This window comes from Sceloporus occidentalis, unplaced genomic scaffold, assembly GCF_023333645.1.
Source record: "Sceloporus occidentalis isolate IW3139 unplaced genomic scaffold, rSceOcc1.0.p SCAF_5, whole genome shotgun sequence".
Taxonomy (NCBI): Eukaryota; Metazoa; Chordata; class Lepidosauria; order Squamata; family Phrynosomatidae; genus Sceloporus; species Sceloporus occidentalis.
In genome coordinates this window covers 100,702,600-100,990,957 of record NW_028316985.1, presented here as the reverse complement: position 1 = coordinate 100,990,957, position 288,358 = coordinate 100,702,600, and the positions used below count along the sequence as shown (strand labels likewise).

The 288,358-nt window shown below is 40.3% G+C and overlaps 2 protein-coding genes across 8 annotated transcripts in view; one reads left to right on the top strand and one right to left on the bottom strand.

The window, feature by feature from the left end:
• WNT7B (Wnt family member 7B) overlaps positions 1-104,128 on the top strand; it is a 148,048-nt gene extending 43,920 nt beyond the window's left edge. For 2 of the 3 annotated variants that reach the window (XM_089524898.1, XM_089524897.1), the window contains exons 2-4: positions 64,980-65,206; positions 96,145-96,416; positions 101,018-104,128. In XM_089524898.1, coding sequence (XP_089381024.1) covers positions 64,980-65,206; positions 96,145-96,416; positions 101,018-101,497 — 979 coding nt within the window. In that variant the 3' untranslated portion in view covers positions 101,498-104,128. The remainder of the gene's footprint in view (positions 1-64,979; positions 65,207-96,144; positions 96,417-101,017) is intronic. The other variant, XM_089524900.1, reaches the window with a different exon arrangement.
• Positions 104,129-177,798: 73,670 nt separating this feature from the next.
• On the bottom strand, positions 177,799-267,102 carry ATXN10 (ataxin 10). 5 transcript variants are annotated; one of them, XR_016281275.1, is made up of 13 exons: positions 266,963-267,102; positions 260,330-260,521; positions 257,680-257,762; positions 237,255-237,351; positions 235,082-235,246; positions 226,889-226,969; positions 224,020-224,167; positions 221,525-221,633; positions 218,719-218,888; positions 215,501-215,563; positions 207,329-207,392; positions 196,786-197,030; positions 177,799-179,441 (listed from the first exon to the last, which is right to left on the bottom strand). XR_016281275.1 is itself a non-coding variant. In XM_089524893.1 (12 exons), exons 1-12 carry the CDS (start codon positions 267,091-267,093, stop codon positions 196,840-196,842), a joined length of 1,494 nt encoding a protein of 497 aa, XP_089381019.1. In that variant the 5' UTR covers positions 267,094-267,102; the 3' UTR covers positions 194,184-196,839. The 5 variants fall into 5 exon arrangements, 4 of the variants coding, with proteins under 4 accessions (XP_089381019.1, XP_089381020.1, XP_089381021.1 ...); XM_089524893.1 differs by lacking the exon at positions 177,799-179,441 and having other exon boundaries at positions 194,184-197,030; XM_089524894.1 differs by lacking the exons at positions 177,799-179,441; positions 215,501-215,563 and having other exon boundaries at positions 194,184-197,030.
• Positions 267,103-288,358: the final 21,256 nt, after the last annotated feature.

Below are 288,358 nucleotides of genomic sequence, written 5' to 3'. Positions count from 1 at the left end.
TTGGATTAAATTTGTAGCTCCTTCCAAGGCAAAACAACAACAAAAACCCCACTCTTTCAGTACTCTGACTTACATTCTTTCAGTTGAATAGGCTCTAGTTTCGGAACATGAATACAGCCACGACAGCCAGTATGCTTTCCACAACAAAATAGCTACTGTGTTTCACTGCCGCCTGAATGCACTTATCAGTCCCCTGATACCTTTATTAAGTAACCTGGATAATTTCTAAAGATTATTATCTAAATTAAAGCCAATTATACATTTTTATCTTCATCTGCCTCTCCATTCTCTTGTGCAAAACCATGCAAAAGCAAGAAGGCATCCAAGCAAGATGTGGGGATGTCCATTAAGTTGAAATAGATTTTAGAAAAGGATATGAGCAGTGTTTCTCAAACTTTTTGAACGTTGCTGCTTTCCAGCACCTACCTTATTAACTGCCCTTTCTTCAGCAAACAAGCACAACGAATCTTCACGCAAAGCTGTATATACACAATCCACTCCTGTGAGTGTAAGGATCTTAAAGCACTCATTACAGAGCACAGCAGACCCCCTCCTTCACAACCAGCCAGGAAAGAATAAGAAAAAAGAGAAGATGCTGCAGCCAACAATAACCATGTAGTCTGCTTTTTCTCTGCAAATCTTTGATGGGACAGGGACTGAAATCTTGTTGATATCACATACATGTGTAATGCACAATATCCACATTCAGTTCACGGTTACAGAAGTGGGGCTGCATGTGCAGTGCAGATCTGGATAGGCTTTCTTGGCTGATGGATATTCAATTTGCCCTTGCTAAAAATGGCTGTAGCACTCTCGGTTATTATTATTATTATTATTATTATTATTATTATTATTATTAACCTTTATTTATAAAGGTTGTGCATATAGTTGCACGTTTGCTTGGATATTCAGTTGTGCAACGTTGCCATTCAACACAAAGGGTGTGTAGCAGAATCAGTGCATAACTCTACGTATGGAGTTGTATGCTACACAACTCCAGTGTAGTATGCTTTGACCATGATAGAATATCAGAACTTCACATTGTTTCTCCTCAGGGTCTTGTACTTCTCCAAGTAACATTGACCCATTGGTTTGAAAACTGTTGACTTTAACATATTTGTGGCAGATGAGACTCTCAGCCATGGGCATCAGGAATTGAAGCTTTAAATCTCTGAGTATGGAGAGGAAGAGTTTTAGCTTAAATCTTGTCACTTGCTGATGAGTATAACAACTATAGCTTATTGCATCAAGTCAGTAATTATTATTCTCTATAGTTCTTTGGAGCATATCTAATAAAAGTTGAAATCCTGTGTACCTTTACCTGAGATTAAACAGCAGTACTTGCTAAGCAATGAACATACATAGGAATGGGGCACAAGTGGTGTACTTGTCAGCCTCAGAGGAAGGCCCCTCTGAACAAAACTTGCCAAGAAAACCCCATGATAGATTTGCCTTACGGCTAGCGTAAATTGGAAACAACCTAAAGTTACACAACAACAATGGCATATACATGCATCAATGAGACAGCTCTCCTCCTCACATATTTGTTGGGAAATTGCAGGGCTGGGTGGGTGAAGGGAACAAAATGCTTCAATAAAATATAATATTGAAATCCTCCTGTAGGATCATGATGTACATTACAATTTTCCTATAGGGGGGTATTCTCCATGTAGAAAAATACATCTTTATCCTAACGTGTAAAGGTAAGGATTATGCCCATTGATCCTTGTACTAGAAAAGAAGAAGATGTGGAGGTTGTCATACTTCTACAACAACCACCATCCTGTGAGAGGAAAGGAAGATCAGGCAGAATCCCACTTCTCCCAGGATAAGATGGTGGAGGCAATACTACTCTCCTCACTGCCTGAGGAAGAGGATACAATGGTGGCACTTGTGCACCTCAACAACAAGAAGAAGTTACTGCAATACTTCTGCAAGAAGTTAGAGAAGGATGTGGACATGATCATATCACCACTTATGCTAGAGGGGAAGCAATCATGGCTGATTCCTACATGCCTGATCTTGAAAATCTCCATATACCATAGGAAGAATTGGGTAGGAAAGATGCCTGTGCTGAAGCCTACATGATCTTTGAAGTCACCTTTCCTATATGGCTTGGCTCTATAAACAACATTTATAATGTGAAGTCAAAGGCTTTCATGGCCGGCATCCATAGTTTTTTGTGGGTTTTAGGGGCTATGAGGCCATGTTCTACAAGAGTTTATTCCTGACGCTTTGCCAGCATCTGTGTCTGGCATCTTCAGAGAATCTCTTCAGAGAATCTCTGAAGATGCCAGCCACAGATGTTGGCAAAACGTCAAGAATAAACTCTTCTAGAACATGGCCACATAGCCCCAAAACCCCACAAAAATAAATAAATAAATAAATAAATAGATAGATAGATAGATTTATAGCAGAATGAATTTTCCCTGAAAGAAGCACTTCTGTCATGAGGATAATGTAATTTATTGATATTCTAAATGACAATGATTGATCATTTGGAAACTTGAGATTCCCAGAACCTGCTATTCAGGAAACATCAGGCTATGTAGTACAGCCAACCTCTGTTATGGTGAGGGCAAAGAGATGCTTCTTCACACGCAAAATACTCCTTACAGTTAGAAAACATCTAGTCAACATTTTACAGGAAGGCAACCCTGTAGACCCCCAACTATTTTTGAACACGCAACAGCCATAGCCTATATACCCAAAAGTGAGGGAGTGTGGAAGCTGCAAGCTAACATCTGGAGGGCCGGAAGATGTCCATTCTGGTTCTACCGAGTCCTTCTCTTGTCTGTATATAGGTGTAGGGCAACATGTTCTCCTGTCTGCAGAATAGAACAACTGTACAGCCCAGCAGCAGATAATCATTTAATGTGACTTCTGTTCATCTGTTTCAGTTTGAGAGAGTGAGTGTGACGAAGGGACACAGGATAATTGTGGGCACCAAACCCACATTGGTATCTAAAGAATCATCACCACCACATTTGTACAGAACATTATTATAGTTACTACCAGCAACTCTATCTGAGGTCTGGGAATCCACAGGGGACAAAATACAACTGAGACAAAGAATGTTCAATTGATGTGACAGCATGCAGGCGAAATCCATGCAGCTTGCAAATTGCTATGCCACAGAATGAAAGGGAGGTGTAGGGGGGAAGAGGACACATATCAACTTATTGCTGTTACATAACATAATTCTACATTTCTCCCCCAAATCTAACATGCAATTATTGTTTTTATATGTACTCTCTTTTGGTCTCATATGCATACATCAGTTGGAATACCCACTATACCCTCAAACTTTTGACTCAAGTCCAAGCATTAGAACTTAAAGCTAATTCTAGTAATAGCTTGGTGCCAAGCCTCAAATAGCAAAGAGCCCTGCAACTTTGGTATGCTTTGGATTCAGTTCTGAACACTGTGCCCTTAGCCCATCTTTACTCTTGGGGTGGAGGAGAAAAACTGTATAATACTGTGGATCAAAGTCAGTAGCATGTGTGGCTGGGGTGAGAATTTTGTTTAGTTCATTTTTTTTTTGATACACAGGTTCATTAGATGCTTAACTTTTTTTCATAAATTTCATGGAAAAGACCCAGAGACTGAAAACTGAATGTGGTAGAAAATAAAATACTACCCCTGTTCAGGCAAAATTAAAAATCTGAATTCAAATCCCTGTGTATTCAAACATGTTTGTGGTGTTGAACTGGGATTGCCACCCCTTTTTTTCCTGAAGGATTTCTCATCTTCGACAGCTCAATGATAGGCAGGTACAACATAGAATCATAAAGTTGGAAGAGACCACAAGGGCCATCCAGTCCAACCCCCTGCCATGCAGGAAATCACAATCAAAGCATCCCTGACAGATGGCCATCCAGCCTCTGCTTAAAGACCTCCAAAGAAGGAGACTCCACTACACTCCGAGGGAGTTTGTCCCACTGTCGAGCAGCCCTTACTGTCAAGAAGTTCCTCCTAATGTTGAGGTGGAATCTCTTTTGCTGTACCTTGTATCCATTGTTCTGTGTCCTGTTCTCTGGAGCAGCAGAAAACAAGCTTGCTCCCTCCTCAATATGACATCCCTTCAAATATTTAAACAGGGCTATTATATCACCTCTCAACCTTCTCTTCTCCAGGCTAAACATCCCCCGCTCCCTAAGTCGTTCCTCATAAGGCATAGCTTCCAGGCCTTTCACCATTTTAGTCGCCCTCCTTTGGACATGCTCCAGTTTTTCCAACATCCTTTTTAAATTGTGGTGCCCAAAACTGGACACAATATTCCAGGTGGAGCTTGACCAAAGCAGAATAATGTGGCACTGTTACTTCCTTGATCTAGACACTATACCTTTATTGATGCAGCCTAAAATTACATTGGCCTTTCCATTTTGGGAATTGCCCTACCTATTGAATTTGGCCTTTCCAGAGCTTTGATGGTTTTGGTTTAGTACCAGAGGGATGGGGTGTGTGTGTGTGTGTGTGTGAGATGATGTAGACATTGATGGGTCTGTTGCTCTGGGATCTTGGTGGAATGAAAAGGAAAATGCTACCTGATGGGGAGGCTTTAGCTAGAGATCCTGCATTAAATAGGGGGTTGGATTAGATGGTCTAGACCCCTTCCAACACTATCTGTTTATGACTGTCTCTGTTTAAGAGTGCACTTCCATTCCCTGGACTGATCTGAGACCAGGTGATTCCCCATGGTGTGAGTCACTTTCCTCTTCCTCCCCTACCTACCAGTAGGCAACAGCAGGAAGGGACCCTCCTGCATCTTCACAGTTTTGGGAGACACAGAACTGCCTGCGCAGAACTACACACAAATGTGAGATCTCAGACTTAAAGTTTAAAGTGCGTGCATATGTGCTTTCACCTACCAACTTATGGCGACCCCATGATTTTCATAGAAAACAAATACATTTCTTAAGCAAGAAATACTCAAGAGATGGTTTTATTGGTTCCTTCCTCCGAAATATAGCCTACAGCACCCAGTGTTTGTTGGTGGTCCCCCATCCAAGTACTAACCAGAGCTGACTCTGCTTAGCTTCCAAGATCAGATGGTATGTGGTGCCAAGGGACAGAGGTAAATTCTTGGTGGGCACAAAGCGCCACTGCCCTTTTATATTTCACGGAAATGTAATGAGAATATTCCTTCTTGTCCAGACAACAGGTTTATGCCAGAATGAATTCCCCCCTAATAGCACTTCTGTTGTGAGGATAATGTAATTTTTTCTATTCTTTTTTAAAAAATAAATTTTATTTTATTGTCATTATACATACATTACATACCACACATTAAAATACACAAGAATAATTATGAAACATCAAACCCATACATTACCATAATTCTTACCTACAAACAAACCACAAAGAGAAGATCCATGCATGTGTTCTCAAGCATTCATCCTTTTCATCTTCTTTTCATTACTTTTTATTTTCCCGCATATTCTTCCCATTCATTAACTATTTCTTTAAAATTCTTCCTAGTCTTGTTATGTCAATTATCTTCTATATTTCATTATTTTCCGGTTACTCCACAGTTTCAAAAATATTGTTGATCATACAATTCCTGAAATAAAAGAGATTCTTTTTTTTTTCCTGTGCTAAACTGCAATAATTTTTCACTTGGAAGCTACAATTTTTCAGTCATTAGTTAACTTAATGGTGTGTGGAATATTATGAGGGTATCAAGAGCCTCTATTGGAATAGGAAGACATCTAGTAATATATAATCTTATAAAAAGAAGTTAGTTTAACTATTGTACTTTAATTCTTTTCATTGTAAAACTTTCATGCTGCACTTTCAAAGGATCGGATTAGTGCCAATGTCTTGCCATTTTAAGCACATGAAAGTGTATTTCCCATCATCTGAAAAAGGAGAGAGCATAATTCACCCTCTCCACAAAGCAAGTCTCCTCTTCTCCAACTAACATGTGTGAAATGGACATTGTACTATTATCTGAAGTGAGATTTCTGAATCCACCCAGAAGAATCTAATCTGTATTAGGAGTTCCTTTGCATTAATAAAGTAGATAAGCAGATCCTTTACTCCCTCTCCCCCATTTTTCTCAGGGTTGATGCAGACATTAGTGGTGAGCAAAATATTCTCCAGCTTCGATCTTTTAACTTTAAAAGTAGTGATTTAAAGTGGAAGGGAGGGTTCAGAGCCCCTGTCTTCCAGCAGATACCCTTCTGCACAGCTGTTTGCTGCCATAGGCCTGTTACAGACTGCCCAAAATAAAGCTGCTTCGGGTCCCTTTGGAGGTGTGCCTGTTTAAATGATGGTCCTAAGAGTCCGGAGGTCGCGCCAAAGCCACACTCCATTCCTAAGCACTGGAGTGCAGCTTTGGTGCAGCTTCCGGATTCTTAGGGTGCATGCATCATTTAAACAGCATACCTCCAAAGAGACCCGAAGCAGCTTTATTTTGGCAGTCTGTAACAGGCCATTGTTTTCAAACTATTTCTCCTCTCTGCTGCCATTTTTATACTACCATTCATCCAGGGATGTCACTAGGAAGGTGTGAACCACACCAGGTGACACCCTAAGAGATGTGTAGCACCACTGTCCCCAAATATCTGCCTTTTAGCAGAAATAGGATGTGGCAATTGCATGCATCCCTTTACAGTGCTGGAGATGGTGTGAATGGGGTAAAGCTCAGTGGGAAGAGAAAAAAGATGCTCCCATTATTGGTTTTGTTTTTAATTTTCAATTTAATTTTTAAATTAATTTTTTAAAAAATTATCTTTAGTTATTAAAGGGTGTGTGTCAAAATGATCTCAAGATCTAAATCATAGTATTCAACTTGAACAATGGGAGAAAATATGAAACAAAAGATTAAAATACACCTTAAGTTATGACTTAAAAGAGAATTTCTATAAGATGCAAAAGAAGTGGTACTTAACACCTGCAAAGTTAGCTAAGATGCATAAAGGGGTAAGCGACAAATGCTGGAAATGCCAGGAAATTGTCTATCACATGTGGTGGAGTTGCAGAGACGTGAAAAAATACTGGACGACAATTTATAGGTTGGTTATGGAAATGTTGAAATGTAAACATAATCTTGATCCTCAGCTTTATTTGCTACGTATGTGTACAAATGATGTATTAGAAAAGGCATATGGAAAACTTTTATACTATATGAACACAGCAGCCCATAGTTTGTCTGCTAGTAGATGGGGAAAAAAAGAGAGCTTCTGGATGTTAAAGAATGGTTGGATAAATTAATAGACTACATAGAGATTGACAAATTTACTTGTTTGTTGAGATGAAACTCCTGGGAAGATGGTAAAAAAGAGTGGGAGCAGCTGATAAACTTCCTACAAAAAGAACGGGGAGAGATAAAATATTTTAGATTGCTGTAACTCTCTCAGTAACACAGTGAATTATATTAAGAAGTAAAATTAATGTATTGGTAAAGATTTAAATAATAAGATTACTATGAAGAGATATGAAGAATCTACTTTAGTAATGTTTTTCTTTAGATTGCAGAGGTAAGGGGAAAACTATGCAATAATGGACATTTGGACAAAATGAGATATAGAAAAGGAAGTCATAACAAAGTTCAGGAAATTACCTTATTGAATGTGTCGTAGGTATTAGTTTGGTGAATGTAATGTGGGTAATGTTTTAAATATGTCAGACGTATAGATAGTTGTATATGACTGGAATGTGTTGTGTTATGTTGTTTTTATATACTATCAATAAAAAATCTTTTAAAAATTATCTTTAAAACCATCACATCATACCAAATTTTCACTTTAACCACATGACATAATGTAAATGGAAATAATAGGCTGTGTGTCTGATACTTTAATTTAAAGATATACAGTACTTTTAAATTTGCTAGTTGTTTGTGCCACAACTATTGCCATTACATTCAGTGATATATGGGAATTTATGAGTAACATTAGGAGAAAATAATTTACTAAGGATTCTGAATGGTGGGGTTCAGGAGGAGGTCAATGGGGTGGGAGTAAGAAATAAAGCTTATTTTAAAAATACCTGATAACAGAAGTCACAGCTGAGACAAAATGTTGGCCTATTACTCTTAACTGTATGATTTTAAACATTTTTGTCTGATGAAGAAGCTGGTGAAGCTTTGAAAAATCGCATTATTTTGTACATTTTAATTGGCCTAATAAAAGTATCACTGTTGTGTGGATTTTGCTATATTTTGTTGCATGGCTACCCAAAATGGGGTGGGGGTGGCACCATGAGTTACTGCACCAGGTGACACCAACCCTAGTGATGCCACTGAACCACACTGAATATGGTGATGTCATATTTGAGCATAACCCATGAAATATGTGTTCTGAAGTCACTTAGAGAAAGCAAATGAAGCATATTATCATGAAAGCAGTGTTTCCTGCAGTGTTCACATGCATGATCCTTGTCAGTCAGGGACTTTTCAAACCATTGTCCAGCTGTTTTATCACCAATCCCCTTGAAGGTCAGCAAAAATAATTCTCATATAACCCTTGAAAGCCATCCCCAATAGAAACAAAAAATATTGCACTTTCCCATAGGATGCTACTTAAAACATCTGATCATGGGGGCCATCTCTGTAAAAGGTAGAACTACTATTATGTTGTTTGTACTTGGTAGGTATAATCTATTGGGTATAAAGCTATGTTGTTCCCACTTCCTTGCTCTGTGTTGCTAAAGGCCAGTGCATGTGTGGGAATTTTCAATGCAATGGTGGCATTCAGTGCTGAAAGCAGCTCTGTACCGCACATCTGGGGTGCGGAATCACTCACCCTGAAGAGGGTATGAGTTAGGACTTTCCGTTCTAGATTTCCTCTTAGAAATACAATTGCCACATTAATGTGTGCATTGACCCAGAATCTTAAAATGTTCTGTTATGCACAGCTTGTATTATTATATTATATTATATTATATTATATTATATTATATTATATTATACTATGGCCTGTTACAGACTGCCAAAATAAAGCTGCTTTGGGTCTCTTTGGAGGTATGCTATTTAAATGATGCATGGGTCGTAAGAGTCCAGAGGTCGCGCTAAAGCCACACTCTATTCCTAAGCACTGGAGTGCAGCTTTGGTGCAGCTTCCAGATTCTTAGGATGCATGCATCATTTAAATAGCATACCTCCAAAGAGACCCGAAGCAGCTTTATTTTTGCAGTCTGTAACAGGCCTATATTAATTATATTATATTATATTATATTATATTATATTATATTATATTATATTATATTATATTATTATAGAACAGCAGCTGAAATAGTTGTCAGGGACAATTTCAGATTTCTGTAAAAAACGCCTTTAGAAGGTATTTAAGATGCTGAGACCAAGCTGGCTAGAAAATGCCTGGCTGAGGGTTTTCCAAGCTGTTCAAGGCTGAATGCTGGAGGAGCCGATGGTAGAGCATTTATATTCCCCCCTGCTGGACCTGAGTGAAGCCTACCATTTCAAGGTCTGGCAAAACACCATCCTACCCCTCGACCCTGTTGGCTCCCCTCTGATTGCCTTTTCCAGAAGTCCATGAAAGACATGCGGGATTCTGAGAAGGCAGCCACGCTGAGGAGAAAACAGCACCCCACTGACTCTTGGAGTCCTACCATAGCCTGCAAATTGGCTTTTTGGTACATTAGAGGCCCTTGCTTTTCTGCACTATTTCCCCCACATTTGAACATCCTGAAGTGTTCTTGGGAAATTATTCTTTGGATTAAAAATGTTATGCAATTCCCTGCCCCATAAATTTTTCTGTAGAATAATTCCCCTAGAACATGCCAGGATATCTGAATGCCAGTAGTCTATTATTGTTCCTGATGGCCCTTCCCGACTGTTAGGAAACCCAGTTTCAACTAGGAAATAAAGAATTGAGAATATTCTTTCCCTGTGTAGCCCTTGTACACAATTTCATTGAGATTTCTTCACAGTCAATGACAGCTTTGTGTGTGTGTCTTTGGACACAGTGCATTTAGTGGATCCCATTAACCTAACAGGTGCAAAGTAAACTAACCAACAGTATTCTCACACTAACCTAACTATGTATACTTTGTGCAAGAGAAGAGTGGCACCCCTGGTTGTGCCCATGGCTTTCACAGTCCATTGAAAATTAAAATGTTGCCACCACCCTTTATAATTCTTAGATAATTCTGCCTATACTATGGATCAAGAAATATATAATTCTTTTATAATTTTGCCTATGCACATGAAAATAAAGAAGGCTATGTCATTTGAAACCAGAGCTTTGAAAAATTACTTTTGAAATGCCTCAGGCAGTGGTCACTCTGGCTGGATAATTCTGTTATAGTAAAAAAGTAACTTTTCCAAGTTCTTTTTGAGATAATAGATAAAGGTGATACAACCCAGCTGTCTAACTGCTTCTGTGTGCCGCCTCCAAAAATGTAAGCAGCTGTGAGAGGGAGTCCTGAGATATTAAAATTTCTTGAAGAAGTGCCACTAAGAGAAAACACCTCTGTCATAGGTACACATGGAAATGCTGTTGGATCTTACAGTTGCCCATGAACATGAACCACAGCTCAGCTGCAAGACCCAAACTTCCTCAGAAGTCACATAGGGCTGGGGGTGCCACAATGTGTGTGAAGATCTCTCCACATCAGCTATGCTCCTTTCACGTTTTGAAATGCTAGACATGTGTTTTATAACATTGAAAGCTTAGAAAGCCTTAGAGCCTAATTATGCAGCAATTTACAAATAATCTACAATTATGTGGCCACATAATCACATTACACACAGGGCCATGCTTATGAAGGGCAAAGCCACAAGTGAGTTCTGGAAAGCTGGTGCCAAGAAACTTTTTGTGTCTCTCCATGGCTATTCTACATATATAATCTCACTCTTAATAGAATAAGCAACTACTTCATGCATACTTGAAAGAATCCTACAGTAGTTTATCATTAGCCATTTGCTGTTGGCCTTTGCTTGCTAAGCCAGTTGCTTTAGTAGCCTGCACTGCATTGCCTGGTAACAATGTGGCATTCTATTCTCTGAACCTGACAACAAAACAATTGAATTAGCTGACATTAAAGCTGAGACATCACTGATCAGCAGAGCCAGTGTTTGGCACCCTGTCAGCACCCTGCAAACAAACCCTGGCCTCAGCAATGCCCCAACTACGATATATGCACTTGTGTCTCATCCAATTCTGTTCCTTCTACATGGTGTTCTGAAAAATTAACGCCATAGTTTGGTTGTGTTAAAAGCCCAACGATTCAATGCTCTGTTATCAAACTGTCAAAAACTATCGGAAAGAGCTGATTTTATAAAATGTCCCCTTCACAAATGCAAACATGGACATTTTTAGGTAGCCATCTTGTCATCTGAAAATAGTGTTGATTTGGGCAACGGCAGCTAAGATAAGAAGAATATTCACGAATTTTCACATACTTGACAAAAGATATCTAGCTGAAGAAAACAAGAACAGCTACAAGACTCTTTGTGCATGGGATTTCTTTGGGGAAAATGTGAACAAAAATCCATTTTTTTTTCTTTGTAGAAAATGTGTAAGGTTTTTGGTACATAAAACAGCGTATTTTTCTCAAATATACTAGACAGCACTAGACAAATATAAAAGACAGCAGGTTGTATAGAAAACTAGTTTTCTATGCAAAACCTACATTTTCTGTAGCAACTGGAGGAGGAAAATAAGAACAACCCCTCCCCCATAAAAATTATGTTCCCTTGAATGAAATTTTCTTCTAGTCCCCAAAATTCTAGCATTGCTATAACTTAAAACTAAAATTGATCATTTAGAAATACAGAATGGCATCCAGTTCAGTATTTACAATGTCGCAAATTATTGCTCCTCCAAATAGGAATCCACCCCCATGAAATTTCACTTCAGTCCCCAAATATCTAGCATTGTATAGAGTGAAACACTGAAAATTATTCACAGGTAGAACTCTCCCAAATTGCATCCTGGTCACACCAAGGGTCCTCCAAGTTCATGTCTGTACCTCAGATAGCAAACGATGGAGTGTTCAAAGTGGCAGAATATTATTCCTATCACTTTAAAGCAGAAGGCCAGAGGTTAAGACAGTATGGTCTGAGCATGAATGCTATGAGCCATCTCACTGGAGATCACTAAGGAATGGGGTAGGAGATTGCTGGCAGCTATAGGTGGAAGCTTTGACCTCCAACCCCATGTTCCCTAGATCTAAACAGGCAGGGATAGAAGGTTCCTATCCATGCCTACTGATGTGTGTTTGTGTATAATGTATGCCTCAACAGACCAAGGCCTCTGACACTGCATGTGTGAAAAGGATGGTGCAGCTTCTGCAATAGACCAATGTTAACAATTACCAGTATGCTGTTAACAACTATTCTTTGAGAGAATACAGTGAGCTTTCTGTATCCATGGATTCAAACCTCCACAGCTTGAAAATATGGAAAATACCATTTTACTATCTTATTGTATACAATAGGACTTGAGCGTCCATGGATTTTGGTATCCATGGGGAGTCCTGGAAGCAAACCCCTGCGGATATCAAGGGCTCACTGTATTACTGTTATAGATAAGCTATTACAAATACAGCCATGTTACTATGTTAACTTTGGCACACTCCATGTAGGGAGAAGAATGAAAGCATAGAATTCTGAGATCGTAGAATGCACTTGGGATTTGTTATACATTTTAAGCATTTTCACTCTGGTATTTAGAGCCAGAATGGTGCAGTGGTTTGAGCGTTGGACTACAACTCTGGAGACCAGGGTTCAGATCCCCTCTTGGAAACCCACTGGATGAATTGAGCAAGTCACATTCTCTCAGTCTCAAAGGAACGCAAAGGCAATCCTGCCCCTTCCAAACAAATCTTACCAAGAAAACTAGTGTGATAGATTGACCTTAGGGTTGCCATAAGTTGGAACGACTTGAAGGCACACAACAACAACAACAGGAATACAGCCCCTACCGAAAGTCTTACAACCTAAAAGACATAGCGCTCAAGAGAGGGGGAAAGAGGAAGAAAATGAGCAAATTAGTTTTTACAGATACAAAACTCCTGTGACAACCAAGTTGAAGGGTAACAGTCAAGGAAGAAGTGGGAGCTGCAGGACACTGTCTCTTGCTCTGCCTGCCCCTAAATTGAATGTCTTTTTGAATGCTTTCCCCTCAGACCACCTGCAAACAAAACAAAACAATATAAAATAAATAAATCTCTTAGTAAAATCGGGAAGAAATGTCCAGAATCCATTCCCTTCTGTGCAAGTTTTGGAGTAACTCAACTAGCTTGCATAAAAGAACAATAGAAGATGTGATTCTCCCCGCTACACTTGGTGTCTGAAGAGGAATGTTCCATCTTCTCATCTTTGCATCCTACCACCCATCGCTTGTGAGCCAGTTGCCAGAAAAGAAAGTGGAAATGTTTTTTGTCTTTCTCCTCTCCTCACAGCCATTTTTTTTTAAAGTTGGACAGCTTTGATAAATAGGCAAGCTTTGTGCTATACTCTATCACAGAGTCTGCTAAAAACTGCTGGGTTCTGGCCTTCATTCTACCAGTAAGGCTACCCTGAGCATTTTCTCTTGTCTAAATGGCTCTGGTCTCCAGTGGTGTCAGGAACCCTTTGATTTCAAGAGATTTGTGTAAGCAAACTTGCACTTAATTCTGCTGCTTTGAAGATCAAGAGTCCGTACTTGCAAACGAGGCAAGCTTACTTATTGTATGCTAACTGCCCTCAAGTTCTCTCTCTCTCTCTCTCTCTCACTGTCTCTCTCTGTAGGTACATGCATAAATGCATGCATATGCACACATGCACATACACAAACACACATGTGTGAAGTTTTTGATCCAAAATCTATTAACGACACTGGAAAGACTTCAGTTAGAGTTTTGGTCAGGCTGACTACTTTTTACAAGATCAGTTTCAGAAGGATTCTTAAAAATGCCTCATGAACTGACATTCTGGAATAGTCACAGTGGGGGAAAATGTCTTTGCCTGATATAAAATATATGCTGTCCTTTATGCTAATGGCCTGTGTGTAAGTTTCTAGACCACAACAAACATTGCTACTCAGAGATTTAATAACAGTTCTATGGCTCAAATATGGAATATTATGTGAGGCAAAATAGGGGAACCAATCTCACTTGGGGGTATATGGAAGGGAAAGAAAGAAAGATTTTCCAGGCAGTTTGAAAGCTGATTCTTGGATATATTAAGATGAAACTTCAAAAAAGAAAGAAGAGGGGGAAGGAGGGAGAGAACTGTACTTTAACAACATTTTATGAATATTTTTTATCCTTCATAATAACTATGTCAATATTAGTAAAAGGCTCCATTGCTTTTAAGTGAAAGGGTTTATGCATAGTTATACCATTATTATTATTATTATTATTATTATTATTATTATTATTATTATTATTATTTCCTGCCCTTTCCCCATTGCCTAAAGAGTTTAGTCCTTGTGCCTGCAAAGCTCTTACTGTCTGAAGACCCTTGCTTAAGTGGCAGTAACATTTTTACAAGAAAGGTGCTGAGAGTCCTTCCTCCTGCTGTGCAGCAACCATTTTAAAGTTCCCAGGTTTCACTCACCAAAGCTCACTATTCCTGCCCGCCCCAATAAGGGGTGCATCTGCACGGTAGAAATTATGCAGTTTGACACCACTTTAAGTGCTATGGCTCCAACCTACAGAATCCTGGGATCTGGAGTTTTGTGAGGTGCCAGCATTCTTTGGCAGAGAACGCTTGTAAAACTACAAATCCCATGTTTCCATAGGATGGCGCTATAGCACTTAAAGTGTCAAGCTCCATTATTTCTACAGTGTAGATGCACTCAAGGAGATAAGGAAATAAGGACAATATTGGAAAGGGAGGAAGAAGAGGAAGCACAGCGATGGGATTGGGGTGAAAAATAGAAGTGATGGAGGAGAAAAAAAGAAGGCAGAATGATGGGGTAGGACGTGAAGGAGAACAGAGTAACAAGATATCAGGGAGGAGAAAGTGGGATGATGTGAGGGTCAGAAGAGAGATGCGCAGAGAGAGGAATGGTTACCAGATAGTGACTGAGGTTATATGTGCATACAGGTCCTGTCCTCTGCCCTACTATATATATTTCATATGCAAAAGGATCTTGTAGCACCTTTCACACTAACTGAAAGAAAAAAGCTGGTAGCACGAGCTTTCGTAAACTTGAGCCGACTTCCTCCTCATGCATCTGAGGAAGTAGGCTCAAATCTACAAAAGCTCATGCTGCTTGTTTCTCTTTTTTTCAGTTAGTCTCAAAGTTGCTATGAGATTCATTTACATATTGATATTCCAGTCTATGTGCTTCCTTTACAAGATAAATGAGAACATTATTAACAGTGATGGTGAATGTATGTTGTAAAGAAAGTTTTGGACGAAAAGTAAATAGTTCTGATGTGAAGTTGAAGGCTTTCATGGCCGGCATCCATGGTTTTTTGTGGGTTTTTCAGGCTATGTGGCCATATTCTAGAAGAGTTTCTTCCTGACGTTTCACCAGCATCTGTGGCTGGCATCTTCATATCATGATCATATCATGTTTTTTAACAGTCAGGGAGCCTTCTTCATCCTCCAAATGATCATATCCATAATAATAGGAATGTGTGAGAATGGAGAGGGGGAAATGATAATGAGGATGAAGATGACAGATCAATGGGTAATAGAGACTAGAGGTTAATCTGATTTATTCTACTCAGCATGAAAACCTACGAAGGTCAATGGGAAGTACAACTCTAATACTAAGAAATTAATGAATAAGAATATAACCATAGTTATGGTTTCAAGATTTTCTCTGGCTGGGATAGAGAAGGGCCTACCAGACAGAGCTGGCGAGATAGGGAGAGAAGGACAAGGAAAATTATGAGGGTAGCTAGGAGAAATGGAGTAAAAGGAGAAAGAGGATGAAAAGGGGGCAAGGGAACAAGGAAGAAAACACATACAACTAGAAGATCATTGGGATGAGGAGAAAGAGAAACACAAAAAGGGAAGGATGAGGAAATGGTTAGTCTGAAGGCATATGCAAACTAATTAAAAAGACCACAAACTCCCAGATTTTGTTCCTTTTCTTTTGGATTTAATTTTGGAGATCCATACGTGTTTTGGTTTCTCCCAAAATACTTTCTATCAGTTCCCAGTAAGAGACCTTTAATACCAGATCCTCAGCTTATAGGTGTGGTATAAGGCAGGTTCAGTGCTGAACTGGCCATTTGTCGTCAGGACAGTTCACACCAGAATTAGGGATTGGGTTCTGCGTCATTTGGACTGATTGCCATGAGGATGCGGAGCAGGATGCGTTATTGGCCCATAAAGAGCAGAAGTAATTTTACAAAATGCTTAGGGGGATATGGGAGCAAGATATGCCCCTGTCCTTGTCTCCAAACTGTTGCCTAGTCCTGGTATACAGCAGTCACTCCAAAGCAGACTGGAGCAACTGGAAGGCAGCAGCACAAAGGGGAAAAGGCTTCGCTCTTTGAGAGAAGGCTCTTGAAGTCTGGAGACTCAGGGACAGGCCTTGGGAACCCTACCAGTAGGACTATTTTCATATAACACATGCACACACTTCTTTCCTTTGAAGAACAGAAGCCCCTGCCATATCACAAACTGTTTTGAAAATCCCCTTTCTTTCAGAAACAGTTTGTTATGTATCATAGAGAGAGAGAGAGAAGTCCAAAGCCCCCTTTAGCATGCAGTGTGCTGGCTTGCTAGATTCCTGTTGCCAGCTCCTACTGTCCAACTGCTTTTCTAAGTTCTGTTTTATCAACTTGGCATTTTCAATATGTTTTATTGCATGTAAACAAAGTTACTGAATTGAAATCGTTTGGAAACGGTATTTCCTGCAAAGAGCAATGTTTTAGTGTTTCATACCAAACCACTAAATGATGACTTCACACTGCAGTTTACTGAAGACCGCATCCTGCTTATAAATGGTTGGGTACATCCAATCAGATCCTCAACATCCAAAAATAAAAAGAGGCTTATTATGAGAAGCTTTGTTTTTAGTAGTGCAACAAAGTATCTTCATGAAGTTCTTTTTAAAAAATGTGAGTTGAGAGGTGAATGAAAAGTTCTTTAAAGCCCCGCAGAGTACACGGCCTCACATATATGTTTTGCAGTCTTGACGTGATGTTGCTGTGATGGTGCCACTTTTAGGACAGAAAAGCCAACAAGGGACAATGTCATGAAAAGGTGCCATCACCATGTTATGTAGCCAAACATATTTGATTGCAGTGTTACTGAAGGCACATTCCCTCTAAATGGATTTGAGAGGCAATATATCCCTCTTATGTAGAGGATAGGGCAACATTCTTTGCCATTTTATTTGTGCATCATTTTATTTAATGAATCTCACACCTCACCATCAGAAAAAGTAGCTTCTAGAGCTTGAAAATCTTTTTTTTTTACTGCGTATCCCAGAATTCTGGGAGGAGTTGTGCAAAAAGGTAACATTTCCAAGCCCTGGTTTTACAACAGGTTAAACAGACGTAGCAAAAAGAAAAGCATCACAATAGTGTTAAAAATATCACAGCTTACAAAGCTGAGTGCAAAATTGTAAAAGTTCTAAAAGGCTTAGGCAAATTAGGTGAACACTCTTTTGCGCCTTCACTTGAAAGACTTATGGCTCATCAACAGGAAAGACTCTCTGGTGAGAACATTCAAAAGGTCTGATGCCACAACCGGAAAGACCTTCCTCTTTGTTACCACCTGCCTCAACCTCAAAGACAGAGACACCTGGAGAAAGGTTTGAGGATATTACTGATGTGGGACATTTGCTCTAATCCAGCTGTAGTTATATGTGGCTGAGTCAGAACATGCATGGAGATGAATATATAAATTTATATTCCATTGAAAGTAGCACTGTATGGCTGGTCAACATTCACACTCAAATATGCATTTGTACATGTGCGGCAGCTATCCACACTATTTTGTAAAAGCAGGCAGGATCAACTACCTTACCACATCTTTTACTTTAGCATTAGTATTTAGCTAAAAGCACTGGAGCATATTATGATCCTTGCGTCTGCTTGAAAGACTGAGCCAGAAAACCCACTGGAATTATGTAACTATAGGTAGGAATTTGTTTAAATGTTTCCTAGTGACATAACAGCTATTTCTGTGTTTTTTAAAACCAGCTTTTAAAATGCTTTGCCTACATTTTGGATTGCCTGAATCAATTTTTAGTGGGCACATGAAAACACAGAAGAGAACAACTCTAATATCTGTAACTATGATCTAGTGTTGAAAGAGTGACAGACAGGTCCAGAGATGCCAGATTACTGGCTTTAAATTTACTCCCTTCAAGGAACCTTTTGCTTTCATTTTGCCTATATAATACATGCTTATATATTTTAGAGGATTTTGAGACCCTATGGTGCTTGGTGAAAGGTGCCATCCAAGAGTGATATGCTGAGGGAGAAATAGTAGCTGGTCCCCAAAATATTAGGCCACATGTAACTATTCCATAGGATACCATGCACAGAATGATTGTTGTTATAAACAGTTAGAAGGGACAATTACAGCTATGCACTGCAAAAGGAAAGATCACTACCCTTTGTTGATGACATTCTTATATGCTCTAATTAAATATACATGATAAATCAGCACAGCTGAGAAAATGCAAAATAAACCATTTCAAGTTAATTTTGAACATTTTGAATTTTGTCCTAGAGCAGTGGTTTTCATCCCTGGTTCCCCAGATGTTTTGGACATCATCTCCCTAAATTCCTGAGCATTGCCCACACTGGTTGAGGCTTCTGGGAGATGAAGTCTAAAACAACTGAAGGATGAAGATTGAGAACCACTGTCCTGGAGCATATATTCAGATGTTACTGTTCATCATCAGCATACATGACTGAGGGGCTGTACAGACAGCCTGTGAAGGGGTGGCTCTATGCCGCCCCTGGAAGCACTGAGTTGGGGATGTGGCAACCACATGCCATGCCCCCAACCTGGTGCAAAAATAAGCCCTGAAATGGGGCTCCTTTTTGCACTGTAGAAGGGGCATCATAAGCACTGTGGCCTGGAGTTATGATGCCCCTCAGGTGCAGCACTGTTTGGGCACTGTGCACAAGGGATGTCATGGCATGTGCCATGTAAGTGGCCGCATGCCAAAATGTGCCTGGGCAGTGCGGTAAGGGCTTTGAGCTTGTGAATGCTCACTGAATTCCTTTTGTTCTGCCCCTAGTAAATCAGCAAATCATAGAATCATAGACTACAAGGGCCATCCAGCTGTCTCTTCCAACTCTATGATTCTATTTACTAGGGTCAGAACAAAAAGAATTCACTGAGCGTTCACACACTCAAAGCCCTTACCATGCTGCCTGGGAGCCCAAGACACATCAGCTGGCACTTCAGTAGTTATGACACTGGAAGATGGATTTATAATCTAATAGAGATTCATGTGTACGGTTGTTAGTAACTGAATGTGACCCTGAGAGCATACCTTTTCAGCCTCTCAGCACACAAACTAAAGAGTCGTTAAAGGTGCTGCAGACTGGGTAAGAAATGATATCTGCAGTGCGCTCCCAGTTGTGGGGTTTATTGAGGGAAACAGTTGCACCCACCTCCATGCCCAAGGGGTCTCTCCAGCTAGCTGTTTCTAATACACCCTGTGACTGGGAGTGCTCCGCAGATGTCATTTTTCAGGGTCTGGGTCTATGGAGTCTTAGAAACCCTTTGGTGGGAGTGACGCTAGGGTGAAAAAGTAGGTTTTTGAGGGATGACATCATCAGATTTGACTATGATGACAGATCTCTACCATTGTAGTTGTGTCTGATGATACAAAGTCATGGCCATTATTAACAGTGCCAGGAGCAGGCGTATAACATAAAAAGACCACAAGTATCCCATGATCAATACAAATGCTGAGTTTCCTTCTAGTTGCAGAATTTAGCATGCCAAGAAATTCAACTCACTTAAAGCTGGGGTGGGGATTAGTCTACCTTTATATTTAAGATTCTTAGCAAAACAACCAGAAACACGGCTATATATTTTAAAGTTACACAAATATATTGGCTATAAGCATACTGGTGATATAGCATGTAGGCAACCTCAGGCTACATGTGTACCTCTTGGATATTGCAAACAAGATATCCCCTATCTCTTGTGTAACGTCCATTCTTCCCCAGCTGCTTTAGATAGCTGGAGGCCACATTAACAGTCGTTTACTGGATAGGGGACAGAAAGGGGATGCACCCAGGGAGAACCTAGCCTTAATTGCAGTTCTGCAGCTGGGAGAAGGCAGCTGAACCTTCTGGCTCTCCAGTGATTTGCTCTTCCTCCAGCTGCAAATAATAAATAACAATGCTAGCTTGTGATACAAATAACACACAATATTTTTAACTCGGGGGTATATATAGCTATATTATTAGCACTTGATGTTTTCAATGATTCTATGGGCCTGAACAGACAGGCCAAAATAAAGCTGTTTCAGATCACTTTGGAAGTATGCTGTTTAAATTACATGCACATCTTAAGAGGCCAGAAGCTGTGCCAAAGCTGCGCTCTAGTCCTTAGGACTGGTGCGCAGTTTGGCGTGGCTTTTGGCCTCTTAGGATGCATGCAGCATTTAAACAGCATACCTCCAAAGTGATCTGAAGCAGCTTTATTTTGGCCTGTCTGTTCGGGCCCAATGATTCTATTTTATTCTATTAAACGCTTTCGAGGCAGTCCAGAAAAGAGCAACATGGTTAAGAAAAAAGCAACATAATTATCTGTACATTAATGATTATATTTTTAACTTACTTTTAAAAAGTGTACAGTGGACCCTTGTTATACGCTGGGGTTTGGTTCCAAGATCCACCGTGTATAACAAAATCCGTGTATGCTCAAATCCCATTAAATATAATGACATAGCAAAATGGTGTCCCTTATAAAAAATGGAAGATCAAGGTAAATTTATACTTTTTGAACATTTTCAATTTCATTATCCCATTGATTAAATTAATATATTTGTAATTATATATAAATGATTGAACAGTATCTTGATTTGAGTATTCAGTGTTGCAAGACTCATTGTAAAACTAATGCTGATGTTACTACTTTTATGCCAGTCTGTTACAGTCTTGACAAAAGATACAGTTCCAAATCCTGTTGTTAATCCTGACAAGAGAACCACTGAATCAATTGCCTTTATGTACATGTGTTGTCAATCAAGAACAGACTCTTCCGTGGCTCAAGTGTAGTTATGACTAAGGAACAGAATTCGGGCCACTGTGTTTGTTTTTTGCTTTTTGGATTTTTTCATGTTGCCAGGAGAGTAACTTGTCTTACATTCCCAATTTAAGAAAGTATCTGTGGCGTGTTACAGATGCGCATAAAGTACGTGCTCGGCACGTACTAGGGTTAGGAAAGGGCATCCCTCCCGGACGCCCTAACCCTAGTACGTGCCGAGCACATACAAAATGGCAGCGCCCTATACACATGGGTGCCGCCATTGGTACGTCACAACCGTGCCGCCTCCAAACGGAGCAGCGCAGAAGTGATGTACTGGCGCCACGCGAGGGTGCCTGGGGCGCCCTTTCCGCGGCGCCGGAAGGAGCTCCGTTTCAGAGCTCCTTCCAGCTTTGCGTCGCTGGGCACAGCCTTTAGATGGTTGCGCCAGCGATGCAAAGCAGAAAGGGGCCAAGTGAACCCCTTTCTGTTTGTCCCCGCCGCCGTCGGGAGTCCTTGGGGCTTGACGCCCCAAGGACACCTCTTTCCAGGCCTGGAAAGCAGCGGATCAGGGCCTCAGAAGCTGCCGCTTTGGCAGCTGAGGCCCCGATACAGCGGGGAAAGGGGCAGGAACAGGCCACCCCAAAGGGGCGGTCTGTAAACTGCCTGTGTAACATAGACCATTGCTTTGTATGAATGTCTTTTTTCTTTGTGATTATTTTTCTATTTACTTATATAATTTAGACTGCTTACCGTATCTGAAAAAGGTAATTATCAACAGAAAACTAAGCAGAAGTAACCATGCTGACCATATTAAAAAAAACATAATTTATTTGTATTTATTAAAATATTTATAATGCACCATATATCCATAGATCTCAGGGCAAATATCAATAAAATCCATTAAAACAATTTAACACAGTTGCAATTTGAAACAATTTGTGAAATAATTAAATAATTTAAAATGAAACAAAAACAATTTCTATTTTAAACAATTCAACTCATAAATTTATTCAAATCATGCATGTGTACAAATTGGATAAAATGAAGTCTAGATGTTGTTAATACCCTATTAAAGGGATTATTGCAATAGGGATTTTGGAACATAAAAAGAAGAAACTAAAACTTATTAAAATACAAATCAATCTTATCAGTTAAATCTCAGCACTCTGGCCACCACATTCTTTACCAGACCAAGTACAAGGGTCACCCCATCCCATGGGTTGATGGTAATCTAAGAATAAGATTACCAGCGAAGGACTAAATTGGCTATCTCTGGCCTGTTACAGACTGCCAAAATAAAGCTGCTTTGGGTCTCTTTAGAGGTATGCTGTTTAAATGATGCATGCATCCTAAGAATCTGGAAGCTGCACCAAAGCTGCACTCCGGTGCTTAGGAATGGAGTGTGGCTTTGGCGTGACCTCCGGACTCTTAGGACCCATGCGTCATTTAAATAGCATACCTCCAAAGAGACCCGAAGCAGCTTTATTTTGGCAGTCTGTAACAGGCCTGTGTCATTGAAAGGGTCTAGCTAGATAACCAGCCAGATACAGCAATAGTTAAGAAATTATTTTCACCGTTCCCAAAGGTCCCCGGGTATAGGAATTGCAAGGGTGATGAATAATTTTTATGCATGATTGTAACTTTATTCCAACTGTTTATCTTGTTACTGATTTTGTATTATTATTATTATTATTATTATACCTCTTTTTTAACCTTTTACACAGAGTTTTATAGAGCGATTTATTACTTTTGTATCTATATAGTTTTATTATATTTTTATTCTTAGTCCCATATATTTTACTCTTATGTTCTCTTATATAACTCTCATTTAGAGTTTTACACAGAGTTTTATATAGAATTATATAGAATTTTATCTGTTTTGTATTCTGTATTGTGGTACTTTGAGATAGCCTACAGGCTAATCAATAAATATTGATTGATTGATTGATTGATTGATTGATTGATTGATTGATATAGTAATAGGCACTCCTTGTCATATAATTTACTTGGGCTTCTGATAATAATAAATCCAGGTGCAAGATTTGCTTCTCCTTTACTAGGTCTGCTTTCTTCCTTGCTTTTATTAGTTGTTCAGGAATGGAAGATAAACCAAACTACATCTTCTATCTAGTTTCTTTCATAGCTTTTACTATATATTTCTAGCATCCATAATATTGATCAATGAGGCTTGTAGGAATGCTTAAAAGTATCCAATAATGTTGTGACCAGATTTAAATACAGTCAGCTCTCTGTATTCACAGATTCAAGCATTCACAGTTTGAAAATATTAAAAAAAAATGTACATTCCAAAAGGCAAAGCTTGATTTTGCCATTTTATATAAGTGACACTATTTTACTATGCCTTTGTATTTAATTGGACTTGAGCATCTACTGATTTTGGTATCCATGGATGTTCATGGAACCAAACCCCAGAGGATACTAAGGGCCACTGTACACTCATTCTCCTCAAATTAAAACAATATCCTTAAAAGGCTATGTCTTGGTTTTTCAATTTGTAATTCTTCCCCTAATATAGTGTTCAGCCCACATTACTGTTTAGCAGACAATTTGTTTTAGAAATATGTGTTTTCCAGAGTATGGGTGTAATTCTTCAATGGTCCATTCATTGAATGCTGACTGAGAAGGAGGGCACTCTTCTCCCTATCTGGGGTGAGATGCCTCTCCTCTACTGTCCACAAGTCACCACTTCTTAGAAGTAAAATATCCCACAGATCCCAAGAATTAAGATGAAAGGCCATTAGGAAGTGCTTTATGGCATTAATGGGAGCAGGACTAGGGAGAATAATTCATAATAACCAATGAAATCTATAGTTGCAGGTCCATATCTTTGATAAAAGGTCATGATGAGATAAATTTTGAAATTTGCCTATATTCAAAGAAATACACTGGTGATGCTGCAGTTAATTTTTAGCCACTCAATAACAGGGACAGTTTCCACTGGATAATGCTCTGCAAAACTGGTGTTGGACCTCATAGCATGCCACATCTCTCATTGTGCTTAGCACATCCTACATCCATTCCATGTTGAACTAACTATTGAAATCAGCAATAAACAAGGACCACAAAGAAATGTCAAATTCCAGAGTTCAGATTTCAACAGGAGGACATTGGTCAAAATAAAGTTGCTTCAGGTCACTTTGGAGATATGCTGCTTAAATCTTAAGAGGCCGGAAGCCATGCCAAAGCTATACTCCAGTCCTAAGGACTGGAGCGCAGCTTTGGTGCAGTTTCTGGCCACTTAAGATGCATGTGTCATTTAAACAGCATATCTCCAAAGTGACCTGAAGCAGCTTTATTTTGGCCTGTCTGTTTAGGCCCATTCTTATTCTTTAAGAAAAAACAGAGTCCTGTACACTTCTTGGGAATTGGCCTGCAATGTTTAGATTGTATTGGGAGAGTAATGTGCCAAATGGATTAGATATCAGATCTTCCATGAACCTATTGTTTTTCAAGCTACAAACAATTATGCAAAACTAAGCTATTTTCTTAATCTGTCATTTATGCAATGCAAAGAGAACAAGTGGAATTCTCCTCCTCTCCCCACTCTGAGATGAGTGCAGTTGTGAAGCATGACAAATACAATCAGGCTGTTTCAAAGAACAGTACCTAAAGCAGAGGACAACATTAAGGTATTATTTCATAATGCCCTTTTAGTGAAAGCATTCTGAACATTTGCTTTTATTTGCTAATGTTACTTCCTGAACAAATAAACATGATGAACACCTACTGCATCTATTTAAAATGCTCAAATACCTCTGAACATTAAAACATTCTTTGAATAGTTTTCTTTAAGGTGCACCAGAAGTAGAAAGCTTATAAGGCAGTACATGTCCAAATTAGAAACTTTTGCTGAAGGTCAGAGAGAGTGAGATGTGATCATCAGACTGGGTGCAGCTCAGTAGCCAAATGTAGGCCTGCCTAGCGTTTGAGGCTCAGATATTTGGGGACGAAGCCTAGGAATTAAAGTGTATGTCTGTGGGGGTTGCCTTTGGATCAAACTCTAAGGCTTGGCAGCCATCTCTGGTCTCTGAAAGGACTCTGAAATGACATGACCCTAGGGCAGTGTCTCTTTATGACTGTGTATTTCTAGGTGGGAGGAGAACATCAAAGAAGCTGAACAGCGAAAAAGATTCCAAGACTCCTTTGAAAGGGAAAACAAAAATATCAGGCCAAACCTAAGTACAGACATGCAAAATGGATCAGAATTAGACTACAAATTGCTTTTGAAAATTATCAGACAGACTCCCCCACACCAACAAACCATTAAACTGAGCCATTAAATGGATATTTATCTATGGGGAGATGGCTCTCTACTGGAAAGCGTGCAAGCATTCTTTTTTTTTAAAAAAATCTAAGCCCCAAAAGAGGAAAAATATCAGACCACAAACATCACATTTGCCCCCCAGGGATTTTTAAATTGATCCACACAGCCAGAAAATTGGCATTTAACATACACCTTTAGGGTGCAGTGTGGGATTCTCTGTTAGAAATCTTTTGTAAAAGAGAAGGAAACCCTGTATTTTCTGCACCAGGATTTAAAAAAAATATATATCCCTGTTAGATGGGCTTTGCTCACTAATACATTATACTTATCTCTCCCTCTCTTGAAAACGTGCTATTTTGGACTACAACTCATAGAATACCTAAGTTTCTATTAGCTGTAGTAAGAAAAATGTTTTACAAGTTGTGTTCTCTCAGCTTCTCTTTTTTTCTCTCACACACCCATAGGCTTACTTTATTAAAATATTTGCCTATCCTCAAGCTGAAACTATGGAGTTTAGCGCATAGCTAAAAAATGCGACGTACCTCTGCCGATTTGAATTCGAATTCGGGATACATCCAGATTTTATTGCATGCATTTTGCTGCCGATGCCTCTGGCCGGCTAGAATCTGGGCTCAGTGGGCCGATTTGCAAAGCTGTGAGCTTCTTGGTTTTGAAAAGAGGCTGGCTGAGCACGGATTCTAGCTGGAGGTTACCCAGGATTCACCCAGCCTAGGGTTGCCATAGTGCCGGACCTCGAAACCGGGAAAAATGTAGGACAAAATTTTCAAATGTAGGACACACAAAAAGTGTGTCCTACATTTGAAAATTCTGTCCTACATTTTACTGCGATCGCAGCGGAGGCCAAGCGGCAAGGGAAAGCCTCCACTTAAGGAGGCTTTCCCTCCCCGCCTGGGCCCCGCCACGATCGGAGGCCAGGATCGGGGCCTCGCCTCGTTCCTGGGACCCTCAGGGACCAGGAAGGAGGCGAGGAGGCCGGCGGCGATCGCCCCGGCCTCGCCTCCTTCATGGCCCCCGCAGGGACCAGGAAGGAGGCGAGGAGGCCGGCGGCGATCGCCCCGATCCTCGCCTCCTTCTTGGCCCCCGCAGGGACCAGGAAGGAGGCGAGGAGGCCGGCGGCGATCGCCCCGGCCTCGCCTCCTTCATGGCCCCCGCAGGGACCAGGAAGGAGGCGAGGAGGCCGGCGGCGATCGCCCCGGCCTCGCCTCCTTCATGGCCCCCGCAGGGACCAGGAAGGAGGCGAGGAGGCCGGCGGCGATCGCCCCGATCCTCGCCTCCTTCTTGGCCCCCGCAGGGACCAGCAAGGAGGCGAGGAGGCCGGCGGCGATCGCCCCGGCCTCGCCTCCTTCATGGCCCCCGCGGAGGCCAGGAAGGAGGCGAGGAGGCCGGCGGCGATCGCCCCGATCCTCGCCTCCTTCTTGGCCCCCGCAGGGACCAGGAAGGAGGCGAGGAGGCCGGCGGCGATCGCCCCGATCCTCGCCTCCTTCTTGGCCCCCGCAGGGACCAGGAAGGAGGCGAGGAGGCCGGCGGCGATCGCCCCGGCCTCGCCTCCTTCATGGCCCCCGCGGAGGCCAGGAAGGAGGCGAGGAGGCCGGCGGCGATCGCCCCGATCCTCGCCTCCTTCTTGGCCCCCGCAGGGACCAGGAAGGAGGCGAGGAGGCAGGCGGCGATCGCCCCGGCCTCGCCTCCTTCATGGCCCCCGCGGAGGCCAGGAAGGAGGCGAGGAGGCCAGCGGCGATCGCCCCGGCCTCGCCTCCTTCATGGCCCCCGCAGGGACCAGGAAGGAGGCGAGGAGGCCGGCGGCGATCGCCCCGATCCTCGCCTCCTTCTTGGCCCCCGCAGGGACCAGGAAGGAGGCGAGGAGGCCGGCGGCGATCGCCCCGGCCTCGCCTCCTTCATGGCCCCCGCGGAGGCCAGGAAGGAGGTGAGGAGGCCGGCGGCGATCGCCCCGGCCTCGCCTCCTTCTTGGCCCCCGCAGGGACCAGGAAGGAGGCGAGGAGGCCGGCGGCGATCGCCCCGATCCTCGCCTCCTTCTTGGCCCCCGCAGGGACCAGGAAGGAGGCGAGGAGGCCGGCGGCGATCGCCCCGATCCTCGCCTCCTTCTTGGCCCCCGCAGGGACCAGCAAGGAGGCGAGGAGGCCGGCGGCGATCGCCCCGGCCTCGCCTCCTTCATGGCCCCCGCGGAGGCCAGGAAGGAGGCGAGGAGGCCGGCGGCGATCGCCCCGATCCTCGCCTCCTTCTTGGCCCCCGCAGGGACCAGGAAGGAGGCGAGGAGGCCGGCGGCGATCGCCCCCATCCTCGCCTCCTTCTTGGCCCCCGCAGGGACCAGGAAGGAGGCGAGGAGGCCGGCGGCGATCGCCCCGGCCTCGCCTCCTTCATGGCCCCCGCGGAGGCCAGGAAGGAGGCGAGGAGGCCGGCGGCGATCGCCCCGATCCTCGCCTCCTTCTTGGCCCCCGCAGGGACCAGGAAGGAGGCGAGGAGGCAGGCGGCGATCGCCCCGGCCTCGCCTCCTTCATGGCCCCCGCGGAGGCCAGGAAGGAGGCGAGGAGGCCGGCGGCGATCGCCCCGGCCTCGCCTCCTTCATGGCCCCCGCAGGGACCAGGAAGGAGGCGAGGAGGCCGGCGGCGATCGCCCCGATCCTCGCCTCCTTCTTGGCCCCCGCAGGGACCAGGAAGGAGGCGAGGAGGCCGGCGGCGATCGCCCCGGCCTCGCCTCCTTCATGGCCCCCGTGGAGGCCAGGAAGGAGGCGAGGAGGCCGGCGGCGATCGCCCCGGCCTCGCCTCCTTCTTGGCCCCCGCAGGGACCAGGAAGGAGGCGAGGAGGCCGGCGGCGATCGCCCCGATCCTCGCCTCCTTCTTGGCCCCCGCAGGGACCAGGAAGGAGGCGAGGAGGCCGGCGGCGATCGCCCCGATCCTCGCCTCCTTCTTGGCCCCCGCAGGGACCAGGAAGGAGGCGAGGAGGCCGGCGGCGATCGCCCCGGCCTCGCCTCCTTCATGGCCCCCGCAGGGACCAGGAAGGAGGCGAGGAGGCCGGCGGCGATCGCCCCGATCCTCGCCTCCTTCTTGGCCCCCGCAGGGACCAGCAAGGAGGCGAGGAGGCCGGCGGCGATCGCCCCGGCCTCGCCTCCTTCATGGCCCCCGCGGAGGCCAGGAAGGAGGCGAGGAGGCCGGCGGCGATCGCCCCGGCCTCGCCTCCTTCATGGCCCCCGCAGGGACCAGGAAGGAGGCGAGGAGGCCGGCGGCGATCGCCCCGATCCTCGCCTCCTTCTTGGCCCCCGCAGGGACCAGCAAGGAGGCGAGGAGGCCGGCGGCGATCGCCCCGGCCTCGCCTCCTTCATGGCCCCCGCGGAGGCCAGGAAGGAGGCGAGGAGGCCGGCGGCGATCGCCCCGGCCTCGCCTCCTTCATGGCCCCCGCAGGGACCAGGAAGGAGGCGAGGAGGCCGGCGGCGATCGCCCCGATCCTCGCCTCCTTCTTGGCCCCCGCGGAGGCCAGGAAGGAGGGAGGAGGCTGCAGGGAGGCGGGAAGGTTGGCGCGGCTGCGCCCAAGAGGCGCCGCCTCCCTGCAGCCTCCTCCGCCTCAGGCCTCGCTGCCCTCCTTTTCCGTCCCGACTCCCAGGCCTCAGAAAGGCCTTGGAGCCGCGGCGGCGGCGGAGGTGGCCGCGGTGGGCGGGGCCGTCCCGGTTTGGGCGCCAAACCGGACCGGGACCGGGATGGCACCGCCCAAACCGGGATTGTCCCGGCGGGGGGCGGGATATGGCAACCCTAACCCAGCCAGAGGCATCAGCAGCAAAATGTATGCAATAAAATCTGGATGTACAGTCGGCCCTTCTTATACATGGATTTTTTATACATGGATTCAAGCATCCATGGTTTGAAAATATTCAAAAAAAGTATAAATTTCAAATATCGAACCTTGATTTTCCATTTTTTATAAGGGACACCATGTTGCTATGTCATTATATTTAATGAGATTTGAGCATCCATGGATTTTTTTATACACGGGGGATCTTGGAACCAAACTCCAGCATATAACAAGGGTCTACTGTATCCCAAATTCAAACTGAAATCGGCAGTGGTAAGTCATGTTTTTTAGCTGTGCGCTAAACTCCTTAGTCTGACTTGTTCTGTTCTCAGCTGTTTCTCCCTTTTCAGCTGCTCATACAACTTCTGTCTGCAACATGAGAGCCACATATCCAGGCAGTCCTTGTAAGCATGCCAGAGATGTTTGATAGGTGGATGCAGAGAGGTTCTTATTGAAAAGAAAGGCCCGGTAGAACCTTCTCTCCAGTAACAACATAAGTGCCACCTTAGGGGATGGGTTTGTAAGAACCAAGTGAAAGCACAAAATCTTCAAAGGGAAGAGTATTTATTAAAGAAATCAATTCCTACTTAGGTAGAACAGCCTGATCCTTTCTGAATTATTCTAGAAGAATAAAGGTAGTAGGCAGACATGCTCCAATGTCCTCCTCCATAAAGGGGGAGTGGGTTAGTTCCTTTTTCTGATACAACAAAGCCAGTGATCTGAGCAGTCCTGGCTGAACCAGATGATGTAATCTGCCAATGATGGTTTGGGATAGGCAGCCGTCAGAGGAAGTAAGAAGGCAAGAAAAGTAAGGCCAAGTTCCTAATCCTCCTCTGTCTGCACCATCTTATCTCTAGTGCACAAGAGAATAGTGAGAACAGGTGCAGAACTTGCTGCGTCTTCCATCAAAAGAGTCTCTTCTATCTCATTTCTGCCTGTTTGGATTGGTTACTGGGGTACTTGGGCAGAGGGGGATATCCACTGGCTTTAAGGCAAAGAAGTGGGGATGGGAGATCTAGTGATCTATATTGCTTGTGATCTTCAGACATCCATGCTTGCAACACAGCCTCATCTTTTCTTAGTGCCCAGGTCTAGGGACAAGTTTTTCCATTCCTCAAATAATGTATATCTTGCAGTAAAAGATACTTGGCAACCTTAGTTCTCAGCTTCGCTCTGTTTCTAGACTAACCACGTTGTGGATTTGCCACCTGGCTTCTGTGGCAATCTTGCCAATACTTCTGTATAATAGTATAACTTTTTTAAAATAAGGAAACTGTTGGCTATTTTGCCAGAACACCATGCCTCAGCAGGCAGTACAAAATTTTATGTAGTGTGATCATAGAATTGTAGAGTTGGAAGAGACCACAAGGGCCATCCAGTCCAACCCCCTGCCATGCAGGAACTCTCAATCAAAGCATCCCCGACAGATGGCCATCCAGCCTCTGCTTAAAGACCTCCAAAGAAGGAGATTCCACTACACTCCGAGGGAGTGTGTTCCACTGTCGAACAGCCCTTACTGTCAGGAAGTTCTTCCTAATGTTGAGGTGGAATCTCTTTTCCTGGAGCTTGCGTCCATTGTTCTGGGTCCTGTTCTCTGGAGCAGCAGAAAACAAGCTTGCTCCCTCCTCAATATAACATCCCTTCAAATATTTAAACAGGGCTATCATATCACCTCTTAACCTTCTCTTCTCCAGGCTAAACATCCCCAGCTCCCTAAGCTTATGATGTAGCATAAGTTGAACAGTAGCATATAGTGTATGGAGAAGAGCCTTCCTCAGGCGCAGTGTATAGAGGCTGTAGTGAAAGAGACAGTACAGAAAACAATTCTTGTGTGTGTGAAGTTAAACTATTAATGTGATATACAAGAGTGTCTGTATATCTTACATGAAATATTGGCGGTCATGAAGCACAAGGGGCCTAAATACTACCATGAGCGGATTTTAAAAATCACTGAATATTTTATACTTTGGTTTTGTACATTGGCTCTGCATTTTTCAGTTTAGTCTAACTATTTAAAGATGTTATCCTACAACTTCTAGGCAGCGAATCCCACCCAGCAAGTCCCACCCCAGTCTTTGCCCTACCCTCCACCCTGAATCCAGCACATGCACAGCCAGTCTTCAGTTTCACAGCCAAATTTCCAAAATAAGCAAGATTTTTTGTTGACCCTCTGAATGGGTGGCCAGCTCATCACAAAGATTTGTCCATCAACTGAGTAAATTTGTGACAAGGGTGAATAGGCCTTGTTAAGGGACAGAACCCATGACCTCCTAATCCTATCGCATGTGCAAGAGCCTGTGTAGTTCAGTGGGCATTAGACTTGGGTGAACAATTTGGAGGAACATTTCAGTCACCATGAGGATCAAGCAGGGTTCAAGGCAACCAAGACCCAGTTTAAATCTGAGATGGTACATTAGCTTTCATGTGCCTGCATTTTAAAAAACTAGTTTACAATGTTCCCCTTAGTCCGTCTCTGTGTGCTACACATTCCACATGCCAAGGGAAGCTCTTTAAAACCTTGGTTTAAGAACTATGTTTAAAGGACAATTATCTGCAAATATGTGAAGTTTGTCTTTAATCCAGTCATTTCTAAACTCTGCCACAAGATCACTACTGGTTATTAAAACAAACACAGACAGACAAACAAACAAACCTAAAACCCTATGTTCTTGTGAGTCTAAAATACCCACCTATGAAGGAGCCTCGCCACTGTCTCTCTCAGTAAATGACATCTCATCAGACTCTACTGGGTTTAGACATTTTTTACCACATTACTTCATTGGCTGTGCTTGGGCCATTCAGCATCACAGAAGATGGCTTCTTTCTGCTTCTGTGCAAGAGGAAGTATTCTCTGGACTGATGTTTCAGTCAGGAGGAAACAGCTGTATCAGAACCAGAAGGGTATATATGTCCCCAATTTTAACTCAGAAAAAAAATTGTCCTTCGGCTATGAAAGTCTGGAAGGCCCTGCTGAATTATGCTGAAATATTTTGTGAAATATATAGTGTCTAGTAACTATCCTTTAAAAATACAGTGGTACCCCGGGATACGAATTGATCGCGTTACGAAATTTCCGGGGTACGAAAAAGTTAGATTGGAAAAAACTGTTCCGGGTAACGAAAGATTTTTCGGGTTATGAAATTCATTTCGGCGCGAAATTTAAATGCGAAGCGCGGCTAGCGGCTTTCCAGCGCTAACGGAAAGCCTTTTCGGGTTGCGAAATGTATCGGGTTACGAACGGCGCCGCGGAACGAATTAATTTCGTAACCCGAGGTAGCACTGTATATATAATAGCATGTTTATTTGTTGTTTAAAATGACTAAAAATCTAGTAAAAATCTGATTTTTTCCTTACTAAGGAAATACTTTAAACTTAGAAAGACCTTTTGTTTTCTTTAAGGCAGGTGTTTGGGCAACCCCTCCCCCCATTTTTGCAGACACTTGAATCCGAAAATGGCAATGGCAAACCCCCCTCTGAGAAGAAACGTGCCAAGAAAACCTTATGATAGGGTCGCCATAAGTCAAAAATGGCTTGGAGGCACACAGCAAGCCCCCTCAACAGCTAAAAAATAACAAACAGAATAAATGGTGTCTTTGATAAACCTCCAGGATTTGTAAAGCAATCATCACTAGTAAAACAATTTATTTTTCAACTTAAAGGGTATCTCTGGTTTTATCATGAGGGGGTAGCGCAGTCCACAGCAGGTGCTGGGACTTCAGAACCGCTGATGTTCTCAGCCTAGCATTAAAGTATTGTAGCCATCTCATTGACAAGAACAGGACACTGTAACTTCTTGCCTGCTTGCCTTCCATCGACCCACTGCATTTTTCTCTTACCATCTTCCATGCCTTACATAACTGTTAGAATATATCTGAAGCTCTCCCTCAATTGCCCATTTAAATCCTGTTTTTGAAACCTGGCCTGTTCATTTCTCTCTCTGATTGTACTGATTTCCTGTTCTCCCTGCTTCTGCAACTCTCCTTCATGAAAGTGAGATCTGAGTGTTCTTGTGCCTTTTAACACAGGTAACATGCAGGGATGGCTTGGGCCCAGGATACCTGGAGGACCGCCTCTCTCCATACTTTCCGCCCCGCACCCTCAGAACATCTGGGCAGCAACTACTGAGGGTTCCAGGGGCTAGACTAGCCTCCACAACGAGGAGGTCATATTCCATCGCCGCCCCGGCCCTCTGGAATACGCTGCCCATAGAGCTCCGCTCGGCCACCTCCCTGGCCCAGTTCAGGAGGGAGTTAAAAACCTTCCTATTCCGATTAGCATTCCCTGAATCAAGTTCCAGCTAGTCTTCCCCCCTTCGACAGCAATGGTAGCTGGCTGATGGGGTTTTAGCATTGATTTTAATAGTGTTGTGTAGTGTACTGTATTTTAATATGTATTGTATTATTAACTTGTTGTTCACCGCCCTGATCATTGGAAGGGCGGTATACAAATAAATTTTTTATTTATTTTTATTATTATAGCTGTGTTGGCCATTTAACAAATACAAACAAAAATCCATCAGTGATACCTCTATTGGTCAACCGAAATGCACCATACTGTTGTTGCAAGCTTTCAAAGCTCCATGGGCTTCTTCATCAGGCAAGATGTTACAAACCAAACAGGAGAAAAATACAGTTGGAGATGATAGTCAGATACCTGCATTTTGTTTCAGTCCTTAGTAATGATGCTATGCTGGGGAGGATGTCTTTTGCAGGCAGGCTTCTCCTCCTTCTGGCCATGCAGCAATAGGGAGATTTTCAAAGTCAAGGAAATGTAAAGTCCATTTGTATCTCAATAGGGACCCCTCTTTTGCAATCCAATATGTCTCCATTCCTGTGAGGTCGGAGGCCTCTTCGTAGGCTTCTCTGCCTACAAAGAAACCTGCAAAAGGGAGTTACTAGAAATCATCAGGCATCATAAGTGAAACCTGTGGCCTCACTGGAATGGAGACATAAAGGTATCACTGGGCCTGAACAGACAGGCCAAAATAAAGCTGCTTTGGATCACTTTGGAGGTATGCTGTTTAAATGACACGTGCGTCCTAAGAGGCCGGAAGCCACGCCAAGCCATGCTCCAGTCCTAAGAACTGGAGCACAACTTTGGCGCAGCTTCTGGCCTCTTAAGATGCGTGCATAACTCCAAAGTGAGCCACAGCAGCTTTATTTTGCCCTGTTCAGGCTCTCAGATGGATTTTAAACACAGGTAGTTAGATCCCAATGTACATGATGTGACGTGATGTAGTCTCAAGTTTTCTTGGGCTCTTCATTGGCTGGCACTTGCAAATGTTGTGGGGAACCATGAATGTTGTGACATCACCCCCTGTATCACCTTTGACATGATGTTCTCACAAAGACAAGAGCTATTTTCAGCCACATGACAATATTCTGGACTTTAATTTTAAATTTTATGTTCCCTCATGCAATGTCATGTGGGGATGGGTGAGTCCTTTAGAGCCATTTCTTTTGTGTTCAGTAGTATGATCTTACCTGGCGTTTTAGGGGGAAAGAGGTGTGGTACATGGCTCACAAACCAATGTAGAAGCATCCATCACACAGAAGGACTTTGCTGCAAAATTCTGCTGAGGATGACAGTAAAGAATCCGCAGGCTTTCTCATTTCCTGGGGCTACACCTAACAGGTTGTCCAAGGTTTCTGTTTTCCCAGCCAGGCTGCATTCTTTCATTCCACTTGTCAGCCCCCCATGCTCAGATAATCTGACATTTTGCTGTTTGAAGGGGATCCCATCCCCTTGCTATTAGGTTAACTCTTCAGATACCTACCTTTCTTTCTTTCTTTCTTTCTTTCTTTCTTTCTTTCTTTCTTTCTTTCTTTCTTTCTTTCCCCTCAGGATGCTGCACGCAGCAGGGTCCTTTCTTCACCCTCCTGTTTGGTATAGCCAGCCTCACATTTTTGGACATGAAGATTAGTTGCAGGCAAACCTATGTTTCAGACTTAAACTGGTTTAACACCTCTTCTCTCTTGATAATATCCCATGGAATTATTGTGCAATTTGTGAGACGTCTTAAGTCTCAGTTTTGGGGCATGGAGGGAAAATAAGGTCGGAGCATGATTTGATAAGAGTTCTCTGCAATCCTCACAACTGCAGTCCCTTCTCCCCCCAGGATTATTTTGAAGATGAATAAAGTGCATACAACATACATTTCCTTACGGCAGACCAGCTTTCAAGGCAGTGCAGCACTCAATCGTGCAAAATGAAGCATGTACAAAAAAGGAAAAATAAAGAGAGAATCTAGAAAGAAGAAAAATACAGCCTTCCCCCTTCAAAAGAAAGTGTCTTGATTGGCTATTTGTCAAAAGTGGGGGGCTAAAAACAAAAGCAGCCAAGCAAAACTGTTGGTAACCCTGTTTTTTTTTAGGCAAAAGAATTTGCACTCATAAAAGGATGCCCCCATGGCTGTTGCTGATCTATTTGATATTTATACAGCACTATCTGTTTGTATAGTGCTCTCCAGAGTTATATAATCCAAAAATTGAGAAGAGGTTCTGGACTACTAAATCAGAAAGCTGCTAACTTATTTGATCAATGAAAGCATGATCTAGATAGGACTGTGCAGAAGCAGAAGATAAGAAAGTTTCTGTAGGCCCTCCTACATGAAACCTTTTGGCTAAAAATAATCATTTAGTTACCTCAGGTGCCATTCCTGACTATGATTGTAACTAAATACTACTGGATTATCAAATGCAGACACAAGACGTTTGACAAATATTTGGTAGATATTCAAATATTCCGAAAACATCCAGTTTATATTACCTTTTGAAATTCTGAAGAAACTCATTGCAGTTTTTGACAAAAGCAATGCATTCAGTTGTGCCTGAAAGGATATTATGATGAGCCAGTGAGAAACTCTGAAGTGCTACTATATTTAACATGCTTTGTTTTTTGTTCTTGTCTACCTTTAAGTCATTTCTGACTCATGGCGACCCTATCATGGGGTTTTCTTGGCAAGATTTGTTCAGAGGAGGTTTGCTATTGCCTTCCCCTGAGGTTGAAAGCATGTAACTTGCCCAGGGTTACCAAGTGGGTTTCATTGCTGAGCAGGGAATTGAACCTTGGTCCGCAGAGTCGTAATGAAGCACTGCTTTATTTAATAAGTTTTATAGCACTTTTGAAATAAATGCTGTATTACAACCTAGTTTGAGCCTGCAGGTTATCTTCAAAGGCAGCAACCTGTGATAGTTGGGTCTCAAGGCTATGAAGCCATGCATAGTGATAAGAAAGGTTAGGTCATCTCATCATCTCTTTACCAGGTGGAAAAGATAAAAAAAGAGCAACTTTCACAGGAGTGGAGGCCTGGGTATTAACTGTGCAGGTGCAGCCTTGGGTCTACATTCCCTCCAAGACCACCCCATTACCACACACATCAAGGATTACACATCATTGACCCAAGCCAGACCCTGGTGTCAATCCTTGCCCACCCCTAGGCCACAGGTCCTGCCAGTCAGGATTACTGCATCATATAATTCTCCAGTCACTCTATTGCTCTTTCTGTTCATGAAAGTCCAGTGTGACATTTGTTTTGTTTTGTTTTGTTTTGTGTGTGTGTGTGTGTGTATTCCCATGCATCCCTTCCCTCTCCCTCTTCATGCTTCTTGTCAGTATATATAGTTGTATAGTATATAGAGTATATACAGTTGACTCTTGGTATCCACTGGGGTTTGGTTCCAGGACCCTCCATGGATATCAAAATCCATGGATACTTGAGTTCCATTAAATTCAATGACACATTATATTAAATGTGTATTAAATTAAATTATATTATACTCAATAACAAAATACAGGTTTGCTTTTTGGAATTTATATATTTTTAAAAATATTTTAAAGCCATGGATAGTTGAATCAGTGTATAAGAAATCCATGGGTAAGGAAAGTCGAAGGTACATCTAAATATTTTCAGGTGACTTGAAATGTAGATACTGCTGACAGTGGGAGCCCCTGTGTGATGTCATGTCATGTGGCATGCACACTTCCTTTTGCAGTCCCAAGCAACAATAATATAGGAATTATTGCATGATGTAACTATAGATGGGTGACAGGGGCTTCTGCCTTTGGTGCAAGATGAACAGAGGTAAGAGATCAATATCAGAGTTTATAGAATATACCGACAGAATTAATGCAGTTTCAGACCACTTTAACTGCCATGACTCAATGCTATGGAATTCTGGAATTTTTAGTTCTGTGAGACATTTAGCCTTCTCTGCTAGAGAGCTCTAGTGCCATAACAAATTACAAATCCCAGGATCCCATAGGATGGAATGCTGGGACAGATAAAGCAGTGTCAAACTGCTTTAATTCTGCAGTGTGGCAGCAATATTATTGAAATCTCTTCAATTATATGTTTCCTTTTCAGTATTTAAATACTAAACATCTTTTCAAGTTTGTACAGGAAAAAGCCATGTGCAAACTTATTCAGTGAAGGCAGTGGGACAGGCAGAATATCACTGTGGCAGTTTATCATTGTCTCTGTGCCTGCAACACATTCTGCTACTGAAAATTTCTAGAGGGTTTTGAAGGAGTAATGGAGGGGGAGAATCCCTTTCTTATTGCCTTTTAGCTTCTCGGTGAAAGAACATTTGCCAGATCCAAGTCTTTTCTGAATATTCAGTATGTCCCAAAGATCAGTAAAGACCCCTGAGAACTTAAATTCCTTCAAGTAAAAAAATCAAGGAGATAAACAGAAAGGGGACCTGGTTTGCAAGGCATGGTCTACACATGGAGCAGAATAAGATGGCAGAATCTTGAGGTGGTAGAATGATATGTATCACCCAACTCCAGGTGAAAAATATCAATTTCTCCAAATTCCACTATACAGGTATACTTCACTTAACAAAACAGATGTGTTCCTGGGTATTACTTCTTTAATAGAAATTTTGGTGCCTGCAGTAGAAATGACATGGAAAGAATAGGGTTAGGTTCCAGAGGCTTTGTTAACTGAGGTACACCTGTATTTGAATGAAAGTAGGTGGAGGGACTAGTTGCAAAAAGCATAATGGTTAAAAAATCTTTCTCCAAGATAAACTTGTTTTTATCTTGAAGAAATATTTCTACACAGGGCAACATTCAAAATGACACCGCCACCATCCCTCTCCATCTCCACCAGAAACAGTACACTCCACTCTATTACCTCAGGTTCCTATCATTTTATTGCATATGTATGGACATATTTTACTACATATACATAGTCAATGCAAGTCAATTTTAGGGTGATCTAATATCTATAATATCTATATTTTTTAGGTTGTCTGTGATTGCAATGCCAAGTTTCAGGTCAAAATTCCAAATCAGAGGTTGGGGGGAGGTTTGATAGAAACAAAAGGGAGGGCACTCTTAATTCATAGTAGACTCAAAATTTGCTTGAAAAATTAACTGAGGATTTCTGGCCATTGTCCAAATGACAGGGCCCACTTTCAAGCTAAAAATCTCAACGTTAAAGGTCAAAAATCCAAAGGAAGCAGCCCCCACACTTGCTTTTTATAGAAGCCAAAGGGATTTGTTAGAAATCATCAATGGCATCATAAGTGAACACAATGCAACATTTGAGAGAATGTTTTTGATTGTTGGCTAAGGCATTCTTCAGACTAGTCTTTAAGGCCGGCCTTGGTGCAGAGTCAGAGCGTCCAGGGCATCATGATGCCCCACACCGCTCTGCATGATATATGGCGTCATGGTGCTCCTCCGGCGCTGCATCCATATGATGCAGCGTCAAAGGCATGCCATCATGCCACAGCAGCGTGCCCCTTCCAGGGAGCAAAAAGGAGACACTTTTTGCGCCTTGGAAAGGCCGGATCGACATTGTGGCGTGTGGTTGCCACGGACTCGATCAGGTTACGAAAGCAGCAGTGTCGCGCCACCCCTTCAGGGCAGTCTGTCAAGCCCCTAAGCTGGAGTAGCCAGTTTCATGTCAAAATTGAAATGAAGGCTTTCTGAAGGCAAAGGGGATTGCTATACCTCATCAGCACTTTTTTCAAGGACTAGAAAAAGAAATAGGGCTCTCTCAGGAACTACTGCTAACAATCCTGACAATTAAAAAAGGCAAGAAAACAGAAGAGGACTTTCTGAGGTATTCTTGGAAAGATTCCTGAGGTTTAAAAACGAGAAGAGAAAACAGAACTCCAGCATGTTCCCAAAGCCTGGAAGTAATTAGTTAAATTATAACTTTTGATTTATAATTTCTTAGCAAGTAACTATCTACTTGTAATTAATTCCCATCCCAGTATTGAAAGTATGCTTACAATGCATCACAAAAACTTCACTTTTTGTGGTATGTCTATAAGTTTTTAATTGCTAGTTGACAATTATGTGGTTTAATGATAGAGGAATAATATCGCATAGTTCACCTGCTGGCACATCCTATTCCTTGTGTGATTGTCTTGTATTCTGTTGTGGGAAGGCAACAACAAGATGAGTAGGAGAAGAATGTCTTTTGAACCACAGCTCAGCAGCTTGTAGCATTCAGATAGTTTTTAAAATAAAAAGTAGTTAAAACCACCTATTTTCGTGAGAAACGAGGAAGACTTTTTTACCAAGTAAATCACACAAGTAACTACTTTTGGGGGTCTTGGAATGATAAACTGTTAACAATTATTTGTAAAAAATTATTTGTGGCAGATCAGAAAATAAATCAGACCCTGATGTGTGTCAATATCTTCTGAGCCTTTGCATAACTAGCACAATTCAGCTGTTGGTGTTAGGAAAATGATGCTGTCTAAGATAGTAAAGGATTTCTTGTGCAGAGTGGAAATGCTTTTCACCAAGCCTAGTTTATACAGCTGCAAGTAATTTTCACACTGTAGTAGAAAAAAAATACTGCCAGTAGCAGAGTCCTCTTCTGTCCTTTTCTTTGGCTCTATGTATTAACTTCTGTTTCCTTCCTGTACTCTGATTTTTGGTTCTTCTATTTCTTCCTGCTATATTGTGGCTTGGATTGTTTTCCACCCCTTTTCTGGGTCCCAGTTTTGCTTTCCTTCTGCAGGGTTTTTTGACAAGCACTATGGAAATAGGAGATTACTTATAAAACTGATTGCCTTTCCAATGGCCAAGTCAGCTTTTACTTAAACACAAATTAAGTACATTATGCAACATTAGTTGAGATATCTGTCAGATTTGGGATGAGAATGAATTCCAAAGCATGGTCCTTGAGATTACAATCTCAAAATATTCAAATATGCAAACAGGAAAGAAACAACAGGAAAAGATTGGTTTATGGGCTATTGATTGCATAGAAACTCCTAACTTCAGTAGTACACATCTCGATGTTTTCCAATGCATTTGTTGTTGTTAACAGCCCTTAAGTTGACCCCAACTCATGGCTACTCTTTGAATGAGATCCCTTATCCTCCACTGCTCTGTTTACGTCCTGCAAATTGAGCGTATCCATCTGGCATGTGATCTTCCCCTCTTTCTACTATCTTTTACCTTTCCTAGCATTATTGTCTTTTTTTTATGAGTCATGCCATGATGTGGCCAAAGTATGACAGCTTTGTGAGAATTCAGGCTTGATCTGTTTAAGGATGCATTTGTTTGTCTGTTTGTCTGTCCACAGTATCTTCAGCTATCTTTTTCTGCACCACATCTTAAATGCTTTTATTTTCTTCTTGTTCACTTTCTTCCCTGTCCAACCCTCAAGTGGCGATGTGTCCGGGAAAGCAGCCAAAGGCTGATAAGGCAGCTAGTTCCCAAACAAACAACCCTCTCTCCAGCACAGCAAAGTCAGTCCTAGAGAGATGCAGTAGCTTTACCAAAAGGGATTACCAAGAGAATTGTCAGACAGTCCGAGGTTCAGGGCAACAGATAGGCAGGTCGATGAAGCAGTCCAAGGTCAAGGTTTCCGGGTATTCAAGACAAGAAGCCAAGGAGCCAGAGACAGAGTCTTTCCTCTAAAAGAGTCAGATATCCACTGGCAAAGAACCACACATGCTCCAGGTGTTTATAAAGGCAAGGAGCTGGCCTTCAGCTGTGCCTGATTGCGAAGACGCTTCTGATAAAGCCTCCGAGATCTTCGAAGGCCCTCTCTTTCTGCTCGACGCTCATTGAAGGTAGGCACACTGCCCAGATCCTCCTCCATGTCCACAGCCTCGGCACCAGGCAAACTTGACTGCTGAACCTCTGGAGGGGCCACAGACTCTGCTCCAGCAGAACTAGGGCCAGCCTCTGGCTCCTCCATTACAGGTTCAAGCCCCTGGGGCTCTGGCTCCTCCGTTATAGGTTCAGATCCCAGAGGCTCTAGCTCATCCTCTGAGTCCTCCAAGCCATCTTCCAGGCTGGGCATGACACGATGGGAAATACAGTGCCCCATGTCTCCGGATGATCTCTCCTAGCAGCTTCATGTAAATGTTGAAAAGCTTGGGGGACAGAATGGCACCCTGAGGGACGCTAGATGACAGCTCTCTCTTGGAAGAGCAGCTGTCCCTCAGCATCACCATCTGGAATCTGCCCGAGAAATAGGAATGGAACCACTGGAGTGCAATGCCCCCAAATACGTAACTCCCTCAGATGTTCCAGAAGGATACCATGGTCAATGGTATTGAATGCTGCTGAGATGTCCAAGAGCACCAGCAGGGTCACACTTCCCCTGTCGATGCCCAGATGGAGATAATCGACTAAGGCGACCATGGCCATCTCAACTCCATATCCCACCCTGAAACCAGTTTGAAATGGGTCTAGATAATCGGCTTCATCCAAGACAGCTTGGAGCTGGATGGCGACTGCCCTCTTGATCACCTTGCCCAAAAATGGTAAAAGAGAGACCGGTCTTTAATAACCTGTGGTTCTCCACATGTTGTTGGATTCCAGTTCCCATCAGTTATTTTTGATAGTAGCTTCAAATAGCACCTAGAGGTCTACAGGTCCCCCATCTTTAATATAAAACTAGGAAACACAATCATTCGAAGAGCTCTTGGTAGACAAAATAGCAGGTAGGATAGGACAATGGTGTCACTCAGCAAGGCAGCTCTTATATGTATAGGGCAGTTTCCTATGTTCTTACATATGTGAATTCTTTAACAAAGTCACTGTTGGTCTTTATTGTTCTTTGAAAATGTGGAATATATTTAGAATATGGCACTCATTCTTTCAAATGCTTGCAAAATGATGGCTCGTGTGGTCTCATCCAACTTGATGATTTTATGACTATACCATTAATTTCTTTTTAAATTGGAGACAAACACTTGTTAACATTACAAATGTATTGCTACCCTGTCAATCCAAATACAAGCTGGATATTCCACAAAGCTGGGAAGAAATGAATAATACACCTGTCAATGAAGTCCTTTTAATATGATTTATCTTCCTGAGATTATACTTTTTTTTCAACTTAAAGTATGAATTACAAGTTGAAATAGACTTCGAAAACACCAAACATCAATGGCAAAAATGGAACTTTTGCCTCAACCTCTTTGACCTTAAAAAAGGTAATCCTGCAAATCATAGAAGGATCTCTGGTATGTAGAGATAGTTGAGATGCATATTTCCATAGAAACAAAGTACAATATGTGAATGTCCCATAATATTTGTTATAAGAATTCAGCATACACATATAGTGTAGAGATTCGTCTCCTGCATTGGTTATTTTCTTCCATAAAAAGACTTTGAAATAACCTATGAATCTTATTAGGAAACACCCTTCATTCTGCTTTGTTTATTTTTCAAGGGTTTCATGATCAACTCAAGGCCTGGTTACTCTAAACAACAGACACCATTGTGAAACTGTATTGTAAGTGGAGGAATCAAACTGTTGAATGTTTCTCCATAAACAAACAAATAAACAAAACAAAATGCTCCTACAAATAGGATATTGGTATTGTGGGAAAAGATTTCAGCTGGAGGGTGCTGATTTTCTGTAGTCTTGTAGAAAAGGAGTTACTTTTAAATTAGATACCCTGACACCGTGGTTCATTCTAGGTGAATACAAGGGTGAAGACAGGGTGGGGAATGAACTCTTGTGTGCTTAATGTGACAACTCTGTGATGCCCTTGCACGTAATGCAATCAGGTGGCATCATCTTACAGAGCTGCTGCTATATGTCTCTGCCAGCCTTGGGTGGAGAACAGGCTTGGGGCCAAAGCTTCTATTTTTGTCAGCCTCATCTTTCCTCATTTATATTTATTTTCCCTGAGCAGAGTGATGAAATGCATTAAGTGGCTGCAGTTGTACATATTTATTTTATACACTCTTTCTATTAATGTACTGTTTACTATTTCTAATAAGTATGGGGCTCGACAGACCGCCCCAAAAGGCTGTTTTTGCTCCTGAGGGACTCCACAGCAGCCAAACCATGTGGCGTCTCTCTGCACCAAAAAGAACCCAGAAAAAACGGGTTCTTTTAGGTGCACGCGGCCAATGCAACGAGTGCGTCATTGACGACTGTCACATGTTGATGATGCGAGAGTGGTGCTGCGACCTCCAGATGTGGCACCTTGCTTGCATCATCATAGTGGCCCCCGTGGGGACAGGAGGATGCCATGATGGCGGCGTCCATACAGAATAGGGTTTGGGAGCGTGCAGTTGCTGCGTGCTCCTGAACCCTAGAATCAGTGCCAGCATGCCACTTCCTACCCATCTGACTCGGGCCTATGTGTCAAGAAAACCTAGGTGCTGTGTGATGGCTGAAAATGTATCTCTTGAAAAGCCCAACGTGTTTTGGCCTTATCACCTTTTTCAGGGGTGGTTCTCATAAATTTCTGGAGTTGCAGTTTGCACTCTCTATAGAATTCCTTCTAATATTCAGAGGATCCACTTCTATAAAGAGTGCAGATTGCAACTCCAGAAATTTATGAGAATTGTCCCTGAAGAAATAAAAAGTTTTTGAGTATGTGCAACTTTATCTCTTTTCATTCTTCCGCTGTGAATATGTGCTTTCCAGTTTTTTTGTTCTGTTTAGAAAATCCTAGACAGCTTTCCGTGGGCTGGATCTGGTAGGTGATGTCCCCCATCCCACAATATTTTACATCTCTACTAAATGTTTATGAAGACATTGTTAAATACTGTTGTTTTGAAAAAAATGTTGACATTTGTACTTGTGGAAAGAATAATTTTCAAACATTCAGAAAGAAATAGCGGTTGAAGGTGGTATGATGTAACATAACAGGGGGGTTGTATTATTGCAAAGTATATTTACATGGCAAGTGGTCTATATGTGCAGTGGTTGACAAGTGTGAAATTGCTGGCAGTGTGTGTATTTGCTCAGGCATGGCTGAAAGAATGAGAGGAGGCAGCATGGTTTGGAATGGGTGTTGTGTGGGTGAAGAATGGTGGCAGAGAGATACTATGAGGGGCACCTGTGTGGAGAGGACAGCTAGGAAGAGACAGTCGAAAGAGATTATTTTATGAACTTCAAGGAAAGCATTATCCAAATGTGCCAATGTTAAGAAAATGTGAAAGCTAGTATTTAGTAAGACTGGTATATTCCAGAGTCCATGTTGTAGCAATACCTTTATCAACTCAACCAAAAAGCTTTAAAAATTGCTTTCATAATCTAAGTTCTTCATCAGGCAAAGATATTTTAAAAATCATGCAGGAGAAAGGGAAGGGAGTGATGGTTTTGGGGTCATGTAGACTACCACATGTCTTCATATGGTGTTTACAGTATGGATTCTGAAAAGTATTTTATGGTCAACACAGATATTCCTGCATTTTATTTAGCATATAGAACTGTAGTAGAATATTGCTGATGAAGTATAACAAAGGGCCAAGAAAGTCAAAAAACTCTTATGTTGTCAGGCTTTTAGAAACTAGTGGCGGTGGACTTTTAATGGTGTGCTGTGCCGTTCTGTGGTTTGTACATAATCTTTCATTGAAGTTTAGTGGTTTTAACTGTATAAATTGTTTAATTTTCTTTTAATAAACTTTTATATTTATACTTTCTATTGAGGTTTTTGAATAGGTTTAATCTGTATTGTTTTTAATGTGTAAGATGCCTAAAGTCATATTCTTAGGGAAAAGGGGGAATATAAATGATTTTTTAAAAATGTCACAACAACCTATTTTATTCACCTTGGATTATGAGATTTGGGACTATGTAATGATTCTAATGAAGGTAACAGGATCCAAACAAGAGAGAATAGGTAGGCATTTTCACAGGATTGTGATCTGAAACCTGGTGATGTTTCTGAAAGGAAGAGGATTAGACAAAAGGTGGTGGACTGGAGAAGAGCAACCGAGCATAACTAGAACAACACATAACCATGCTTGCTGGTTAACAGTAGTGTAGGGAAGAAATGTGTAGGAGAGAAATACGAAGCTGGAAGAAGTGCACTCAAACCATCTACCACCCACTGTTGATTCTTCCCAGAACTAGGCTTATTCCCAATCTTGGGACCAATTGGAGGGAATTAGGGAAAAGTGCTTAGAAAGATGGATTGTGTGGGAGAATGAATGAAGGGCTATGGAACACTCCTCTCTAGCCTGTTACCCACCACCACAATTACTACTGCATTACAACTCTCCAATCCACATACATTGGTGTTACACTGCAATGGCATTACACAGGGTTGGGGTAGATCTACCTCCAATGCCTGATTTCTGTTGTTACCCGCCTAGATTCTCCATCAGGATACAAATAATAATAATAATAATAATGATAATAATAATAATAATTACTATTTGCCTTTGAGCTTTTAAGGTAATATTTGGACATTAGTATTCCCAGGAGATTTGCTCTTTCACTGCAACTATTATATGGCTTTGGGGACTAATTATATCAAAATGGATTGTTTCAAGCAAGAACGGTTTGCTTGGTAGCTTTTAAATTGATATAAGGAATAATCTTTTGCTGCAGTGTAATATATAGCAGGAGAAGAAGATATTTTCCACTTTTCTTCCTGCACTGTACAGTTGATCTTTACAGGACTGTTAATGCTTTGTCTTGAATGTATGTCACATTATACAGCAGATTCCATGGACCAGGATAATAATCCAGTTTAACCACAGTCCCATTCTTGTGTGTCAAATTGTATATTCCCTGACTCCAAAATTGCTTTCAGAACCATGCTCCCTCAAAGCTATGGACAACATTCTGTAATGTTTAACATGTAATGTTGACTTTTAAAGATTTTTGTGGGTGAGCACGTTCAGAAACATACTACAATTTCAAACTGGTGGGATGCTTTTTGGGTGCACGTAGGGACAAAAGCTTATGTTTGCCTTCCACAAGAGAAAGTCTTGCAGTTAGATTCATGTGAATGGACCTGTTGATTTTAAACAAGCCATCATGGCAGATGGTGGTTTGATCTGCCTTGCAAATTCAAAAGCAACCTCAAAGTTACAAATGGAAATTGTTGACTAAAATTATCTCATTAGAATATGCTGCATGTGCTTTCTGCAAAATATGTGTGACATCCAGTCAGGGGCATAGAATCATAGAATCATAGAGTTGGACGAGACCATAAGGGCCATCCAGTCCAACCCCCTGCCATCCAGGAACTCTCAATCAAAGCATCCCTGACAGGTGGCCATCCATCCTCTGTTTAAAGACCCCCACAGAGGGAGACACCACCACTATCCGAGGAAATGTGTTCCATGTCAAACAGCTCTTACTGTCAGGAAGTTCCTAATGTTGAGGTGGAATTTCTTTTCCTGGAGCTTGCATCCATTGTTCTTGGTCCTATTCTCTGGAGCAACAGAAAACAAGCTTGCTCCCTCCTCAATATGACATCCCTGGCATTACTGGGGTACAGGTATGGATTGCACCCAGAGAGACTGGGTACAACTGGAAGGACTGGCATGGCTACTGGCAGAGTGAGAAAGGGTGTTGCCCCCCCCCCCTTTCCCATTTGCCCACCAGTCACACCAAACTCTAAACAGGCCCTCCACAGGCTACAGGTCCATCTTTTTCAATAGTACAAGTAGCTGCCCTGGATTCTGACGGGCTTGGAGGGGGCTGTCTTCAGGGTCCAGTGCGGTTGTTCAAAGAGCAACCATCCTAGAGACTGCAGTGTCACCACCCCTCAGCAGTGGTCGGGACAGGTGTTGGCTGGAGGGAGGGCAAAGCAGTCAACCTCCCCTGCACAAGGTGACATCATCCTCAGTGATGCCACTGGATCCAGTACTAGGAGGGTGCAAGAAACATAGGTAGCAAATATTCCCCAAATATTTTGGTTGTAGATCTGCACTGGAGATTGACAATTACTGGCTGTCCAATTCTCATCATCATGTAATCCTGCCTTGATCCGCAGGGAGAGGCAGGAAATATAAATAAAAGTGGTTTCAATACTTTCATACTACTAACATCAGAGGTAATCAATGAATGACAGATACCTCCATGTGACATATAAAAAGGATGACATATAAATATGAAACAAAGCTATGCAGAAAAAGAGCCAAACTTACCAAAGGTGTAACAATGCATCATAGGTGTACTGAGGGGGAGCTCCTCATTTCAGCCTAAATGAATCCTTCTAGTGTTTGGAAAATCAGTTCTGCTTTGTTGAAGCACACACACACACACACACACATTGTTATTTGTGGAATGGACTTTAATGTACAATGCTTTCTTAGATGTATAAGAAAATTAATCATTCATTCTATAGCTCATTACTTCACAAGTTTCTGTTGGAGAGAAATATGTTTAAGAGAGTCAGAGACACACACACACTTGTTTTCTACTAAGCACAGGATCCAATATTTTGTGACCATTTGGAGAGACATTTACATGGGTTCAGTGTTGGGTAGACCAAAGGGGATGTAGCCATGGAAGAATTTGTGCATGCAAGTTCTGGTTCACATTAAAGGATCTTAGTGTAGTAATGATAACACAAGTCTCTTACATGGAGGGCAGAGGTTTGTGGTTAAGGTTAGGGTCAAAGCAGGCCATTACCATAGTCCTGGAGCTGGCAGCCGGCAGGAACAGATTAAATCCGCTCCTCACTCCAGCTTTACTGTGGCTTTCAGCCACTTTGGGGGCATGCATCATTTGAATGCTATGCCCCTGAATTGGCCAGAAGCCGCTTCTTTTGGGCCATCTGTTTCAGGCCTCAATTCACTAACTATCTGTATCCAATCCCTCGGAGTGTAGTGGAGTCTCCTTCCTTAGAGGTTTTTAAACAGAGGCTGGATGGCCATCTGTCAGGGATGCTTTCATTGAGATTTCCTGCATGGCAGGGGTTTGGACTGGATGGCCCTTGCGGTCTCTTCCAACTCTATGATTCTATGATTCTCTTCTATGATCAGAGCACAACAAGGGGTTAAAATCATATTACTTAGGCAAGAAAGGGGGTAGAAAGTGAATTTTGGTTTCAGACAGATGAGGACAAATCTGATGCTTCAAACTGTCATTTCCACAAGTGCATACACACATGCTCCAGAGAGGTAAGGGAAACTGGTGAGGAAAATCCTCTTTGCCCCAGAAGCTGTTTCAGAGGAAGGCAAGCTGAGATTTCTCTTTGCAAACTCCCATAAAACCACACACACACACACACACACACCAGAGAGAAAGAAGATGTGGCTCGTCCATAAACCTGCCTGATTTCAGTGAGGGCTGAAATTCCCAGGTGCCCTCCTCTTCCCGGACATAGCCTCCATTTCTCCCTCCATTTCTCCTCCATATCCTCCATTTCTCCTGTACAGCAGGAATTCCAAAATGTTCTATCTCTGCCTTCTCCCACCAGCAGTTCTCTTAGACCTAGGCTTCCCTAAGCTTAGATCCTGCAGGAGGAAGAGACCAGCCGTGCGAGGGAAAGAGCTGTGTGTGTCTCTCTCTCTCTGTGTCCCTTTAAGAACAAGGCTGCGTCTCTCTCCTTGGCACAGCAAAGGAACAATGAGAAATCTGGGAACAGGGAGAATCCCACAGATGGTTTTCAGACTGCTGCAATTACTTGAAAAAAGCAAATTCATGAATGAACTGGAAATGAAAACATAGTATTTTTGCAAAAATGCTTATTCCCTGATTCACCCCACTTTCTGTTTATATTCTAACCAGTTTGTGTACAGCGTCATCTGAAAAGCAATTGCGAAATTGTCCTGAATGCCCGGGATGACCTTGCTTTGTGACCAGTTTAACCTTCCAATTTTCCCCACATGAAAAGGTCCATACAATTGGAAGAGACCACAAGGGCCATTCAGCCTGTGCTTAAAAACCTCCAAAGAATGAGACTCCACCACACTCCAAGGCAGCATATTCCACTCTTACTGTTAGGAGGTTTTCCCCAACATTTAGGTGGAATCTGTTTTGCTGTAGCTTGAATCCATTGCTCTGTGTCCTAGAAGATTATGGCATATTGTTCTCAGAACGTTCTGTGTTGTAACGTGATGGGAACGTTCCTGGAACGGATATTACTGCATTGAGCAAACTGGAACGTGATGATAATGTGATGGGAACGCATTTTACTGCACAGCGCTTCCATTTTCTTGAGACCGTTCCCAGAACGGTTTGCTATAGCGCATGCGTATTACATTTTGTGGGCTGTGTACTGATGACGTTGCCACTCAGTGGTTGGATGGCTTGGGAGAGGAAAGAGGAAAAAGGGAGGCTTGGGGCTTGGAGCTCGCCTCCCCTGAGTCCCTCGGCTTACTGAAATCCCTCACCTCCCTTCCCCATAGGAATCAATCCAAAAACTGAGTTCAAAAGGAGCAAAGAGCCCTATGGTTCTTCATCTGGGGAGGCAGAGCTTGCTTGGCTATGGGGATGTCCTGCCATCTCTCTCTCTCTCCCCTCTTTCCCCATAGGAATCAGTCCAAAAACTGAGTTCAAAAGGAGCAGAGAGCCCTATGGGTCTTCATCTGGGGAGGCAGAGCTTGCTTGGCTATGGGGATGTCCTGCCATCTCTCTCTCTCTCCCCTATGGTTCTTCATCTGGGGAGGCAGAGGTTGCTTGGCTATGGGGATATCCTGCCATCTCTCTCTCTCTCGCCCCCCTCTTTCCCCATAGGAATCAATCCAAAAACAGAGTTTAAAAGGATCAGAGAGCCCTATGGGTCTTCATCTGGGGAGACAGAGGTTGCTTGGCTATGGGGATGTCCTGCCATCTCTCTCTCTCCCCTCTTTCCACATAGGAATCAATCCAAAAACACAGTTTAAAATCTCTCCCAGATGCAGACCCAGAGGGTTCTCCTCTGCTCCTTTTAAACTCCGTTTTTGGATTGATTCCTATGGGGAAGGGAGGTGGGGGATTTCAGTAAGCCTAGGGACTTTGGCCGGGAGAGTGCTTCTCAGCCTCACTGAGAAGTCTTCCCTCTGAAGGGAGTCCGAGGATTCCCTTGGGAGGGAAGGAAGGCAAGCCTCTATAAAGCATTGAGGCTTCATATGTTGACATATGTTTGGAGAAAATAGGATAAAACCTATGTAACTTGATGGGCCAAGGGCAGAGTCCCCTCCTAAGCAGCCTGGGCTTTAAGGGAGCTCCACAGAGGTCCCTTCAAGTGGAGGGAAAGCAAGCTGCCAGGGATGGGACTGGGCCAAGAGCAGAGCCCCGACAGCCATTGCAGCTCTTTAAACTGGTTAGAAAAGAAGAGTCCTCTGCTGTCATCCCAATTCCCCTTTTTGGCAGCTTGTCACCCTTTTGCCTCCTGTGTGTGTGTGCATGTAATGTGTGCCTTCAGGTTGTGAGCTTCCCTCCCCACTTTAACTCTTGTCTGGCTCTTTGCTATGGAATTCTGGGAGTTGTTTGCTTGCTTTTGTGTGGTGCTCCAAACAGAGGAGCTTTTGCGGGTTCCCTCCTGGAGGGAAGGAGGAGAAGGTGCTGGGCATCCCTGCCATCCCTGCCTCCTGCATGACAGCACAGGAGCCCCGCTGGACATGATACCAGAGGCCCCCCGCAGAAGCAGCCAGATCCTCTCCCTCTTGCTCTCTGCCCTGGTCCCCTCTTTCCCTCTCTCTTTCTCTCTCTTTCTCTCTCTTTCCCTCCTTTCCTCTTCTCTCCCTTGTCCCACCTTTCCTCCCTTTTTCCTTCCTTCCCTCCCTCCTTCTTCCCCCCCCCACACCTTCCCTCACTGCAGTCGCTCGCCTGCCTGCCTCCCTGCCTGTCATTCTTTCAGCCAATCAGGAGACGGAGGAATGAGAGAACGGATTTGAGAACAGATAAGAATACCGCACAGACCTCTGTTGGAACGTTCTTATCATGTTACAGCTCGCTGGGAACACATCTAATCTGTACCCTCCCTGGAACACATGTGGAACACATTTGGAACCCGATGGGAACACATACGTGCGGTATTCTTAAATGTGTTCCGTTCCCATCGGGTTCTCAGAACGTTCTGAGAACGCAGTGCAGTATTCTCCCTAGTCTCTGGAGCAGCAGAAAACATGTCTCTCAATATGACATACCTTCAAATTTTTATACTTGGCTATCATTTCCCTTCTTAACCATCTGTTCTCCAAGCTAATAAGCACACCTAACTCCTGATACATCATGGTTTCCAGAACTTTAACAATTTTGGTTACCCAGAATCCATCTTGTCAACATCCTTTTTGAATCGGAGTGCTCAGAAATAGACACAGCATTCCAGGTGAGATCTGACCAAAGCAGAACAAAGTGGCATTATAATTTCCTCGATTCTAGACACTATACATATTCTTCTTGAAACAGCCTAGTATCATACTGACTTTTAAAATGCTGCATCACACTGTTGACTCATGTTTAGCTTGTGGTCTACTAAGACTTCCAGATCCCTTTTGTATGTACTACTGTCAAGCCATCCTGTATTTCATTTTTACTGTATGTAGATTGGGAAATATATGAAAATGGGAGAGAATGGTGTGTGTGTTTATGTTCATGTCTGGAGCATCACATCCATATTGACTTTTAGCAGTAGGTCCATAGACACAGGCAGCTGTGTGAATGACAACCACAACATGTAAAAGTTTGGTACAAATCAGATTTCACATTTGATTGCATTCACAGCATTTCCTCAGGACAGCTCAAGTGAAAATGAGCTGAAGCTGTAAAAAAATGATGCCTACAGCAAGCTGAGGTGGTTTTGTGAATGGGCCTTGAGTTTCCACTACATCACTTCAGAGTGTACATTTTGTTTACATCGCAGGCAAATGATCTCAAGAAATAAATGTTTCCTTTCAGTGTATCTCGGAAATTATGTTTGCTGAAGAAAGACACATGAGTTGGATATTCAGTGGAGAGTCAGAGCCACAATTGGGATCGCCCCACCACAGTGCATGATGGAACAGGTTTATTTGATTTCCAGTTTTATCATTGCATGTGCCAGCAATGATTTCTGGAAGCCTGAAGTGGAAAACAAAATTGAAAGCATAAAAACTTATGCAGATGAAGTGTAGAGCCGGAGGAACTTCTGCCAACTCTCGGCAAGTTATGTATGCTTGAAAATATTTACTTAGGAATTCTTAATTAAATAAACCATCCTGTAGTGAGATCCTTTTTCATATGTGTCACAGTGTCACCACAAAATATGTCAAAGCCTCTTTTTTACAATGATTCCTTTATAGGGATGGGTGTTTCTTTTTAAAATTTGCCATTGTAGAGTAGGTTTTCAATGCTATGTAAAGGGATTTGAGCAGAGCAGCTCCCTTTCTGTTAATGGGATTTGTTTGTGGCTAATATCCTTCAGCCTGTGCATAAGATGCATTCCTTCCCTCATAGTACCTGAAGCTTTCAGACAGAAGTACATCCTAGTAATTTGATAAGAATCCATTGTTTGCCCCAATCAAACAAGACATACCATAATTCTGATTCTAGGACCAGTTGAAGCTGACTCAGACTATGCCAGGGTATGGCCTTTTTCCTTTGGACATACTGCTCCAAATAACAGCAGCCTCTAATGCAGGAAGCAAGAGAACTTTTTAGTCCTGTTACCCTCTCACTGAGCGGTGGAAGGAGCTGAACCTAGGACCTTGGGTATGAAGAGCAGGTACTCAGCTGACTCTAGATTTAATTTTGGCACTTGGTTTGTCATAGATTTAGGTCAATTTTGAAGTTCCCACTGGGTGAAATCACAGCTTTGGAGCGTTACTTTCTGACCAACAGTTCCCAGAATCACACAGGTGATCAAGCTGCCTGAGCCATTCCAGAAGTAGCAGTTTGAAATTGTCCCTCTTATAAGTTTTGTGTGAAACATCCCAGGAATCAGAATTATTATTATATTTATTTATATCCTGCTTTCCCAAAAATTGGTACTAAAAAGCATCTTCTAATTTAAAAGCACAGTGCACTTGTCCCTCCACATTTGCAGCTTTGACTTTTGTGGATGATTCACAGATTTTATTAATATATTCTCTCTAGGAATATCTAGGTCCTCCAGTGCAACTGTGTGGTCAACTTCAACCAAACGTCGCATTGAAGAACCTAGAGATTCTTAGAGAGAACACTCTACTAGGCATTTGTAGCTCCTCCAGTGCAATTCTATGGTCAATGTCTGGCAGATGTTGACCACTGAGTTGCACTGGAGGACCTAGAGGTTCCTAGACAGCTGTTCTCTCAGGTAAAAACATAGTGTTTTTGGCCTGTTACAGACAGCCAAAATAAAGCTGCTTCGAGTCACAGTGGAGGTATGGTGTTTCAATGATGCATGAGTCCTAAGAGTCCAGAAGTTGCACCAAAGCCACACTCCAGCCCTAAGGATTGGAGCGTGGCTTTGGTGTAGCTTCTGGACTCTTAGGACGCATGCATCATTGAAACACCATACCTCCACTGTGACTCGAAGCAGCTTTATTTTGGCTGTCTGTAACAGGCCTTTGTTATTTGTGGTTTTTCAACATTCACGGGGGGGGGGGGGGGCTAACTCCAGTGAATGTGGAGGGACAAGCGTGCAATTAAAAATACAAAAGTGACCATTAAAATAGAATTAAACTATTACAATATTAAAACAGACCACTTGTTAAAAAATAGAATACAATTAAATAAGTTAAAAGTACTTAAGAACCACACACTTTAAAACAATTTCAACACCTCCAAGACGTTATTTAAAAAGTTTCGGGAAATAAAAGAAGGGAAATAAAGTGTGATAATGCTGGAACACGGTTTTAGGCATCATGTCCCAGACCACTAGTCCCGGAAAAATCAGAACATGTTATTAGTAAAGTTGCATGATTGATAACCTTGCCCATCTGCTCTTGATGCACTGGACTAATTGAGAAGACTTGGGAGAGATTTGTTACCAATTTCCCCCCAAAGTAAAATAATAATAATAAATGTCTTTCCCACCTCTCCTTGGGGGGGGGGGGGGTCACCATGTTAAAATACAAAACACAATTAAAAAAAGAAAACACTTAAAATTGACGGTTAAAATACAATATTATAAAAACATTAAAATACACTCATATAACACATTCTTTAAAATATACCATTTTAAAAAATCCATGATTTAAAATTAACTGGGTAAGTCTGTTAGAATAGATATGTCTTTAATGTTGTTTTAAATGTTGTAAGCATTTTCAGCTGTCGTATCTCCTCCGGCAGGTTATTCCACAGTCTTGGGGCAACTGATGAAAAGGTCCTTTGGGAAACTGTTACCAGTCCAGTCCCGGCCGTTGGGAGCAAACATTTCCCAGAGGACCTGAGTGTATAGCGAAAACTGTATGGGAGAAGGAGATCCTGTAGGAAGCATTGAAGTCATTTTTAGGGAAGCAAGAGAATGTATATTAATAAGACCTACAGATTTTCTTAGGCAGGACAGTCTAGTGCAGGTATCATTTTCCTCTGACCTGTTAAATTTTCCTGGGTCACATAGCCTATGATGAATGCCAGCCCAGCAGCTGTAAGGGCTGCTCTATCTGCACTTTGTGTGGCAACTGGAATCCACCAGTGTTCCCTGAAGAAAATGAGGCTAGTTAGAGCTCATTTAGCCCTATAATTTGATGTTAGCCACATGTAAACCAAAGCTCCCCATGGGCCTGTGGGAAACACAAAGTATGCATGGAAGAAGTGCATCTCCAGAAAATCAAAGTTTCTGAATCAAATTCTATTTTCAGACATAATTTATATACCTTTGATATTGTTGCTTTTTTGTTCTCCGTTAATATTTCATCTAACTCTGGTTTTCTTTTTGTAATTCCATTTTCTTTAAGGTCCTTTTTCACTCTCTCTTTTAACTGTAAATATGGAAACCATTGGCCCATCACTTTTTTACACAATTCCTCTCGTTCTTTCATTTTCAGATTCCCCACATTCCAATTCAAAATTTCTTTATACATTAGCAATCTTTCTTCTTTGAATTTCTCTTTAAAAACGCTTCATGTGGTGATACCCATTCTGGCATCTGTTGATAAAATTTCTGTTTGTACTTTTTCCAAATTCTAAGTAATGAATGTCTTATGATAACTGAAATTTTGTTTTGTTCTAATTTATTATACTACAAACATTATTATTATATTTGAATTAGTATATCTGTACTCAGGACAAGAGGCTATTGTTAGAACAGAACAAGGAGAAACAGAATGGTTCCCAATTGGCAAAGGGGTCAGACAAGGCTGCATCTTATCAGCCGACCTCTTATATGCAGAACATATTGTAAGAAAGGAAAAAAGGAAAAAAAGTGCAAAGTAGACCTACTGAAACATAAAGAAAACAAAAATAATAATAATGGAGAATCTTGACAATTTGAACCTAGACAATGAAGAAATAGAAGTAGTAAAAGAGTTGTCATACCTAGAATCAAACATTGATAGAAATGGGAACTGCAGCCAGGAAATAAGAAGACCAAGAATGGGTCTGTGAAAGAACTAGAAAAGATTCTAAAATGCAAAGATTTACAACTCAGCACAAAAGTTAGAATCATGCATGCCATTTTATTCCCTGTTACAATGTATGGAAGTGAGAGCTGGACAGTGAAGAAAGGGCTGGCACTTTGTGCTGAATTGTACACGCACTAGGGCTGAGCGTTCATACACTCGATCCCTTTGTTGCGCCGGCCGGGCACCATCATGGCATGCGCCCGTCCACACGGCGTGGGCCATGATGATACAAGCTGAGTGTTGTGCCCAAACAGCAGTGGATGGAAGGGGCATCATCATAAGTGTGCCTATGATGCCCTTTCCGGAGCACAAGAAGAAGCCAGCTAATGGCGTCTTCTTTTTGTGTCCTTTGGATGCCGGATTGCTGCCGTGGCATGTGGTTGCAACGGCAACAATCAAGGGCAAAAAGGGGCAGCTGCAGGCCGCCCGTCTGTAGAGGCCCAAAATGGATAGGAAGAAAATCAATGCATCTGAGATGTGGTGCTGGAGAAAAGTGCTGAGGATCCCATGGATTTGCAGAGTTTCATGTTCTTTATCCTGTCAGAAAAACCAAACCAAACTGCTCAGTACCTGGGACAGAGGAAATGTATAGTCTAAATTAGTACTTTTAGTATTTCTTTGTGGGAAAATGCCACACTTGCATTTGTGGGCATTTTGAATGGGAGTTGATGGCAAAAATAAAATTGAGAGCAGCAACTGACTAAAATTTCCAAAACCTCTGCAGCCATTATGTAGAATTCCCCAAAATAAAAAAATATTTGTCTATAGAAAATTATCTTTTTTCCAAATAAAATAAAATAAGAGGAAGAAAAGCCTGACTAAAATCCTTCTATGTGATATGTGGATTTCATATAACTAGTGAGGCATGTGTGCTGTTAATATACGGAAACATTTAAGCATACATCCTACCTGCATTGTAAATTGTTATAGTCAGAATTATACCATACAATTATTTTCATCTTCAGCTCCAATAAATAATTAATTAGTTCAAATTAACTACAATTAATATCTTGAGTTCAAACCAAGCATTATTTGGGCCATTTACCCCCAACAACAAAGAGCTCAGGTACATGGGAGCTCCCATGTCAGCATGAACTTTCTGTGGTGATGGGATTGTGTGCTCCCATGAGGGCACTATGTTATAACTATGGTGACCCAAATATGTCTGTTCACACTCATTACTACCTATTGCTACCAATGGCCATGTGAATTCAGTCTTATATAGTTTATGCTGATTTTATTTTATTTTTCCAGTGCAATATGGTGACAGCACATGACACCAGAAGTCTTGATGTAACATGGCACTCAGTATTTCCTATGACAAAAAGAAAAGCACTGAACCACAAAGAAAGAGTAAATAAGTGGAAATGCTAAATTACAGAATATTGATTTGTTTTCCAGCCATTACAAAACAAGTTGCTCTCAAATCCAGCTGCAGATCTAGCTCCCAATATGCCAAGACTTAAATGTGCAATTTATCCTATTAGAAATCTGTGACTAAGAAAATGAGCAAGCCCACACAGAATAGTTTAAGAGGAAGCCCAAACTTCTGTCAGGCACATTTATTTAATAGAAAGAATTATCCAAACCTCAGTCTCATGACTTAGCACTTTTGCTGGAAATAATTTATGGCAATCGCGTTAGAGGCAAAGAAAAATGGAGCTGGAGGATATAAAGAGAATCATAGAAAACTAGACTTTTAGAGTTTTACCACCTGCAGTGCAGGCTGGACCCACAACAGAGGTGGAAATGGTGTAGCCTGCTAGATGTTGTTGAACTCCAACCCTCATCATCCCTAATATGTGGTGTAGCCATCAACGTATTAAAGAGCAGCATTCCTGAAAAATGGCTGCTCAACCTTTACTCAAGTATGGCCTCTTAAGGCAATCTGTTTGTTTGCTCATATCATTACCACAACTACTACCACTAGAAGAGTGCTCCTAATACTCAATTAAAATATGTTTCTTGCCATTTTTCACCCTTTAGTTCTGCCACTGGAGCATCAGGAACAAGTCTGCACCCTCTTCTGCATGGCAGTCTTTATATTTGCAGACTGCTGCCATGTTTTCTTTAGCCTTCTCTTCTGCAAACATTTCCAGCACTATTCAGGCATGATTTAATTTCTAGGCTCCTTGCCATTCTGGTCACCCACCTCAGGACACACTCCAGTTTTAAGTGCTCATTTGGAGAAGTTTCATTTTAAGAAGGCTTTTTCTTAAAATGTGGCATCCACAATTGGACGAAGTTCTCCAGCTGTGGGCCTGGCCAACGTTTAACAGAGTGGAACAGTTGTTTCTGATGAAGCATTGAAAATTTCTCCTCTGTGCCCCTTGCCTAGTAACTTTTTTAAAAAGATCCAGAAAGACTTGCAGTTTTATATATTAGAGACTAAATCCAATGTTAGTTCTGCCTATCCTGTATATGTACCTTCAAGTCACCTGTCCACCTAAGAGGGTGGGCAGATTTAAATTGGTCCTATGCATTTCATACGGTTTTCTTACACAAGGAATCTTCAGCGGTGGTTTAGACAGTTCCTTCCTCTGAAATATAGCCTAAAGCACCTTGTATTCATTGGCTGTCTCCCATCCAAGTATTAACCAGGGCTGACCCTGTTTAGCTTCCAAGATCAGATTCGATCTGGTGCCTTTAGGGTGTTTAGGCAGTAGACCTATTAGGGTCAATGAGACTTAGCTGTGACTAACAAGCCCCATTTATTTCATGTAGGAGTTCTAGATTTTTCCCTATATATTCACATGTATATCTGACTTTTTCTATCTCTGAAAGGACCCAAAGCTAGCATACTGTAGGCAGCTTCAAAGATCCATTGCAAGAATATCTAAGAGGGTGGGAGATTTAAATTGGAGCAGACAGTGATTACTCTGATCCCAGACTATTAGGGCTCTGAATATTAAAACCGGAACCTTGAAATGTGCTTGGAAACTAACTGGGAGCCACTGACAATGTGGGTGAAAAATTACCTCCGCATCCTGAAGATAAGAAAAAAGAGTCTGCATTTGAAGCTTATCACTTGCATTTTCAGCAAGCCAGACACGGAATTACTGGGTAGCAAAGCTCCGGATACTTATTCCACACACCCAAGTTGTTTTTGAGTGACAGTTGCCTTCTCTACAGCAGCACCTTCAGGGCTCTGTTTTGCTGGAATCTCTGCATTCCACTGTGGTTTTGTACATGAGCCATCATGAAGTGAACTCTCTTGGCATTCATTATTAAGTGAGTTGATCAGCAAATATTATTTTTGCATTATGTTAGTTACTGAGAAAGGCATTGCAGTTATGCTTTGTATGGGGCTGTAATGCTTTGGAATTTGATCTGATTACATGTAAAAGAGGCACAACATTTATTCTGCTATCTGCTTTGACCACTGAAACTACAGGAGAATGAGAACAGGAAGTATTATAAGGTTCAGAAAACTAGCAGCTATGAGCCTGAGCTGCTAACCAGAAAAACTCCTGGGGCTCAAAGTGCTTTTGCACTGAATTCAGTAGATAGGTGGCCTTAGAGAAGGTACTTCTTACCAAAGAAATATATAGATAAAAATACCATTATTGTGATAATAATCCTTTCTTTTATAAAGCTTCACTAGCTGTCACTGAAGTACCGATTTGTCACCAATTGACAACTTGCCTAAGAAAAAAGCAAGGGGATCCATGATTTCAGGCAGGCCCTGATCCAGGCAAAAGTTTACATGTGATTCTCTCTCTTCACAAGAAGTCACATATGCAGCTTGCTTGGTGCTTCAGCTGAAGCTTCTGCCTGGATCACCTGGGGAAGTAAAAAAGTGCTCTGGAAGCATACTCTTCAATTTAATTGAACGTACCCTTCAATTAATTTTTGTTTATCTCACCTTTTCAGCTACTTTAAAAATGTCTCAGTTTCTTTCTCCTCCTTCTCCTCCTTTCCCCTTTTGTCCTCAGCTTACTTCAACTTCTGCAAGCTAATTTCAAAGTATAAAAGTTGTTTGAACTCAAAGGAACATATCACACTGGGGGAAAATGGGAACATTGTGGTACTATAATTTCTCTTTATTCATGGCATAATCACAGGATATTTGTGATGTCATGTGACGTGTGATAATCTTTGCCAAATCGTGCAGTATTGATGGGAGCATCTTGTGATGCTCCTGTTTTTTCCCCCCCCAGTGTGATAAACTCCAACCTCAGCTGCAGTGAGAGGAGAGGAAGGGACAGAATCTCCCTCTTCCTGGGAGGCTTAAGCAAAAGCAAACTGCTTCATTATGTGGTTTGTAGGATATAAATGAATACCATCAGAACAACAACAATATCACTATTAGAGTCAGAACCATGAATGCAACTGTTCAACAACAAATGCATAGTGACAAGAATAACTACTGTAGTAATAATCAATGCAAAGAAATACAAGATGATAAAAGAAGAACAACAAGAGACCTTTTCCAGAAGATCTGAGAAATCACAGGGAAATTTAAATCAAGAATGGAAATGGTCTGCAGCCAGCAGAGGAACACATGACATGATCAAATATAAATAAAAAGATGATGGAAACAACACACTGAAGAACTATATAAAAGAGATAGAAGAAGATTCATTTGGAGATGAACCTACAATTTTATAAAGTGAAGTGGAAGCTCACTCAGGGCACTTGGGAGAAATAATTCACCAGGAACAGTTGGCATATCAATAGAGGTATTTCAAACTACAGAGACAGAAACAAAAGTATATCCACAAATATAGAAAACGAAACAGTGGCCCACAGATGAGAAACATTCAATATACATTGTAATCCCCAAGAAAGGAATTGCAGTAACAAAGGAACATTGTATTAATTTCCCATGCAAGCAAGTAGAGGCTAAAAATTGTACAAAAATATACCATATATGGAGCAAGAAAAGACAGTACTAATTGGTAAGGTAGAAGGCTGTAGGAAAAGAGGAAGACCACATTATGGATGGAGAGGCTCAAGCAAGAAAACCATGGCCCTGAGTCTGCAAGACCTGAGCAGGGCTGTTTATGACAGAGTGACGTGGAGATATCTCATTCAAAAGCATGCCATAGGTCATAGTCGATTTGATGGTAGTTAATAACATTGTGAATTGGACATTTGCTAATAAAAAAATTAGTGGAGGCCCAGGTCTCTGCTGTGACCAGGAGTGCTTTCGCACATTTAAAATTTGTGTGCGAGTAGCGCCTGTTCCTTGAGAAGCCAGATCTGGTCATGGTGATACATGCCTTGGTTACATCCTGTTTGAAAAGTGTTCAGAAAATGCAACTGGTTCAAAGAGCTGCTGCCAGGGTGTTAACAGGGGCAAATTACAGAGACCATACAATGTCCTTGTTGAAACAGCTTCATTGGCTGCCAGTTTGTTTCCAGGCACAATTCAAGGTGCTGGTTATTACCCATAAAGCCCTAAATGGCTCAGGTCCACAGCATTTGGCAGACCGTTTCTCCTGGTATGAACCGGCCCAGATCCTCTGGAGAAGCCCTTCTCTCCATCCCAACACCATCACAAACACGGTTGGTGGGGACGTGAGAGAGGACCTTCTTGGTGGCTGCCCCTAGACTCTGGAACTCCCTACCCAGGAAGATCAGAACGGCTCCCTCCTTGATGGCATTCTGCCGGCAGGTGAAGACCTACCAGGCATTTAAGGAATTGCTGTAAGGACCAATTTAACAGTTCTTTTTAATGTACGTTGTTTTTTTTTTAAATGTTTCTAATTGTACTGTTTTTTAATGCTGTGAAACCACACTGAGTCCCAGTCCTGGGAAAAGAGTGGGATAAATAAATAAATAAATAAATAAATAAATAAATAGGACACAATTTTTCAAAGCTAAAATTATGAGTTTCTCCAGAATTGCAGTGCTAAAGAGTCAACAAATGTTTATCTTGTTGTTAGCTCTTTATCAGAGAACCCTACTTCTTTCAGATTTTTGGAAAACTACAGTGGTTTACAGACCGCCCTTTTGGGGCGGCCTGTTCCTGCCCCTTTCCTCGCCACATCAGGGCCGCAGCTCCCACAGAGGCAGCCTCTGAGGCCCCGATCCGCCACTTTCCAGGCCGCAGGGAAGCAGCAAAAGGCCGCTTCCCCGTGGCCTGGAAAGGGGTGTCCTTGGGGCTTCCTGCCTCAAGGACACCTGACAGGGGCGGGGACGAAGAGAAATGGGCCACTCAGCCCCTTTCTCTTTTGTGACGCTGGCGCAGCCGTGTAAAGGCTGCGCCCAGCGCCACAAACCTGGAAGGAGCTCCGTTTTGGAGCTCCTTCCGGCTCCGTGGAAAGGTGCCAGGATGTCACTTCCACGCAGCTCTGTTTGGGGGCGGTGTGGTCGTGACATCCCAATGGCAGCGCCCATGTAGAATCCGGAAAGGACGCCCTTTCCTAACCCTAGGACGTACTTTTTGCGCGTCTGGAATGCGCCTACCTCTTGCTTTCTGCCAGACTTTCAACAATCTGGGATTACAAATTTTCAATCACAAGATTCAGATCACTTAGTCAAAATAATTCAGGTTAGATGAATTCTCTTAATAGCATTTGAAATTAGCAGTCTCATTAAATAATTCTTCTCTACTCCTTTTCTTAAAATAATAAAGGAGTGGTATTACTGAATCCATAGAAATAATGGAAGACAGCTGAATTTGAAGGCAGAATGACTAAACTGTGGCTATTGTAGTTTGGACATATCATGAGACAACATGACTCACTGGAAAATATGGCAGTGTAAAGCTGAAGGCAGTGGGAAAAGAGAAAAACCTCATTACAGATGAAATGATTCAAGAGGAAAACAGATGCAGAAAATGTTTCTCTTTCTCTTGCTATAATTCTTTTTTTTTGTAACCAAGCAGGTGCCATTGCCTTTTTCACAGATCATTTAGAGGCAATTGTCAGCACAGAGATATTTTACTCCTACCTGTTGTTGCTGTTAATTGTAAAAACTGCAAATGTAGACTACTCTGTCAGAATCATAAGCGTGTGTGTGTTTGTGTGTGCATGTTTATTAACTTCACCATTGTTAATTTAACAGTTGCAAGTGACTATAGGATTTTTAGTTTAGTTTAGTTTAACATGAACATATTTAGAACATGATAATTTAATAAAGAGTAGACATGTTTACATTAATAGGTACTAAGGTCAACTTGGGAGGGGACTGCCTTCTTTGCACCTTGATGCATTCTACTCTAGACACTTCATAAAGTTTCTTAATCTGTTTTAGGAACAAGAACTTTGAAGTTCTGAACAACAATGATCTACATACAAAACTACGTAATTCATAGTATTCATTTTAAAACACATATACTTTATTTAAATTCTGCACATGATCCACCATCAAAACACATTATGTTCTGGAAGCTTTCATAGTAAAGATTGTTGGATATTGATTGTTGTCTTTTGATGTAGTTTATTTTTGTTTGTGACAGTTTACTTGTATTTTGAATCTTTAAATTTTGTCTGCAGGAGGAGAAGGGAGGGTAGGAAGGATATACAATTGCTCTATGAAAACTTTAATAAAATAAATAATAAAAATAGAAATAGAAATATGACGTTCTTGATCCAGGGACCTTTGCTGAGACCCACATGAGAATCAGCAAACCAAAGAAAGAAGGGTGAGGAAAAGAGATTATGAAATAATGAAGGCAGGGAAACCAGAGGAGGCTTTTTCATGGTGAAAAATGGGGTTTTCAAATTTTTATGCAGCTGTTTCCCTTTTTACGAAGCTCAGAGTAGGAGTGGGAGGAGAGTAAAATCATAGGTGGAGTTTTACATCTTCATTCTGGCTAAACTTTTAGTGCAGTAATGTAAAATAAATTTAAACATCAAGTTTAAAATCACCTTTTTCTTAAATCCCCCCTTTCAATGTAAATGTAATTGAATTAGATCTTTTAATTATTAGCAATTAATTCAATGTATTTATTTCCCTTTCCTTTTCATTCCCAGAGGCTAGATTTAGGCATGCAGCAGAGGTGTTTAAAACATTTAGTCCTGTCCTCCCAGGTACAAGAATCTCCAGTTTTGGACTAAAGAATGTAACTTGATCCTCTGCAGGATCAGTATAAGAGTGAGGTTAGTCAAGCATCATGACTACGTATTTTACATTACTGTACCAAAAGCTGCAAAATGTCACCCACGAGTCTACCCCCACCCACCTCTGCTTTGAGATTTCAACAGTCTGTGGATCTTCTTTTCCTAGGGACACTGTGAGGGTTGGATTCATAATCATATAAACTGAAATAATATGAAGACAGAATCCAGATTCCATTCAGGAGGGCACCAAAGCACCTATGAATTTTACAGAGCTCAGAAAGTTACTTATCCTGACAACAACTTCCAAAGTCTTCCAAAAAAAAAGATAGTGATTTGTATTACAACTCCCAGAATCTTCAACCAGCATGGTCATACTGCCAACTAGGACTTCTATTCCAAAAGGAGAAAAAGAAAGAGGAGAGAAGAGAAGAGAAGAGATTTTTCCAGGCTCTGATCTGAACTCCAGATTTGGAAGCATTTATCGTTGAGAAAGTACACTGTATTATGCAAAGATTTTAACAAAAACTATAGCTATGTCAGTTACAGTTATTTCTTTTACTAAATGTTTGAAACACTTTTGTAAAATCCTCTGACTCTCAAATGTATTGTCGCAAGCTCCCATTAATCATTCAGCACCTCGTGTTTATAATAATCAGTGTGAATGTTGGACGAATAAAGTCACTCTGTTCTTTTTATGTTGTGGTTTGAATTTAAAAGGGAATGAACTGATAAGAAAGCATTCTAGAGCAAGGTGAAGCCAATAACCACGAAACTCAAAAGTGCATCAAGATTTCCAAAAATCCAAATCAGATTTTTAATATGTTTCTTACATCTTCTCATTTCCTAGTTTGATTGCAGACAGAAGCTAGAAGTGCCAATATTTTGTAAGACAGATTGCACATGTGGTAACTCTGGCCCAAGTGAAACCAGGCATTACCGAAAGTCATGCAAGGTTTCCAGCCCAGTTGCCAGACCAAAGAGGTTGGGATAAGTGTGCATAATTATAGGAGCCATCTTCCAGCCCTTTTGCTTGTAGCCCATTGCCTTGTCCAGCATGCTATGCTATCAAGGAAATGAAATTAATGGCCTCCATCAGTTCTAATTCTTCTTTTCTGCTTTTCTTCAGAGCGCTGTCATCTGTGGTGGCTTTAGGAGCAAATATAATCTGCAACAAAATCCCAGGCTTGGCCCCCCGGCAACGAATAATCTGCCAAAGCCGTCCTGATGCCATTATAGTTATCGGAGAAGGGGCCCAGATGGGAATCAATGAATGCCAGTACCAGTTCCGATATGGCAGGTGGAACTGCTCAGCGCTGGGAGAGAAAACTGTCTTTGGTCAAGAGCTCCGAGTAGGTAAGCAATTTCTTTCATCTGCAAAATAGTGCATCTATAAAGCAAAATAATTGAGTTGTCCCTGCACTTTGGCTCTGTACTAATTTATTTTCTTATTACAAGGAAATGTGTACTTTGCCTGAATATAGGTTAATTTTCAGGAACAGCCTAATATTACAATTTTAGAAGCAAGTCTTACCACAGTAGATCCAAATCTATATTTTAATCTATAAATATAGCTAGATATGCATTTATAAAACTAGAGATTATTCATGGGCACTAAATCAAAGTATTAAAATATGAAGTACATCAAGTACATATTAGCAGACATATAATAAGCTGCAGCTGCATTCAGACCCTGCTAGCAAATGCCCCCATAGGCAAGTGGTTGCCCACTGTGTCATCGTAATTCTGGATTAGATAATCTGTGGTCTAATCCAGCAAGCCCCTTCATATATCATGACTAATCATATATAAGAATTGTAGGCTTTTTCTTTGAATCTTCTTGATGATGGCAAGCAGTAAAAATCAAAATAACACTGCTCAATGTATACATGTACTGCTGAAAGGTGAAAAGTTGCAGGGTTCCCTTAGCCCGCCCAGGATATTATATCTTTAGGAGCTCACTGGAGAGGCTTGTGGTTTTTTTGTGGCATAAGGTTTATTTACCATAGGTGCTATTTTGGATATAAGAGTCAACGTATTGGATGGTTCCTTTAAAGTGCAGACTAAACCCAGAGTGGACTCACTGCTCCAGTGACATGGAATCCACCAGCTGCCACTGGTCTCAGTTCTAGCTCAGACTGTCTGCTACACACGCAAAACCTATTCACGCCCTCCCTTTACCTCTAGCAATTTGATGAAAAGATGGATCATCTCCATCTTCTTGGGCCATTCCACTGACACTGACACACATCACTGAATCATGTATCCTTTTTCAAGTCTTAAGAAGTGCTGCCTCCTGGCTTCTTAGAGAAAGAAAACAGATACGAGTCAGAAAAACTGAATCATCTGGCAACCAGTGGCACTGGGCTGTAAGAGATCTCTTAAGGGTCATTCAGATGGGCCCCAAACATGGAACATTATCCTCTGACCTAATAATGAAGCATGTGGTGTTACATAAAAGTAAGAAATGAATGTGGCAACTAGAGCATCAGTAACCCTTCTTTAACTTAAATGGAAAATTTTCCCTTGAACCTGCCAACTTGCCCTGTGCTTCCTTAAGCGGAATTATCTCAGCATCATCCATCCTTTTTATATCAGGATTACAAGTGGACATCACTGTTTGTGGCACAAAAACTAAAGAAGATATTTAGATAGTGTTGTTTATTTTGGAGGGGAGAATAAACATTGACAAAGAAATCTTTAGAAATCTGTTTTGATTAGTTGTTTTAATCCAAACTAAAAGCATCATTGTCTTGTGTCATTTGTAGGTGGCATTTAAGGAAAATATCTGCTAATGTGAACATGGGGCATTTCTTATGCTGTTCTGCATCTTACTAGTGCACATGGATCTTTATTTCTGTCATACACTTCTTGTTTTTTCATTTAAAGAAATTATTGATGAAAACCATTTGACGGTAGCAGTAGCGGGGGGAAGGACTGACATTAACAGAGGATCTCTCAAGAAACTTGGTAGCAGCAGTCTACCTAACTCTTGTTACTACTACACAGAAAGAGGCAATGGTAACCTATTTATGGGTGCCATTTTACTTCAAAAACACTATGATTAGACAATTCAAAATGAAACAAGAAATAGTGCTGGAAGATGGGACTCCCAGGTTGGAAGGTACTCATCCAGCTACTGGGGAAGAAGAGATGACATGTATCAATAGCACTATGTCTGATGACATGACTGGACTAAAGCCAAAAGGACGTTCAGCTGCTCAGAGATGAAAGAAAAGTCTGAAGCTGCACATCATATGTAATAGGAACATAGAATGTGAGAGGCATAAATCAGGAAAAGCTAGAAATCATAGAATCATAAATCATAGAGTTGGAAGAGATCACAAAGGCCATCCATTCCAAACTCCTGCCATGCAGGAATACACAATCAAAGTACTCCCAACAGATGGCCATCCAGACAAGAAATGGAAGTGCATAGACATAGCCATACTTGGTGTGGGCAAGCTAAAGTAGACAGGAATGGGATATTTTCAATCAGATAATTACATAGTATTTTATTGTGGAAATGTCAATCAAAGAAGAAATGGGGTGACCTCAATAGCAAGGTGAGATTTAGCAAAAGCAGTCAGGGAGTACAATGTGAAATTTAACTACTTCTTCTTCTTCTTCTTCTTCTTCTTCATTTTCTTCTTCTTCCTCCTCCTCTTCTATTTATTTATATCCCATTCCCCCCCCCCCAAAAAAAAAATTGGGAACCAAAGCAGCTTACAAATTAAAACAGTACAATTAAAAACATACAAAGATGCACATTAAAATAGAATTAAACTAGTACAATATTAAAATATCACTCAATAAAAGAATAAAATGTGAACAGAAAGATAAAATAAAATTCCACCAGGAAAAACCTATCAATATAATCATAATCCATTTATGCTGTCATCACACCAGCAGACTAGGAAGAAATCAAAATATTCTATATGGGCATCCAGAAGGAAATTGATCGTACATCAGAACAGGACATGTTGGTGAACATAGGCGCATTACAGACGCGCCGAAGAGGCATGCTAGGGTTAGGAAGGGGGGTGTTAGGGTTGAGAAGGGGCATCACTTCCTGACTCCCCTCAACCCTAGTATGGACTAAGTCCGTACAAAATGGCGGCGCCCGTCTATACGGGGTCCGCCATTTTGACGTCTCGGATGCGTAGTGTCCAGATGTCGCACGGCGGAAGTGATGCCGTGAGTGTGCGACTAGCACCTCGCGGCGCCACTTCCGGGGCCCAGAAAGAAGCGCCATTTCGGCGCTTCTTTCTGGCTGTGCCCGGAAACCGCGCGGTTTGGCTGCTGCAGTTCCCGGACGCAGCAACCGGCGGCGGTGGCAGACCACCCACTTTGGGCGGTCTGTAACTCGCCACTGCTAACTGGATTGTAAAAGTAGGAAACACATCTTAACTAGACAATACTGGAGAATTTGGCCTAGAATCAAGAAATGAAACAGGAGAATGATTAATTGAATTTTATCAATTTGCTTCTTGTAAACACATTCTTCAGACAACTGAACATATTATTATATACATGGATATCATTGGACGACCAATATAGACATCAAGTAGACTACATAATTAGAAACAGAAGATGGAGAAGCTCCATTCTATGTGGAAAAACAAGACTAAGAGCAGAATGTAGCACATACCATGAAATGCAGAACTCTGGACCAAAACCAAAATTATCAGGGAACAATGCAAAAAGACCCTATCCATAGCCAAAAAGAAAGAAAATCATCATTGGGTGACTGATGAAACTTTAAATAGTTAAGGGGAGGTATGAAGCAAAAGTAAAAGGTGCCAGAAATACAATCAGAATTCTGAATGCAACTGCTTAGTTATTTGTGCACAAGAGCAAAGAGAACTATTATAATAACCAATGCAAAGAAACAGAAGACAACAAAAATGGTGAACAAGAGACTACAAGAACTAAGAGGTCAAAGAGAATTTAAAACCAAGAGTAGGGTTTCTATACGGCCAACAAGCAAGCACATTATATGGTCAGGACAAGAGAAAAATATGATACTAGGGCGGGGTACAGACGGGCAGGGGAAGACGTCTTGGAGGTGTATTCTGCTGAATACGGAGCCTCCAGACCGCCCGCCCCGGGGGCGTGGCTCAGGTGTATGGGGCTTCCACATGGGGGGCAGTGAAGACGCCTCACCTGGGGCCGTTTCTGACCCGCAGTTTCCATACCGCCGCCTCGGAGGACGCTGCAAAGAGAGAGGCAGCTTCTGCACGGGTGGCCAAAAACGGGGCTTTTTTTTTCTTTTGCCGGCTGGCGGATGCGCAGCTGCGGCGCTCAGCACCGGCGGCAGAAAGCCTATCTGCACATTCAAAGCGCCCAGGCCCCTTTAAACTTTTTCCCTCACCCTGCCCAAGAACAATGGTGGTCTCCTGCCAGCTGGTGATCAGCTGGTGTTGGCATCCTTGTCCGCTTGCACGTTGGTAGTGTCACCAGCATCATGGATGCCTCCTCTCCTTTGGTCCCCACGCTCTTGCTGAATCTGCAATGCACAGCCACAGCTGTCGCCGCTGCCACCGCTGTCCCCCTGCCATCCCCCATCACCTCCCTTGTACATATGTAAATATTTAAAGTTTTAGGGGTTTTTTATTGTTAGGTGAAAATGGCACAGGAATGTGTGTAGGGGTTCACTTTAAATTCCAAACTTTCCCCAATTCTAGCAGCGCATGCGTACATGTTGTTCTAGGGTTAGGGTTAGGGTTACGAGCATTAAAATAGAGTGCAGCTGTGCTGCAGCTTCCACATCTGCATGGCATCTGACGCTCTAATTAGAGCCTCGGTGCAAACTGCGCATGTTCCAGGACCCCGACTCATTATGCGACGCAGCAGACATGGAGCTTTTAAATGGGCAACTTAAATTAGCGGCGTAACAATTCTGGCGTACCGGTGCAGCAGCTTATAGACGGAGATGCGCAGCTGCGCAGTATATAGAAAAGAAGTGGGGAAAAGCAGCACCTTTTTAATGCCGCTTCTTCCCGCTTGGGGCGTGCGGGCGGCGTGTTCATGGTGGCATTCAGGTAAGGGCTGTCTGAAGGCTATACCTTCATGACATCATGAACACACCCCTTTTTGCCGGTCTGTATCCCGCCACAGAACAACTATATAAAAGACACTTGGGCCTGTTACGGACCTGTTACAGACTGCCAAAATAAAGCTGCTTCGGGTCTCTTTGGAGGTATGCCATTTAAATGATGCATGGGTCCTAAGAGTCCGGAGGTTGTGCCAAAGCCACACTCAATTCCTAAGCACTGGAGTGCAGCTTTGGTGCAGCTTCCGGATTCTTCGGATGCATGCATCATTTAAACAGCATACCTCCAAAGAGACCCGAAGCAGCTTTATTTGGGCAGTCTGTAACAGGCCATAGAACAACTATATAATACGAGGAAAAAAACAACTGGTTTCCAGTTGGCAAGAGTGTCAGACAAGGGTGCATATTTTACCCCTATAGTTTAAGATATGTGGGTGACACAATAGTGCCAGCAGAAAATAGCAAAGATTTGGAATGACTTCTAATAAAAGTCAAGGTAGAAAGTGCAAAAGTACAGTTAAAGCTGAACATTTAGAACACAAAATAATAACTACAAATACTTAAAGATTTTCTATGTCGTGCCTCAATGATAAATCAAAACCACAATCAAGAAATTAGAAAAAGTCTAAGACTTGGAAGAGTTGTAAGGGCAGCTGTGCAGGAATCAGCAACGATTCTCAGGTGTAAAGATATACAGGTTGAGTCTCCCTTATCTGAAATGCTTGGGACCAAAGGTGTTTTGTATTGGATCAGAATACCTATATTTATAGTGAACCATCAGAAAGCGAAGATGATATCTCAGCCACCCATAAAAAAAGTTTTGGTTTTTGCAGTATTTTTGATTTTGGAATTCCGGATAACAGAGACCCCGTCCTGTATTATATTATTAAATGCCAAAGCCAGAATCACCCATGCCATAGTATTTCTTATTTCTGTCTATTGATGTGAAAGTTGGATGGTGGAGAAAGCTGACAGGACGAATATAAACTTATTTGAAAGGTGGTGTTCTGTGGGTCCCATGGACTGCCAAAAAGAGAAACAAATGGTTCTGTGAGCAAAAAAAAATCTCACTAGAAATCAGAATGATTAAACTAAAGCTGTCATATTTTGGACATATCATAAGGCAGTGTGACACATTGGAACTGGTGTCACACGTGTGATATATTGGAAAAGTTAACAATCTTCAGTAAACTTCAGGAACCTTAAACTATTTCAAGGAGGAGAAGGCTCAGCAATGGCAGGCAGGTTGTTATTAATTTTTATTATTTGCAGGTATAGTTGAAAACTATAATGAAAACACCAAATATATTGCATTACAGCAATCGTCATCATCACCATCCAAATGAATGTGGTAACAATTTGAGTACCATGAAAGCAATGGCAAATTAATGATTATTCTCATTTAGTGTCCTTGCTGAACTTGAAGGCAGTAAGAAAAGAGGTTACACCACAGATGGTTTGTTTTAAACAAGAAAAGCCATGGCTCTAAGTTGCCACAACCTGAGCAGAGCTGTTGATGACCTCTTGGCAGTCTCTCATTCAGAGGTCTATCATAAATCAAACAGCATATAATAAAAAAAATGCAGTTATATACTGGTTGTGTCTAGATGGAGGCACAACTTGGAGCATGAATGTTATTCGGAGACCATTGATCTACACACCATGGCAACCTGTGGCTAGTATTACATGCAAACAAATTAGGGATATAAACTGTTTCTTGGCTTTTTCTTATGTTTAAGTATGAGATACCTCTCTCTTTTTCTCTTTGCCTGTAAAATGATGAGGTATTTCTGTTCTCTTTACCAGAGGCTCTCCCTTATGCAAGAAAGATTTTTGTATACACAGTGAGGTAGTACAGTTTTACAAAGCTACATAATAGCACAGTTGCACAAACTACTATCACTGTGATAGCTAATTGTGCAAAGCCATAATCTTTTTCGTCCAAGTCTAGCCTTATTCATCAATCAACCAGTCCTCCTGTGCTCTTTTGTTTTGCTTTGCTTGCTTCACTTCAAGGGACAAGGCCGTAGTTCTGTGCATAGTACATGTATTTTTAATCCCAATGAAATACTAAACTCTCCCATATTGAAATCAATAACACTTAAATGTGATTAATTTTAGTTGGCCTGTGTCTTTTGAAAACCAATGGATTTATTTATATTATTTTTTGGAAAGGCAAATCAGAAGCACACTTTGGAATTCTTCCTCCAGCAGAACGTCTGAGAAATTTCAAGGGCAGCTAACCTCCTTTACACATTTTTAGCAGACTAGCAACCTCTTTTACTTTTGTAACTTGACAGAGTTGCATTTGTAACTCTGTCAATAGATTGAAGGTTTTATATTACCAGAGAAACACTGAAGTCAACCATAGGGAAATGTTTGGTTTTAATGGTGATTGCAGTGTTTCTGTAATGCCTAAACTCATGGACAAGGACCTTGTTAGCTGGAAGAGTATGACCTTCAAGTTTGAATAATTAGGTTTCAGGGTAAATAACTATTGATATTATTATCACTGGTTAGTATTAGGCCTTATTCTATTCCTGAACTACATTTACCAAAATATTCAACAAGTTCATGACCTTGTTCTGTGGACCTGAGGAACTCCCAGAAATGACTAACTCAATTGATGTGGTATATAGTGGTTTTTTATGGTTTAAACCAAACTCAGACTAAACATGGCCATTTCAGCTGTGTTTTGCATTAAGATTGTAGGTTCCTCTGAAGCCAAAGCAGAAGGTTTAAACAGAAGGGTAAGAAACCACAAGAAAAGTAATTGGTGGAACGGAAGGGAGTTCATGAACACCTTAAGACTAGATCAATATAATGCAGAACCAGTACTGTTATTATTAAAATAGTGGGTGACTATACCTTGTATGTGGGAGATTTAGGTTCAACCCTTTATTCAAAAGAATCTCAAGGAACTGAATCAGGAAATACCCTGGCAACCTATAAATAAATAAATAAATAAATCTGAATTCTGTAAATCATGTAAATTATGCAGACTCATCAAATAAGTCTATCCCTTTAGTTTTCATACATTTACCCTCCATGATTTTTTTTAAATTTTGGTTAGCATTAAGTTTGGAGAGAGTGTAATGGGGAATAAGGATCAACCCCAATTACAGCAAGTGTTTCTTAGGCCCCATACAGACTGCCAAAATAAAGCTGCTTCGGGACACTTTGGAGGTATGCTGTTTAAATGTTGCATGTGTCCTAAGAGTCTGGAAGCTGCGCCAAAGCCACGGTCCAGTCCTTAGGACTAGATTGTGGCTTTCGTGTGCCTTCTGGATTCTTAGGACGCATGCAACATTTAAACAGCATATCTCCACAGTGTCCCGAAGCAGCTTTATTTTGGCAATCTGTATGGGGCCAAAATCACCCTTTTTGATTTTGAGGTTTTCACAAGCATTGGTCATACAGCTTCAGTTATAGCTCCATATCTACTATTCCTTCCCTAGAAAAGCATTGACATATTATCCCCACATAGCAGTAGTCAATAGACTTGCCTCAGCTTTATTACTTGTAACCAGTGTTGCCAATATCTGGGAAATTTCCCAGAACCCAGGGAATTTAATTAATTTCTTTCCATGGATTTTGACTGAATAATAATAATAAATATTGGGGAATTCCAGGGATTTTGATAAAATATTTCAGGGAATATCTTCGAGGCTTGTTGACAACACTGCTTGTGACCCATTTCTTCCAAGGTCTGGGCATTTGAGATGGTTACACATTGCCATACAGAGAAGAGACAGAGATGTGGGACTATATTCTTTGGTAGCCACTATGCATTTTGAATAACGTTTGCTTACCCCCTCAAGTCTATCTTCACAGCCATAAGGGCTAGAAACTTTTTTAAAATGTAATTTTCAGGACACCAAATTTTGTACTGACTTTCTGTTCTCCCACAAGATGCACCTTCCATGCATCTACACAGTTTTTCACATATCCTGATAGTACAAATCTGATTATTAGAGGAGGAGAAATTATGGCTGGGAGGGCAGGGAGCAGATCCTAAACTGATTCAGATGAAATGTGATTAATATAAGAAGTTATTTCTTTTAAAAGTATCACATATTTCTCATCTTGTCTGTTCTTTCATTTCATGTTTTAAAAACAAAACTGACATGTTATTGGCATTATTATTTAGCTGTGTTTTAGTGGATTCTTTCAATATCAGATTACAGAAGTCCTACATATTTGTATATTTATTATGAGGAGATGTGTCTTATTTAAAACTGCATTACAGTGGACCCTTGTTATACGCTGGGGTTTGGTTCCAAGATCCCCCGTGTATAACAAAATCCGTGAATGCTCAAGTCCCATTAAGTTTAATGACATAGCAAAATGGTGTCCCTAATAAAAAAAATGGAACATCAAGGTAAATTTATACTTTTTTGGAACATTTTCAAACCGTGTATGCTTAAATCCGTGTATAAAAAATCCGTGTATAAGAAGGGCCGACTGTATACTAAATCAGGCCACTGGTCATCCAATCTGGTATTTTCAACTGTATCAGGAATGGGCTTTCCAGGAATTCAGGCAAAATTCTTACATGGCCCTATCTGAAGGTTTCTGGTATTCTCTGGTGGTCTTAAGTACTAAGCAGGCCTGACTCTGCTTAGCTTCTAATCTCATAGGGGAAAGGATGGGTTTCGGGATGCAGTATCTTATGTGATTGTTTTTATTCCAACACAAAAATTAGGAATGGGGGGGGGGGGGAGAACAAGAAGATGGGGAAAATTGGATGAAGAAGTACAGTCGACTCTCCTTATCCACAGATACTTTATGCATGAATTCAAGCATCCACAGCTTCAAAATATTAAAAAAAAATATAAATTCCAAATAGCGAGTTTTGATTTTGCCGTTTTATATAAGGGACACCATTTTGCTATGCCATTGTTTTTAATAAGACTTGAGCATCTATGGATTTCGTTATCCACGGGGGTGGTCCTGGAACCAAACCCCAGCGAATAACAAGGGCCCACGGTACTAAGCTTTCCAGCATATGAAAAAAGTAGTAGTATTAGAGGTTGATTCATAGATATAGGATTGTCGCTTGATGGCTATCCTATCATGTCTGTGTAAACAAGCCATCACTGGTAGGAAACCTGGAAGATTTCCCCTGCAGGAAAATAGCTTAGGGAGGGAGTGGCAAGGCATTTCCTAAAGGAAAATATTGCAGGAGGAAGGACTAATTGCTCTACATTTTAAAAAGAATTTGACCATCCAGTGATTGCTGTTCAGCGACTTGGTTATTAAATAAGTCAACAACTGCATGGTACCTGATCATGAATCTCCTGCTCAGTGAGAGGAGGATACAAGCACAGGCTTAACAAATATAGCTGGAGAACACATGGGGAGGAAAGGTCAGTAATCCTGCTTTTAAGAAAAGTCATGATATGATGATGAGCACTGTCTTCCTCTCCACCAGATGCCATCCTTGACTTTGACAGTGCTCTCCCTTTGCCTCCAAGATCTGAGGCTCAGGAGAGTTGGCAGCCATGTATATCAAATCTGCCCATTGGCTGAAAGATACAGTATCTTTTTCTCTTCCACCACATGCCTTATATTTGTTCTGAAAACCTACCAGTACTATACTAGAAAGATGCATTCTTCCTCCTCACTTCCATAGTTCCTGGTCAGATCAGACTGTAGTCAGCAGTTGTTAGTCAAAATATAAAGAGCTCCTGAACCAATTGCAAATCTGTACCGTCTTCTCTAGTTTGCCCAAGACAACAAGAGAAGACAGTGTCAGGGATCCTGCTTTGCACTTTAAAGGTCTCTGGATCAGTCTGCTACATCTAACATTTTATCATATTTAGAGGTAGCTGTGTTGGTCATATAGCAAAGTACAATAACACTCAAAATATACAAAGCAGTGATACCCTTATTTGTCCAAACAAAATGCACAATATACATAATGCAAGCTTTTGAAGCTCCACTGGTTTCTTCAACAGACAAAGGTGTTAAAATCATAGAGGACAATAAAAATAAAAATGACGATGTTAGTCACAGGCCTGCATTTTGTGAATATGTTCTTGTTGTGTTCTTCTGTGTTGAGATGATGTGGAAGGATATCAATGCAGGCAAGTCCCTCCTTTTTCTGGCCATGTGGCACTGGAAACAAAGCATTTCAGAGTCCAGGAGATAATATTTGAATCCCATTAGCAATACAAAAACTTATTTCCTCTGAGATCCAAGATGTCTCCATTAAATGGTTTTATATTATTTTAAAATATTGACACTTTAATATGGTAGTTTATTTAATTTTTTAAAAATTTTCATTACTAATTTTAATCCATGTACTTTGTTCTAATTCATATATAAGGCAGCTTGGGTCTCATTAAGAAGAAAGGTGGGATAACAATAACAATCATTCTTTAATTTAAAAAAAGGTGAAAAGTACAGAAGACACGTTTCTGCTACCACCAAGTGCTATTTTCAGCTTCTGAAAGAAACACTGATTTGGTGTCTAAAGATACCAATTATCCAAATATGTGTGTAAGGAAGGATAGCTGTTGAATTATTTCAGCCCCATTGTGCCAGATACCCATTGGTAGCCAGCAAGTTTGGGCAATGCAGAGACACCACCTGAAAGAACGGCAAGTCCTGCTCTTCTTTAATTGTCATGGGAGCAGTAAATCAGCAGCAAGCAGAAAGCCATAGAAGCTGTGGAATTCCAGCTTTATCACCAGGCAGTTTGCAAGGGAGGGGTGGAATCCCACTGTGCTTACTGAATAGTTTAGAGAGCAAGAGAAGAAGTCAGGCTAAAGATTATGTTGGCTGTGATGAGATAAGATAAAGGAAGGAGGTAAATGCTACTGCAAAGAAAGCAAAAGGTGAGGCAAGCTTCAAACTGGTGCCTAATAGATAATGTCCAGGATTCCAGTTTTATATATATATTGACTAAGATACACAAAGGATTCATACCTCCAGGCTGACCCATAGTTTCAAGTAACAAGTAACATATTTGGGTAAGTACAGATGTAACATTTATAGAGCAGCAGGGGCAGTTTGGAAGCTGTCTCACTGCATTCCATTCAAATATGACTTTTCCTCTCCAGGACTGTGCTCTGGGGGGGGGGGGGGGGATGTTCTTCATGCTTGCAGCTGAAGGTGGCCCTAGCCAGCCCTCTTGGTTGCCTTTTGCCAGTGATGTCAGGAAACATTTCTACCCCAGTGCCTTAAGAAGTTTTGCACTTGTTTTATGTATAACTCTGTATGGTACAGCATAGACTTTGCATGCAGAAGTCACAATAGGGCTGACAGCAGCCTGAAACCCTGGAACTCCCTTCACACTCCCTGGAGAGCTGCTGTTGTGAGCCAGTATGGAAGGGTATGGACCAAAGATGCAACTAAATATGAAGCAGCTTATATGTTCACATGGCTTTAATTGTTGCAATATTAAAAGCCTACAGGGAGAAAATATTGATGTATACTTGCTGCAGAGAGTGGTGGTCCCTGAACTGGTTTCAGTCTCTGAATGATCAGCTGCCGGTCTCTCGAGAATTGCCAGAAAAATGGGCACAAATATGGTTCCAGTCCATAACATGCTGGAGGGAGATAATTGGCAGTCCCTCATATCAGATGGCTTGAGAAGCTATGCTTTACACTATGATTTCCAAATTTAATTTTCCTTATAAAACTTACCTTCTGGAGGAGAGGCTATACTAGACATTTCCTGACATAATTTGTTGTATTATCAACAGAATTTTGCCTTCAGACAGCATCCAGGACCATTAATTTATACATGGCTGATCATGATGCTCACTAGGTACAGTCCTCCCCCCCCAACCCACAATATACCTGATAGGCTCTTTGCACCATTACTAGGAGTAAGGCCATGCTGTTTGCCCCAGCCCACCCCACCATACTGTTGTGCATCTTCAGTTCATGCAGTTTCTCTAGGTCCAGGCCCTGATCTTTACTCAGTAGGCATGAACATCTGCTATTTTTGTGGATAATTTCTTTTACTTCCTTGGCTATTTTTGTGTTGTTTCTTTTTTTTAAATTATAAATTGAGATTCTTGGGTAAGCTTTACAATACCTATCCTTGTGAGTGAAGAGGGTGTAATAATTAAAACAAATAGCACAAAACCAAGCAATTAAACCTTTGGGCTAGTCTCTCAAGGCACCTGCAAAACAATATGCCTCTAGAGGCAGAAACAACATTCCACCTGTTTTACTACCTAATAAAATGAATGCTTAGTAGAGGGCCTAGATACTTTAAAGGCATTGGATCCAATCTAATCTTAGTTGATATTTGGATGGGAGACCGCCAATGAATACCAGGTGCTATAGGCTTTATTTCAGAGGAAGGAAGTAGAAAAAACATCTCTGAATATTCCTTTTCTAAGAAACCCCTATGATAAGTCAACAGGTAATTTGAAGGTGTGTGTGTACACAAGTGCACACACAAACACAACTACAGCAGGATGGTAGAGGAACTTGTCCAAATTTCAACCTCAACAGAAACACATAGTGGACATTAAAAGTCACATAATTATTGACAGTTGTTATAATGATGGTCCATCTCCTCCCATCGTTCCCAAACAGCAGTTGAAAGCCCAGCTTCTTCAGAGGCTTACAGCTCACCACCACCACCATCTCCTTCTCTTCAGCCTCTCATGTGTGATTTCAGCAGCAGTTCAGGCCTGCTTCTTCTTCTCACCCACACCGGCGTTACAGCAAAAGAAAGGCCAGTTGACTGGCTGCTCAGTTGTTGCTCCTTGGGTGACTGGGTGCAAAGGGCAGCAGTGCCCAAGTCACCCTGGCAGCCTCTTGCCCATGGTGGCTTGTGGCAAAAGCTAACACAGCATAAAGGCTTCTTGGTCACTGCTTGACTGGCTTCTCAGTTGCTGCTCCCAAAGTGAAAAGGGAGAAGCTTCTCCCTGGCAAAGAAAGACCCTCGGTCCTTTTTTGCTGGGGCTGATGTGTCTTCCCCACATAGCTTCAAGATGCATGCCAACATTTTGATTAAAGGCTCCCCTGCTGTTCCCTTTCCCCTCACCATCTCCCTGGAACTTTCCACTGTGTCCAGGGGGGCATACCACCCAGTTTGGGAATCACTGCTATAAAGGAAGTTGAACCACTGAACTTCCATTGCAGTTCAATCAGAGCTAGGTCTTCCTAGCTCTGAACTTCAATGCTGCACTGTTGCAGAATATGCCTCATTACTGAATATTGTTGAACATGCCCCAAACACTTAATGAAGGTTCACCTAACATTTCCCCCAGTGTTTTCAAACAGCATTTTATACCCAGGATGGTTTATAACGTGTTCTGCTACTGATGATGTTTCTAGCTGACCCAGTCCTCAGTATCTCTCATGTTCCTTGATTCGTGTTTGAACACTGCATTTGGTCGTCGCTATGTAGACTTGTCTGCAGCTGCATGGGTCTAGGAGTAAAATAATAATAATAATAATAATAATAATAATAATAATAATGACATAGCAAAATCATACACATGACAAGGAGAAGGGTAATGTTGGGGAATGCAAATTCAAATATTAATTAATGCATGCATGTGGTAAAGTCGAATATCTCAGAAATGGAAAAATCAAGACATGCCTTCAGTAGATGAATGGCTTTTAAGGTTATCTGATATGGAAGAAATGGACAAACCTACCACCTGGATAAACTATAAAGATGTGAAGAAGACTGAGGAGGAATGGACCTCAGTAACAAATTATTGCAAAAAAAAGATGGCAAGAAGGAGAAAGAGCAGGTGCACGCAATTAAAAATCAAAGTAATAAATATTCAGAGATAGTAAACAGGAAACTACAGTGCAAATGCAACAATATGTCTTTTCTGTACATATTGTCATTATAAAGTGGAGAATATTTGCTTAATGGCTATGGTGTAATACAAGACTATTTGGAATATAACAAAGGTAACAAGAGTATTTACTGTTAGTAGACTAAAGGAAGTGAAATTTTGAATTACGATATTGTGACAAATAATAGAACATAAGTTGTGTGTGTGTGTATGTTTTTTATAAAATAAAGTTGAGCATCTCATAATCATGATGCAAAGAAAGATGCATAGCCTAAATCTAATGTGATTCAACAAAATGCAAAAAAATAAAAAAGAGAGAGAAATAAAATAATTTTGTTATCATCTAAGACAGTAGTTCCCAACCTGTGGGTCGGGGCCCCTTTGGGGGTCGAATGACCCTTTCATGGGGGTCGCCTAAGACCATTGGAAAACACCTATTTAATTACAATTATGAAGTAGTAATGAAAATAATTTCATGCGTTTGGGTCACCACAACATGAGGAACTGTATTAAGGGGTTGCGGCATTAGGAAGGTTGGGAACCACTGATCTAAGACCTCAGGACACACATAGGTTTCTCATGTTTTATCTTCAGATTGATCAGTTAGGGAGGAAGAATGCATTACAAATGGATAGGCTCAGTCAAGGAATCCACAGCCCTGAGCTTGCAAGATGCTGTGCAGGGATGGTGATAATAGAGTTACTGGAGGTCTCTCATTGATAGGGTTGACCTAAGTTGAAGTCAGCGTGACAGCATTTAACAACATGATGCTATTGAATAGTTGACAGTATCTGATTGATAAACATTTGACAAATTATTTAACGTTTCTTCTTTGATACATGACAAAGCAAAACCAAGCAAAATTAAAAACTGCAGGCATGTGGTAATTTCACTATAACTCAGTGGGCCTTGTTTTAGAGCAGCCTTGCATGGAATTATTTTGTGAAGTATCTTTTCTTTTGGGAAGTGTGAATTAAAATTTCCCACTCAGGATACAAATGCTGTTTAAAATGGAAGGACTGGAAAACTGAAAAAGCCAAAAAAAACAAACAAACTGTTTTTAGTTAGATAAAATACTGGAAATATTGCCAAATGGGCCCTTTGAGGCCACAGTCTAAATTAATCAATGAATAAATTTCTCAGTCCAAATACATTGACAGGTTTCTGTTGCTAACTAGAAGAGGGAAAACAAAACTCTCCCCTTCAGTCTAATCAAACACATGTCAGGTAGTTGTCAGTTTCCTCAAATACTGTGTTCAGCCCTTTTTGAAGCTAATTAGGCCAAACTCTATGAACTCGGTAGATGAAGAATGTTTGCCTTAAGCATTTTACACTGTTCTGACATGAACTGAAGCTGCAAAAGAAAGCCCAATCAAAACAAGCAAAATATGCTTTCCTATGTCAAGGCCTGTTTATAATATTAATATTCAAGCTTAATCCCCCCCTTCCCCTCTTTATACTCCTTCATCACCCCTTGAATCATTAGGGTTTATGATGGGTTTATATAGTAATGTAAGTGAATGAAAAGTCCCAGCAGCAATCTTACAATCTCAGTTTGGATTCTGCAAGTGGAACCTGCAACAAATGTATTGTAGAGGTCTTTTCTTCAAGATGCTGGTTACCTGCATTTCCCTTCTCCCTGCTTTTTCTGCCCCCTAGCCTACCCTGGTTTTAAACAACACTATAGACTTATTAAGCCTTTTAATTAGGCTGTTCTTAGGTTGTCGATAATATTTTGTGCATAGATGGTACTGTTTTGAAATTGAACACATGAAAACATGACACTCATCAAATTGAGACTATTATTATATGGCATGGACATGTGCTTGCTAATAATTTTTTAATTCAGACCATCATGTGGTGGTTTGGTAAACATTTGGAACATCTGCCTTTCCCAAGAACAGGCGCAGCTGGTTCATCAGATGGAATTGGTCAAAGGTGCTCCTGGCCACCACAGCAACTTCGCTTTTTAGGAGCAGCGATAGGTCTAAGAGCACCCTCAAGATCCTGACCTTTCAGAAGGAGATCAGTTCCATCCAGAACAGGCTGCAATCCCAATCCCCGATTGGATTTCATACTGACCAGCAGCCCTTCCATCTTGTCTGGATTAAGCCTCAGGAGATTATCACATGGGGGATGGGACAGGATGTCATTGTCTTTGGCTTTCATATGATATCATGCTTATCCAGACATCGTACTGTCCAGAAAACACGAGTGACAGTGATTTCATAAAAGCCTTGCAAATGACACAGTGCTGATTCTGTCATTATCTCATCATTAAAGTGGCATTGTCCCAGCATTTTGCATTAATGTGAGTTCGTGTTAATGCAGTGCTACTTCAATGACAGGATAATGACAGGATTGGCGCATGCCATATGAAAGGCTTTTGCGCGATCCCCTTCACGGATGGGATAAGGACAGGAAAGTGATCCTGCCCCTATCCCATCTATGTGTGATAATCTCATCAGTCTATTTATCCACATCCAGTCCTTTACTGCATCCAGACATTGAAAATTTCCATACCAGTGCTTACCATAGGTAAGCGCTGGTAAAATGCTGGTAAAATGTTTAGGAAGTGCCTGTGTGTGAAAGCCTTACATGCTTCCTAAATGTCAGGCAATCATCCCCTTGCCTCCAGCATCCCTGAATTGTTCGGGGAGCAGTCATTTCCCATTAACTGAAACTTTGCATTAATGGGAAATGATTGCTCTCCGAACGATTCAGGCACACTGGAGGCAAGGGATGATTAGGAAGCACATCAGGCTTTCACACACACGTGCTTCCTAAACATGTTACCAGTGTTTTACCGGTATTTTCCCAGTACTTACCCCATGGTAAATGTTGGTATAAAAATCTTCAGTGATTCAGCACCACCACAGCCTCCTTGGCATCAGTTATAAGGGAGAGATGGGTATCATCAGCATACTAATGACAACTCCAAAGCTCCAGATGACCATTCCCAGCAGCTTCATGTGGATGTTGAAAAGCATTGGGGACAGTATTGATCCCTGTGGAACCCCACAGGCCAAAAGGTTTAATAACTGTCCCCCAGCAACATCCTCTGGGACTGTTCAGCCAGAAAGACCAGAATCACTGCAGAGCAATGACCCTGAGTCCCATATCAGCCAAACAACCCAGAAGAATACCAGAGTTGATGGAATCTAATGCTGCTGAAAGATTGAGAAGGACCAATAGAGATTCACTCTCCCTGTCCAGCTCCCGGTGTAGAGTGGGATTCAATTAAGTTTTTTTTCAACAAAGATGTTATAATTACTGTTTTAGAGATGTTAGAACACAGCCCCTTTTCCAAGAAGAATTGACAACCTCCACCATCCAACTGACAGATTTAATTAGCCAGGATGAACATGGATCCTCTCCAAGCAACTTGTCCACATCATCATATTGAACAACCTGAAATTGTTTTTGTGTGGTTTTTGGGTTATGTGGCCATGTTCGGGAAGAGTTTATTCTTAATGTATCACCAGAAAAGTTGCCAGCCATAGATGCTGGTGAAATGTCAGGAATAAACTCATCCAGAACATGGTCACATTGCCCAAAAACTATGGATGCCAGCTGTAAAAGCCTTTGACTTCACATCAAACTTCAAATTGATCCATCAAAACTGGGCAAGTAAGTGGCTCAGTTGCATTTTGCACATTATACTTTCAATATGGAGTCGAGAATGAGCAATTTTCTCCAAAAGTATTAATAAATTCACCTCAGCAGTCTCATGCTTAGAATGCAATCGCTCTTTAACTACCCTGAACAGTTGTGCTAGATGAGACTGAGCAGATGTAACAGAGGCAGCAAAGAATGTCTTAAATGTCCTTACTGCTGCAAAGTAGGTTCTAAAATGGACCTGAACCTATGCTTGATCACTATCCCTATAGCCATCTACCCAAATACTTCATTGCCCTAAGTTCCTCAGAAAACCAAGAAGCTCATGCTCTGCACACAAGTAAAGAGTGCTTGGGAGCAAATGAGTTAATTGTCTGGGCCATCTTCCTATTCCATAGGACATCAACAGAATCACCCAATACTGAAAAAATTCCCCACGGTATTCAGGAATCCTTTTGAATCCATTAATCTTTGGGCAGATCATTTTGACTGCCCTGCAGAGGTCAGGCGTCCCCGCAAATCTAAACCCTAGCAGGTAGTGATCTGTCCAATGCAACAGGGTCTTCAAGAAAACAAAACTAAAAAAGCACATTACACCCAGATCACCATCATCCTGATCAGTGAAAACCAGATCAAGAGTGTGGCCTGATGCATATGTAGAGTCAGATATTAATTGAGACAGGCCCATGGTTGCCATGGAAGCCATGAAATTGTTCCTACTGTTTAGTTGGAAACCCCTTTCTTGTAAACAGAATCCAGTAGTTCAGTTTCCATCCTCTGGGACAACAGAAAACAAAGCTCAGTTTTCCACATGACAACTGTTCAGATATTGGAAGAAAGCTGTCACATCACCTTTCAGTCTTTTCCCCTCCAGGCTCAACATAACAGTTGCCACAACCATACCTCATAGGACTTGCTTCCAGCCCTTTTTCCATTTTGGTGAGCCCTTCTAGACATATTCCACATTCGCAATATGATTCTTAAACAGTGATGACCAGAATATAACACAGTAGAGCAGCTGAGGTCTGACCCAAGCAGAATAGGACAGTAATATTACTTTCCTTGATCTGGACACTGTACAGTACTTCTCTTTATGCAGCCTAGAATTGTACTGGTTGTTTTGCTGGCTCATCATGCTATGGATTCATGTACAGTTTGTGGTCTTCTAAGACCCTCTAGGTCAGCGGTTCCCAACCTCTGGGCCGCGACCCTTTAGTGGGATTGAATGACCCTTTGACAGGGGTCACCTAAGACCATCGGAAAACACATATTTTAGTTAGTTATGAAGTAGTAACAAAATAATTTTATGGTTGTGGGTCTCCACAACATGAGGAACTGTATTAAAGGGTCACAGAATTAGGAAGGTTGAGAATCACTGCTCTAGGTCCTTTTTACATATACTACCACCAAGCAAGGAGTCACCCATCCTACATTTTATTTTCTGCCTAAATGTAATGCCTTCCATTTGCCCTTATTGTGTCCTTGATCTTCCTCTTTTTCTGAACATTTAAAATTATATTACTTTAAAATTATATTAAGGTCTCTTGCAAGTCTGAGCTCTTTGAGCTTCAGCTCTCTGACCTCACTTCAAAAAATTGGCTATTTGTTTGTATCTTTGGTGATCTGTCCCTTTTCTTCTTTCTTAGACAACCTTTTTAAAAGCTCAACATTTGAACATGGTTGCTTTAGACACCTCTCACTTTTCTTTCTTATTGGAACTATATGGTATTCTCACCCTAAGAAATTTCCACCCAAACTTAACTTCTCTCCCACCATGATCCATAAAACCAATGACATCATCTTTCTGAATGGCATCATCTGTACACCCAATTCTGCTCACGTCTAGATCTGATCTTTGACTTGGAAATCTAGATCTTCATGCTTTCCATTTGATTGTCACTGGAAACCAAGAATTGGCTATACTATTTTACTGTTTGTCAAAACTGAATACTAATTCTTTATGAAAAGCTGTCACTCACCAAATTGTGTGTCTGTGTGCATGTGTGTACTCATACACACTCACACAGCCCCCAGAACACTGGATTTGGATTAGAGCCATCAGCCCCAAAACTACATTCCCCCTTCCCCCCCCCCCTCACTCTTCTTACCCTAGTGTTTTCCTTGTGTAGAAAACGTGGGGAGAAGGGTATCATTTTTTGATACATTGGGTTCCTGGGCCTCTCTGAATACAAATGTCTAACTAATGTTAGATCTGGATTCAGTCTGCTTTGGAGGGACCCTGAATTAAATCTGGTATCTTCTGAATCTCTTCAGTGCTATTGATGAAGCACACCCTAGTGGATGTAAAACCTATGCAAATTAAACTGAAAAAGAAGCAATAAAAATAATTAGTAGATACATTAAAAATATTGAAGGATACTTTTAGGCCATATTTGCTTTATAAAAGTCTCAACCATTTCCTTGTGGTTACCATGTTGTTGAAATCCCTTCCCTACAATTAGAGATGATAGGTTTGGTCATCTACTCTGGTTCTTTACATTGAGTGGGAAATGCTAAACATAGAATTAAAATTCACAGTTACATGTGTTACATCCTTTCTTTTCTCCTCTCTTCCGCAGTATACATCCTAGTTAGTAAACCATATGTTTCTTAACCAAAAAACATTGCATGACATTTACAAAGTTGTTAAGAAAACCACGCATGCACACACAAACACACACAAGTACAAATCCAGTACAACTTAAAGCAACATAAACACAACGAAAATGCAAGAAATGTGTACAGCCGTATGTCTTTGTTGTTTGACCATGTGCAGGTGAGAATTCTCTCTTAATTCAAGCATTTGGAAAGTCTTTCAAAAAAAATTAATTAGAAATTTTTATTATACAAGAACCAACAAGAGCTGTATGTTGACCAGGGGTGGCAAGTGTGGTGGGGCCAGGGGCCACTTTTCAAAGGGGGGAAATCCATATATTCACCATATGCAGGTGGAGACAGGGGCCTTAGTTTCTTGAGATTTAAGAGAAAATGGCATTATGAATCCATGCACAGGAGAGCTCCACAACAGATTGTACCCCCTGAGATGAGTGTAATGGTCAAATTCTGTTTCTGCTCTGTCCTTCTCTGAATAAGCCATGCTTTTTGTCTAGTGCATTCGTGCGCCACGACATGCTGACACAAGAATATGGATGAATATATTCTCTCCCTCATCTCTTCTGTTTCCAATTTATTTTTACTTTGACAATTCAGGAAAGCTGTAATCATGTTGCTACCCCACCACCAGCAGCAGCCATTGTTTGTTTTCTCTTGTCCATCGATCAACTGCATTACTTTACTGCAGGCACTGTAATATTAACTACTGTTCAAACAGAAGCTCTTAGCAGGAGAGTTAGGTAGGATTTCTCTGACCTATTACTCAACAGGATTTTCTGCAACAACACGTTTTTGTTTGTTTTTCAGGGATTAGTGGCAAAATTCCACATAGTACTGACACAATGAAACATAGGTTTCATACCAAAGCCAAAAGCAAACTATCAGCCTCCACCTCCCCCATTTTTAAAGCAACCTTCATAGATTCAATTGCTAGAGATCAAAATTAACATTTCCAAAATCCAAGGTGCAGAATGGAAAAACTAATTACCCCTAGCAGATGAACTGGTCCCAGTGGCTATCCTGGCGGCCATCATAATTTTTTAGTAACCACATCGCGATTTCCTATTTGTTACTGATTTAGTATAACTCCTTCATAAAACTTCACTTTTGGTAATTATCATGAGCTTACAAATGGCAGGATATACTAATGGGGGTGCAGGATATATTTTTGAATGCCTGCATGAATGAATGTACTTTAAAAACCATTCTCCTGTACACCAGAGAGGCAGAAGATAGATCAGAATTTTGTGGTACATTTTTGGATGCTTTACAGATGATGTCCAGGAGTTTCTGAGTCCCAATAGTTTAAAAATCACAGTTAAAAATACAAGACTTTTAAAAAGGTGGGTTATTCAACCATCAGGGCTTCATGCTAGACCAGCATTAATATGTTAATACAGTTGTGGCATTTTGTTCTAGTCAGATCATGTGTGCAACCTGGCTTCATCTACTCATGACGGTTCCTTACTACTGCAGAGTCTTTTCTGTGGCTGAACTTGTAACTATTTTTTCTCAGGTTCTGTGACTGTCACCTGTAAAATATGTTTAACCTTTTAAAGAGAAATAGGCCAAACAGGAAAGGAGAAGGAATAGCATTATGTTAGGGATGTTTACATTAGTGAAGAGATCCAGGACTTTAATCCTAGATACCAGGTGGATAACATCTGGATGAAAATTAAAGAGAAGGGAAACAACAGAGATGTTATTGTGCAAGTCTACTATAGACCCCTAAGTCAGATGGAGGAATTGGATCATGCCTTTCTAGAACTGATGACCACACACTCAGAAAGAACTTCAACTATCCTGATATTTGCTGGAAGTCAAACTCAGCCAAAACTTTAAGGTCTAGCAAATTCTTCACTTGCCTCAGAGACAATTTCATTGTCCAAAAGGTGGAAGAGGCAACAAGAGGATCCGCTGTTTTAAATCTGATCCTAAGCAATAGGGATGACCTGGTTAATGGGGTGCAAGTGGTGGGATCCTTAGGTGGAAGTGACCATGTTCTCCTGGAATTTGTTATACAGTGGGAAAGAGATGCCATGCATAGTCAGACATGCACTCTATACTTTAAGAAAGCTGATTTCAATAAACTTAGGAAAATGCTGGGGCTGATTCCATGGCCAGGAATATTAAAGAGAAGGAAGTTCAGGACAGATGGGAGTTTCTCAAAAGGAAGCTACTGAAGGCACAATTTCAAACTGTTCCAATGAGGAGGAAAAATGGGAGGTAACTCAAGAACCGGGATGGATAACTAAAGAACCAAGCTAAGTTTTAAACAGAACATGTATAAGAAATGGAAAAAGGTGAAATCACCAAGGAGGAATTAAAACAAATAGCGAGGTAAAGTCAGAAAAGCTAAAGCGCAGAATGAACTTAGGCTTGCTAGAGAGAACAATAAAAAGGGCTTTTTTGATATGACCGCAGCAAAAGGAAGAAGGAAAGGGTAGGGGCACTGCATGGTGAAGACGGCAAAATGTTAATGGGACAGAGAAAAGACAGAACTACTGAACACCTTCTTTGCCTCAGTCTTCTCAAAAAAGGAAAACGGTGCTCAACCTGAGGATAATGGAGCAGAGGGGAATTTCAGCACAGAATAAGTAAAGAGATAGTACAGGAATACCTGGTTAATCTAAATGAATATAAGTCTCCAGGACCAGATGAACTAACTCCAAGAGTATTAAAAGAACTGACAAATGTAATATCGGAGCCATTGGCAATAATCTTTAAGAACTCCTGAAGAACAGGAGAAGTCCCAGCAGACTGGAGGAGGGCAAACGTTGTCCCCATCTTCAAAAAAGGGAAAAAAGAGGATCCCAACAATTATCATCCAGTTAGTCTGACATCAATACCAGGAAATATTCTAGAGCAGATCATTAAGCAGAGAGTCTGTGAACATTTAGAAGGCAATGCCATTATCACAAAAAGTCAACATAGGTTTCTGAGAAAACAAGTCATGCCAGACTAATCTGATCTCCGTTTTTGATAAAATTACCAGCTTGGTAGGTGAAGGGAATGCTGTGGTTATAGCATATCTTGATTTCAGTAAGGCCTTTGACAAGTTTCCCCATGGCATTCTTGCAAACAAGCATGTAAAAATGGGGGCTAGACAAGGCAACTGTTTCATGAATTTGTAATTGGCTGACTGGCCAAACCCAAAGGGTAGTCAGCAATGGCTCCTCTTCATACTGGAATGAAGTGTCCAATGGAGTGCCACAGGGCTCTATCCTGGGCCCAGTGCTATTCAACATCTTTATCAATGACTTGGATGAAAAAATAGGAAGCATGCTTATCAAATTTGTGGATGACACCAAATTAGGAGCAGTAGCTAATATCCTAGAAGACAGGATCAAAATTCAAAATGACCTCAATAGATTAGAAAGCTGGGCCAAAGCTAACAAAATGAATTTCAACATGGAAAAATGTAAGGTACTGCACTTGGGATGGAAAAACGAAATGCATAGATATAGGATGGGGAATACCTCGCTTAAGGAGACTATGTGTGAAAGAGATCTAGGAGTCCAAGTAGACCATAAGTTGAACATGCGTCAACAGTGCAATGTGACAGCTAAAAAGCCAAAGCGATTTTAGGCTGCATCAATAGAAATGTAGTGTCAAGATCAAGGGAAGTTATAGTACCACTGTGTTCTGCTTTGATCAGGCCTCACCTGGAATACTATGTTCAGTTCTGGGCACCACAATTCAAAAAAGATGTTGAGAAACGAGCGTGTCCAAAGGCATGGCGACTAAAATGGTGAAGGGTCTGGAAACCATGTCCTATGAGGAATGACTTAGGGAACTGGGTATGTTTAGCCTGGAGAAGAGACGATTAAGAGGTGATATGATAGCCCTGTTTAAATATTTGAAGAGATGTCATATTCAGGAGGGAGCAAGCTTGTTTTCTGCTGCTCCAGAGAACAGGACCTGGAACAATGGATGTAAGCTCCAGGAAAAGAGATTCCACCTCAACATTAGAGGAACTTCCTGACAGTAAGGGCTGTCCAGCAGTAGAACACACTTCCTTGGAGAGTGGTGAAGTCTCCTTCCTTAGAGGTATTTAAATAGAGGCTGGATGACCATCTATCGGGGATGCTTTGATTGAGAGTTCCTGCATGGCAGGGGGTTGGACTGGATGGCCCTTGTGGTCTCTTCCAACTCTATGATTCAATGTTGGTTGCCTTTAACCATGTTTCCATCATGTACAATCTCAAGTGCTTTGTGTTAGAATCCCTAATGTATACTTGTATATGAAAGCTCATGGGTGTGGGTTTAGGCTCGATGAGTGCAGTAAGTTAGTTCTGCCCATGAGTCACCATTTTTGTATGTTGACCCACCCTTTCAGCTATGTTTTTCCCCTTATCTCCAATTGGTGGATCTGTAGGTGCTAATACACAGTATCTTGACACAAGCCAGACATCTGTCCACCGTTGCTATATACATATTTCACTGAAATTAATGAAGCTTTCTTCTGGGTAGTCATTTGGATAAAAGCAGTCGTATGGCCAGGATGCTGTATGACAAGAAAAGAAACATACTAGAAGATCAAGAAGAAATAACAAAAAGTTGGATGCAATATACAGAAGGGATAAAAGAGATGAAAAAACGTATGACACATGGAATGAAGTACCATACAGCAACGAACCTTAAATTCTAAAAAGAGAGGTGGAAGCTGCAATAAGAGATATTGGTAAAAATAATCAGGAACAGATGATATTCTAGTTGAACTGCTACAATCCACACAAACCGAATCAGCTCTAGTGTTAACTAATACAGCGCGCCCGCGCCATACGCAGCCTTGAGCATACGCGCTCAAGCCGCGGGGCGGAAGGGGCAGCGTGTCCCATTCAATTGAATGGGCGTGCACGCCCGTTGCGCCCCGTGCACTGCCGTGCCGCCGCGCCACCATGCACGGCCCCCATTGTTTCCAATGGGGCTTGAGCATAGGCGGAATTCGCCTTACGCGGCGGGATCCGGAACGGATCCCCCGTGTAAGGTGAGGACGGACTGTATATGTCAATATATATGGAAGACATATTTATTGTGGCCAGCAGACTGGAAATGATCGATATACATCCTCCTTTAAAAAAAAAGGAGACACAAAAAACTATAGTACCTATAGAACCATAGCATTAAATTCCCATGCAAGGAAAATTATACTCAACATTCTGCAATATAGATTCCAACCATACATGGAGAGGGAAAACCCAGAGGAGCAAGCAGGGTTCAGGAAAGGAAGAGGCACTAGGGACCACACTGCAAACATACAATGGCTAATGGAGTGCACAAAGGAATTCCAGAAAAGAATCAGTATGTGCTTTGTAGCCTATAGCAAAGGCTTTGACTACATCAGTGGTTCTTAATCTTCCCAATGCCACAACCCTTTAATACAGTTCCTCGTGTTGAGATGACCCCCAGCCATAAAATTGTGGTGTCTCAGTTCCTAAGATCATCAGAAATATGTGTTTTCCAATGGTCTTAGGTGACCCCTGTAGAAGGGTTGTTCGACCCTCCCAAAGGGGTCATGACTGACAGGTTGAGAACCGTTGGACTCCATAGAACATGAAAAGCTGTGGATGGCGCTTAAAAACATGAGAGTGCCACTACAGTTAATGGTCCTAATGAGAAATCTGTACTTAGGACAAGATGCTTCTTTTAGAACAGAATATGGAGAAACAGAATAGCTAGAGCTGGAGGACTAAAAGATGGTAGTGCATACACTGGTAACCTCAAGGCTAGACTATTGCGGTGTGCTGTACATTGGACTACCTCTGTACCAAGTTCAGAAACTTCTGTTAGTTCAAAACACTGCAGACAGATTGATTACTGGGTCATTAAGAAGTGAACATATTACAGTGGTACCCCGGGATACGAATTGATCGCGTTACGAAATTTCCGGGGTACAAAAAAGTTAGATTGGAAAAAACTGTTCCGGGTAACGAAAGAATTTTCGGGTTATGAAATTCATTTCGGCGCGAAATTTAAATGCGAAGCGCGGCTAGCGGCTTTCCAGCGCTAACGGAAAGCCTTTTCAGGTTGCGAAATGTATCGGGTTACGAACGGCGCCACGGAACGAATTAATTTCGTAACCCGAGGTAGCACTGTACACCAATCTTAAAATCACTGCACTGGCTGCCAGTTAGTTTCTGGACAAAGTACAAAATGTTGGTTATTACCATTAAAACCTTACATGGTTTGGGTCCATGTTACCTACAGGATCGCCTCCTCCCATATAATCCACCCTGTCCTTTGGCAGACATTTACTCCCGTCAGCCAGGACTAGATTGGCCACTGTCAGCCAGAAGACTTTCTCTTCAGCCACCCCTACACTGTGGAACAAACTGCAGTCGGAATTTAAAACAGCATTCAAGACCAGTGTCTTCCGGCAAGCTTATCCAGATAATTTTAAATTGTGAATTAAGATGTTGGGAAGAGGCAGGTAAGAAATAATAATAATAATAATAATAATAATAATACCTGAATATTTTGGACTGAAACCTGTTTCACAAATAAGACTATTACAGATCATTGAATAAAGCATATATAAGATTGAAAAGGGGAGGTGGAACCTTAATAATGTGTAATGAAGGACCAGGCAATGATCTCTGCTATCAGTTATAGTTGGAATTACAAGTATTGCTGAACTGAACTGGAAAGATCCAAGTTTCATAAACAGCTTTGCATTCCTTGAAATATGCTTCCATTCTGATGATTCTTTTTAGGAACTCATCAAAAAGATGTAAAACCATTCCAAGGAAATGTCTGCACATTTTGGAAATGTATTCACATCAACACCAATCTATGGTAGTTTGGGTTTACTTGGAATTACTGATATCACAGCATAATCAAATATGATTGACTATGTGGTCTTGGGACACTTCACTATCACCTTGATTGGCTTGAACTGGCAATCTGCCATGAAAAAGCTCTTTCACGGGAAAACAAAATTATATGAAGAAAGCATTAATCCAGGACAATCAGTAGCTTGGAAAATGTATGAAAAAGGAAAGACAGAAGGGATTTTGTGAAAATGCTTATACCCTTTCAAACCACAGAAATATGAATGTTTTGCTGAAAACAGTAGTTATAAATGAATAGGCACATTTGAGAAATGTTGGCCGATATGGATGGCTGCAAGCTTGAGCTTGTATAACTGTCGGTATAATGAGCCAAAACTTTCATGATTAATTTGATCAATTTGTGGAACAATTCTTATCTCTGTCACTGAAATGTATTTGTACACTTTATTTTGGGTGGCTGTTTTGATTCTGTTATGTAAGTAGGAAATAAGATTAAAAAAGAAATTTTGATAATGGTCTTAATACTTTTTCCTGCATTTTAGGGTAATGAATTTTCAAATTAGCTTCTTTAATTAAATTGTCAGCCCCAGCCACAAAAGGTTACATGCTAAATTCAGATATAGGAAGTTAAATTTTCCCGTGTGGATGGTCTCTGAAATTTGTTTACATTTTTCACTAATACCAAAACACTTGTTTTAACCAATGTTTTGAAATAATGACCCTAAAATTGAGTGTCAAAATCAATCAGACCTGAGTAACTCATTTATAACCGGAGAAGGTGTGAGTCATCAGACACAAGCTAGTGAGTGTAGATTTTGTTAATATGGCATTTCTGTCCCTTTCTTTTCACAGAAAAATAGCACAGCTCTAAATACCTAACATGACATTTTTTGGGTGGTTTGACTTACCGGTATCATCTTATGCACATGATGTAACAGGAATTTGACACAGAAGTCATCAAGCAGAACTAGGGTGGCTTATTCTTCCCATGCTCATGACCTCCCACACCATCCATCCCCTTTGAGTTTCCTCCCTGTTTTTGCCTTCCTACTTTACACATTCTTATCAGAAATAATCTGACCTGGGGAAATGATTGTGGTGAACAATTTGTCGGAAAGGGGAATGTTGACCACTCCCAGTCCACCAAATGATTTCCCTCTTTCTCACCACCACATTACAATTAGCCACAGCTATTAGTCTAGGGCTCCATTCCTAATGAGCACAAAAAGCGATGTATATTGTTGCGATTCTGGCTTGAATTTTTTTCCCAAGTTCGAATGGAATCTGGTCCTTCATTCCTATTAGGAAAGGCTGCAAAATGACTCGATTTATTTTGACCCATGTTTTTGTTCCCATTGGATTTTACCCCACTGTATTTTAAACCGGAGTAATTTTCTCCCTATTTCCATTGCCCTTCCGGAACCACTTTTTTTTTAAGCAGCTGTCAATCAAGTGCTTAGGCGATTAGACGTCACAGTGACATCAGTTGCTTCAATGCATTTTGGCGCAGGCTATTTTTGTTCCCCATTCCCATTTGCGTCTTTCAAACCTGTTTTTCTGTTTTGTTTTGTTTTTAAGCAGTCAATCAGTCGCTTAGGCACTTTGCCTATTAGTGAAGGGATTATGCAGATTCTGATCTTGATTGATCTATCTTGGCTATGTGCTCTTAAGCATCCCCCATGCTGAGCCTCCCAGATCTCCAAATATGGCCATGGATAAATCGAGGGTAAAATTTAAGGGCCTGTAACAAAGAATCTGAAGGTTGAAACAAAGGGAAATGATGCCAAAGGATTTACAAAATTTCAGCAGGCATAACTGTTTGTACTCACACTAAAGTCTGGATGGATGAGAGAGTAAATTGGGGTTAGAGCTTTCAGGACAGATTATATTCTTGCTTTTCACCAAGGGATGGTTCCATTTTTAAATAGGAGTTAAAGTACAGTTCTTACCTTGACCTATGGATAAGTTAACTCAGGTTTTTGGGGTCAATTTTTTGACTAAAATTTTTAGATTTATACATGAGTATATACAGTAGTTATGTATTGTTTGTGTAAATAGATATTCCATGTGTCTGTTTCCTCTTTCAGGTCTAAGACTGTACATACAGTTTCCTCTCCCAAAATCTGCAATTTTGCCTGCTACCATTTTCACTAGTTACTGGTTTATTTCTAGCCGCAATTCAAAGTGCTTTTACCAATCTATCTAAAAGACCATATCCCCTTATACAAACCTGACAGAGCTTTAAGATCCTCAGGAGAGGGCATTGGTCCTACCACCGTTGCAGGCACATCTGGCGATAAAGCCTTCTTGGTGGTTGCTCCTACCCTGTGAAATTCCCTTCCATAGGAGGCTGGGCCGGTCCCCTCTCTGCTCTTCTTTTGCTAGCAGGCAAAGGTCTTTTTGTTCAAACAGGCTTTCAGTGAGCAACTGATTTCAGAAAGCTTTGTTTTTGTGCACTTTGTTATGTTTTTGAGTGTTTTTATATATATTTTAAAAATGGTTTTAATGTGATGATTTTAATTGTGCACATGTGTGTGTGTGTATTAGGTTTTTAGCCGATCTTGTTTTAGCTGTGTGAATTGCCTTGACTCCCATATTGACAGAAAGGCAACACATAAATAGAATTAATTAATTAAAAGCAATGTAGGAGGGCTCCCACCATGGCAACTCACACATGTGGTAGCTCACAATAGCTAAAATAATTTCAACCACTGGTGACTATAGGGGACAAAGGACCTGATGTTCTCAGCAAAGGGTGTCATGAAGTGATGAGGCATGGACAATCCAGTTTAGCACTGGACAGCTCCATAAATGTGGAGTGTTTAGCACTGCAGGGTACAAGCATGGGCTACAGTGTCAATGACCTGTATTGGGCAGTACAGTCTGTACTCCATAGTAGCAGACTGGCCATCTATGAATTTAACCATCCATGAACGGCAAGCCCCCAGGTTTTTTTAATAGTGATGTGTGTACGCCTTGCACTGCCATTAAGAAAAAGAAGTCCTGAGTATACGCAGATTTTATTATCCACGAGAGAGGGGCCTGGAATGGATTCCCCACAGATATGGAGGTCCGACTGTATTAGCTGTTCAGCAAGTTTGTGCCTTCATGGTCTATACTAGCAGACCCCATGGTGCACCAAAATATCCCCTGAAACTAGCATTGGGAATCCCACTTACTAGCTCGTGCTAAACACTGAAAGCTTTTTTCCCTTCTATAGAACACCTCACGGGGCACTTCTGGCCCGACTAGTAAAATACCAGTTTAACTTAACAGATCAGTAAAATATCAGTTTCTGGAAGACTGAATATGTTGGCTATTGAGTATTTAGATGCTACATGTATTCTCAGACTGTACTATTGTGTCATAATTTCAAAGAAGCTTGGTTTCCTGTGCTATCCTTCCACCTGATTTTTAATTTCCCCCTTGCAGGAAGCAGAGAAGCTGCTTTCACCTACGCCATCACTGCCGCTGGGGTTGCACATGCCGTCACCGCTGCCTGCAGCCAGGGAAACCTCAGCAACTGTGGCTGCGACAGAGAGAAACAAGGTTATTACAACCAAGAGGAAGGGTGGAAGTGGGGAGGCTGCTCCGCTGATATCAGATACGGCATTGAATTCTCCAGGAGGTTTGTTGATGCAAGAGAAATCAGAAAGAGTGCTCGGAGGCTGATGAACTTACACAACAATGAGGCTGGAAGAAAGGTATTTTAGAATAGGAGGGCATGGTCTAACATAGAGGGAGGGGCACTTTTGCACTTCCATTAACTGAAGTCTAGTTCTGACTGAGCTTGCAAACCTTCTTGGCCTGTACCATTTCAGAGCACACATGACTGAATACTTCTCCATATGAAAATGAAACCTTTTGGATCAAAAATTAGTATGTCAGAAAGAAGTGCTCTAGCCTACTTTTCCAACCCATATCTTAAAATCCTGTATTGAAAGAAACATATCAACGGGAGCAGGCAGCCTTTGGTCCAAGCAATATAAACATCTCACACTAAAATGGGAGGTTCTCCTTCCACTGGTCAAACCACAAGCCACAATGTGTCTGGAGGAGCATCCAGTCAAGTGAGGTAGTATAGTCCAGACCCAGGTTAACTTTCTCCATGAAAACTAAGCCTGGGAATGGGACTAGGAAGGAACCTACTGACGCTTCATCTGTCTGACGGCAAACAAAAAGGTCTAGGGCCACTAATGTACACAGTACTTTGTAGAGTAATGTAAAGGGGCGGGGGGGGGGGTACCCACACATTGGGCTTATGGTCTAAAGGCTCAACAGTTTAAAAGTGGTCTGTTATCTTCTGTACTGGCAGCCCTAAGTTGCTTGGATTTTGTCACATCTTGCATCTGATCTGAAAATGAACTTTTCTGCCAAGAAAAATACAAAGCAGAGTGAGCAAGACAAAGCTAATACACGTAGAACTAACACATGTATTTATTTTCTAGATAATATTCTCAGTGTGCCCTAAATCTACATCTACATGATACTGTATACCTGATTTGAAACTGACAACACATTTGTAAGAATTAGCTGTCTAAATTGCTGGAGAAATTTCCTTAAAATAGTGTTGGCAGTATGCATTTTTTAAAAAAGTAAAACGTTTCCTTAAAGAAGTGATTTTATGCCATTGTGTTTCGTATCCTTTTAATTATAAAGAACACCATGAAAGCCAGAGACAATCCATATAGAGAAATAATATATATCTGAGAGAGCAAGTTAAATAGTGAGAGGTTTGCCTTAGGGAATTGCTCTTGGTTTATAATGTATTAAAAATTAGATGTAAAAGATTGGCTCAGAACAAATGCCTAATTTTAATTTATGATTTGAGTTCTCATCTCAGGTTATCAAAGACTTTGGCCTAATCAGGAAGGCTGCAAATTTTAAATGGCCTGATCATTACATTAATAAATTATCTTTTAATCAATAACTGATGGTTATTTGTTGCCAGGACTATATTTTAAGAAATAAAAATGTTTAAAATGTAATTTCCTTCTGATGATCCAACAGTTGCTTATTAAACTGTATGTTACAATTCCCTCAAGTATCCCAAAAGACATGTGCTGTATCTTGGGGAAGGTATTATTGTAAGACACCAGAGACCTTGAGCAGAGGGACTCAGGAGCCCTACTCTGTGCTACTGTGTGAGCTGCCTGAGGAGAGTTTGTTTTCTCTGCTGCCATCACAAGTGCTCTGAGCAGCATAGTGTTTCCTTTTGCTACAACGGTTGCACAGCACCAGGTTCCACAATGGTGTTCCACAAGAGCTGATAAAGATCCGGACTCTGGCCAGCTCCTCCACCTAAGTTGAGCTCTAATCCTTAACAAAATAGGCAAACATGTTATTTAAGTGGAATCAATTGATTAAAAGCCAGAAGATGAATTAACAAAAATCATTAATTGGGTCACAGTTCTAAAAAATAGTATGAATGTGATATAAATCTTCACAAATTAGCATCTTGAGAAGAGTCAAGTTAGAATTTAGAAAAATCTTGTATTAAATTAAGATGAGAGACTATTACAATTGTGTAATGTTAGCCACAGCTTTTGCCGTTATGCTGAGAAGATGATATACAGCAGCCCTATTGTATACTTCCTTGTTGTAGCATTATTGCTGGTTTGGAGGGCTATGCTGAGAGCACACAGCAGCCTGGCAACATAGCCTACTGTTAAATGACAAATCCATGTTGGGGCTAAGGCTGGTTTTTGATACTGAGGGCTGTAGTAAAGGCCAAGCTACTTAATTCCCCCCCCCCCCCCATCTCCTCTCAGAGTAAACCAAGCACCAGGGTCTGCATACTACCCTGACATGCATTAAGACTACTTGCTCTTTTAAATGATCACAAATTAGCTAGCTAAAATAAATTATGCATATGAATTAAGATCCAAATCAGAATTGAGATCCAAATCACTGATGCTAATGTTGTGGAGAGGAGTTCAGCCCACTCAGTCATAGGCTAAGAAATTGCTTCTCAGACTAACTGAGGGAGGCTTTTTTTCCTCCCAGTATGCCAGGGACCAGTACCATACTTGTGCCCATTGGCTACAACTGTATCTTTCTTTCTTGGAAAGTGTCTGGAACCTGTGGCTAATGGCTCAGGGACCAGCACCAGTCCATGGATTTTAAGTAGTTCTGGGCTAAGATAATGCATACACTACAACATTTGTTATTGGGAAGTATCTTCTACTTTATACTAATTCTGCATGCTGCCTTACGATGCCTGTGTAGCAAAAAGAGAGCTACTACAAAGCATGGGAGAGAAGGAGAAATTTACATACTTCCAGGAGAGTCAGTGTTAAAGTAGGGGAATCACATCTAATCACACACGACACAGTTAAATGTATATTGAGTGGTGACAGTCGTCCCTGTTGAGAGGGGAGAATGAGTGGATTATCCTAAAACATGGCACTCCACATGCAGCAATCCTTTTGGGAGAATCTACATGTAGATTCCAAACTTGGGGCAAGGATCTATTGGATCTTTTTCTTTTTACTCCGTACAGCAAATTAATAACTAAGTAACTAATTATAGCAGTAAGAGGAAATGTATCTACAAATGGCCTTGAGTTATGGGCAACAGTACCAGGGTTTATTCATCTCTATAATACGCAATGACATCTATGGTCCTGAACAGACAGGCCAAAATAAAGCTGCTTTGGGTCACTTTGGAGGTATGCTGTTTAAATGACACATGCATCTTAAGGGGCCAGAAGCTGCACCAAAGCTGTGCTCCAGTCCTTAGAACTGGAGCATGGCTCTGGCATGGCTTGCAGCCTCTTAGGATGCATGCATCATTTAAACAGCATACCTCCAAAGTCACCCAAAGCAGCTTTATTTTGCCCTGTCTGTTTGGGCCCTATAATTTCTTTGTTTGAACATCTCTCGGGGCATTTGTGCTTCTTTTATTTAAATAAATCTCTTATATTCCTAAGTATTATACAGGTATTGTTATGTTATTTCACGGTGAGATTTAATTGGATACATTGGGATAGACAGCTTTCTCTTCTCTTCTCTCTTTTCTCTTCTCTTCTCTCTTCTCTCTTCTCTTGCATATGTTATTTCTATGAAGTGTCATGCTCCTCCCGCACACCTCTGGCCCAGGCTTTGCTTAAGGACTCCAGTTTAAGTGAATTTGATTTGTGATATGTGTTTTGGAAATAGATTTGGCTTATGGGCTGTACTGAATCCTTCCAGCAGGCCCTTGACACTAACTAATTTAGCTGCATATCTTCCCCCTTAGATGGCTGGCCTCTGAAGGGAGCACTGTGTCAACTAGAGAATCAACTTGTGTCATGGATCTTGCTTAATTTGAATGAATGTAGTCTATCATAATATTTGAGACGTGGCCAGTAGTGTCACTAGGGTTGGTGTCACCTGGTGCAGTAATTCATGGTATCACCCTCACCATTGACCTCCATCCATACCACACCATACAGGGTCCTTAGTCATGTTTTTTTCTACTAATGTTACTCATGAAACATAATTCCTACATATCACTGAATGTAATGGTAATAGTTGTGACATAGCAAAGTTAAAATTATATCTTTAAATTCCAATATCCTACACACAGCCTAAATGTATTTACATGTACATATAGTTTCATGTAGTTAAAGTGAAATTTTGATAAGATGTGATATTTTAAAAGAAAATTTTAAAAATGACATTTTAAAATAAAATTAACTAAAATTAATTTTTAAAATTTAAAATAGTTGATTTAAAAAAAAACTGTCACTTCTCCTTTCTCCTTCCACTGAGCCTCATCTACTCATACCATTTCTTCAACATTTTGAAGGCACACAGGCAAACGCAACAGACTGCTTCTGCCAAAGGGCAGATGTTTGGGGAGCAGTGGGTGTCACCTAGCAAGGGCCGCAACTTTTACTCCCCTAGTGATGTCCCTGAATGTGGGCAATAGAGATGTCACAGAATTATGCTTTAAGTGATATGCTAATTGAATTTGAACAACCGTGTGCAAATTTCAAGGTGTCAGAATTTTGAATGTAGAACATGAGGTGAACTGCACATGTGGTGAAGATGTTAATAAAATTTTGCTGCTGCCCTCTTTCAAATCAAAAGTATGATTCAGATGAAAGCCAAATGTCTGATTTACCAGGATAACAGAGTTAACTACAACAATCTGCGCGGACTTAACTGTGACTAGATTTATACCCCCAATGTTGACAAATGATATTGTCACACAAATCTTTTCACAAAATATTAGCAGTTCTCTGAAGGGTAGGTCGACATAATGAACATAATGAAAGGCTATTTCACCTTATTTTATTTCTCTCTGCTTATATGCACAGGTGCTTGAAGAGAGAATGAAACTGGAATGCAAATGCCATGGTGTTTCTGGTTCCTGTACAACCAAGACCTGTTGGACTACACTTCCTAAATTCAGAGAGATTGGATATATTCTAAAAGAAAAATACAATGCTGCCGTGCAGGTTGAAGTGGTTCGAGCCAGCAGGCTTCGGCAACCTACTTTTCTGAAGATTAAGCAGATCAGAAGTTACCAGAAACCAATGGAAACAGATTTAGTATATATAGATAAGTCACCCAACTACTGCGAAGAAGATGCTTCTACTGGGAGCGTGGGGACACAGGGACGGCTCTGCAACCGTACTTCACTCAGTGCCGATGGGTGTGACATGATGTGCTGTGGAAGGGGTTACAACACCCACCAGTACACCAAAGTTTGGCAGTGCAACTGCAAATTCCACTGGTGCTGCTTTGTGAAATGCAACACATGTAGTGAACGGACAGAGGTGTTCACCTGTAAATAACAGCAGAGGTTCCAACTTTAAATGGACACAACTGACACATGTTAGAGTGGAACAAAACAACTGCAGCATCATTTTGCACATTTAATTTTCTTGTGTTGGGGGTGGGGGACCAGTCTCTTCCCTGTTACTTAATATCACACACTTCTAAGGACAATGCGTAATTTACTGGCTAGCTGCTTTTACTACATTGGAGAAAAACGGGATGGATTAGGGCAACTTTGTTCAACACCAGCAATGTCAAATTTGGTTTTTCTTTTCCTTCCAACTGCAGTCTGAGAGTTGTAGAGTTTTTCTTCTTAGATTAAGTTATACATATCAGAGACACTGACTCCAGGAGATTATTTTCAGATTTATAATGCACACAAGCATCTGCAAATGAGACTCTTTTTTCTATTTAAAAAGGAGGGGAATTAAAGTGTTCACAGAGGTACTAAAATCCCAGCAGTGATGCTGAAAAACTTTATTTCTGATAAAGAAAAAGAGAAAAAAGCAGGTACAAAAGGCAGCTGGTGAGAGAAAGATATAAAATGGGGATGGGTGGGTGGGCCGACAGAATCTCAGTGATGGATTTGTTTGTATACAAATGTCAAAATTCAGACACAGCGGCCATTGACACTGGAATCTTTTGAATGGACATTTGAGAAAAAATATTTTATTTATGTTTTTAATAGCAACAAAACAAATTCTCTAAGCACTAACGGGTAGCTATGTCTTTGTTCTGTACTAAATGTAAATTTACTGGAACTTTGACTTCCTGATTTTTATTTTTTGTATTTGGTTCTGCTCTCTGTTTTCTGTGCTACTGATTTTATGCACTCCACTATTAAAATGAAATTGATTAGTGTACACTCCAGGTATACCCTGAAGTAAAGCAAGAACAGCTTGACTGTGGGAAACTGGGGTTAAAATGATAATATATTGTGTCTTTGCACAACTCTTGATAATCCAATTGGAGCAGCAGTAGTTTTGTTCCTATCCTGATTCTGCACAAGCTGTGAGAGCTAAGCTTGTATGTGTTTATTGACTGATTTTTCATTCCTTGAATAACATTTACATGTTACAGCCATGGCCAGGGTGCCATTTTTCCATAGGTTTGTAGGCCTTTAAGACTTCCACCATAGAACAGGCCATGGTCAGTTGTATGGCACTTGACACAACCTTGTCACACATGCAGACACACATGCAGCTTGGTGGTGATATTTTGTGCTAAGGAAACATTCAATAAACATGAAACTATTGTGAATGATTGGTCTATACTCTCCAACAGTCCCAGTTTGGCAAGGATAGTCCCCATAAATTCTTTGTGATCCCTTTTTTCATTATCTGAGTTTATGTCTTCTCTTGCCACTTGTCCTCAGCTTCTTTTTGTGCAAACTGAGTTCAGAGTGCAAAAGTAGTTTGCACTCACTTAATTCAGCAGAAGGGAAGAGGACTCGACTTCTCAGTAGACTCAGGCAAACACAAACTGCTGTAACCTTTCCTATATTTTGTTTTCTCATTAATGAAATTTGCCATCTAGACTGCACTGGTGTTGCTTGGCCACATGTGTCCAGGTTTTCATGTGTGAAATGTTAGAAGGTATGCAGTTTTGTATTAATGACTCACCCTGTTTGCCCTGGCATCATAGTTTCATGCCCTTAAGCATTACATAAAAGGAGGAGTCTATGGGAAAGAAAATGTCATGGCCTAACTGTAATGTTTAAAAGGTACTTCAGCTCCTTAACATTTAGTGCCTTATGGCCTGGATCAGATTCTTACCTAAGCTGGAGATCCAGTTTTCATGGTGAAGTAACAAGATTACACATTTCCATTCTCCATAAAGTAATTTGTGTGAAATGGGTGCTGCAAACAGATACTTATATGCTCAGAGGTCCAGGTCACACAAACTGTCATTTTTTAAGAGAGAGAGAGAGAGAGAGAGATCACTCAGTACGGGCCTTTGCAGAAATGGACCATTATGCACACCACACACATTATATTATGATGATGCTGTAAACCTCCCTGTTCCCATTCATTAAGAACCACCTTGGCTCTTCTATCAAGGTAAGGATATGAACCATAGATGAACATGTGAACTGTCTGCACTAAATGGAGGTTTGTTTGATATGACGCTATGCAAGGTTTACAAGTGGTGTTTGATGGGTGTGTTATGTTCAACCTGTGGTGACTTTTTAACCATCAGTTATTCATACATTGCACATTGTTTTGGTCTAATCGCTCAGACTCTCCCAACTAGAATGACCACTGGCTATGCTGGCTGAGGACTTCAGAGATTTTGTGGCCCAGGAAGTAATGTTTCCAGCTCTGCAATGTCCTTAGTGCAGATCAGAGCATCAGTCAGGCTACTGGGGATGCAGCATTGTACCCTCTGTATTGATGAAAACTCTTTATTGCCCCCACCAATATGGCTGGTGGTTATGATAGTTGAGGATGAAGGGATTTGTAGTCCAACACAGCTGGGAGGGTACTTTAGGAAATGTTGATACAGTGATTTTTATTTTATTTTATTTTATTATTATTTTTGCCAAATTCCTCCAGCAATGAAATGGCAAAGACTGTGGAACAGACATGTATAAGCTGATTACTGAATGTCCCTGAGCACTTATACTAAATAAAATGACTAAGTAACTGCTGGAACATTTATCACAGGAATGCCAGTCCCAATGGTAAATATAAAATTTTCATCCATTTTCATATGCAAGTTGCTACATGATGCTGCAGTGATCATGTCAGACTATCCAGCACTTAAATACCAGCCCAAACACTTTCTTTTTCAGCAAAGATCATTCAGACATTCAGCTATTACACAAGCTGGTGACACTCGTGCCCAGCTAAATTTGCTACAGGTCAATTTGAGGAGGTCTCAACAGGTTACCTTTGCAGTAGCAGGATTATCTGAGTTGTTGCCATTTTTAAATTGTTTTATAATTTCAATCGTCAGGTCCTTTATCCCTTCATTGCAAGATATTAACATATCTTGCCCTGCCAAGAAGATAATGAAAATAGCAATTTTCACAGCCCATGTAGCAACCAGTGATTCCTTCAGACTGATACATGGTTGAAGAACTTTCTGGAATTATTATATGTTGTTAGCTGCCTTCAAGTCAACTTCAGCTGATGGCGACCCTGTGAATGAGATGTCTCCAAGCCCCCATCCACAACCTCTCTGCACAAGACCTGTAGGCTCAGGCCCATGGTCTCTCAAATAGAGCCACAGAGCCCATCCATCTGGTGTGCAGTTTTCCTCTCTTTCTACTGCCCCCTACTTTCCCTGGCATCATTGTTTTTTCTAATGAGACATGCTTTCTCATGATGTAGCCAAAGTACAACAGCCTCATTTTAGTCATTTTGGCTTCCAGGGAGAGATCAGCCTTGATATGTTCTAGGACACAATTATTTGTCTTTTTGGCTGTCCATGGTATCCTCTGCACTCTTCTCCAGCACCATAGCTCAAATGAATTGATTTGCTTTTTATATGCTTTCTTCACTGTCCAGCTCTCACATCCATACATGGTAACAGGAAATGCAATGGCTTGGATGGTTCTAACTTTAGTGTTCAGCTCTATTTTTTTACACTTAAGGGTTTTGTCTAGTTCTCTCATAGCTGCCCTACCCATTCCTTATCGTCTTCTGATTTCTTGGCTGCAGTCTCTGTTCTGATGAATGTTTGATCCAAGGTATAGGAAACCTTTAACTATTTTGATCTCCTCATTATCTAGGTTGAATTTATGTAAGTCCCCCATGGTCATTATTTTTGTTTTCTTTATGTTTAACATCAGGCCTGCCTTTGCACTTTCTTCTTTGACTTTCTTTAGTGAGTGTTCCAAGTCTGTGATGCTTTCCATTAGTAGTATGATGTTGTCTGCATTTCTTGGGCACCACCCTAACCCTAGTGCGCACTCCGCATGCACAAAATGGCGGCGGCCGTTCCACACGGCCGCTGCCATGAGGACGTCACGACCGCGCCGTCTCTATATGGGGTGGCGCGGACGTGACGTCTTCGCTCCGCGCCAGGGCGCTTAGTGCGCCCTTAGCGCGGAGCAGGAAGGAGCTCCGTTTTGGAGCTCCTTCCTGGTTTGGTCCACTGGGTGCAGCCTTCAGACGGCTGTGCCCAGTGGACCAAAGGAGAAAGGGGCCAAGCGGCCCCTTTCTCCTCCTCCCCGCTGCCACGGGGTGTCCTTGGGGCTTGAAGCCCCAGGGACACCCCTTTTCAGGCTGCGGGGAAGCGGTGTTTTGCCGCTTCCCCGCAGCCTGAAAAGTGGCGTATCGGGGCCTCAGCGGCTGCCGTTCTAGACACTGAGGCCCCGATACCCTGGGGAAAGGGGCGGGTGCAGCCTGCCCCAAATGGGCGGTCTGTAACCCACCTTAGATTGTTGATGATCCTTCTTCCTATCTTCACTCCTCCTCCTTGTTTTTTCTTACTATAAACTGACACAAGGTTAAACTACATAAGGTTAATAGCGCCAAACTACCCATTATCTTCCCAAAGCATGTATAACATGTTTAAATGTATAGCTAATATTATAAGGTATGAACAGACATTTACCAATATATAGATGCTAATGATACTCTTATTAAGGAACCAGGCTTGGCTGTAATTCCCTCTTATATGCACACTTGGTGGAAAATCCTGATTTGCTGCTTATCATCACTCTCCTGCTTTCCTTTCTAGATCAGTGCATACATACATACATACATACATACATACATAGTTTTACAGGGCTGGTTCACACATGCCTGTCAATCTACCAATGAATGCATCTTTTGCATGTGTGAATCACAGTTTTGACACTGACATCTAGAATTTTGGTTTTACCTAGGATCACCTGAATTGCACAGCTTTTCAATGACATCCATTCATATTTTGTTGACAGTTATCAAGGGATATTAATGATATCGATGCCTATGTAAGTTACAGAGTACTACGCTAATGAATTATGGAGTACTAGAATAAATCCCAGCTTTGTGTTTGTTGGAAATCCCTTAATCTTGCCTTCTGGTGTTCTCTTTGTTCTTTCTCCCCCAATTTTTTCTTCTCTAATCTTTCTATCCCTTTCTTCATAACTCTTCTCTGGTCCATATTGGGCAGCAGGAGTCTCCCCCCCCCCCCCCCCAATTTGAAAAGTTTGTGCAGTCATTGCAGAAGTTTACCATGTTGAGCTATATAGAGGTCCTGTAGACTAGAAACAAATGCTTCAAGTGTGTCTCCAGAATGACTCATCATGGCACTGTGGAGTATACCCTGATTCCAATTAACTAAAATTTAATCAATCAGTTTTACAAAAAACATGAAGAAAATAATCCTGTGACACACACAGCTAGATTTGCCTTAGTATGCATCTGAGGTGTCTTGATTTCACAATCTTGGAGCTATGACAGAAAATGGCACTTTTATTATTCTAGATTATAGCAAAATGGGCTGCTCCCACCTATCAAAATTCTCTCCATCTTGTCACATTTTAGCTGTATGAGTAGTTGTCTTTTCTTACTGAAAACTGATGTACAGCCTAGTTTTGTGGTCCCTTCTTTTGATAATCCTGAGCATTTTCTTAAATGGTACAACAAACTCCTGAGGCCAGATGTCTTGGGACAGATGACTCCTTCTCTCTCTCTCTCTCTCTCTCTCTCTCTCTCTCTCTCTCTCACACACACACACACACACACACACACACACAGAGTTTCCTTTGGTTTATCTAATACAGAATTTTTGTCCTGCTGTCAAGATTGAAGCAATCAAAATGCATGCTGTATTTGTTACCATATTTGTGTTTGATCATTTCAGTTGGTTTGTTTGGCCATCTCTTGACAGTCTGTGCAAGCCAGGCAAATTCAGTGATATGAGTGAGGGCTATCATTAACACCCTATATTTGTCGCTCTAAATCTAGAATGTGAAATTTCAGGGGTGAAACGTGAATTTTCTGTGTTTGCAGCTGGAAAATATAAAATCCTGTAAGATCTGCCAAGTGTCAAATAGGGAATTCCATTGCATGGCAACTACAAAAAGAACACACTGCCAAATATTGAGATCAATGACTTAAGAAATATTGAAATCAGTTATCACAACCTACCAAGTACAAACACAGAATATTTCCTAAACATTTCCGTATTTAGGGAACATTGGAAAAATATCTGATTTGGAAATTCACTGAGACTAAATTCATTTCAGCTCTAGAAATGAGCTACAGTCAACTTTTAGGAAAGTCAACTGAGCTGAGAACCTACTTTGCCTATTTAGTTATGAATGTGTATCTAAGGGCCCAAACAGAGAGGCCAAAATAAAGCTGCTTTGGGTTCCTTTGGAGGTATGCTGTTTAAATGACACATGCATCTTAAGACACCAGAAGTTGCACCAAACCTGCAGCATTTAAACAGCATACCTTCAAAGAGACCCAAAGCAGCTTTATTTTGGCCTGTCTGTTCGGGTCCTTAGTAACATCTCCTAACCTAACACAAACCTACCCTAACAGCCAGCAACCACATTGAGCAGTGGATGTCTGTTCAGCTGGTGATCAGGGATCAGCAGGATGACGTTTCCACCAGTGAAGGAGGCTGCAATGAGGAATTTCAACAGGTCCTGCTTCTGATTGTTGCAGCTTCTCTCACTGACAGAAGCAGACCAGAAATATCATTCTGCTGTGCCAGGATCACCAGCAGAACAAACATCCATTGTTCGGTGCTGCTGATGGCTGTTAAGGTAAGGGTGGGGGCATTTACAACTGTGGCAATAGTGGCACAAGTATGAATATGTACTACTACTGCATACAGAGCAGTTATGATCCATAACTCCAGGTACCTATTCATAAGTGCAACACAGGATACCAGCCATCTTTCCTCCCCTTTCTTATTCATTTATGGTTCATAATTTAACTGAGCAAGTAAGAGATCATCATTTCAGTTTTTAGTTTTAGGAGAGGATCAATCCAATAACCAAACAGCCATTTATGGAAAAGCTAGCTTTATTTGGGGACGAGTTTCTATATGAGTTCCAAAATTAAAATACCTTTTTCCTCTGATATACAAATGCTGATATACAGTTTCATTTGTAAATGGATGAATAAAGCCTTTATGAAGCCCATACCACCAGCCTCACTGAATTAGGCAGAACCTTCACTAAAATGTCAACTTCCTTTTTTATTCATAAGCACTGAAATGATATGAGTCTTTCTTCATGTTCTCAGTAAGTATCATGTTTCTGTACACAGTTTGATGGCACAAGATACTGTAAATATTTGTTGAGGGATTCAGTTAAATTATTTTATGTCATTTAAATTCCTGCAGAAATATTTTAAATTATTTTTAACAACTATGAAAGAAGTGTGTACTTATATTTGTATCCAGGTATGGTTACAGACACACACACACACACACACATTTATTGGACCCACTTAAATAGATATATATTATTGTGTCCAAGCAAAAGTTCCCAAATAATCAAAATTACCACTTTGCCAGAGCCTTCTGCTTTGATATACACTTAGGCCTCATTCCCACTACCTTTTAAATCGGATCGTGAATCAGTTTGAAACGGTTCAAACGACCCTGGTTCCCACTTAATCCAAATCGCTGAAGCAATTCCCAGGGGAGGGCCATGCTCTAGACCCATTTAACCCACATCTTTTTCATGCTGATTTTTTTCCACTTCTTTTTTGATAAATTGATTCCATGCAAGTGTGAACCACAAGCAGATCCGAATCGATTCAAATTTCCCCTTCAGCCGGTTGGAACTGAATCATTTTGAATCAATTCATTCATGAATGGGAATCACAAGTGGGTTATTTTGGTGCCAGAAAAGGACAGATAATGCGATCGGGGCAAGTGTAGTGTGAAGCACGATCTGATGTCAAATCGATCCATCAATTCGGATCACACACCAATTTATCTGTAAGTGGGAATGAGGCCTTAGACCTCTTCCATATGTAAACCTCAAATAAAAAGGCAAATCTTAACCTTTCATTGAATGAATACAGTGTTTTTATGAATGAATGAATGAATGAATGAATGAATGAATGAATGAAATATTTATTTATACCCTGCCTCTTCCGTTTTGGGGATCTAGGCGGGTAACAGCAAAATGTATACAAGACACAGGAATAAAAACAACAAAACCCACAAGACCCTAACCCAACCCTCCCTCCCAAGTATGAAATTAAATGGTAAAAACAAGTTTAAAATATATATAACAGTGTATCAGAATTATTACACAATCCGCGAATGAGAAAAGGTGATGGAAAGGACGGATTCAATCGGTTCTGGGTATTATCAATTGGGGAAGGCCTGCCGGAAGAGAAAGGTTTTTGTCGCCTTTTTGAAAGCCTCCAATGAGGATAATTGGCAGATCTCTTCTGGCAAGTCATTCCAAATTTTTGGAGCTGTGGCAGAGAAAGACCTCCAGTCTTTATGGAAAGAGCTGATGCAAGCTCCTTGAATCAAAATTCCTGCACCTGTTATTAAATATGGAATTCAGTTTCTGGACTGTTTCACATCAAATTATAAAGTACCTCTTCCATCATTCAACGTTTTGATGTCTCACATGTTTGGGGAAATCTTTCTGCTACTCATATTTTATGCAGGTGTTCCATCATGCAGAATTTTCTTGACATCAATTCAGAATGTCCTAAAAGCTGCTTTGAAAGTGACATTTTCCTGCTCTTCAGTACCACACGATGTGTATTGATGTCAAAGGCGGGATACAGACCTCCCTTTTGGGGCGGCCTGCAGCTGCCCCTTTCCGCCATGCATTAGGGCCAGAGCAGCCACAGTGGCAGCCCAAAGGCCCCAATCCGGCGTTTTTTGTGACAAGGGAGAAGCGGCAAAATGCCACTTCTCCCTGGTCCCGAAAAAGGGTGCCCTTGGGGCTTCATGCCCCAGGACACCCCGGGAGCTGCAGCCAGGGGAGAAAAGGGCTGCTCGGCCCCTTTCCCCCGGCGCCGTTCCCACAGCAAATGCCGTGGGAACAAGACGCCCTCTGGGAAGGAGCTCCATTTCGGCACCGATGTTAGGCCGCCCCAAGCGGCCTGATGCGGCACGAACACATCATACCCGCACCACACCGTATGGATGTGGCACGGCCATGATGTCATAATGGCACCACCGTGTATGACCACCATTATGCCGCTGCAGCTATGTGTTAGGGTCGCAGGGTGTCTGTAAAGGATGCCCCGAGGCAACCCTAGCACGCATCCAGGCTGGCGCAAAGCGCCGGTCTGATTAAGGCCAAAGGCATCAAGGGAAGGGAGTAAAGACTATGAGAGAAAGAAAACACAATATTTAATGGAAAAATAAGTAAAAAACAAACAAACATGTATTAAAGAGATTATATCTTAATTTTCTTGTGAAAAAATAATAGTTCAGCATCAGGAAGGTTGGTGCTCCCCTAAACAACTAATACTTCCAATGTCATACTGTGATTTGTAATAATTAGCAATGTCAAACCTCAAAACACTATATATTAAAGAAACTGAAAAAAAAGTAAGCAAATCTTGACGCTTTTTCCCTTTATGCTGGTGATGATATATGAAAAGCAGCCTTTCAAAAGAAGACTTTATACAAGATTTTGAAAACCCAGGTCAGGGTTCCATGCAAAAAGATTGAGGGCAGCCCCCATGGAGAATGAACAGTTTTTGTGGAGCCACTCCTTGGAACCAAGCACTCTTTTAATTAATTTGTTTTTCATAGCACTGTGTCTGTTGTATCATGGAGAATCCATTTGCTCTGGCAGAAAATGCAGAAATTAGTGTTAAAAATGAAGTTGTGTGATCATTCTCACAGAATGTATGAGCAATATAAATGTCTATTCCTAGAAAATGTCAGAGACCTTCATCCGATTGTTCAACTAGAATAAATCCATCAGATCAAGGAAACATATATAAATGTTGACCGATTAGGATCCCATAGATTCAGTGGGTCTACCCTAGTTAGGAATAATAATCAGATTTATACACATGTTGCAAGCAAAGTATGTTTTCTACTACTGTACATATGAGGTTTGGTGTGTTGGTGTTTATGTGTGTGGCAAAAGAGTTTTCGATGTTTTAAAGCTTTTGCAATCATTTCATGTTGTTTACAAAGAACAGTTCAAATTTGCCATAGTTTCTACTTATGGTGAAATTTTGGTGATATTAAAATGTTTTCTGGATCTTGAAATTCCTTAGAGGTTTTACCAGTCTACGTTCCCTTTCCCCACCATTTTAGTCATAAGTAGGCACAAACTGAAATTGTGCCTCTCTAGTGATGCCACTTGCCTCTGGTCAGTGCAATATGTTCAGTGACACCACATTATTATTTTGTCATAGACTGTCATCAGTCTTCTTGTTTGCAGAGATTGCGAATCCGCCAATAAATTACATTTTACCCTGAAACAACCTCCTACTGCAGGATAGATGTTGGAGGCTGCAGAATCAGTTAATACATAACTTTTAAGTACTTCCAAAAAAGACCATAGCTGGAAGCTTTGTTTTGTTGCTGATGAATGCTTCAATTCCATACTGGAGCTCATGAATTTTATTTGATAAGACACTTACTTGAACACAGAACAAACCACATGGAACTTCAAATGCAGATTTCAGATTTTTCCCCTACTTCCCCCAAATCCAAACCTGTATTTAACTCTTGTCAAATTTAGGCCACCACACTGAAACCACAGAAGTAGTTCACTGAGCTTTATGGAACTACTGCTCATAAGCAGTTTCAAGACTATGGCAGGGTTGTTGTTTTAAAAAAATGTACATAACAGAACTATATATAAAAGTGTGCATATGGTTTCTTTTCACCCAAGGCAATTTTACTTATCATATTTTAGTTTTTAAAGATATATTTGTCCTTGATGTCCAGAAAGTTCATACTGAAGATTTCTCATTTTTGGCACATAGATTGTATGTATTTTCTTCTTCTCCTTCTTTTTCTTGCTTGTCATCAAGTGAAGTCTGCAGCTGTCATAATATTTTGCATATAGTGGGCATTGCTCCTTAGAATATATTGGCAAGAAAATGGACTCTAATGTGCCTTTGTTGCTTTTAACTTACCAGCATAAGGAAGGCAATTCTTAAAACCTATCCATTATAACAATGGTCTGAAATCTAGTATATATTGACATTCACTAAAGAATATTATCAGGTAAACAACAACAACAACCCTCTGGTAAAATCTGTAAATATCTAAACATCATCAAGACCACTTATAGATGCTGTGTAAAGTTTTTAAAGGATTGTCACAAAAAAATTAAATAAAGACATTTTCATTTCATAATGTCATAAAGATTTGATAATTGCTATGAGCTTTTTATGCTCTACTTGGGAAATCATGAGTATTTTAACAAAGATTATCTGGGACTACACATGACCAGTTTTCTAAGTTCTGTTCAGTAGCAGGTCCCCAATTACTTGGGACATTGGAATATTTTTTTAAGGAAAAAATGTTATTCTGAGAATTTTAAATTAGGCTATAAGATTTTGCTTTTTTGGTGGAAAGAAAGACAGTTTAAGCAGCATTCTCACTAAATTAGCCATTTGACTAATTGCCTAAATTAGCCATTTGTTTCTCCTCTAATACAGAGCTTCATGGAGTAAGACTTATAAAGACATGTTAGAGCATAATCTTATTTCGTATTCATTACATATCCTTAACAAAAAAAATTTATGGCGCAGTACAGACCGGCAGGGAAACGCCGGCCTTTTCTACTGTGCAGCGTTGCCGCGGCAAGCAGACCGTGCAGCACAGCTGCGAAGAAAAAAAAGAAGCCGCCTAGAGCGGCTCCTTTTTTGTGTCATCCTAAGGGTTTCGATGCAGCCCTTATGACGCCTCTTCCACTAAAAGACGTGTGGGTGCTCAGACGCCCACATGTCATCCCTAAGCCCCCTGTGTGTGCGGTGCTGCACAATAATGGCGCCGCCCACACGTAGTAGGGCTCAGGGCTGTGCAGTTGGTGCACGGTCCCAAGCCCTACTATTGCCGCCAGCACACCACTTCCGGGTGGTGTGGATTGGGCCTAACATAATAATGATTAAAGTCTGCATTTACCTTAATTTTATCATCCTATAGAAAACCATGCCAGCCAACCACAAATAAAATCCCTGCAATTGTAATAGTCCATTTCCCACCAACTTTATCTAATCCTTTAACCAGAGTAAACAACAGACAGAAAAATACAATTTCACTTCTGGACGCCCAAGGCCCTCTCTCTGTTTTTCATTTTGTAAAATTTTAAATCTGACTCTAGGTCTCTTACCTTGCCAGACAAATTGTGAAATATATTTTCATCAATTTTCTCCATTTCTCCCATTAATCCTAAATCCAGATAAAGCACCATAAACTCTTAAGATATTCATCAGAATCTCAACATTTTCCATGGGATCTTAAAAAATAAATAAATCACTAAATCTTCTACAAAAGCCTTCCGTTTGAAACATTTAATATTACTGTTGATTCTTCCTTCTTCCCTTACAGGTCTATCAAGAACTTCCAAAACTAGAATATAAAGAGGGGCTGGACAACTTTTTCTAGTTCCCCTTTGAATATCACAGAACTGCCACTTCACCATTCATCAACATCTGCATCTTTTGAATGTCACAGATAATTTTAATCCATAAAAATAAAATCTTTTCCAAAATTCATGTCTTCCAAAACAGCAAACATAAATCACCAGTTCGGGTTTGTCAAATGTTTTCTCTACATCTGAAAATAAAAAGGTTGCTTGTTTCTCATTATGTTTATCCAAGTATTCTAAAAATATCCAAATTGTATTATCTTACAGAAATCTCTTAGGTATGGCCCTCATGTATCAAGTCTTGTAAAACCATCTTTATTCTCTCAGAATTCTCTGCAAGACATTAAACCTCTATGACAGATATGCAGAGATTCCTCAGCAGACAAACTGATGAGTTTGCTGTTGGTTAAGAGAATCCACCACCTTTGGAGGGAGTTTATCCTAGTATTGAGCAGCTCTTACAGTAAAATCCTTCCTAGTCTTTGGGGAATCTCTTCAGGGAATATTTAGGTGGAATCTCCTTTCTTGTAATTTAAATTCATTGCTTTATGTTATATGGGATTATTACACATGGCTTTTAAACTACTATTAGATCTGAAAAAAATTGGCTTTGGTTATACTTAATGCACAGCAACACCTCCAACCCATAGCAGCTGCATCCGCCAGCTACGATTAAAGTGTCCCTCTTCATTGATGGGAGAAATCCATCAATGAGCTCCCAATAGAGCACATCCCAGGCATGAGTCTTTATTGCTACTCACATGGTGTCAGTATCCATTCCTCTCTCCTACCCACCCCTCGCTATTCCCAAACAGCCTAGTTACCTTTTAAAATTTCTTCTCTCTTTTTTAAAAAAATAAACTAATCAAATTGCAGAGCAGAGCTCCAGAGATGCATAAAACAGTGAAAATAAATAAAAATAAAATAAAATAAACTCTGGAAGCCATGCTGGGTAAAACATATGGCAGAGAGGCGAGGTTAAGGGTGAGTTAGAAAGCAAGTGTGATGGTGGTAGTTGCACAATTGAAAAGACATGTGGTGATGTGGTTTTACAAACAGGTGTAATTCCATTTACACTGACAAGTGTGACTGCGGTGAAAATGGGGTGAATGCAGCTATTATGTCACCTCTGTCTTCTCTTCTCCAAGCTAAACATAGCCAGCTCCCTAAGACATTCCTCATAGGGTTCGATTTCCAGGTCTTTAATAATATGTTTCTCAGAGAAGGCTAAATGTCTTACAAATCTACAGTTCCTAGAATTTCATGACATTGAGCATGGCAGTTAAAGTGTTATCAAACTGGATTACTGCAATGCAGATGCAGCCTAAGTCCCCAACTACAAAGATTCTTGCCTGTCCAGAGTTCTCTTTATGAAGGTCTCCTGAAAGCAAGAAACCTGTTATTATTTTTGTTTTAAAAACTTTCAAATATTTTGCATTTCCCTGGTGCTTCAAATACACTAGTACTTTCGTAGTATACTTATGCATACATAAAGCAGTGGTTCATTTCAGCTGATACCTCTGAGTAAATCAAATATAATATCATTGCAGCTATAATCCAAGTCCACTGACCTTTTATAGAAAAGATTAGTGTAGAAATTACTGGATGAAATATTTTTTCTTTCTTTATGAAAAAACATGAAAAAGCTGCAGCTATGCAGAAAGACAGGTTTGCTCACTACATCTTGTTCCAGTGGAACTGGCGTAAAGCCATCTCTGCAACTCAATCTGCTTTCAAAACATAAAAACCCTAAATGGTGGGGTAAGAAAACCAACACATATATGCCAGTGTGTGGTGGCAGTGTATACTTATGTGTGTGAATTCAGCTTTATTATACTAAGTGTACTAGACCAGGGTCACTCAAGGGGGACTTTGCTTAAAAGAGATGCTTGGGAAACTACCTGAAAAGATAACTACATCCAAACTGATGGTGAGACTAGAGCAACTCCACTAGGACAAAATGTTGTTCTGTATGAGGCTGTTAGCTTAGACATAAAGTGAGTGGGGGGGCATCATAGAAGTGTAATAAAATTATTCATGGCATGAAAAAAGTAGATTAAAAAAGCCCTTTTTAATCTCTCTGTGTCATAATATTAGAACCCAGGCCCAGCCACTGGGAAACTGAATTCTGCAAGATGGCACTGTTCAAAAGAAAAGGGAAGACACAAGAGAGGTAAAAGAAAAGGGAAGACACAAGAGAGGTAAAAGAAAGTATTACTTTCACAGAGCAAATAGTTGAACATTGCAACCATGCGTAGCTAGTAAAAGGTGCGAATGTGGACAGCTTTCAAGTTGGAGAGAAATAAACTCATTCATGGAGGTTAAGGCCATCACTGGCTGTTATTTTGAATGGTTATATATCATCTGTGCCTGGGTATATCAGTTACTAGGGAACAGAAGAAGATATGTGCTGTTGGACTCATGTATGGGCAGAATGCTGGACTGGAGAGATCTTTGACCTGATCCAGTGAGGTTCTTCTTATGTTCATAAATAGACTGGAGGTGGGAAAGCAAAAGACACTGCTGGTGTTACATATGCTAAGAAAGCGCTATATGGCCACTATCACTGGGGAGCTTTGTGATCCACTCCTTTGACCCCTCAACCTGACCCAAGGTGCCTGGGCCGGTGAAACCCAATCTCCTCTATCTCTGTCGCTAGTGAGTGATATCATCTGGTAACAGCAGTGCCTTTCTCTTGTGCTTTTCCTACTCACAATTCAGCAGTGCCAACTGAATAATAAATCTGACAGGTGCCCTTAAGAGTTATTATTATTATTAACCTTTATTTATGAAGCGCTGTAAATTTACACAGCGCTGTACATGCAATCTCTTTAGTTAGACGGTTCCCTGCCCTCGGGCTTACAATCTTGCCTTCTTATATCTCAGGAGCCTGGCTATAAGCTCAGTTGGGTTAAACTATTATATGAAACAGAGGTAGCTATGACCTCAGAGAGACACTGTTGACTTCTGGCAATTCCATTAATTTCATAAGTTTTCTTATGCAAGGAATACTCAGGGGTGGTTTTGCCAGTTCTTTCCTCGGATATACAGTTGCCCCTCCATTTGTGGGGACTTCATATCCGCGATCCTCATTTACTCATGGGGAACAAACGGAGGAGATTCGTCCGAGCACCATAGCCGCTCGTGGGCACATGTCCCCATTCAAGCCTACGGGGCTTGAATATGTGTCAGTTTCATTTTCGCGGGGTGGTGGTGGTCCGGAACGGATCCCCGTGAAAACGGAGGGCTGACTGTATGGCCTATAGCACCTGGTATTTGTTGGTAGGCCCCAGTACAAGTACTAATCAGAGCTGACCTGGTTTTGCTTCCAAGATCAGAGGAGATCTGGTCCCTTTAAGGTATTTAGTCCATCTAGAAAGTCTCATAAGAACTTTAGAAATTTAATTAACCTTGGTACAGACAGTGCCAAAGTTTTTATTCCAATTAGTATGCATGTACACACACATGCACACATATGCTAGCCTAGAGTTCTTTGAGCAGAAGAAACAGTTATGGGACAGACTGTGATCTCTGAAAGATATTTTCATTATAAACCTGTTTTATTCCAGTTTAAGACTTCAGACAAATGATCCGGGGAACCACAGGTTAATGCAAGTGGTGAGCACAGCTGAGTTCTCCAGGCCCCCCTCTCACAGAACAGAAGTTCCAAGGGTTTGCTGGGAAATGCCCCAAGAGTCCAATTAAATATATGATGCAGGTATGCTGGAATTGGTGTGTCTGTGTAAGTGTGTGTGTGTGTGTGTGTATTCATACATGAGCATGTGGCACGTACACAAGCTTTTTTAAAAAAAAAAACAAGCAGTACAGCCTTCTATTTACAAGATTGCAGGTCATTTAAAAAACAAAGAGAAACATAAGAGATATCCATTCCCTAAACTTAAATCTGTGAAAGGGGAGAGAAAATATGCAATTGGGCTGTTTCAAAGTGAATACCTGAAAGAGAAGGAATGAGGAAATGTCACTGCGGTCACCAAGCCTGCCTTTGGTATCCAATACATAATTATCACAGAACAACATTTTAGAGGTTAGGACATTTCTCTCTTTTCTTTTTTTAAAGTCTCTTATTCTCCATGAGTTTCTACTCAAGTATGATCACTTTCAACTAGCTTAAATTCTCTTGGAAACTGCATTTTCTTTCCCAGCCACAAGTGAATGAAGGGGCTAAAACAGATCAACAAAGGAGATTATCGGACAGCCCTTTTTTGCCCTTCCCTCCTGAGGTCCCATTCTTTCAAAAAATGCCAGAGAAGTCCGACTCGGTTACGGGATGCCAGGATAGGGTACGGGATGCCTCCTGTCTGGGCACAGAGGCATGCAATAAAATCCATGCTTAAAAGGTTTCAATCTCATGCCTAGGTCAAGAGGGAAGGATGAAAAAGGGCAGTGCGATAATCTCCAAGTCTATGAGACAGTATGTACTATGCCTTATCCCTCTTGAATATTAAACAGTTACCCTACTTGCTATTACATTTTAGGGTTCCTTCCAATCTTTCTTGTCACCGAAACCAGCTGGGAACTGCCCTATGCTCCTTGAAATGAGAGTCTTACTGCTAGTTCTCCCCATGGCTTAAATCACAGCAGGGCAGAGGGACCCACAATAAAGATTTTGTTACAGTAAGTCTCCCCTTCCCTGTCCCTATAACTCATGGACTCGCCTCATTCCCATTCCTACCCTGACCAACACACACACAGACAGAGAGAAAGAGAGAGGAGTTTAACACACAGCTAAAAAAAGCGACTGCCACCGATGCCACCAGCCAGGTGAATCCACATATCTCTGACCTCACTTAGCATCTTAACATTATATCAGTGGCTCCATCTACACTGAGAAATTAATGCAGTTTGATACTGCTTTAACTGCCATGGCTCAATGCTATGGAATGTTGGGATGTGTAACTTGTGAGATATTTAGACTTCTATATCAGCGAGCTTTGCTGCTACAACAAACTACAAATTCCAGGTTTCCATAGGATGGAGCCATGGTGGTTAAAGGGGTGTCAAACTGCAGTAGCCAGAGTCAGCAGTTTTCTCTCACTGTAAGAAAGAGGTTCCAGTGCTACTCAAAGTGCACTTATTTCAATATAAGATGTCAGCCACCTTCTCAGTCATCTTTGCCCTTGTTTACTCCCCCTGTCATCTGCCTCCCCCTTTTCTATCTGCTCTACCTAAAAGGCTGAGAAATGTTGCTCTGAAATCAAACACAATAGCATATCTTTTAATGAGAGGTTGGGTTTTGCCATATAATGCTTGGCTGCCAGGACTGACACCCTCAGTCCCTGTCAGTTCTTGGAATGCTACACTTCTTTTTAAGCCAAAAATCTTAACTTCCCTGACCAAGTAAATCTCTCCCATTAGAATATTCCCCCCCCCCTTTCCTTCCTTCCTTTCTTTTATTCTTTCTTTCTTTTGAAAAGGTAGACAGAAGGCAGCTCATTGGACATTACTGTTGTTTAAACAGAATAACTAAAAACCTAAATTCTGTACCATAAAACACACAGATTCTACATAGAATGACAGCATCATTTGGTGGCAGATATAGACCTTTCTAAAAGCCTCACTCACCACCAAACAGCTGCAAAGCAGGAGGAATTTGGATTTCTGCTAGTACTTAGGTTCTTAGGTACAGCAGTACTGCTTAACCCGCCCTGGCCTACAATTTTTGTAGGGTTGCAGCCATAGGATTAACCCATGTAACAGCTCTACCTTCTAAATTAAATCAGGCAAGTAAAGAACACTCTATGGTTATATGTTTGCAATTTTACATTGAAATTCTGACTCAACCAATAGATTTCTATCTACTGTATATGATTGCAGCTTTGCCCATTGCTCCCTTCCCCGCAGTTACAATACCCAGTATGGAAAACCCATAATGAGAGGAGATTGTAGGGAGAACACATCAGTTGCTGGAGGGTTGGCCCTTTCCCTTTCCTTTATCCACAACTTTGCAGCTGCTCAGCACTGAGAGGAGTTCCCAGGCAGTTGTCTGCCATCAATTTAGCTCAAAGAACCTAAAAGAAGGAAATAATGTTATAGCGGTAGGTGTTTAGCTTGCCACGCTACTTAGAAAAGGTGATGAAGGCCTTAGGGGTTATAATAAAAATGTCTGAATTTCAAAACTGGTGCCCATTATGCTTGTCGAAATTGTAAAGGCAGAAAAGAATTTTGACATGGAGATTAAGCATGATGGACATCAGTTTTAAAATTTAAACATTTTTGTTACAACCCCCTAAGTGATTACCAACCATGCAGGCTTTCATCACCATTTCTCTTTTTAAAGTATGACTCAACCAACTTTAAACATTTTTATGTTTCATACAGGTTGAGTCTCCCTTATTTGGAATTCCAAAATCCAAAATATACAAACATCCAAAATTATCCACATGGGCCTTTGTTTTCTGACAGTTCATTGTACACAAACTTTTTGCTTCATGCACAAAATTATTAAAAATATTGTACAAAATTATTAAAAATATTGTACAAAATGACTTTCAGACTATGTGTCTTAGTGTATATGAAATATGAATTAATTATGTGCTTGGACTTGGTCCCATCTCCAAGATATCTCATTATGTATGTGTATGCAAATACAGGTATTCTGAAATTTTAAAAATCCCAGATATTCCTGGTCCTAAGCATTTCAGATATAGGAGACGCATCATCAAGGGATCCAAGCACATGCATAATAATTAATGCAGAGGTTCAGACTACAACTCACAAAACTGCAATACTATACTCCAAGAACTGAAAAGCTAACATGACTACTGGTCATGATAGCTGGGTTATTCTGGGACTTGTTGTCCAAAAAGTAACATTTCCAATAGAGGTCAAAGGCTTTCATGGCCGGCATCCAAAGATTTTTTGTGGGTTTTTCGGGCTATGAGGCCATGTTCTAGAAGAGTTTATTCCTGATGTTTCACCAGCATCTGTGGCTGGCATCTTCAGAGAATGCTGACCACTCAGGTCAGCATTCTCTGAAGATGCCAGCCACAGATGCTGGTGAAACGTCAGGAATAAATTCTTCTAGAACATGGCCTCATAGCCTGAAAAACCCACAAAAAACTATTTCCAGTAGTCTATGGGGTGATAAAAGGTCAAATGTGTTTGGGCTGAGATAAAGAGGAAAAGGGGGTTAAAGAGAAACTCGCCCCTCTGTCTCCTCCACCATCTATCTATATGAGAACAAGTTTATTCTCTATTTGCAAGGGGAAAGTTGGTGACCCTGCAGCCAAGAGAAGGGATCTCTATTAATGGTGACATACTCGATGTGGAATCTTTTCCTGTCAGTCGCCATACAGGTGCTTTCTCTTCATCTCTCTTACAAAGGGAGACCTCTGGAACCTTGTCCTCTTGAAGAGCTTCACTCAGAGATGAAATGGATTTCAAGTACTTTGGAGGGTGTTTAACTTCAGGGGCTTTGTTGCTTCTCACTTTCTACCTTCCCTTTTGAGGCTGGTGCGTGTTATTCATTAAACTAACCATTTCTTTCTTGCCTGTTCCTTTAAGTGTGACTGGTGACCATGCAATCTCTCTGTGTGTGTGTTTGTCATCACAAGTTTCTATGGAGCTGGATCTGATGTCATGAATAAGGGCATTGTTTCTCCCCTACCCCCACCCCCCCTCCCCACCTTGCAAGTTCCCAAGCATATTTGCAGCACAGGTTTGGAAACAGAAATGACTTCACCAGTTAAATATTGTTAGATTCTCCAGTGTATCAAAGGTAAGAATTTGCTTGCACGCTATATTCTTCACTGCCAATGAACTGAAGGTTAGGAATTTCAAAGCAGGTATACGAAAGGAGAGCCCAAGAGATGACAGTTCCCAAGTTTAACCTGTCAGTGATGAGGCTGAGCAATTGAATCAAATGGGCACAATCCACACTGAAGGTCCTTTGCATAAGCCCACTCAACAACTGGTGTTGTATTACTGAGTATTTTGTACTGAATTCACTAGCTTTAAAATTACAGGTCCTTGCTATGATACATTATCTTTTGAATCATCAAGCATAGAACCTTGTGTTAAAATTTAGAGTCTCAGAATTGTAATGAGAGCCCAGGCTGAACCCACCTTTTACAGGCTGTTCCTGGAAAACGCGCACTTAAATACTGCTTCTGAACAAGAGATAAACCTGCTGATTCAACAGCAGCAAAATAATATCAGGATGTTTAGTGAATTTGTGGGGATTTTTTCTTTTGGTAAAGTCTTGGCAAGAGCATAGTTTTGCTATGCAGTCTTGCTGCTCTCCAAGCTGCAAGAAACATGAGCATTCTTTCAAAGGAAGTCTGTAAAGCAAAGGAGAAATCTTGTGAGACTGTTCCAGCATTTGGCCATAATGGCATTCTGAGAGCATCTGTTTTGCCTTCATGACTTCTGCATTTGGCAAAGAGGGAGTTAACTTCACAGTACAGTAGATACTCTCCCCCTGTGTGTCTCATTCATCACCATGAAACGGTTGAGAAGACTTCTTCAATAAAGTCTGAATAGCCTTACAAAGAGGGGCAATACTGTACTGAATGAAAAGTGCTAACATAACAAAGATGTGCAGTCCCATTGCTAGGCACTTTGTTCTACTTGATTTTTATGTGGTTACATCAGTCCCTGGAATTCTGCTACACCTACCTAGTAGGTAACATTACAACTCCCCTTAACTCTGTGGAGCAAGTCAAACGGGCCCTCTTTGGTAAGTGTCATTTCAGCAACCCACCCTGGTTAAGCAGTCATTCTAAGATTCAGGGAGTGGGTGGGAATCAGTCACAAACACATACTGCAGTAAGTGAATGTTTGGCTGATATATTTCTACTTTCAGTTGGTCAGTTGAGAAACTCTTTGGATAAAGTGAGGTTGAAGGAGAAAAAGTTTTGCTTCTTCTTACAGCATTCCCAGGTAGGGCTGTGTGTTAATTTATAACCAATGAAAATTTTATCAAAATGATCTTCAAATAACCTGGACCTGAACCATATGTAGCACTTTGAATTGTGCCCAGAAATGAGCTGGCAGTTGGTAGACCTGTTATTATGGGAGCTATATGGTCCCTGTATCCCACCCCAGTTAACAAAGAATCATAGAATAAGTACAGTTGGCCCTCCTTATCCATGGATTTTTTATACATGGATTCAAGCATCCACGGCTTGAAAATATTCAAAAAAAGTATATTCAAGTATCAAAGCTTGATTTTTCCATTTTATATAAGGAACACCATATTGCTATGCCATTATATTTAATGGGACTTGAGCATACAAGGATTTTGTTATTCACGGGGGTTTCTGGAACCAAACCCCTGCAGATAACAAGGGTCCACTATAGTTGGAAGGGGCCCCATGAGCCACCAGGTCCAGCCTCTTGCTCAATGCAGGATCTCTAGTTAAAAACATTTCCAGCAGGCAGCTGACCAGCCTCATTTCAAAGATGTCCAAAGGAAACCCCATCACCTCTCTTGGCATTTGGTTCCATTGTAAAACTGCTAAGCAAGGCTTTTTCAACAATGGTCTCATAATTACAGTGTACCCCTCTTTTACGCGGGAGAGCCGTTCCAGAACCCCCCGCGCGTAAAAGAAATAGCGCGTATGCTCACAGTGGTGCAGTGTGGCAGCGGCGCTCACGTGCCACAGGTGCATGCGCCATTGTTTCTTCCGGTGCACAGCATCGCTTCTTCTGGCACTGCTTTCAGCATATGCTGAAAGCAACGTATAATGCGCCCGCATATGACGCAGGCACACTGTACCTCCTAGTTTTGGCAATGCACTTGAAATGTTGTATGTCCTCCTGCCTGCACCACTCTCCTCTGTCTAATCAGCTATGCCATTTATTTATTTATTTGGAGTATTTATATCCGCTCTTCAGCAACAAAGTCTCTCAGGGCAGTTTACAATCTAAAAAGACATGTCACAAACAGAGAAGGGAATGGTGGGGAGGAAGAGATCAAGTTCGTTGTTCTTCTCTCTCTCTGGGGCCATGGCTATGGCAGATGGGCTGGAGGGAGGTCTCTTCCTCTTCCTTTGGCTAGGCCTGATGGAGCTAGCCTGCCTCTCTCCCCTCTGAGGCTGGGTAATGGTGGATTGGAAGGAGAGAGGCTTTCTTCTTACTTTGGCCGATGGAGCTGGTCTGCCTCTCACTCCTCCTTAAGCCAGAGGATGGTGGATTGGAAGGAGGGGAGGCAGCCAGAATTGTTTTGCCAATGTGATTATTAAGAACAAAGAAACCAAGGAGTCTTTCCTATACTGACTTGGCCTACTGGTCATCTGAGCAAAATGTAGCCTGTAGGTCACATGCAGCCCCCAAGGCTGCTTTTTGTGGCACCCCGGGATCAAAAACATGCTCCATAATGCCTCAAAACTGCCATCTGGATACAGCCCAGCTCCAATGCAGGTCCCTGAACTCACTTCAGCTGCCATTTTTCTAAGTCGGGAGCTTTTGGAGGAGAAAAGCTGTGCGATAACACCAGCGTGCACCCCAAATGAAGATTCAAATCAGCAGTGGTAAAACGCTTTATTTAGTTGTGCAATAATCTCCTTGGTTATTCCTTTTAAAGCCCTATGTGGTTTGGATCCAGGGTACCTATGGGAGTATCTCCTCCTGTATAATCTGCCCCATACACTCAGGTCCCCTGGGGCACATCTACTCCATTCAGCCAGGACTACACTGACAACTGTCAACCAGAGGATTTTTTTTTCTTCAGGCGCCCCCAGACTTTGGAATGACCGGTCAGAACAGATTCAACAGCTGAGTACACTGCCTGAACTTAAAACAGGATTAATGGCCAGTCTCTCCTGGCATGCCTATCCAGATTATTTTTAAGTTATGTTTTTTACATAATGAATTTTTAAATATGGATGGATTGTCTTAGTTATCTATTTGTCTTATTCGTTCTTTTAAACTGATGTTATGTTTTTAACTGGTTTGTGTGTTTTAAATGATGTTATATGTTTTAACTGATATGTGTTATATTTTAATCTGTTGCTGTTCCCCCCCCCCCCCATGCATGAGGAGAGGTAGGTAAGAAAACAACAACAACAACAACAACAACAACAACAGCAACATTTAATAGCCTTATTTTTCATGAAGGTAGAGAATTTGGGAATCCCAACGTATATCCCACTGATGCCTATACAAAATGTGGGGATTTCTACCCTTTATGTGAGGGTTCCATCCTTTACACCACCACTGTGTATAACAAAGGTGGGGCTTTCAACTCAGGCAACCACACCAGTGCCACCAACTGTGAAGATTCCTCTCAGATAATCCTATAAGTGTGACCCGATGTGGAGATCTTCACACTTAATCCACTAAATAGGAAGCTTTCATGGTGTTCACTGCAAATACTCAGGGGTTTATCCCGTTGGGGAAATAAGCCTTGCTCAGCCTGCACTTTTTCTAAGTCAGGAAGCTTCCGATGTCAAAAAATGGCCAGCTGAGTGAGGCTTCGACCTGGGATGAATCCGGGTGACAGCATCGCGGCTAGATCAGTGGTGATTTAGTTATGATAACATCCAGGGGCATCTTGGATCTTGAATTCAAGACGGAAGAGGTAAGCCAGCTTATTTTCCCATTTCCCCATGGGATAAGCTCCTTAGCGGGAAAGCTTTTCCTCTACCCACTTCCACTACATGTAAGAACTTCCTCCTGTTCCTCTTGTGTGACACCAACCGTGGGGTCAGCCTAAATGCCATCAAAGTTCCTATTAGGAATTAAATCACTTTTATACCCAACAGAACATCACCTTTCCACCTTCAATGCTGCCACCACAGAAAACTTGTCTGAAACCGAGCTCTCAGAAAGATTGTGATTCCAGGGACCAAAAGCCTATAAAAACAAAACAATGCAAAATGTTACAGAAGTGAAATATAAAACAGCAGAGTAATCATATATAACATACGAAGCATCACACTCTTTCCTTTTAGGCTAAATCATATCTTACCAGTCACTCAACTCAAACTCCTTCCTTTCAGTCCAACCCTAGGACCTTATCACACACACAATTTTCAACGTTCTGGGGACCGAAGGAGGACGATTGTGTGCGCACACGGCCGCCCAAAAACAGATTTTATCGCACACAATTCAGTCTTCCAACAGTCCCTGTTCCGCCCCCTGGCGCACACCCGTTAGCGTCCAGTCCTGACAGGCACCATTTTTTGCCGACGGAAGGTAGTCCGTCAGGCAAAAATCACGCCCGTCAGGACTGGACACGAATGGGTGCGCGCCGGGGGATGGAACGGGGACTGTTGGAGGACTGAATTGTGTGCGATAAAATCAGTTTTTGGGCAGCCGCGCGTGCACACGAGCGTCCTCCTTCAGTCCCCAGAACGTTGAAAATTGTGTGTGCGATAAGGTCCTTAGTCTCACTTGAATCCCCCCCAACATATTTCCCAGCTTACTGTGATACTGGGCAAGTCACACTCTCTCAGCCTCAGGGGAAGGCAATGGCAAACCTATTTTGAGCACATCTTGCCAAGAAAACACCATGATAGGGTTCACCTTAGGGTTGCCATGTCATAAATGACTTGAAGGCACACAAACACACAACACACACACTCTTCTCAAAACCCCAAGCTAAACTCTTCAAACTCTGATTCTAACTGCTAGTCACCAACTGTCCCATGCAGATCTCCTCAAACATCCCATCACTCAGCATTTACCTCAACAATTCATTCTCTCCCTCTCCCAACAGTTACTTTTAGTCAAAAATAAATCAAACAAAATGTTTATATATAACCCATGATATCACAGGGAGCACTTTGAAAAGAGTTTTTAAAACTTATTTTGTGAAACTCTCTTTCAAAAGAGATACATCAGAATTATACTTTGGGCCATTTTAAGAAAGCCATCTATTTCACCAAACCAAATATCGGGCTGCTGGGTTGCCAGTAGTCTAGATTTTGCCTTGTGGGCTTGCAATTATTGTGTTTTGTAGACTTTAATGCATTTATTTCTGTATTTATTATTTAAAATATGGTTACGCTGTCTGTTAGGTTGCAAATCCTTCTCAAGGCTTCTGAGAAGAGAAAAACAATACAACAATATGACTCAGAATTAATAAAAACCAGTCACAATAATAAACAAGGCATCTAACCCCTGAAACAGTGACACCATCAGAAGATCTGGAAAAAATACAGCTCAGGAGAAAGCCACGGAAAACATATTGGACTTGAGGCAATTCCTGAAGGCCTGTAGTTATAGGATTGGCAGATGTCTGCTGGTTGTCCTTTCCAGGGACTTGAGGCCATAGAGTAAATTTAAATTAACTGAGATCAGGTATGGCAGAGCAGAAGTATGTAGGGGAAAACAGTGTACAGCATACAACCTTCAGCAATGTATAAGGTTTCAGGCAGTAATCCTTGGTATGAGGATAGGTGTGTTATGTTTTAATGTTCATCATTCCCACCATTCCAATGAGTCACTATTTATTTTCAAAATGAATAGCTCATGGGGTTCTCATAGTGAGTAGGTATTTCTGAAATGTAACAGTACAGTGGGCCCTTGGTATCTGCTGAGGTTTGGTTCCAAAACTCCCCATGGATACCAAAATCTGTGCATGCTCAAGTCCCATTAAATATAATGGTGTAGTAAAATAATGCCCCTTATATAAAATGGCAAAATCAATGTTTGCTTTTTGGAATTTACATATATTTGAATATTTTCAAGCCCTGGATGGTTGAATCCTTTGATAAGGAATCCACAGATATGGAGGGCAGACTGTACAATAGCATAGTAAAATGATGTCCCTTATATAAAATGACAAAATCAAGGAGGTCATTCATACTTTTTTTTTTAACAAAGAGATTCACATCTCCCTGCCATTCAGAACCAAATGAGAATTGGTTCAGTGTTCCCAATGAGATTGAATCTCTTTGTGCTATTTTAACCCTGTTGCCATTCACATTTGCCACCATATCGATTTAAAATGTAGGTGTCTCCATTTCCGGGAGTGACGTAGCTCAATACAAATGAATATGGTAGCATAGTCACACTACTGAAGATGCAGATCACTCCACCTAACAGTAGCATAGTCTAGGCCACATTTTACCAGCTTGCTAACAAGAATAAACAATAATTGGAGATCTTACAAACAGCCATAGTGAAATCAAAATATACTGGTGTTCCCATAATATACCAGCCTAATATCATATACTCCCATGAAAAAAATAAAACAGGGTTAATTGGGCATGATTCGTTCTTGAGAATATTCATGTTCCCTCTTTGTAACCACACTGTTCTTTCTAAGTGATCAGAGATGGACTCCTAAGTGATCTGTTCTAGACCCTTCTGATATCAGTATTAAGCCTCACTTGTTGGTAGCTGCTTGGCTCCACTCTTCACATCCCTTTTGAAGATCTGAAAAACATGTGCATATTTCCAGTTTTCCAGTACTGTACCTTATCTACTCTCCAAGAATTTTCAGAATTATTGGCAGAAGTGCTAAGATTTTATTTTTGATAGCTCAGGCAGAATTTCCCTCATGGAGAAGACTGAGACTGGGCAAGACTTAGGCACTTACAACTTTCCTCTGTCACTTTCTCACTTACCCCTGTCTTCTTTGTTCACTTGCTGTGGACATGGCCAAAACAAAACCCATCCAACCCTCCCTTTTGGAAAAAAGCTTATTTGGCGCTTTACCTATCTTGAGAATTTTTCCTCAAGCTTTTACAATTTATTTGTCCTCTTTGGCGGCAGAATCTATACTACATCTTCTCTTAAACATATCCTGAAGCTGCCTTTGGTTATTTTTTGAGAGTTTTCATCCAACTCTGCACTGTTCTAGCAATCTATATAGATTTCTTCCCAATGTAAATTTGCATTAAGGGGTACACCTACTAGTGTGCACATTTACCTGAAATTCAGTAACATCCTGGATATTTAGATCAGGTAAAGTGCAGCACCAGTTTTTAGAAACATCCCCCAGGCATGTGCATGTGCACAGATGTAGGTAAACATATTTTTATTTATCCACATATACACATATGCGCAGATTTTGTCACATTGTTTATTTGAAAAGCATTTATATTTTAAACACCACCTTATCACCAAATGATTACATTGCACATCCTCTCTCTACATTGTCTCTGTTCCAAAATCACATCCACCTGCAACCTGTCATGGGAATGTTTTCTTGTAATCCCTTTCACATATATTGCCCCCTTTGCCTACATAGACACGCCTGGTCATTTTGGGGATCCTGTGCCTTATGTATACAGAAAAACAGATTTCTGCTAAAAAGGCCAATGTGATTTTAGGCTGCATCAATAGAAGTATAGTGTCTAGATCAAGGGAAGCAATCATGCCACTCTATTCTGCTCTGGTCAGGCCCCACCTGGAATATTGTGTCTCACCACAATTCATAAAGGATGTGGAAAAACTGGAGCATGTCCAAAGGAGGGCAACTAAAATGGTGAAGGGTCTGGAAACCATGGCCTATGAAGAATAACTTAGGGAGCTGGGGATGTTTAGCCTGGAGAAGAGAAGGTTAAGAGGTGATATGATAGCCCTGTTTAAATACTTAAAGGGATGCCATATTGAGGATGGAGCAATCTTGTTTTCTGCTGCTCTAGAGACCAGGACCCGGAGCAATGGATGCAAGCTACAGGAAAAGAGATTCCACCTCAACATTAGGAGGAACTTCCTAACAGTAAGAGCTGTTCGATAGTGGAACACACTCCTTCCTCTGAGAGTGGTGGAGTCTCCTTCCATGGAGGTCTTTAACAGAGGCTTGATGGCTGTCTGGTTGCTTTGATTGAGATTTCCTGCATGGCAGGAGGTTGGACTGGATGGCCCTTGTGGTCTCTTCCAACTCTATCATTCTTTGATTTCTATTATTCTTCAGGTGTTTGTTCTCATTCTACAGCCCTGTGCTTCCTTCTGTATATCTAACCACCTGCTGCCATATTGCTGCCATAGAACTCTGCAGGTCAGGGCAGTGCATGTCTCCTTCTTCCACTATCACCATACCTACTGGACAAGCTCGTATTGCAAGGGTTCATGACTCTGCAAACTGTGAGCTAATGATTTTTCACTGCTTGGTAGATTTGCCTATCTTCTGAGCAATGGGTTGAGTGGTTTGTTAATGGGGTTTGGGCTGATGAGCAGTGACACTAGCTCTTTAAGATGATTTGGGGCACTATCTTCAAGACTGTGGAGACTATTTTGCCTCCTTTCCGGAAGGTGTGCAATTTTTTTCAGGACACTATTCCAGTGAAGACAAGAATGACACAACACTTAGCACCTGACAAAACAGTGTGTATACTATTGTGTCAATACACAACTGTAGACATCATTGTGCAGATATGCCTCACCACAGAGTTAATTCTCCTACATCACAATGTTTTTCTTGGAAATGTGCAGTAGGTGAATCCCACAACATTCTTAATCCTTCTTTCTGTATGTGTTTTTCCCCCCTTGCCCCCACCCCACCCCTTTCCAAAGGTATGGCATATTATGAAGAGGTACACATAACTTTATACACTACCATAATGTTGTTTTGTTCCTTACATGTTCTGCACAAATAATGGATAGATTTCTGTACATGGTAGATTCTTGTGACAATTGTAATGCGGAAATATTAATCCACAAAGATGACAACTATAGTCATAATAAACACACCTAGCCTATTTTGTTTCATGGTATGATGGATCATACTTGGTAACTTACTGATGTTAGTAAGAAGGAGTGGCAAAAACCACAATGTCCATGTCTTCCAGAACGTGGCTCTTTATGAAACTATGGATGTTGGAATGTACAGATTCCATGTCTTATATTCATGGTTAACGCTTACCCTTTAGAGAAAGGTTAATGAAGCCTCAAGTAGAGACATTAAATTCAACTGCTGCCTGAACAGGCCAAGAAATGTGCTGGTAATACTGTTTCACTTGAAGTTGGAAAGGGAAGGAAAATGTGGCCCTCATAATTATTTCATGTGTAATTTTGCACAATATTTGTGAGACATGGGCCTTGCATTCAATTATTCCCTTAAACAATTATTTTCTTTATTCTGAAAATCCTTCAGTCATTATTCACCTAAATTATGAATAATGCCAGAAGGTCAAGGGGGGAGGCAGTTGGAGACACAGGCATGGCGTATCCTTGGACTGGTAGAATGTAACTATGTGGGCTTGGGGTGAGGTTGCTGTGTATGTTTGTTGCCACACTTGGGAATGGGAAGTCCATTCATTCCGGTTCACTTATTCTTGCTGTTTAATAAAGATCTCAGCACATATTCATTTTGTGGGGTTCATACATGTTGATATCCACACAGTTTGTTACTGGGAAGGGGAGGGGGAACGCTTGGCCACTGTAGCATCTCGTTGGATCCAGTGTCTCATCTGAACATTTGAACATTCCAACTTTTGAAACCCTCCTTATTGTTTCAGTAAAATAGAGAGGCACACACAGTATTTGTTCCTCATATAAACATCAGACACATTATTTCAACTGCTTAGGATTTTGCTGACAGCTAATTGCATTGTAATGCTATATCCCACAAATGCACATATTGTATGTGAGAGTGTGCATTGATTGGTAAGAAAGTTGTAGCTGCCATTGGGGCCTTCGTGCAACTCTGAGATACCAACCCAGCTCTGCAGATTTGCCAATTGGCAGATCCAGGAGGTTAAAGCTGCCTTGGATTTGCTTTTTGAGAGAAGGACTCACTATATAATGACCTCTACGGACACTACTGCACACCAGAGACCCATGACCTTTTCATCTTTTGCATTTTCTGTGTTCCATGAAACCTCATACACAATACACCAACTATTCTTTAAGATGCCACAAGCTTCTGTTGATGTCTTTCTTCTTTGGCTGCCTGCCTGGAACTGCAAAAACAGGGATGGGGGAGAGCTGGTAAGCACCTGACCAACCACAATACAGTGGTGGTCCGCATTGAGCTATGAGTTCACAAATGGTGTAGGCTTGGTTTGGAGCGTTAAAGCTGTCCATCCACATCACATGTGGTAGCAGAGGCTCGGGGGTTCTTCTGGGGCCTCTCATGTGCTTGTTCATAAGAAAAGAACCACAGGGTCATGGTGCTTTCATCAGTTGGGTTCTGCTTTTCCTCTTTCTTCCTGCATGTGAAAGACATAACAGAGAACTAGCAGAGCAGAAGTAAGATGTGTTTTGTTAGTTGTCTGAAGCCCTGGGGCCCGGAACCGGATAAGTCCTGATATTACGCCTGGAATGAGCAAAAATAAATCCATTTTGTTTCCCTACAAACATTTAGCCATTTTAAAAAAATGAGATAGAAAAAACAGACCTCACTGTCTGCATGCCCTCCTTGTAAAGCTTGCATTGTGGAAGTGTCAGAATCATTAGCTCATTTGGCATATATTTTGCAAGCTAATGCTTCTCCTTTAATTCTCCCTGGGGACAACATGTCTGCTTTCTAAATGGGAGGAAAACAGGCTGAAGAAAGTGAAGGGATGTTGCCACAGAAGTTGCTTCCACTCCAATGGCTGGCAGTATTTTGGACCAAGAAGAATTACTGATGAAATATTGCATGCAACAATAATCAATCAATCAATCAACGAGGGGGGAAGAGAAAGAGAAAGGGGAAAAGATACATGCTAGCTATAATCCATTCGACACACATCTTTACAGTAAGAGCCATATCATTCACGATTAAGTAGTCAAGTTCTGGACTACGGGTTTTATCACAATTGCATCAGTGTAGGAAATGCAAACATACTGGTTTGGAGACAGTCATTTGTACACAGCTTTTCTAAAGTGCCATGATGTTGCTATAGTCCCAGGTTATTTCTACTGCATGCTGGTCTTCATAACCCTGCCTTCTTGCCCTATGTCCTTCTCAGTATGCCTTTTGGTCTGTTTTGTTTTTCAATTGCACTGTCACAGCAATTGATTAAGTAAAAGAAAAGGAATAGGGGGAAAAGAAAAACAGCCTGCTTGAGAATAGTGGGGTGGGGTGGTGGAAGGAGAGAGGCACACAATCACACCCACTTGCATCAAGTGACTGCATATCAGAACTGCAGCTGGAGGAACTTATCACACATCAATCAATAGTGGAAAAACAACTTTATAAAGTTTCCTACATGCAATAATCTTTCCCAGAACGTACTGTAGCTGAGACATTTCCTGATGTGCTAGCTTACTGTATGGAGATCTTTGTTTGAATATGAGTATAATAAAGATCAGTAGTGATATAGTCCCAAAGTCTACCACCTTGCTGGATACCATCAGATGCTTCTAGACATCATATGGGCAGATTGTGTCTGAAGCCTAAGGACATGCATATTTTCTCAGGTGTGATACACTTCTTTTTAAATGTCTTCATATTGTTCTTCTTATCCCCGTTTGCATCCCAAACAACTCCCCCTTTCTTTAAACATCTCTGTAGTCTTGCCCCACCGTATCTTTCCACCCTTATTTACCATAATTACATGGCCATTTTCCTTCAGGCTGGCAACTTTCTTGCCTCAACTACTATTACTTGCCTGCTCCCTTAGGCAGTTCCATCCATGCTTCTTTGCTTTCCGCATGCCTAAACTATCCAGCAAGGTGATGTCTGCATGTTTTCCTTCACATCCTTCTTCGGAATGTTTCACACAAAACCTTTGATTTCATCTCTTATCTTTACCCCAAGCCAAAGCTAACTTCATTTAGTGCTATTAAAATAAGCTAAATGTTATATTTTCCTTTACCTCTGTTTCTTCTCTCCTCCTAGTGTCTCCCCTGTTAGTTGAATTAATATTGTAAGTGCCTTGGGACAGAGATGTATGTCTTGAGTGTATATAGCTTCTGTACAGCACCATGCACATTTATAACAAAAAATAAAAATAAAATAAAAATTGTTTCTTAAACATTTCATTTCCTGAACCCAAATATAGTAGTTAAAATCTAGTACACATTTTAAACATATACATGGAAGAGGCATTAAAGGGCAATGCAGATTCATTGCAAATTACACACATAGAACAGAAATCTTGATCTCAGCTTACAGCACTGTGAATTTTTTTCCGCAGGAGAAAAAAAAGTAGCATTTCAATCCTTCCTCTCCCCCTCCCTGCCACCCCACTAATCCTCAGCATCAAAGCTGTAGTCATTCTTAGAACTGAAGAGTTCCCTTTTTAAGAGGCAATGAAAACACTGCCTTTTACCTTTGCTGCTGTCCTCTCTTTGTTCCAAGCATGTCACAGAAAGAAACTCCTTCCAATAAACCCCAGCATAGTAGCAGCCCAAACTTCGGATGGGAAGTGTTGATATTTACTTCATTGAATGCAGAAGCAATAGGTGAAAACTGCACATTTTGGAAAGTGAACTTTGGCTACAGTTCTATAAATCGGACCAGATGCATTTTGAAATGCTTCCCAAGGTCAGCTGAGAAGGTTTTCTGCAAGCCTAAGATAGCGCTGGATGAACACTGTCCTTGTTCTTCTGATTTTATAAGCTTATTCTCCTAGCCAGGCATGCTTCACATGGTTTCTGGTTTCACACTTAACACATTACACAGCCCTAATGAGCTTCAGACTTTATCCCCAATGAATTGACACCGATGTTTCTGCACACTTTCCTGAGGAATACACCCAGATTGTCTTTCAAAAGCACATTGTAAGCCACCACACCCCAGCTCAGAATCCTTCAGACATCCAAGCCTTTGCAGGCCATTTCTCACAATACAGAAGCTCAGAAACAGGTTTGTCACTGAGTGTACACTCAGCAGAGAGCAACAACAGTTAATTTGGTGGCTACACATTTTAAAATACCTCCTGATCATGTTCATTCTTTACAACTGATATAAACTGCAGTAATCTTAGATGTAGATCTAGAAACACAATAGCTGTGTTTGTACAACCAAATCCTAGTTTAATACGCTGGAATGCCCAGAGCTGCCGACTCACCTGGGGAAATAATTTGTGCCTGCGGATAGCAGGTAGCTGTAGGCAGGTTCCATTTTGGGTGGAGGAGGTTGGTTTCTCCTTCCTGAGAAGCCATGCATTTTCTGCAGGCTTTGGAGCAGGAGTGGAAACAATAGCCAATCAGGCTCTCAGCCACCAGACATCAGCCTGAGAGTTTTTAATCATAGAATCATAGAGTTGGAAGGGCCATCCAGTCCAACCCCCTGCCATGCAGGAATTCTCAGTCAAAGCATCCCTGACATATGGCTATCCAGCCTCTGTTTAAAGACCTCCAAGGAGGGAGACTCCACCATTCGCCGAGGGAGTGTGTTCCATTGTGGAACAGACCTTACTGTCAGGAACTTCCTCCTAATGTTGAGCTCATAGAACATAAAACCATTCCTCCCAATGGATGGCTGTCAGTTAGGCTCTGGATTTTTCCCAACCCTCCCTTCCTTAGCTTGGGTGTTGATAGTGTGCATATTTACTAGATTCATCCTTCTTGAGCTAAGTCAGGGGTCAGCAACTGTGAAGGGAACATGGGGCATCTACCATATCCAACAGCAGGATGTGCTCTAGCATTTCAGTGTACTAGAAGTGATGTCCCTTCACTTCCAGCCATCATTCTTTTGGTGGGGATGCTGAGGTGAAGGAAGCAAGCCACTGCATTCCATGGTTGTGGTGTGCATTTGGCTACATGAGTGGGGAAATCACCTGAAAATTGGTGTGATTTTAAAAAAAAAAGCGGGGGGAGCTTGATGGCTTTCAGGATTTTATTTTGGGTTCCCAAGGACTGCACTTTTTCACTCTGATCTACATTGTCACAATTATAGCAGTTTGGTCCTGGAACATGAACATGTTTTGTGTGTGTGTGTGTGGGGGGGGGGGGGTTGATCGGCCTTGCTTATCCACCATCCCCAGGAGTGGTCCTTTGGAGTGGAGGCATCAGGATGTGGGACTTGCCTTATAACAGGTAACAAGGGAAGTATGCCATGGTTTTTACCCATGTGGGATCCCATTTCTCTAATTCCAGCTTTCCGCCAGCAAACAGGCTGTGGATATGAGGTTTACTGTTTCATCACTCAAAAGGCAGCGGGGGGGGGGGTGTCTGATGCTTGGATCCATGTCAAATGCTAACCAATAACATTATGGCCTTTTCAATGCCAATTACTCTTTGCCTCTTGCTTTTGTTGTTTGCTCTGCCCACACTTTCCTGATGAAAGCACAAACGTATACTCAGGGTACCAGTGGGTAGTCCCTGTATTCCCATTTCACTCATCTTTTTGCTTGAGTAAGTGAACAAGGCAGAAGACTGTAGTAAACCATTCCTTTCCTTTGTGTCTGAACCACAAAGTATGATTAATAGCTTCAAAAGAAGCCCATATTCAGATACTAACTTTAAAACAAAGGATTGTTTGGAACTCTAGGTGCAATTAAATAGTTAAGTTTTTTTCCAGAAGCTTTATGCTACTTCACTGCAGATTTCTGGCTTTCCCCCCCACTCATGTCAATTGAGGAGCAAAGGAGCTGTGTACAGGAATACACAGTTTGTACACATCCACATTTGGAAGCAACTAATAATGAAATTGTTGTTGCTGCTGTGTGCCTTAAGTTATTTCTAACTTATTGCAACCCTAAGGTTGCCATCATGAGCTATCATGAGCTCTTCTTCAGAAGATTTGTTTAGAGAAGGTTTGCCATTGCTTTCCTCTTAGTCGGATAGTATGACTTGTTCAAAATCATCCAGTGGGTTTCAATGGCAGAGCAGGATTCTAACCTTGGTCTCCAGAGTTGTAGTCCAATGCTTGACTATATAACTACATTATGTTATGGTTTCAGTTTAACAGAGATATCCTCACTACTTTTGCAGTATAACTGTAATGTCTAGTTACTTTTATAGGTATACTTGTGTAGCCTCTCTAAATGATGATGGAGGAATATCAGGGGTTTAAGTCCATCTTCTGCTCTATCAATAAGGTGGATATGAGGAGTGTGTGTTTTGAATCGAAAGCCAGCAGCTCATAGCATACCGAATTTTTAAAAAGGTAATGCAAACTAAAAGGCATTTCAAATTTTAAAATTTTCTCCTGAAATTTTGAATACAGCATGGTTTAAGTAATACAAATGCCACAGTTTACTATTTACAGGTGAATTGTGTTGCTCCATCAAAGACTAAAGAGGACATATGCATAAAGACAGACCAGCTGGCTTTGGATCCAACTAAGTTGGATTTAGGCATTGTCACCTGCAACAATTCTTTGGCACAATGGCTTCGGGGTTCACTGGCACTTAGAAAGTATGTCTTTTCATCATCAGATCACTATTACCTACTATCACGATTCAAATTACTTGGCAATTCCAGCCAGTGGTATCAATTAATTATTTTAGCCATGCCTGTCATGTTGCCCAGAAAGAGGGCAATATTTTGAATGCCTCTTACCCAGCAAAGAGCTGCTGTTGGCATCCATCCAGACACAGGAAAACATAACACAACAAGCATGCTGCAAATTACAGTGGCTATAGCTTTATAGTGTTCTACTGCCTAACTGAATGTTAACCTTACTACACTCAGTTATTTTACTGCCACTCCAATTTCTCCTTTATCTGCATGTCTATACTGTACTAGCAAACTATTATAAAGCCACCGTTTCTGATCTGACAGATTAAACACCAAGTATGAGGAAATCCGATGGTATGTGAAAGCAACAGGGATAGTCGGCTAAACAAATAGAGCTGGGTAATTTGCTTTTACTGAGTAGAGTTCATTCTTTAAAAGTTCAATAATCAAAGACTTTAGCTTAATCAGATGGACTCAAGATTGATTGTTCTCAGAAGCACAACTTGTTTTCACAATGGCAGAACAGAAAGATACAGCAGAGACAGATGACAGGAGCAAAATGCTTCAGGAATGGAATGACACAACAAGTGTAAGGACCTTGGCTATCTGCTTCAGGGCAGTGGCTTTTTCCACTATCACAGGGATTGCTAGTCATCAAGAAAAGAACAACAACAACAACTTAATTATACCAGCCATTGGCTCTGATTACTTCCAGGGTTACTTTCCATACAAAATTTTATTACAAAATTACAAAAAGATAATAGATTTTAAAATTAAAATTCCTTTTGCTCACTCATTGTTGTTGTGTGCCTTCAAGTCATTTCTGACTTATGATGAACCTATCATGGGATTTCCTGGGGCTGAGAGTATGTGACTGACCGAAGGTCACCCAGTGGGTTTCCATAGCCAAATGGAAATCATACCCAGAGCATGCAAAGATATTCAGTAAAACTTGATAATGGGAGAAAAATGGGTTAAAAATTGAATGAATGGATGAGTAACAAAATGAAAATAATCTTCCAATTCAAAAACAGACAATTTCCTTATCAGAACATATTAGCCTTTGTTATTCTGCATCTCATGATAGAGACATTGCCAGATGCCCATCACTCTAAATGACATGGGGAGACCATGGGGAAAAGATGAGTTTTGAAGGGGTGAGAGTCCTTGTGTGAGGGAGTTTGTGAATTCTGTTCTCCGCAAGAACCATAAAAAGAAATAATGCAGGTGTAAACTGGACTAAACAGCAATATATTGCACAAAGAGGATGCCAGCCATTACTAGAAAATGCTTTGTGTTATAATCATTGGTATGCAATAGACTGTAGGAAGTCTTCCAACCGAGGCAAAGGATGTGCCTCAGCAATGAATGGGAACGGCTTGGCGCCAGGCGATGGAATGGGGCCATTTTGAGGACACTTTGAGGTGCGGTAAAATGCGTTTTTTTTCTCAGACTTGCATGGCCCCGAGCATCCTCTTCCCGTGCCCATAATGGGGGGAAGGTGTGTCCGATAAAGTCCTACGATACCATATAGAATCACAGAATCAGAGTTGGAAGGGACCACAAGTCCGCCACTCTGCCATGCAGGAATACAGAACTAAAGCACTCCTAAAAGAGACCCATCAAACCTCCGTTTAAAGACTTCCAAAGATGAAGAGAGTCCACTATCCACCAAGGCAATCTATTACACTGTCAAACTGTTCCGACAGTTTAAAAAAATCTTCCTGATATTTAGATGGAATCTCTTTTCCTGTTATTTGAATCCAGTGTTGGGTTTTAGTCTGTAGAGCAGCAGAAAAATTCACCAGCATTTTTTGGCTGATAGTACAATGTAATCCTAGCATAATGCAGTCACAATATATCTTCTTGCTCCTGATGAGATTTAATTTTTAGAGATTTTATGAGTGTGGGAGAGAACAGTTTGGAATCTGATGATGTGAAATTCCAGCAAACATTGGAAACATTTTTTAAAAAGGTATCTTTTAAAAGGACAAAACGGAGAGCAGTTTATAAGGGAAGAAATGTTCCTGGTAACCAGGGACCACTGGAGCGTATGCAGACTAGGGAAAGAGTGAGAAAGGTCTCATACGAGAGGCCTGGGGCTGAGCTGACTTTGCTCACAAATTGAAACTGCCTTTCTGCTGCTGAAGGAGTGATTCAAAGTTGACACAATAGAGGAAAAAGGAAGGAATGCCAGGACTTGCCTGAGAACTCAACCATAGGTCTTTGCTGAAAGATCTTATTCTGATGGAGCCTAAACTGTGCCGACTTTGCCAGCTAAAAAAGAGAGAAAAGGATCATCCACCAATGCACAGATGGCTTATTACTGCATTCACCATGGCCCCACACAGCTCTGCAATGAAGTCATTCTGCAGCCTGATTAAAACAACATCTTCTAATTCTCTTTTTGTTGTAATTTACAATCTCTTTCCTTTGGCTGAACCTGCTGGCTATCCTGGAGGTGAACAAAGAGAATGTGCTAAAGTTGCCAATTCAAGGGCTTGGTGTTGGAGGAAAGCTTTTGTTTTGAGAGGGTGTATTTATTTGGGAGACAGTTTATCAAAGCGCCACAGAGCCTTGTAAATCTCCAGTTAAGTGCCTGATCTCTGTCCCCGTTTCCCCAAATCCTGTAGCAAACTGATTGAATTGTAACTTATTCCAAGATCTCAGGTTTAATTCACTGCAGAAGATCAAACTGCGTATTTCCAGACGGTTTCTTTACACAATACTACCAGGTTTTTAATTATAACACATATAAAACACAAACATTAATCAGGGATCTCAAAGAAAAGAAAGGTCTATTGCATTGAACAATTTGTTATTTCAGAGTATATTTCCTGATACTGTATTATGCCATGCACCCAATATCACTGGATAGAACTCCTTAATGAATAAAAGCTATTTTACCCAAACGTGTTTCATTCTAAAGTATGATGTTATCTCTTCTAATGTAGCCACAAGTCATCTTTTGATTGGCCATTCTGCAACCATTTCCAAATGGAAGCTACCAGTAATGTATTTACTAATCAAACATAGTTTTGTGTGTGTGTAGTTTGCCTTCAAGTCGTTTATCACAGGATTTTCTTTGCAAGTTTCTTCAGAGGGGGTTTGCCATTGCCATCTTCTGAAGCTGAGAGAGTGCAACTTGCCCAAGGTCACTCAGTGTTTTCATGGCCAATCGGAGATTCGAGCCCTGCTCTCCAGAGTCATAGTCCAACACTTAAATGCCATGCTGGCTCAGCATTAAAAAATTTTAAATCATATACCATACAGAAATATTTCACACCCATATTAACAATGTATAATAAAATCACTTAAATAAATGCAGTAATTTACATTTATTTGAATTATTAATATCCTTCACAAAATCATCCAAGAGTAGATTGGGTCTGTTAACCATTTTCCTATAATGTGTTTTCTGATTTGATCATGAAGGAGGATCTCACTGGTCATATGTTACTGAGACCCAGGTGAATGAATTGGATGGGGTAGATCTGAGCCAGTTGTGTGTCCACCTGGATTCTATATGCAGCACCAGCCCAAGCTGGACAGTGCGGGAAGGACCACAAGAATATCATCTCCTCTCAGAACAGAGGCCTTGGGTTTTGCACCTAATGCTGCATCAAAGAGACAGAACAGAGATGGTACTGTTACACTGTCAACTCAGGATGGTAGTTTTGTGGGAATTCAATCTGCACATGGGTGGGACAGCTTGGCATACCATGGCCTCCATGACAGCCATGAGGCTGTCTCAAATTGGCATGGGTGCAACACATGAGGTAGGACATATCTTTTATTTAGTCTTTATCATAATTTGTGAATGTGATGAAGTTAAAATAGGGAGGGTTCAAATTGCCACATTATCTTCATACCATATTCTGGTGAAATTTGATTTCGCAGTGCCAGTTCCTCCCTGCAGGCATAGAGGATTTGTCAAGATCATTTATTTATTGGAATCCAAGGAATTCCTGAATGCTCTGGGGATGCTTCCAGGAGATAAAGCTAGTATGCACCACTTTGGGAGCTCTAATGTAAAGAAAAACAGTACATCAATATTTGTAAGCACAGAGGGAGGGAATCTTGGGAGAGGATTGCTTTTAGGACTCTCTCTCTCTCTCTCTTACACAGACACATACACACAGAGAGTGCTGGTAAAAACAGTGTGTCACCTTATTACCTGCACCCTCAAATAAAGGGCTGAACAGTCTGTTCCATGTTGGCCAGAGCCCAACATTTTGTTGCAGATCCCACTTATTCTTTCTATTAAAAGCTCTTACAACTGGATAAATGCCAACATGTACATTTAAACATCTGTCAGTACACTTTGATTCAGACACAAAGAATGTTCTCTTCTTACAATTGACCGTGGCTTCTTGCACAATTCAAAATGAATTCTGCCTGGATCAACCACAAAGCCAGCCACACTTCAGGTAATATTTATTTTTACATCTGGAGACCCGTCTGCTCTTAAGAAAAGTGGGTAAGGAGGTCAAATCTGGGAACCTAAGTAAAAAGGATGTGTTAAGAAGTAGAGTAAGAGATCCATTACCTTTCAAGAATTAGACATTGATAATTTGTCAGCAAAGCCAAACTTGGAATAATGTTATTTATCTGGGAAAAGAAAACTTGTTCAGAACTATATGTCATCATACAGTAGGAATCCCAAATGAATAGGCCAGCAAGTCAGAATCAGCTAACAGTATATAAAGTCATACTGTAATTTATACTCACAACTGAAAATATTAAGAATTTAGTTAGTCAGTGATAAGCTAAATATTTTTCAGTGTAAGAGCTTATTGAAGCTATCGAGATATTTCATACAATCACACTCCAAATTGCCATTCTGGTGAAATTTCAAAAGGAAGCATTTTCCCTCACCATTAATAGATCTTCAAATCTTGATAGAAAATACTAGTGTATAAAATCTTGCCTAATTTTATAAACCACAGAGGCATTCAAAGGAATCATTTATGTTATCTTTTATTACTGTTTGTGTTTGCCACCAAAGCAACCCTTCTATGGTACACAATACTATCATGTGCACTATGATATTGGGTATCATGTGCACTATGATATTGGGTACTATCATACATGTTAAAAGCTACACCTTACAACAAATCCAGGATGATTCAATGCAATAATTAGACTCCAGACAGTAACAACAATAAAACCCCTCTTCTTACAGGGGTCACTTAGGCAAACTTTCCTAAGCAGAACGTCTAATGGGAAGGGATGCACAATTGCTTTGTGTCGTCACATAAAGTTGTTTCAGATATAAAGGCAAACCCAAGCATGGCAAACACTCCTAACTACACACCAGAAAAAAATAGCATAGACGATATAACAAATATGTTTTCTCACTTAACAATTAGGGAATGACTGCAAGGGCATTTATGAACGTAGAACCCTGAAATTTGGAATCCACTCCAAACCTGTACTAAACATTTGCAGTTGTTTTGTAACAAAACCTCCATATTTTGCAATGCCCCCCCCCTCCAAAATGAGATACAGACAAGTCAGCATGGGGTTCCTAGTAAATATCAAAAAAATAAAATTAAAAAAAAAATATTCCATGTAGTCCAATTTTCTACAAACCAGTATCAAAGTTTTGCAATTGTTTTATAAGGTCCCCCCCCCCACAAAACCATTCAATTTTACAACAGCCTCCAAAATGAATAATAAGTGTCTCAAACCAGAGTTTTGAGTAAACCCCCAAATCCCAATATTGTCTAATTTGCTCCAAACCTGTACCAAAGCTTGTGAATTTTTTTGCAACATTTTGCAACAAGACTCCAAATTTTGCAAAGCCCCCAAAATTGAGATATAGATACATCAGTGTGAGGTTCTGAGTAAACACCCCAAACCCCAACATTGCCCAATTTGATCCAAAGCTGTACCAAAGTTGTACGATTGTTTTGCAGTGTTTTGTGACAGAAAACAACATTTTGCAAAACAAAAAGTGGTCACTGGAAAAAAGATTGTGCCAGTTCCTTGAGATGTTAGATCTGGCTACAGTGACACATGCCTTGATTACATCCCATCTGGACTCCTGTAAGGCACAAGACTTAAGGCATCTGATATGTTGATGTCTAAAACTGATACCTGTCCCAAGCCATTCACACCCTGATCTGAGCTTGAATTTAATCTTAGGACATCACCACAGAGAAGATAAAGGAAGGCTATTCAAAATGACTCAGATTGTTGACAGCTGCAAATCAATTTCACAACAAAGTGACATAAAATAATTAAGCATAGTGCACAATATTAGTTTCCCACACATCTCACAAGATGAGTGTGTGTGAGTTTTCTTTGGATGACTAAATGCTGAATACTTGTGTTGTCTTTGGGGGAAAATCCTTACAAACATACAAGCAAAATGTAAGCTCAGGCAAGTAGGCAATCCTATGTCAGCCCTGGTTAGTACTTGGATGGGAGACTGCCAACAAATAGCAGGTGCTATATGCCATAATTCAGAGGAAGAAACTGACAAAACCACCTCTGAGTATTCTTCGCTTAAGAAAACCCTATTCAGTTAATGAGCTCACCTTAAGTCAGCAGGTGACTTGAAGGCACACAAGACTGGTAGAACGTCTACCAACTCTGCATCAAATTCCCAGGGAGATTTGGTGTGGCTAGAGGACTTCAATAACAGTCAACACACAACATCACAAAGTTAGGCTAACGTGGATCACCAAGAAATTAGTGGGACACATATACATTATTTAACAAAATTATGTTAATGACAGTCACCTTCCTGGCCTTCTATATTTTACAGAATCCATGTTGGACATAACCCTTAATTTTGGATTGGATAGGAAATTAGGTTTCATCCTAAGGGTCATGCATGTCCAAAATACAATAGGGAGTTGCAGTGGAGATGGACTTTCTGACTGTAAATAAAGTTGTTATCATTAGTTCTCATGTATACCTATGCAATCATGCACTCAGTCCCACACGTATGAGATAGAGACTAGAGCAACGATGGCAGAAGACTCAGAGTGAGTCCAACCGAACACAAGCTAGGGCCCATTGGAAGGCCTATGCCATGGCAGTAGAGGCAGCGAAGAAATTATACTTCACTGCCACCATTGCATTTGGAATGAGTAGTTGCCTCCCAGTTTCAGGAGTTTCTGGATGAAACAGATTATCCAGATCAGCGGTTCTCAACCTGTGGGTCATGACCCCTTTGGGGTTGTCTAAGACCATTGGAAAATTCATATTTAATGTTTGGGGGTCACCACAACATGAGGATCTGTATTAAAGGATTGCAGCATTAGGAAGGTTGACAACCACTGATCTAGATCCATTTCAGTCTGACTTCAGACCTGGCTATAGTACGGAGACAACTTTGGTCACTTAGGTGGATGAGCTATGCAGGGAATCTCTCAGAGGCCTGCTGGATCTCTTGGTCCTGCCAGATCTCTCAGCAGTGTTTGATACAATCAACCATGGTATCCTTTTGGGCTGCCTTTCTGGGATGGGACTTGAGATCACTGTTATTCTTTCTGGGATGGGCGAACTCAGAAGGTGGTGTTGAGGGACTCCTGTTTGACCCCCTGGCCGTTGGCCTGTGGGGTCCCTCAGGGTTTTGTTCTGTTCCCCTTTTTATTCAACATCTATATGAAACCACTGCGAGCAGTCATCCACAGTTTTGGGGGTGTGGTGTCACTAGTATACGGATGACACTCAACTTTATCTCTCCTTCCCATCTGATTCCAAGGAAGTTGTTTCTGAACTGAACCAATGACTGCTGTCAGTAATGGACTGAATGGGGGAAACAAATTGAAACTTAATCCAGGCAAGACAGAGGGCTCCTGGTCAGTCATAAGGCAGATCAGGGAATACAGCCTGTGGTGGATGGGGTTACACTCCCCCTGGAATCTCAGGCTCACAGCTTGAGTGTGCTCCTGGACTCTGTTCTGAGCCTGGATGCCCAGGTTTCAGCAGTGGCCAGGAGTGCATTTGCACAGCTAAAATGTGTGCACCAGCTGTGCCAGTTCCTTGAGATGTCAGATCTGGCTACGGTGACATGTGCCTTGCTTACATCCTGTCTGGACTACTGTAATGCACTCTATGTGGGACTGCCTTTGGAAACTGTTTGGAAACGTCAGCAGGTTTAAAACGCCACAGCCAAAATGCTGACTGGGGCCAGTTATAGGCAGCATATAACTCCCTTGTTGAAACAACTTCCCTGGCTTCTGCTTCGTTTCCAGGCACAATTCAAAGTCCTATAAAGCCCTACACAGCTTAGGTCCAGGCTATTTGATTGACCATATCTTCCCATACAAAGCTGCTAGAGCCCTAACATCTTCAGGAGAAAGTTTTCTCTCGGTCCCTCCAAGATCACAGGCTCACTTGGTGAGAATACAAGAGAAAGCCTTCTTGATGGCTGCTTCTACCTTCTGGAACTCCCTTCCTGGTGACGCAGTGGTTAAATGCCTGTACTGCAGCCACTCACTCACAAACCATAAGTTTGTGAGTTCAATGCCAGTGAAAGGGTTCAAGCTCGACTCAGGCTTGCATCCTTCCGAGGTCTCTAAAATGAGTACCCAGATGGTTGGGGGCAATTAGCTTAAACTTTGTAAACAGCTTAGGGAGTACTTAGGTGCACTGATGAGCGATATAGAAATGTACTTGCTATTGCTACTTGCGATTCCTTGGGAAGCTAGGCTAGCCCCCTCCATGCTGACATTTTGCCGTCAAGTTAAAAACATTTTTATGCAGGCAGACATTTGGTATATAATGCATAGCAGGGTGGCTTTTATGGAGCAGGTGGGTTTTAAGTTATGTTTTTAACTTTTGTATATTTTTATGTGATGTTATGTTGTGTTTAGATATTTTTAATTGTTTGGAATTTTACTGAGATTTTTAAATGTCTTGTTTGTGAGCCACCTTGGGTCCCTTCAAGGAGAAAGGCAGCATATAAATGAGGCAGATAGATAGACAGACAGACAGACAGACAGACAGACAGACAGACAGACAGATAGATAGATAAATTATACCCAAGTGATATTTGTTAAAGCATTTTGTGCATAATGTGCAGCAAAACACAAAAGCATTTTGTAATATTTATTTCCAAAAGAAGAATTTCAGATCACAAAGATTTATCAGAGAGGTATTTGAATAAACTGAACAGCTGATACAATAATAATAACAATAATATAATCAATATATAATATAATTGATATAAGATATTATATAATATTATATAATTGATATAATAATAACAGTTGATAGGCAATAATAAAAATTAACCATTTCAGATTTCAAATTCCAATTTCATATGCGTTTGGCAGTTGAATGTTAATACTGGATATTTTTAGCCAAAATTCAGATTTTTACAAAGCTTAATTTCAGCTCTATCCAGTGCTTTTTTTAATTTCTCAGTTACATTAAGAGCATGGATTGGGAAAATGCCCTACAATAATTTCAGCTGATCTCTAAGGCTCAAAATTATAAGCACGATTCACCAACTAAAGCCAGATTTTGGGGCTCCCCCCCCGCCACCATTCTCCCACATTAAAAAATGGAAATACTTTAAAGACCCTTCTTCTAGTAACCTTTTTAAAACATGCACCAAAGTCTTGCAGAACTTCCTTTCTCTGATCAGCTGTTGACATCAGTTGCTGTTATTCCCTTTTCTTCTGATCCCTGTTTTCCCTGGTCTGTCTTTTAGATGCAACATCTTCCTGTTGGCTTTGGATATGATTTATATTTTTATTGGCCAGAACTTGCAACCTTGAAAATATGATGCTATTTCAGGCAAAAGTGTTCTTTTTCCCCCTCAATGTTTTTTCACAGTCTACAGCCACACCCCTGACCTTTTCCTTCAACCACGGCATTAAATAAACAAGCACAAGAAACGTGTTATTTCCACCTCTAATTGTAGTTAACAAGTGCTTCAGAAAGACTGATTGGTATCACAGGATAAATTGGACTGTTAAAAAATTACCAAAAAGTCACTGGAAATCTGAGAAGCAAAATCTTCCATACTATGTTCTTTGCATTTTCCATTACCACTGTTTAGGCAAAAATGAAAGACTTGTCTACTTTACCAAAACATCGTTAGACCTCCTTTATGGTACTTACAACAGTAGGAGCCAAAGTGGTACATTAATGGTGGATGCATGGAAAAAAGCAGTTCTGAGAATATTCTGCTGCAGAATTGAAATTCACGATAGTACAGACATACTTCAGTTAACAAAACCTCTGACAAAGAAGCTCCTTTTTACAGTCTTTTAATGCCCAACCAGTCCCTCTTTTCCTCCTCTTACTCTGTCTAGCTGAAACTTTATTTTAGCAGCATTAACATTGGGGAGATGATTATGGAGAACTGAAAAAGTACAGACTTCAGATGATAGGTAGAAGTGATGAATTGGAGATAAACAAAGCATGAACTGGAAAAGAATGGGATTCTATCCTAGTTAAGTGGCTTGCCTACAACAGACAATGTAAACAGCAGTTGCCTCCAGAATCCCTCATTCATGAACAGCAAACAGAGAGAAAGGCGAAAACCTCACCAGCAACCTCCAGCATATTTTTTAAAAGCATATCTCTATACATTTATTCATCAATTTCAAAAATATAAGAAAAGTGGAGGCTGGTAAAGGGGGAAAAATGTTTCTGGATATATTTTGGAAGATGAAGCCTTCAAGCGATATCTATAAAGTTCAGTATGCTTTTTTTTTTTTAGGCTTACCTGACCTGGTTGTTCTGTTTAACATGTGCATATTCTTTGTTTTTAATTTTAAAAGTTGGCTTTTTTTGTGGTGCGGGAACCTATCTCTATTCTTTCATATTACAGGTTTAACATCCATAATCTGAAATCTGAAATGTTCAAAAATTTGAAATGTTTTGAGTGCCAGCATAACACCACAGGTGGAAAATTCTACACCTGACCACATGTGACAGATCATGGATGCGGAAGTATATTTATATATTATATATAAAATATATAAAATAAATATATAAAATGGCACAGGGCAGCAGCAGAGGCATTGGTCCCTGGCTGCCAGGTATGCATTCTTTGGGGTCTCCTGCCCTAAAGGACCCTGCCAGCCATCTGCTTCTGCTTTCAGCACTCCTGCTTGTTCATTCATAAAACGAGAGCAGGCAGCTGACAGGCTCTGCAAAAATGCAAATATGCACATATTCCAAAATCCCCCTCCCCCCCAAAAAAATCCAAAATCCCAAACTCTTTCAGTTCTAAGTGTTTCAAACAAAGGATACTCAACCTGTATTTGTACCTCTGGTACCAAATTTTCTTGTAAAGAAGCAATGCATAGGAACACATCCAATTCGTTAACTGAATTATATATGTAATCATTTTCATATCACTTGTACAAAAAGTTTCAAGCAACACGCACATTTGTTTGTATTAGTGGTACAGGACTCCAAGAAGATGCAGAAGCCGAAGCCGAAGAGGAGGAGGAGGAGGAGGAGGAGGAGGAGGAGGAGGAGTCAGCCACCTTGGTATAAGACCTATAATATTTACACTGGAGATTATCGCACTGTGTTCTGAGAACGTTCCGTATCATCACGTGATGAGAACGTTCCTGGAACAGATATTACTGCATTAGTAAACTAGAACGTGATCAGAACGTGATCAGAACTGCATTTTACCGCACAGCGATTCCTGAAACCGTTCCGAGAACATATTCCACCAAGGCCGCCTCCGTCTCCTGATTGGCTGAAAGAATGACAGGCAGGGAGGCAGGGAAGCAGGCAGGCGAGCGACTGCAGTGAGGGAAGGGGTGTGTGTGTGAGAGAGAGGGGGGAAAGAAGGAGGGAGGGAAGGGAGGGAAGAAGGAGGGATCGGGAGGAAGGCAGGGAGAAAGAGAAATGGGGAGAGATGAGCCTTGCAAGTTACATCCCAAACCTCCTTTGCAAGGCTGGGAAGAAGGAGGAGCTCCATGCAGGTCTCTTCAAGCCGAAGGAAAGCAAGTTGCCAGGGAGGGACTGGGCCAATGGCAGAGCCCCGGCAGCCATAGCAGCTCTTTAAACCGGTTAGAAAAGAAGAGTCCTCTGCTGTCATCCCAATTCCCCTTTTTGGCTGCTTGTCACCCTTTTGCCTCCTGTGTGTGTGCGCATGTAATGTGTGCCTTCATAGAATCATAGAATCATAGAGTTGGAAGAGACCACAAGGGCCATCCAGTCCAACCCCATTCTGCCATGCAGGAAATCACAATCAAAGCATCCCCAACAGATGGCCATCCAGCCTCTGCTTAAAGACCTCCAAGGAAGGAGACTCCACTACACTCTGAGGAAAGAGTGTGTTCCACTTTCGAACAGCCCTTACTCTCAGGAAGTTCCTCCTAATATTGAAGTGGGATCTCTTTTCCGGGAGCTTGCATCCATTGCTCTGGGTCCTAGTCTCTGGAGCAGCAGAAAACAAGCTTGCTCCCTCATCAATGTGACATCCCTTCAAATATTTAAACAGGGCTATCATATCACCTCTTAATCTTCTCTTCTCCAGGCTAAACATCCCCAGCTCCCTAAGTCGTTCCTTGTAGGGCATGGTTTCCAGACCTTTCACCATTTTAGTCGCCCTCCTTTGGACACGCTCCAGTTTCTCAATGTCCTTTTTGAATTGTGGTGCCCAGAACTGGACACAATATTCCAGGTGGGGCCTGTGAGCTTCCCTCCCCGCTTTAATTCTTGTCTGGCTCTTTGCTATGGAATTCTGGGAGTTGTTTGCTTGCTTTTGTGTGTTGCTCCAAACAGAGGAGCTTTTGTGGGTTCCTTCCTGGAGGGAAGGAGGAGAAGGTCCTGGGCATCCCTGCCATCCTTGCCTCCTGCAGGCTGCCAGCACAGGAGCCCCGCTGGACATGACACTAGAGGCCCCCGCAGAAGCAGCCAGACCCTCTCCCTCTTGCTCTCTGCTCTGGCCCCCCTGTTTCCCTCTCTCTTTCTCTCTCTTTCCCTTCTTTCCTCTTCTCTCACTTGTCCCAACTTTCCTCCCTTCCCTCCCTCCTTCTTTCCCCCCTCACACACACACACCTTCCCTCACTGCAGTCACTCGCCTGCCTGCCTCCCTCCCTGCCTGTCATTCTTTCAGCCAATCAGGAGACGGAGGAATGAGAGAACGGATTTGAGAACAGATAAGAATACCGCACACACCTCTGTTGGAACGTTCTCATCACGTTTCAGCTCTCTGGGAACACATTCATATCTGTACCCTCCTGGAACACATTTGGAACACATTTAAACGTTCTGAGAACCCGATTGGAATACATACGTGCGGTATACTCAAATGCGTTCCGTTCTCATCACGTGATGAGAACGTTCTCAGAACGCAGTGCGATAATCTTCACTGTGTAACTCTTTCTATAAATAATGGTTCCACCGATATCACCAAGGTGACAAGTCTACTTCCGGCTTTAGTCCAAGTTTTCATAGAGCTATGCAAGATGCTGGACTCTTTTGCCAAACTGACATCTTTTAAAATGCAGACTAAAACCAAGAGGGGATTCACTGCCCAAGGGCTCAGTTGCCATGTCCCACTCTTCCTAGAAATTAAAAGGCCAGATTGACTTTGAGCACTTCATAGTCTTTCAGGGCAAGGCAGGACATCGGGGTACATCACCAGTCTAGCAATTCTATGAACCCTGTGGTTCATCACAGAGGAAGCAAAGAGATTATGGGATCTTGGTCTGACCATTAACAGTTTCTATCTTGAACAGTCCAAGTATAGCCACTTTCTGTTTTATGAATAACTTGTATAAATTTTAAACTAATTCATTGTTATATAGGGTCTTTGTAGGCACAGCTGAGAAGGCTCCAAGGTTGCCCCCTATGCCATTTTGGCATTTCCCCAAAACTGGAAGTGATGTTCTGATCTCTTCCCATTTTTTTCCCGCCTTTCCTCTTACTTCTTTTCTCTTTCTTTCTGTTTCAAGCCCTTTTCAAACTCTGAGCAGTGATTAAACAGAGAATGACATGAATTGTTTTTGTACTGTTTTTCCTCCCAAGAGCCCCAGAAGGTTATCTGTCTTAGTGTCAGAACCACCACAAGCAAAATGGGTTTTGAACTTTATGAAAAAGACAAAGATTTCCCCCACCCCTATGAAATTCTATCTGCTAGATCGCAATATCCTAGCCTCAAAATTTGTTTCCCTTCCTAAAATTTTCTTAATGGAGACTTACGCTGGCCAGAATATCATGCTTAGAATAGTACAACCTATAAAACAACTACCCTCTCATGTTGGAACACCTGGGTGTTCCTTAGTGGGTTTTTCTTCCTTAAAGTATTTGCAAGATCTAATGTGCTTACAGTGCTGGGTGACCTGCTGATGAATGCAGAAGAGTTCACAGTCCTTGGTTTTCTCCTTTCCATCTTGGGAAACTTCCCACGCTCACCATAGTACAAATTTTACATGGTAATTTACCAGACTGCCTCGGACTGTGTGGACATTTGAGTGCATAATTGAAGGCCAAAGCTTAATACACAATTAGTGATAGGTTTTCATTTGGTATGTGAACAACGCTGCAATCATGACATTACAGACCAGTCTCATATTTTGATGTGGTCTTAGTATAACAACACACAGAGAAGAGATGGCATCATTTTGTCCAGCTGAAGTAGTGGCAATGAATCCATGTCCTTTCCTGCCTCCCATTGGCTAAAACCATTTTTCCCCACTGAAATAATAAATGACCTTTTCAACAGATGTGAATTTGCTGGATCTGTATTCAGAAATATAATGCATGCATTTATTTGATTTATACTTCACTTTTTTCCCAACAAGCATGACTCAAGGCACCTAACAGGAAAATAAATAAATTACCAGTTCAAACATAAAACAGATGAATTTAAGAATGCTAAAGTCCATTTTTGAAACCAATCAGATAAAAAGCTCCTTTCACAGTGGAGCAGTCTAGCTACTAAAGGCCTGCCTAAAGGAAAAAATGGTCTCCTTGGGGAACGACAATGGGAAACAAGATTGCCAGTTAGGACTATTCCAGGCCCTAAAATTTCATGACCAAAACCTGAAACCTAAGGGCAACCACTTGTTATATCACAGGGGCCAGGCCCTAATAAAGTTCCAAGGGTGGTGTCCCATAGGGCAGCTCCTGCTGATGTCATTAAGTTTTTCAATTTTGTTCCCCCCCCCCCCCCCATGGCTGTGTGCGTGTCTCACACATGCCCCATTACTAAGGACCTTATCACACAGAGTCGTTACTGTGGCCAAAACGTTCCTGAAGTGTTTCTGAAGTGCGAAAGTGTGATCATCTGTCACATTTCTAAAACATCATTGAGGCCTCCTGCCTCTATCTTGTCAATGAAGCGTTTGTGAAGAAGCCATTTTTGGAATAATGGGATCTTCCGTTATTCAAAAAATGGCTTCTCCGCGAACACTTCAGCAACGGGAGAGAAGCAGGACGGCTCAATGATGTTTTAGAAGCATGATGGATGATCACACTTTTGTGCTTCAGAAACACTTCAGGAACATTTTGCCCATGGTAAGAGCTCCGTGTGATATCCTAAGTATGTAATAATTGTGGGATCTTCTTGTTGTACACCACATGTGTAACAAACTCTCCATGTTCATGCTAAGAGGAGGAAGATCTCGCTGTGGTTATGAGAGAAGAAGGAAGCTGGTCCAGAGACAGTTTTCTTCCATGAATGGTTTCCCTGGTGAATCTCAGAGCTACAATGTCCTGGGAGGGGTACTTTGGACAATCATCTGTGCCACACCATACACAGTGGTCCTATGCAGTGCCTCCTAGGGCAAACTTGAGGCTGAGGAAATAATAATAATAATAATAATAATAATAATAATTTGTTTTATTTATATACCGCTAATCCAAAGATCATTTTAGCGACCTCAGAAGGATGCAAGCCTGAGTCGAGCTTGGGCCCTTTTGCTGGTCTTGAACTCGCAACCTTGTGGTTTTGAGTTAATGGCTGCAGTACAGGCATTTTAACCACTGCGCCACCAGGGCTCATCTTGAGTCTGAAGACACACACACACAGAGAGTGAGAGAGAGTGAGAGAGAGAGAGAGAGAGAGAGAGAGCACAAAGCCATGCATTACGGAAAATAGCACCTTGAAAACATTATATTATTAAAATTAACATTGTCATCTGTATCTCTGAAGGAGGATACATTCTGCATTTTTTCCAGTGAATCCTAAGACACTGCGTTGATCACCGTCTTGCAGGGCTTCCTGTGCTATTTTCAGACTTACGTTTTTGCCATCAGTACCAACAAACAAACAAACCCAGATGGCAAAAAACTAAAACGCTTGTCTATAGCCAAATGTATTGTCACCATCTTCTGCACTGCAACAGCAGTGAAACCTTATAAAGTAAGCTTCCTTGAGAGGTCATGCCTGGCCTAAGTGCAGTGTCGGCTGTACACAGAACTGTGCCCTATGAACCATATACAGCTCCCCAGTGCCCAAGCAATAATGCCCATCACTCCCAAACTATTGCATTTTTTTTCAAAACTCAAAATGCCCCCACCCACAGCATTTAGGTAGGGAAATTTCACAGTGTCTCCCTACTCCCTGTTGTTTTAGTCCTAGAAGGGCTCCCCCCCCACCCCCCCGGCTTCAAAAATACAAGTGAGTTCTGGAGTACACCCTGGTTTGAAAGAGATCTTTCCATGGCCTAAAGTAGGCTGGAGGCATTAAAATGACAGAATTGCTTTCCATGGTCTCTAGAGAATCCAAGGGGCACTTTCAATGTAAAACCTTTTTTAAAAGAAGGGGAAGGATTTTAGGAAGCTCAGCAGGGAATGATGTGTCATTCCCCAGTACAGTAAAGTGCACCTGGGCCTTGACTTGCCCTGCTTTAAGCTTTGTGACCAAGAAGCAATGTAGTCTCCTTCTCCCAAGTCTAGCACATAGCTGTTAAAGCGTTCTAGCACTCTCAGATCTATGTTAATGTATATATAGCATCAAAGATGAAACATAGTAGTGGAAACATAGTGGTGTGCAACAATGAATGTAATTCATTTGCATAATATGAAAATCTGACAATGTATTTTATTTGTATATTATAAATTTGGTATAAAACACACATTTCTGCTACTCAAAATTGGGAAAGGGGACTATGGCAAGCCTACCACTACCTGACCTCAGGAGGACAGAGTGCCTGAAGAAGGACCTGTGCCAAAGTTCGAGGTGGGAAGACAAGTGCATGTCAGATAGAAAGCCCTTGAAATAGATTCTGTGGACAGTGCATTTCCAAAGTGGTTTATTCAGTGTGTGATCACAGTCAGGCCTTGCTTTTATGAGACAGGGAGAAAATATTGTCTCTGTAGAAATTACTGATAACATTTGTTATTATAGGGAAGGGAGTGGAGAGGTAGGTGAAGACAAGGGGAGAGCTTGTTCTTTTAAGTTCCTCCAGCGTTCTTTGCTTTTAAAGGACATAGCCTTTTAGTTTCCAAAAAATCAGAGTATGTTTGCTGGAAGCAGAGATCCTGGTTTGTCAGTGTTACATGTACATATGTCAGTATGGAAGCCAGATTGGGCACCCCAGGTGTAGACTTTTTCTTGACTCTCAGGTTGCTGCCAAAGAAAGCAAGCGAAATGATGAAACCAAGTAGCCTTTTCAACCCTTCATATGAAGGGTCTAGCATTCTGAAAATGGGGAGGCACCTCACCCTTACTACAATGAGGCAGCCATCCAAACATAATATTCCAAGATGAGTTCCTGCCGAGGGATGTTGGGTTTTGTGGTGAGGAAAAGCTGGCAACTGTGGACTGTGATCTGCTGAAATCTTCCTCTTGCGTCTTTCCTTCTTGGCAGCTCCCACAACTCACCCACTACTGTGTATACAGTAAAAGGCACACTCGTAAGCTCCATATTTTGAAAGTCAGAATCCAGCTTTTATCAGAGTGGGGAAGGGCTGATATGATTTACCCTGGTTCGTGATTCGTTTCTCCCATACATTTTCTTCCACTTTTAAATCCTACTGCACAATGGCTCCATCTCACTCCCCAAAGTTTACCAAAAAGTTTTAAAATGTTCTCCCCTTCCCTGTGAAAATGAATATTCAATGTATTCATTTATTCTACTAAAATCAGTTGCTAGTAGTTCTGTGATATATTTCAGTGTTCTCTCTACCCCATCGTATGCATAATAAAATAAGGCTGTATGGTATTCAATGTGTTTATATTCACTAAAATAATCCTTAATATAATTTCCTATTTTAATATGACATTTGGAATAGGATCAGCCCAAGACATATTGCCATCTGAGGCAAGTCGGCAAATGCCTCTACCCCTTCCCCTGCCTCTGGCCCCAAGTTAACATGCACTATAGGCAAATCATTTTAGCACATTAGCCAGAAGGTCCCACAAGTACTTTGCCCCATCCCTGACAGTAAAACTGCCAACACCAACACCCAAGGCACTAAGAAATTTCTCTATTTCGTGACATCAGAATGTTGCTGCCCAAGATGGGTGGCTCAGTCTGTTCAATAGCAAGGCTGACTCTGATTTTAGTCACTCAGTTAGTAACTGTTTGGTCAAGCAAGTGACAAAAACACACAAATCTACAAAAACAGGTTGCCAGGAAAGCAGTATCTTGTTCAGTGAGATGTCAGGGCCAAATCTTGAGACGTATGGGTGGGCCAAAGAGGTGGGCTAAGAAAAGATTGTGGCACAGAATGTAATTGCTTCTGGTCAGTTAATTGTGGAAATGAACATGATGACCATCCAGGACAACAAATTTCAGAAAAACCCTGCTAAGCAGATAGAATGGTAACTCAAGCCAGCAAAGCATTTTTGATGGTAGGATTGCATGAATGTTACTATTACCATGAGGGGTCACATCCCACATGCCCTTCCTACAGCACACACACCTGGCCCTACAAAGCCTCCCATTTCACAGATGACACAGATGAACTCATGTTGTGTTGTCAATATGGCAAAAGTTTAATGACTTAGAATACACACTAGAAAAGGCTGCAGTAGTTTGCTTTTGCCTGAACCTCCAGGGAAGGGTAAGATTCCACCTCTCCTCCGCCCCTCAGTCAGCTGAATTTTCTGAGTTTACTGAGTGCAAATTACTTTTACACTTTGACATCAGTTTGCAGCAACTGAGGTAAGCTGAGGGCAGAGAGAGAAAGTGGGGTGTTTTAAAAGCAACTGAAAAGGTGGGACAAAAAGTGATTAATCAGAACTGCCTCTGCCAAATTGCAATAGTTGCAGGGAATGGTGCTGTATTGCTGCTACAGGTTACAAGATGCTCAGTGCCAGCCCTTGGGGAGTTTTCTTCCAGGGCCTACACCACTACTGCCGGAGTTTCTACATCACAAAGTCTCTCCTGTTGTGATGCTAGTGCTCTACAAGGGCTGAAGTGCAAGCATCTTTTCTGTCTCTGTCCCTGTTCCTGTCTCTCTCCAGCTTGTTCCTCTTGGTCCTGGCTTTTTGCTCCACTGATGTTACTCATGTATAATACACCCAAGATTTAAGGTGACCCCCACATTAAAACCACCACCACCACAACAAAATCCTTTTCCTCGGTGCTTCTTGCCCTAAGATTTGCCTCACAACCTGGGAAAACAAGGCAATTCCCTGTGACTTTAGTCAGTTCCCTTGTCTCTGGCAACTCAGCTGTTGACAGCTGTTTCAGTAATTAATATGAACAAATAAGGAATGCAAAGAAATGCTCACAAATTGCACAGTTGCAGCGCATATCTACACAAATCACTAATGTACAAGTAACCACTCGAAAGCAACCAGTCCACGTGGGGCTTGTTTACACACATTACTGCAGCAGAATGGGACCAGGCTATGCCAAAATATCCACCACGGAGTAAAAATAATATTTGAATTGGTCTTCTGTTGTCCTGTTCAGACATATTTGTTTTTTAGACATTTTATTACTGGACGTTTTACAAAACACATAGAACAGATGCCAGTACATTGAATTCCTCACAACAGCTTTGATTATATAGGGACAGAAAGTTTAACTGCAAAACAACCCCTTCCTTTTAGGAAATGAAAGCCAAAGCCCATGTGTCTGTTGGGACCACTTGTGGTCAACAAGCAAAGGCCTTTTTACTAGAGGTTCCCTACTAGAGGGATTTTACGTCTTCCTCATGTTGATGCTCACTCATCATAAGCTATCCCTGAAACCATAGGGATCCTGTCAACAGGGCAAACAAACCTGTCCATGGACAGCCAAAGAGGGAGAGAAATTAGGGTTTTCCATCCTCTTCAAACTTACCATTCATAGAGAAAGAGAAACATAAATATTATCAAAGAAGACTTATTTAATAGAGGTCGCCACACTGCAAACTGCAGAACTACAAGCAACTATCTTAGTTCTTTTTCAAGCTCTGCAGTGCAATAATTTTGCTTACACAATTCATCTCTTGTGAACTCTGGTGAGTTCTTGTTTTTTCTTTTTTCAGTGTTGCAACCAAATGTTGACACAGAACTTGGGACTGATAGGATCTTCTCACTGTCCTTGATATCCAGCAACTTGTTCAAAGCTGACATTCTACAAATCTAAAAGTAGCTAGAATAATTCAAGGAAACAGCTGGATGAGTCTCTGTAATTTCTGCTGCAATCACTTGTAGTTTCACACGGTGCTGAAATAGGTGAGATATCTCCACATTTAAATCTGTTTGCCAGTTCAGCCCTGTGAAACCTCAGACATCTACAGTATTCCATAGCATTCTCTTCTATAAATATCCACAAGCATGCTGCCAAAATGCATTCAAGATGCAGAACCTTAAAATTTGAAAGGATTCCTGAAATATACCTACTAAATATGACAAATAAAATAAAGCAAAGGGCAGTGAGGAAAAAACTGGAGGAAAATACTGTATATGGTCTCCGTGGAAAGAATATCAAATGTGCAAAAGTGGAAAATAGAACACATTCCAACTATAGATGAGTGGTTGTTAAAACTGCTGGATATGATAGACATGGACAAACTAACACATTTGATAAACAGGAACTCACCAGAAAAGATGGAACAAGAATGGAATTTAGTCATCAAATATTGCACACAAAAAAAGATCATAGAAAAAGCATCCTTCTTTCTGACTTCTACCAGTAGGGATGCCTCTTCTAAAGGTCAAGCTGTAGACAACTTTGTAGACACAACTAGCAGCGATGTCCTTGCTCTCTCTCAGTCAAAAAGCATATGGACCTGATACATACTGAGAGGGGTGGGAAGGTAGGAGGGATTTACCTCTTTGTGGTTCTGATCCCAATTATGTAATCAGTCATCCCCGCAATTTTTATCATGCCCTCCTGCCATACCCCCAAAGCCTACAGGTAGCCTGGAAACATGTGACAATATTTTCTTCCTCTGAATGATTTCTCTGGTTTTACAGCTAAGCAGGTTTCAGTAATTATTCATAACTCATGTGGTTAATGAATTAAGTTTTGGTTTTTTTAAAAAAAAATCAAAATCAGATAGTAACCCTACTCCTCACTGTTTTCCAAGTCTGCTGTAACAAAGTCCACGTGAATTTTCACAGAGTCAAGTCAACCAAATATTGTCTCTATGTTATGGACAAGGTAGATACAAAGAACCGTTTTGTTTTTGCTCTAATGCAGTCTTTGGGGCCCAAGGTGCAGTCCTTAAATCCTCACTGAAATCCGCCAAAGCCAACAGACCTCTCTCAATTTTTTTAATTTTCAGTTAATTTTTATAACCACCCCACAAAACCTCTGCAAACTTCAGCAGTTGCCCATTCCTCCATCCACAAAACCCTCCCCTCAGTCCCTTAAAACCAAAAAGTGAATTTGGGCATGGGTCTGCTAGTACATCATGTGGGGTGTGGGTGTGTGTATGCATATGCATATGCGAGAAAACTGACTCTTGCCCCTCACTACTATTGCCCACCTCTCTGTTAGAATTTGGCCAGAAAATGTAAGTTAGACAAAAGAAAGTACAGCATATATTAAATGTATGGGACTCGTTGAATATGAATAATGATGGTCATGTGATATTTTTTCTTTAACTTTCTTTAACTTTAGAACTTGTGGAGGAGTAAAAAGTAGAACTTGGGAAAGTTACCTCTTTTTTGCCTATTACTCTCAGACCCGCTTAGCCAGCCAGTGACTTTCCAAACTCCAGATGAGATAAAATGAGATTCCCATTTTCAAGTGTAGTCAGTCTCTGAACATGAACTGCTGCAGAGCAGACATCAATAAGGACAGGATTTTTACTTCATGCCCTCCTGCTAGTAAGCCTCCTGGAAACATCTGGATGAACCACTGCTGGACTTGATTGACTCTTGGTCTGATCCAGCAGGGCTCTCCCTCATGTTCTTATGACTCACATTTGTCTGGACTGTCCATGTTTGCCTATTCAGGGTTTCAGTCTACCACTTGTTAATGCCTTCAGCATTCTCTTGTGTAAACAGATGCAAACATTTCAAGGAAGGTCAATCTTTTCTCTTCCTCTCTGCGCACAGAGATGGTGCCAAGACTATGGATATGGCACAAGATCACACAAGATCCCACTTGCTATGGATGGGTAAAAATGAGGTTAGCCCAATGGTGTGCCGAGATGTCTTCCAAACCCTCATTAGTCATACGGACACACTGCAAACCCCATCTTTAAAGCTGAGCCTCGCTTTTAAATGAATTCATTCTGTGGTGGAAGCCACAGTTGCAGCTGAGATTCTGCTGATACTATGTGAAGTTGGCTTCTCATGAAAGCATGAGAAAGCAGAGAAAAATATGGAAAAGGAGGAGGCGACCAGATATTAAGAGGAGGGGGGATAGGGGAAAGAATTTCATCAGTAGGATTTCATCAGATATAAAATGGAGGGTAAAATCAGTGTAGCTCTCTCCCCACCTCTCTTTTCAAAATAATACTGCAGAAGAATTCAGAAAAGTGAATGGATAGAATGGAAGAAACCACTTGTCTGAGAAGACTGCGAGGTTAACTGGACCCGACTGCCTTTCATGTCGCCAATAGGAGCCTGGGAAGTGAGAAAGAAATAACACTAGTACCTTCATTTATATACTGCTTCATATCGCCTAAGCAGTCTCTAAGCGGTTTACAACTGTAAGGTAATTGTGAAGTCAAAGGCTTTCATGGCTGATATCCATAGGTTTTTTTTTTTTGGGGGGGGGGGCTATGTGGACATGGTCTAGATGAATTTATTCCTGACATTTGGTCAGCATCTGTGTCTGGCATCTTCAGAGAAACCCCCAAAAAACTATGTAAGCTAACTGCCCCCCAAAAACTGGGTACTCGTGAAGAGCAAGATGGTTCCTTTTCCATGAACTACTGGTCCAGCAGTGGAATCTTTCTTCAACACTGGTGATGGGACAACATCTTTCACCACATCAAAAAGGCATGAGTCTTGTTTTTTAAAATTTTTTATCTTTTTAATTTTTTATTAACATTCAAAATTAACCAAACAGACAAAATAACAAATTTGTATAAGTAAATCAAAATACAAATAATAACACAATACAACCCACTGTACCACAATACAAAATATCAATTACAACCCATGGGTCTTGACATTAGGATAGTTGCCATTGTCTGCCGTTATAAATAAATTTCATACCCATAACTTCAATGTACAACTTTTCACCTCCCTTCACCTTGCCCTTGTCAGAGGTTCAGTAAGAAGAATGCAAAAACAAAAACAAAGCATAGAAACATTAATATTGCTTTCTGCTGTTCCAAAGCTCATGATGCCACATAATATTTAGCTATAACATACATTGCTTTAAGGAAGAGCAATTGTTCTGTCTATTCAGAAGAGAGAGAAAGCATATATTTTAAAAGCCCAAAATAGGCACATTTAATGACTCAGATGGACAACAATTTTTAAGTGGCTGCACTTTCTCAGTGACTAGCCACAGTGCACCTGTGCAACAGCTGGATCTAATCTGTTGAGGATGGCAGTTCTGAACCCATTGCCGGATTTCCGTGAATGAATGTATGCCCCACCCAGGCATATGTCAATCCACAAATGACTTTAACGTTTCAGAGAGGAAAGAACAATCGTATTATGTGGGCTGAAGAAATTCATAGAAGATTTATGTGTTGTTGAGGAGTTTTACTCTGATGGGAAAGAAAAGAATGAAGGAAAGAGGGAAAGGACACATGTCCAGGCTTTAAAAAGAAAAGAGAAAGATTGAAAATGTAAGCTTTGCAGATCTTCAGCACTAACTGTGATGGCCACAGATCAAACTGCAGGGCAAATCAAGCCCAAGAATCATGTCCACATCCTCAGGGACCAATAACTTAAGTGCAGATCTAAACAATATAACAATGATGGTGTCAAGAGGAAGGATGCAAAGGGCTTCACCAATGTGAAGTCGAAGGCTTTCATGGCCAGCATCCATATTTTTTGTGGGTTTTTCGGGCTATGTGGCCATGTTCTAGAAGAGTTTATTCCTGACGTTTCGCCAGCACACAGATGCCAGCCACAAATGGCAAAACATCAGGAATAAACTCTTCTAGAACATAGCCACATAGCCTGAAAAACCCACAAAAAACTATCGTTTCACCAACATCCTCAGCAAAACATTCACAGTCACCTTGGTTGTGAACGTTCCAGAGAAGGGATTCACAATGTAGAAGCTCTTCAGCCACATTGAAAAGCTCAACTGGAAGACACTGTACAGGTGCAAGGACAAAGGGAACTTATTCCATACCACAGAATAGACCTTCCAATGGGCTGTGAGTCATATTACCTTCCCTGGTGGTCCCTGACACCTCATCACTCTCAAAACCTGGCTGGGAAAAACTCAGGTTGGAAAAAAATAATGGCAAATGATGTTGATGATTTATTTGTGCTCCCACTTCCTTCCCTCTGTCCGCCACCCCAAAAATTGGATAGAAAGAACAAGAAAGAACAAGAAAAGATACTGTTGTGACAACTGCTCAAGACAGTTCTCTACTTTGGGAGCAGATTATATCTCGAGGAAAATTTATCATTTTTAAAAAATACCCTGGTCATCTACAAACTGTTTCACTCTGGGACCAGACTATTTTTAATAGGCCCATCATTCTTGCACAGTTGTATTTTATCCAGATAGTGGTTCACATAACCTACAGAGCTTAGAAAGTTACTTTAAAAAAGCAATTTATTGCCAAATGCCAATGCTAGTTGAAAGATTCTGAAAGATTAGTCCAAATGAGTAAAATTTCTAAACTCTAGTTGGCTTCAAACCCTCACTTATTTTGCATCTTTCTCTGACTATTGCACAACATAGCTGACCTCTACTATACAATGGAATATTGTGATGGAACAGGGCAGGGAAACCAGAAAGTTGAGGATGGATGAGAAACGGAGCAGATGAGTTCTCTTCATTCTCTTCACTCCTAAGTCTTCCTTCTCAAATGAACACTAAGCCTGGTGGTGGAGAAGCAAGGAACCACAGAACCAAGGATTTTAAATGTCTCTGTCTTTAAAACAATTAAAATAAAATCTGTGCTAATCAGTTTACTTTACTTCAGTTTATATATGAAGTGCAAAATAATTATTGCATTAACATCGGGAAAACAAACACAAAAAGGTGGGTTTGTGTGTGATTTTTTTTTTCCCTTCTCTCTGCTGTCAGATTTTTTTAGGGACATTTTAATTGTTTGAAGATTAACCTTCCATTTTGAAGCCAAGCCCTCCCTCCAGTCCATCTGCCTTGGTCCAGGCCTTGGAGGTAGAGAGGAACTGCTGGACCTCTTACCCTTTCCCTCCACCACTCCCTTCTCCTTCTGTGTCATGTCTTTTTAGATTGTAAGCCCGAGGGCAGGGAACCATCTAACTAAAAGATTGCATGTACAGCACTGTGTAAATTTACAGCGCTTCATAAATAAAGGTTAATAATAATAATAATAATAACATTTATTGTACTTGTGTCATACCTTTCTTCCAGAACTACAGCTCCAACATTCTCCCAACTCAATACTACAGTTTAAGTACAAATAAAAATTGATAAAGGTAGGTAACAGATCAAAAACAGAGAAAACGTGTTATAATAATAAAAAGTCAATCCAGTGAAAGTATTAAAACCATTGCATGAAAAAAGCAATTTAAAAAAACATCATCTACACCACCAATTTGTTTGAAAACACCTTTAAAGGTAATGAGTGTTTACACTGCTCATTGTTCTGTTTTAAGCAATGAGGACCAATGTCACTTCTCATTATGGCTTGGGCCCAGGGTACTTGGAGGACCGCCTCTCCCCATATAGTCCACCCCGCACACTCCGGTCTTCTGGGAAGAATTTGCTGAGGATCCCTTCGTCTAGATATGTGTCTACCTCACAGAGACCTTTTTCTATCTCGGCACCTGGGATCTGGAACACCCTTCCCGAGGAACTCCGCGCCGCCACCTCCCTAGACCTCTTTAAAAAGAGATTGAAGACCTTTTTATTTCACCATGCCTTCCCCCGACGTCCCTTGTTAATGCAATCCTTCCCCTATAATGTGCAATATCTTCAAGTATTTTAGCTAGCCTGGTCTTGTTTTAGTGGTTTTAATGTGTAATGTTTTAGTGGTTTTAACTATGTATTGTATATTGTTTATTGTATTTTGTGTTGCTCTGTGTATTGATCTTTTTTGTATACCGCTATGATCTAATTGGAATAGCGGTTTATAAATAAAACGTATTATTATTAGTAGTAGTATTATTATTATGAAAATGAGGCAAACTGTCACATACTGGAAGAATTCAGTTCAAAAATACATCTTAAATAAGTTCAGGAAACTTTATTCAGAAAACTAAAGTTGTTCACAGTATAATTGCATTAACAGGAATGAAGCATTTTCGGTTGGTCCGCTTGGTCACCCTCCGACATGGACCATCACACTGAACACTCTTCCCGTCTCTTCCCATCTCTGATTATTTTATGGTTATTGTAATGTTTCAAATTTTATTTATTTATTATTAGAGAGGGATTTCATATGTTTAAGGTTGGGAGGGAACAATTTCTGGGATTATTATTATATTGTATGTCTTTTCATTTTTGTCTGCTTTGTAAGCAGCCTCGATCCTGGTGGAGAGACAGCATATAAATAAAAATGTATTATTATTATTATTATTAACAGAAAATTAGAATCATAGAATCATAGAATCATAGAGTTGGAAGAGACCGCAAGGGCCATCCAGTCCAAACCCCTGCCATGCAGGAAATCCAGATCAAAGCATCAATTCTGATGCAACAAGACCTACTGGGTGTACAAAAGCTCTTAACAGCTGGAGATATTGACCCAAGACACACGCACACACAAAGTTACAACAGTACAATTCCATGTTGTGAAAGGAACATAAAAGAGAAGAGGACTGAAGTAGACACACCAGGCAGATTGGAGTGTATAAATCTGGGGGCCCTTCCCCATTATTTCACTTTTTTTGTTCCCCGTTGAAGGAGGATGTTGCCACTATAACATACAAGAGCCTACATTGCGAAGATGAGCTGTAGCAAAGGTTTCATCCAATTGCCCATAGGGCTGTCATCAAAAGAAATTCCTGACAGGACTTGTCCTCATGGGAAATCCATTATGATTTGCCAATGATCCTAATTGTTGCATTTCATTCCCTGCACTTTTGAATCAACAGTATACAGTGGTACCCCGGGATACGAATTGATCGCGTTACGAAATTTCCGGGTTACGAAAAAGTTAGATTGGAAAAAACTGTTCCGGGTAACGAAAGATTTTTCGGGTTACGAAATTCATTTCGGCGCGAAATTTAAATGCGAAGCGCGGCTAGCGGCTTTCCAGCGCTAACGGAAAGCCTTTTCGGGTTGCGAAATGTATCGGGTTACGAACGGCGCCACAGAACGAATTAATTTCGTAACCCGAGGTAGCACTGTAAATGACTCTCTTTCCTTCTGTAAAATCACATTGTAGAAATATTAAATGTGCAGGCCTGAAGTCTTCTTCTGGGCACACAGCCATCCAGAGGTACAAGATAAGATAAGAAATCGGGCAATATGCCAAGGCAATCCAGCTGTTCTCTTAAAAAAAAAATAGAATGGAGAAAGTGTCATGATTATTGCTTGACAGTGTTGAAATCTGAGATCATGCAAAGATAGATTCCCAACATGATGAGAAATGGGAAGCTGTTCTATAAATATATGGGAACAGTGCCAACTAGCCGCCTGCATAAATAAATACAAGATATCTGAAAAGGAACACAAAGGAGAGGTCAGGATTGTCCATCTTGACTTCCCAATTGAAATCAGAATGAGAGAAAACATTTTGAGACTCCCAAAAGGTATTAAAATAAGAGTAGTGACTCCTATGAGGAAGACCTATGGAGGACCACTGTATAAGAAGTCAGATTACAGCAGTAACTTGCCAGTTAACCCTCAGGAGACTGAGCTAGAAAAAGCTGTTTTCAACACACTGACTGTGGCTATTGAGTGGGAATGCTTTGAAATTATCATATCCTGGTTAAAATGGTTAGAAATACTCTCTAAATAATGTTTATAACTATTCTGGAGTAATTAAATGTATTGGAAATGCTGAAATGGTATCATAAACATATATTATTATTATTATTATTATTACTACAGTGCTTCATAAATAAAGGTTAATAATAGTAAGCGACAATTATGCAATATATAAAGACTCTGTATGAGAATCTGTATGAGAAAATATAAAGAAAACAAAAATAATGACCATGGACAATCTACATACTGTATATACTCATGTATAAGTCTAGATGTTTTAGTAAAAAAAAATGGCCCTATAAAACGGGGTCAGCTTATCCACCGGTCAATGTAAGTACAATATTTTAACTCTTCCCCTTCTCTGAGCAGAGTGGTAAAAGAGTTTAGTTCATGCCTGGAGCACCCAAAAGAAGCACCAAACCTCTATTCTTTCCACGAAGATGCCTTTTTGATTGCTTGGATAGGAAAATGGTAGCAGTTAGGGTTAGCATTAGGGTTAGGGTTGGGCATGGGAATCACATGGTGTTTGGTATGGTTATAAAAACTAAACAAAAGTAATGTTTGCTACAAAATAAGTTTTCTCAGGTGGACAACCTCAACCAATCATTTTATTTATTTATTTTCTCCAAAAATGAAACTTGCCTCCATTTACCTAATAGCAGGGACAGCTCACTAACAGGGAGAAGGGGCTTGTAAAAGTCATGGAGGAATTAATGTCACTGCTAGATCGTACTCCTCGCTCCTTGTCCAGACATCCCTAACATCAACATCTTATCAATGTCAGTGTCAACATAAAACAACACACCGATTGCCTCTTGCAATTCCAGTCAAAAGGGCTTTAAAATTCCAGCTTCTTCTCATTGGATTAAACGATTCCAACTGATCTTCTCTGCTGTCATGAACCATAGCATTTTCTGTCATTATAAATTCAGTTGCAATGGATTAGTAGTCCTGTATCCATCTCATAGCATTTCCTAGCAGCTACAGTAAAATCATGTGCCTTTCTACACCTCTGAGCCTTCAGTCAAAACCAATCGGTTTTTTTTCTGACCACATGAAATCATTTGATTACATTGCCCAGGTAAAAACAAATGTTCTTTGAGGCCAGGGGCAGTATTTCGACTATGTAGCTGCTTGCCTTTTTTTACACACGAGAAAACCAAGGAAGAAAATATAAATCTGACAGAGCTTGTTAAATATAAACCATCATAGAATCATACAATCGTAGAGTTGGAAGAGACCACAAGGGCCATCCAGTCCAACCCTCTGCCATGCAGGAAATCACAATCAAAGCATCCCTGACAGATGGCCATCCAGCCTCTGCTTGAAGACCTCCAAGGAGGGAGACTCCACTACACTCAGAGGGAGTGTGTTCCACTGTCGGACAGCCCTTACTCTCAGGAAGTTCCTCCTAATGTTAGGTGGAATCTTTTTTCCTGCAGTTTGCATCCATTGCTCCGGGTCCTAGTCTCTGGAGCAGCAGAAAACAAGCTTGCTCCCTCCTCAACATGACATCCCTTCAAATATTTAAACAGGGCTATCATATCACCTCTTAGCCTTCTCTTCTCCAGGCTAAACATCCCCTCAGGAAGTTTCTAGGGAGTATTCAGCAGACCTTTGAAATTTTACTTTTTTGGACAAAAGGTCCCAGGATCCCTTCATGGAGCATGTCCATGCCAGCTGTGCATTCTAGGAGTTCTAATCCAAAAAATAACTCTGGAATATACTCTGGTTTCTCTTCAGATCATATAAATCTTTCACCTTTTACAAAAAATAACTTTGGCTTGCTGCTGCTAACAAAATAACGATAGACAGCTTTGGCCTGGGCTCTGAGGGCAAAACTTACAGCCCTGAGCCTCAATCTTTTCCAGTATCCTCCACATTAGGAACACACACACACACACACCTCTTATAAACTTGCACTTAATCTAAGTCACTTAAATGCTGTGCAGAAATAGCTTATCGTACATATATTTAACCTGACTGCACCCTAATGGGATGCAGCCAGGATGTGGGATGCAGGAGGAAATTATTGTACATAATCTGTTGGCGATTCCACCAGCTGAGTACAGCCCGGCTGCACCCCAGTCCCCAGGCACACTTCAGTGGCCACTTTTCAAAGCCGGGAGCTTTCCAACTTTGAAAAGTGGTTTCTGAAAGCCATCTGGGACCTGGGATGCAGCCAGGCTGCAATCACCCAACAGAATCGGCAGTGAATTATGTGCAATAATTCCCGCCTGCCTCCCACGTCCTGGCTGCATCTCATTAGGGTGCAGTCAGGTTAAATGTACATGTAATAAGCTCCATGGTAATAGAAGGATATAACCTGTTTTAGAGAAATAAATCAAAGAGAAAGGAGGACAAGTAGCATTATATGACAAGAATGATTACACCTGTGAAGAGATCCATGACAAATCCTGGAAGCCAGGTTGAGAGCATCTGAGTAAAAATTAAGGGGGAGAGAAACAACATTAGGGGGGTCTATTACAGACCTCCATGCCAGACTGAGGAGGTGGATGAGGCTTTACTGGAACAGATGGCCACACATTCAGAAAGAAGAGATATAGTGGTAATGGGGAATTTCAAGTATCCTGATGTTTGCTGGATGTCAGACTATGCTAATAATTTAAGTTCCAGCAAATTCCTCACTTGCACTCTAAATATACCTCTGGGGTGGAAACTTGAAAGCCAGGTTACTGCAGTGTCCAAGAGTGTCCTTTCTTGGGGATGTCAGATTTGGCTCAGTGGCTGTAGTTACCTCCCCATTACTGTAATACATTCTATGTGGGGCTGCCCTTGAAAAGTGTTTGGAACCTGCAGCAGCCAGACTGGTGTCCAGTGTGCATTCTAGATACCATATAGCATCGGTATAGCATGGGTTTGAATTTGCTTCTGAGCTCAGTTCAAGATACTGGTGTTTATATGGGATAATGAACAGGCTCTTTGATGATCATTTAGGCTATCATATGCATTCATATATATATATATATATATATATATATATATATATATATATATGGATTTATTTATATACTGCCCCAATTACTGGGAATCCAGGTGGCTTACAACAGAGGGGATAATAGATGGTTCCCTGCCCTCAGGCTTACAATCTAAAAAGACACGACACAAAAGGAGAAGGGAATGGTGAGGGGGGGGATCAGGTCCAGCATTCTTCTCTCCCTCTGAGGCCTGGACCAAGGAACATGGACTGGAGGGAGGGCTCTGCTTCTTAATCAAGGCCGGGCCCAATATGTACATATATGTACATACCACTTAGGAAGAAACACAGATATGTTAATGTCTGGGTACACTGCTTTTCATCACATTTGAACACATTGCATGCAAGATGTCATACAATTTATTACATCTCATTGTATGGCAAATAAAACACTTTCATAAGGACTCATCCTTTTATTTCTCTGCATTTTAACAGGTTTTTAAACAATTAATAGAAGAACATTACCATCTTAAACAATATACTTTAGCCATTTATCCATCATCATTATCATCATCATCATCATCATCATCACCACCACCACCACCACCATCATCATCAAAATCTCTCATGCATTCCATGGTCACTGTTAAGACATTATGCAGTCATTTTATAAAGGATTTAACTTGTTTAGAATTCTATTACTTGTATAATTTACACAACCATTTATCAATCAAGGAATACAGTCTCATTTGATGAGGCACTACACATCACTAAACAGGCATCCACAAACAGCCAGGCATCCAATGAATTAATATACTTGAGCATTGCTATATCTTAGCAGCATCTGTTATAAGTGGTGGTTCATACTGTTCTGAAACAAATCTCAGAAATCTCTAAGAAGAGATGGTAGCTATGAGAAACTTCAATTATCATGATATCTGCTGAGAAATTAACTTTGCCAAGCACAGGCTCTCCAACAATTTCATGATGTGCCTTGCAAATAATGAGTGGATGAAGGAACAGGGAGATCAGCAACCCTGGAATTGATCCTAACCAACAAGGGAAAGTTGGTCGCTGGAATCAAAGCAGTTGGTACTTTGGGGAGAAGTGACCACATAATGCTAGAACTGATGGTTGTGGAACAAGGCTAAGAAGACTCTAGCCATACATGAATCTTGGATTTCAGAAAAGCTGATTTTATGAAGCTTAGGGAACTACTGGGCAGAATCACATGGTCAGAGATGATAATGGATAAAGACACTCAGCAAGGCTGGGAGTTCCTGAAGAATGAATTGCTGAAAGCACAATCACAAAGAATTCCATGGAAGAAGTGAAATGGGAAACATCTGAAAAAGCCCATGTGGCTGCACAGCAAATTTGAGAAGGGGAAACAAAAAAGAGTATGTAGAGGACAGATGAATCACCAAAGCAGAATACAGACGTGTAGTCCAAGCTTGCAAAAATACAGTGGACCCTTGGTATCCACTGGGGTTGGGTTCCAGCCCCCCCCCCCTCCGCAGATATCAAAATCCATGGATTCTCAGGTCCCATTAAATACAATGGTGTAGTAAAATGGTGCCCCTTATATAAGAAGTCAAATTCAAGGTTTGCTGTTGGGAATTTATATTTTCTTGAATATTTTCAATTCATAAATGACTGAATCAGTGGACAAAGAGTCTGTGGATTCAGCAGGCCAACTGTAGTAGAAAGCTAAAGCTCAAATTGAGCTGAGACTGGTTTTGGAAGCAAACAGCAACAAAAAGGAATTGTTCATCTTTATATTTAAAACAAAAGAATGAACGAGGAAATAATAGGGCTACTCAATACCTATCTTGCTTCAACTTTTCCCCCCAAAAGGAGACTGTGTGCTCTCATGCATCAACAAAGACCATGACAAGAAATCCAGATTTCACGGTTTGATAAGGAGCCAGTGAAGAATCATCCAGTTAATCTAAATGAGTTCAAATCTGCAGAGACAGAAGATTCTATACTGTATCTCAGAGTACCGAAGAAACTTAGGCCCGGGACAGACCACCCCTCCTCCGGATGGACGCCGCAACCACCAAACCACACGGCGTCCCTCTGGAGTAAAAAGAATCCAGAAAAAACAGGTTCTTTTTCCATCGCCGGGCAGACATTACAAGTGTGTCAGTGGCGCACATAATGGACTGTGCATCCCTTACATCAAGTTAGCGGCACCTGTGTGGATCAGGCCACTGCCATTACATATGAAGGTCCTGGACCTTGCGGTTGCTGTGCGGTCCGGAACCCTAGTATCACCGCCGCCATGCCCCTTTCGGCCCAACTGTCTTGGGCCTTTCTGACATACTCATAGAACCTCTTGTTCCCATTTTTGAGAAATATTGGAGAATTGGTGAGGTGCCAGAGGACTTGAGATAAGCAAAAAAGATCCAGGAGATTCAGTGACCTCAATACCAGGACAGATATTAGAATGGATGATACAGGAGTCTGTTTCATAGAATCATAGTGTTTAGGTGGAATCTCTTTTCCCATTCTTAAAAAAGCAGCAGGAGAAGTCTGGGTTGTAGATGGCCTCTCAAGGTGGATACAGGCTGCCTAGAGCCCAGACACAGGTAAAGGCGATAAGACCCGTTTTTGCCTTTTGCCTGCATCTCTCCCACCAGTTTTTCTGTGAGTGATAATCTCCTTAGATGATAGTGTGGAGGGAATTCTTAGCAAGTTTGATACAAAACTGGAAGGGATGAGTAACATATTGCAAGACAGGAGTTTAAAAGGACCTTGATAAACTAGAAAACTGGGCTGAAATTAATAAAATCAATAAAATGAAATTCAATAGAGACAAAAGCAAAGTTCTACATTTAGGATGCAAAATCAAAATGCACAGCTATAGGATACATGGCTCAGTAGTACAAGATGTGTAAAGGACATTGGGATTATTGTTGATCATATTTTGAACATAAACCAGCAGTGTGATGATGCAACAAAGAAGGCAAATGCTCTTTTGTGGGTCCATGTGCCTTCAAGTTGCCTGTTGACTTTCACAGGGTTCTTCTTAGGCAAGAAATACTCAGATGTGGTTTTGCCAGTTCTTTCCTCTTATCTTACAGCACTTGGTATGCATTGGCAGATTCCCATCCAAATAATAAACAGGGCTGACCCTGCTTAGCTTCCAAGATAAGACAGGATCTGATGCCTTTAGCTTGCATTAACAGAAGCATAGTTTCCAAGCTGAGGGAAATCATAGTCCTACTATATTCTGCATTGGTCAGGCATCATCTGAGTACTGCATTCATTTCTGAGCACTTCATTTTAATGATATAAACAAGTTTGAGTGTGTTCAGAGAAGGGCAACAATGATGATAAGACATCAGAGACAGCAATGTTAGTCATGAATATGGTATGCAAATGAAACTTATAGCGCCTTTTAGACTAACTGTGTAAAAGATGTTGTAGCATAAGCTTTCATAGTAGACTCAGTTCATTTCCTCGGATGCATGGAGTGAACTTTCTATGCATCTGAGCAAGTAGAACAAGTCTATGAACGCCTGTATTATAACTTCTTTCATACAGGTAATCTCAAAGGTGCTAGGAGATCCCTTTGTATAAAGATGATAAGAGGCATTAGGGAATAAAACATATGATAAAAGGCTGAAGGAACTGGGCTTGTTCAGTTTGGTGAAAAGAAGAGTGAGAGATGACATGACTGCACTCTTTAAATACCCCAGAAAAGAGGTATTTCACAGAAAAGAGGGGGCAGGCCTGTTCTCTGCTGCCCCAAAGAGTAGAATCAGGTCTAATGGTTTTAGGTTACAGGAGGTAGATTTCAACTGAACATTAGAAAGAACTTATATCAGTGAGCATGGTTCAGCAATGAAACCAATTGTCTAGAAAGATGGTGGAGTCTTCTTCTCTGGATGTCTTCAGAATGAGGCTGAACAGCTGATAGGGATGCTTTAGCTAGAGCTCCTGCACCAAACAGGGAGTTACACAATGGTCTTTGAGGCCCCTTCCAACTTTATGATTCTGTCCATGCCATCCTAATTGCATCAGCTATCACACCTGCTGTGAAGTTATTATAAGTCACATTGACTTACATCTCACAGTGTTGTTAGAAGTGCCAGCATTCTTATCCCTTATCACAGATGAGAAGAAAGGGACAGCCAGAGGCCGTCCCTTTCTTCTTCAGATCATTGCCGCAGCAATCGCACAGCTGTGGCAATGATCCACTGCCAAAAGGAGCTCCGAAATGGAGCTCCTTCCCACGACATTTGCATCCTGGGACATCGTGGTGACGTGTCTTGTGCACCACGCTGTTTGGACGCATCACACAAGACACCTCATTGGTACACACGCTGTCTAAACATGTGTGCTCCAAAATGGCAGCACCCATACGTATTAGGGCTCGGGAGTGTGCTGTTGCTGCGTGTTCCTGAATCCTAGTATTGGCGTAGCCATGCCACTTTTGGCCTGTCTGTACCGGGCCACACGTACATTTGAGGAGACATTTAGCTCAGACCTAAGCTGCCACTAGGTTCTCTCTCTGTCTCTGTCTCTCTCTCACACACAGACACAGTCTAAAGGCCTGTGCACACAGCCCCAAAGGGGCAGCCTCCAGATCAGGGCTTTTACAGCCAGATTGGGCCAAAGCCCTGATCTGGCCTTTCCTTTTTGTACCCTGGAAAGGGCGCCATAGCATGGCACCACAACTTTATGGTGCTCCTTTGGTGCTGCGCCATGTGAACGCAATGCCAAAGGAGTGTTGTGATGCTGCACACTGCACAGTGCAGCATGCAGTATCATGCCGCCCTGGGAGCAGATCTGGGGCATGTGTCATGTAGAGGCTATACCTCAAGTCCGCTCCCAGCTGGCCTTTCAGGCCTGTCTGTACAGAGCCTTAGACAGCTAGCTTTCTGCAATATATCATTACCTGTATGCTATGTTCTACCACAGTGATTCTCAAACTCCGGTCCTCCAGATGTTTTGGACATCATCTCTCAGCAGCCCCAGCCACCTTGGCCAGTCCTATGTAATTATAGGAAATGAAGTCCAAAACACCTGGAAGGCCAAAGTTTGGGAATCACTGCTCTACAGAGTACACTAGGTTACACGCTGCACTTTACAGATTTATTCCCAGCCTCAACACTGGCAACCAAATCACACTGGACTGTAACATTTGTCTATCCAGCAAGCAACCCTTTCTTGTCCAACTAGCACAATAGAACTGTTCCTGGTTTATCAAACTATAGTTTGTCATGTCATCTGAATGGGAAACTTTCAAATGAGAAGTCTTTCCAAAATTAGGATTGTAATCAGTCTCAGCTATTAGTCTGCAAACTTCATTTGAATAGGGGCAGCTCTGGGGCCAGAGTGGGGAGCCCTGCTCTGCCCCCGCAAAGGGCCTTGCTTCTAACCCATGATGTTTTCCTCCCTGATACTACCGCTGTGATTTGAATGGCTCACTCCAGGCACCAGGACAACTTGTAGCCCAATAAAGCAGGAAGTATTCAGTTAAGCTGGGCCTGCAAATGGATGTACACCCTTTTCATTCATTTCATTTGAAATTATTTCAAATAAAGGTTTGGAGGATCAGAGGATGAGCAATCTGTAGGCAGATTATGATTTCCTTTATCTGTTCATTTTACCTAACAGAACAGATATTTATATTCTTTTGCCTACACTCACCTCCTTCTGTTTCTATGATTCCCCAAGTCAATTTGGGCTCATAGGAACTCTCTTTTCCAATACAATCTACAGAGTAGATGAATGACAAAAAGGTTGTTTCCCAGGAAATGCTGTTACAGAGATCAAATGCTAAGCAGTTTAAGACTCTGGAATTGCCAGCAGCCCCCCTTCCCTGCCATAGTAGGGAATTGTCTCAGGCTAACTGGGTGGATTTCAATGGGCTTTTATTAATAAATAAAAGGCAACAAATGAGACACAACTCTGTACATCATGTGGAGGAAATGAGCCCGACTGTGGTGGAACTACTGTGGTGGATGCTTTGTTTCCAACCACTCATGCAGAAAGCAATTCCAAAAGAGGTTGTACAGTGACAGCCAAGTTGGCTTATGTGAATCAATATCTAGTGAGGTCACACCTCCGGGTGTCTTTGGACAAAGGCTTCTAATCAAATTTAGCTGCATGCTCAAATCAGTTCATTAGGATGTTTTTCACAAGTTTTCCCCCACTGTCTTTTGCCTTAAATGTTGCTTTGTGAGGCCTCATTCATCATCCCAATCGAGTCGAATATTCATAACCAGCCTAGTTAACTGATCCAAAGCTCCAAATTGGGATGCCAAGAGTACTTGTCACAAGCATTTGCTGAATAAGATGGATGGGTACATGGGAAAGGAATTAGAGCCACTTTCTGTATTCCTCAAAAGGAACAAGAAACAAATGCTAGGCTGAATTACTCAGGGATGATTTGCAAGTTCATCCTTTTGATGTTATAGCAGAAAAAGAGACGGCAAATGCACAAGTCAATTGCATATTCATTTCCATGTTTTTCTGTGTCTGGAGGTTCTTTTTTTTAAGGACTATCTATTGTAGAGAAACTAGATGTACTTTTAGAATCTGTTCTTGAAAGACTTATGATCAATAGACGTCTTGAGAGAATGCTTAGTTGGATATTTGAATATTTCATCCTTTTTTATTTTTGTATACATTAAGAGTATTTGATCCACATAGATCTCCTTAGTTTTGTTCAAGCAAGATTCCCCAAGAAAGATATTAAAACATTGTTTTAACATAAGATGCATATTTATCTTCTTGCCAGCTAAACACTCCATCCCTTCCCTGTTGTTTGCACCTGACGTTCCCATTTGTTTCCTTCTCTGTATATATCTTGCTGTTATTGTTTTATATCTTCCTTCTTATTAGTTGAATATTTAATACATTTAATGCTTCCTAAACTGGTTATACAATTGATGTTAGTCAATCAAGAAGTACATGAAGAACTAGATTGTGAGTTCAAGACCACCAAAAGGGCCCAAGCTCGACTCAGGCTTGCATCCTTCCGAGGTCGCTAAAATGAGTACCCAGACTGTTGGGGGCAAATTAGCTTACTTGCTAATTAGCTTACTTGCTGTTCACCGCTATGATCTTTGGAATAGCGATATATAAATAAAACAAATTATTATTATTATTATTATTATTATTATATTTTTCTTAAAACTTGCTAAAAAGTGTTATTCCTGGGTGATATGAAATTGCACGGCTTTTAGTCATACCCATATATGCAGGTCACCTAACTTATTTTCTCTAACCTTGAACTCCCTTTCATAGAATTTCTCTATCACAACTTCATTTTACTTCTGTATCTTCAATTGCCTCTCTTATGTCTCTGTTTGGAAGGTTCATTGTTGCCCCAAGACTGAACTTTACATCATTCCCCTTAAGCTGTCCTCTCCTTAATAAACTTTCCTTATTTTCTTGTGGGAAAAAGTCATAGCTTAATTTTTATCTCCTTCCCTTTGTTCATCACATTTAGCCCACAACCAAATGATGTTCCTACTTTCTTTAAAACATTTCAGATAGGTAGGTAGATAGACAAAATATCTGACAACTGCAGTCTTCTCTATGTTGTTCCATTATGTTGTCTTGGTCCCAGGTTTAGCCAACACTCTGCTGCCAACACTTGTTTCCTGCCCACTCTGGATCTCTTTTCTTGGATCGCTTTTCTTTTTATCATTAAAACTCCTCAAGCTCTTGCTCTCACTTATTTGCCTCACTCTCCTATTTTAATAATACATCCCTGGCCATGATCTTGGCTCCTCCAGGTCCACATGCTGGGTGATGGTCCGAAAATGTTTACTTCTTAAAAAGCCCAATGTGTTTCGATCTTGTCACCAACTGGCCTTCTTTAGGGGCTATTATAAAATAAAGTACATTTATTATAGTTGTGAGACTGGCACAACGCATAAACCACCTTTAAAAACATAGGGGATTATCACACGTCTTTTCCCCAACGGGAACACGCATGTTTAACTGTCAATAATTGATTTTATAGCATTTTCCTGTGGCTGAGCGTATGCAGCCCAAATGCAATCCAGGTTTACCCCACAGCTTTTCAAGGATGGGAAAACCCTGTCCTTGAAAAACTGCAGGATAAGCCTGGGTTGCATACGGGTTTATGCATACATGTTGCATAGGCCCAGCCACAGGAAAATGAGTTATTGACAGTTAAACAAGTGTGTATCCCCTCAGGGAAAAGACAGGATAAGTCATGTGAAATAGTCTTCACTATCTCTTAAAAACAAAATAGTAACTACTGTATTGCCCATATTATTATATACATACCTATTACCAGAAAGATCTGGAGTTCTGCAGTCTGCACTCTCAAAGTGGACTCTTTGAGTATTAGAAGGAAGGGATTAGGACTACCAATGAGTTCATATTTATGGATTTTTTAAAAAATTGTTTCATCAAAGATAACCAATGAGAAGATATATGGTGCAATCTTAACCATAAAGGGTCAAGAATAAATAAGGAGTCCTAGGCCTGTTACAGACTGCCAAAATAAAGCTGCTTTGGGTCTCTTTGGAGGTATGCTGTTTAAATGATGCATGGGTCCTAAGAATCCAGAAGCTGCACCAAAGCTGCACTCCAGTGCTTAGGAATGGAGTGTGGCTTTGGCGCGACCTCTGGACTCTTAGGACCCATGCATCATTTAAATAGCATACCTCCAAAGAGACCCGAAGCAGCTTTATTTTGGCAGTCTGTAACAGGCCTGACATGTTTAATGACAACCATTGGATATAAGCTCATTATACATTAATATACTCCAAGAAGAAGCTTATATTTTCCACTTTAGAAAGGAGGGAGGTTATACATCCTCCTTCACATTTTTTTATTCTCCCTTGCAGAATTAGCTATGACAAAAAACTATTTTCAATTGGAGAATAAATATTATTGGGAAATTAATGGGGTGGCTTTGGGGTGTTCTCTAGCCCCTGAAGTGGCAAATTTTATACAGGGAAAATTTTGAGCAAGATATTATTTGCTCCAATGCATAACGTAAGGATAATCTTAAAGTGTGGGTCAGGTACCTAGATGATGTGTTTTTTACATGGAACGGCAATGCAGATGATTGTAAAAAAATCTATAAGTTAGTGAACTTCATTGATACCAATATTCAGTTTGATTTCCATTATAGTAACACAGAGATCCACTTTTTAGATTTAAGTGTTAAAAAAGAAGGTGATCATCTTATCACAACAATGTACAGGAAACCTACAGATGTAAATACTTACATTTTTGACAGCTGTCATCCCAGATCTATGAAACATAACCTCCCAAAATTTTTAGGGTGAAAAAGAACTGTTCCAGGGAGGAACAATTTGCAATGGATTGGATTTATTAAGTAAACAGTTAAGGGACAGAGGTTAGCCACAATATGTAATAGATAATAGATAGCATAAAGCAGTGTGTAGATATCGCTCAAAACTTTTGAAAAAACAAGACAAACCCCACAATAATAGTATACATGGTGCATTAACATTTAACCATGTCACAAACAATATACAACAATTTATAAAGAAACACTGGTATTTGATAGAAAATATTTCAAGATTTTAAAAAACTCAATGATTTCATATACAAGATCAAGAAATATTAAACTCATGGTGATGAGGGCAGATTTTAGGATCCCCAATAGAAAATGCAACAACACTGTGTTAGGGGCAAATATGCCCACAGGACATTTACCCATTTGGTCATTGTGTATATTGTAAATATACAATCAAAATGAAAGGATTCAACAATTTTGTAGACCAAAAAAGGTATGCCAGTTTACTCTGCCGTATGCCAGCATTGGCTACAGGCCTCAGATGAGTTGCTGACAATCTGTCCCCTTTCAATACTTGTAAAAGTACTTTGTAATTTATGCAATCTAATGTAAATGCAATAAAAATATATAGGGAGAACACCAAGATCTATCAAAGAACATTTGTCTATTTTGAAAAATAAAAGAACATGGGCACATCTGGTAAGCCATTTTGAACAAATGAAACATTCAGTAACTAACTTATGCTTCTGGTTACCAGAGGTGATAAATAATAAAAATATGCAGTAATATGAAAATTCAGCCTATCCAAATAAAAAAATGAAAAACTCTCTAGACAGAAATAATAACAAATGTTCATTTCTTTACCACTCAAGCTGAATAGTAATGGCAGACTTTCTTGGGAGCTTGTATTAACAGTTATGGTTTTCACCTTGGAACCTCTGCATGCCATAATCTTTCCTTCCTATTGTTATCCTGGATTTTTCTGCTCTTGAAAAGCACACAGCAGTGGCTCCAAGTCTTTGGTTCATTTCATTCTCGAAGCCAGAAAAAGAACAGGCCCTAATCTCCTTTCAAAATGTTCTAGTGTTTTTTTCTGATAACCTTGCAAGCCCAAAGAAAATAATGAAGCGTTGCCCACTCACCTCCTGGAGCAAATGGGGATAGCCATATTCTTGGAATTAGATAATGGAAAATGAGAGGGGGAGTGTTTCAGATATATACACACCCAAACTCTCCCACTTCTGTGTTTCATTCATTCGTAGGAAAACAGAAAGCACCCCAATAAACATAAATATTTCATTTCCACACCCCAGCATTATTTACACTTAGCAGCAGAGTTAATTATGCCGGAATAAGTCATGGATACAGCAGTGAGGCAGAAACTATGGTGACAGCACATCTAAAAGCAATTTGCAAGTTGTACAATTTAGATTTTTTAAAAACCCAGCTGGTTTCATTATGAGATGGCACAGTCTTCGATGATGTCTTAGTGCCAAATCTTTTGAACCTGATTGCAAATGTATTGGGGGGGAGGGACCTCCAAAAGTTGATTTTCAGGATGTTAATCTCCTCTTCAAAGACCCCAGCTGCACAATTCCATAATGTCAGTTCTCTCACACTCATTAATTCATTAACAATCCTAGTCCTAAATGGCCTGAGTGCAGGGTCACAGAAGAAACGCCTCTTTCCATTTCTCTTCTGTATGTTCTGGTCCCTAGTAAAAGAAAAATAAAATACAAAAAGTGAACAGTGTTTGGAAAAAAAATAGACTGATATGTTAAAGTTATCATTTGACCCTTAAACCTTAAACCAGAAACTGATAACCAAAATTAATCATCTATTTTGACTAATTAAACAAATGGACAAGTTTAGAATAATGTTTCCTGTATTTAGCAGAAAGTCGTTTCTCAGATGTTAACTGCTGTTAGACACTGCAGTCTTCACAAATGCACAATGAGAACATATATGTTCACACTCCAGAAGATGATGATGATGATGATTGGAGAGACTACTATCTGAATATTTTAGCTCTAAAGGAGGCCTTGTTGTGTCTCCTTTGTGTATATTTCCACAAAAGAAATTACTGTTGGGTTTCAGGCATTTTTCTGTCCTCACTCTCTGGAATCCCCTAAACTGGATATACAGTTATTTTCTGGTTTTTAAAGTTTGGGTTTATGAACTGTTTTACCATTATGCAACCTTTTTCACGTTGACTTGCACATCTGTCATGAGTGTTGTTGTGGGGGATAGAAAGTCACAGTTTGCATAAGGAATTGAACATGACTCTTGGGCCAATAGTACCTTAAGGTCAGAACTTTGGCCACTCAGCAAAAACATGGTCCACAACTGCAGCAGGACTAGTATACAATATTTTGAAATGCTGTAATGTAAGTTACTATCTAAAGAGACCTCCTCATTCCATAAATAAAGGTTAATAATAATAATAATAATAATAATAATAATAAGTTTATTGAATCCAGAGTGTAAAATTACCTAGCAACAATGTTGTGTTCAGTCTCACCATTGCTCTACATCAATTGAGAGATTTAGGTAAAACACACTTGATGAGATACAAATGAGACAAAAATAATATGTTTCAATTGTCTGACTTTTAGTCAATTTTAAACTACTTACTAGAGGGGTAAGGCCTAGTACTTGTGAAAGGGATCAAGGAGTCCTAGTAGACCACAAGTTGAACACAAGTCAACAATGTGATGTGGCAGCTAAAAAGGCCAAAGCGATTTGGGCTGCATCAACAGAAGTATAGTGTCTAGATCAGGGGTAGGCAACCTTTTTGACCCGGGGGCCGGGTTGCTGTCCCTCAGACAACTGGGGGACCGAAGCCAAAAAATAAATAATTAAATATTTTAAAAGAATTATATAAATAAATAAACCAGGACAAATGTAGGACAAAAATTTCAAATGGAGGACACTTTTTTTTAAAAAAAAATGGAGGGCACGCAAAAAAATTTGCTGATTTTTTAAAAAATGTTAATATAAATGTATGTTTCTGAGGCTTCTATAGACAATTGCCCACCGCTTGCCCCCCTTGCCCCCCTCCTCCTGATAGGCCAAAGGCCCCGCGCCCTTGTGCGAGAGGCCAAAGGCCCTGGCGGCAATCGGCAGCAGGACTGGGCTGGGGCCGGTCCCAAGGCCTCGCCGGGCCGGATCCGGCCCGTGGGCCGTAGGTTGCCTACCCCTGGTCTAGATCAAGGGAAGCAATAGTCCCAACTCTATTCTGCTTTGGTACCCACACAGTTCTGGGCACCACAGTTCAAAAAGGATGACAAGCTGGAGCATGTCCGTAGGAGGGAAACCAAAATGGTTAAAAGTCTGGAAACCATGACTTATGAGTAGAGACTTAGAGAGCTGGGTATGTTTAGTCTGGAGAAGAGAAGGTTAAAAGGTGATATGATAGCCCTGATTGAGTATTTGAAGAGGTGTCATATTTGTTAGAAAAAATAATTATGGTTTGGTTATTTGTGGTTAAATCAGTTTAGCAGCAGCAGAAACACTGCAATAAGCATGTACTCCACAAGTATTTGGTAAAAACAATTAGATCTGAGCTTCTGGCAAATAAACAGGATACATTGGTAGGTTAAAAGAAACTTACTTTATTGCTCCATCTAGGTTCTACAAAAATAACTACTTGGTAAAGAAAACTATATAGTACTTGGTAGAAGAGTCCCTAGAGCTGACTCTCATGTATGTAAGTAAGAAGAAAACATCTTTAGTAGCACAGCTTGGTGTCTGCATCCATGCTTGGTGAGAGCAGAGAGGAAAGAGAGACCTGAACAAAGGGCAATACATTTTTATTGACCCCTAGAAAGTGAGGGGTATAGGAAGTGACCTCTTCACAAGCACACATATCAGTGTTCCTGCATAGAAGACACCCCCCTTCTCAAGGAAAGACACATAGAGCTACACACAAGCATTGATGCAAATACTCCAACAATATTAAGGCTGGATCAAGCTTGTTTTCTACTGCTCCAGAGACTAGGACACAGAACAATAGATTCAAACTACATGAAAAGAGATTCCACCTCAACATTAAGAAGAATTTCCAGACAGTAAGAGCTGTTCAACAGTGAAATACACTCCCTCGGAGTTTGGTGGAGTCTCCTTTTTGGAGGTTTTGGCTGGATAGCCATCTGTCAGGGGTGCTTTGATTGTGAGTTTCTGCATGGCAGAACAGGGTTAGACTGAATGGCTCTTGTGGTCCCCTCCAGCTCTAGGATTCTATGGCGCGTTACAGACAGCCCAGAAGGGGCAGTCTCGTGCCGCTGCTGGTTGCTGCGTCCGGGAACCACAGCATCCAAACCGCGCGGTTCCCGGATGCAGCAAAGAAGGAGCGCGAAAATCATGCTCCTTCCTCGGCCCCAGAAGAGATGCCATGAGGCGCTAGTCGCGCACTCGCGGCGTCACTTCTGTTGCACGACGTGCAGACGCAGAGCGTCCACTATATCAAAATGGTGGCGGCCGTGTGGAACGGCCGCCGCCATTTTGATGTAGTCATTACGTGCGAAGGGCAAGACACGTCAGGAAGCACCGCCCCTCATGCGTAATCAGGGCGCCTCATGGGCCCATCTGTAACGCGCCTATGAGAGGGACTTACCTCTGAGTAATCTTGTCTCTTTTTTACATATTTTATATATTAGCAGGAGAGATCAATAGTTGTCAAAATATATTGGGGAGAATTTTGTCCCCAGTATTTGTCTTTACTCTGAGCATTTCCTGATGTGCTGTCAAGAACGACTATAATTTTGAAACAACTGCATTTGTAAAATTAGCCCAAATCTTCTTGTTTAGAAAGGTCTTTTGGATCATGAGAATAAAGTTAAATGGTTTTTCAGCATTTTGTAATGTGCTAGCGTATTTGAGTTGCCATCCTATTTTTAGCTGAATGTTCATTATTCTCTGGTTTCTTATTGCTTTTTATGTATTTCGTACAAGATTTTTAGGGGATGGGATTGAGGGGGATTTAACAAATAAGAAAACTAATACAAATAATAATTCTACAGCATTAAAAATGTAGCTGGCTGGTTCAGAGAAAGGACCATAAAATAGAATCATTAACAAAAATTTTGATTTCCTTAGCAACAAGAAAGAAAGTAGGCAAATGCCTTTATTATGACTTGCTGCCAAACAACAAACTCCACAGCCCAGATAGAAACTGCAGTAGTGCAGCTGACACACTGGGAAAAAATCAAACAAAATTAGCATGCCATTGCTTGTGGCCGAACCACTATGCCATTACGGGCGTTTTGCTTGTGTAGTAATTCCATTGGTGTTTTGCATTACATGGTGAAACCATAGGTTCCTTTTAAATAAAGGAATTGCTCAATGCGCCAGAAGGCACATCTGGAGGGAAGAACCAGCAACGTGAAATAATAATAAAAGGAGAGATAACACTGATGGGTGCTGGCTGAGTTCTTTAAAAATGACACTCCTCCTGGAGTTTTTGTTGGAAGATGGTCATTCCAACTATAGGCATCATGTAGATAATGCTACATGGTCTTAAAAACCTCCCCTCCCCTATTTTTTTACTATTGAGTTTAGCTATGAACACATAGGAAGACACACTCATTAGATAAAATATAGAGCAATATAGAGCAAAGTCTGCTGTATTGATCTAAAGTCCAGTAAAGAAACCTGAGATACAATCCATTTTCTTGCCTTCCATGGACATAAACGCCCTGTGTGTATGTAAGAAGATAAGTCTCAGCTTGAATGGCACCTTTTCCCTTCCCACCTTCTCTCCAGTAATGGCTTTTCACAGAATCTGTTGCTTCTACAGGAAGCCATATAGCATGTTGAAGGAGATGGTTGATGTTTTTGCGGAAAGATGAACAAATGCCAACACAGCCCTACTGTCACCCTCCGCTCCTGAGCAGCACATTCACACATGCATGGCTTTTTGTCCTTTGATTTCCATAATTTTTTTAAAAAGCTACATTAATGTTCTTATATAATCAAAAGATACATTTCCTCATTCACTGCCAGTCAGAATTTTATGTCATCTCTATACCTGTTGTTGTTCATACTAGCCAGCCTCAGCAATAGTTAGGGATAGTGGGTATTGTAATGAAAAAACAACCTGGTCGGCGGCCATTTGAAGAAAGGTGATCTAATATGTAGCAATGGTTCTCAAGCATTACTTATGTAAGAAAAGCCGATAATTTAGAGAGTTACTTTTGGATGTCAACCGATCCCTTGGTTTTAACATTATATAATCCATACGAGTGATTACGGATTATGCATTGCCATTGAACCCCCCCCCCCCCCAATGTATTGGTGAGTGAGGAGAGAAACTGACAGATAAAACATTAATCTTGATGAAGACCTCTGGAAAATGTGGAATTGTTAAGAAAGAGTGGTTTATTATCAGTTATACTAAAACAAGAAGTGGCCAAGTTTCAATGGCTTGTTGAGGAACACAGATTAACACTGGATGGCCATGAAATTGAATACTGTACTGTCCATTTGTTAAATATTTGGAGATACACTTTAGTAGGCTATCTTATGGAAGCTTGGTTTAATTACCCCCAATTTACCTCTCTCTAAATAAAGGAGTTTCGTTTTCATATTCTGTCCCTTTATATGTGACCATTGGTAGGTGGTCCATTTCTTGAGGTTTTTATAGATAAAATTGTTGTACAAATATATGGCACTGTGATTCATATATCTGCAGAATTCCCAGAATAAACTGTTGAGAAGCCTCCTGCCTTATCTGAAACTCTAGCTTTACTTCTTGGAGAAAAAGTTGGATCTGCACCTATTGACACTAAGATCAATATGGCATTTTTAGAAGTGTTTATGAGATAACAGAACATAGTTCTGAAGAACTTGGAAAATGCATCTGGACTCAGCTATGGCAATGTCTACTACTGACAAATTTTCTGTACCTGGATACATTTTAAGAGCTGTTCATTCCAGCTAGAGATGATCCATTGTATTGATAAGACTTACATACATGTTGCATTATTATACACAATTTAGGTATTGATTCATTAGGTCTAGCAATGGGATTTAGGACTTGATCACACTGGAATACAAAATTACGTGTCTGTGTGCAAGCTACTATTTGTATAAAAATGAAAAAGGACAAAATGAGAGAATGTGAGAGGGACTGGGAGACCAAAGGCAGGGCCACAGAAATTCAGAAAGTGGACTGCTAATTCTCTAAAAAGTGATATGCGGGCACTTTTTACACAGCTTCCAGCTTATGCTGGAAGCCCCGCACCATTTAATGAATGATGTACGCATGCACACAGCACTTACGATGTCGTGCCGCCACGTGCATGAGCCCCATTATGCTCAATGGGCCTCAAGCATAGGCAAAACTTGGCTTACGCAGCAGGGTCTGAAACTGATCTCCACGTAAGGCAAGGGACCACTGTATCTGAAGCAGAAGCTCTCACATCTTGATTCTTTTCTTCAGCCAAATAAGCATGTACCCTTGAGAAACTATTGTCCTCAGCATGACCTACATTTCCAGCTGGTAAAATCCTCTGGCATTCCCCATGTTGTCATGAAGGAAATTGCAGAAGGCATGTTGAAAAGAAAAATATCTGGTCACCCTAACTTAGCTTCAGGATAAACAAGGGCAAACTCAACAACATAAACATGTGAAATAAGAATAAAAAACCAAACCACTTTAAAACCCAGAAATGTTTCCAATAAGACACTCCCTGAAATTCAGGAACACAAAACCCCCAACAGGGTAAAAATACCCCCAACCTCTTCAGCTTCTTTGATTCTTCTTCCCCATCCCCACTCCCACCAACAACTGGATTCCATCATCATGTCATTTATCCAAAAACGTTGTGGTGGCTGTAGGAGTATGAAACAACTTTTCTCTAACCACTGAAGGAACTTTCCATCTGGTGGAGCAAAGCCATGTGTTCCGCAGGAACTGAATCTTTCTCCAGAACTTGTAAATGTTTTTAGTGACAATCATGGGACAGGCAATCCTCCAGACTGAAGAAATGATTTAGTTTGTGGAATACACCCATAGACTGGAGATGTAAAACCACTAAAAAACGGTCATGCACCCCACCCTGGCTGCACAGACAGCAAAACTAAATGATCACTGGAATATGCCATTTCAGAATGCAGGTAGGAGGTAAAAGGACAGAAGCAGCATGACAAGGAGATCTGCTCTAAGGAAGAAGGGTTTAATGTGGTTGTTTTGTGTGTGCAAGGGTTCTTTTAACAGCCAGAGACATCCAAAACCTATTATCTTTCCCACCACCCCACATGAAGAGATTGATCATGTAATTCAGTAATCCTGCTCTCAAGATACTGTATTAGAGTTTCTACACTTATCCCATGCTAGAGGTAAAATATTTTATACCATCTTAAACTGGAACTTTATTTCCATGAGGGGTTATGCTCTCCAACCAAAGCTAAGTGTGAATGATCCCCTGTGCAGTTCCAAAACCTTGGGCTCCTGCCATTCACCTTTCCCCCTTTCCCCTTGGGTTCTCTTTCTGGATGAGGTTTCAAGGGGTCTCAAGGTGATCCCATGGAAATGTTGTTCAGTGGATTCACTGTGGTAAACATGGCCAAACTCTCTATCAAAACTTAACAAGAGCAGCGTGACACAGCTGTCAATATACTGGGCTAATGCAATGCCTAAATTTAGCTCTGACAATATAGACAAACTTCATAACAACAAAAACATGGAGACCATATGGCTAAACATGAGCGCTTCCTCCCCTGCATGCTTAAAAATATAGTTGTCTGAGGAAGAAATATGTAATTTCAAAACTGTCTTTTTTGTTGGCATAATAGAAATATTACCATAATGTGGAGGTTGATCTTAGGACAAGGCTAGCTCCGCATTTATTCCACCTTCTTAAATAGTGCTTAGACTAAATACCCTAAAGGTACAAAATCCTGTTTGATCTTATAAGCTCAGCAGGTTAGTACTTGGTCAGTTCTGGTTAGTATTTCGATGGGAGACTACCACTGTGCAATTACCAAGTGCTGTGAGCTACATTTCCGAGGAGGGAACTGGCAAAGCCACCTCTGAGTATTTCTTGCCTAAGAAACCCTATGAAGTTCATGGGGTTGCCAGAGTTTGACAGGCAACTTGAAGGCGCGTACACACACACACACACAGGATGCAGCCATCTTCTAGCTGCTATCTTCTGAACTAAACTATTCTTCCCTAGTGCAATTTTATTCTTTATTAATTACACTGTAGTGAATAGGATGAAGCAACCTTTTTCAAGCAGTACAGGTGTCTCTATGTATATGAATAACAAAGGTGAGAATTAACATAAAAATAAAAACTTAATTTTTACCCCGCCTCTCTGTCAAGGGCAATCGAGGCGGCTTACAATTAAAATGACAGCATACATATCCCATATCCCAATCATTCCCTCCCTCCCCTAAAACATCAATTAAACAGAACTAAACATTAAAAGCAATACAATTAAAATAGTCAGGGACGGGCAGATGGGGTACAAGTACTTAGTGAAAGATAGATTCGGTTGGTGGCTGGGTTTGCTATTCAGGAAAGGCCTGCCAGAAGAGATCCATCTTGACAGCCTTTTTAAAGTTGTTCAAGCTGGTAATATGACAGATCTCCTCCAGCAGGCCATTCCATACTCTGGGAGCGGTTGAAGGAAAGGACCTCTGGGAAGCTGCAGTTAACCTGGTCTTAATAGGTTGCAATAAATTCTTCTCAGAGGACCTGAGTGCACAGGGTGGATTATACAGAAGAAGGTTCTTAGATAGGTTGGACCCAAGCCATGTAGGGCTTTAACATTTGGATTGTACAGTGACTTTTTTTAAAAAAAGGAGCCAGGAGAGTATTTCTGTGTGTGATCACTGTGGTTCATTTCAGGTAGAGAGTCTGTAAATAATATTGACTAGCTGCTTTTAATCTTGCATGCATTCTGGCTTCGAAAAGGTTTCTTGTGTGCATAGCTGCATAGAAGACAACAGCTCAGAATCCAAAAGTGTTATTTCTTCATAAACATATGAATGGAGGCTGAGGAGCCTACAGACAAAATGGAAAACCATGGATCGATAAATTTGGAAGGGATGTTCAAAACCAGCACAGATAATTAAAACAATAAAAGAGGTGTTTTCTTACTGATAGCTGCAAGGTTAATTTTTTTTCTTTTGAAGGCATGTTTGCAGGAAGGGCTTGACTGCAACTGTAGGCTTCTAACCAGCTTATTTGGCAGCCCACAGAAATTTCGAGGGTGACATTAATATGAAAGAAGTTATGTTTTCTTTATTGTGAAGTTCAGGCCAAAGAGACACATCAAAAAAGGGGGAAACTACCTATGAAAGCTGTATATATCCCATTATTTTATGCTCCAGATTTTAAAGACCCATCCAATTATGCCAGCCTTTGAATAGTAACATCACTACCTGTCCATTCAGAGTGCTGGCTTTTAACTTTTTAGTGCCAAATGGCTTGGGACCTACATTCCTTCAGAACTGCTATCTGCCACACCAATCTGGCAGAGAATTCTGATCATTCTTAAGATGTTCTTCTTCAGTTCCTTTCATGTTTGTAAGATAGGAAAAAGGCCTTTTTGTTTGTAGGTCCCAGCCTTTAAAACTCTTCCTACACGCAGAATCTGGAAAAAATAATTAAATGGTTAAATATTGGATCCCCCTCTCTAAATGGCTGGATGTCTCATATTGTTTGATTAATGACGTTTATTCAGACACTTCAAAATCCAGGTATTTTAAGTCATTATAATGAAACCTAGTTTAAGGAATAGGGTAGTGCCCTCTCTGACTAATATAATTAGGACAGGAGGGCCTCAAAAGAGCGAGGTTTAGGACCAGAGAAAATGCATGACTAGGCGTGTTCTACTCTGCCTGATGCCTTGGGGATTTTAGGAGGCAAAAATGGAGAATAAGAGGAACTGCCAGGGATGGATTATGGAAACAGGAAAGTGATTTGTTTGCTTGCCAGGAGGCTCTTTGGAAATGTTAGACCCTTTCTGGCTGAAGGCTTATATCCCCATATTAGCCCATTTGGAAGTTTTTGGAGTCTAAGTGGCAAGTGAGGAGGGGAACAAGATTATGAACCTCTTAAATTCATTGTTGGAAGATTTTCAGCATTCTCTCTCGCCCCCTCCCTCTTTGCTATTTAGAGCACGTGAGATTCGGTCACTTCCTTTTAAGAAGTTAGGGCCTGAACAAACAGGCCAAAGTAAAGCTGCTTGAGGTCACTTTGGTGGTATGCACACATCTTAAGAAGCCAGAAGCTGCACCAAAGCTGTGCTTCAGTCCTTATGACTGAAGCATGGCTTTGGTGCAGCTTCCAGCCTCTTAATAATTTAGAGGCTGCTGTGGACCTATGTAATTCAGTGAACTTCCCCCCCTTAAATTATCTTTCTTGACTTCTCACCCATTCTCTCAGATGTAGGCTCCACTGAAGTTCTGAATGGCTTACTTCCAGGTGAAAAGGTACAGGATTTCTTGATCAATTTCCAAGAAGCTCGCTTTTTATAGGTGACAAAAGGAGGAGCCAGAGGTCTTATGATTTGGCCAGAGAGTAGATGTTTTGGGGCAATATTCATGTATTCAACTGCCCCTGGTCTACTTTAGTTCCTTCTTGAATTTCAGTGCCCTCTTAATTTAGTCCTGTAGTCGTGTAGTCCTATATTCCTATATAGGCTACTTACGTGTAAATATATTCCCCAGAATTTTACTGAAAAATATAAATCATATCAAAGCCTAATATCTTTGGATAGTTAGTGTTAGAAAGCATGAAAACATGGTTGATCAAGCTTTCTAATACATAAAATAATATTGTACAGAATTAATATTGTAAGCAGTATTCAAATGTTTTCATTAAAACATTAATCCAAAAACAACACCTGGTTTAAACCAATAACAACAACAACAACAACAACAAACTCTTAAAAAAACAACTCCCCCCCATCCTAACAGGTAGTTTATTGTGGCACCAGAGCTCCCTGACCGAGAAGGCTAAATGTCTCACAAAACTATAGTTTCCAGAATTTCCTAGTATTGAGCCAGGGCACTTAAAACAGTCTCAAACTGGATTATTTCTGCAGTGTGTTTTGGACCTAAATCAACTCAAACATTTCAAACATTTAATTCTTTATTGAGTTTTAAACTAACAAGATATTCAAAGGGTGAATGAACAGTGTACATGTTGGCAGGTCTGGGAGAAGATGGAGAGAGGAGAGAGATACAGACCAGTTAAAAAATTTAAATGAATACGTTGCAAGATCTCATGCTCTAGGAGTTTCCAAATGTGTTGGATTTCCACAATTCCTAGCAAATAATCATAGCATATGATTTGCAGTCCATGTAAGACAAGCGCTCAATTTTGAAAGGCAAATTCAAAACCAAAAAGGAGCACTTTGGAAGGAACTAATAATAAAATGTGCCCCTTGAGGGGAAATGGAGACAACCCCATGCTATTCTCTGCAAATCCCATCTAGATGGCATTGGAGGTAGCAGCTTAGTTTTGAGCCTCACAGCTCATTTAATCTATTGCTTGTTTTTATTGTTTTATTGCCTTCTTGCTTGTTTATTTTACTGTTGTTTTTATGGATTTAATCATTTAATTGACTTTTAAGCGACAAGATAAAGATTAACAAGTGACTACTAAGTTGTTCTCCCCTTGTGAGCTCCGAACTCTCCAACTTTCAGTTTGAATATCTGAGCCACTAAATGAAAGAGTAAAAGACCCTGGTGATATGCATGAGAATCTCACATTTTATTTCAGATAACAAAGAAAGAAAACGGATATTCACACTGGAGATAAGATATATTTGTCGCCCGAACTTCTGGTGGTTTGTGCTTTGCTTTACTGCTGTTTGCTTTTGTTCTATGACTAATATTAATGTTGCTGGGTCAAGCTCAAAGGTGCAACTATTGAAAGAAGATGACCTGCAGTGGCTTTGTTTGCTAACTGGAGTGACTGAGTTCCTGTTGCTGGTAATGAGTCAAAAAGGAAAATGAAGAGGATTCTTAGGACTCTTGGGAGACAGATGGAGAGGACCTGCTATTGATATGCTATGATTATTATCAATAGTAGCTTGTAATTATTATTTCAGTATTGATTTGTTTTCTCAGTTTTTGCCTCTTTTGGGAGGGACCTTGTCATTTCCAGGCTACCAGATATTTGGGAGGTTTAAATGTTCTGCAGGCATCGGATCCCATCTGATCTTGGAAGCAAAGTAGGATCAGTGCTGGTTAGCACTTGGATGGGAGACTGTCAATGAATACCAAGTGATGTAGGCCATATTTTAGAAGGAAGAAAAGTATTCCTTACCTAATAAAAGTCTGTGAAATGAATGGGGTTGTCACATGTCAACAGAAGAGCTGAATGTGCTTGCATGCACATACATTGAGAGTTCATGAAGAATTATTTTCTAGTTAAGAATAGATTGTAAGTTTTCAATTTTAATTGCTGCTCAAGTAGCTGTGAAAGACAGAGAGGCGTAGATCCTTTAATGATCCAGTCTTTAATGATTTTGTGTCCTCTAAAGGAGAAGAGGGCCAGATGGTGTTTACTATTCTAGTTGGAAACATGTTTCCAGTCCTAGCTGGTGATAATAAATCTCTAGCTAATGATGGGGACCTGCTGAAAATCCCCTAGGCCCATTTCCACTGATATGTCACATATAGAATTTTTAGCAAATCAGTCTTTTGGGGTGGCTAAAATGATGCAGAATGTTCATCATGAACTAGGAGAAATTGTGGTAACTCCTAACCATTTGGTCTCTCTTGTCTCAAATAAAAAATTAGATAATGGCAATCCAACTGCTCTTAATCAGCTTCAACACTCCCTCACTCCACTTTCCCTGCACTCCATGTTTCTACAGTGGAGGGAGCATTCATTGAAGGGCACAGAATACCATCCACTTGTACGGTAATTTCAAGTTGTTTGAAATATGTTTTCTTTTAAAAGTGGTATGCCATGCTGAGATTTAGTTTCAGTAGTTTAAATACCATTTTAATTGCTGGGGCAAATCCCATCACTTGCTTTCACACTAATGAATTAAGTAACACAGTTAACTCCCATCACTTGCTTTCACACTAATGAATTAAGTAACACAGTTAACCAAATTAAATAATTCTAAGTATCATCATTAACAGCAACAAATTAATATCCCAAACCATAATGGACAACATTGACAAACTTTTAAATCTAATGGTCTAAGCCCTGCACAAAGGAGAATTGTCAAAATACGGTATTTCTCTTACCAGCTGAAGATGTTTTTATTTACTTGGGCTTCTAGATCTTTTAGTCTTTTACACTAATTTTATGTAGCTTATGACAGTTTTCTTAGCATTTGACTTTCCTGGTGTTGTCAGGTTAAGCATACACTACTCTGGAAGTCTTCAGATTAAACTGTGATATTAAACTCTTGTGGAGCCTGAGTATTTCCTGACAGGAGGGAAATCAATTTGTGAAGCTGATAATTAAGTCCTCTCATCCCAGGAATATGGAGGTTGACCATCCTTGGTGTAGTGGTTCCTGGAGGACTGAGTCCTCAGTCTTGTCTGTTAAATAAGGTATTAACATGCAGAGTAATTTGTTTTAAAGGACTGACAATGAAGGACAAAAAGAATATCCATGTCCATTACACCAAAGAGAGTCAATCAGACAGCCTGGGACCAATCATCCCAAGTACAAATTCCTGAAAGCTTGAGCTGCTCAGCACTTGTCAAAGCATTCCAGGCGTCCTCTAAGAGGTGTCACTGCCCTTTATAAACTACATAACAGCCTTGTCAATGCAGCCCTCTGGATTCTGGGGTTTCTATTTTGCCACCTATTCCTGGCGTCTCCCCAGGGGATCCACTAAACAAGCCTGAAGTTTTTAAACAAACAAGAGTTTAATTGAGAAGCCCACGCAGAGAGAGAAAGAACCAGCCAGCCAATTGGAATTAATAAAAAAAGAGAGAACATATTTAGGAGGGGTTCATAAAAGACGGGAAGGAGGATAAGGGCCTCAAGAAGACGTCATACCTGTAAGCACAGTATTACTCCTTTCATAAGATCCCCTTGATGAAATGTGTAGGATTTGACTGCACCCTGTGAAGAACACTTTTTCCCAACAAGCTGTTCCCAGGGTGTTGAAAAGCTATCATTCATAAAAAATTATTGAGGGGGAAGGAGGTAGCAAAGGCGAGTTCAGAAGGCCACCGGCTCCAGTGGAAATAACAGAATAAGGCCCTCTGTAAAGCAGGCACCTGTTTTGCAGCCTCCACAATAGTTTAACTAGAAAGCTTAAGTCTTAAACAGGAGGGGAACAGAAAGAAATAACTTGAAAAGAGTTGTTGTTCTTATATCAAAATACAAGTTTTTAACCCACAGAATGTTGCATCATACAGGATAAGTCCACTCTATACTGAAAAGATATGTAATTTGCAATGATGAAATAGATGCACATACAATGTGCATGCAAAAAAGTACAGAATCCAGTCAAATAGTAAACCTATTCTGTTAATTTCAATGGGATTAAAGTATGATTAACTATAGTTTCAATCCACCCCAGTGTTTTAGTATGGAGTGCAATTTATAGATTATGATGAATTTTGTTGGGCATTTCCTCTTTTGCCATGATGTGATCTAGCACTGGAATACAACACACAACTGTTGAATAAAATAAATCAGCATTTTGAGTGAAATCAATGTGTGTGGTATATTACAGAATACAGGAGCACAAGGCCTTTCTTTGAGGAATGAAATCTTAATTATCAAAAAGAAATAAGTATGAATATTTGTAAGGTGTTCCTAGATTACTTTTTTCAGTATACACGTTCAATGATCAAGGGAACAACCCCCCCCCTCAAAAAACCTAATCAACATTTTTGTAGATTTAACTTCTTAAAAGTTTGTAACATGTAAACAATGTCCCTTCTAACTTTATAGATATAATGGGAGAGTTGTATGTGTATATCTTTCTCCTAATAAAGTGTAAGGTCCTTTCTCTATTGTTTTAACAAAAAGTGGGGTATAATTAAAAGTTTTATTATTGTGAAGTTTTATTATTATTTTATTATATAGCAGGATGAGCTCTTGCAATTTGTAAAATAGAAAATATTATAGCAAAATACACAGATAATGGCAGTATAGTGCCTATTTATTATCATTTAATTATTAATGCAACTGAATATCATTGTATATAATGTGAAGCAACATATTGGGGAAGATTTCTGTTCCCCATGATTAACTAAAATTGTATGCCTTTCAGAACTTTGAACAGCTCTTAAAATATAATTGCTTGTACTTTATGGAATTCAAATGTTGATTCAGATATGGAATTCAGACTATTATTTTGACTATTTATTATGTTTGATTTTGCATGTATTTTCATGTACATTCACAATGTTTTTTAGAGTACAGATTCATGCAGAACAACTGAAATGAAAGCGGAATTCATTCTGACAAACAAACAATCATTTGGATATATTAAGAAATATTGGGGCAGGACATACTGTACATATCAAAAATATATGTTTTGGCCATTTTTGCTTTAGGAATGCTAATGTACTATGGACTGATGTAATAAAATGTAATGAAAGAGACATCACAAGTGAGCTAGAGAGAAGATATCTCTTGGACCCCATGATTCAAAAGCTACTAAAAGGCACAGCATGCAATTCATTTACAGAGTTTATTCCTGTCACAAATTAAAACATATGTGCGTGCACACACACACAGTCACCCATTATCATTAAAATCCTGATCAACTTTTTTTAAAGAATGGAGAAAAGAAAATTGATTTATTTTATTTATAAACTCTTAAAACCAGTAAGATTGCCACAAGATTTGATCCAACAACTTTTTTTACCCCTTTCAAACACATTTTAATCACCAGTTAATGCCCTCTAGCATGCAAAACACACCCCACAGAAGTCTTCACTGGAGGACAGGGGAACTGTTTTGCTTAAATCATTAATCCATTCTACCAAACTGAAAGCCAGCCACTCTCAATAGAGTCACCAGTACGTTTTCTCCTGTGAAACTTGCAAATTTCCCTTTGGAATTCAAATGACAAAATAAAGATCTATTATGTATTTACAACAGATGGGAAAATGCACCAAAACCAGAACTTATTTACATGTATTTGTTGCTGCTCATTGTTCTCTGATGGGTATGGTTATATTTCTCTAGTAACCAACCTTACTTGAAAGCACTGATACAATGGGAAAAAAAGGCAAGCTCATAGTACATTAAACTTAGTGCACACAATTTTAACGCTGTATGCAAAGCTTCTTTGCATTTTTTTCCTGCCCTCCGAGGGTTCATAGCTGACCTAATACTGAGCCAGCTCCTCACTGATCTATCAAAACGCTGAACAGTGATAGATGATGAGTGACAGATAGATGAGGGATAGATAATATTTACTTTTGATATGGTTTTGCTGAAATATGTCTGTCACTGTAATTGTGCCTGGCTAGATGTTTATTCCTCCGTAAGGCCAAACACAAAGAAATTGTAGTAGCATTGAATAATCTCATTTTAAATAAGATTTGGTTTTAGAAGTTCTTAGGTTTGACAACTGAAGTGTGCATATAATGAAATCAGGAATAAATCTGTTGTGGTTTTTGTTTTTGATCCCAAGACAGACAATCTGGGGCACAGGGAGTTAACTGACCACTGTCTCTCTCCCACCCATCCAATTCATGCCACATTCCAGAGTGGCAGAGTTCAACAACAATACAGAATAGTATCCAAAATAGTGAGGCAGATCCTTCCATTCTTCTGTCTCTCTTGAATTAATTAATTGGAAATGAGTTCTGTCAATGTTTTGGAAAGGCAGAGAATGAAAAGAAATGGCTAGAATTAATCACAGTGAGAAACGACCTCTTAAGTTTTCAAGAGTTTAGAGAAAGCCACGAGAAGAAAAATAAATAAGTAAAAGAAAAGAAACATAAGATGATTTACTAAGAGAATGAAAAAACCTCATGCGAACACCATGTTCTTCAGAAAGAGAGACGGGACAGAGCGATATAACACTATAATGCCAGTGCTGGTATTTAATTCATTTTTTCAAAAGTAAATTATAGAAAAAGAATATGAGACAGAATATGTATAGGTTGCTATTTAATGTATTAACAATACATATACATACAGAGTTTGATGGATTTTGCATTTTGCATTTGATGGAGTGTGTCATTTAATGTGCAATAAGCAACACGAACAGGATTTCTAATGGTTAAGACACATTAGGGCACATTCAGCTATCTTTTAGAAGAGGGATATTATCACCAAACATCATTCCTGATTCATGCTTTATCTCTGCTTCCAAAGTTTTCCCCTTCCAAAAGTGGGATGGGAGGGAATGATAGGTATTTGTACAAGGGAAAACTCACCTTTCTGCATATGGATCAGACACATAAGACCTGGAGGAAGCTTCGAAGGAAGTGGGGCCACATGTGCATCTTTTGTTGTAGCATTAGGAAAACACATTAAGTCCTGTTGAGGTGCTACCAACAAGGTTTTCTTAATCACTGCATCTTTCACATTCATCACACTGAACCAATTGCATTTCATTGTCATTTTCCCTATGTGGAAAGCAACATTTCTGAAGAGAGGTTCCTATTCACAAAGAGTCTTTCAATGCAAGCAAGATTTATGTTTTTCTAGGATGCTGGATCACATGGAGAATTACCACACAAGCAAGAACCTCTCCTCTTCATTATCTCTAAAACATTATCAGTAAAAGATCTAGAATTTAGGATCCGCAGTTCACTTACCACTTTTATAAAATCCAGAAAGGGTCAAGGGGTTTAATTAGTTTTGGGACTGTATGAACCAGTGCCACTCCACTGATAAAGTGCTCTTTCAATGGCTGAAGACCCTGTCAGCAGAATGAGGAGACCATCTGCCACACTTTTCCCAATCCACTGGAGCAGATTTCAATGGAGAAATGAACAAAGTGTGAAGAATAGAGAACCAGTAAAAAATGTCTCCCTTTTTGTTTCATTGGTGAAAGTCTCTCCTGGATTCCATTGAATGACACCCTAAGATACCATAATATAACATTACTTCAACAAACAGATTTTTGATGATGCTGAAAGTTTTATACCTGTAGTATATTGATGTCATATGTGAAGGTGAACATCTTTGACATTTTAACTATTTATTGATTTGGCATCTTTCTGGCAGATTTCAAAACTAGCTTCTGGCCATGTTGCTCAACTTCCATTCCCATGCTTTCAAGAACAGAATTGTCGGCCAGTCCTTGCTGCTTCATCTGTGCAATGAGCTCCTGGTTTCTCTCATTCCGTTCAGTGAGGTTGCGGATTGTGTATACCGCCCATTGGCTTACAACTATTTAATACAGTTAAGGAATTTCTACTATGTTTGTTTTAATGTAAAATATATATAGCATATGAAATAGATTAATAAATATTGGTATTTCAGTTAATTTTAACAGACAAGTCATCTCAATAATACAATTGAATCCATTCACTTTAATACTATACTGTGTGGAAAAGTAAATTCAAATATTAGAAAAGAAACAGATTATGATTCTGCTGTTTTACTACGTTTTTTAACTTTTCACACTGAAAATGCATGAAGATCACACAACCATGTGGGTAATTAAAATCGATATCAAATGCTTAACCATACAAATAGGATCATTAGAAAATAAAAGTGGTTTCATTCAAGAAGGATCCATTTCCAGAAATCAGATAACATTTTAGAACTTAGATGGAAGGTTTAATTTATGAAAGGAGAGGTGCAGAGCAACCCTATTCATGTCTACTGAAAAGGTATGCTCCACTGAGTTCAGAGGGATTAGGATTCCTATGTAGGCGTGTATAGCATGGTTGGGAATCATGCAACCTTCCAGATGTTATAGGACTCTAAATTCCAGAAGCCTCAGCAACAATTGCCAATAGTATGAAATGACAGGATTCAACAACTTCTCGATGGCTGTATAATTTCTACACCTTATGTATAGGATTACAGATGTAGATATATATTTAAAAAATCTGAACATAATCAATTTTATTGTAATGTTTAAACAGCATATTTTTTCTATTTCAACAAATTATATTATGTATAATTATATTTATACTTATTGCTTATTTCATGTTTAAGTTACTTAGTTTCACCTTGAGATGTACTACTTCCACAAAATGTAAATCTTATAATAAAATTAAAGTTTTAAATCCCTATAATGGAAGATAATTTTTTTCTAAGAAAATAACAAGTAACAGCCTGAAACAATCTATTCTTCTTTCATGGTGGTCCCCCTTCAAGCAAACTCTACGACAAACACTAGATCAAGGTTTAACAATTCCCATTATCACTGATAAACTATGTTTCTGAGGACTACATTATAACCATTCAACAACCAAGGTGCTATGACACAAAAATGTAATTGCTCTCAATACACCTATAGAACAGACAAGGAATTCTGACTCACACCATGCAAGAGCGGAGTGCCTGTAGGGCACCAATTATCTGTGACATGTAGCTTCACATCCAGGAGAAAGTTAAGTATAATTTATTCATAGCCTTCATATTTTCTTGCTAGGTTAAATATGGCTATTTGTCTGGAGGGCAAAGGAGAAGCTGTCTGGAGTCTAGGTGAAGCAAGAATGCCATCTAAAATTATTACAAAGCCTGTAGGAATTATGGAATAGATATTGGTCAACATAGATTGCTTTTTGCATACCCTTTCTAAATATAATAAAACACTCAGTTCATGTTGGATCTTTGAGAATACTCAACCATTCATTTATACTGTACATTTACCAAAACACTCCCAAACCAAATACATAGAGCACTTCCAAAGAAGTACTACTATAATAATCAATGTAGAAAAATAAAGATGGCAACAATAACAACAACAACAACAACAACAAAGAACACAAGATCTGTTTCAGAAGTTCCAAGAAATCAAAGCGAAATTTAAATCAGGAGTGGCGATGTTATATGAACAGCAGATGAACACATTACATGAACAAGTAGAAATAAAAAGCCAATGGTCACTATACACTGAAGAACTATATAAAAGGAATGAAAGGATAACCTTTCATCTTACCACAGATAATTTATGTAACATTAGACAATGAAGAAACTAAAACAGTTCAAGATTTTCCATAGCTTGGCTCAGTCATTATAATCAGAATGGAGATTTCAGTCAAGAAATCAAAAGAGGACTAGGACTTGGAAGGGTAGCTATGAAGAAACTAGAGAATATCCTCAGGTACAAAGATATATCAGTGAATGCTAAAGTTAGGATCATATGCCATTGTATTTCCCATTACTATGTATTGTTGTGAAAGCTGGACAGTGAAGAAAACCACTAGGAAGAAAATCAACTCATCTGAAAGGTGGTGCTGGAGAGGAGTTCAGTGGATACCCTGGAGAACTGAAAAGACAAATAATTAGAGCAAAACAAGCCTGAATAACCCTACTGTAATACTGTGGACATATCATGAGAAGACATGACTAGAAAAGCTAATGCTTGGTATGGTGAAAGGCAGTAAAAATGTGGAAGACCACATTTCAGGTGGATAGACTCAATCAAGGAAGCCATGGCCTTGCGTCAATCAAGGAGCCCTGGTGGCGCAGTGGTTAAATGTGTCAATCAAGGAGCCCTGGTGGCACAGTGGTTAAATGCCTGTACTGCAGCCACTCACTCAAAACCACAAGGTTGCGAGTTCAAGACCAGCAAAAGGGCTCAAGCTTGACTCAGGCTTGCATCCTTCCGAGGTCGCTAAAATGAGTACCCAGATTGCTGGGGGCAAATTAGTTTACAGTTGTAAACTGCTTAGACACTGCTTAGGCGGTATGAAGCGGTATATAAATGAAGCTTGTTTATTTTGTTTTGCGCCTGCTACAGACCTGTGAAGGGCTGTTGATGACAGGATGACTTGGAGGTCTTTCATTCATAGGGTTGCCATAAGTCAAAGTTCACTTGATGGCAGCTATGAACTAAAGCAACAATTCAAGATCCCACAGGGTTGCACAAGAAGTAATATGTAGAGAAAAACACATGAGTTTTTGAGCAAATTATTTCTCAATACTCTGGGATATTCAAATACAGGGAGAATACTGTAAAGGAATACATGTCTTCTCCCACAGCAGGGTGAAAAAATATTCTAAGTATTTGTCTTTTTCATGCAAGGATGAAATAGTCAAGGATTACACCCCTACCAGAGACTATACTGGGATGCCAATAGTCTCTTGACATCGTCCTTTCCCAGGTGTCATCAAATCCATCCCTAATGTCATAATCGCAGTTCACATTATATTTCCATGTAATCTTGATATCCATGTTGCCTTCAAAAACAATCACATGGAGTAATGTTTGGGTGTTAGGTTGCATGAACTGATTCTCTAAAATGGAGAAAGAACCCTGAAGTACCTTCAAATATTTGCAAGGTGAGGTATCCTAAAACAAATTATTATTAAAATATACTGCTGTACACATTGGAAGAATATGATTCAATACTATAAATACAGAGAATACAATTCTATGAAATATGTGAAAAAGCATCACATGTTTATATCTGCTCAATGTACTCTCTCTTTTTATGTAACCACTACACTGCCAGTTAGGGAGTTGTAGCTTGTTCACATTTTTCTCCTTGTATTTCAGCTCTTCCCATTCAGAGTCATAAATATTTATGATTGTCCTTAACACACTGAGAGCCTTAGACTCCTAGATGTCTGGATGCAGACCTATACAAACTTGAGTGTCACAGGAGATTAAAGCAAGTTGCCAGTTAATATTCACATTAGCCTCTTGTTCCTCTCCAAAAGAGAGATAGAAAATTGAGCATATTCTGAAGTCCGTAATCCGACCAACACTTTAAGCACTTTATTGTATACTCAAGCTTTAGAAAGAGTGCTTCTAAAGTTTCCATAGTTACAGCAAACAGGAGCATGAATTCATTTGTTGCCAAACTATACAAAAGAAAATAATGCACAGCAATCCCAGTAGCCTTACTTTTGAAGGTTTACTTTAAATTCCTAAAACCAAAAACCAGTACTACATTACGGTGTATCTATCTTGTTACAAAATAACCATTTTTTACTGCAAAGTGCTGCCTCTGCCCTAAAGAACTATGGGGAATATTTGTTAAAATATCTGTCTAGTTTCATGTCACCTTTAACTACAATTGGACCTTACAGCAAACATCTTTTACATATTTAGTTGGAAATAAGTTCCACTGGTTTCAGGGGCTTCTATCTTACAGGTTAGTTTGCACACACATGTCCTGTACAGCTCTAGTATTTTCCTATTAATGTTAAAGTTATTAAGCAGTTTATTTACACTTAAACAATGTTTTAGAAAGGCTTCAGGAAAAATAGTTTTTCTTTGTTGATCATAAAATAACTATACCTTAACACAAGCACAAAGTTCACCTCATCTATATCAGAACATCATGTAAGTTTTCCACTGAAATTGAAAATTTGCCCTTAAAGATCTGGTAGCTATGAACAAATCTGGGTTAAAAAGCATCTAGAAGAAAGCTAAGTGAAGCAATCGGTTGTCTTGTAGTGGCTAACTTCAGCTCAGAGACACAAACTTCAGTAGAAGAGAAAGTTTTATTCAGGAAACCAACGTTGTGCACAGCAAAGTGATAGTATCAGAATTGAGGACCTTTTGGTTACAGTCAACCATGTCCACAATTTCTTAATTCACAGATTCAAGCACTCACAGCTTGAAAATATTTTTAAAAACCATGATTTTGCCATTTCATATAAAGGACATCATTTTACAATGGCAATGTATTTAACGGGTCTTGAGCATCCACAGAGTTTAGTATTCCCAGGGAGTCCTGGAACCAAACCCAAACAGATACCAAGGGCCCACTGTATATTAAAAGCACATAACAACTTAACTTTTCACACACTCACCCACCATTCATCTTCAAATCAAAACATTCCTGTTCCCAGGGCTATCTGTCCTTCCCAATCTGTACCAAATGTTCACAACAAATTGGCCTTTGCAGTTCAAAGCACATTTTATTTTCCTTTTCACATCTGCTTATTAAGCAGCTTCAAGAAAGATAAACATTCTTTCGACCCAGTATTACAACTTGTATAGCATAACCCATCATCCAGTATTGCAAAGCATATAGCCAGCAAGCATGGCAGAACCTGATCCTGACAATGGTTCAGAATCTCAATAGATCAGGGATACAGCACTAAAAAGGGACCTATGTATCACCTGTTCCTTCAGAATAAAGGTGTTGCTATTTAGCATGTCTTTTTGTAAATAACAATGGGCAGCTTGGTCCAATACAAAGGGGGAGTCACTTGAGCAGATGCATACCACAGAATTGCACCAGATGAACTAGAACATTTCTGGAGAAAACATATTTTTTGATGTGTGAAAGTGACCCTGCATTATATGAACTTGGATAATATGCAGGCTGGGTGTATATATTAAAAAAGGAAAATGGCACCTAAGGGCAATGTTGCATAAAAAAATTAAATGCAAAAATATAACTAGGAAGGCAGGCTTCCTAATGACATTTAGAACTGTTCCTAGTAGCTGTCCCAAGACCAAGCAGTTTTAGATATAACCAGGCTTTTTTTTTTTGAAGGTCTGATAAATTTGAAAATTTACAGTTCATGGTTTATAAAAGAAAAGTAGACCCTAAACTCAATCCTATAATCTTAGTTTAAAACCAAAAACTGGGTACATACATTCTTGCCACAGTAGCTGCCCATATATTTGATATTTTTAATAGAAAGCTATAATTTATACGTAACTAAAAAAATCTGGGTTTAAAAATGGAAAGGGGAAATCACACTCTTGGACAATGTCAAACCAAAAACATTCCGTATCTATATTTCATGCCTATGATATTTAAAAGCTATTTTTATTTCAATACATTCTCTTTGTCTAGAGATGTTAACCTAAATAATTTCAGCTGCCCAAAATTCTATATTTTAAAAGGAAAAAAATTAACGTCAACAGCTGCTACTGCTGCAATTGCATAATAATTTGAACTGCCACACTTAAATATAATTAGATATGCATGACTATTTGGCACTAGTATTTTAATACTAGTTGGTATGGCAACACATTGAGCCTGGAAGTGAGATCAAGTACATAACTTCTCCAGGTACCGGTAAGGTGAATATGTCATAAGATGTCCTCCTTTTTGTTGTTGTTTTGTGTCTTGAAATCATTTCCGACTTATGGTGCTCCTAAGGTGGACCCATCACAGGATCTTCTGGGGCTAACTTGGCCAAGGTCATTCAGCGAATTTCCATGGTCAAGTGGAAAATCAAACAATGATCTCCAGAGTTTTAGTCCTACACTTAAACCACTACGCCATGCTGGCTATCCTTTATTTACATTATGACCATCATCAGGGGCATATTAAATGATTGGAAGCATCTTCCTATGCAAATGTGAATACAAATTCAGGAATACTAGTTGTCATGTAAGATCAGTTCCCTGTAATTGCAAGTGAATTAAAACAATGGGTATCAAACAATCACATTCAATCATTTTCAAATTTTACAAAACTTAAAAGTACAGTCAGTCTTTTGTATCCATGCATACTTTATCCACAGATCCAGCTATCAATGGTTTGAAAATATTAAATGAAATACACATTCAAAAAAACAAACCTTGATTTTATCATTTTATATAAGAGACACTATTATACTTTAATGGGACTTGGGCATCCACAGATTCTGGTATCCACAGAGGATCCTGGAACCAAACCCCAGAGGATAAAAAGAGCCCACTGTATGTCATACATTGTGCTGAGGGAGAAATATATGATTCAAATGTACATTAAGCATGTCTTACTATTCATGAACATTTGTTGAACTGTAAAATAAAATTTGCAGACTATAGCTCACATGACTGTACTCTTTTAAAAGCTTTTACAAAGATCAGTTGGCTGGGTGTATGTATATAATGTTCTAACTCCATATTGCTATGACTGCTATTCTCAGAGAATGTGTTGCAGAATCATTGATGGATCAGTTTTTTAAATAGCTGAGAAACATTTTACATTACAAAATGCACTTCCACCTAACCTATGTATGAGTCCCAGGAGCTAGCTAATGATCAGAACTGTTGATTTTTTGGAATACAGTGTAAGAATTTTGCTAGCTCATTATTATATACCTTTAATATGGCTTCAATTCCAGGTAGTTTTTACTCTTCCCTTTCTCAAGGAAGACTCAATTTATATCGTGGATATGTACCACATCACACCAACTCTTTTATGTATAAGCTTCTTTGAGTTCAACTTTCCCACAGTAAGACCCAAGTGGTATTTCCTTCAGGTTTTGGTTTTTTTAAGTTATTTTATTTCAGCACAGTCAGCTCTTCCAACTCATCCATTTTATCACCTTGAAGCTAACTGTATTAACTGCCACAAAACTGAATGACTGTGATAGTTCACTCCTTAAAACTTAATCATATCCCTGATTTTGCTCTCCTCAGCAGCATGGACTGGCTTCAAAGTATGTGGCCTCTCTTAGGCTGCACTTTTACATAAGAAATGCTGGTTAGTTTTCTCAAGAAACTCTTTCCTGGCATCTCACAAAACAAACTGCCATTGTTGTAGACCATAGCAACTTGATTTCTCCTGGATTTAACCTGAGGTTTCATAAACCACAATTACACTAACCATTGCCATGAGGTCAGAAGTATTCTGAATTTACCTCTGAGATGACTGTCAGACTAAATATAATGATAGAAAATGTTCTTCAAATGGGTATATATAAAATTAGCTTATATTTATATTTTCAGTTTTTTATCCAAACAAAAAGTTCAGTATGTGTGGATCCACAACAACTATTGCAATAAGAGAGCAAAAGAGAAACCACAGGTTTTCTTTTCACAAATGCTGCCAATTTTGCCTCTTAAGTAGCCAGCTGCATGATCACCCCAGCAGTCAGTCCTGCTTTATTCTCTTCAAGAATTATGGACATTTTGGTTTCAGGGAGCACTGCCAGATAGATGTTAACATAACACAGAAGCTTTGTAATACAGGTTTTTTGAATCAAAGAATTCCATATTTCCATCAGCCAAACATTAAATGACATATCATCATCAGAAGCTTTAGCTACCAGCCAACACAAAACCATGTGTTCAAGAACTGAATGCAGTTACAGAAAATCATTCTATCTACAGTCCTGAAGCCACTTATTCTAAAATAATTCCAAGACTGCTCTGTGTTACTGTTTAATAAAGGCTTTTCTTTCTAGAAGAATCAGAGCAGGAAGTAAAAAAGATTGCAATGAATAAACTCACCACAACACAAATTAAATTGCTAGAAATCAACATTATATTTGAAATTTTACCATCGTTTTAAACAAAAGACTTTGCTTGAAATGGAACTCTTATTAGATAAATACTGCAATGACATCTAAGTAGAGCACACTTTCTGTCTCTTTACATTTTGCGGCACATGTATATAATGTATGTAATCTGGGCATTACCAGTGTGCTGCTCGCTGAAACCAGCACATCCACCAAGCAGTGTTGTGTCACCTATCAATGCTCTCCACTCATTGTGGCAGGGTATTGGAAACTAGGAAAAAGACTCTGACAGAAGCTGCATTCTCTTTAACAGTGTACTTCAGTGCTTCTCTTTAAAATATAGGTGAGGCGATAATAACCCCTGCTAACCTTCCTTTATCACTCCATTGGCTCCTGGCCCTGCCCTTGCCTGTGTGGTTGGAGGAGACCAAGAGAATAGGAAGCTAACACTCCCAACTCCGTGAAAAGTTAGTTTTTAAAAATAGTTAAGTTCCAAAGCTCCTTGGATTCCTTATCATTATAATCAATAATTTTTAAAAGTAACGTAGAAACATAGCATAAAAGGGAAGGAAGAAGGGGGAGAAAAAAGAAATATGGGAGCATTTTTTGCACGAGCTTTGGTGGATATAAACCCACTTCTTTGAATGCAGTGCTAAGTGGTACTGAATCAAAAGAAGCTCATGCAAAAAGCTCATGCAAAAAACAACAAAAACAAAAATAGTTAGTCTTAAGCAAAAACAGTCTAGCTGCCACATTTCTCTCCCTTCCCTTCTCCTTTTTATGCTGCAAGAGACTAACGTGGCTAGGAACACAGGAAGTGGCCATCTACTCAGTACTGTTAACTCTGACTGCCAGCGGCTCTCCAGGGTGTCAGGCAGCCCTGCCTGGAGAGCCCTAGTATTCTCTAATTGTCACCCATTTAAGAGCTAACGAGGCTTAGATTCCAAAACCAGACAACACTGTATTCTAGGTGGTACAATTATTTGCTTTCCCATGTTTCCATAAGACTTGGACCTAACTGATGCTGCATTTAATGTTTCCCATCCCTTTCCTTGCCTTAATTGTGTTTTGTGATAAATCGCAATCTAGAGGGGTCAGGAACGTAATGTTTTACAAACTGGTATGGAAGCCTTTTTGGCTAAAGGGCAAAGTATTGCTTTTCTATCACTAGGCTCTAGGGTGCATTTGTCGTTTTGTAATAAAAGGTTTCTCAACTATTAGTCTTTTTACTTTGTGGCATTTCTACAGGAGCTTCTTCACCAGTCCTAACAAATGAATCTTCTATTGATCTTTCCTCAGAATATTTGTGAGATGATATTTTGTGAGATGATATTTTTCCACTGGTCAAATTTAATAAATATGTAAAATGGATGAGCTGCTTAGTAATGCACTACCTGTTTATTTCAGTTGACTGATCAAATGTCAGCTGAAGCAAAAGGTTCAGTACTAGCTACAATGACCAAGTTTGGTTAGATTCCATTAGTAATCATAATTTAAAATGACAACAATGAATCTGGGATATTCAGCAAAAAGACATAATGAAGTTCAATCATCCCCATTTGTTTTAAGACTGTCCAAAAAGATGTAGTTTCTCCACTTGATTACTACCCTTCAAAAGAAGCACTAATAAAAGCCATCTTAGCATAAAGTTAAGAGATTTAAATCTCAGCCAAATACATTTTGAGATTTGCTTTGAGAAAGAAAAAAGGAAGAAAAACAACATCGATGTTTTGTGTTTTCCCCAGCCCTAGCGCGCCATTACAAAATACAGTCCAGGGAAAAATATCAAATGAACAAATAACACAGGTTTTGCAGCCAGGGAGGGGATACTTGTGGGCATTAAGATGCAATTGGACTACAACTCCCACCAGCCCCAGCTAGAAGAGTTAATTATAAGGTTTCACGGATGCTTCAGTCTCACAAAATCTAGAGGGCCATGAGTTGCCTACTCCACTTTCTTTTTATAAATTTGGTTCAAAATGCAAAATGTAAGGATTCCTTTCTGAATGAAATGAAAATCAAAATGGCAATAACCATTTTCTGGCTGAAGTTGTTTCCTAAAACAACCAGTAGAAAGTACAAAATATAGTTTAGAATTGGCAATAAATTGTTAACAAATAAGTGTACCAGAATACTGGAATCAGTAGGCAACTCTGACAGTACAGGTCAGTATGCAGAGAAATTTCTAACATTCCTCAATGAATTAAAGATATTAATCATCCTCAATTACTTTAAATACTTTTTTCAAAGGATACGAAAAGCATTACTTCTAGAGTATTTGCATATACAAACCCATCCTCACCCCAAATTGCATTATAAGAGCCAAATGTCATTTTCAGGATTGGAACACTATTAAAGGATACAAGGATTATTACCATCAATACTACAATTATCCAAGATCAACGGGATGCCATCTAATTCATAAACCTGTAAGAAAAGGAAACATTTTTCTTTGTTAGTGGGTAAATAAATTAAACTGTAAACAAATATATCTGTACTTTGACCAGACATAAACATTCAGGAATAATGTTTATTAGTGCTCCCCCCCCCCCCCAAAAAAAAAAAAAAAGGTTGTGAAGCTCCTGGTTTGAAGTGAGTTTGCAAGTCGTGGTGCATTGCATTAACCACAGTTAAGTGTCACATTTGTAGTGTAAATGAACAACCTGCCTGCTTCTCCTTGAAAGATGAAAATAAGACTGGTGACTCCTTTCAGGCAAATTGCTTTATGGTTATTTTTTAGTTATTTATTTCAGAATCTTTTTTTAAAATCCCTTTCTATTTAAACCAGATGCAATAAAAACAGTAGCTAAAAAAAGAAAGAAAATAAAGCAATAAAAATAATAAAACTCCAAAATCATTCATTTAAAACCTGATTTTTTTCTGTACATCCATGGTCTTAAATAGGGCTTAAAACAACAAACCATGATTGGATCAATGTACTGGGCCATACAAATGTTACTACATGTATTATATATGGAATAATACATATAGCATTAAGTACACAAAGCAGAGTTTAACAGGTTATATATGTAAGAATGACAATAGCTGATTTTAGTTTGAAATGTTTAAGCAAAATTAAAAAAATAGGTATGTTTAACACTATTATAGTCACACGGAAGACACATAAATACATGGCTATTTGCATGGACAATATTTATATAACCAGAAACCATTTTTCCTCATATAACTATTTATAAGATGATATGGTATGTACAATATCTATGGCTGAAACCACAGGCATATTATGTTTAAGAAGAAGGAACTATATTGTAAATTCAACTAGGACCATTAAAGAAACCCAAGTTCTGCATTTGCACAAGCATCCTCATATCAGTGCAAGTGAACACCTAACTTTCTTGTTCTCGTCCAAAGAACCAATCTTGCAGCTACTAAACACAAGATAGAGCATAGTTGGAAAAAAGGGGTGGCACTAACCACAATATGTCCCAGTTTGTACAGTTTCAGCTGTCAAATACTGTTCTCTGTTTACCTTACGGTTTTTCTTTTTTTCCCCCCTAGCAAACTATTGATTTCATATGTACCAAGGACGCTGTAACCAAAACAGTCTTAATGCATGCACAACTAAACCCCAATTTACAAATAACTACAAACACATCACAATACAGCGGCTAAACCACCCTCCAACAAAAAGATAAATTATAGTATGCATTTGTTTTAAATATTTGGATATGTCCAGGCATGCCAGCTCCTGGCTTAAGCTCTCTTTTTGACATAGTAATTACTGATTCAGACAGTTTTCATTCCAGAAGGTATACATCACAACTAAGTCAATTTCAGATGCAGAGCTCAGTGATGATGGAAAAAGAACATATTAAGGACTATCTGCACTTCTCATGCCTGAAGAGTCTATGCATAACCTGCTATGCTCATAATGCCAGCTTTACTTTGAAAAATAAAGCTAGCATTGCTATGTTAAATCCAATTGCTAGTCCCAACTAGAGTACAGCCACTGAACCAATGGGATTTAATTTGGCCTACCATAGGTGGGACTAGCTTTGAAAATAAACACATGGACATTTTTCCTGCGAAGTCAAAACTGTATGGGCAGAGGAGGGCTATTGTATCCAGTCTTCATATTTATTTATTTCACCAAACTAGTATAGAAGAATTAACTTCCAGCCAAAGTTTCACATCAGCCCCAAAGGACCAAATGCAAAACAGTCTGAGGACTGCCTGCACCAGTAGTAATATGGGCTAGTAATGCTATTAGACTTTGCACAGTTAAAGAGTACTTCTAAGCAGGGAAAAGTCAGCTATCGTACCAAACCAAAAAGGAGCAGATGGACTGAACCATGTGAGAACAGGGCAGGGTATGAGAGATGATATGAAATCTCCCCTGAAATTTCTGAACTAACTTTGGGGCAAAACAGACGGCCCCGAAAGTCCGGCTCTATGCTGCCCCGAGTCGTCCAGAAGCTGCACCAGAAATTACACACCGGCTGGCTTCTGGGTGACATGGGGGCATGGCATTCATGGGCATGGTGAAGGCGCCTTTTTTCTGCCCCAAATAGGAAAGGTCTTTTCCCGCTCCTATTTGGGTTGGAAGCTGGCTCGACTGGGGCCAAAGTGTGCGGTTGCCACAGCCCCAATGCGACTCTCTCAGGGGTGGCATTACACCACTCCTTCAGGGTCGTCCGTTTTGCCCCTTTCTTTCATTTAATTTCAAAAGTGCTACACTCTTTTATATCTTTTTAGCATGAAATACATTTACATTTCATAAAGTACCATAAATGGTGCCATTGAGAATATGCTGCAAGGATAACGATTTCTTCAGAAGCATCTGAATTTAACAACAAAGAATTTAATAGATTTCACTGTGTATGTGTATGTGCCTTCAAGTTGCCGGTCGACGTATGGCAACCTCATGAATTTCATAGGGTTTTCTGAGGCAAGGAATACTCAAAGTTTGTTTTGCCAGTTACTTCCTCTGAAATAGAGCCTACAACACCTGGTAGGGCATGGGCATTACAATGTCTTTGTCACTTTAAAAATAGATTTGTTTTTTTATTAGAGTTTTTCTAAGTAACAAGACAGTGGTAATTTTTCTATCTAGTTGGACTACATGTATATGCATGCAACTATTGACAAATAGTCTTTACAGGTCACTTAAATGAGTTTTCCAAAACAACACCATTCAAAAGAGTTTTGGTATCTCTCTCTCCCTTGGAATATGAATATCCTGCATAAGCAAATCCTCTACAGCTATAAATAAAGGATTATCTAGACAGTCAGTGATAATGATCATAAATGGTCTTGCATATCACTTGAACCAGTGTAGACCTCTAACAAGCTAAAGTACCTTTATGGTTAGCCTATAGATTGTAGATACAGTCAGGAAGATACAGTTTATATGTTTGCTGTGACTCCCACATGAAAGTAAGGTGCTGATTCTCATCTAATCCAAAGAAAGGAATAATTTATGTTCAACCATTTATAGATTTGAATCTAGGATATAGGCACTTTGGCTTATAATAGATACAACTGAGGTTGTGGCAAACAAGTCTATTATTGGAAGCCACCACATCCTGAAAATCTGCTGAAATACTTGTGGACAGAGGCTCTTTCCCCCAGAATGTATTCTGGAATGGCAAAGGCTCTGATGTGACATACACTTCCCCAAGGAGATGGATGGCATAAGGAAGAAAGATCCCTCCCAGCCACATCAGGGAGTCCCATGCCCACCAATTCAAACCAGAACTAAAAACGTTACCACTACTGATTTCTATGGATTATATTATACTCCTGGAACTATGAAATCTTTAAACATGACATTTCAATATAAACACATAAGGGATAAATTGGTTACCTCCTGCTAGTATAACCTTTCTTTCCTTCTGCAAAATATTACGTATACATTCTGCTTTTCTTCTGTTCAGAGTACATAAAGTTCCCTGTTAGTCTCAAATCTGAGCACTGATCAGACCAGGTTTTCTGCATCATGGGTCTTTTGCATGTGCCCTTGGGCATTTGATTTATGTGCCTATCTGATAAAATGACTACTTATTGACACCATTTTACCAGTGTCGTACAAGCGTATGCCACATGATATAGAAAAGCAGTTTATATTTCCATGTCAATAATTTGTGGCCAAGATTCTGCATCATCAGAAATAACCGTGATGACATCATAGCTACATCTGACAATGCTACCCCCCCCAAAAAAAAACCTACCTTTTCAGCCAAGATATATCCCAGACAGAGGGTTTTCAAGATGCTGCAGATTAAGACCCTCCCTTCATCTTAATTGCTACCATCCTGGTCTTGAAGGGAGAGAAGAAGAGGCAGGCACAGCTCCACCATGCCTAGACCTAAAAGCAGATGGAGGACCCTCCCTCCATTCCAACTGCCACCATCCTGGCCTTGGAGGGAGAGAAGAACCAGCAGTATCTGCTGGACTTGGTCCCCTTTCCCACTGCCATTCCCTTCTACTTTTATGTCATGTACTTTTAGACTGCAAGACTGAGGGCAGAGAGCTATCAAATTAGTGCTCTGTAAGCCGCTCTGATAGCCCTTGGGGCTGAAGAATGGGATATAAATACTTTAAATAAATAAATAACATTGGAGGGCTGGGAAAAGATGTCTGCAGCACTCCCTCTCGGTCATGGACAACATGGAGAAGCAACTGCAGCAGGATCGTGAAGGGTCTCTCCTGCTATCTTTTCTCAATGCACCCCATGTCTGGGAGAGAGTGCTGCAGATATCATTTTCCAGCACCCTGATCTCCAGCACCTCAGAAACCCCTAGGCTGAAAATATATGGTTTTGGAGATCGCATTCTGTTGTTAATAACTATAAATGTGAATCTTAAAAGTTACAATATTGTCTGTCCGGCTTATAATTTCATAATTACCGAATAGAATGTTGGCTTTATTTTCACTTGTATAACCACAGGGATCTACTCTAAATCAGGGTGAAAGATCCAAACAAAGTGAGGTGAGATAAGCTGAAATACTTGTTAACCAAGTATAAGAGGAAAAGTTATTTGTTACTAATGAAATCTGAATAGAAATATATATACACACATATAAAAGTGTGGTCTATTTTAATATATTTTATGTATTTTTCTCAAAACAAAAAGTTCTCTAAGCTGTTCCTTTCACTTGCCTGAATAAAAAAATGATTAAAACACTGCAGGAGTTGCCTACCTCTGATATAAATGATCCCATTTTATAAGTTCAATATTGGAGGCCCTCAATTTTCTTCTATGCTTGTAAAGGAATGGCAACATAGATTTTGTATGTTGTGTATACCCACATTTTGTGACATTTACATACACAGTTTAATTTGGTCAGAACAGATACTAAATATATTTTGGACTCTTTCTTCATTATTTACTGCTTCCTCACTCTAACAGCCATTTGGTCTAATGTATTGTCATCATCTTTCCTTCATTATTTCACTGTCACTTAAAATTGCATCTTTAAACAGTTTACCCTTCTCCTATGAAGGTTCAGATACATTGTTAGCCTTGCCCCATCACACACACATATTTTCATCTTCATGAAAAAAATATGTAAGTTAAATTAGATTAAGAGATGCTGACAGGTCTAACATAGTCAGTAGGGGCCCGAACTGACAGGCCAAAATAAGGCTGCGTTGTGTCACTTTGGAGGTATGCTGTTTAAATGATGCATGCATCCTAAGAGGTCAGAAACCTCACCAAAGCCATGCTCCACTCCTAAGGACTAGAGCACAGCTTCGGCGCAGCTTCTAGCCTCTTAAGATGTGTGTGTCACTTAAACAGCATACCTCCAAAGTGACCCAAAACAGTTTTATTTTGGCTTGTCTGTTCAGACCCTAGGTTCCACTGAGGAAGTTCTCCATGTTCTAATTCCAGCATTCCATCTACTATATGGCTTAGGACTAAGATGATAGAAATATCAGTACTGTAAAAGAATGGTCTTTGCCTGGTCACTCAGGTGAAGCTTGACCAGCCTTGAGACTATGGATGTGGGATGCAGGAGGGAAACTTTCATGCATTAGTTTCTCTTTCTGAGAGAGAGTAAGAGAAAGAGAAAGAGAGAGAGAGAGAGAGAGAGAGAGAGAGAGATGACCTTGATTAAAAAAATAACCTCTCCAAAACCGGTACTAAATTTTCAAAGAGGACTGCTGCACATCATATTGAGATACATAAAACAAGCATTACCACAGCTCAAGAGTTTCAGAAATCTAGGGTGGAGATAGTGCATTCCTCCTGAAGCTGTTGCCAAAGCCTGGGCTGGCAAATGGCCTAACTAAAATCTAAACACAGGGTGTAAGACCCTGTCTTATGACATTCATGTTAGTTGCTAGAGAAAGGAGCCTGAAATGCAGTAGGCAAAAGATAATAGTTTTCTTCATCAAACAAGAGAAGAAGACCAGGTTCCTAACCTGGTAAATCCAAACACTTTAGATCACCTGCTAAACCAAAGGGAACAAAACTTTACACTTTGATCCTTGAAATCTTTCTAAACTGTAAGACATACATACCCACACTCCTAAGTAACTCATTCTGCTAATTCTGAGTCCATAAGTTTCAGAATACTATAATATCTAATAGCCAGAAACTGACTCTTAACATAGTTGGAATTGTTTCTTAGAGATTATAAACTACCACTAGGCAGGGTTATATGATGCTTAACCTGATTGGGACTGTTACTAAGACCAACTTCATACATAATATTTCTTGTATTGAGATCAAGAAAAGATACTACATAGAAAAGCTCAATCATAATTATTAAAATGATTAAAGGAATTGGTCTATATTCATCTTTAAAGATAATATCCACACTTTTAAGACACAGTCATATTAGTCTGGAATATCAGCATGCAAAAGGATATTATGCTTCAACGTCTTTCACTCAGTTAGTCTCAATCGTGTTACCAGATCCCTTTGCATACTTTACTCTTGATTAGCATGAGCCAGATTCAGGTGACCTTTCGTTATTAATAATTTAGAACTTTTAAATGGCTTAAAATAGAATTGAGATGGCAGAAATTGAAGTCTTCATAAGGAATATATATATAATAGTAGGTCATACTGTTTATACTGATTACTTATGTCAAAGACAGAACTCCATCACATGCTGAGACTGCAATTCCCAAGGTTCCTTTGCAGAATGAAGCAGAGATCTGAACACCACAACCACCCAAGTAGTGGCAGCTTCCCAGAATGTCCACACCCTACATCCTATTGCAATTATGATTACAGTTTCCACAAGTGATCCACAGAAAACCATATGCAGTGTCATTGCTGAAAATATCTCTCATCTGACAGCTAAACTGTAACCTTTCCTACAGAAAAAATGAAAATGGATGGGCTACATTTTCGTTTCAATTACTTCAATAACTTGTGTGTTTCTATAACATGGGGGAAAGGCAGAGAGACTTCAAATACTTGTAGGTAAAATGTTATCATCTATAAACAGTGATCTATATACATTTTGCATGTAAACAGTAATAGCAAATTTAAATGATAAGACAACATGATGCTCTGAAATTTATCTCCATTATAAATACTAATATTCTGGTCTAATCAAAGTAAAAAATAATGAAAACTGTCTTTAGCAGTAATTGCAAAATATAGCTGAATTTTCAAGCATAAACTAAAAGAAACTCAACATGAATACTGCATGGGACAAAAAATGAAATGCACATTCCTAACTCAAGCATGGCTTTCCTAGCCATCTATGTTTATTGAATATGAAATACAGAGCAAATCTGAGCACCTGTTTAATTAGATGTGTGCATGTTCATGTGTGTGTTACAGTTTGAATGGCAGAATTGTAACCCAATATGTTTGAAGAGGTTCATGAGGGGAGGAAGAGATGAACTGCATGCTATTTACCATGGTATAGAGTAGGAAAAAAATGATAAATTTAAAATATATGGGGTATCTTGATATTTGGTTAAATCTTCATATTTTTGTGTACTAGGAAATCCACAAACTAATAAGTTACAATTGCTAACATCTTGTCCTTTGATAAAGTCATATTGCTATTTTCCCCATTTTAAAAAAAAATATGAAGATTTTTTTTTAAATCTGAGTAACATACATCCTCAATTATGTCATCTATACTATATGGAAAGAAGAAAAACCACATTCTAGACATCTGAAATTAATATAACACTACTGTTTATTCCCTACATGGCTTGAAATGTTTATACTTTCCTCCCATGACAGACCACTGTTCTTAAATACAAAGCTAACAGTAATAAGAAGTGCATGATGTGCATGATGCTGGGAGAGGACAGAATTTGGAAGGAAACAATATTCACAAAGCACTCCACATTACAGGGGATTTTCAGACAACTTAAATGTATCCCCTAAACTTTTCAGACTCAGGACATTACAGTCTTTATCCCAGTCCAGGTCTTCTTCACACTTTATGTTATCAACATCTGCTTGAAGTGCAAGGGCAAAATAGAAAAGTTAAATAATATACCAAGTGAAAAACTGCAAACACACATTTCTATAATATTCACCTGAAACTCTCTTCATAAATTTAGCCATTTAAGTTCTCTGTTTGATGCTTACTTTTCTTTCCTTAATAAGTGCAGTCACTTGCTCCTCTAACATCTGGTACATTTCTTCTCCAAGCTGTCCCCATAACAGAGTTCAAATGAACAGATCTCACTGGAGTAAAATATGCATATTGACCAGGCTCATTAAACTTAACATGACTAAATTTGTATAAACCTATAACTTGCTTCTGTGATTTATGCATTTATGAAAGCCATACATTTATTACAAGAATCTACAATAACCAAGGCCAGGATGCATTGCAGCACAAAGCACTGCAATGCAGAGACAACTGACGCCTCAGGCTCTTCTAAACAAGATTCTACACGAAGCACGCTATCAGGAGATTATATATCGCTCTCTTAAGACAGTTGTCAAGGTTTCATGGTGTGTTTTCTTTTTCTAGATACCTAGAGCCTAGTAAGTGGGGGGGGGGGGGGGAGGGGAGGAAGGGGCAGATTTAAAAAATTATACCACCTGCAAGTCAATATAAGTATGAGAAATTTGCTCAATTTGTGATAATGTAGCATAAGTAAATTTGGAAATGGCTTAACAGTATTAAATATTTATTCCTTATACTTATTATATAATTATTTCAAATAATCTTATACTACCAGCTTCCAACAAAATTACATATTATCTTTTACATATTACCTTTGCAGTATAGTTGCTGTTTGTTCTAACATCAAAATAAGTAAACATATTAAAGAGCTGACCATATTATTTAGGTGACTTCCGTAATGAAAGGTATGGGGAAGCATAAGGGCATCAGAAAGTCCTCATAGCTACTCTACAAATATGGAACCTTAATTGAGCTCTAGAAATACAGAATCTGAGCTGCATTTTCTGATTTTACCCTAACTCACAAATGTACAAATCATGTACAGCAACACTGTTGGGATATAGCAACTTCGCATGCTAAGACTTTCTAGTACTATATCTCTATGATGCTTTTAGGCCAAGACCTTTTCTAGGAATGCATGTCAATGGTAGTTTTATTGCTATTAACAACCCCTCCTCACTTCCCCTCCTCATTTCCTGTTTACCATGAGGACACCTAATTACCTTTGTTCTTGGGGTGAAGAAGCAGCAGAGATGAGACTCCATTACTAAACTTGCTTACTAACTAATCAGCATGCCTATGCCTGGAGCTGAGAAGATGCTGGGATAGCATTCTTCTTAAGATGCATGGAGACTACCTTTTCTACCTCATTTTTCTTGCAACATGAAGCTAGACCTGTGTATCTCTTCATACACATGATTTTGTAAGTAAACTTATTTTCTTTTTCACTTTTAACCAAGTGAGTGTGTGTTTTTATTGGGGACACGTGGCTGGGAGAGGAGTGAGCTAGATAAAGTTTTATTCCTGCTTGCCCATCATCATCATTTTTCTGCTGAGTAAGCTTTGCTAGTGAGATTAAACAATCTTGCTTACTTTCTGAGTTTCTAACGATCCTCAAGAAAGAACTACATTTCCCAACAGGTTATGAGGCCCAGGCGCTGCAAGCAGAGGAGAACAATTTAAAACTAGATTGTTCAGGTTTTTTGTGATTGCTGTTGCTGTGATTTTTTATTATTGTAGTTGCATTTTTTTTTCCTCACCCTCCCTTCTTTAACTAAAACCCGTGTCCACCAGAGATTTTTAGTTTTGCTTTTTTGAGCTGCTGATTTTGTTTTTTTTGAATACTAAGGTTTTGATTTTTTTTTAAATTTTTGGATTTTGATTGATTATTTTAAACAAACATGTTGCAGCTATCAGCTACAAAGCTAAGGCTGACTCCTCACAACTACCCAGAATGGAGGAGAAGATTGCTTTGCGCCTGTCTGTACCAGGCCATAGTTTACAGGTTTCCATCAAGTTGAGCCTCCCTTACCCAGAATTCTGGAATCTGAAATACAGTTGCCCCTCTGCTTTTGTGGTTTTTAGAGCCGCAACCCTTGCTTACTCACAAGGAGCAAATGGAGGGGGTTAAAATGAGGCACGTAGCCGAGGCGCATGACCACAGCGGCTTGCGGGTATGAATCCCCATTCAAGCCTATGGGGTTTGAATATCTGTGAGTTTCCTTTTTCGCATGGGGGGCCGGAACTTTTTTCATGAGTGGCTGAAACAGTGACACCTTTGCTTTCTGCTGGTTCAATGTACACAAATGTTTCATGCACTAATTATTAAGAATATTTTATAAAATTACCCTCAGACTATGTATATAAGGTGTATATGAAACATAAATTAATTTTGACTTGGGTACCATCTCCAAAATATTTCATTATATACAAATAGTCAAATACGGGTATTCCAAAATCCAATTTTTTTAAAAAATAAATAAATCTGAAATCCAACACACTTTGATCCCAAGCATTTTGAACAGGGGAGACTCAAACTATTCCATAAAGGGATGAATGAAAGAGTTTCATAAGGAAGAAAAAATGCTTATGAGCATCCCAGCTTAACAAATGGAGGTAAGATTGTCCAAATGCAACCCCTGTAAGATTTCTATTCCACTACAGCTTTGAACTATGGCAGTTTTGAGTGCCCCAATTAAAATGTTCACTGCTTCGTTTTTGCTTGTTTTAATATAACTGGTTTTTTTTTCTCGCAACTAGTTTTGCTTTGGTTTTAATCTGCTGCTGTTTCTATTTCATTTCAATTTTAATTTTGTTTTTAGATACTTTTTTTGGCATCATTTCAGGTTTTAACTTTTACCCTAAATTACTAAGATATTTTTGTGATTGTTATTGAATGAAATATAGTCTAAATAAATAAATATACACATAACATCCTAAAATGTTCCTTATTACCTGCCTAGAATGGGATTATTTGGCACTCAGCCTCAAAGCTGATATCTCTTCCCCATAGGAAATAATGAATGGAATAGACACACTGGATGCAGTGCTTACTTCTTTCTTTGGCTTATGTAACTGAGAGCAAACATTTTTCATCTTCCACATGACAGTCCTTCTCATTTTTTAAAATGGCTATTTTATCTCCCCTTGGTATTCTCTTCTCTGGTTGAACATACACTATCCCTTCAACCCTTCTCCATAGGTTTCCACACCTCCAAACATCTTGGTCACCCTTCTCTGAACACATTCCAGCTTGTCAACATCTGTTTAAAAAAATATTGTCCCCAAAACTCAACATAGTATTAGATGTGAGGTCTAACCAAAGCAGAACAAAGTGGTACTACTGCTTCCTTCGAACTTGACACACCATACATTATTTAGCTTTCCTTACCTTGTCTTGATTAGTCTTGTTTTTATAGCATAAATTTCCAATCAACCGAATTAGATGAGATTTAAAGTCCATAGCTGGATGAGAGATTTGCTCCTGCTCTCTTGCCAAATGAGTTGCTGTGAAGATGTTAGTTGTCTGCTTCCCAGAAAGATGTGTAAGTCGCAAAATAGCTTTAAAATATTGAAAAAATGTTTTATTGAAAAAATGTTCAATCACTTTGATTTTGCATGTAAATTTCATTTTGTATTTGGTGGTGGTGGGGTAATCTACTTTGCAGAAGTAGAGATTGGTAATGAGACTACTGGCCTCAAAGAGGTGACATCTGCAACTCAGGATGGCATGTGGTCTTCTTCAAGTGAGCTGAATGATGTTGTGTGTTTGAGATCTAAGAGTGCATCCTATGCATCATTACAGAAAGTCCCCATCCCAATGCATTAAACAAAATATTGGTTGTCAGTTCACATCTATATAGGTTATAACCTACATGTTAAAACAGTTCTGAAAATACAGTGGTTGTCTTTAGATAAAGTGATAAAATCAGAATTCTTGAGAATCCTAGCTTGCAGTACATGGCCAGTATTCTCATGCATGCCACCCAACAGTTTCAATTTGGTTTTGCTAATAGAGTGAATCAGAGAACACTAAAGTTAGGCTTGTACATGCCATTGCATTTTCAATTTTTGTGTTTGGTTGTGAAAGCTTGACAGGAAAGAGGAAAACCGACAGGAAGAAAATCAGATCATTTGAAATGTGGCACTAGAGAAAAGTTCTACAAATACCATGGACTGCTAAAAAGACAAGTAAATGCATCCTCGAGAAAATCAAACCTAAACTCTCCCAAGACGCCAAGAGGACTAAACTGAGACTGTCATACTTGTCATATCTTTTCATGATGTTTCCATGAAACACTACACTACAAAAGACAATAACATCTAAGACAGTAAGAAAAGAGGAAAATTGTATAACAGATGGTTAATCTCAATCAAAGAAGTAGTAGCCCTCAACCTGCAAAATCTAAGCAGGCCAGTTGATGTTTGGAGATCTCCAATTCATAGGTTCACCATAAACTGAGGTCACCTTGATGGCAGTTAACAACAATTGCTCCAAAACAATGAGGGGGAAACAGACGGGCAAAATGGAGGAATCTAATTTTTAATATTACTACAAATTAATAATTTCCATTTATTGTTTAGCACAAAGCAATGTTCACCAAGCTGTTTAGATTCATCCAGAAATATGTAGTACCCAGGCTATGTAGGGCTTCAGTAATAGCAAGCCTATGAATTCTACTCAATAGCTAGTTTGGAAAAAAAGTTTTATATTCCATGATAGCTAAAGACTAAGAATAATGTTCTTGTAATGTTTTGGGGAAAAGGCCATATTCTGATAGTGGAGCCTCACAGACCTACATAGTCTAATAGGTTTTATTTTCCTACACTCTGAATTCTGTTAAATTGTGGGCTTAATTTCAGAAATTAAATACAAATGGAGTACATTCAAAACAAAACAGCAGTGCTATTATAAAAGAAAATCAAAAGCAACATTATCCAAGGAATTTAAATTCTGGAACTGAGTAGCTCACAACAAGTTCCTTAACACTCAAAGTTTGCAACCTCCTTACAACAGAAGTTGATTTCAGGTAAATATAGTTAAGAATGGAGTTGAATGTAGTTAAGAATTAGTAGTGAGCTAATTTTGAGTTTTTTGTACCCCATTTAAAAACTCTGGCCCTGGCAGTTGTTAAACTCCTGCTGCTGTTAATTACTGATAGAGAAGGGATGCAATTCAGATGATGGAAGATACAGCTCATTTGGACTTTGAGGGAAAAGGAAAGGACAGCACCCTCCATCTGTAAACATGGCCTCATTTCTTTCTTCTTCTCAGCTGAGACCAGGTGCTTCATCATAATCTGAAATGCTTGCCCCTCCTCTCCCCAATAGCAGCAGTTGCCCCTTCCAGGACTTGAAAGCAGCCAGGGCAAGTGAGGAACATGGAAATATGTGGATAGAGTATTATATTGTGGCTATTTGATGTAGGATCCTACCCATAGTGCCTGTACAAGTACTTCTGGTAGAACACAGACGTGGCAGGAAAGTGTGTGTGTACACCTGTACATGCATAGATCTTCCTATTCTAGAAACACAACTGCAAAGCTTTCTTACTTGCAGAGAACCAGCAAATCCCCCATTACTGATAGCACTGGAAGAGAAAATATAAGGGACTGCAGAAAATCACAGTCACTTCAAATAATTTCTTAGGCGCATTACAGACGGGCCTAAGAGGCGCCGTCCTTGCGCCGCGATTACGCGCGAGGGGCGGCGCTTCCGGATGCGCCTTGCCCCTCGCACGTAACCAATACGTCAAGATGGTGGCGCCCTATACAGACGGGCAACGCCATCTTGACGTAGCGGACGCTCTGCGTCCGCACGTCCCAACCCAGAAGAGACATCGCGAGTGCGCGCTTTGGCACTTGCGACGTCTCTTCCGGGTTGCTGGAAGGAGCGCGATTTTCGCTCTCCTTTTTTGCAGCATGGAGGAGTCGCGCGGTTTGGCTGCAGCGGCTCCTCTACGCTGCAACCAGCAGCGGCCTGAGACCGCCCCTTTTGGGCGGTCTGTAACGGGCCTTAGGCAGGTAAATAAGCCAATATAGCAGAAACAAAATATAAATGCTAAAAAATGTAAACTATTTTCTATTTTGTATTTGTCACTATTCAGTCACAATAAAACATACTTTGAAACAAAGCAAAAGGCCATACTATCATTAAACTATCATTACCTTTTTCAAAAGTATGGATTTTGTACTTACTGACAACAGCCTCAAGCAAATCAGGGCAAGCCTGCAAGCATTCCAGTTGTCCAGTGTTTGATGTAACTTCACAAAGAACATCAAGGAGCCCAACTGTGACCAGTGCTTCCTATAAAAAAGAGGATACAAGTTAATTACAAAATATCTACAGACACATCAATGTTTCTAATTTTCTAGCAATCCTAATTCAGGCCCATTAGTAATCATGCCTAAGGCTGTGTAAATGTGATACTAGGCACAGAATTCATTTTCATAAGAGTATCAGCTTTCACATTTTTGAAAGCAAGATGTCAAGCACTTTGCTAGCAAATGTCAATTGGTTACAAAGATAGGGCCAATACCTCTTGAAATCTCAAGCATAGAAAGATAGCTCTGGCGAGGGGCAAGCTTCACTGACATACCTACACTTTACTCCACAACAGCAAAAATGTACCATTACTCTACTTATTTACTCATTCATTTAAATATTTACATTCCAGTAAAATCAGGTCAAGCAATTTCAAATTTCAAATAATTTAAATAAACTCACATTAAATATTTGAATTTAAAAATTGAATACTTCAAACACTGTAACAATCTAAACTTCTGTATATATAAAAATTGAAACCATTAAGGTCCAAAAGCTTTAATAAAATGTCAAATTTTAACTTGGCATCAGAATGAAAACTATGTAGTGTTAATCAGGACTTGAAGTGGAGGACATTTGATAACTGAGGTGCCACGATGGAGATGACACCACTTACACATTCATACACACTGGAACACACCTTTAACAGATCTCAAAATAACAGAAGTACACACAGAGCTCATTATACCATTCTTTGAAGCTGAGTTCTTCTAACACAATGAACTATAAAAATCTTATCCAAGTCAGAATCAGAAATACAGAATCAAGAAGAGAAACGTGCAACTTTTTAAAGAAAGCTTTAAAGAAAGCTTACGGCAGATTTAAAATATCAAAAATACACAAACTTAAGTAATGTACTATTAATATTATGCTTTACTTTGCTTCAGATAACCCAAAGAACCAAATAACTATAATATTGTCTTTAATTATACTAAGGAGAAATGGAAAGAAAGGACAAAACTGAACATGAATATGTTGGGAAGACTAGTTAAAGCAAATCTTGTGAACAAATCTTGCCAAGAAAGTATGTGATAGGTTCATCATCAGCTCACCATAAGTCAGAAATGACATGAAGGCACACAACAACAAGTAAAACCTCTGAAGGAAATGCAATAGTCAGTGGCTGCACTGATATAACTCTATGTTACCCAAAGAATGTCATGCTTTCCCTAAATAATACAGGAATTGCTCTTGTAACTGACAATTCTATCTATGAACCAGCTGAGTTGTAAAAATTGGTTAAGCTGCCACAATTAGAACAGTATCTAAACCAGAAATTTTATTAATTCTGATGAACTTTGATGTAGTCAATACCGATTTATCAAATAGGTAATTAATTTTTATAATGTCAGGTGATCCTCAGTGATCTTGAGGGCATGGAAATCAGCAGGGGGTCTATGAATTAGGAGGTGGTTAGACAGACTCCGGTGGACTGCCTTAACAGAAAAAGTAACCTCCCATGATGGGATGCAGAGGGGAAATAACAAAAGACACCTTTATGGAACTCTGGTCCCCAATCATCAACTACACTTCTCTATACAAGGCCCACCATCTTATTTAAAGATGTTGACTGATCACCGTGCACACAGGGATAAGGATGTTGGGTAGTTGGGGGGGGGGTAACTATAATCAACATATGGCTAAAATTTAAAAACCCCAAGTGCTTGTCTTTACAAATAGCAAGGTAAAAATGTCTCTGTATTATACCTATACAAGAAGGCTACAGCACACCCTTTTAAAAAATCAACCGAAAACTAACCATAGTCCTTGGCATCTTTCTGTAACATACAGGAAAACATTTTATCTCACAGGGAAGCAGTCAAACACAGCAATTTCTTATTAGTTGCTTGAAATAGGAAAATTTTATGACACTGTTGGCTCTTTCAGATGAAATATACTACAAAAGCAAAATATTACAAAATAGGGCAATACGTATAAGTGGTTAGAAGAACATTATATCCAAACATCCTGGTAGCACAGTCTCCTAAATACAGTATCTCCATACTTTTGGACATCTGATACACCAATTCAATCATCCCAATACAATCATGTCACATAGGGAAGGGGTCTCATTCATGTTTTTACCCCATCAAGATTCCTATTCATTTCAACAGAGGATGAACCTCTGCAGATACCAACTGATGTTTCATTTACTTTTAAAACATTAAAAGGCTTCTGTTCTACTCATTATTCACACAGTATGAACGCCACTGATTTGAGTAGCAAAATCTAGATGCAAAGAAGAGCTCAAAGAGCTCTTCATCAGATTTACCTGTTCGCAGCATGATGCTCTCTCTCTCTCTCTCTGATGCAGCATGATGCAAATTTACAGTAAATCACAGCAAGTTACAACACCAGAGTATCTTACCTCATTGTCATTGTCCATTGTAGAAGCCAAGTTTAGCACAGCCTGACATTTCTCCTGAAAACAACTTGAAAGGAATTTGGCCATTTCTTCCCTGATAACCAAATTATTTCCATCAATTTCTGACAATATTAGCTTTAAAAGAACAGTCCTGGAAAAAATAAATAAAAAGCATTTCATGTTTATACTGAGAGTGTGCAGGGTAATGGGAATTGCAAGGACTGGGCAACTGACATCAATTAACATCAGTAAAGACTTATTTGGTCCACCATAGCTTGCCAGTCAGACCTTCTCAGACTCAATCCCATGGAGATTCAAACTAACATATGCATTTCCACTCAAACCTTAGATATAAACTACAATGAACACTACAGCCAAATACATAATGTGGATTTCATTCTGGTTTTCTGAACTTTTTTTTACAATATGCAAAGGGATCTTGTAGCACGCTTGAGACTAAGTGTGCACAAGATGTTATAGCATAAGTTTTTGTAGATTCAGTCTACTACTATAACTAATAATAGTAATAGCTTTATTTTTACCCTGCCTCTCTGTCAAAGATAATCGATGTGGTCTACTTCCTCAGATGCAAGTAAGTTAACATGCATGGCATGAAACATGAGAGGTGTTTATTTTATTAAAAAGCTATGAGATGTAACAGGTACTATAAAATGCAGAAAAATGTAGAAAATATTTTAAAGACAGTGCTTTCATGCAAAGAATGTGTGTAATGCATTGCAGTGCATGTATGCAATAGTAACATGTCTTGTACAGAACTGGGTAATATTTTTCATGCACTAAATGTATTTGTGTGGTGTTTTTTTTAAATAGTCAATTATATATTTATTGTTCTTATTTGGGCTGTGTGTTTTTTAAACTGTTTACAGAAAGTATGTTGAAGGTCCAGCTTACCATAAATGAAAGCATTTCCATCTATTTGTTAAGGTCAAAATGCCTTCCCGTCCACCTAAATAATACTGCATCAGTCCTCTTGCACTAATATGACTCAGTGAGCAGCAGAGGACACCTAAAGAATGCTGTTGCCCTTGTGGTTAAATGTATCCCTTTTTGTATCTGAATGAATTTGTATCTATGGTCTACTTCCCAGAGTCACATTTGGGGCTAGCTCACAGCCATCAGTAAAACTTTATTGACACTACCCCACTTTGTTACTTTGCTATCTTGGCCCGTACTCGCAGAGACAGTCTACAAAATCAACTCATATAGTGCATGTAACAAGAAGTCCACAATTTTAAAGACATTAGGTCTACAATGAGAACTTACACTATGAAGTATCACATATTTTAATGATATTTTATATTGTACCTGCTTTAGTATTCTTCTATCGTACTGCCAATACAAAGAAAAGGCAACTTTCTATTTCAACACAAGTGAACTTGAAACATGTGGGCTGCAGCTCTCTGTATAGTATAGCTTGTGTCAGTGAAAACACAAGCTATACTCAGATCTTAAAGTGGATTCATGACAAAGTGGAGCAATTTCTGAGGTTGTTTTAATATGCAAAAAAGATTGCTGTTGTAGCTGGTGGTGATGATGATAATGATGATACCAAGGAACATAAAACAGCGTATAAAAAATGGGAAACAACAAAACTAACCACTTTTCAAAAAAAAAAAAATCTAGGAATATAAGGCAGAAGCTGCACCAAAAAGAAGGCCTAAATACGCTAAAGGTATCAGATCCCATTTGATCTAGGAAGCTAAGCAGCATCAGCCCTAGTTAGTACTTGGGTGGGAGATCACCAATGAATACCAGGTGCTGGAAGCTGTATTTCTGAAAAAGAAACTGGCAAAAACATCTCTGAGTATTCCTTGCGTTAAAAAACCCTATCAAATTCATGGGGGAGGGTGTCACTAAAAGTTGATGGATGACTTGAAAGCACAAACATATGCACACAAAAAGAAAGCAAAGGAAGTGTCAGGTGGCCTCCCAAGAGTAGATTCCATAAAATAGGATGTCCCAGCTAAGATGATTTCCTACTCTTCACCACCCACCTCATATCTGATGAGATCTCAAAGTTGTCTCCCCACTAAAACTATCCAGGGGGGGTCTTAAATAGGTGTATTTACCCACTATTTCAACATATCATTAAGACCTTAAGTAAAAAAAGGCACTGTGTTGTCTTCTGAGAAGGGGGTTGCTAATCTTTCAATGGCACAAGATTCTTTTGAATGATTAGTTATATTTTTGTATGATTGAACAGTTGGCTCATTAAAGAGAATGCTATGAAAGGGGAAACCTCTGGATTTATTGACTTGGCACTCTATTACTTCATGGTCGCATCCTAGAAAATGGCATGTAACATCATCCATCCACTTTGTAACACTCCATCCTCTGTATTCTGTAACCTCTACTTTGGGTACAGTTTATTTCTTTTTCAAGAGCAGCTGATGAAAATCTGAAACTGCATGACACTTCTGTGTGTGTTTCTGCATGTGTGTGTGTATTTCAGTGTGGGGAGAGTGTATGGTGGAAAGGAAGATACACACTGAATCTCTCTCTCTCACACACACACAAACACACACAGAGACAATAGCCTAGCTACTGAAGTTGCACATAAAATGCAACAGGGTGTAGTGCTTCCATGAAATCTTGTCTTCATTTTGTCTCTCTCCTCTTTAAAAACTAAAGGCGCCAACCTGAATTCTGCAATTCCTATCTAAACCCCTACCAGTTGTGGCTAAATTGTAATGTTAACCAACCAATTTAAAACCATTACTGACATAGAAACATGTATTTAGAGATTCTGTGCCAACTATAAAACCACAGGGTTTTTTTTTTCAAATCATGTGAACAGGATACTCTATATGGAATGCTAAATGCTAAAACCCACATTGGTTTTTGGGGTTACCTTTCTTGATTGCTGAGTTTGGCATACATGGCTTTGACCAACTCTGGGCACTTCAGCAATTGGTTGGTAATAATCAAGAACCTGAAAGGAGAAAAAAAAAAAAAGAACAAACTGCCATTGGTTACATAAAAACAGCAAAATTAGCTACTCTGCACTGTATTAATTTAGTTTACCCTGGTACTATAATAATTGCTTACTATTCACATTGCATATCTATGATTAATTTACAAAAATGGTTGAAAAATATGTTTCTTGAGTGTTGAGAAACCTTGCTGAGGAGAACCCTGGACTAATAAGAATCTTGCAGTTCAGGATTTATTCTGCACAAAAATATTTTTTTCAAAGATATTAGCATCTTCTGTGCAGAACATAATAGTTTTGAAAAATGCTATTTCTTAAGCAGAAAAGTCTATTCTTTGTGCAAAAATAGCATGGACAAATTTTGCACAAAGTAAGTCACAAACTGAAAATAGTCTTCAAAAACTGAAGAACTTTTGAAGATTTTTCTCACAACAGGAAAATTTCTAAAATTAACTGTTTTTTTCCTCCAAGAATGGGTTTAGCAAAGAATTACTCCCCTACTGAATATCATGAGCTAAAGCAGGATGGGGAGCAAGGGGATAGCCCAACAAGCTGAATAGAGGCAATGTGTGTAAGTTGAAGACATCCTCTTCCACCAGGCCTGTTACATGTGTTTTTCCTCTGGATCCAGTGCCATGTGAAGGTGTACAGTCTAATAGGCTCTAATTTATTTGTAACTGCTGAAAGCCAACAGTTCTGAGGTACTTAAACAGATCAGCATAAGTCATTCATGATTCTGAGTAACACATGCAAGGCATCTTATAGAATTAACAGGATTTATGACACTCTTCTATACTTGAATCATGAAAATTCCTCTATGGATTTTCCTTTAAAACAATTATAAAAATAATGAGGATCCGTAATGAAATCTTCTTTCAATATGCAGTCCGTTGTCAAATGGCTCATGAATGCTGCATTACAAGCCGGGCTGCTAAACATTTGAAAATCTCAAGATTCAGTTCTTGACAGAGCTTGTCAATATTTATAGATATATAAAGTCAAAGGCTTTTATAGATATACTTTTCTTTAGATTTTATACTTTACATTACAGGGAACCCAATAACCAGGTGCTTGAATTCTGAGAGTTGGCTGTAATGGTAAGGTTGCAATCCTTTAGAGACTTAGGTTGAATTAGGTTCCACAGTTAACTCAATGTGATTATAACTGAGTAGGCATGCACAAGAAATAGGAGCAGACTATCTAGTATCAGTCATGTTACAGAGTTATTTCATGAACCATATCTTGCTACCCTTAAATAGCACTATCACCTCTCTTTCCAAGTAGCAAATCTGATTAATGAGGAAATACAGTCAGAGATGAGCTACATGCTAAATACAAAGTGGGTGATACAACCAAAGAGTTTAACTCTGTGGCAATATCTTTTCCATACTGCCTACCCTTTCGTATGACATCACTGAACTGCACTTTCTTTTCAGTCAGCGCATTATGTGGAATAAGAGTAAGGACAATCACAGAATGAGCTCACAGTATGGAGTAAATGTTCCTAAATATTACAGGAGAGAGGGAGAAAATATATAAAAAATACATCAGATAGTGGTTATACTTTTGGAAGTATCCTTGTGGTTTGAAGTGTCACTCAAATTTTTTGACTCAGGTCTTGCTTAAATTATGTCATGCATGGCCCATTTGAAAAATATATTCCTGGCTTTCTTGAGAAAGGACTGTTATGGAACCATTGCTTCTACAGATGTCAAGCATTCCTTGTTGCATTACAATTAAAGGGGGAAAATTTTCAAATGAGCAATAGCTTTCAAACTCACTTGCATCTGGAACCTGTAATACAAAAGAAAAACTCCAGCTTTCCAGGAATTAAAAATATGTTTGTCCTTAGGAGAGTACAAGATTTTATAGAAACAAAAATATTCTAAGTTACTAAGGAAGGAAGACTTTTCAGCCCCCAAAAAACTATTTTAAAAAATAGATGGAAGTTTTATATATTTTAGCCAGGCAAAAACGGAAGAACTTGTAAGGGGTATTTACTTACTTAGGCGGGATATAGACAGCCCCAAAAGGGCGGTCTGCTGCCGCCCTGGTTTGCTGCGCAAGGGAGACGCAGTGCACAAACCGTGCGGCTCCCTCGCGCAGCAAAAAGAACCCGCAAAAAGAGGGTTCTTTCTGCGGCGCTGTTGTGACGCCGCAAGGTGCCAATGGTGCACTTGCAGCATCACAAAGGCGCCTGGACGTGCGGACGCTACGCATCCATTACATCAAAATAGCGGCGCCCGTATGTACAGGGCGCCACCATTTTGACGCCCTTGTCACGTGTTGAGGGGCGAGTCACGTTTGGAAGTGCCGCCCCTCGCACATCACGATGGCGCCCCGTAGGGTCCGTCTATCAACTGCCTTACTTACTTACTTATAGTGAGTAGGGAAGCCTACTCCTGGCCTTTGAGCTTGTAAAACAATATTCTGAAAACACAGCTATTCTGAAAACCTGCTTCTACTAATGACAAGGAGAGAAGCAAAATTTTACATTAAATAAATTAATGTAAGAAAATTATCATCTATGTAGTGGTGATAACTTGCAGATTTGCTTTGGCTATAAAAAATATTACTGCTTCATTACATGCATTGTACAAGTTATCCAATTCAGAAGTTTTGATTTTACAAAATAGCTTTTATCCTAAAAAAAAGAGGAATTATTTGCAATACAAATCCTGGAAGAAAGTGTGTGTGCAGATATCATACTTCCGCTATAGTACTATAGTCTGGGACTTCCAGTGTAACTGAATGGTGGGAGATTCAGGATGGATGAAACCAAGTACTTAATATAATATAATAAATCATTGTTGAGGCGTGTGTTCATTCATATGAATATTTTTTTTCTGCATGGAGGAGGGAAAATATAAGCACTGAACTTGTTGGAAATGGCAGTAAAGGTTGGCAATTGGTGTGAATTGTGGAGAAGCTGAAGAGGGAATGAGATGAGATTAAAGCCATCTTTAATATTTCTCTGATGGGATGTCATTTAAAAGATAGAGCAAGATTGTTTTCTGGAGCTGTAGACACTAGGGTATAAACCAATGGATTCAAACTACAAGATTCCACCTAAACAATTAGGAAGAACCTCATGCTAGAAGCTGCTCAACAGTAGAATATACTGCCCTAAGATAGTACACTCTCCTCCATTGGAGGACCCCGCCCACACTCCCCTCACCCCTCACAGTTGATGAGGGCGTCCTCACTGCATGGCGTCGAATAGACGGCACAGGTAACAATGGTGTCATTGCTGCGTGGCCTCCAGATGGAGCCGTGCAGCAGCGACATGCTCGCACTGCTGCCAGCTGTTTGAGGCGGTGCAAAAAGGAGCCACTTTTTAGTGGTCCTTTTTTTGCATAGCAGCGCCACGCAATTTGGTTGCTGCAGCGCGGCTACGCAGCAAAGAGAGGTGGCTCCAGCGGCTCTCTACCGTGCCTAAGATTGGACTGGCATCACCTGAAAGTACTTTAGCTATGGCTTCCTGCATCGGAGAGCCTTGGGACTGGAGGACCTTTGGGAATTCCTTCCAACTTCATAATTACATGATTCTATCACTGAATAAGTATATTTTTGTGAGACAGGAAATAATGTGGACATTAATCTACTGATCACAATTCTACTAGAGTTGTGAGGTATAATGGTTTTGTGGATTTATAGTGATCTCTTGAATTTAACTAATTGTATAGACTGAATTTGGTACTTTACAAACAATAGATTCATCTTGTGCATTCATTTACACTATTTAAATATATACATCATGATTTTTCTGCTTTCTGTCTACACTTTCACCTTTATTTAAATTATTAATTATATGATTATTTTAAAATGTTTTATGCTAATAAATTAATTTAGATTAACACTCAGTCTTGTCCAATTTGGATGGGGAACTGAGTGTGACATTTAGAGCAGATCACATAATGAAGGACATCAACTATAATGCCTTTAAGAGAGGACTGGACAAATTCATTGAGGATGCTACTAGTCATGCTGAATATTTATTCCCTCTAGTATCAAGAGAGCATGTATGGAAGGGTGTAATCAGACTCACATTCTGCTGATGGGCATTCCATAAGCATCTGTGAGCAGAATTCTGCATTGGACAGGTTTTTAGTCTGATCCAGCATAGCCCTTGTTGTGTTCTTACATTAGAAAATACACTTCCTCTTCTGCATAGTAGAGGGAACGACTCTTCCAAAATAGCACTTGCTAAAACATATACATGTATTATATTAAAATAAAGAATGCTTTCTCCCATAGCTATTATTTTAATATGTAAATTTATGCAGATTTAATTTATCACATTATAATTTATATGTTTAATCCTTATGCATGAGGATGAGAACTTTTAGTCCCCCAACCCATACTTTGGTGCAGAATGTATACATAACTGGTCATACATGTAGGTCATTGTACAACACTACTACCTGCACAGTAGAAAACAAGGTCTCAATAGTTTAGCCACCTGCTATAACAATTTTATTTTCCACTGAGAAAATATAGCTGGGATTAAAGAAAAACCTGTGCCATCAAAATTCATGATTTTTGTCATTGGGATGCTTTTTACTGTCTTGGCCAATGTTATGAATCAAAGTAGATGTGACAAGCTCTAGCTATCAGCTGATGGTCCCCAGACAGGTTAAATAGTCCCCCCCCCCATGTGACTGGTTAGGAGGGATTATAATTGTATTCTTAAGCACCTTTACCAAACTGAAACATAAATTTATAGGGTTTTGGTTTACAGATCTTGGCAAACAGTAGCTTCCAACAAACATAGTTCTTCCCTGTTGTTGATTAGGAGAAACCAAAATAGAAAAACACATCTGACTTAAACGATTTTTCAGTGCCCAAGGCATGACTTTCAGTTACTGAGTGCTAAAAAAAGTTTTAAAAATACGATGATAGAAACACAGCTCTAGAAAGTGCAATCAGATCATTTTACACTATAGCTCATGACACTACTACGGTACTTTATTTCTTCTGTTTTGAAAAACATGATACCAGCTGAATCAAAACAAACACTTCTCTTTTGTTCCAGATGTGATTATGGTTGTCTTCTAACTCTGAGCACATTTTTCATAAAATGTGGCAATCTGCAAATATATTTAAATCTGAAAATATATTCAAAATGTGTGCCATAAGTTTTATATCCAACTAGAGAATATGAAGATTTATTTTACTTTTTTCTTCTCAGTATTCTTTGTCAAGTAATCTGGTGGATTTTGTTTTTTATTTGTTTATATGTTTGTTTTGCAACTACAAATATATCACTTCTGGACAGAACACCACTGCTTATTTGATTTTGATTTTTGTTTTAGAACCTCAAAGAGCTTTGCTGTTATACCTCCTTTTATGAGTTGTTAAACTCAGAAGTATATTTACATCATCATGAGGAGGCAAATAAGTGCTGAACAACAATCAGCCACACCATCCCCCATTTAACATTCTAGAAGCTGTGAAAAAATGTGTTTTGTTTTAGAGTTTTAGGGTTTTTCTAGATCTATTGTAATTGGATCATAGTTTTAGTGTAATTACATTTTTAATTGGATTTTGGCAATTCTTGTGTTTTAAAGATATATTAGCTAACTGAAAATTTAAATGTGTAAAGTAAAAATAATTTTAAAATATATATGCCTAGCATTATCTCATTTTAAAATAAGTTCATACCTTACTTTGCCCCAGCAAGAGTTGACAACCCTACTATGCAAGATAAACACTTAGAAAGTATGACCTGACAGAGAGTATAAACACAGGCAGAGGATATTACAGTCAGAGTGACCAGATGTCCTCTTTTCCCAGGACATGTCCTACATTTAAACCTCCTGTTCAGGAAGAATTCCAAAATGTCCTCCATTTTGAGCATGACTAAGAAGCCCACTGAGTAGCAGCACATTTGCTACTCCCCTTTGAGAAATTTGTCTACTTAGCAGCCCATCTTTGCTGCAAATAGGAGGATAGGATGGGTCTTTCTAGAGTTCTTTTTCCTAGAAGCAGCAGCTGAGCTCAGAGCGCATTTGTTTCTTGGAAGAGGAAAGGACAAAAAACATGTTAGGCAATGGACTGCTTGGGGACACAATGCAAATGTGCAAATGTAGGGGTTTTTTTCCACTGAGGTCAGCACAACAGACCAATGATCCTATTCCCCACCACCACTCCCTTCTCCTTTTGTGTCGTGTCTTTTTAGATTGTAAGCGTGAGGGCAAGGAACTGTCTGACTAAAAGATTGTATGTACAGCGCTGTGTAAATTTACAGCGCTTTATAAATAAAAGTTCATAATAATAATAATAATAATAATAATAATGAAAATAATAATTTAAATGTACATTCAGTCAAGGATTTGTTGTTAGTAAAATATAATTTTAAGCATTTGTTCTGTAAGTACTGTATATTGCGAGCCAACAAGGCCTTTTAGCAAAGATATAGTCATCAGAATAATACAGCTGAGTATGTAATAGATTACAGTATACATAATATAGCTTTAAATAAACCATATGAATAGATTTTTTTAAATTTTTATTAGTATTTTTAGCTTTTATTTTGTAATGTCCTATTTTTTTCTTAAATGTCCCACACTTTGTGGTGCCTTGTCCTCCTTTGTGGTTATGACATCTGGCCACCCTGATTACAGGTGGACTCTTGGTATCTGCTGGGGTTCCATGACCCACCCACCTCATGGATACCAAAATCTGTGGATGCTCAAGTCCCATTATATACAATGCAGTAATAAAATGGTGTCCCTTATATAAAATGGCAAAATCAAGGTTTGCCCATTTTGTAATGAAAACAAATTCAAGTCATGGATGACAGAATCCATAGATGCAGAATCTGTGAATATGAAAAGCTGACTGTACTCTTCTTCATGTGCTGCAGCCGAGATGCAGCATTCCAAATGAAAAAATGCAGGAAAAAGATATTTTCCAAATATCAGAAATAGCAAAAAAGAAGTTACATATTAATTTCTTATTAGGAAAATAAATTAAATTGGGAGATAAAATGTCATTATTACACCATGAAATTGTGCTCCAAAGCCTGGTTTCTGATGAAATGGTACACATACACAGGGACACTGCTAGACTTCAACCTATGTTTCTTGACTCCCTAATCTATTTTCTTCTGCAATGAATATCCCAGGGGGCCAGCCTGGGAACAGGGGTCTGTCAACACCTACACTTCCCCTTTTCCCCACCGTTGCACAAACCCTAGCTATTTTCTTATCTAACTGGAGACATCTGTGCATCAGTCAAAAGAGCAAGCCTTCAGTGGCTGCTTCTCAGTTAGGCATTCCACAATCAGCAGCAACTCTTTATGCAAGACAAATGAGTAGAAGCCTCTCAAAGTTTCATGACATTTCACTGAAACTCACAAGGTTTTGTCCTGCATCTCCACCTTGGGCCTCTCCTTATGCAGCACTTGGGCTGAGAAAAGCAGTTCTCACTGGTGTCAATGGGAACCCCTTTTCCCCCAGCCTAAATGTTACCTGACTTACTGTGCTGTAGCATACTACTCAGTTGCTCCCACAAGAAGCAATGCTGTCTAAACAAATCACTGACCTTTCAACCATAGTTTGCTTATCTGTTTTAAAAAAGAAAAAGAAAAAAAGCATTTGTATTTAAAACTAAAGGTGCTAACAAGGTGGGAAATATTATCCAACAAGCAATAAAAGATAATTAATTTCTACAGCATTTCTTTGTAAATTATTCAAACATTCCAGTTTATATTGGTTAGAATCCAAAGAACCACTTCAGACATACAAAAATGGTTTCTATGCACCCAGAAGGGATTCCTACTTTCTCTTCTCATCCCGAACAGTAAGCTCCTTACATGAGCTGGAAAGTGAGAAGTCACCCCAAGTTGCAGGACAACTTGTTGACAGCTATGATTAGAAGAAGAGCACTAGGATGTATCATAGTGCTCTGAATTCTGGTTTTACTTTTGGCTTATTCTATTCTAGTGTAGTAACTCATATTTGAATTAAATCAATATGAAATTACAACAGTATCTATACCAAATGGAGTTCAAAGCAAGCTGCAATTTTTATATGAAGAGAAGAGACATCAAAGACCTCAGCAAGTATTCTCATTAATGTTTTGAAAGAGTTTTTAAAAAGTACGTACACCCATTCTGACTCCGAGTGCCTTCTGTAGGCTTTCAAAACCGCAACGACTATATTCAAGTTGTGTTCCTCCTGCAGTTCTTTCATTCTCTGAGGGTTAAGGCATACTGAAAGAACCATACAGCAGTAGGCAACTATCTTCTCATCCTGATGATTTAAGCAATTCCTCAAAAAAGAAACAAGAACATGCATTGTATTAAGACTGTTTAGGAAAATGTATCAATGGAAGATATTAATGCCCCAGATCTTCAGAATCAAAAGAGGAACCAGATGTTCCTTTTCTAATTTGCTTTAGATTAAACTTGCAACGTATAAAATGTAACACACTATTTTCTGAACATACACCCAAATATTTACATGGAACAAAGAATGTTAGAATTGATTTCTGGTTTTTCTACGGGGAGGCAGTTAAAGGGACGGTGTACGCCTATTCCGCCTCTCCCCATACCTTTAATTAGCTTCCAAAGCTAGTTAAAGGCAGAGGAGGGCAGGGGGAAATAGGAGCAGATGTGCACCTGTTGTTCCCTCCTTCTCCTATGCCTTTAACTGGCTCCTAGAGCTAGTTAAAGGCATGGGAGGGGAGGGGAAGGAGCGGATTGCCTTTGCCATCCCTTGAGGCTGGGAGAGCATGACTTGTGTGTGTGGTGTCTTCAGGGTGTTTCCAACTTAGGGTGACCCTAAAGTGAAACTATCATGGAGTTTTCTTGACAAGTTTCGTCAGAGGAGGGCTTCCTATTGCTAGCCTGAGGCTGAGAGAGTGTGCCTTGTGTGTGTGCATGTGCCTTCAAGTCGTTCCTGGCAACCCTAATGTGAAACTATCATGGGGCAAGCTTTGTCAGAGGGGGATTTCCATTGCTATCTTGTGAGGTTGAGAGAGCATAGCTTGTGTGTGCTGCTTTCAAGTCATTTCCGACTTATGATGACACTAAGGGGAAACTATCATTGAGTTTTCTTGTCAAGTTTTGTCAGAGGGGGTTTGCTATTGCTAGCCTGAGACTGAGAGAGTGTGCCTTGGGTTTTTCCCTGGAAGTCCCACCCCTGGAAGTCCTGCCTCCAGAAGTCCCTCCTGGCACCGGGTGACAGCCAGTGTGGGAACGCCACTGAGTTTGGGCGCTCGGTCTCCAGAAGGTTCGCTATCACTGGTGTATGTTGTCCCCTCGCCATACAAGCTTATTCATAAGGAAACAGTTGCAGCTTTAATCAAGACAATTAAAATAATGTCTTTATTCTTAGCTCTAAACTTTTTAAATTTTAGCATAGTCATCATTTAGGAGATCATTTTACTGTAATCTCCTTGTTAACATTTAACCAGTACAACCTAGCTACTAGCATATGTTTACAATAAAACCTGGAACACATATGGTATGCTGGTCAAACTTAAAACAACATTTCTGGAGCACTGCTTCTTTTAGTTAACATAAATAAATAAAATGCAGAATACAGTGACTACTCTCCTGTTTCCAAAACAAAGGGTCAAGGCAGACAGCCCCATAGGAGCAGCCTCCGGCCACGATCAGGCGAGGACTGCAATGACCACACAGCCCACTCCCAAGCCGCACTGGCCAAATCAACTCCTTTTTGGGCTGGCTTTTAGGTCTTGAGCATGGCCTTGGGCAGCTTCTGGCTGCTTTGGGGGCATGCATCATGTAAATGTCACACCCCCAAAGTGGCCAGAAGCTACTTTATTTAATTCGTGCATTTTGAGACTGTAGCAATCTGTTCTTCTCAGCATTTTCCTACTGCCAAGCACTATCACTGATGAGTGAAATAGGGGCACATTACAGACCACCTAAAAGCGGCGTCTGCTGGCGCTGCCGGTTGCTCTGCAAGGGAGCCGCAGCGGCCAAACCACGCAGCTTCCTCGCGGAGCAAAAAGAACCCCCAAAATGGCACTTCTTTTTACGGTGTGCTAATGATGCCGCAAGGCGCCAATGGCACACTCACGACATCATTAGCACCACACAACGTCCAGACGCTACGCATCCACGACATCAAGATGGCGGCGCCCGTGTGGACAGGCGCCACCATTTTGTACGGACCCAGTATGTACTAGGGCCCCTTACTAACCCTAGTACGTCCTGGGGACATACTATACACCCGTCCAGAACGAGCCATAATCACATAATATTATACAGTACTTTGGATGGAGGAAGAAGATACCTGCTGATGCTTACAAGAAAAGAGAAGGGAAAGCAAGTTTCCAAATCGTGTTCTGGGATTCACTGTTTCCTGTTGCAATGTTTCCAAGAAACTGGAGGCTACAACGGAAGACTAGAAGGGAGGCAGAAAGAGATCCTGTCAACATACTTTTATCACACAGCAGGAATTTGCCTTCCAATCTCCCAAAATATAGTTCACAAATACATCAAGAAACAATACTATACCGATTATGAGATTCTGAATAAACATAATCAATACAATAACATTTTAATACCATTAAAACCTTTATATCCCCCTCAGTATCAAAAGATCTCAGTACAGAATACAGATAACAAAACAGACTAAACAATTTAAAACAATTTTAAAGCATTTAAATAATTTAAAGCAGTGTACACAGTGTTTACTGTACCCTATCAGAACTTTACAACTTAACCAGACCATGGTCCTTTTGCCCTAAAAGCTTTGGTGAAAAGCCAAGATTTAACTTGAAACCTAAACGAAGCCAGCATCAGCACCAATCTGATCTCCAAGGAAATGGTATTCCACTGCTGGGGCATCACAGTACAGAAGGCTCTCACCTGAGTCTCCATATGTACTGCTCATACAGATACAAGGAAGGTCCCTTAGGCAGATCTCAGTAATGTGCACATATACAGAAATGATTTATGTACTGAAGTTTCAAGCAGTGCAGGCACTTCTATGCCTACAGGAAGCCCCTGCTTTTCAATGCCTCATTCTTTTGACACAGATGCCTCATTCTTTCGACACAGACAAGTTCCATTAATTCAACAAGGGGTCCGCTCTTTCATCATTTTTTCTAACTACAAAGGTTATTTGGCACTATTCACACATGCATGGTCCCTGAATCTCTTGCACACATTTAAAAGTGATATATAGTATGTTACAATGCGCCCACGCCATCCACGAGCTTGCCATCCATGGCTTTAACCTTGTGTGGATGACAAGACCCAGATGTTACAATGGTGTGTGCACCCATGGAACACATGCACCACGCAGCATGTGGGAGCATGAGGCCATTGAAACGAATGGGACTTGAGGTCCTGCGTTTTTTGCCATACGAGGGGTGGGAGGGTGGGTGTGGAATGGAATCCTCACATATACAAAGGGCCCACAGTATTGACAGTTTTGGTAGCATTTGCAGGCTAAAAAAAATCTGGGCTCCAGTTTCCAATTGATTTTGCTTTCTGACAGTCTTACTGGTCCCTAACCAGACAAATAAGTGTGTATGGGGAGGAGGGAGATCCTGTGTAAACTTGCTATCCACAATTTGTGACTGGATCTTCCCCCACTGAGAATACTGCTTCTGTCATATTCTCTCACACACACATACACATGCACACCAGTTTTACATTCTGCTAGTATCCCTAACCATGCTGTCCCCTAATTATTGTGAGAATATAATGGACAATCTTTCATTACATTGTTAGTATACTACCAAAGAATGTTTCATCATGAATGGCACATGTAAGGTTTAGCCATCACACTGCAGTTGAAAGGGACAATAAAGACAAGCGCAGATCATTGTTGCAGACTTCATAAACCAGGGAAATGAGTACTGTGTTCAGGATTCCTCCATTGCTCCTCCCGTCACATGCTGGACCATCACTGTAAATCAGAGTTCTGTGTTGTGTCTGAACCATGGAATTCACCTTAATGAATGTTAAAACACTGGGATATTGAGGGGGAAGCTCTTGGCCACAGTGTTTTTTCCTGGAACAATACTTGGTGCATACTTGTACTAAATAAGGGCTTAAGGTTTATTCTGTCTAGGTCACTCATTCCACCTCGAGGCCACTAAAAGTCTTCAACTTTTTCAGATCCAAGGCACATGCTTATTAGCAACTTGAAATAAAGGACTCATATTTAATTTTATCCCTAATGTCCATCCTTCTGCCTCTCCTGTTCGCCTTCTCCATTCACCTCCTCCTCATCACTTTTCTAATCTCAGCACACCAACACATCAAATACTACAACAATGAAGAAGCCAACATGGAACACAATGTGACGGTAAAGGAATGAGAAGTCTGTGGGTGCCTACAAAGCAGAACTCTGCACAGATATATTTGCCTAGTTCAGAGGTACATAACTACACTGGAAGTAGGAGCCAATTTCTGCTCCAGCAAACTTTCAGTAGACCACAAAGATGTGTCTTAGCCAAACTGAAGGTGAGGTCAGTGTTGGCAGACAGTCAGCTTTTGGGGTATGTGTGTGTGTGTGTAGGTTTGTGGGTGCTCAGGTTAGTTGGGGGGGATCCAAAGAAACAAACAGAATCTGTTGAATAAGACCGAGGCTCAAATTGACCTTAATTTAAATTTTAGCACGGTAAATTTTAGCATAGTAAGTATTTATCCCCATCCACAAAAATGAGACACAAAAAACTGCAGCAACTATAACACCATAGCATTAATTATCCATGCAAGAAAATTATGCTCAAAATTCTGTAACACAGACTTCAATCATATATGGAGAGATAAATCCCAAAGGTGCAAGAAAGAAGCACTAGGGGCCACATAGTAAACATACAATGGTTAATGGGGCACACCAAGGCATTCCAGAAGAAAATCAGCTTGTGCTTTATAGACTACAGCAAAGGCTTTGACTGCATATATTGCAAAAAGCTATGGAACACTTTTAAAGACATGAGAGTGCCACTACAGTTGATGGTCTTGATGAGAAATCTATCCTTAGGACAAGAGGCTACAGTTAGAACAGAATATGGAGAGACACAATGGTTCTCAATTGGCAAGGGGATCAGGCAAGGCTGTATATTATCACCCTACTTGTTCAACTTTTATACAGAAAATATTACACAAAGAGCAGATTTAGAGTCAGAGGGAGATGGAGCCAAGAAAGGAGGAAGGAACATCTGTTGATGTGTGGGTGACACACTAGCAGAAAACATTACTGACTTGGAACAATTACTAAGGAAGATCAAGGAAGAAAGTGAAGTGAACATAAAGAAAACAAAAATACTGACCATGGAAGAGCTACATAAATTAAGACTAAACAATGAAGAAATCGAAATAGTTAAAGATTTCCCATACCTGGGATCAAACACTGATCAGGAAGGAGACTACATTCAAGAAATCAGAAGAAGGCTAGGAATGGGAAGGGCAGCAATGAAAGAATTAGACAAGATCCTGAAGAGTAAAGATATAAAAATGAGCACTAAAGTCAGAAATGCCCAAGCCATTGTATTCCCCATCACCACGTATGGATGTAATAACTGGATAGGGAAAAAACTGGATAAGAAGAAAATCAACTCATTTGAGATACGGTACTGGAGAAGAGCGTCGAGCATACTGTGGACAGCCAAGAAGACAAACAAATAGATCCTTGAACAGATCAAGCCCAAACTCTTACTGTAAGCCAATGTGATTAAACTGAGTCTGTCATAAAGTAAGGGTCTCGACAGATGGGCGGCTCGGTGCCACCCGTCTTTATCCCAAGTCAGTGCTGCAACAGCCGCGCGCTGCAGCCCCAACGCACTGCCAAAAGGAAGCTGGATATAGCGGCTTCGTTTTTGCGGTGCCGCAAACAGGGAAGGGCGCCACCATGACACCACTTCCTGCCAGTGACGTCTGGACACTGTACAGCGCGTGCGTCTTCATGGTGGCCCCTACGTGGACAGGCCATCATGATGGTGTTGTCATTACATGCTAGGGCTTGGGAGCGTGCGTATGCTGCACGCTCTCAAACTCTAGTTTCGGCCCAAGTACAGCGCTTCCCACATGTCTGTACTCAGCCTAAGTCTGGCCACATCATGAGAAGGTATGACTCATGAGAAAATACAATATGCTAGGGTAGGCAGAAGGTATTAGAAAGAGAGGAAGTTTGTACACCAGATGATGATGATGATGATGATGAATTTTATATATTTCCCACCTCTCCTTACAGCTCAAATGAATGGACTCAATTAGGGGTGTCACGGGTATAAACTTACAGCACCCAAGCAGAACTGTGGAGGACAGGGAAGCTTGCCACAGTGTTGCCACAAGTCAAGTAGACTCAAGGGCAGCTAACAACAACAACAAATAACTGACTTCTACTTCAGGATAATCCACCATGCCATCACATTCCTGCTGCTGGCATTTCTTCCAACAGACTTGATGTGCACACAAAGCCTTTTAAAACAAGCACATTTTTTGTCTCTTTCTCTCTCACACACACAATCACTCATTCACTCACACACAGAGAGTGGCAAAACATGAACACTGCTACAACTATATGGTTTGCTTTGTGCATTTTAATAGTAGCATACCCTCAAAATTGTCCCATTTTTATAGCTGCTGTTAAAATGACCCATTTTTTCTCTCTTCCTCCTACATTCCCCCAATTGCTGCAAACTGATTTTAGAGTGAAAAAGTAGTTTGCACCCAATTAACTCAGCCCGGGGGGGGGGGGGGGGCAGCAGGAAGGGGAAGAATCTTGTCCCTCTGTGCAGCCTCAAGCAAAACCAAACTGCTGCATTCTCCTAGCTTGTGTATTCTTCCCCATTAATAATGTTGGCCCCCTTGACCACACTGATGTTGCTTGGACACCTACATCCTGACTTTCAGCTATGAAATGTTGTGGGATGTGTAGAAAGTAACCAAGACCCCAGGCAACAGGTGTGGGGACTTCTGGCAAAGGGATAGAGGTGTGTCTGCACCAGTTCCTTGGGGTTGCTGGTGGTTTGGGAGTCTCCTGGAGAATTCTGTTTATGGTTTGTTCATTCAAACAGCATACTTTCTTGCATCTGAAAAAGGATGTGGAAGAAATTTTCTCAAAGTTTTGGTAGGTAACAGAGACAACAATCAAGTCTATATGGTGTGCTTTTGCAGGTTTTTCCCCTGCTTTTCCTCAAATATTTAGACAAAGAGTAAATTCAAATTGTCACTTAACAGATTAATCACATTCATAGAGATTCAAATAAGCAAAAGAGAATGTAGAAGGGTAATACAATTATGATGGAGAGAAATTACTATTTCAGACTGCACAGTGTAAAACAGCAATATTTCAAAAGCAAAATACTGAAGTCTCTTACTACCTACTTTATTTTTAGCTTTGCAAACCACTGCAATTTGCAGTCAAGTACCTCAACATTCAAGATATCCCTTCTAGAATATTAAAGCCAGTGTATTTCTTTGCCAGCTTCTGCTTTCTTTTTAAATGCATCCAGCATGAAAGTTTTAAGTATCACACACAAAATTTTCATCCACGGGTGATTACAGTATTTTAAACAAAATTATTTTCAATGAAATGCTTCATCCAGTAAATTAGTACTGAAGGCCTCAAAAGCAGAAGGGTAAAGGGATTTCAATTATTATTTTTTTAAAGAAAAGAATGCCAGTCTATAGAAATCTACAATATTAGTACACAGGACATTTTTGGCAAGTATGACAGGTTTCTGTTTAATTCCCTTGTTTAACCATTGGCATAACACATCATTAAATATTAAAATACAGTTAAATATGTATTACTAAAGGTCAGCCCACTACAGATGGAAGTTTGATTGCTTGGCCCTGGAAATAGTAAGAGAGTATCTGTTTGAAAGGTACTGAGCCAGCTGGCAAACAAAAGTTGCTCGAAGGGCCTGGGAACATTGCTTCTTTGGAATACACAGAAAGACAACTTAAAATAAGGTCACTTGGGTTGGGTACAAAGTAATGTCCACCTTTTGCTTCAACTGTGTTTATTTTTTCAAATTATGCAAGTGTTCAAAGGAGCACAGAGAGTAACTATGCTACTATGATATATCTTCATGCAAGAACAGATCGAGTATCATTAGGTATACACAGTGCTGGAATAACATGAAAATTGTTCTCTGCTTCAAGGAATTTACACTTTCAACTGTACAGGAGACAATAAAAAATACAGAAGATGTGGAAGAGGCAAAGATGGAGAAAAGGAGCCCTATATAAGCATTTCTAAAGCCAGAAACGAAGGGGGGGGGGGGGGAGGAATTAAGAACAACTATGGGGATTAATAATACCATGTCTGTATTTTTAAAACCATATTTCCCTTTCCAGAATTTATATGTTCCCTATTCCTTTTCTTTTTTATCTCTAAAGAATGTATTTGCTTTTAATAAAATTATGTATCCCAATGAAAAACCCAAAGTGCATTATCGCACTTCTACAGTGGTACCCCGGGATACGAAATACCCAGGTTACGAAATTTCCGGGATACGAAAAAATCCCATAGGAAATAATTGTTCCGGGTTACGAATGTTTATTCGGGTTACGAAAAAAATTTTTGGTGCTTTTTTCGGCTTTTTCGCACGAAACGCGGCTTTTCCCCATTAGCGCCTATGGCGATCCGGCTTACGAAGGCTTTTCGGGTTACGAACGGCGCCCCGGAACGAATTAATTTCGTAACCCAGGGCACCACTGTATTTAGCTTTAATTTCATTCCTTACAAATTAACTATTAGTTTTCATTAACACCATAAACCTTCTCTCAGTCTTCTTTACCCAACTATATTTTATTCCTAGTCTGAACAATACTATTTGAGCCCCACTGTTTCCCTAAATATAGACAAAGACAAGCTAAGAAGACAAATTTTAAAATAGCTTACAACTTGACTTTAATTTTTTCAAATATGGGCTCATGATATTGACGATTTCGCTTTAAAATTCCTACTGGTGTGAGATATCTTGGAAAATCATTTGTTAAAGAGGGATATAAATTTCCATAATATAGCCAGCCTTTTTCTTGAGGGCGTTTCTCACAAAATACTGTGGAGTATTTTGAGAGAGAGAGAGAGAGAAGCTTTCCGATAAAAGTTAATCTCATACAGAAGACTGATGTCAAAAATCCATACTCAAGTGACTCAGCTACACTACAGCTAGAGGTTCAACTCCCTTAAGAAAATGCAGACACTTGGCTAACAAATCAGATGCATTAAATACCACAAAAGTATCATGAAATATTGCAGCATTAAGATCATTATTACTTCTGACATACCAAAAAGAAAATTCTTGCTGAATATCCACAACTCCATTAGCTTTGTATGCCAGTGGACAGGGAAAGGGAGACAGAACTAGATCATCAAGTTTAAAAAAACACACACATATAAACAGCTATTTTAATTTAAGACTGATCGTATTTCATTAATTCTTAAAAGGCTGGATCTAATGTGCATCTTAAAACATCCTTTACCAATTTAGATATTTTGAAACAGTAGCAAAATTACAGCTCTAGGGAATATCTGGGCAAAGATGTGTTGCTCTTGTATAACCTGTTTTCAAAGGATGTCTCACATCGCCCTCTAGTGGCAGATTTGTTCAGAGAGCATCAGTTTAACCAACTTTGAACTAGATGCAATAGCAGTGATCCAGGATCTGGTTCCACAACTAGGGCCTGTTACAGACTGCCAAAATAAAGCTGCTTCAGGTCTCTTTGGAGGTATGCTGTTTAAATAATGCACGGGTCCTACGAGTCCGGAGCTCACGCCAAAGCCACACTCCATTCCTAAGCACTGGAGTGCAGCTTTGGTGCAGCTTCCGGATTCTTAGGATGCATGCATCATTTAAACAGCATATCTCCAAAGAGACCCGAAGCAGCTTTATTTTGGCAGTCTGTAACAGGCCTAGGACTCCTTTTCTCTCTCCAGCAGAGCTCTACTACCCTAAGTGAACACAGGTGGGGAGAAGTTGGGCTCTACCTCCCTTTGAGCCCTCTTTTGTTCCTTAAACCAGACCACTTCACTTCTCACTTGATCTGGGCAAATTCTGACACAACAGATCAACAGCCATTATTTTTACACTGTGCCTTGAACCCTATTGTTAATCCCAACTAAAGTAGACCCACAGAAGTAACTAGATTTACGTGTGTGTTGATTCACCACTGAATAATTGAGTCAACGGGTCTTACTGGGACTAACCAAAAGGATTCAAGCCCGTGATACTGAAGAGGCACCTTCTTATTTCTACACTGTAGAAATAATGCAGTTTGATACCACTTTAAGTGCTATAGCTCCACCCTACACAATCATGGGATTTGTAGTTTTACAAGGTCTTTAGCCGTTTCTGCCAAAGAGTGCTGGTGCCTCACAAAACCACAAATCCCGCGCTTCTGAAGGATGGAATGGTCGCAGTTAAAGTGTCAAACTGCATTATTTCTACAGTGTAGGGGCATTCAGAGACATCAGTAGGAGCATCTAAACACTAAAAATATTATGAAAGAACTACTCCAGGTGAGTTCACAGGCTTAGAAAAAATAAATAGTTTTTTAAAAAAATACAAAATATTTCTGTGCGCTATTTCAATTTGATTTTCAGATTCCACTCAAAAATTTTTTGGTGTTTTGCATGAGATAGGGCATGGACTGTTTTCAGAAAACTTTATGTCCAAAAGGGCTTGCTTGCTTTGCTTTTCTTTTTTCTATTTTCATCTTACGTGAGTTCTTCAGGATCAGAACAAGACTTAATCAACTGTCTTCCTCTGTAGCAATATTTGAAAAGTTCTAAAAGGAAAGGTTAATGTCATTCCCAGGACCAGGATGACGACCAGCCCTGGGACTAACTTGACTACTTCAGACTAGGACCGCCAGTCCCAAGGACTGGAGTGCAGCTTTGGTGCGGCTTCCAGACTCTTAGGACTCATGCATCATGGAAACACCATACCTTCTAAGTGACCTGAAGCAGCTTTATTTTGGCCTGTCTGTATAGAGCCTATGATAGTTACAAAATGTGGTGCATTATTTAATGAGTCCAAAATGAAGAACATAATAAATTGTTTAACCTAATCCAGCAAGTACTGAAAGTACCTCTCAAACACGCATTTCAGATTTCAGGGGGAGGTTTTTGTTTGCCTTTCTTTTCTTTAGAATACAAATTTATGAACTCATGAACAAGCCTGATAATTAGACTGACACCCTGAACAATTTCATGTAAGTTTATGACCAACTGCCAGACTTCCAGTTTGGGGGAAACTGTTGGAGTTTTGTCCAGTTTGCATGGTAGTTGATGTGGGGGGAAAAGTAAAGGCAGTAAGCACTACCATTTAGAGATCTGTTTCATTCAACATCTAAGGGCAAAAATAGAGCTGGCAAGGGACAGGGATTTTAAGCAGGAAATGATTTGGACTGAATCCTTGGTAAGTTGTTCACTGAGGGAATGTTTTAATTGAATAAATTAATTTGGGGGGGATAAGTTAAATGAAGCATCAAGATTGAGGATACTTTATGATTTGGTGAAGGATTATCAGAAGGTGCCAGAAAGGAATGAACAGGATGAGAAAGAGGACGTAAGGACTGTATACTTTTTTTATGACAAGAAATGTGCAGGACATTTCCCTCCCCATTACCAATGGCTATTAAGTTACAAATTGACATTAGCATACTCTTCTTTCTGTGTTAGGCTGCCACCATCACCTTTACAAGCTTTACAAACTTTTACCAGCTGTCAGTATGACCAGGGTATAAGGTTTGTTTTATCACTTTTGGCTCTCACGACTATTCAAATATTTTATATGGCAACCAAACAATAGTCATTGTCATGAAAAGCAATTCTAGTACAATTCTATGGCATATACCATTTGACTCTTCACCACCCACCAGCACATAAAAACCCACAGTTATTTTATGTCAACAATATTAAAATGCTAATCTGTATATTTGTTGTGTGCCTTCAAGTTGTTGCCAATTTATGGCAATCCTATCACAGGGTTTTCTTGCCAAGATTTGTTCAGAAGGGGTTTGCCTTTGCCTTTCTCTCAGGCTGAGAGAATGTGACTTGCTGAAGGCCACCCAGTGGGTCTCCATGGCCAAGCAGAGATTTGAACTCTGATATCCAGTCGTAGTCCAACTCTCAAGCCATTACACCTACCTCATTTTTACTGGGAGAATAAGATGGCACTTTTAAGTACATCACTGCTTCTTGCAAGGACATAGCCAAGGGGTGGTGGTGTGTGTGCTTCCATTAGATACAATGAATGGTGCGTGCCGCCACACCACCACACCCAAGCCACATTATAATGGTGGCACTTAGTCTGGAACCCCCCCCCCTTCCCAAAATCCTGGCTACGTCCCTGCTTCTTGCATGAAAGGTGGGATGTAATTAGGGACAACCTGTTTAGAGATTAGACTAGGCCCTGAAAGACCTGGGTTTGAGGTCTTCCAAGACCTAGTCTAACCACTACACAGTATATACACACAACAGCTTTTATCTATTAAACCCAAGTCAACTCACACCATAGATTAAAAGAAAATTCAGCTCAAAAAACAATTACAATAGTTTAAAACTCATTAAATATCCTTTCTCCTCACTCATATAGGATCTTTTACAATGTTCTGTTCCTAAATATCCTCTCCAACTCCTTCATCAGTGTCTCTTTCATCTTCTCACCACACCATTCCTAACCCCACCTTTGCTTCACATTTTCTCAGCCCATTTCCATTCATATGTAATTGATATTCTGTCAATCATTCCACATTTCTCAATTATATTACACACTCACATTACATTACATCATAACACATGTGGTGGATCTGTCTATGCCCAATTTTGAATTTCACCATGATCTTTTTGGGGCACCCCTTCCTCCCAAGGGCACACAGCCTTTGAAGGGGAAGGTTCTTTATTTATATTGTAAAGAGAGGAATTACACCATTCACTTTTGCCCACCTTTTGGATTTTGTATTTGTTTACAAGTTAACACTTTACTTGAGCTGTGAAACTCTTAATTTGAAATGACCAAGTTTCTTAGCCAACTTTCTAAGAGGGTTTGTTTATACAGCAAAACATATTTCCAGCCCTAGTCCACTGTCTAGAGATAAGAGTAGCCCACGATAATGTAGAAGATGGCTAGTCTTCCTTTAAACCTTAAAGGTGTCAAGACTAATTTTAATTTGCAAGGCACCTTAAATAACAATCTTGGGGGAAAGGGTTAAATAAAAGTGATGATGACAATGACAATAATGGCACAGTTCTGTATGTGTGTACTTGGAAGTGATTTCCACAAAATTCAATAGGACTTACTGCTAGGTAAGTGTGGGAAGAGCTGCAGCCTAAATTCATTTTGTACTCACTCAAATGCAGGTTTATAAAAATGTAAAAAGCATCCGCTGGGGGAGAGTGTGTTGGGCTGGTTATTGCTGAGATTGCAGTAAGCAAAGAGGATCAGTGTAACCTTTCCTATAGAATCATATCCCTAAGGAAGATTCCTCCTCATAGGCTATTTGCACTGGAGGTTGTTTTATTCATTTTGAAATGGTATAACTGCTGGTGAGATTTCTATACTGATGTACATTCAAGTATTAACTGGGCAGGTCAGTGGTTTAAACTAAGCAAAACATTATCAATTGTTATATTTGTTCATATAGCGCTTATCCCTGTTACGTTAAAAAGCAATCAAACTTCCAATGAAAGAACAAATTTTCTTGTTTCAAATATTTTAGTAGCAAAAGCACAGCAGAAATGGAAGGTCTGAGTTTTAATGTGAACTACAATCACACTTGGTAACCAAGAAAAACAGTGAACAGGACTGACCACCCACTGAGTTATTCATGGTGTCCAGCTGCTCTATTACATGACTGTATGACATGCCAGTTCACCGGATGTGGCAGAAGTTATAAACTTAGAGGAATTTATTCAATTCGGGATGGTTGACTATTTCACTTAATTTCAAAGCAGGTCACTCTTCTGTAAGAATGGAATCCCAATTTTGCTTATCAGATTGCAAGACTGTATTTTAAAAGGAACAAACCTCTTCTACTGCCAACCTTAAGCACTGATTTTATATGAAAATAGAACCATATCCCACATGGGACTGAAGTATGGCATTTTCATAGCGTTAACATCTATAAATTGAACATGTTTTTACAAAAAATAAAAATTCCCAGTTCTGTTTTAGGATGAGAAAAAAGCTTTGATACCTTCTTGCTCCATGCCCAAACTACAGGGCCTCTGATGATGACTGCAAGGATGATTCGTGTGAGAAAAGGCATTCTTCTCACACATGGATCCTAGACCATTTAGGATTTATGAGAGCAGCCACTACTTTAAAATGTGCTCAGAAATGAACAGGGGATATTCAGTGCAGATTTAGGCAATCTTGGCTGCTCAATTTCATACTACCAAAAATATATAAAACAACTTTCAGACACAGTGCCATAACCAGTGCAATCAGAGTAATTTAATCTGATGTGAACAAAATGCATACAAAAATGGCAACATCTCCCTTTTCCTAAAAGGAGTGAACTATGGATTTTAATTTTGGCGGCATTTAATGTTCAGAATGATACAATGCTACAGGTCAGAGTTTTAAGAGCTCAGGTTTCCAAGGCTACCAGTGGAGAAATACTAGATACAGCCCTTTCTTAAAATAAGCCCTACTTTATGGGGTTTGTTATTCGTGCACATCAGTCTCCTCAATGATTGTGCACATTTGTTATTCTTTTCAACTCCCATCAAGTGATATGAGAATGATTTTTAACTGGTCAGTTTTGGTGTTAACTGCTGTCAAGTCAACTTTGACTTAGGATGACCCTATGAATGAGAGACCTCCAAGTCACCCTATCATCTGCTGCCCTACTCAGGTCTTGCAGATTCATAGCTGTGGCTTCTGTGATTGAATCCTTTGATCTGTAATCCCTCAGTCTGTCATGCTCTTTTCCTACTGTCTTCCACCTTACCAGTATTATTGTATTTTCTAGGGAATCATGTCTTCTCTTATGTCTAAAGTATTATAGTCTCAATGTGAAGTCAAAGGCTTTCATAGCCAGCATCCATAGATATTTGTGGGGTTTTTTGGGCATGTTCTAGAACATGGCCACATAGCCCAAAACCCACAAAATCTATGATAGTCTCAGTTTAGTCATCTTGGCTTCTAGGGAGACTTCTGGCTTGATTTGTACTGGGATCCATTTTTGGCCTTTTTTAGCAGTCCACAGTATCACAGAACTTTTCTCCAACACCATGTTTTTAATGAGTTTTGGATATACATGTCAGAAAATTCAGGAATGAAAGGGCTTCATTCATTGTTTTCATGGGTGTTCAGAGACAGAGCAAGTTCCTTGGATATGAATCTATTAGACCACTGCACATATCATTTATCAGTAAAAACCTGACAGCTCAAAGAAGCAAATATGCAAATTGCAAAAGTTTGATGAGAAGTGGAAGAACTGGTTATGTGGAAAGGTTAAGAGCAGCATTAACCCAACAGGAAAAAGTATGAGGCACTCATCTAACAGCTCTTTAGAAAAACAGCTACTGAATTATTTTTATAATATGATCTTTGCTATTGCATCCCAGGAGTAATGTTGTGACTTACGTAAAATAACACAGACTAGAAATTAAGGCATGAAACTCATTCTAGAATTGGAAAACTGAATTAAATAGTGACTTCTAGTGAACTAGTAAGGTTATAGCCAAACAGAGGAGTAACTGTACATCATAGAAATCTATGGTGTCAAGCAGATGGACAAGAAAAAGTAGCCAGCAGCTGCTCCGCCCATGATCCCCACTCTCAGCCTGCACAAGCTATAAAGTGGTTCCAAAACACAGATGTCTATCCCTGGTGTAGAATCTGCTCCTTGTTCTGTTCTAGATCTAAGAAATGAATAGATGCCCGTCCCCAAAGTAGCCAGAAGCCACTCTATCTTGTGTGTGTTTCACACCTATGTCTAATGCAGCCATTTCCCTAGAAAATATTTGCTCAGTAGAAGACAGAGAATGATAAAACTGCCTTCTTCTGAAAGGGGGCGTCATTCCTTCATTTCTAGGTAGAGAATGCCAGATTCTATCACACTAAAGAACATTGTTAAAAATTAAAACACAAATGTAACAGAATTGCAGCTACTATTTACCTGCCCAAGCTATAAAGTAGTCCCAAACCACAGTTGCCTCTGCTCCTTGTTCTGATCTAGATCCAATGAATGATGGTCTTGAAAAGTCAGGGTATGATAAGAAACTATAATAAATAACTAATTTGTTCTTTATTGTGTGTGGAAATTATAAAGCAATAATCTTAACAATGACCAGGAGACAATTGCGTTTTCTTTAGTTAGTATTCTTCAAAGCCTACAAGAACTTAAGGAAGATATCAGCACACGAAGGCAACAGTTGAAGTGACGATCTGTATTTTATATTAATGTATGAACTTTCTTTTTCTAATAAAGATTATATTTTAAAAAAAGTCAGGGTAACAGGCCAAAATAAAGCTGCTTCGAGTCACTTTGCAAGTATGCTGTTTAAATGATACATGCGTTCTAAGAGTCCAGAAGGACTGGAGTGCAGCTTTGGTGCAGCTTCCAGACTCTTAGGATGCATGCATCATTGAAATACCATACCTCCAAAGTGACCTGAAGCAGCTTTATTTTGGCCTGTCTGTATAGGGCCAAAACATACCTAGATGATTATTCATGCTGTTTCTTTTGATGTTCAGTATCATGGGGTGTACTATAAAACTTTTCAAAATAAAATTTGCAGAAGGAGCAGAGCAGAATAAACTAGCTGTACCAGCAAAGTATTTTTCCACTTCTTTAGAGTGGATGTTTTAACAAGTGCAGTTAGTAGTAGCAGTTTCTACTTTGCCACTTTTTCAAAAATAGGATGTTCTATCTGCTTAATAAATATCCAGTGTTCCCTTTCCTATAGGTACTAATAGTGGGTCCTATATATATGATAAATGGTCCTATTCATCCAATTTCATCACAAAATGTAGCAATAATTTCCCATTTTCCCTATGTTAGTTTTTGTGGGTTCTATAAAGAATAACGTATCACAAATTTAAATACATTCTAGAACATCCTGAGATAATTTATTATGCAGGATACTGAAAATATTCTAAAATATGATTAGGTATTCTAACTTCTTGCCAAACTACAGGATCCCCTCACCTTACATCCCCCCCCCCAATAATTCAATAAGATATCAGGCCTTCAGTTTTGGTTGGCATGGGATATGAATTTTAATACAACTCAGAACCTTAAATCAAGGAGACACACCACTATGCTTTCCTTGAACAGAAATTATGTTGGTCTGTATAAGAAGTATAATAACTCATTTCTAAATTCAAATAATACCACATTCCAGTTTTTTTAACGAACCTTTAAAAGGTCTGGAATATCATTACTATAGTATCCTTAATACTAGATATGTCATTTGAGGTTCCATGAGTATTTTAAAAATTTCCTGATCATGTTAACACACCTTCCCTAGTTTCTTAATAACCTCTGCCATACTACTGATTCCTAATGTAGATTGGCAGAGTACAGTGTTATTAAATTAAATACTAGTTCCTAAATATATTTTAACCATCATATATCTCTTCATTATTCGAAATATTCCCATTATTATTCTCCCCAAATTGTTATGGTGACAGAATTTATTTCATTCTGGGCATAACATACTAATTAATAATAATAATAAAATTTATTTATATCCTGCCTCTCTGTGGAACACAACCGGGGTGGCTTACAGTTAAAATAATACAATTCATATCCCAATATCCCACTTCCTTAAAATAGCAATTAAACAATACACAGTTAAAACATACCTTAAAAGAAAACAATCAGTCAGCAATGGCTATAGCATGGTTCCAGGGAGTAGCAGGTTCAGATAGTTCAATGTTGTAGTGGCCAGTTATCTATTCAAGGAATTGCTGATCTTTACTAAATCTACAACTGGCTCTCTCTTTGGACTATGTGAGTTTCTTGTGAACAAATGGCATCAGCATTCTGATGTCACCATAACTATATGGATATGTTTTTACATTTAATTTATGATTTCATTGAGGTTCCTACATAAACAAATAATAATTTAATAAACTGATCCAATAATATTCTAGGACTAAATGTCTGTATGTCTCATCTTGATTTGTAATATGTCCATCAGCAACAAATATAACTCAAAGCACTTTTAAGGTAGTCCTATCAATTATAACAAACATTTAGAAAACTATCTTAAAAGGCCCTAAGGTATTATTTTTAGACTGGCAGGAAATCCAAACATACCAACAAAAAGTCAAATAGAAAACTCATGCTTATGTTTACATAACATTTTGACGAGTATAATGTATTTGTCATTCTCCAAAAAATATTTTCAGAAAATAATACTATAAATATTATTTTGACAATGTAATTGCAGTTCTTGCTTCAATTGTGGTAGCAAAATACTGGCACCAATTCCCTGTCTTGGATATACTGAAAGACAAAACAAAGTTGGAAATAAATAACTTGTATGCTAAGAACTGTCCCTATTATTATTATTATTATTATTATTATTATTATTATTATTATTATTATTATTTAAAAGACCATGAAACTAGTACTGCAATCGTTTTGATTGCAGGGGAAAAAATTACACAATGAGCTGGCACAAGGTAATCTCTCAACACAGTAACAGGTGACTAGGAAAAAGTGTTCCCCATAGGAAATTTAACTGGTGCCAGTGGAGAATTTGCTCCCAAAGAAAAAATAAGTTTAACAGATAATTTTTCTTCAAAACATGTTGGGAAGAACAGAGTCAAATTCTCTTGCAATATCTGAACTGACCCCATTACCTTCCCAAATAACACTAAAAACCTTACATCTTAATTGTAAAGAAACACTTAACATCACACATCATTTGGCCTTTTAACTGGTATGTGCTACAATGATTTTAAAATATAGTATAAGTTTTAAAAATTGTTGTTACCTCTCATCTACAACTTGAACAGATCAAAAAGCAGATTATACTTTTTTTAAAAAAAAGACATAAACAAGGTAGAAGCAGTTATTTAAATATATATACTTCAGCTCTAAGAAGTGGGACTTTGCCATTAATTTATATTAAAATGTCATGTTCTCATTCCAGGGGATGGAATGCAAGCTGCAGTTTAATGTAACCAGATATTGAAAACTGTTATTTAAGTCACAGCACTTTACATGGCATTTCCTTTCCTGCTGTTTTATTCATTAATATGTTGTTAAAAATAAACTACTCCCCACAAGTTAGCCACAGTGGTAAAAGCATCTGCCAGGCACACAAGACACACCACTTCAGTGTTCGGGGTTTTAAAAAAAATCACCAGTTCCAAACTGATGGGTCACTCTAGACCTTTCTACCCACATTACCAGCATTACAATAAAAACTTAAAATAGATGTTACAAGATGAAATTGGACAGCAAAAACATGCCCATTAATGTAATTAACTGATGATGCAATCCTATGCATCCTTGCCTGGATAGAAGCCCTTCTGAATTCACTGAGACTTAGTTCTGATTAAACTTTTATAGGAGAGTATATATTGTTAAAACTCCTTCTGTATTAGCAATAGCAATAGCATTTTACATTTCTATACCTCTTCAAAGTGAACTAAGCACTGTTTAAGCAGTTTACAATCTGTAAGCCAAGTGCCCCCAACAAGCTGGGTACTCATTTCACCGACCTACAAAAGGATGGAAGGCCAAATCAACCTGGAGCCTTGCAGAATCGAACTCACAATGTTGTGGCTGCAGTACTAGCATTTAGCCACTGCATCATGTTTAACCACTGTGCCATTTATTGTTATTATTTCTGTTGTTTCTGGCTACAACAATGGTCAGTTCCAAATTCAGCTATTTAATATGACTCGAGTACAATTTGATGTGTTAGAATTCTTGCCTCAATTATCCTGATATCTCTTACATTATGGCAGGGACAGAGAGCTAGCATGACCTAGTGGTTTGACTATGAATCTGGAGACCAAGGTTCAAATCCCCACTTCGTCATGAAACCCACTGGGTGATCTTATGCAAGTCACACTCTTTCAGCCTGAGAAGATGGCAATGGCAAACCCCTTCTGAAGAAATATGCCAAGAAAAACTCATGATAGGTTCTAATAATAATAATAATAATAATAATAGTAATTTTATTTGTATTTTCCTGCCTCTCCCAGGTGGATCAACATACAATATACAAATACAAATCACAACAATAAAAACAGCAATATAGTACAATAGAATATAAAAACAGATAACAATTAAAAACGATACTATCAAAGCGAAAGAGGAGAGAGATGTTTCAATCTAGGTCAAAGAGATAGAAGAATATAAGAGATCAGGTGGGTAAGCTCGTTGGAAGAGATCCGTCTTAACTGCCCTCTGAAAGGCCTCCAAGGAGGTAGTGAGACGGATCTCTTCCGGGAGACTGTTCCAGAGTTTTGGAGCAGCTGCAGTAAAGGCTTTCTGGGAAGTGGAAGTTAGTCTGGTTGTGTGTGATTCCAACAAATTCTTCCCCGATGTTCTAAGAGTGCGGGGCGGATTATGTAGGGAGAGGCGTTCCTGCAAGTAACCCAGGCCCAAGCCATGTAGGGCTTTAAAGGTGATAACCAACACCTTGTATTGCGCCCGGAAGTGAATCGGCAGCTAGTGAAGATCTTTTAAAATTGGACTTATGTGGTCAAACCTTGATGAACTGGTGACAAGTCTGGCTGCCATATTTTGAACTAATTGAAACTTCCAAACTTGGTATAACGTCGCCATATGTCAGAATTTACTTGAAGGCACACAATAACAACAAAAAGGATGAGCAGCCCTCCACATCAGCCCTACCAGGGGCAGCACTCCACAGCCAGCAAAAATAGAAAGCTCCCGCAAACAGTGGCACCGGCAGGGGGAAGAAGAGGAGGAAGAGGCAGCAGGAAGAGGAGGAAGAGGAAGCAGTCCCTCTTGCCACCCACTGCAGTAAGAGCAGTGAGGCAGGCTTCAGACAGTTGGGGTGAGAAAGTGCCATTGTTGCCAATGGTGGCACAGCTTCATGGCCACACTACAACTGAGGACAACGGGACTGGAGCATCCACAGATTTGGGTATCCACAGGAGGATCCAGAATGAATCCCCGCAGATACCGAGGGCCAGCTGTATTTTTTTTTCCATTATGAAAGCTTTTTTTTTTTTTTTTTGGAGACAAGTAATTTGAGCCAAAATTTCTTCCAGCTGAGTAATATTTTAGAGATCAACATGGCCTTGGTTACTCTTATATCTACACCAGGAGCTGGACAAACTGGAACCCTATTGATTCTCTTGGATCTTTCAGTTTGAAGTATCATCTACTCTAAGTAGCATCCTTCTAAACTTTTCAGAAACAATGCATTCCCAAAATTCCAGTTCTAACTGGGGAAAAAAATACTAGAGAGGCACACTGCATGACGTCTTCTGAGCTCTCATAAGATTTATACTATGGAGTGCCACAGATTTCTTTCTATCCCTTATACAATTTAATATCTACCTGAATCCACATAGTAGGGTACCATCAGTTCTAGGGGACACAGTGGCTCAGTGGTTAAGATGCCAACTCTGATGAGCACAAGATTGGCAGGTTGGCAGTTCAAGACCCATACAACACATGACAGAGTGAGTTCCCATCACCAGTCCCAATGTCTGCCAACCTAACGGTTTGAAAGCATGTAAAACTGCAAGCAGATAAACAGGTACCACTTTGGTGGGAAGGTAAAAGCTTTCTGTGCTTCTCTGTGTTTAGTCATGCTGGCCACATGACCATGGAGGAGTCTGACAATGCTAGCTCTCTTGGTTTAACAACAGGGATGAGAACCACTCCTACAGTTGGACACGACTTGACAATCACATCAAAAGGGAAACCTTTACTGTCAGTTCTATTTCTCCTTTTTATCTTATTGGGGGCAACTGAGGATCTTCCATCCGGTAGTGTAGTGAGCTGAACTGTTAGCATCAACAACCACTCCCACAGCATTTTCAGGGAATGTAGCAGCATCATATGGCTCTGCACTACTATCATCCAACATATCACTGTTTTTGTTTCAGGTTTTTAACTAAACAAAAGAATGCTTTCTTGAAATTATAGAACATAGTACTATAATATTCCAGAAAAATCCACAGTGCACAAAAAAACCCCATGACATTTATATAGTTTTGGGAGTTCTGCAACAAGGAGATAGGGGTGGGTATGTAATGACTTTTTGCTCACACTTAACCAAATCAGGAAAGGAGGAGGATGAGAACAGTTAAATTTACCTGCAGATGTGAGACACAAAAGCACAATAATTTAAGCAGCATGTTTTGTTTAATCTTATGTAAGACAGGGAGATGGCTCTCCCCTGATTTGAATTGATGGAAGATCCTGATTTGAAATTGGGAGCTTATAATGACAATTTAAGAATCCCTATTCTGAGATGCATGCTTTCCATGAAAACAAATATTCAGTTCATTTTTATAGAAGGATGAAACTAAATCTCCAGTTGCAGGAAACATACACAGGGACTATGGCATTAAATCCACAAACACCTAAATTAATTTTACTATAAAGACTTCATCACCTGCCAAAGACATCTCATCCAGGTACTAGGAAGGGAAACGTTCATGAACTGCATCTTGCTCTCTCAATCCTGATCGATCCTATGATAAACTTGGCAAGTGGGCAAGTAGGCAATATACATTTTGTGGATTACTAAATTATTGTAGCTTATCTGCAGGGCACTAATCTAACAATATCTTACCTGTCAACAATGACTCCACACCACTATCCAATTTCTGAAGCAGTTGGATAAGATGGATAGATTCATCAATGAGACCCACATTTCTGTTATGAAAGGAGAAGAAATAAATGTTTTAAGCATCAGCTCAAACCCAAAATTTGTAAAACATAGCATAATATAACAGCAGGTTCTACTAGCAGTTATTGATGAGTTTTCCCTTATGTCAAATTTACAGAAATTAAGAGGCATATGGTTTCTGATTTGCATAAAATCAAAAACATTTTGAACCTTCTAAAGACCCTATGAAGGCTTTCTCCAAAATATAGGTCTGTCTACCTTGCCTTTCTTCACTTATCACTTTTCATCTAGCATCTCACTAAATGTCCTCTGAGGTTTCTATTGAAGGACTCAAGTTGAGTTCCTGTAAACCTAAACACAAAAGAGTGAACGCAACAGCTTTTTCTGAGGACCCAGAAAATATGTACCAAGCAGCTATTAGGCAGCTAAGTAGTTCAGAGGCAGGGGAAGTGACACTGATGAGGACTCCATCAGGGACAATTGCAGTGACACAATAGCTATCTCTAAAGGATTTTGCTTCAGTTTTCTCCTAAAAAGAGAACTGTGTGTTTCCATGCAGCAGCAGAGACCTTGGCAAATGATCTAGATTGAAAATTCAGATTGATTGGGAGATTAGTCAGGAAGTGCCTAGCTAACCAAAATGAGTCCAAATCTGCAAGACCAGACAAACTACATCCTAAAGGAACTTACTGATCCCTCTCTGTACAAACTGCCATTATTTTTCAGAAATCTTGGAGAACATGCATTTTTATCAAAAAAGATTAAGTGCTATCAAGTCGACTTTGATTTATGGAAGCCTTATGAATGAGAGACCTCTAGGTCACATCAACAACCCTGCTCAGGTCTTGAAGATTCAGACAGTGACTTTCTTGACTGAGTCTAGCCATCTGTAATGTGATCTTTCCTTTCTTTTTCCCCTACTGCCTTTTACCTTACCAAGTATTATTGCCTTTTCTACAGAGTCATGTCTTCTCATGATAAATGCAAAGTACAATAATCTTAAAGCAAAACAGACTGCAGAAATAATCCATCTTGAGTCCACTTTAACATTCTTCCCTAACAATGGCCCATTACAGATGGGCAAAATCTGGCATGGCGGCGGTGGTACTAGGGTTAGGGAGTGCGCATCATGCACATGCTCCCTAACCCTAGTATGTACTGGCGGCATCAAAATGGCGGCACCCTGTCTACATGGGCGCCACCATTATGACGTGACGGACACATAGCATCCGCACGTCATGTCACACTTGTGACATCATGAGCGTGCCATGTGCACACTTGGGCATCACAAGCGCGACGCAAAAAGAACCCGCTTTTTGCGGGTTCTTTCTCCGCCTGCGGGAAACCTCGCCGTTTGGCGGCTGAGGCTTCCCTCCGGCAGAAATCCAGGCACCAGCAGGCCGCCCTTTTTGGACAGTCTGTTCTGTGCCAATGTCCCTGGTTTTAGTCCAGAGTTCTTCTAGCTCCCAACCAATTAGGCTGAATAGTGAAAATCTATTTTACATTAGCCTTAAATTCTGTGGGAATATACTTCAGGTTGTATTTTGGCAAGATACTTGGTTTAGTGTTCTCAACTTCAACTTTTGTTATAAACATTTCATGCTATGTATCACAATTTGCTCCTGATCTTTCAGTTAAAACCTTTCAGTTCCAACACAAACTCTGGACAGAGGAACTCCTGTCTCAATTTCTGGAATAAAATATTTTATTTTAATTATACTAAAATGTTCTTTTGGTTATTGGGAACTGGGTCCACTGATCCTGAAATTGGCACTATTTCTATTTTCATTGTAGAGTGTCTCATCGTAGGGTTTTCATGGCAAAAGAATTTCTAAAGGTTTACCATGCCTCCTTCTGTGTTGTAATAACGAGTGGCACAACTGTAGTTTTTAAGACATGCTTTGCCGCTACTGCTGCTACCCAGTAGCTGTACATGTTGTCTGGTTCCTCAGCAAAAGCCTTTCTGACAAGGGAGACCCTACCAGTAGTACTGCTGTCACCAACATGCCTCTTGCCTCACAGAAGTATGTATTCCTACCACCACGGAAAGGTTCACAAGGTTTCACACAGATGTCAGAAACAAATAATCTGCTGTTTATATATCAGATGTGAACACATCAAGATGAAGTTAATTAATAAGGAAAGAAATATACAAGTTGAGTCAGCCTTATCCAGAATTCCAAAATCCAAAATATTTCAAAATCCAAAATGGGTGGCTGAGATAGTGACACCTTTGCTGATGGGCCAATGTTCACAAACTCAAAATTATGAAAAATATTGAGTATATAATTACCTTCAGGCTATGTGTATAAGGTGTCTATGACATATAAATGAGTTTCATGTTTAGACTTGTGTCCCCTCTCAAATTTATCTCATTATGTATATATAAATATTCCAAAATCCTAAAAACTCTGAAATCCAAAATATTTCTGGTCCCAAGCAACCTGTATGTACGTATGTATATATGTATTTATTTATTTAGTCTATTTCAAAGATTAAATCAAGGAAGAACTCAACAGAGTGAAACAAATGACTGAATTTAAGCATTAAAATTATGCAAGTTCATGCCTTCTAATGGGGGCCACAACTATACCTCATAATGTTCTGATTATTGGCACACTGAACACAGGCATTTCGAAGGCATCTGAAACATTCAGACAGCAGGAGCAAATAAGAATCTAGATGTGGAAGTGTAGTGGCATCCTGACAGGCCCCGTCAATTTCATTTGAAACTTTCCTCAAAATTTGCAGGAGGTTTTGGAATAGGTTCTCAGTTGCTGTTTCTCTGAAATATAAAATAAATGTGAAATAAAGCAGACAGTGTAAACAGTGCATGACTGAAACATCTGTACAAAGCTAAGATCTTGTTAAACAAAAAGATTATCCAAACTCTTCCATATTTTGCCTTAATGCAGTTGACACTGGTTTAACTGTCATGGCTCGATGCTATGAAATTCTGAGATTTGTAGTTTTGTGAGATATTTGAACTTCTTAGTCTGGGCTCTGGTGTTACAAATCCCAGGATTCAATGGGATAGAGCCATGACAGTTAATGTGGTGTCAAACTGCATTGATTCTGCAATGTGGCAACAGTCTGAGACTACCAGATTCCTAAAACTATGAAAGGGTGTCTTAAAAATGCGTGTTCTAGGTCCATTTTCATATTTTTTGACCTGGAGCTAAATTTTTAAGGTCCATCTAGGGCATGATCTGAATGTACAAAGCACCTGTCACAAATAGGGCATCCAAGCAGTATCCTATCCAGACCTAGCAAGGTTGCCATATCATTCTCCTTATGATAATATATATATATATATATATATATATATATATATATATATATATAAAAATCTGGACAATGTCTGGATTAGAGATTGGAAAATAAGGATCTCATACCATGTCAGTTTATTGGTCCATCTAATAGACCAAGTAGGAGGGAATGGCGGGGGGGGGGGGGGACTAGACCCTTAATGCAGTACTGTATTTCAAAATTTGACTTCAGTTGACTTTTTACCTAGTTCATTGCTCAAAATTCAATCTCCAGCATTGCTTATATAAAGACTATCATACTCCTCTGTACTTCTTTTCTATGTCAACTAAGAAATCAACAGCCAAAAACAGATGGCCCTAAAGAGGTGGCAACATGCCACCCCTTTGTGTGCCGGATCCGGGCTGCTGCAACCACATGCCCCGGCCCTGATCCGGCCTTTCCCTGACGCAAAAGGAGTGTCAGAAAGCCCTTCATTTTTGCACCTGGGAAAGGGTGGTGGCATTTCTTCAGTGTTTCTTGGGCTGCGACATCTAAAGCCATGCAGACACCGTGCCCCCGCACCACCATGAAGCCAGCCGCTTTTGGCCTGTCTGTACCGGCAGAATGTTTCACCCAAGACAAAAGGCAAATATCTGAACTGCACCCTACCTCTTGAGTTTTCAGACATTGAGACCAGCCATTGCTTCTTTGTTCCCATACATATTGCTAATAGTACATTGATTATCTAAAAATATACCAATGTTTTATTCAGTCTACAATGTCCATATAGACTAGACACATGAGTGACTAAAACAACTGATCTAATTTTTAGATTTTTCTGTTTCTTCCCTGTCCTCTGCTCTTCTGTACCACATAACCTGATGAAGAATTCCGGAGAACCCAAAAGTGTTCATACCTTTTTAGCATTCTGACTAGTTCTAATAAAGATATTGTGCAACTATGGGTTTGAGTTTCTGAGTCAACAAGCATGGCTAACTTTTTTACATTTGTTTTAAATGACTGTGATATGTATCTCCAAACCTCTGATAAGGCATGAAACATACACTTTTGGATGAAAAGTACATGCACGCTCACAGTGAAAAGGTTTATCATCTTAATATGTGAGAAGGAGACCTACCTGCTTGTTGTGTGCCTTCGAGTCATTTCTGACATATGGAGACCCTAAGGCAAACTTATCATGGGGTTTTTCTGGGGAAGAAAGTGTGTGATTCACCCAAGGTCTCCCAGTGAGCTTCCATGGCCAAATGGGTAAGTGAACCCTGGTCTCTGGAATCTTAGGCCTGTTACAGACTGCCAAAATAAAGCTGCTTCGGGTCTCTTTGGAGGTAAGCTATTTAAATGATGCATGGGTCCTAAGAGTCCGGAGGTCGCACCAAAGCCACACTCCATTCCTAAGCACTGGAGTGCGGCTTTGGTGCAGCTTCTGGATTCTTAGGATGCATGCATCATTTAAACAGCATACCTCCAAAGAGACCCAAAGCAGCTTTATTTTGGCAGTCTGTAACAGGCCATGGTCTGATGCTCAAACCACTATGCAACACTCACTCTTGTACCAGACCTTTTCCCCCCAAGTCACTGCATGAATTACTTTTAGAGCAGCATTTCTACATTACATTATTTATTATTACTTTATTACATTAATCAATTGCATTCGGTATAGAAATACAGCAGCGGTGCCTGACTTTAGCAGAAAATGATTGGATGCATGTAAGTGAAATGTCATGTGAAGGGGCTTACTGAGTCAGTGTCTGAGATAAGTGCTTTGGGCTCACCATTCTAAGGAATCAGCATGTAATCCCATAAATCCAAGGGGCAGGTATCTCCCCAACAGAAGCATGGCAAACTGTTTCACAGCAATTTGTAGTATATGGAATCCAGCATCTTACCAGGAAAAAGAAAATCCCACTATGCTAGTGGAAATCAGGCCCCCTGCCTTCAGCCTAAGCCTCTCTCTGAATTAAGAGCGTACCAGTTTTTAAAGATTATTCTGTCTGGATATTGTTTTACAGTGATTCAGAAATACATATTTTCTGAATTTCAGTATTCAGCCTCACTTTTCAGTGAAAAGGATGAGTTCATTATCTACTATAATGTGCATTGAATGAGGAATATGAATAAACATTGGCCCTAATATGATGGAAAGTCAATAACAAAAATGGAGGAGAGTGTTGTACTCTGCCTGTGGGAAAGTCTGTGAAAAATGTGAGGATTTCATAAACTAACCAGTCCATGTGCATAATCAGCAAGTGGAGACTATACAAAGTAAGAAGACAAAGTATGAAATGCACTTTGTCTGCTATATCACTATCATTTGAGGAATACTCATGACCAAGCAACATGCATCCTCCATAATGGCTGCTATTTCTTTTCTGGCATGCTATTATTTCTCAGCATCCCCAGTTCATTTCACAATAGTAGCAGCAACACTGCAGCATGTCCCAAAGTCCACACAACCTCCAACAGAGTAGACACAAAGAAACCTTATACCAGTTGTCCCTTTAAAATGTTTCCATCATGTACAAGACATTTAAATGTTTCATTTGCAATCTTTCCTTTTCTGGCCCTGTTTCTAATGCTTTAACACCATTATAGAAAAATGAAAAATCAGAAAGAACCAAGTGCTCTTTTCTGCTCAGCTGAAGAAAATTATCCCAGGAATTTTAGTCAAATACCTTCAGACCATTAAAAGACCAATGTTATAAAATAAAATTGTATTAAATTAGCCATAAAATACCTTGGCCTTCCAACAGAGTCTCAAGATGAGAAACCTTCTTTGGCAATTAATCTTGTGCTCATTTAATTTGTTTTTCTGCACCACTTGTTTTGAGAAATATTTTTGGATACTATCATGAAAATTACTGGCTGCTATTTCCACTTTGCTACAATCATGATCAAAGACCACAGCACAGACTGTTTCTACTCAATAAACATGATTGGAATCACAGGGGTCAAAGCTGCCCACATTGCATTTGCCATTCAGTAACATAGCCATGTTCGCCCGGAATATCAGTATGCAAAGGGATCTTGTAGCACCTTTGAGACTAAGCAAAACAGGTTGTAGCATCAGCTTTCATAGACTAGGGGTGCATCCACAATGTAGAAATAATGGTGTCTGACACCACTTTACATACTGTAGCTCCATCCAATGGAATCCTGGGATTTGCTGTTCATAAGCTCTTTAGCCTTCTCTGCCAAAGAGTGCTGGTGCATCACAAAACTACAAATCTCAGGATTCTGTGGGATGAGGCCATGGCAGTTAAAGTGGTGTCAAACTGTATTATTTCTACTATGTAGATGCACCCTAGATCTACTTCCTCAGGTGCATCTGAAGAAGTAGACTTAGGCCCAAAACAAACTGCAGAAATAATCCAGTTTGAGGCCACTTTAACTGCCCTCACTCAGTGTTAGGGAATCCTGGGAATTGTAGTTTATTGTGGCACCAGAACTCTCTGACAGAGAAGGCAAAATGTGTCACAAAACTACAGTTCCCAGAATTCTCTGGCATTGAGCCAGGGCAGTTAAAGCAGTCTCAAACTGGATTATTTCTGCAGTGCATTTTGGATCTCAGTCTACAAAAGTTTCCTTTGAATACATCTGTGATGTTTGTCAATACAGGGCAATCCCTGACTATTCACTATGCTAGTTAGGGGTGATGGGAATTATAGCCCAAAACATCTGGAGGACACCAGGTTGTTGTGTGTCTTTAAGTAGTCTCTAGTTTATGGTGACCCTAAGAAAAACTATCTCAGGCCTGTTACAGACTGCCAAAATAAAGCTGCTTTGGGTCTCTTTGGAGGTATGCAGTTTAAATGATGCATGCATCCTAAGAATCCGGAAGCTGCACCAAAGCTGCCCTCCAGTGCTTAGGAATAGAGTGTGGCTTTGGCGCGACCTCCGGACTCTTAGGACCCATGCATCATTTAAATAGCATACCTCCAAAGAGACCCCAAGCAGCTTTATTTGGGAAGTCTGTAACAGGCCTCAGTATTTTCTTGGCAGGATTTGCCATTGTCTTCCTCTGATCGTGAGAGAGGGTGACTTCTATCATTCAGTGGGTTTCCATGGCCAAGTAAGGATATGAACCCTGATCTCCCAGAGTCCTAGTCCAACAGTCAAACCAGGTGGGAGGGAACCCAAGGGTTACTCAAAGGGGGGGGATGTGAGACTTGGAGGCCATAATGCCTCTCATCCTCTTCCCAATCTTCTATATGTAAAATTTACACCTGCATTAAGTATTGAATTTATGTAAATAAAAGTGTTCTACATTGAACAATGTTATTTTCTTACAAAATGTTGAAATATGAATATGGGAATGAAAATGAGCACTCTAAATAAACAAAATATTTTTATTCATGTTATATCAAGGGGAGGGGGTGCAATGTCTGCACATAAATGTAGAGGGGTCCCAAATGTAAAAAGTTTGAGTACCAATACCAACTACACCACACTGGGCTTGTGTTTGCCCAGTAGAATATCTCTCTTCCTTGAAAAACTGAACCCAATACCATAGCAAAGCACAATAACATCCAAAATCCAACAGTGATACCTTTATTGGACCAACCTAAATGCAAAAAACATATGTTGCAAGCTTTCAAAGCTCCAATGGCTTCTTCATCATGCAAAAATGTTATAAAGCATACCAGCGGGAGGCATTATGACGATGTTAGTCACAATCCTTCATTTTGTCAAGATGTGGCTGCTCAGGTGGTGCTGGAGGAAAATCCATGCAGGCTGCCCTCTCCTCCTTCTGGTACGCCAGCAAATAAAAAGCATTATTGTACTTCCATTAGCAAGACAAAATGAGTCTAAGATGCCTCCATTCCTTGCGAAGCTACAAGCTCCTTAGCACCTGAGGAAGTAGAAAAGCTCATGCTGCCAATTTCTTCCTTTCAGTTAGTCTCAAAGGTGCTACAAAATCACTCTACATACTACACCAGGGAGCCCTGGTGGCGCAGTGGTTAAATGCGTCAATCAAGGAGCCCTGGTGGCGCAGTGGTTAAATGCGTCAATCAAAGAGCCCTGGTGGCGCGGTGGTTAAATGCGTCAATCAAGGAGCCCTGGTGGCGCAGTGGTTAAATGCGTCAATCAAAGAGCCCTGGTGGCGCAGTGGTTAAATGCGTCAATGAGCCCTGGTGGCGCGGTGGTTAAATGCGTCAATCAAGGAGCCCTGGTGGCGCAGTGGTTAAATGCGTCAAAGAGCCCTGGTGGCGCGGTGGTTAAATGCGTCAATCAAGGAGCCCTGGTGGCGCAGTGGTTAAATGCGTCAATCAAGGAGCCCTGGTGGCGCAGTGGTTAAATGCCTGTACTGCAGCCACTCACTCAAAACCACAAGGTTGCGAGTTCAAGACCAGCAAAAGGGCTCAAGCTTGACTCAGGCTTGCATCCTTCCGAGGTCGCTAAAATGAGTCCCCAGATTGCTGGGGGCAAATTAGTTTACAGTTGTAAACTGCTTAGACACTGCTTAGGCGGTATGAAGCGGTATATAAATGAAGCTTGTTTATTTTGTTTTGTTAAGCAGAGATAAAGGTATAGTAGTTTTGAGAGAGAGAGAGAGACAGAGAGAGAGAGAGAGAGAGCGCTCTGGTGCCATAATAAACTACAATTCCCAGGATCCCCAGCACTAAACCAGAGCAGTTAAAGAGGCCTCAAAGTGGGTTATTTCTGCAGTGTGCTCAAGGCTAGGGAATCCTGGGAACTGTAGTTCATTGTGGCAGCGCTTTAAACCCTTTCTGTGGCTCAAGTGCTATGGAATTCTGGGAGTTGGAGTTTGTTGTGGGGCGCCCCACAACAAACTCCAACTCCCAGAATTCCATAGCACTTGAGCCACAGAAAGGGTTAAAGTGGTGCCAAACTGGGTTATTTCCCCAGTGTAGACGCAGCTTTAGAGCTATCCCCAGAGGAAATCAGCACACACAACGCTGTCTCCCCTCCAAAGCGCCACAGGCCTCGTCCTCACCTGTAGGCCGCGTCCCGGAAGAGGGCCGCCATTTGCCTCAGGGTTGCTAAGCAACCGGGGAGCCGCGCGGCCTGCTCCTCCAGCTGCGCCCCCAAAGCCTCCAGCTCCCAGGCCTTCGAAGGCGACGCCATGAATGCCCCCTCCCCTCCAACCTCGAGCCCTAGTCGGCTCCGACTTGGCTCCACCCCGCGGCGGAAACGCGGCCTAGTCGCTTTCTGTGGGAGCCGGCCCTGCCTTAATTTTGTCCTCCTCATGAGGAGTAGTAGTCATAGCACTGATGGCCCTGGTCTCTCCCCACTCTATGCTTCTATGAGCCTCTCGGCCTGTTTCACAGCAGTCTTATGTTTCTCTTATGACAACTATATAAGGGGTTTATTTGGCAACTCTCTTCAGAGGATGTGTTTGTTTATTTACTTATTTATTTTCCTTTGTGTTTGCCATTGCCTCCCCTTGAGGCTGAGAGAGTGTGACTACTTGCCCAAGGTCACCCTCACACACACACACACACACACACACACAGGGTTTCCATGGCCAAATGGGAGCGTATAGTCATAGAATCACAGTCCGGGGTTGCCATAATTGTCCACTATTACTAGGGCCAAAATGTAGGACATTTAAGAAAAAGGGAGGACCTTAAATGTCCTACATTTTGGGCTGAGTTTTGTCACAGTTCGGTCTCGAATTTGTCCTATATTTTGGCCCTAGTAACAGTGGACAATTATGGCATATCCCCTGCCATGCAGGAAATCTCAATCAAAGCACCCCCGGCATAACTGTGTTAGTCTGGAATATTAATATGCAAAGGGATCTTGTAGCATGTTTGAAACTAAGTGAGGGCATGTTCAGACCAGCCATTAAGGCTGGCTCTGCCCCCAGGGCACCATGGCACCACACGCAGCTCCACATGGCTCACAGTGTCATGGCGCCTCTCCAGCAATGCATCTGTACAACACAGCACCAAAGGAACACCGCCAAGCTGCAGCAACGCAGCTATGGCACCCTTTTTGCAGCTCCTTATTGCGCCCTGCAAAGGCCACTTCAGGGCTGTGGAGTGCAGTTGCTACGGCCCCAATGTGGCTGAAATGGGTGGCTCCGTGTCACCCTTTCAAGGCTGTCTGAACAGCCTCTGAAAAGTTGAAGCATAAGATGCATGTGCATCTGAGGAAGTAGACCAAATCTACAAAAGCTTATGCTACAATTTGTATTATTATTATTATTATTATGGTATTTATAACCCACCCTTCAGCCCTAAAGGCTATCAGAGCGGCTGAAACAGGCAGATTGAGGCAGCTTCCAGCTGCTCTGGGGGCCTGGCATGTACACAACACATACCCCCGGAGCGCCCAGCTGCCCCCAGACCACATAAGGCAGTCTGGTCCCAGAAGGAGCGGATCTTTTCCACTCCTATTTGGGGCTGTGGGAGGAGGCACCAATAGGGTTTACATGTGTATTCGCTGCGACTCCAAGGCGATCAAGGCTCAAAACAGCTTCTAGCTGCTCCTTCCTGCCCCTCTGCTTCGTTCCTTAGTCTCAAAAGTGCTACAAGTTCCCTTTGCATACTAATATTCCAGACTAACACAGCTATGTTTCTGGGGGGAATTTAGTCAGAGAAATAAGATTTTTAGATGTTAAGAGCTATAACTATCATAAAGAAAGTTGAAAGTCAATGGAAATATTTCTTCTTTTAATTTCTTGTTCTTTTCTTCATCTTCCATGTTTTTTCTAATCTTTTTCCTTTTCTTGTTTTGGTGTATGTTTACATGTTTCCAATGCAGTTAAAAGTTTTCAATAAAAAGTATTTAAAAAAAAAGAAATGTGTGGCTCATGTTATTTATGCTTGTTGAAAAAATATTAATTTTATAAATGCATAGCTTGCTTTACCAAAATCAATACTTTAATTTGGTATTGAGACAAAACACAAACTTACTAGCTACTTCTAAATTGACAGCCCTACATGCTATGAATTTCAACTTTCCCTAATTACTATTTTGAAAACCTAGCAACTTTACATGCAGAAGACACATTAAGCTTGTTTTCTGCTATTCCAGAGATTAGGACACAAACCAGTGAGTTCAAAATATAAGAAAGGGGATTCCACCTAAATATTAGGAAGAGTTTGCTGACAATAAGATGGTAGAAGAGACTGCCTGGGAAAATGGTTGACTCTCCTTTGGAAGTCTTTGAACAGAAGATAGCAATGTCTGTCAGGAATGCTTTGACTGAGTATTCATGATTGTAGTGATGGATGGGATGGCTTTTGCAGCCATTCCCAACTCTAAAATTCTTCATGAGAAAAGCTATACTTGTTTAATACCAGCTTGTCAAGCAGCTGGTAAAAGCAGAGGAGCATTGACAAATATGTGTTATATGTTTTTTTAAAAAACAAAAAGCTTTGTATGTTTTTCTGTCCCTGGAGTTCCTGAGAGCAGCTTTTTCCTGTATCTTGCCTGTTTCCATTGTTCTTGTTCTAAAATAAACTGATATTTGTTATTGATTATTTCTGGATTTTTAAAATTATGTTTTTTAAGATATTTTTTTTAAAAAATCTTGTCACTGTCAGACTTTTAGATCAAGCTTTCATGGTTTAAAAATGTTCAAAAAAACATGAAAACGAACTACAGCAATCTGAAGCTAAATAAACATATAAGAGCAGCACAAAGCAAAAAATGCCATTCAATTATAAACATGGGAAATAGGTATGTTTCTACTGTGTGAAGAAATCTTAGAGCCACAGTTGTGTGTACTCTTATAAATGCTTTTAAATGACATTAAATTATATTGCAACAAGATGAATGTGAATCTTAAACGTATACATAATTTTTCCACTATGCATAAGAAGAGCAATGAGATATCTTAAGCACTAATATCCTGTTGTCTCACCATCAGAAATCTTCCGGAAACCCCTGAATACATAGAATCATCAAATCATAGAGTTGGAAGAGACCACAAAGGCCCTCCAGTCCAACCCCCCTGCCATGCAGGAAATCCAAATCAAAACATCCCCGACAGATGGCCATCCAGCCTCTGTTTAAAGACCTCCAAGGGGGGAGATTCCACTACACTCCGAGGGAGTTTGTACATACACACTAGTTTCAGACATGCTATCAATAGTGCCATGGATTTTCAAAAATAATTGTGCAGACATAAAGGCTAGATATTTAAACAAGAAAACATAATATTGTAGAATGCTGAATTCTGCACCCAAATATCAAATCCAGTATCTGCACCCATATATCAAATCCAGTATCTGCTAGTACAGAATCACAGAATACATGCAGTGTTTCTCACCTCTACCATAGCAGTCCATCAACAGTAAAAACAAAAACAAACCCACCGTTGTTAATTCAAGGAAATGAGATCATGAAAGCGGGGGATTGTTTCATTGCTGCAACCTCTGATGTTCTTCCAAACCTATCAATATGTCATACTTCTGTCAGTTGTACTAGTTTGGCTATACAACAATTACAAAATAGCTGTCTCAGCCTGAACACTGGAAATAGACAAAATAAGTGGGACCTAGAAGAAAACTGTTGTAGGGTGAAGTTATTTTCTTCAGGATTCCAACCATCCCACTCTACCTCCTCCTCCCACGACTGCATTTTATGTCCAATAAGTAAGTGCAGTCTTCACTGGGATTACCTACCTGTCTTTTTTCTAAAGATTGTTTTGCACTTTTGCAAACCATGTGGTTTCTGCAAGACTCCCAAATATGTGCAGATCATGCTGCCTAGGCTATGTATACACAGCAGCACTTGGAGAACTGATACCACCATTACTATAAATGAGAAAGAGAAGGTGGGAGAGGACCCTTATGGAAAGATAGTTCCACCCTTCTCCATCTTCTGTCTCTACTATGATATTTTAATTTGCTACTATTAACATTTGGATGGGATCCACTGTAAAGCACACATGGGCAATTAGACTGTTTCTAACTTCATTTTATTGTTTCAGTGGCTGCCTAATGGAAGTGAAATCCTATCTCCACTGTGAAGATGTCCTCTTGCATCGAACGTGCAAGAATGGAGATTAAATACAGCAAAGTCCCATTCTGGGCCAGTCTTTGATTCTTATCAGTCTTTGACAGCCACATGAGCTTTTGGTCTTGTTTACTCTTTGGCAACACCCGAATCCCTCTTGTGTGAATAAAGTATGATTAAATTCTATTTTATGGAACAAGTAGGAAGAGCATTTACAATGGAGAAGAGCTAGATGGGAAGAGGGTGGGAAAATAGCAGGATGAGGCATGCATGGATGAAAAATCCAGCAATGAAATCATCATGGATTCAAGTTCAAGCAACAAAGATATTTTTGGCATGGGTGTGGGAGCAGCAGCAGCTGAGAAATGTGTGGAATGTAATCAATTAGAAAGGTGTGGGTATGCAGAACCATGCATAGCAATGAGCAGCACAGCATCATAACTGAACATGTGAAACTGCCTTGTGTTGAGGCATACCCTTATTCCATCCATCACAGTGTTGCTTAAGGTGTTCTGCCAGTGGCCTTTTCCTGCCCTGCTACCTGGCCTGGGAGAAGCTGAGGCTGATGAACTTACAAGCTTTAGCAACTTCTATTCCTCCCTTTCAAAATTTTCCTCTCACATAAGAGGAGGGTGGGATGGGGTTAATGGAATATTAATGCTCTCCGAGAAAAGCCCAGGCGCCGATTGTGGTACAGATCACAAGTTACTTATATCAAAAATAAGAGTCAAACTAAAGAAGAAAACAAAACCAGTCATCATTCCAAAATATGATCTAAACAATGGAACTTATCACTTTGGCAAATAAGCCAGCTTACCTCTTCCAGCTTCAATTCTGGATCCGGGATGCCCCTGGATCTCATCATAGCTAAATCGTCACCGATCGAGACAGGATGCTGCTGCCCGGATGCATCCCAGATCAAAGCCAATTTTTTAAGTCGGAAGCTCCCTGACTTTCAAAAACTATGAAGAGCCATATGAAGATGAACCTCAAATTCTAAAAAATGAGATGAAAAGAAAAGGAGAAAAACAAGTCACCAGGAGCAGATGATATTCCAACTGAGCTGCTGCAATCCACATTGACAGAGTCAACTATAGTGCTAACTAGCATATGTCAATAGGTTTGGAAAATAAAACGATAGCCGACAGACTAGAAACAACCAATATACATCCCCATCCACAAAAAGAGAGAGAGAGAGAGAGAGAGAGAGAGAGAGTAGCAACTATAAAACTAAAATTTAGCAAGCAAAATTATGCTCAAAATTCTACAACATAGACTCCAACCATACATGGAGAGAGAAATACCAGAGGTCCAAGCAGGGTTCAGGAAATGAAGAGTCACAAAAGACTACATTGTAAACATACGATGGCTAATGGAGCGCACCAGAGAATTTCAAAAGAAAATCAGCATGTGCTTTATAGTCTACAGTAAAGCCTTTGATTGCATAGATCATGAAAGACTATGCAACGCCCTTAAAGCCATGGGAGTGCCAATACATCTGATAGTCTTGAAGAATCTGTACTCAAGACGAGAGGCTACCGTCAGAATAGAAAACAGAGAAACAGAATGGTTCCCAATTGGCAATGGGGTCAGACAAGGCTGCATCTTATCACCCTACTTGTTCAACTTATTTGCAGAACATATTTTAAGAAAATCAGGCTTAGACACAGAAGAAGGAGGAGTGAAAACAGAAGGAAGGAATATCAACAATGTAAGATACTCAAGCAACACCATAATACTAGCAGAAAACCTCAAAGATCCAGAACAACTACAGTGCACCCTTCCTTTACACGGGAATCCATTTCGGATCTCCCCACATAAGGGGAAAAACAGCAATGGGACTCATGCCCGTGGCATAGTGCAGGGTGTGTGCCGTGGGCGCATGCCCCATTACCTCTTCCTTGCATGCCGAAGCTTCTTCCGGTGTAGGCTTCCAGCGTATGCGGGAAGCCGCGTAAGCCGCACCCACGTATAACACGGAGGCACTGTACTAAGAAAGATCAAGAAAGTGAAAGGCAGGCCTATAGTTGAACATAAAGAAAACAAAAAAATGACCACAGAGAACCTACACAAATTTGAATTAGACAACGAAGAAATAGAAATAGAATTCTCATACCTGGGATCAAACACTGATACAAATGAAGACTGCAGCCAGGAAATCAGAAGAAGACTAAGAATGGGAAGGACAGTTATGAAAGAACTAGAGAAGATCCTAAAATGCAAGGATATACAACTGAGCACAAAAGTTTGAATCCTACAAGCCATTGTATTCCCTGTTACCATGTATGGATCTGAGAGGTGGACAGTTAAGCGGGATAGGAAGAAATTCAACTCATTTGAGATGTGGTGCTGGAGAAGCATACTAAGCATTCCATGGACAGCCAAAAAGACAAACAAATGAGTCCTGGAGCAGATCAAGCCAGAAATCTCCCTAGAAGCCAAGATAACAAAACGCAGATTGTCGTACTTTGGACTCATCTTGAGAAGGCATAAAACATTGTAAAAACAGTAATGCTAGGAAAGGTAGAGGGAAGTAGAAAGAGGAAGGCTGCATGCAAGATGGATGGATCTCTTTAATAGAGATCACGAGTATGCAGGAGTTGAGCAGAGCAGTGGAGGACAGTGGGTCTTGGAGATGTTTCATCAGCAGAGTCGCCATTGGTCAAGATTGACTCAAGGACAGTTAACAACATAAACAGCCATGTCCATAATTAGTACAAGATTGTCTCCATCTTACCAATAATTTATGTTTTGTTATAATCTGCATTTTAGAACAAATCTGTTACTCGCTGCCTATGACAGGCTTGTGAAACAGCAGGTGGCATTAAATATCAAATAGAAAATAAGTATCTTTTTAAAAAACATTTTCATAGTTTGGGGAAATAAGTATGCATATCCAAAGGGGAGACATCATGGGGAAATGCACATAATATTTAGAAGGAAAAAGAAACACTCCAAGGAAAAGGAAAACATATGGCCTAATAATGACGGAGCCTGCTCAGTAGGCAGTAAAAACTGGTCATTGGAAGGAAGTATAACAGAATGGTTAAAAGCTCGAGAACTTTGCATTGTAATGTTTTGTTAGTAGTCATTCTTTTTATGTTGTGAATTTTAACCATAGCCCCTTTTCAGGAGGGTGCAGGCTGCACCAGGTAACGCTCTAAGAGGAGGTGACACTACTGCTCCTCAAACGTCTGCAATTTGACAGAAATGGGCTGTAGCATTCGCCTGTATCTCTTTAAAATGTTGACGAGATGGTGTGAATGTAACTGCAGGTATCAACGGACAGGGTGAAGTGAAATTCACAACTTTGTGTTGGAGATTGGTTTAGACCAACTTGTGTGTTGATTCAACATGTGGATATGTGATCTGCAGAGAGCTCATGTAAACATTGGTCCCTTGGTCACTCTTGTACACCTATGGGCCTACTACACTATGCTGGCCATACATAATAATATAATAATAATAATATAATACAGGATTGTGGCCCCAGTCTGACATGGAATTTAATACTGAAGGGGGGGGAGGGTAAGGATATGCATGCTCAGTTTGTAATCAATATTTGGGCAAAAGGAAAAGCAGAGAAAACTCATTTCAAAGAAACTTTTATTTAAGTAACAACAGCAGCACAGTAATCTAAATATCAAAATGATGCCTCTTTTTCATATGAAGGCAAACAAAATATCTGTGTGTGTGCATATGAGTGGGGGTGGTGGTAAGATTTTGTACTTTGTATGCTATTATTTAGAAATGTATTTATTTTCTATGGCACTATTTCTCCAATAGCTCTCCCAGATGTGCAAAGGGGGCTCTCCTTTCTGGAACTGCTCCAGGTCCCTCAACCAACTTAATCCAGCCTCATCTGGACTCAAGCCATGCAGGAAAGCCCATAACTAGCATTTTAAACTGAAAGAAACTAGTAGCCAGTGAAGCTGTTTCAACAGGGAATTTATATGTTCCCTGTAACCAGCCCCAGTCATCAGTCTAGCCACAGATGTTTCCAAACTATTTCCCAAGGCAGTCCAACATAGAGTGTATTACAATAATCCAAATGGAATATTATAAAGGCATAACATCTCAAGTAATGGACACAACTGGCACACTAGTTTAAACTGTGCAAATACACTCCTGGCCACCTGAGTCTCCAGGCACAGAATTGAGTGCAAAAGATACACCCAAGCGAGGGATCTGAAATTTCAGGGATTTCCATCCACTACAGGCTGCATCCCTATTCCTTGATCAGCTTTTTGAATGACCAGGAGCATCTCTATGTTGCTTAAATTAAGTTTCAATTTGTTTCCTCCTTCCAGTCCATTACTGACAACAGGCATTGGTTTAGCACCAGAATAGCTTTCCTGGAATCAGATAGAAAGGAGAGATGAATTTTAGTGTCATAGTCTGGTGATATCCAACCCCAAAACCTTGGATAGTCTTTCCCAGTGTTTTCACACTGATATTGAATAGTATGGTGGAAAAAAACTGAACCCTGCATTCCTCACAAGCCAGTGGCTATGGGACTGAAGAGGACTCCCCCAGAACCCCCTTCTCCAAAAGGGACTGGGTGGCAGTGTCCACCTGTCCCATCGCAGAGAGGTGACTTAGAAGGATACCATGGTTGATGATACTGCAAGCTGCAGAGAGGTCCAGAAAAACTAACAGATACACATTCATCTGACCAGTTCCTAGCATAGGTAATCTATCAAAGTGACCAAAGCTGTCTCTATCCCATATTTAGGCATGAAACCAGATTAAAGTGGATCTAAATAATACATTTCATCCAGGAACCCCTGGAGCTAGAAGGCAACCACATGCTCTGGAATCTCTGACTTCTTGGAGTGAGTCATTCACCCATTCAGCCAATCACCCTCTGGCTGCTTTTATAAGCCAGAAAGGGCATGGGTCCAGAACGCATGTGGTGGCTCTTCTCTCTCCAAGAATCCTCTGCACACCTCAGGCTGCACAAACTGAAACATATCCAATAATATGAGACAAGTGTGAGCCAAAACTACATCCAGTGAACCTATATCAACCACAGTATCCAAGTCAGATCAGGGCCAAGTAATTTTGTCTGTAGAGTGTTGTGCAAATTCTTCATTGCAGGCTGCAAAGTGATCTACTTACCACTTTTATGGAACAGAGCATAAAAACCCTAACCACTGAAGAAGCCTCTCCTGGACAACACTGCACAGACACAATGGTGGCAGAGAAAAATAATTTCTTTGCTGCCACCAATGCCAGTGGACAATACAGTGCATTAAAGCAGCAATAACAACAACAATACTATATCAACTGAAGCAGCTAACGATTTAACTATAATGAAGGCAAAGACAAAATAATAAATGATGCATTACAAAACTGACATGAGTGTAAACCATAACATTAGTGTCTCTAGCAATGAGTAAAATGTGTAAGCTTGTATGTTTAAAGTAAAAACAAAGACGGATATAAGGTGTCCTAACAAACCTTTCCACTTAGCAGAGTAAGAGCAAAAGTTGTGGAGACATGTTAGTATATACAAGATTGCTGACAAAATTCACAAATTAAAATGCAAAACATGTATCTACCAAACTGCAGATAATCTGATGAAAGATCTAGAGTTAGGGGTTAATACTGGGATATTTATTGGCCACCAGTAGATACACCAAAACACAGCATGTTGACATTTGGTAAAATAGCCATTATATTTTTTTAAAGAACAAAACAAAGGGAGATGAAAGACTATATGATCAAATCTAAATCCAGTACAGACTTCATTCCTAAGGAAAGGAGTGCCCAGAAAATAGGAATCCATTATAAATCATGTTTTTACAATGTGGATGGCAAAGTTGCATTACTGTTGCCTTAGGGAATCTGTCTAATTTGTCAGCTAAAATTTACTCCCTTGATAGAAAACTAGCCCATTCATGCTGCTGGAAGAGTAATTACTCATAGAAAGAATCTGTTCAGGGAACTGTCAGCACTGACTTAATGTGGCATAGATACCATGTCAAGTTTTGGACTGTTCTCATAAGGATGATGAGGACTATCTCATCTGATTCATGAGCAAACTTTGAATCATGTTTTTCTATGATTCCCTCTATTTCTTGTGCTGTAAAAGTTGGTCAGAACATACCAGTAAGTTAATTTTGAAAAAGCTTGTCTAGCTTCCTGTTTCCACTCACAGTTCAAAGTGCCAGGTTTAGGGTTGCCATAATGGAGGACCTCCAAACCGGGACAAATGTAGGACAAGGTTTGAAAATGTAGGACATTTTTTAAAAAAAATTCCTGGCTAGGAAATTAAAAAAAAAAGTCCTAGATTTTTAAACCTTGTCCTCCTCCTCCTCCTCCCGGCCTGGGAGGGAGCCTAGGCCGGCTCCCAGGCCAGGAAGGGCGGGGGGAAGCTTGGCATCGTGGCGATCGCCGCGGTGCCAGGCTTCCTCCTCCTCCTCCCGGCCTGGGAGGGAGCCTAGGCCTGCTCCCAGGCCGGGAAAGAGGCGGAGGCTGTTCCTCATCGCGGCGATCGCCGCGGTGGGAAGCGGCCTCCTCCTCCTCCTGGTCTGGGAGGAAGCCTCAGCAGGCTCCCAGGCCGGGAAAGAGGCAGGGGCCGCTCCTCATCGCGGCGATCGCCACGGTGGGAAGCGGCCTCCTCCTCCTCCCTGGCCTCGCGCAGGCCTTGGAGGACCCCACGGCCAGAGCTCCGACCGTGGAGCCGCCTCGAAGGCCTCGCTGGGGCCCGGGAGGGAGCGTCTCCGCGGCTGGAGCTCCAACCGCGGAGAGCCTTCCCAGGCCTCAGCAAGGCCTTGGAGCCGCCGCGGGGCCTGAGGTGGCCGCGGTGGGCGGGGCCGTCCCGGTTTGGGCGCCAAACCGGACCGGGACTGGGTTGGCACCGCCCAAACCGGGATTGTCCCGCCCCCCGGCGGGATATGGCAACCCTAGCCAGGTTTAACCTGAAATCTTTGTATAGCACAGAGTTACTATAGAAGAGATTTCAGCTAGCTGGGTATGATTATCTACTTAATTTTTATTGACATGTTTTTAAAATATGTTTTTGTTTTAATTACTTGTTTTTATTTGAATTTTATTCCTATAAGCCATCTTGAGATTCATTCTTTTGTTTTTTGTTTGTTTGTTTGTTTTTTGGTAGAAAGGTTGGTTATTAATTAAGAGATTGATTAAACTGACAGGTCTTCTTGATGGTAGTTGCAGTTTAATTTATACTCTTCCTGATGTCAGACCAGTTGCTGAAGAATTTTAGGCAGCTAAAGTTGTCACACTTTCTCAGCCTCAGAGGATGGCAATGACAAACTCCCTCTGAAGAAACTTGCCAAGAAAACCCTATGATAGGTTCACCTTAGGGTCACCACAAGTCAGAAATCCTTGAAGGCACACAGCAGCAACAACAAAAAGTAGCCTTAGAGGCTGTACAGACCACCCCTTTTAGATCCAGATCAGGGCCACGGCCACCACACACAGCGGCCCTGGTCTCACCTTTCCACAGCACAAAAAGGACCCACAAAAAAGGCTCCTTTCTGTGGCCTGGAAAGGGAACCATAGCTCCTGGTGCAGCCGCTTTTTGGCGCTCCTTTGGCACTGCATCATGTAGATACAGTACCAAAGGAGTGCCATGACACCACGCACCATGTGGTGCAGCACACAGTGTCACACCAGCCTGGGGGTCGGGGCATGTGTCATGTAGATGCCATACCCCGACTCCGCCCCCAGGCTGGCCTTAATGACTGGTCTGTAAACCCCCTCTTAGTGATTAGTTCTGATTTGCAATGATTTCACATTCAGTGGAGATCACTTCTCAAAACTATAGGGTACAGCTATGGGTGCTTTCATGGCTCCTTCTTATGCAAATCTATTCATGAGCAAACTACAAAATAACATCTTCAGTGAGGCAAGTGACAAACCTCTCATATGGTGGCAATACACAGGTGGCATGTTTTATGGTCTGGAGAAAGAGAAAGGAATGCTTAGAAAAGTTTCTATTATACATCACTATTCATCCTTCAACCAAGTTTATATCTAGTACTACAACTAAGCATCCACATATTTCTTTCTTTTATATCCTCCTCACCACTGAGAATCACAATATTGTCACATTAAGCCACTGCTATTCAGGTTTACCTGGATTGGAGATCCTGCCACCCCAAGCACACTAAAACAAATATTATTTACAGCTTGGCTCTAAAAATCAATTGCATGTATAACACCAACAACTCAAGTAACAACTGCTTCAAAGGAGATGTCCTCTTCATATAATTGATGATAACAGCAGTAGAGCAACCATCATTTTGAGAGGAAATTTTCTCCACAAAAGACCTGAGTCAAGGAACAACCAACAATGCATTTCATTTGGGGTAGATTTCCATCCTGCATCTGTTAAGCACCGAAAACTATCTACTGCTAACAAATTCTGAACATCTTGCTGGAGCCATCAGCAAGCCTCCAGTTATAGCTTTCCACCAGCTGCCAAATCTAAGAAGACTGCTGGTAAAAGCTGTCCTGAAAAGACCAGCCAACAATCCAAGATCACACCCTTGTGATTAAAAGCATTGCATCAGCTGTGAGTACCTAAGCAGACTGTCACTTTTAGCAGTGTGGCAACTGGCAGGACCTACTACATTAAACAACACACTACCTGCCGGTCCTGCGATCTTATTTGTGTAATTGAATGCAATCTACAGGATATCATCTGCAGCACATGGGCAAAACAACCACAGACCTGAGTGTACATTGCAGGAACCATAAACCTGTTATCCTAACAAAGAAGTTAGCCAGGCATTTCAGCTTGGAACATAGCTTCTCTGATTTGTCTTTGTTTGGCATTGGGGTGCCGTCTCCTTCAGACAGTTTGGACAAACTGAGAACTTTTGGATTTTTAAACTAAAAGCTCTCAATTCCACAAGGCCACAGTTTTGAGGATAATACCATTGTCAACTAAGAATGCTGATAAAATAGCATTCTAAGCTGCTGTTTTATATGCAGCTTAGTTTCATCTTTGGCAACTGAACAAGGCAGAAGCAGAAAAAATTTCCTATTAATATATGCTGTATTTCCTACATAAGTTCTTGTTATATAAGTCCTGCTTGTTAATTTTTCAATAATATATATATAAATCAGTAATTAATTGCATCCTTCTGGGATCCAGGACAAACTTGGAAGAAGGGGTGTTGGTTTCCTATTTAATCACACACATACACAGAGTCAGCTATTAATTCTTTACATTATTGAATTAGAAACTATTTTTGAATCTTAAGAAAAACACATTATGATCAATAATTTCAACAAGTGTGTAATATGGGGGGAAAGGAAAGAGTGGTGGTTTTTATAGGCAGTGATAAGTGTTTGCTTTTAAATCAAATAATGCCATTTGTAATATCCTATAAAGAGGAAGTATTGTACCTAAATCACTCTAGCAAAACTCAAAAAATAGTAATATGAATTAATTATTGACTTGAGGTTTAGTCATCTGTTTGCTTTGGTATTCATAAAAATTCATTGTTACCTTAGTAACCCCAGCTTCATACACATTTTAGGCTATCCTTGATCTAAAGTGCACCCACTTAAAGAAAGGCATACCTTTTCTCATGAGAACACCCCCCTTCCCCCCACCTTTTGTTTGTAAAAGTAAAAATAATGAATTGGCTTGTCGTTAATGGACCATTTTTCAATCTTTTCCCTCCTCCCTAAGCAATATTTAAGCGTGGAATACCTTGCACCTCAAACACTTGCCATCTCTAGATATTTGTAAAACAGCACAAAACCATACAGTTCTACTTCAATGATGCATCCGCCCAAGTAAGGGCCTATAGTATTGCAGCTGTAAGGTCTTTCTGACAAATTTTGAGATGTTAGAAAGATCTAATTTTCATTCACTCTATTCCCTCATCTTGAAACCAGAGATACTTTATTTTCACCAGATAGATAGATAGATAGATAGATAGATAGATAGATGTTGTTGATATGTGCCTTCAAGCCATTTCTGACTTATGGTGATGCTAAAGTGAACCTATCATGGGGTTTTCTTGGCAAATTTCTTCTCCTTTGAGGCTGCGAGATGTGACTTGCCCAAAGTCACCCAATCTCCAGAGTCATAGCCCAATGCTCAAACCACTACACCCTGCTGGTGGTTTATTTATGTTTCTGTGTGTGTGTGTGTGTGTCTGTATGTGTGTGTGTATAAAATGTCTATACTATAAACTACATAAAACAGAGATGCACAATACAAAAAAGGAAATGCAAACATACTAAACGTAGATAAACATAAAATTAAAAACACGCTACTAAATCTACAAAAGTTTTTTTAAAAAAGAAAGGGAAAGATAATGATAACTTCCAACTTTTCAGCTAATGGTTATACGCAATATGATGTCTAACGTTTTATGTCATCAGTCTATTATACTAAATTGCTCCTGTTTATTAATCTTATTAATTATTTCCCCCCATTGTAAAATGATTACTTTATATTTATATTTCCTCTTAAGAAATGTTAAGAAACATACCTTTAATTTTAACAGTAACAATATATCCTGCCTTCCATCCTGTTCCTGAATCTTCTTGTCCATCCATCTCCCCATCTGTTGAAATAAAGGGACTTTAAGGTTGCCCCACAATAACTGTTGTAACAGTAAGGAATTGCTTTAAAGGCAGAGCAATAGTTATATTCTCCCAATACATCAGTATTATTAAAGTTATAGGTGAGTTCTGCTTGTCTGGATCTAGCACCCTTATCACATCCTTGGAATAATCAGCTGCTTAAATAGGAGAAACACTAGGGGCAGTACAGATGGGAGGCTCCGTGCTGCCCCTGTAAGTCCCAACATAAAAGACTGTCTTTGACTGGCCGCAGGGCTATAGAGGGTCCAGTTTATCTGCAGTTAGAAAGAAATTTCATAATCAAGAGTAGCCACAGAGATGGTCTTCTCTCACATCCTCACCAAATGTGCATCTGAGGTTGCTGGGATGAAGGAAATGGCAGATATGAAATCCTGGCCAGGCTTGCATTGGAGAACACAGTATTCATCAAGAGAGGATACAAATCATACAAGGCTTTATCCTAACTTTAGAACTTTACAGCAATTTGAATTCTACCTGAAACCAAACTAATAACTAGTGTTGTTGTAACAAGATGGTTATGTCCACCTTGTAACCTGCCCTGATCAACAGACTGCTTCACCAACTTTTTTCAGCAGAGGTTTCTGAACATCTTCAAAGGCAGTTCTGTACGGCTAGCAGGTGTGCATGCAGACCTAGGCTAGGATATGCCATATACACTGCCCTGACTTACTAAACAGCCTCTAAAGCTGCCCCACATGGCCATTCCATGCTTCATAATGAGCAGGAAGGATTGCGGAAGCATCTGATTATGTCCCGTAGCCAGAAGTGAAATGAGTACAGCAACACAGAGACCTCCTTGAGATCTTAGCAGATCTCAGTGCTGATGTCATTATTCACAACTGGCTATGGAGATGTAACCAGATGCTTCTGCAATCCTGCCTGCTTACCACAAAGAGAGGAAGAGCCATATGAGGGAATGATCCAGAAGCTTTTTGATAGGACATCTGCATGTGTAAGGGAAACTGCTTGTACACACATCTCTAAAAGAATGTCAACCAGAGTGTGTTACAGTAATCCATTCAGGATGTAGCTAAGGCATGTGAACCAAATACTTCCCCTAAGTGCTGAAATTTTTATTTTTGAGAAATACTATGCAGGGCCTTATATCACTATTTTTCTTAGAAAATAAAAAAGAAATAAAATCCCCCCCCCGCGGTTATATATTAGTACAGTCCCACAGTTACACTGACTTCACAATATACGTCTACACCTGTGCACGTTTAAGAGCATATTGCCTCTCTTATCAAAACTGCAACTATTGCATTTCAAGAATTGTTTTATGGAATCAAGAATCTTTAACTGATTTAGACATCTGTTCGAGAAATGGGTAAAGTAGCTAGAGGGAAAATTATGGTCAAGGCTGAAATCTACTCTTACAGCTCCACCTGTTGGGGAGACCAAAATTAGGACAAATGTAGGAGAGCTATTTCATAGCAGAATTAAGTTAATTTATTACAGCTTTATCTTTTTTAAAAAAAAAAAAAGTATTATTATCCAAACAGTGATTAGCATAATAGCATTTACCCAGAAGAAACACTGGGGGAAAAAATAAAGCAACCAATATCTAAAAGAGATAACCCTCCCACAGAAAATGCTAAACCAAACAACTGGAGGACTGATATTGTCCCATGATGTTTTCTCCTAACATTAAAGACTTTGGGAGCTACTTCCCTTTGGCCTGAGTGGCTCAGGTGCTTCTGGAGGCAGCCATTGAAGACAAAAAACTAAATTAAGACAAGGTAACAACAAACTGGTCAAGGCTTCTGCCTCTGTGATGGATGCCACTCTCATTTATTCATTTATTATTTGTTCTCAAGTTCAACTTCAACTTATGGTTAACTGATACTTTTGTTTTCTTGGTAAGATTTATGCACTGGTATGTCTTTGCGTTCCCGTAAGGCTGACAGAGTGTGATTTGCCTCAAGTCACTGGGTGGCTTTGCACGGCTGACAAGGGATTGAAACCCTAGTGTCTTGGAGGTCTAGTCTCCTGGAGTTTTATCAAAGACATCCACAAAGTCCTTATATTTTGTTGGTAACATGAACTGGCACTGACTCTTGGCTAGTATGCACCTGTTCTGGCTGCAAAACTCAGATGCTAGGAGAACTCCCACATGGACCAAGAAATATGAGGATCATGCGAGGTGAGCCATGGCATCCCCAGGACCAAGGGAGAATGAGGAATCTTTGCTACATAATACTGGATCTTGAGTGTCAATATTGTGGTTTCATGGATCACAGGTCCAAAGATGGTAAACAACCATCAGTCGTCACCATGGGACAAGGTTCCTGCAAATGCTGCATGAGGATGTGATTCTTTTTTTGCAATGTCAACATCCATGAAGTAATTGGATGTCCCTGAATCTATCAAAGCACCTGTCCTTTGGTATCCCATAAGGTAGCAGCTACCAGCAAAGGGTTTTGAGTGGGATCATCTGTTGTCTGGCCTGAACCAGACTTTGCCATCCCACACCAAGGAGACCATATAGGCATGGGATAGCTTATTTCCCAGTGATGTTGGTGTTCTTTTTGCAGGACAGTTCCTAGTGAAATGACCAGAGGTGCTACAGTACAGGCAGCATCTTGCCTGCCTCCAATGCTCTTTCTCCTTCAAGAAAAGCCATGGTTGAGCCCCACTCAACTGCATGAACTCTACTACTGCACTGGGCTCCAATGGTGCTGGTTATACTTCTGAGAAGGCATGGACTCTGGAGGTACATGCAGTCTTGAACATTGGTGCTCAAGAAGCCTGGCAGCAAGTTTCCAGCTACTACTCTGAGGAAAGAAGGAGTTGGGAAAAGGCAAGGAGAAAGGGTAGACAGAAGCTTATTAAGGTAAATACTCAATGAGCCTTATCACATGGAGGGTTTTGCAGCTCTGTTCCGACGCAACTGCAGGTCCAACCATGCAGATTCACGCTAAAACGTGATGTATTATCTCACATGATTGCTTTCTATGGGGGGTTGTTCCGAGGCGCTTCCGGGGTCGATCCAAAGTGACTCCTCATTTTGGTGAATTCGGTAACAAGCGAATTCACAAAAATTGCTTTTAAGTTTACTTTGATTCCACTCCGAATTGGTGTGGTGTGGAATGCAACTTTGCTTCCGTCCTGGTACACCCCCCAAACTTCCAAGGTCCCACATTTCCCATGATGCTGCAGTGCAATTTTGCCCCATTTGCTTCTGGTGCTCAGAAGGGTAGATTTAGATGTAGATGACAGGAGTGAAGGGAATGAAATGGAGGGTAGATTTAGATCAAGATGACAGGGGTGGAGGGAATGAAACGGAGGGTAGATTTAGATCTAGATGACAGGGGTGGAGGGAATGAAACGGAGGGTAGATTTAGATGTAGATGGCAGGGATGAAGAGAATGAAACAGGAGGCTGGAGGGAGAGATGGGAGCAAAGGAGGGGGCCATCGGAGGCTGGGGGGAGAAATGACAGGAACAATTCACGTGAGGGTTGCATTCACATGAAAGTGGAACTAGGAAGTGGCCCCCCTTCTTCATCCCGGAAGCATAAAAGGTCTTGATACATTCAGATTCCCACTGAGCATGCACAAGGGTGCCAATTTGAATCACTGAATCCACATGGAATGTACCGGTTTGGTAATTCAAAGTTCTCTCACTCCGCTTTGACTCAGGAATCACCACAATTTTGTTCTTCATGTGTGATAATACATCATGTGAACTTCCTTGGATTTGAAGTGACCCTGCCTCTCCCTCGCTATGGAAGTGCTGCGGAAGGGCCCCAGATTGGAGTTCCAGTTTCACGTGTGATAAGGCCCAATGTGAATCTTCAGGGTTTTGGAGATGCATCCAAATAGTTATGTAGAGAAGATTCATGTTGTGATGTATGATTGTTTGTCTGGTTGTTTGTTTTTGGTGGACCAATTCCACATTTGTCTTGGACATTTGAACTGTTTACTCACATATAAGCCCTACAAATGTACATGAAACAGGAATACTGTTTGTCTCTACAGTATAAACTCTGCCAGAGAACCAAAACAGCAGCAAGTGTGATGATGTAGAAAGGCTTTATGGTGAGGAGAATTACAAGGATGGTGTTAAAGGAGGGAGCTCATCTACCACATTGGATTGGATTGACATAAGGTTTTTCAAACTGCAGCTTACTCCACTAGTTGCATGGAAAGTTGCATCAGTTGGCAAGCATTTATATACATGTTTGGGTGTCAGGATGTAATCAGTGAGGTGAGAAGGCATGGAAAATTAAAAAAAAAAACAAATTAAATGTAAAAATTATAAATATTTATTGTTATCTCAGTTGCTATTAATAAACAATAATAGGCTGGGAGGACATATGTCCCAGCATAGATGAGCTGCTTAGCATGTACAGTTTGATCAAAAGTCAAATAAGCATAAGTTAATTTAGAAAATTTTCTACTCATAATAAAATATTTATTCTAAATCACTGAAGGAAATCCCTTCCTCCCCCCAATTATTATGTGTTCCTACTTTCCTCTGCATCTTGTCCTGTGAATCAAATAGCAGTCACTCTTGTGGGGACTTCCTGTGGTAATTTCATGAATCTGAACTTTTTGACATCCATGAAAAACTGATGACAAAAAAAAACAAACCCTAGTGATCTAATGAGAATATCCCTGGAAATGTCTGTGCATGGCAAAAAACGTAAACATGATTGCTATTCTTGTTCTTTTACTTATGATATACTAGAAATGTATGTGTTAACTTCACATGGGGCCTGAACAGACAGATCAAAATAAAGCTGCTTCGGATCACTTAGGTATGCTGTTTAAATGACACATGTGTCCTAAGAGGCCAGAAACTGAGCCAAAGCCACACTCCAATCCTAAGGACTGGAGCACAGCTTTGGTGCAGTTTCTGGCCTCTTAAGATATGTGTGTTATTTAAATAGCATACCTCCAAAGTGACCTAAAGCAGCTTTAATTTGGCCTATCTCTTCAGGCCCATGGTTTCCATCTCCTTGTTTCATCCCTACAACAAGCCTCTTATGTAGGTTTGTCAAGTAGTGGCCCACAGACACACAGTTAATTCCATGGCTAAGCAGACATTTGGATTTAGGTCTCCCTGTTCCAAGTCCAGCACTTTCAGCATTACTCTACACTCTTTCTCTCAGATTAATTGTAGCTGTTTTAAAAAGTATGAAGTTTGACATACAGTAGGAGGGGGAAAGCAAAAATTAATGGGCCTAATATGCATAATTACAATATGCAAAATGTGCATAATTAGAAAATACTCAGGCACCTCTTTCCCTGGCTGGAAGGGATTCTGCCATAGAAAAGTGCTGCTCCACTCTGTGCAGATCTACAGACTTGACCTCTAGTGATGCTAAGAATTATGGATGCTTCTGCCCTGCCCTTCTCTTCTTCTTCCTCTTCCTCTCCCTCCTTCTCTTCTTTTTCCTCCCCCTCTCCTCATCTTTCTGCTATTGCCAGATCTTCCTCCCTTGCAGTGAGTGGGCAAGGGAAACCAACCCCTTCCCCTCGTTTGCATGTGTTCAGGTGGTGGGATCATGTTTGCAATGCTATGTCCTTCACACAGTCAGGGTGCACCTGTGCCACTGCCTTTCTCTTTGACAGGAGGTATATGTGCTGTCTTTTTTTCCTCCCTCCCCTTTCCCCTCCCTTTTTCTTTTTTTGAGGGAGTGGACAGAGGGTACAGGTGTGGGTACAGTCCCTGCCAACTTGTCTCCCATCTCTATTCTGCATGGAAAAGAGGGCATTGCCACCATGCTCACATCTTGCCACAGCTGTATGTAGTACTACTGGCATGGTGTGATGTCTGGGGGATGGCTTTTCTTCCAGCTTCAGATCTCAGGAGCCTTTGGAGCAGCCTTGAGTAAGACTTTGGCCTGTTACAGACTGCCAAAATAAAGCTGCTTCGGGTCTCTTTGGAGGTGTGCTGTTTAAATGATGGTCCTAAGAGTCCGGAGGTTGCACCAAAGCCACACTCCATTCCTAAGCACTGGAGTGCAGCTTTGGTGCAGCTTCTGGATTCTTAGGATGCATGCATCATTTAAACAGCATACCTCCAAAGAGACCCGAAGCAGCTTTATTTTGGCAGTCTGTAACAGGCCTTTGTCAGATTTCCCCCTCCAACTGCAAAGATAAAGAAGGCCATCTCCAAAGAGAAGGCTCTCATTCAGACCAATGTGTCTTATCTTGACTGTATCAATCTTAAAATGTAAAAGAGCTGGACAAAGTAAGGGAAAAGTGGATTTTGAAATTCAGGGCCAGAAAAAGAACATCAAAGAAGGCAAAAGCATTTGGCTATTTTGGTTCAAGCCTTGTTCTTGGAGGGAATTTCTTTTTTCTCACCAGGGGGCACCATACACCTTCTAGAATTAGTTGCTGTTTCATAGACAGTTCACTGAAAGGTTTTCTTCTCCCCCAATCCAGCTGAAAATCACACCATATTCAAGATTAACTCTTGGGATCTATCTCTATATTTTGGACCATTTTAAACACTAATTTGCTTATAATAAAATTCCATGAGATTAATTCAGTTCTGAAATACTTCTCTGAACAAATGAATGAATGAATGAATAAAATAAGTCAATTTTCCAAAAGTCTTTCAAAACTTGCTCAGTCACAACACTTTATTTTTTCCTATGCATGATTTGAATGCCACTAATTCAGTCCAAGTACTAGCAAGACATAGAGAAAAAATGTCCTCTTGGATACTCTCTCCCATTCCAAGAGTGAGAGAGTGGCTTATTTTTCCGCTGTACTAAAGTCAAAGCACTCCAGATCTCATGTAGAGGCACACCCATGGTTCTTGCTACTTCCTAAGTTTCAATATGTTTCTGGCATTGAAAA

Bases quoted from the DNA above. Each gene is read 5' to 3' on its own strand.
- ATXN10 (XM_089524893.1), bottom strand. From the start codon at position 267,093: ATGGCGTCGCCTTCGAAGGCCTGGGAGCTGGAGGCTTTGGGGGCGCAG. The intron at 237,352-257,679 runs GTAAGATATTGT...CCTCCCTTCTAG, and splicing joins TGTGGAGTCATTGTTGACAG to TCTTCCGTTGTAGCCTCCAG. The intron at 218,889-221,524 runs GTAAGTACAAAA...AATATTTTAAAG, and splicing joins TTTGCTTGAGGCTGTTGTCA to CTATTTTGCGACTTACACAT.